This window comes from Pteronotus mesoamericanus, unplaced genomic scaffold (genome assembly GCF_021234165.1).
Source record: "Pteronotus mesoamericanus isolate MK-2021 breed Mesoamerican mustached bat unplaced genomic scaffold, CSHL_Meso_final scaffold_54, whole genome shotgun sequence".
NCBI lineage: Eukaryota > Metazoa > Chordata > Mammalia > Chiroptera > Mormoopidae > Pteronotus > Pteronotus mesoamericanus.
Window position 1 is genome coordinate 31,627,643 of NW_026555321.1, and position 288,358 is coordinate 31,916,000.

Below are 288,358 nucleotides of genomic sequence, written 5' to 3' on the forward strand. Positions count from 1 at the left end.
TGCTGCCCTACTCCTAATTACTGGGACCTCAGAGCATTAGCTCTTACCCCAGGCTTCTGACATCATTTATTTAATTTGGGTCCCCAACTAGACTAGTGGGTAAATAGTTGGTGTTGACAGAAAATGGGTGATAGCCATTTGGATGGACAGACAGATGGGTGAATGGATGGATGTGTGAGCAGGTTGGTGCGCAGGGAGGTGAGTAGATGGATGGACACAGTAGGTGAACAGACAGACGAATGGGAAGGTGGGTGGATGGATACAAGAGTAGGTGGACAAATGAGTGAGCTTATGGGCGGATGGGTGCACAGACACAGTAGGTGGACAGAAGCAGATGGGTGGGTGGATGGACAGATGGAAACATGGGTGGATGGAGGGACAGGTGAGTGGGTGGTTAGGTAGAAGAATTGATGGATAAAATGAGGGAAGGTGAAAGGACAGGCTCCAAGAGGTTTATTCATCTGCTCTGGGTCACACAGCTAGTCAGTAGGATTGGAACCCAAGCAACCTGACTCCAGAGCTCATTCACTTAATTACTACATTACATTTGATGAAGTAACTTGCCTAAGTCACCAGTCAGGAATAGATGAAGCAAAACTTTGAAACTGGAACTGTTTGACTCATTACTACTCCACTGGCTGAAGACTGGAGAAGAACTTCGGGAGTCAGCTGTGAATGTCACAGCAGCCTGGACCTCATTCTTGGGCAACCAGGGGGCTGGCAAATGGTTTGTTTAAGCCTGGTTATCACATCATCATTTCCGGATTTAGAAAGACAATGTGGTGGCAGGTTTTAGAAGATACCACCCATCAGGAGGTTGTTGTAGTAACAGTCAATGAGGAGCTGAGGCAGAGATGTGGCTGAGAGGGCAGAGAAGCAAGAATGGGTTCAAGAAGCTTCTAGAATTTGACTTATCAGAACTTGGTAACTAAGCCCATGTGAGAGATAAGGGACAGTAGAAACCGCAGAGCTCTGTGTGACCTTGAACATAGTTACTTCCACTTCCTGAGCCTTGCTTCACACATCAAATGTGTCAGTTAGGGCAATTAGGGCTAGGCTGCTATAAGAGGCCTCCCAAACACTGTGGCATAGCCAAGGTAGAAGCATTTTTTTTCTAGGATAACAGGTGGCTCTCTAGCCTGACACAGGTGTTCTGCTCCACAAGGTAATTCATTGACTCAAGTTCCCTTCACTTTATTGCTCTACCATCACTTAGAATGTTGCTCTCATCAGCACAGTGGAAGCTGGGTCCCAAGTATACCACATTTCAGCTCATAGGGAGGTGGACCAGGTGAGAACATACATCCAAATGTTTTTAAGTCAAAGTCAAGAAGTGGAACACATTCATTCCATTCATATGCCACTCAGTGAGAATTTGGTCACATGTCTACACCTGGCTGCAGGGAGTCTAAGTAGTGTAGACTGCCTGAGCAGCCATGTGCCCAGGCAAAGCTCAGTTACCCTGGGAGAAGAGGTAAATGACTTTGGGAGGACAACAGGAAACCTGTCACATCCTGGAATTGGGGTCCAGAGTTATCACGATGAGAAAACAAGATAATGTCCGTGGAGCGCCTGGCACAGGACTGGAATGAGATGGAAGCTGGGAAATGGAAGGTGCAAGGGGCACATAAAAGAGCAGTAAGGCGCTCCCAGAACTGTGAGGTTCTGGTCACAAAATCAATATGTGATGAAGGAGATCAGACACGTCTAGAGGCAGTTTCAAAATGGAAAGTCACCATCATGCTTAAAATCTAAGTGGGGTTGGGTTGGGTGAGGGGTGGTTTAGGAGAAGAGGGAGGTGAGGTCAGCCTGGAGCCAGGATTGAGCTGAAGGCAGACAGGTTTTGGCAAGACATGTGCCGCCCATTGGGGAGGAGAAAAGAGGGGCTGCTGGCCTAACAGCCCACCTGTGGAGCCAATTAAGTTGAGATGTAGACATGGAGGTGTGGGGAGTCGATCAGGACAACAGAAACCACTCCAGGTACTTTAGATAGAAGGAATTTAATGCAGGGAATTGGTTTCATGGTAATAGAAGAATAGAAGCCACATAAAGGACAGGGAGGCAAACCAGGGATTAGCAACAGCAGAAACTTACCACCATTCCACGGGTGTTGTTAATCAGCCTCCAGGAGTTTGGTTAGTGTGAGTCTGTTCCCAATGGACAGATCCACATGGCCTTAGCTGCCTGGGTCGAGATTCCAAGCATCAGAGCCAAGGCTAGTCCCATGATGGAGATCTGGCTGTATCCTTGATACTTCTCTCACACCAGGGTATGCAGTCCTAAAGAAACACACTCCATGTGGGGCTTGTATGTGTGTGGACACCACCTGGTATCATTTCCCATAGCTACTGCTCTTCCCCTTCTGTACATTCCTGCTCTTATGCCTGGCCTTTCTCACCATACCTCCCATGTCCAGGAGGCAAGAGATCAGCCTCCCAATATCTGAAGGGCTACCTTGGTCAGTAGTGTGGACTTGCTTGCTGTATCTCCTGTAGGTGGAACTGGGCTCCACAGGTAGAAGTGAAAGCATAAACAGACTTGGGTCTCAACTTAGCTCTATTACTTAGGAGCTATATATCCTTGAACAAGTTGCTTAGCCTCTCTGAACTTCAGTTTCTTCTTCTGTTAAATGATGTTAATACTGCCCTTGGAGAATTGTTTACAGAAATTAAATGAAATAGTTAAAGCAAGGTAGCTGACAAAATGGCCTGTTTTTTCTTGTTCATTGTTGTTACTGATGATACCTGGTTACATTGAGGCAAATTTCAGTGTAAGGAAATGATTTCCAATAGTCTGAGGCAATCAGTGTGGAAGAGCTGCCTTGGTAGGTGGTCAGGTCCCTTTTACAAAAGACAGGCAAGCAGAAGACTGATAATCACTTGTCAGGGTCCAGAAATCCCCTGCAGATAGGGAGGAGTTTCCCTGGATGCCCTCTGAGGTCCCTACCAGCCTGAAAAGCAGTGATTGGTGTATTTCCTGTACCTTTCCAGGGGTAATCTGAGGGCCACCTGCATTCAAGGAGGTTCTGATGCTCAGACTTTACAAGTTTAACCCCAAACCAGCAATGCCCGGACATCTCACCTATATAAATAGAAGGGGGAAAGCCATTTAAGATCTTGGCCACCAAAATGGTGAGGATCAGAATGGCTCCATGGTGGCTTGACTGAGTTATTTATTTGTCAGGAAGTAGTGTTGAATAGTTGTTAGGACTCCAGGTCCTGGGGTCAGGCTATATTGACCTTAGTCCTGATCCAGCCACTGATGAGCAGTTGACCGTTTAAAAATTACTTAACTGCTGTAGCTTCAGTGTCTCCATCTGTTATCTGGTAATGAGAGTATCTTCCTCATAGGATGGTATGAGAATTGGATTAAATAATACATGCAAAGTTCTTGGCTCAACTGTTGAAAGATGGCCAACATTCAATATAAGGTGCTTGTATCATCACTACTTTAAGAATTTTTTTGAAAAAGGATTTGTGTCAGCCTGTTTATACAATGTAATAAGATTGAAGAGAAATGAAGTAGAGAATCAGGAAATAATGGTAGGAAAATAAGATGGAACAATGGGAAGGTTAGTTCATAGCATGTATGCTTTGTATTTGGTTTTGAGTATCCTAGAGCCAAAGCAAATGGGGAAACCATATTTATCATGCATACATATATAATTGCAACCATATCTAATATAAAATCATATTCATTATGGAATACGTGGATAGATATTCCATAATTTATTCCATTAATTCCCATTGATGGATATTCAGGTTGTTTCCAATTTTTCTCTATCAGAAATGGTTAGAATGAATATCCTAGTACATGCATGTTTGCCTGACTCTTGAACATTTACCTAACACTTATATCAATTCAATTACCTTCCAGAGTCTTCCTCAAGAGAAAAGGTAGACATTGGATGGGCTAGGGGTCCTGAGAAGAGATTAGGGACTAGAGATTGAGAAGAGCTGGAGTGGAGAGAAGGCAAGGCAAGAATTGATTCCAGGACTTAGACATCCAGCCATTGTTGCCTCCTGAGTCTTCCCTACTTCCCCAATGCCCAGTGGGAGAGATCCTAGAGACTGGGAAGGGAAAATGAGGCCAAATCTCCACCACAGCAGGCTCAGTTCATCATGAGCGCATACCAGATACGAGACTGAGAATAGCAGCTCATCCTCCCACCATTCTTCAGCCATGCCACACTACTCAACATTCCCTGTTGTACCATCATGCCTCTGCTCTCCCTCCAGCCAGGAACACCCTCTCATTGGTTCGGGTCCCAGGTGTCTTAAGATGCAATTCAAATCATCTCACTTCCATAAAGGCTTTTGTCCCCACCCTACAAAAACTCAAAAGAGTATCATAGCCCCTTCTACAATGTAGTGCCATGACTGTTTATGTATTTGTGAACCTCACCCAACCCCCAGGATCTGATGTTTTGTTGATCCCCTCATGTAAACATGTTCTAGAATTGAACAACGGATATGGGGGGTGGGCGGGGGGAGGGTTTGTGTGAGGTGCTCTTGAAGATGTAGGATAACCTAGTAGTCAAATGCCGCAACTTTAGAGTCAGAAAAGGTTTAAGTCATGGCTCTGCCTCTTGTTAGCTCTGTGACCTTGGGCAAGTCACTTCATCTCCTGAGCTTCAGCTTTCTCATCTGTTCCATGCACCACACATTGCAGGTATTTTCTTAGTTAAATGTCAGGGGACTCCTGAGGAGTTTATTACTATGATGAAATTTAGTACTGAGCACATATGCCATGAAAGGCAGCTGCTACCATACCCCTCTCTGGCCAAGCATTGATAGATCAGCTGACTTCCCTGCCGTGCATTCAGAGCATCAATTTTACACTTACTATGTACTGGGTACAGGGTTAGGCTCAGAATGTAACTGTACACCGTACAACTACTCTCTGCTCTTAGGAGCTCTGAGCCTGATGGAGGCGACAAGTATCGAACAAATCACCATGCATGTATCTGCTGTTTCCTTCCCAGGTAATTGCTATGAGGGACATATGTGAAACGTTAAGTGAGCCTAACAGGAATGGCTTCTGATTAGAGAGTCAGAGAAGACCATTCTGCAGCAACAACCTGACTAATCAAAAGGGTTTGCCAGGAGGAAAGCAGTGCATGAATGATCCAGATAGAGACCCTGAGATGGGAAGGGGTCTTGTGCACTGGGACACTCAAGGAAGGCCAATGTGAATGGAGCTTAGACGGAAAGACAGGTGCTGGGAGGAGGGTGGATAGGAGCCTGCAGGATGATTGAGGAGTTTGGACTGCATCTTGATTGCCGGAGAGCCATCAAAGCTTCCTGTGATAGGATTCAGGTTCCAGAAGCCTTCTCTATTGAAAAGTGGATTATAGGGGCAAAAGTGATAGCCGGGAGTCCAGGTGAAATGCTCTACATTCATTCAGGTGAATAATGATGGTGGGCTTATGAGGCTTGTGACAATGTAGGGAACAGGGTGTAAGAGATACTGGGCATGGAATCTACCAGATTGGGTGGTAGGCATGGCATGAACAGGTGATGGATGGCAGGCAGCTGGTTGACTGACTGTGGGAGCCATATCCTAAGATGGGAAGACTGGAGGAGCCGGCTAGAGGGAATGATGGGTCTCAGCTGGGGCCATGAGATATTTGAGGTGCTTTGCTGCTATAAAGGCCTGGCACTCAGAAGAGGGGCTGGCCATGTGGAGGTTCCTTTGGTCTTCCAAACACATTAGAGGGCTTCAGTGAGACACCTCAGGTTGTCAGCTCCTCCCTTGAACACTTACTGAGCTGCATACCTCCTAGGAGGGCAGGTCTTGGCCATCTATGGCCACCATCAGAAGCTTGGAACATTCCCACTGCAGAGTTCCCACCCTTGGGGCTTCCCCATCCTGGCCCACTGGTGACACCTCTTTAGAAAGGGCATCATGACAGTGGTTTTCCCTGGTTTGTTCAGGAGTCCAGCTGCTGCCTTTGAGTTGTTCCTGTCTCATTATTCCTGGAGTTTCTACTTCTTTTTGTGAAAACTTAATTGCCTGCTAGGTTTGAAAGGGCCTGGACCAGCTGTTCAGGTTTGGGAAGTCACAGTTAGATGCACCATGATCAAAGTCTGTCAGAGGCCAGCAGTGTCCATATCAGCAGCTCCTTAAAATCAGAGCAGCTTAACTCCTCCCAAAATGGAAAGCAAATCGCTCAGCATGGACACTTGAAAGCAGAAGTGTTAGGCAATTCCCAGCCTTCAAACTGCCTGCTGCATCTTTAAATCATTGTGCTTTGGAAATAGGATACCCAGGCCTCGTCCTGTGCTCCCCATGAGGAGGCATGTGCAGAGATATCATTTGTGGGCCCTGTGCCTCCTTCAAGTTTCTTTCAAATCAAGCCCAGGATAAATTTTGAGAAGCCAATGAGCTCTGAATTATCTCCAAGCTTCCACCCAGTCCACCCCCATGCTCTTGTCCATATCTTTTCAGCAGCATTAGAAATCAGGGGACCTGGATGCAAACCCTAGCATCACAGGCTGGGCGACCTTGAGCATATCTGTCTGTGCCCTGGGTCTGCTCATCTGTAAAATGGGCTGATAACTTCCCTATCTACCTCACTACGTTTTGAGAGGCCTCAGTAAGATGCTAAGTGTGAAAGTGCTTTGTAAACAGAAACATCACACCCATCAGTCGTTGCTATTGTTCAGCTTCTTACTCTCCCAGTGATACTTGCATTTCAAAAAATAAGGAACTTTGAGAATCAAGCAGTGTTTCTCAGAGGAAAAAAAAAGCATTTCTAAAATGTTGGGAAACAAATTAGTGTTTGAAGGGCAGGGACACCAGGTGTGAAGTTACCTTGAGAGCCATGAGGTGTAAAAATAGCAGGGTAGGTGACAGGAGCAGCTGGCCTCCCTCCTGGAGGCTGCAGGGCCACCTTCTGTTGCTCTCTTCTCTTGTTCTCTCCTTTCCTCTTACCGCTCCTCCCCTTTTCACCCCTCACCTCTCCTGTCTTCCTATCTGCCTCTTCGGTTCTACTGTCTCCCCTCACCCATCGTTATTTTTTTTACACAATGGTTTTTAAAATTTACCATCTTAACCATTTTTAAGTGCACAGTTCAGTAGTAGTAAATATAGTCCCATTGTTGTGCAACAGATCTGTAAAACTTTTTCATCTTGCAAACTATACCCATTAAACACCAATTCTTCTCTCCTCCACCTATCTTTCACCTGCTTTTCTTCTGAGTTCCATTCTCCCTTTTTTGTTCCAAGAAAGTTATAAACTATATAAGCTAAGAATATTTCTGTTGAAAGTGACTCAAACTGGCATAAGCCCAAAAAGGAATTTATTGGTTTGAGTAACTGAAAGGTCCTAGGGTAACAGGCTTCAGGTACAGCTGGGTCCAGGGGCTGGAATAATCATCAGAACTTGCTCTCTCCTCTCTCACTTCTGTCTGTCTCTGAGCTGGCTTCACCCTCAGGCATCCTCTCCTTATTAGGATACTGTCCCTCCTTCCCAGTATTGTAAATGGGGCAAATGTGCCCATATTACTTCCTTGCCAAGCTGCCTTCATATTTCTATCTTCAGCCAGGATAGAGCCCTTCCCCACCCCCAAATTTGGGGCATGACTGGCCCCACCACTGGACCTTCTGGAGCCCTGTCCTCCCAACCACTTTGGTCTTGCCACGATGATCGCCCAGAAAGATGAGATAGAAATAAGTATGATTCTCAGACTCACACAGATCTGAGTTTAAATCCTTCCTCTGCCACTTCTGGAAATAAGTGATGATGGGGGAAGGATAAAAACAGAATACTGACATAGAACATTACTCTCTGGTGCAAGGCCCATTCTAGCCACTTCTGGCTGCTCTCCCCACCCTTAACACAGCCCTCAGTGACTGTGCCCTGCAGTCCTTTTCTCCTTCTTCGCTAGTGCCCTCTCCTCTGGGAATGCTGTCCCTTCTGCCCCTGCCCCAGCATCCCAGTGCAGCCTGGTGTCTCCTGGAGCCCTGCCCAAATCCCTCTGTCACCTCCCTCCATTATTTTCCTACTGGAAGTTTCTCCTGCCTCCTTCCGTTTCATTGCCAAGGCACAACTGCCCTGGGAATCCAGCCTCATCCAGGCAGCCCATATGCTGCAAAGGCGGTAAGAGTCTTGAGATGATCTGACATACTTTTCCTAAGTCCTTAAAGGTTCATACTTCCCAGTTATCTGTGCATCTTCACTTACCGCCATAGCCAGCAACATCCCTGGGCCCTGGAACTGGAACTGCCTTCCAGAGTCCACAATGGCCATCCTGGGCCTACACCCTATGATCACCTTTGTGTCTCAGCGTAGAGACCCAGGCTGGGAAGCCACAGATACAGGTCATAAAAACTCAGCCAGGGAGGGAAGGAGAGAAGTCACTCCTGGGGCCAGGAGTGATTAAAGGTGGGGGAGCAGTAATCAGGGGGTGAGAATACAGCCTGGTGTCCCCAGGAAGAAAAACAAGAACTGAAATATCACATAGTCCTGTGTTCAAATCCTGACCTAGCCACCTAACCACTGTGTGACCTGGGACAAAGCCTTTCTCCTCTCTGAGCCTAAGTTTTACTCATCTGCAAAATGGGTACAGTTGTGTCCACCCCAGAGGGTGGCTGTGAGCATTCAGTGACACAATACATAAAGAAGCTCAATGACTGAGTTTCCTATAAATGAAAAAAAAATAAAAATAATAAATAAAGAAGCATAACTAAATACTTTTATAAAATAGTATAAATCATGTAATAATATTCAGTTCTGCATATGTCTTCTGAGTACATACTACATGGCCTCCCTGCTATTCCTCAAACCTGCCAGGCATGCTCACCTCTTCAGGTGTTTTGCCCTTTCTATTCCCTCCTCAGAAATATTTTTCCCCACATGTCTGTATGTCTCATTCCATTCCCTCTCTTCAGTCAGGGCTTAACCACCACCTCCTCAGAGAAGCCTTCCCTGACCAAATCCCTCTGTCACCTCCCTCCATTATTTTCCTACTGAAAGTTTCTCCTGCCTCCTTCCATTTCATTGCCAAGGCACAACTGCCCTGGGAATCCAGCCTCTTATCCAAAATAGAGGCTCTCCTGTCACTTGCTGACCATTGTCCTGCCTTTTTGGCTTCATCGCAGCAAACCCCTCCTGATACTCTCTATTTTTATTTGTGTAGATTATTCAACGTCTGTCTCCCCTGCCACCAGATAGTCAGCTGTTGGGGGCAGGAACCGTGTTTCCTTCTGTCCTCCCAAAGCTAGAAGAAAGCCTCTTACATAGTAGACGCTCAGTAAAAGAGATCTGGGCTCTGTCAAAGAGATGAGTCAGACATGTCTCTGCCCTGAGGACTTTGGTTTTGCACTAGGAGGCATCTAAGATGATAACCATTCTAACTGAAAGAAACGTCATTTGCTGCATGCCTTCTCTACGCAATCACTGCACTAAACCCTCCCATGCAGCATTTCATGTGCTCCTCCCACCACCCACAATGGAGGTCCTATCACTGTTCCCACCAAACAGAGGAAATGAAGCTCAGAGAAGAGGTGGAACTTGCCCCGAATCTTGCAGGCAGGGCCAGGATATGAGCCCAGGTATGTCTTTCACCATGGCTTGGGCCCTAAACACAAAAATCAGGGTACTACGGCACAAAGAGAAGAGCATGACCTTGCACCTTGGGGTCAGGGAAGGCTGCCTGGATGAGGGAGCACTTGAGCTAGACCTTGATGGATATATAGGAGCCTTCTAGGCAAAGAGGAAGTAGAAGGCCACTCAGGAGGTTTGTTCCACAAGCATTTCGTTTAGCTCTTGTGTGCCAGGCAGAGATAACACCCTTCTGGGAATGAGGCCCTCAAATTCTGAAGGAAACTGAGGTGCGAGAGCCAGCAGCCTTGAGACAATCAGTGCAGGACCTGGGCCTGACTGAGAGAAAGAGAAGAGTAGGCATTGAGCACCCACTGTGTGCCAAGCATAGTACAACAGGCTTCCCTGTGTCCTCTCACATTATATTCTCACCATGTGATATAGAAGGTGCTGTGCCCACTTTCAGATGAGGAAACTGAGGCTCAAAGTCTGAGTTATGGCTTCAGGCCACCTGTGTTTGGTGGTGGGACACAGGAGGGGATTGCCTCCTGTCTGGCTTTGGCCAAGAGAGACAGAGGGGACAGGGTTATTGTTCCAGGATTCTGATCAGGCCAGTTGGTGAGAATCAGCAGAGAGGTGGCCTCTAAGATTTAGCACTCGACAGTCTCAGTGGCCTGTGGGAGATCTGACCCCCCCCCCCAAAGGTCACTATCACTGTCTGTGTCACTTGCCCTGTCACTCTGAACAAATCATTTTATTTCTCTGGGCCTCCTGTTTTCTTAACTCCAAGGAGTTAAATATCTCCAAGGCCCCCCTTCTGGCTCAGATGGTACAGATTTCTAACCCTGGTGTGTTTCCTGTTGCTGCTATGACAAGTTACCACAAACTCAGTTGCTGGAAATTTACCAGCTAACATTTCTCTAGGTCTGGTGCTGGTCTTCTGGGCTAACATCATGGCAAGGCAAGGCTGCATTCCTTCTGGAGGTCCTCATGGAGAATGATTCCTTGCTTTTTCCAGCTTCTAGAGGTGGCCATGTCCCTCATAGGCCCTTCCTTCATCTTCATGTTGGCATTGGTTTTCTCACATTTCATATTGACTCTTCTGCCTCCCTCTTCCACTTTTCAGCACCCTTGTGATTACATTGGGCCCACCCAGATCATCTAATGTCATCCTCCCATCTCAAGGTCAGCTCAGGAGCAACCTTAATTCCATCTGCAAGCTTCATTCCCCTTTGTAACCTAACATTGTCACAGACTCCAGGTATTAGAACATGGATGTCTTTGGGTGGCCTTTGCTCCACCTGGAAGGCAAGACATTTGGGGGAGGCTTTAGGCAAGCTGTGTCTTCTCTTTGGATCTCAGGTTCTATGTTTAGAAAAGGCAGTGATCATTATGACCCCTACCCCATACAGCTACTTTGTAACCAAACTGAAAGGTTATGTGTTCAGGTGGATTACAAAGGGTGTGGCACTGGGCACGGGGTTAATTCTTCATTCCTGGGGTGTTTCAGTGGCTAGTAGCATCAGCTGATGGCTCTCTCTGGGTACTCAAGCCTTCCTATGTTTTTCTGGAAAGAATGTATCTACCCTCTCCCCAAACTACCCTAAGAAAACAAACATGGGTCTGTCAACTGCCCCTGCTCATTATAATCTGTCTTCTTTTCACAGAACTGCAGGGGCGCCTGGAATTTGGAAGTTGGGGAATGTCACTCAAGGATGCCTATTGAGCATAGAACAATAGCCCCTCATGAGGTCACACGGCCGCTTAGCAACCACTCAGGCCCTTAGTAACCAGCACAGAAGTGTTGATATTTACCCAACAGAAACTTTGGGTTATATGGATAACGCCCAGTTCCTTCCAGAGAGCCACAGGCCCTCAAAAACAAGTCCCACCCACTGGTTGCTGCTATTCTGGCTCTTCTAAGAGTAGGCCTGGGAGAGAGCAGGGAGCCCTAGCTCCATCCCAGCTCTGTACCTCTCCTGGGACTCAGTTTCCCCTGTAATGTGGGGATCAGGCCAAATGACCAACAAATAGGTTGACCATAAGTCCTGCTCAGCCCAGAACAGTCCCAGCTTATCGTGACTATTAAAAGTATCCTTTTCATTCATTCTCAAAAGTGTCCCCAAATTAAACGATCAATTTTCTGATAACCCTAAGGTCATTTCTAGCCCTTGATTCTATTTTTATTCCCCTCCAGTCTCTTCCCCTGAGTGGAGCTAATCCTAAATAGTTCAGCTAAAATTTTTCAGAAACTCTTTCTGTGCCATGTTGGGAGCTGGGGAAACCGAGGAAAACCAAACATGATCCCTGCTCTCAGGAGTTTCCAGTCCAGGGAAGAATACCACTTAAGCACTCTGCAGAAATCTAGGGTTGAATCCAGAACCTTGTAATTCTCAGCCTCGCTTACACTCTCCCCACTAAGCTATTTTAGTAAATAATAATACTCCTTAGTGTTCAAGTGGCATTTTGCAGTTTCTAAAGCATTTCCCTTCTCTTACCTTATTTAACCCTGACATCAGTGGCTTTCCTATATCTCCACTGCTCAGATGAGGAGCTGGAGGCTGGAGGCCATAGAGGGTGGTGGGTTAAGACAACAAGCAAGTGGCAGGGAAGCAACTCAACCTCTGCCTCATCACTGGTGAAACAAATATTATCACCTGCTTCACAGAACTGTTATGAAGAGTAAATGAGACACGTAGAAAGTCCTTTTTAAAAAATGACAGCTGCCAAAAATAAACGCCTCTGCCCTAAGCTGTCCTGGCCCCAGCAGTTGCATTTCTGGAACATTCACGTGCTTCTCACATGTCCACAGACACCAATATGGGGCTCTTTTGATACATTTGAGAGCACTGGAAACAGGTCTTGTTGGAACCCTAGCTCTGCCTCCAGGAGTTGTGTGACCTGCTTCCAGCCTCCATTTCTTATTCTGTAAAATGGGCATATGAACAGGTAGTTCTGAGGATGAAATGGAGCAAAGCACATAAAGGGGGCTTGGCAGAGGGCCCAGCACAGAGATGGTGCTCAAAGTGGATGGGTCGGTATTGCTTTTCTGATGTTCAGTGTTTAAAGAGTCTCTGAACCTGGGGGAGGGAAGGGAGCACCGTGAGGTGGGATTTGCCCCCGCCCCAGGAGCCAGCGCCAGCACACACTTTAGGCTCTGCTTCCAGTGGCGCTGGCAGTGAGGAATTTCAGCTGATGAAAGCTGTTTCCTCCATGCCCTGCTCACCTTAGGGAGGAAAAGGGCCCCTTCCCCCTTTTCTTTACAGAGCAGCTCCATGGGGCAAATCTGTCAGGTTCCATGGTGATGCCTAAGTGGTTTCCCGCCCACGCCCCTTGCTAGCACTATGAGTCACCACCCAGCATTGAGGTGGCAGCCCGTGGGAAGGGTGTTCCCTCTCCGGCTGCAGAAATGCTGTTACAGGATTGCTCCAGAAAGCCAAAACCAAATCCCATGTTAAGCACGACTACCCTTCTTATGCAACTTTTGACATTGTTCAAAAGCAATGTTAATGTTCTTAACTTCCATTTGCTGGGAGCCCTAGAGAGCTGGCCCAGCCCAGATCTCATGTTCTGCTTCCAGCAGCCCAGGCAGAGACTGGTATTCACATTTGACAGGTGCAAAAACTGAGATGTACCTGAGGCCACAGGACTACAAGGACACTCCCAGCCTGGCTCTCTGCACCAGCCCTCAAAACCGCCCCCCACTGGCTATCTTAGTTAGCTTTGGGAACCAGAGACAGAACAAAACAGGTAAATACAATACATTTTATTCTTTCTCAAATGAAATATAATTGTTAGTATTTATTTCCCATTGCTCGGGTAGAAATTTGAACTCTGATTTCTGATAAAAATCTATTTCTGTCCTATGAGCTAATTAAGAATCAGAGCTGAGCTCCAGGAGGCTGTATGTTGGTAGAGAGGGGGAGTAGAAAATATTTGCATAGTCATTCAGGTGATTTTGTTTGTTGGCTGCCTTCAGCTGGAGTCCTCTTAATGAAACACTTTTGCTGTCTTGCCCAGGCCAGAGAGAAATAGCCATGACAAGAGTGGACAGGGCAGAAAGGGTCCACATGCATTTCCACCCACCTCAGTCCTGTCTAATCCTTAGACTCACTTGACATAAGTGTGGAAAAGCCAGACTGTACCTTTCAGTCAAAGAACCAGCAGGCTGAGCAGCATCCTGCCAGCATCTTGGTCTTGTTGGGGTTTAGGCTCTGCGTCAGGCCTTGGCCACTATGCATAACAGCTTCCTTCTCTCCCAGAGCTGCTATGAATGTTTCCCCTTCGTCTGTACCATGACCTCACCCAGCATGGATTTCCTACTATTTAAAACTGTTCTATAACTAATTCTGTAGACTTTGGGGTCACATTGATCCTCGCCATAATCAGAAGAGTGTGTAATGTTGGTGCCCAGGCTGCCTGGGTTCCTGGAATGGACACATGAAGTCTTGACAGGCTTCCTGTAAAATGAATTTTTCTGTATCAGAACCTGTTATTCTAGTTGACTTTCACTGGAGCATTTCAGTGATTATGTGTCCTTCTGAAAGGGATAAGAGATCCATACCTCAGATTGCACTAGGTCTTTTTTTAAAAAGAAGTACCACATGGAGAAAAGTGTGCTTTCCAAAAACAAACAAAAATCTGATCTACACAATGAGGATCACAAAGGAAAAATACAAGGTGGGGGGGACCCAAAAAACCTCATAATTTATATATAAAAAATTGTGTATTTATTCTTACATGTTTAAACTTCAGTTAACTTCAATGTACTCTCCATTTGATGCCATACACCTGTTGAGATGTTTTTTCCACTGCTCAAAACAGTTTTTGAACTCTCGATTTTGATGCCTTTTAGTTCTTCTGTCATTTGTTTCACCTATTTCACATTGGCAAAACATTTCCCTTTGAGGGCTTTTTTTATCCAGGGAAACAAAAAAAAAATTCTCTTGGGGCAAGATCAGGTGAATAAGAAGGGTAAGGCATGGGGGTCATGCTGTTTTTGGTCAAAAACTGCTGAACGCTCAGCATGTGGGCAGGTGAGCTCATAAATCACCCATCATGAAATGAGCAAATGCATTGAGTCTTCAAAAATAATTCACTGATGCCAAACCCAGCATCTCACAACAACATCAGCAGGTATGCTGATATAGATGGGTTCCCAGAACACTCATGTAGTGGGGAAAGCCTATACTAACAAGGGGCCTACTCTCCAGAAGATACTTCCAGTTTCTTGGATCCCCCTCTTCAAGATATTTTTTTGTAGTTAAGTTAATCTTGAGGTGACTGAAAAGAGAAACAATAGTCTGCAGTCAGGTAAAAAGCTCTAAGTTCCAATGTGGTCCTTATTCTTTGATAAAGTGTCTTGTCCCATCTCTGCTATTTGCTTAGGTTGTAAGTCTCAGGGAAAAAAATCATTAATATGTCTTATCAGCCTCCCTTTGAAATAAATATTTATTGCTTTCATATTATTCACAATTCTTCAGTTGTTCATTCTCATGAGATTTCAGAAGCTCTGTTCTCTGTGAGTAGCCAGACACAAAACACTCACTTGGGCTAAGTCCCCAGATCGGTCTTGGAATAGAAGTCATTGTTATTACGGATTTCTTGGGGCCCTTAACAGAATGTGACAACATAGCAAGATATTAGAAATCATGGGATTTGGAGTCAGACCAACCATTTATTTGCTATGTGGCATTAAGTAGGTGACTTAACCCTTCTGAACCAAGTGGCTCCCTCCCCCAATTCTAGCATTACCAGACAAGGTCAGTTGCCCATCCTCATGCTCCCCTACACTTGTGTTGGCTTTTTATCACCACACTGGGCTATACAGTTCCCTTATCTATCTCCCCATTTCCTACAGGATCCTAGAGTTCCCTAGGGCAGAGTATTGTCATCTGTGTGTCCCAGAGCCCAGTACAGGGTCAGACAAGGAACAGAGGACAAGGGTTTGTGTCAGTGGGAAGAAGAAAGGGGAAAAAAGATGGAGGGATAAAGGAAAAGTAGGGGGAAATGCAAACTTTAAACTCCAGTGCAACTCACAGTTATTTATTATAACTGTGGACTGGCCTAAGTGATAAGACATGCTAAAAATGATAATATTGCTGCCACATATCACTTTCCAGTTTCAGCACTGACTTTACCACCACTTTATAGTTAACACACATTGAGCACTTATTTAGACATATAAGTCTGTTCACCCTCCCAATGCTCTATGAGGTAGGCACTACCGTGGTCCTCCATTTGACAGGTGACAGAGCAGAGGTAAGGAAAGGTTGAATCATTTACCCACATGACACAGCTAGCACATGGCTGGAGCCTGAGTTTGAGCAAGGTCCCTAACTAAAATTCCAGGGCCATTGCATTTAAACAGTGTGCCCCCAGCACCCAGGTCAAGGCTTGACAAGTAGTTGATTTCAGTAAAGAGTCTATGAATGAATTAATGAATGAATGAATGTATTCATGCCTGAAGTAAGTTAATGTTCCTCCATCGCCATTCTCTCAATAGACTCTCAATCTTAGTTTTAGATCTTTATTCCTGACATATGTGATGATTAAAACAAAAATTCTACGCTCAATTGGGCCTGGATCCCATCTGGACTTTCCATGTCACCCTGGGAAAGTCACTTCTCTCTGAGCATCAGCTTTATTCCCATGAAAATGGGAATAATATTAGCGCCTTCCTTTCCCAGGCTGTGTTCTCCCAGAAGCAGACCACAAGACAATAATTTAAGTTCAAACCATTTATGTGGGAGCCACATGAATGCTGGCAAGGGAGTGGGGAAGTAAGGCAGGAAAGAGGAAATGTTTTCAGGAAACTTAATTATCACTGTGGGCATTGGAGGCTCAGTCACACTGCAGACTCTGGGAGCTGATGTAGAGTCCAGAGCTCACAGTGTTCCCACTTGAGAAGCAACAAAGCTGAGGTAGTGATACACCAACTCCCATCAGTCATTGCCTGAGGGTTGCTGGAGTAGGAGGAAGGGTGTCACTTCTCTAGAACTTGCCCACCAGAAACAGCCCTCAAACAAACAGGTGAAGATACTGTGGAGGAAATTGCACCATAGTGGTTAGTTAGATCTGTGGGATTATGGGCAGGGCAATAGCAGCATCTCTGAACTCTTAGCATTGCTTGAGGATTAATTAGGTCCTTAACCCACTTGGAGAATACACTCCAGCACACATTTAGCATTCAGTGAGTAGCAGCCTCAAGGGGTCCTTTTCCTCTGTGTGACACAAAACTGATGCCCTTGGGATTTGCTCCTAGAACCCTGTCACCTATCTAGAAGCTGTGATGTGATCCTACTGAATGCCAGGGACTGGAGTCCAGCAGTGAGCACAGCATGCTGTGTCCTGGCCATCATCATTCCTAAGCCCTCCTGGCTGACAAAGGATGAATGAGAAATGACAGACACACCTCTGGTAAAGACTGGTGCAGTGCTCAGAGTAGTGAGGACCATGGGACCTACCTTGTCCAAACCCCTCTCTTTTCAGAGAGGAACTTAGCCCAGGGCACATGGCTGAGGGGGGCAGTGCCAAGACTAGACTCCTTACCCAGTGCTCCTGCTAACTACCTTTGAAGTGGGTGTCATACATGTGAAGTGCATTAGGTAAACCGTCCAGCTTGGATGCCCAGCTATTATTTTTGTAGCACAGGAAACATGTTCTCTGCAAATGCCTAAACAGAAATTCCCTGTGTATAGTTTCCCTCCCACCTTGGGCACAAGATGATTTTTCTTACAAGAGGCTTCAGCTTATCTGGACAGATGTCTGGAAAATCCATGCCTGCAGCTTCCCAGGGGACAATAATTTAGAAATTTCATGGAACAAATGCATAAGAACAAGGATCTTCCCTGCCATGAGCCAGCTGTATGGCCTTAGGCTACTCTTTCTTCCTCTCTAATCCTATTTCCTCATCTGTAAAATAGGGACTGTGAATAAAACAGTGGGCATGGAAAGATTTGGTAGATGTAAATTGCCTACATCTTATAGGTAGGAGAGCATTATCATCATTGTTGTTGTTAGTTGGGGTCAATGGTGTGACCTTGGGCCCACCATTCTACTCTGCGAATCCGCTCTTCTTCTTCCCGTTGGCTGTTATGAACCCCAAAGGACAGGAATATGAAGACAACCCCCAAACACCTGCATCCATAAAATACCTTGTCAGGTTTGGAAAGAATCTTATATACCAACCCCTTGTAATGGCAAAACTGAGGCCTGGAGAAAACTTGCTTAAGGCCATGCAGCCTCAGTAGCAGTCAGCTTTGGCTGATAGGCTCACCACCCACAGCTCTCCCCCACACCTTCAAAGAACTTGGCCCACACCGGTCCCCCAGCCCCCCATGCCCATATGATTGACTGGCCCAGCCAGGGAAGCCAGAGAGGGTGCAGGCCTCTTGCTACTCAGTTCCTGGCTGCAGGTGTGTTCCCTTCTGCAGGCATGTTCCCTTCTGCAACCAGTCAACATATCTGCCTCTAAGTTGATGTGTGGCAGATGGCTCAACAGAACTGAGCTTCAGTTTATTATGGACTTGAAGAGACCATCACACAAGTTCATAGCACTTGCTGATGGCAGCAGCAGGTGTGGGGCATGGGACGTAGAACCTGCTGGCTTTGGGAGCCACACAGACTGGCTTGGCCACCTTTAGGTGTAAACCTTCAGATATGCAGTCTTACCTCTAAAAGCCTCAGTCTCCCCATTTGTAAAATGGGGCAATAAAGTGAATAGGCCATTCCTCCACAATCTGATGGGCAGGTGGCTTCATAACAGGAGAGAATGCAGATGTGATGGGGACAGGGAACTTTGGGGGCTGATTTGTATCTCTAGAGAGCGGAAGTGATGGAAAAGTGAGGACCTCAGGCAGGAGGAATTCCTGGCAGGGCACAGTCTAGGTCTGGAATGGAGCTGTCCAAGGTGCTGTCCCTCCATATTCCCGTCCCCCGCCCCACAACCGCCGCCCCATCTCCCAGGTAGGGTCTGAGTAGCCCTAGTTGTGTGGAGAGGCTGGTGGCTGGGCAAAGCCAGCAAAGCCCAGGGACCTGGCCCCTTTCTCCATTCTCAAAAGTGACCCTGCAGAGAGGGCTGTGTGGGGTCAGGCTGAAGTGAGTGAGGGGAGTAACCTGAGGGGGGCATCAGCCTGGAGACTGAAGGCTGGGAAGCAGGGGGCTGTCTGATGCCCCCTTCCCTCCAACTCTGGTCCTCTGGTAGAGTCAGGCTGATGGATACCTATCAGACACTAAACTCCAGCCTCAGGGAGCAGCTGGATAATCATTTAAGGAGAGGGGACTGTGAGGGTGCTGGAAAATGGGCAAGCTGGTCTTCTTATACTAACATGCCATGTGCTAGCATGTTTTCCTACATGCATGTTTACTAGAGAAAATGTAAAAATATATAGATGCATTTTATAGAAAAATCAAAAACTTTAAATACCACCAATGTGGACATTTGGGGAAGACTGTATCTTTTAATGGTATTTTGCAACATTATGCCTTTTTTATATACTATAAACATAAGTTTCTTATTAGGGTCAGGAAAATTGATATCATGTATTATTTCTATTCTCTACTCTGCTTATTTCTCTTGAGGTTATTAAGAAATTTTCCTAGGCCATTCAAAATTATTTGAAAAATGCTTTTTGATAGATGTGTAATATTCTATTTTATGGCTGCTCAGTCATTTACTGAGCTAACCCTTTAGGATTGGACATTAAGATTTTGTCCAAATTAGTGCCATGATTTAAAAGTAAAAAACATTCTTATAAATATCTTTATGACAGAAATGTTGTTTGCATTTCCAATTATTTCTATTAGAATATGTTCTTAGGGAACAAAACTACTGGCTCAGAGATTGCACATTTTTTGTTATGTTTTGAATATTATATTTTGACACATGCAAAATAGATTGTGTAGCATGTATGTTAGTTTAATAACATAATATATATCATGGACCCACAACCCAACCCAAGAACCAGGGTGGCACCAATCATTTGCCTCTTCCTGTGTGAATGTCTTCATCCCAACCTCTGCTTCTGCCCCAGGAAATGACTATCCTGTGCTTATCATTTCCTTGCTTTTTTTTTCTTTCTATGGACTGTATTTTTAGAGCAGTTTTAGGTTCACAGCAAAACTGAGCATAAAGTACATAGAATGCCCATGTGCTGTCTTTCTTAAACATTTTTATCTTGTGGGTGTATGCTTACTCTACGTATTGTTTAGTTCTGCTTTTGTGTTAGTTCTTTGAAATGGCATCACATAGTCTGCAACCTTCTGAGATGCTTCTTCCAGGAAACATTGCTTCTCAGACTCATCCATGTGGTGGCTGCAAATAGAGCTGATACACTCTCATTGCTGTATAGTATTTCCTGGCATGAAGAAAATCACAGTCTGTTGATTCATTCTCCTGCTGGTGGACATGTGGTTTGTTTGCAAGGTTCAGCTCTTGCAAACAGCATTGTTAGGAACATTCTTGGCCAGGTGCCATTCACTTAGAAAGGAACATGGGAAGGAAAACAGATTTGGGAGGGGGGCTGAATCAAGACCAGAATATGCGCAAGCTTGAGTTGAGATGTCTGCAGGCCATACACTGATTTGATTTCTGAGGAGAGCTGTAACAAATAACATCTTATGGGCTTACGTGAGCTAGAGTGCACCAGTTTTCAAGCCTAGCTGCGGAGGTCAGTGATCTTGGGCCTGTGAGCACAAGTAGCACCCTCTGCCATGCTCACTTTCAAGAAGGCAGGGTTTGTGAAGAGAAGCTCCCCCACCTTTCAGTCTCTGTTCCATTAAATCTGATCATCCCTAAGTATGAGGCATGTGTCTCTGATGGTACCCAGGAGGATAGTAGGTAGTATGCAAGAACAGCCCAACAGCTGCTGGGAAAACTAGTCTGTTTTCGGTCCTCCTTCAGTCTTCCAGGTCACATCAACACAAAAGGCACTAGTGTATCTTTAATTACAGCCTCGTTCCTCCTAAATATTGGCTAAACTCTGAGCAGAGAGTAAGCCACCTTTGGGCTCAGGGGCTTAGGAGGGCACTCAGATTCACTATATGGAAAAACATTTTGTTATTTTTCTTTGTTGTGGTAATCCTTTATTGGTGGTGATGGTACTGGTTTACACTGGTGGTAGTGACAAAGTTTCCTTTTAAAATAATGTGTCTAAGTTTTAATCAAGCAAATTATTAAGAAAAGAACCATGGGATCAATTAAAGGACAGATAATAACCATCTTGACAGTATATTCAAATGACCCTGGTTTGAGAAACACTGACCTCAATTAGCCATTCTCAAACTTTCTGTCTCAGAACCCTTTATATTCTTAAAAATGATTGAGAACCCCAACAAGTTTTGCTTATATGAATACTTTCCGTATTTACCACGTTAGAAATTAAAACTGAGATTTTAATATTTATTAATCCATTTAAAAATCAATAATAAACCCAACATATACAACATATTTTATTTAAAAATAACTATATTTTCCAAAACAAAAAAAAAATCATGAGAAGAGTAATGTTTTATGTTTTTGCCAATCTCTTTAATGACTTAATTGAGGGCAGCTGGATTCTCATCTGCTTCTGCATTCAATCTGTTGCCATGCAATGTTTTGGTTAATGTATATGAAAAATTCCAGTCTCACAGAGATATGTGATTGGAAAGGAGAGACATATTTTAATAACCCTTTCAGATAATTGTATATATTCTGCTTTATACTACACCCAAACTCAACAAGTGATGGCATATCAGTTTACTACGGCTGCCTTAACAAAATACCACAGACTGGGTGGCTTTAACCACAGAAATGTATTTTCTCACAGTTCTGGAGGCTTGAAGTCTGAAATCAAGGCTTCGGCAGGGTTGGTTTTTTCTGAGGTCTCTCTCCTTGGTTTGCAGGTGGCTGCCTTCTCGCTGTGTCCTCACATGGTTTTTCCTCTGTGCACATGCACCCCTGGTGTCTCTCTGAATGTCCAAATTTTCTTTACTTATAAGGACACCAGTCAACTAGGGCCACCTGAAATGACCCTGTTTTACCTTAATCACTTCATTAAATGCCTTGTCTCCAAACACAGTCACAATCTGAGGTACTGCATGTTAGTTAGGACTACAACAAATGAATTTTAGAGGGGACACAATTCAGCCCAAAGCAGATAGCATCTTAAGAATCATTTGCAATGAAGAACCTAAAGGTATCTCAATGAGTTTTCCTTGTGCACTAAAATCCTTTTTCTCTTCTTATACTTCATTGAATTTGTTACCCATGCATGCTTTTGTAATGTCATTCATTGGTCATTTAGAAAATATTGGCTCATTGCGTTACACAGATCTTTGAAATGTTTGTTCATTTTGTTATATAGGATTTGTAAAATTCACATCTGTAATCTCACCACTGACCTCATCCAAAATACTTTTGCATCTTGGGAAGCTACATCTTGGGATAGCAGATACAAGTTTTCCAAAATTCTAATTTTCACTTTGAAATCTCAAATTTTATCATTGAAAACAAACGTTATCAGTTGTTTTCCTTGAAGCAATAGGCTTACTTTGCTCATTTTTGAGAAAATTTCTGCCAAATACCCAAGTCTGAATAATCTTCATTTGTGCGTCAGTCTTTGCCTTATGTAAAAAGTAGTCATGAAAACAGAGGGTAATTCAGCTTGCAATTCAATTGATGGCATGAGAACTTTTCCTCCATCACCCATCATACTTTGAGGTATAGCAGGCTGTATGAATACTTCCCATTTCATGTTCTGAAGGGTTAAGATTGAATAAAATTAATAATTTTCCTGCTTTGCCCAAAACATTCTTAAGTGAAGCTGACATTTTTGTACTGCAATTGTGTGGCGAGGAAGAAAATGGTGGCTACTCGTACAATTTGGTGCCACTCCCTTGATCTGTGCTAGGGCACCAGCAGGTTTACTCACCATTGCTTCTGCACCAGCAGTGCAAATATCAACACAGCGAAGATGACAAATAACATCCTAGTATTATTAGGAAAATAATTTTGACCTCTTAGCTCCCCTGCAAGGGTGTTAGAAACCCTCAGGGACATGCAGACCACACATTGAGAACTGCTGACCTAGATAAAAATACAGGGAAGATTTGGGGCCACACAGGGTAGAGCCTCAAAAATGACATTGGTGCCAGAGTCACAAGGCCTTGGTGTGATCCAGGCTCTTCCTGTGTGGAACTAAGTGGCTTTGGATAGGTCACTGCCCTCTAGAAGCCAGACACTTCACACAGAAAAATGGTGACTGCTTCTTGACTGCCAGAGCTGCAGAGGGGAGGAGATGAGGTCCAGACTTGAGAGCCTCTTGTAAATGGTAATGCACAGCCTAGCAGGAGGAACCAGCAGCAGTGGGGAAGGAGGCAAAGTTATGAACTTTCATGTCCTGGCTTAAGGCATTTATGATTAGAAAGAGTGCTCAGATTCCTGTATTCCCCTGAAGAAACATAAGGGGGCGAGGCCTGGAGACCCTGAAAAAGACCAATTGGGGTTAGCAAGTTGACATCTTTGTGGCTTTGCTTTAAGTCACCAATTATCACATCTAAAAGCCCAAATTATCTCTTGTCTCTTACTGGGCACTCACCTGAGTCAAGTAGAAAGCTGGAATCCCATGGGAAATGACAAGCATTTAAGAAGATCTGATTTGATTAGCAGTGTCAAGAAGATACAGGCAATTTGGAAAATTCCAGGGAGCTAGGAAGCACTTGTTAAAAGGTTTTCAGGTGGACTTCTGCTTCCAGGAAGATGGAGTAGAGGTACTTCTTATTCCACTTGCCAGGTGCAACTAAACCCTTGGACATTCTATATAAAACAAATATTAGAAAACTCTAAAAGATAGAAGACAGATCTTCTGAAGATCTCAAGATCCAAGAAGCAATATAATAGTTCCTGGGCTTTCTTTTTTGCCTCACCTATGCCAAAGTTAGATCTGAAGAAGCCAGAAATGAAGAAATGCCAATAGGAAGCAAAAAAATTTAAAAACCACCAACAAAACCCTACTTTCTCTAACTGAAAAACAAGGGAAGGGGAAACACTTTTAGACAAAAACTGCTCAACTCCAGTGAAACACCATAAAAAAAACATTGTGGCTCCCACCCCTACCAACAAAGATCCATTAAGGAAACTAGACTTCTGCCTTCATCAGGCTCTAAGGAAGACATCCCAAATCCCCAAATGGGGTGGTGTCAAAGAAGGCCAATTAGGGAGTCAGGACTTTCAGTCCTCAGTGGATGGTAGTAAGACCTCACCCCCTGCAGAAGTCATGGTTTCAGTGGAGTGGCAACAAGGCACTCCTACCCTTTCCATCCACGGAGGTATCAGTGGAGGCTTCATGGGGAGCTGAAGTTCCCAACCCATTTTCCCATACTGAAGTAATGTCAGAGGAAGCCAGTTGAAGAAAAGGTTTAATAAAGTCTCATAATATAATTTCCCAAATTCCCAGGCTTCCAATGAAATTTACTTATACCAGGGACTAGGATGATCTCAAATTGAATGGAAAAAAAAGAAACAAAAGACAATCAGTAGATGTCAACCTTGAAATGACAGAGATGTTATTTTATCTGACAAAGATTTTAAAGCAGCCATCATAAAAATGATTTAAGGAATAGTTATGAACACATTTGAAACAAATTAAAAAATAAAAAGTCCCAGCAAAGAAATAAAAGACATAGAGAAGAACCCAATGGAAATTTTAGAACTGAAAAATATGATAACCGAAGTTTTGTTAAAAACTCAGTGGATGTGCTTAACAACAAACTGGAGGGAACAGAGAAAAGAATCATTGAAGTGGAATATAGGACAATAGGAAATATCTAATCTGAATAACAAATTAAAATAGACTTAAAAATGAGCTTGTGAGACTATAGCAAAAGATCTAATGTGTATGTCTCTGAACCCTTGAAAGAATTTGAGAAAGACAGTGGAGCTGAAAAAGTATTTGAATGACTAAAAACTTCTAAATTTGGCAAAAAATAAATAAATCTACAGATTTATGAAGCTGAGAAAACTCCAAAGAGAATAAATCCAAATTAATCCACACCAAGATACAAAATAATTACACTTCTCAAAACTAAAAGCAAAACTAAAATCTTTAAAGCACTGAGAGAGCAATAACATACTTATCAGGAGAAAACAATTTGAATGATAGTGGGTTTCTTAGCAGAAATCATGCAGGCCAGAAAGAAGTGGCACATTTTTTCCTTTCAAGTGCTGAAGGAAAAGAACTGTCAAGTAAGAATTCTATATCCAGCAAAACAATTCTATAGGAATTAAGGGAAAATCAAGACATCCTAAGATGAAGGAAAGCTAAGAGAATTTGTTGCTAGAAAATCTCCCTAAAACAAGGCTAAAAGAAGTTCTACAAACATAAAGAACACAATTTTTAAAAATAAATCTTGGAATATCAGGAAAGAAAAAAAGAATCTGGTAAGCAAAAGTATGGGTATAGGCAATAGACATTCTTTCACCACTTGAGCTTTCTAAATTATGTTTGATGGTTAAAGCAAAAACTATAACACTTTTAGATATGGTTGTAAGTGTATGTAGAAAGAACAGAAAACAAAAAATGAAATTGTAGACTTAAACCTTAACATATTACATTAAATCTCCAAACCAGATAGTTTCACTGAAGAATTTAACTAAATGTTTCAAAAATTAACACCAATTCTACACAATGTCTTTAAGTAAATGGAAGAGGAGGGAACACTTTCCAGTTCAATTTGTGATGCTAGCATTACCCTGATATAAAAACCAGACAAAGCAGTACAAAAAATAAAAATAAAAACTACAGGCCAACACCCCTCATGAATATAGATGTGAAAATCTTTAACAAAACATTAGGAAATAGAATTCAACAATGTATAAAAACAATTATGCCTTAAGACCAAATAGGGTTTATTCCAAGACTGCAAGGTTGGTCCCACATTTTAAAAGTCAATTAATATAGTCCACCATGTTAATGGGCTAAAGAAGAGAATTCATATGGTCATAGTCATCAATACAAGAAAAGCATTTGATAAAATTCAACACTAATTTATGATGTAATACTCAAAAAAAAATAGGCATAGAGGAGAACTTCCACAACTTAATGAAGAACATCTACAAAAAAACTATATCTAACATAATACTTAATGTATAAAGACTAAATGTTTTCCTCTAAAATTAGAAGCAAGACAAGGATATCAGCCCTCACATTTATATTCAAATAGTGCTAGGAGTACTAGCCATTGCCATAAGACAAGACAGGGCATACAAATTGGAAAGGAAGAAATAAACTACCTCTTTTTGCAGATAATTTCATTCTCTACATAAAAAATCCCAAAGAATATACAAAAAAAAAAAAAAAGAATCTCTTGAAACTAATAAGTGAGTTTAGGAAGGTCACAGGATAAACATAGAAAAAATGTATTGCATTTCTATATACAAGATTTGTATGCTAAAAACTACAAAACACTGAAGAAAGAAATTTTTTAAAAACCTAAATAAATGAAATTACATAGTGTGTTCATGGATTGGAAGACTCAGCAAAGTTAAGATGTCAGTTCTCTGCAATTCCTTTCAAAATCCCAGCAATATTCTTGTAAATATACAAAGTATTATTCTAAAATGTATATGGAAAAGGCAGAAGAGCTAGAATAGCTAAAACAGTTTTGAAGAAGAATACATTAAAAAGAATCAGGCTACCTAGTTTCAAGATATATTACACAAAAAATTGAAACTGTATGATATTGACAGAGAGATGACATATAGATCAATGAAGTGGAATAAAGATCTATAAATAGACCTACACAAGTAAATCCAACTGATTTTTAACAAAGGTGCAAAAGCAATTCAGTGGAGGAAAGATCATAATCTTTTAACCAACGGTTCTGAAGCAGCAGGACACCCATATGTTTAAAAAAAAAAGCTATTGAGGTCTCACACCTGATACAAAAATTAACTCAAAATGGGCCACTTAAATGTAAAATGTAAAACTACAATAGTTTTAGTAAAAAAAAAAAAAAAAAAAAAAAAAGGAAAAGGAAAATCTTTAGGATCTATGGCTAGGCAAAGAGTTCTTAGGCTTGACACCAAAAGCATGATCCATAAAATTAAAAAAATAATAAATTAAACTTCACAAAAATAAAAGCTGTGCTCTACAGAAGACTCTGTTAAGAGGATGAAAAGACAAACTGAAGAATGGAGGGAAATATTTGCAAACCACAAAATCTGACAAAGTACTGATATCTGACATATATTTTTTAAAAACTCTCAAAACAGCGGTTTAAAAAAATAAAACAACCCAACTTAAAATATAGGCAAAGGTAATGAAGAAATATTTCTCCAAAGAGGATATACAGATGGCAAATAAGCACATGAAAAATATTGAACATCATAAGTCATTAGAGAAATGCAAATTAAAACCCCATACATACCTATAGAATGGCTAAAATAAAAAATAACACCACCAAATGCTGATGAGGATTCTGAGAAACTGGATGATTCATATGTTGCTGGTGGAAATGTAAAATGGTACAGCCACTCAGTAAAAATTAGGAAGTTTCTTTTTAAAAAAATACCAACAACTAAGAATGCAGCTACCATGCAACCCAACAATTTCATTCATGGGCATTTATCCCAAGTAAATGAAAATTTATGTCCACATAAAATATAGGTACACAAAGGTTTAGAGCAGCTTTACTCATAACAGCCAAAAACTGGCTATGAATGGTTAAAGAAACCATTAGTGGATGAATGGTTAAACCAACTGTGGTATATCTATACTATGGAACACTATTCAACAATAAATAACAATTAACTATTGATAGATGCAACAACCTGATGAATTTGCAGAATTATACTGAATTAAAAAAGCCAATCCCCAAAGGTTACGTATAGCATGATCCCATTTATAGAACACTGTTGAGAAAACGCTATTCTAGACATGAAGAACCGTTTCGTGACTGCCAGGGCTTAGGATTGAAGGTGGGAGGAAAATGAATGTGACTATTAAGTGTTGGTCCAAAGAAACTTGTGATAGAACAGTCCTGTATCTTGATCATAGTAGAGATTACATAAAACTACATACACATTAAAATTGCATAAACCCACACGTATATACACATACATACAAATGCTTGTAAAAGTAGATATTATTTCTGTCTTACAGATGGAGGTTCAGAAAAGTTAAGCCACTTGGCTCAGGGACTCTGTTTCTCTAAAGCACACACCCATGACCAATCAATGACACTCCTTCTGCCCTTGCAGGCCACACCACCTAGCAGGCAGAGGACAGGGAGGTCCCATCTTGACACACCAGCCAGCAGGTGGACTTGCTTCCCTTGAACAGGGCCTGGGAGGGGGAAAGCCCATCTGGCAAGTTTTGATGGGGAAGGCAGGGTCTGGGTCCCTGTTTGGCTGGATCAGCTCCTAGGGGGTAAGGTGAGAAGAAGGGTCATTCCTGCTTCTCTTCAATCTCCATCCCTGCGGAACTCTGGCCCCAGCCCAGTGTCAGTACATAGGGGATACTCCACATCACTTCCTACTCCTTCCTAACTCAGGTCTCCATCAAGACTCCCACCCCTAATCAATGCCATCTCCCTTTTCCAGAGCTGGACTTCATCACCCAGTCCCCAGAGCCAGCAAGACATGGGCCCCACTTTCAAAACCCTGACGCCTTTTATTTAACCAGAACATGTGGAGGGGTGAGTTGAAGACTGGGGTTTTGACGGGGGTGGGGTAGGTCTGGGAGGAGGGCACTATTGGGTTGCTGCTTATTTAATACAAAGCCAACTGAGAAGGAAAGCAGAGTTTGACAGCAGCGACCTTTTCTCCGCCACTGTGGCAGGGACACATGAATTATTTATGCAACATTGTGCTGGTTTGGGAAACCTCCCCAGCATTCCTTCTGCGTTTGCATAGGGAGTTTGGCACAAACACAGAATAAAATAGCATCACTTCACACAGTAAACTGAGTCTCAGTTCTCTCAACTGTAAAATGGGGATAGCACAACATCTCCTTGTTAAGGTCCAGCAAAGTTGATTCACAGGAAGTACTTAGCAGAATAACTGGAACATAGTGAGTGCTCGATAAATGCTTGTTGAGTGAACAGGCATGCTGGGTGCCTAACACAGGTTAGTTAAATGGGGAGCCCTCTCAGGCTTCCAGAGCCAGCTGATACAGCAGCTCTGTGAGATTTCTCTGGCTTCTAGCTGGGATGAAGCACATCTTCCTCCATACACCCAAAGTCCTTTCTTTGTGCCTCTGTTATTGCCATGCTCAGTTTGCCTTTCGTTATATCTCCTCAAACCTCGAAGTCCATGCCCCACACCCCCATCCTGACCCCTATCAAGGACCAGAGCTCACACTGCTTACCTTTCAGCATCAGACCCAACTTACCTGCTATAAGAATATCCTCTGAGCTAGAGCTCAGAGTCATATTCTCATCTGACTTCCCAGTAGGTGTTTTTAGCCCGTGCACAGATAAGCAGACTGAGACCCAGAGTGAAGTTACTTCCCAGCCAGGAGCTGGGAGAGCCAGATTGCAACACCAAGATCCTGAGATCGCTTTCTATTATTGCACCCTGCCAGGGCGAAGAAGATGAGTAACTCCAGACTGAATCAGGGAGGGAGGAGACAGGCAGACTGGCCAGGTGCCCTTGTCCCCCTCCCTCAGAGACCACCCAGACCTCTCACTTTGCTGAAGTTTTGTTTCTCACCCAAGCACTTTGGGACTAACCCAGTTGTTTCCAAACACATTACATAATTGCTCATGTATTTATTTAATGCCGTCTCTTGGATATTAAACGATCGATAATACAGAACAGAAACATGGGCGTTTAAACACAGCAGTTTTTGACAGGCGTGGGTTGAGGAGAGACATCTATGCGAGCCCTCCTATCAGAGGAGGAGGTGACATCCCCCCTCTCCTCCCCCCAAGAGGGGGAAGGGCTTCCCAGGGGTTCAACCTCTTTTATTATATAATAAGATGCATTATCTCTTCCCTAAAGGATGCTTGGGGACAGGGTTTATCTGTTTACTAGTGTTTACAGAGCACCCTCTATGTGCAGTCACTGTTATGCTTTTATTCAACCCAGGGTGCCCTCGGAATGAAACACGACCCCTGTCCTCAAGGTGCTGACACTCCAGCAGATAAGTGACCAAAAAAATAAAGAAGATGGGTTCAGGGAATCACAAGCACTGCAAAGAGAACAAAACAGGGTGGCAGGGTGGGAAGTGATGGGCAGTCACTAAGGAGGAAACTTTGACCAGAGCTCTCACTGGTAGAAGCAGCCAGCCATGCAGAGGTACAGGGTTTGAAGCAGAGTGAAGAGGGCAGTGGGCTGGGGAGGGATGAGCAAAGGCCATACGTAGGTGATACAGGCAGAGGAATACCTGCTCAGGGCTGGTTGGGCTAGGCCTAGAGGACCTCATGCAATGTTTGAATTATAATCTATGTGCAGTGGCAAAACTATTGGAGGATCCCTAGCAATCTAATGAATGTTTAGAAAACATTTCTCTGTAGCTAGAAGAGGACTGGTGGATGATAGGTTGCAAGCAAGGTCTGGGTCAAAGTTCTGGGTCTGGATTGCTTGCAGGGTGCAGAGTGGTGGTCAGGGAGAACCTAGAGAAGGCACAGGAAGGGCTACCCAGGCCCCAAATGCTAGTAAGTCTGTCCGAGATGAGCACAAATTTGTCCCAGTCAGAAGTGGAAGGCCTAGAAATCATAGTAACACCAATAATACAGATGATAATAACAGTACCTAGTATTTACTAAGTACTTACCATGAGCCAGACATTGGGACATGCCCCCTATCCTCACCACCAGCCTGCAACGTATGTAGTTTTATTATTCCCATTTCACCGTAGAGGGAAACAAGGCATAGAGTGGTTAAGAAAAACATCCAGAATCTCTCAACAAGTAAGTAGCAAAGCCAGTCCATCTTGACTACACATACGGTCCTTGATCCGTATTGGCTGAAAGAATGAATAACAATAACAATAGCAATAATGATAGCAATCACTTAACACAGTGTTAGTTATATGCCAGGCCCTATTCTAAGTGCTTTTAAAAATATTAATCATTTAGTCTTCACAACAGCCCCATGAGGTAGTCACAACCACTATCCCCACCTTTTAAAAGTAGAAACAGAAGCACAGGGTATTACCTTGGTTACCCTAGGTGGGATTTAAACCCAGGAAGCCTGCTCCAGAATCCAGGATTTTAGCAAAATGCAGTGGAATTGGAGGAAAGTGGGGAACCAGCAATCCAACTCAGCTATATCTCCATTTCGAAGACTGGGGTTGAGGCCACTTGCTAGCAAGCATTCAGCAGCACCCCTTCTGGGCTGGGGCTGGGGATGCAGTTGTGTGAGATGGGGGCAGGCCCTCCAGGAGCCATGGGAGACCATGAATGGCCCAACTGGCCTCCCCAGAGCATCTGGCTCCCCATTGGCCAAAGAAGGGCCCCCAGGAACCTGACCCACCTGGAACTGCAGAAATGAGCCATTGCAGCCGAAGTGGAGTAAAGTCACCTCCTCAGTCAGGGAATGGGGACATTCCTTCAGAGCATCCAAAGAGAAAATGAACTGAAAGAGGTTAATGGAGTCTGAGGATATTTATGGGAAATGTTTTACTCCAAGTCTGTGCCACAATAACACCCAAAACAACCTCAGTGGGAATACCTTTTAAAAATTATAGGCATCCTTCCTTACAAATGAATTTGATTGGTAGAATTTCCACATTGGAGCAATGTATTAGGCTGCCATAACTAACACCAACTTGCAAAACAACTCGTCTCCCTCCAAATGTGGACAGTAATTCCCACCTTAGGGGCAGTGGTGGCAAGGAAATAATGCATGCAAAGTGCTCTGTAAAAGGTGAAAGCTTGCACGAAAAGAGGGCTTTAAAAGTACTCCAGGCTTTTAAAACTCCTTATCCATTTAGGCAGTTAGAACATTTCCTTCCTTCCTGTTTTCCTCAATGAGAGAATGGAGAAAACACCCTCCGCCTGGCCAGAGTCGGAAATACAGGGGACGGAACAAAGAGCTTGGGTCTCTGGTACCAACCTGTTAATTCCAGGAAGCTCTTCTGGCCAGGTTCGTTCCCCGCTGGGAGGGTGGGGGGTCGGGGAATATGGTGTTAGACAGCCTAGGCACACAGCTCACAGTCCTGGCTCTGCAATCCGCTACAGTTGTTTAAACACTCTCCCACCTCAGTGTTGTATTCTTAAATGGGAGTAAGAAGCCCTTATTTAGAGGACTTCGGAAGGATTGAGTGGGAGAGAAATCCTGATGTGTCCAGCAGAGGGCCTAGGATATCCGCGGCTGCTCAGGTGGCCCCAGGGGGAACAATAGACTCAAATGTTGAGAACCCCAGGCTTCTTTCCACTGGGATCATGTCAGTCTCTCTCAAGCACTGGAAATAGACAGTTTGCTGTCTGTATTGTTTGCTGGGGCTGTTGTAACAAAGCATCTCACACTGGGTGGCTTAAAGTAACAGATGCGTTGTCTCACAGTTATGGATGCTGGAAATCCAATATCGTGGTATTGGCAGAGTTGGTTCCTTCTGAGCCCTGCAAGGGAGAATCTGTCCCAGGCATATCCCCTAGCTTCCAGTGGTTTGGTGGTGATCTTTGGAGTTCCTTGGCTTTTGAGTATAGTACCCTGATCCTTCTTCACACCTCCTGTGCATGTCTGTCTCTGTGCCCAAATTTCCTCTTTATAAGGACACCAGTTATATTGGATCAGAGCCCACCCTAATGACTTCATCTTAGCTTGCTTGCCTCTGTAAAGATCCTATTTCTAAATAAGGTCACATTCACAGGTACTAGGGCTTAGGATTCCCACATATTTTAGAGAGCGGAAGGAATACAATTCAATCCATAACACTGTTATAGTTGTTTGAAGCTGATTCTGAACAGTTTGTCAGTTCATTTGTGACATTTCTCAAATAGACTCAAAGACTATTTTACATCATTTTCCAAAAGAGCAATGTGCTTCTCAAAATTGTAGACTCCTTAGCTTTCAGATTTCCCATTGACTCTTAGTATTAATACACCCCACTATGGGTCTCTGGCCACTGAAGACGTAGGTTTGAACTGATGCTTTTTGTCAGCCCAACTGTGTGCTGGACTCTGGGAACACAAAAAGCCAGGGTCCTAGCTTTGAAGGAGGTCACAGGTGAAGGCCACAATGACTGACAGGTGAGCAACTGGCTGTTACTGGGTAGGTGAGTGCTGGGACCGCCAGAACACTTACCAGCAATGATCTTCAAGTATCCGGAGAAAAGGCTTCCTTCCTGGGCCACTTCCTGTCTGTCACCTTGACGGGAGAAATGTCTTTCCTGAGAGCTCCGAGGACCACAGGAGAACTCCAGTTGCTCTTTGTGCCGTGAGGTAACTAATCAGCCACTCAGTTTTCATTCTGGGATGAGTCCCAGAGTCCCTACTTACACAAGAAGTCCAGCAGTGCAGAAGAACCCAGAACCCATCACCCCCATTGCATCCCTAGCTTGGCCAGGGTCCCTGAGGGCTCTGTGGTAGACTGCCCTTCTTGCCAGATCTTCATTCTTAAAATAAGCTCCCCCGCCCTGAACATTGGAAGTTCCCACATCCCTTGAACTGAGAGCAAATGACCCATATTTCTGACACCACAAGGACCACTGAGGATGATATACTGTGAACTGGTCAGAATGCATAAGACTAGGCACAAGCACACTAGGTGCTGAGTTCTAATCCCAATGCTGCCAGTCTGAGCTCTGTGATTCTAGGGAAATCTTGCCACTTTTCCAGAGTCAGTTTCCCCACGTGCAAAGTAAAGATGGTTCTTACCTCACAGATGAGGGAAGTCTATAAAGGACCTCGTGTGATGCTGGCCCCCCAGCAGGCACTTTCCCTCTCCTCTCTCTGGGCCTCAGTTGCCTCCTCTGCAAACAAGGGATTTGGACCAGGTGGGTTCTGGCCAGCTCTGCAGCACTTTTGGAAGTAGCCTCCAGGTAGTCCAGCATCTGGTGGGGCAGGAGAAACCTCCCACCCCACAGGCCTGCTCTGCCAGGAGCTGTTGTGTGACCAGGGGCAAGTACTCCCCACTCTATGCAGACCTGGTGGCTCAGGTTGACTGTGGTGAGGTGCCCCTGCCTTTGGGGCTGCCGTGGGGGTTGCCAAGGGAACCCATGGGCCTGTGAGCATCTGCTCAAAACTATTTGCTGAATCTGTGTCAAAGGCTTCTGGGCTCTTGGATGTCACTGAGCTCCCTCCGGTCTCTCTCAGCCTTGGCCTGCCTGGGGTAGAGGGCTGCCCTCCCCAAGCTCAGCGGGAGAACTAAGAAGGGACCTGCCTTCCCTTCACTAGATTGAGAATAGTAAAACTTGTAGGATCTCATTGTTAGAAGGAACCAAAGAACTCAACAATCCCACCCAATGCTAGAAGCTTTATCCAGAATCCTTGACTGGTAACGTTTTAATTTCTTCCTCGTTACCTCCAGGGATGGGGACTTTACTACCTGGTGTGTGGCAAAGTATAGAGATGGCATACCATTCATGCACTTGGTATTCAGGCATTTTATGTATAAATAACGCCTCACTCAAGGCCATTTGACTCTTACTTTAGATATAATTTTAACAACATGAGTTATGTGTCTTCTTAAGTTAGAGAGTAGAAGACCCTTCTCAGGTTTCATCTGCCCTGGAACCATCCCCAATGTAACTTCTATCCCCATGAAAATCAATCGCTTTATCCTCTCTGTCTGTCAGCTCTTCTGATATACGTCTATAGCATGTCTCATAACATGTTTTATTTGCTTGTTTAGTTACATCTCTCCCACTAAACCCCAAGCTCTGCAAGAGGGTTAGGGTGGTGGAAAGAGCTTGTTTGGGGCTTTCACTCAAATAGATCCGACGTTTGTGCCCCATTTCCTCCTAGCTGTGTGACCCAGAGAAGTGATCTAACCTCTCTGAGCACATGTATCAATCAATGTGTTCACGATCCTTCCCTGAGCCAAGATTCCAGGTCTTGCTTAATTCTGTATCCCTAGTCCCTGACACACAGTAAGGTGTTTAGCACTTGAGTAAAGGAAGTACAAGCACTGGGTGAGGTACATTATGAAGTCACAGGAGAAGGAGTTTGCTTCTGAAAGCAAATACATTGCAGTCATAGAGAGTTTGCAGAGTGGACCCAAGAGCAAAGACCAACAGTCAGGAAAATAGTATGCACAAGTTTAAAATGTGCAGCAGTCTGGGGCTGCTTAGTGAAGGGGCAGCAGAGGTAAACATGCTGGGGGGGCCTCACATCACCTCCCAGCAGCCATCCCAAAGAAATAACTAGTGCTTTGGTCCCTACACTAGCTTATTCAACAGGGATATGCATCTAGTACCTGTGTGACTTAAACTGTATTTTAAAAAGCAAAAAAAGCTGGGAAGGAAGCAAAGGAAGTCTCTACGTTGACTAAATCATATGTTTGTGGCATAGATGTTTAACTATTTGTCAAATAGGAGCTGTTGTGATTAGTAAAATATCAGTTCACGTAAAAATGACAAAAATAGTCCGGGGCGAGTTCCTCATACATACAATGTTTAAAATTAAACAAACCTGGGCACATGAAGGGGAAGATACAGGAGCTGGGAAACCACTCGTGTGGGAATGCTCCTTCTCCGGTAATGTTGGAGAAAGGACATGGGCTCTCTTTCATGGGAAACAAGAAATGTTCTTTTCCTGTTCTTTGTAAACCTGGAGAAAGGGAGTGGGCATGTTATGAGGGAGCAAGCAAGGAGGATCACAGGGCCAAGAGACAGGGTGGGTGGGAGATTCTGTCACCATTTTGCCCTGTAGTCCAGGGAGGCTTCCTGAAGGAGGTGAGACCTGGGCTGCTTGGCCCAGGCCCTCCTCACTGCTCCTCCTCACCACTCACCACTCCTGGCCGCTGCCCAATGTTCATACTCATGTGGTCTGATTCCTTGGAAACCTCCGTTCTTGGGTCCAGCCAGAGGCACACATTGCAGTTGCCCTTTCAAGTTCCCAGGGCCACTCTACACCAGAGAGTGTACAGGGAGTCCTCAGAACAAAAGCACTTCCAGGTAGCCAGGACTGGAGCCAGGGCACCACTGATAGGATCAGAAACGTCAGGTGAACAGTGGCCCAGGAGGAAGCCATGACAGAGAAATGCCCACCACCCACACTTCTTTTGGCAGAGGTCCCTGTTTTGCCAAGCACACAGCCCGGTAGAAGCCAGCCCACGGCCCCTGGTGGCCAGCCATGCTCCCCCGCCCCTCCCCACCTGGCCTGCCCCCTTGCTGATCCCAAGGCCAAAAAGGGAGGCAGTCCTGCTTGCAGCCAGAAGCAACCGGGCGCTGTGGCCACTGCGCAGGGTGTAGCCGCAGACTGCAGACGTCTGCAGTGGCTGTTGGTGCTGAAGCCAAAAGGTCAGAATAGAGGTTTGTGTCTGTGGTCTGGGACCCAGCAGGGTCACCAGGGGATTTGCTACCATCTGCAGCCCAGGTATGGGAGGGTGGGTTCATTGGGCACTGCCCATGGCCCTGGACTCGCTGGTCGCCTCAGAGGCCTGGGTCTCCAGGGCAGGGAGTTGCTGAGATGGAAACAACTTAGTGTAAGGGGAGGGACCTTCAAGCCTTTGAATCCTGAGCTGGGAGGGAGGCTGGAGGGTGAGGCCTTGTCTACAGGGACCCTTTGGAATTGAAAAGGAGTCCTATTGGTAGGACAGTCTCTGGCTCATACAGCTCTGTATGTGCCCTTTATCCAGAGGGCTGCTAGACTGAGCAAGAGCAAGAGCTTAGGAGGCAGACTGCCCAGGTTCAAATCCTGGCACCTGTGTGCAACTTTGCACCTTTCCCTCAGTCTCTCTGTGCCTTAGTTTCCCACCCTGTTAAATGGAGATGGTGGTAACAGTACCTACTTTATTTGGCTGTTGTGAGGATCAACTGAAGTGATAAATGCAACTCCTTAGCACAGGTAAGTGCTCCATAGCTCTGAGCATTGTCACTGTTCCCTGTTACTCTGTGAATGTGGGACTGGCCCTCAGAGGCCACAAGGTCAGTGCTGGAAGGGAAATTAAGAGATCCTTTAGGCTACCTGTCCATTTCACAGGTGCAACTTCAAAGGATACAACCTAGGTTATGACCTAAGTCTCCAAGTCATGCAGATCAGGGTTCAAATCCTGTGCCTGTAAATTTTTCACCTGCGAAGCCTTAAACTAGTCCTTGACCCTATGATCTCCATTTTTCATATATGAAGTGGAAGTAATTATGGGACCTACTTCATGGGATACTTATAAAGATGAAATTATGCTACAAACACATAAAGGGCTTATCCTGTACCTTATACTTAAATTAGGAGCCACTATCACCACCACCAGCATCATCATCACCGTCGTCACTGTTGCTATTTACTGGTGGTGATGGTGTTTCTATTGTTATAATTAACATCAGGAAAGGGAGACTCAGGGAGGGAAAAGGACTTGCCAGTGGTCACTCAGCAAGACAGAAGGCAGGGCAAGCCCTAGCCTGGCCTCCTTATCACCTCCCTATTCTTTCTGCTCCCCTCATCATCTCATTGGCCTTTATTGGCCTTTGTCGCCTCTCAGTGCATCCTGCCCAGAGCCTGTTTCTCCTTGCAACAGGTCTCCCTAAAGCACTAACTATATTGCTCTGGGCACAGGTCTGAGGGCATGACACATGGGAAGCTGGCATCCCCCAAGAGGCTGGGCCAGCAGAGAGCAGGGTGGCAGGTTACCTTCTTCCATGACTTCTACAGCCCCCTTCCAAAAGCCCTCCAGCATCCCCACCATCCCAGGGATCCTTGGCCAGGGGGAACCCATGAGGCAGACAGGATGCAACTTTTGAGGGCATATATCAGAACTGCAGAACTCCTTGCACCCCAAGGGGCTCCTTAAGAAGGGAAGGATTAAGACTCCAACTTTTACCAAAGTTTCCTTGGACACTGGAATTAGGTCGAAGGGTCATCCTTGGGGTCTCTTATTTCCATTAGCAGATGGAGGCCATCTCTGCAGGCTTGTCTCTGTCTCTTCTACCACCCGGCCATCAGAGTTCAGACCTTCCTTGACAGGGAGGGGTGGAGACACAAGAGGAATCCGAGAAGAGGGATGGAGGGGTTTGCTTTAAGGAGAAATAAGAGTGTGTACCTGTTTGAATAATGTAAATGTTACATGAGCAATAATAATCATTGTTCCCGTTAATTGAACACTTACTATGTACCAGGCACTATGCTAAGAACTCATGTTATCTCAGTTAATCTTCACTACAGCCTCATCAGGTAGAAAATATTGGTATACTTATTTTACAGATGAGTGAACTAGAAGGGGCTTACTTATATACCATGTGATGACTACAGATGCCAAGCAGATGATACCAAAGATTGACAGACTCGGAGTGGAATATAACAGGGAGTGCTGGTGACTGTGGCAGATTGGAGAGTGACATTCAATTGTTTTTTTTGTAGGCACATGATACACAGCCATTAAAGTGGGTAAAGCGTACTAATCTTAAATGTAATACTTAATGAATTTTACATATACTTATAGATGTGACCACCACTCAGATCAAACTATAGAATACTTCTAGTACCCCAAAGACATTAATTTTTTTTTTAATTCTGCAAAACTATCACAAGCCAAGGAAAGCCTAAGAAGACATGATGACTAAATATAATGTGGTATCTGGATCAGATCCTGGAACAGAAAAGAGGAATGCAGGTGAAAACTAAGGAAATTTGAAGCAAGTAGGGACTTTACTTAATATTAGCATTTCAATATTGATTTATTAATTGTGAAAAATGTACCATACTAATACAAGCTGTTAATAACAAGGGGACCTAGATGTAGAGTAGATGGGAACTCTCTATACTTTTCTTAGCAATTTTTTGGTAAGGCTGAAATTGTTCTGGTGTGGCTCAGTGGGTTGGACATCGTCCCGCAAACCAAAAGGCCCCCAGTTTGGTTCCTGGTCAGGACACATGCCCGTGTTGTGGGCCAGGTTCCCAGTTGGAGGCATGCAAGAGGCAACCGATCTATGTTTCTCTCACACATGGATGTTTCTCTCCCTGTCTTTCTCCCTCCCTTCCCCTCTCTCTAAAAATAAATAAATAAAATGTTTTTAAAAAAATAAAATAAAATTATTTTAAAACAAAAATTTATTTTTTTAAAAAAAGCATTCTACAAATACTAAAGCAAAATGTGTCCTTGGGCTGGATCTGGCCTTTGAGCTGCCAGTTTGTGACCTCCAGTGGTCTAATATTCTCATTTTTCATATGGGGAAACTGAGGCTCAGAAAAGAGCAGCCCCTTGTGCAGGGCCCCACGTAAGATCAGTGGCAAAATCAGGACTAAAAGGCTGGTCCGTGCTCCGGCTGTAAAGAGTCGGGTCTGGAGTGCGGGTAGGAGGCTGCTGAGGTCTCCCTGACTCTCTAAGTGCCTTGCTAAAGACTCACCTCACCCTGCAGGAAGCTACCAAGGGCCTCCCGACTGCCCTCTGCTGCTTCTTCCTCCAGAGCTCTCCTGGCCTGTTAGTTAGAAACCAGTTCTTCCACTGGCCTCAGCCATAAAGTTGTCATGGACAGTTCCTCTTCTGACAGCAGGATGTCACCTTCCCACCCCAGCCAGCCTCAAGGCACCTTACAGGTGTCCCCCATGCCCAGCAAGGGTCCGAGTTGAGTGTTGTATGGATGGATGAATAAAGAAATAAAGGAGGAAAGAAATGAATGTCAAGGGTGGGTATTTGGGGATGTGCAGGGGAAGATAAAGTGTGCCAAGAACACAGACTCTGTATCCAGATGGCCTAGATCAAACCCTGGCTCTGCAAATCACTTAATCTCTCTGTGCATCAATCATCCTAAAATAGGGATAATATAGTACCTGCACCTTACAGAATTGTTGAGAGGATTAAGGAGTTGATTAACATTTGAGGGAGGAAAGTAATAAATTAGGAGAGGCGAGAAGGAGAAATAGGGGAGGGTGATATTTAGTTTTCATATTGGGACACAGAAACTTGGACAAGCCACAAGTCTGGCCCTAACCCAGGAAAAGGTTGAGTAGTATCATACAATGGTTAGCGCACCTTGTATAAGTAAGTTAACCTCTCTGTGCTTTTGTGTTCTTATCTGTAAAGTGGGAGTGATAACAGTGCTACTCATCTCACTAGGTTGTTATGAGAATTAAGCTATTTACTGTTATGCAGTTAGTGCTTAGGACTATACCTAACATATTTAAAACAACCTTTGACATATAACCAGTGTTTGTCAAATAGCTGGGAAAAGTTTTATTCAAGAAGCCCATTCTCTTCCCTGAGGGGACCTGACTCACCAGGCACTGTAAATCACTTACCTCTTGAATCTAGGTGAAAACTCCCCTTAATGAAGTCAGATGAGGAGAAGGCAGAACTGGTAACCAGCGGCCCATCTCTGTGGCCTCAGCCACCCTCAGCCATACCCAAGCACTTCCAATACTTTAAGAGAAGCCAGAAATCTAGATCCTTATGCACAATCTCCCAAGTTTTAAACATTGGCACTTAGTTCAATTTTATTTTAAGTTCTGAGCAAAACAAACAAATTTATTTTAAGCTGGCCATTCTCCCAAGTGGCTGGTTTGCAGCTTTTATCCCAATCTTGCCCTGCTTTCTTTTATTTTTTCTCCTGCGTTTTAGAGAAAAGGAAACTGAGGCCCAGAGAGAAGTGCTTGGACCTGTTGTGTCTGACCAATTAGTGGAGACAAAAACAGTCTCCTGGTTTCCAACCCTGGCAGCAAGTGACACGGGAGTCCCCTGGGTGTCAGCCAGACTTTGGACTAGGCAAGGGAGGGGCGCTCAAGGGGGAATTTCCCCCTCAGCCCGCGGTACTTCCGGTAGCGGGTTTGAAATACAGTATTTGCTAATGGGATGCCATCTGCACCATGTGTCGGGATGAAGCTGAATATAAATCAGGGCCTCCCCCACTTCTAAAGCCATAGGAAAGATTCACCCTGGCTCTGGTTGAGCAGGTTAGGAATTCCAAAGAGCTCCTGAATCTCCGGCTGAGAGAGGGAGCCATCAGTGAACTCTATGGTCAAAAAAGTCCCTAAATGAGACCTGGAGGGGTTGAGGAAAGGAGGGAGGCATGTTTTGGAGAAAAACTTAGGAGGGCTATTTTGGGGGAAGAGCGTTCAGTTACAACAATGATTTTCAACCATTGTGTTGCAATAGGCACACTGATGTGCCATAAGAATGTTTAAAACATGCAGTACCTGGTTATTTAGGCAGGACCCCTGACCTCTTTCCCCTTAGATTGTCAATTTAAAAAAAAATAAAAACAAAAGACGACAGCCAACACAATAGCCATCTGGTGTGAATTAATCAAAATTATACCCTTTTTTGGTCAGGTTGGTGAAAAAAATATATTTTGGGGTGTGCTGCAGAATTTTAGTATTTAGTTTATGTGTGCCATGAGATGAAAAAGGTTGAAAATTACTGATTTACAGGCTTGTAATACTCTGAACTATTGAAAAACCGCTCTTTGGTCCCCTCTTACTTAACCTGTCTGCACCTCTACTTCATCACACGTTAAATGGGATCAAAATTATACTCATCTCCTATAGTTTGTGATGAGGATGGAATGAGACGACATGTACAGAGGATTAAACAATACAAATCAGCCATTGTTTTCCTCGTCCGCAGCAGCCAGCCAGCCTGCCTGCTTGCACTAGTGGTAGCTTGACAGTCTTTTACCTGTGGCCTTTCTTTACCCTAACTCTGCATGTTCATGACCCTAGCTTTGGAGAGTCGAGTGCATCTACCAGCTGTGGAGCACCTGTTGGGGGTCAGGTTTTGTGTGAGCCTCTTCCACTACTTTCCCTTCCTTAACCTCAGAGCGGCCCTGGGAAGCCAACACCATCACCATCTTTTCAGATGAAGAACCTGAGACTCTGAGAGGGAACATGACTTATCCAAGGTCACCCCTATGTGGGGATGTGACCTTGAGTAAGCCCCGTTACCTTCCTGAGCCTCCAGCTTCCTCATCTATAAAAGGAGGTTCAGGACACCCATCCCAGGGCTGCTGTGATCTATGAGGTAATGAGTTGGAAAGTGCATGATCAGCTGTAAATTTCAGCCAAACGGACATCAGTGTGAGTCCTGCAGAGGCCTGCTCCTGTTCAGGGTTCAGCGCATTTGGCACCGAGAGCTATGGAGAAAAGTTATTTCAAATGTCTTTTCCTTGGATGATTTCCAAAATGCATCACCTCCCTCCAGCTAACAAGTGCAAAACTGGCTTCTGCAGGGGCTATGTTCAAACCAAGTAATTTCCAGTGGAATAACTTGGGAGGTAGAAAAGAGATGGGCAGGATGGTCCCAGGATCATGAAGGAGTCCTCAGTCTATAGAGTCAATCAGATGTGGGTTCAAATCCTCGTTCTTCCACTTGCTAGCGGTATGACCTTGAGCCAGCTGGTTAACCTCTGTAAGCCTCACCCAGAAGATTGTTATGATGGAGGGGATGAGAACAGCTGCTGAGAACAAGCAAAGCATGGGGGTCCACAAACATCCAGTGAGACAAGTGCTGAGTCCAAGGCTGGGGCTGCAGACCTTGCATGGGGTGGGGAGCAGGATAGAAACCAGTCAAAGGGCCCAGAAAAGGATCGGCTACTGAACCAGGAAGGGAAGACTGGTCAAGTATGGCTTAACAATACACCTACCCTGGACCATGAGCAGCTGGAGAGCAGGCACTGTGTACTTTTCATCTTGGTGGACTGGCTAGCAATGGGTGCACAGCATACATTTTAAAAACGGAATTGGGAAGCCACTTTCCTTTCTGCCCCATACCCATCCATTTCGTTCTCCTTGTCTTTCAATATCCATCCCCACTCCCCCACCTCTGTGAAGTGTGGAAGGACACTAGACAGCTCTGGTATCTGACAGATTTGGATTCACATCCAAACTCTTCCCTTTCTGGCTGGGTAATCTTGGACAAGTTACCTCCCCTCTCTGACTCCCAGTTTCCTCTTCCGTAAATGGGCTAATACTGCCTCCCCAGCAGTTATTGTAGGAGTTAGAGATGATGTATGAGAAAGCACCTAGCAAGGTCCCTGACATGTAGGGGGCATTCTGAAAGGCAGGAGTAAATGCTGTTGCTCCTTACAAGTGGAGCCCATGGCCACCTCTGCCTTCTCTACTCACACACAGACTGAATTCCCTCAGGCATTCACAATTTGCCTTTCCATCTCAGATGACACAATACAAACAGCTGGGCTGTGTACATCTAGGAGGAGTGAAGTGTCACTTCTGTTTCCACGGTGTCTTTACACAATTTCCACACTGCTCCTATGTTGGTTGAACATGGTGGAGTTAACAACATCCATAAAACACCTCAAAAATGAACTTCTACAGGCAAATCACATGGAATCAAGGAACAAGCTGCCCTGGGGACTAACACACCCATCCTAAGTTGCTAACGCCATCCACTGGCTGCAGGTTGATTAGTGTCTGTAAATGTTTCCAGGTTAATAGTTCACAAATGAAGACCTTTCTAGTCCTGTTTCATGTCTTGTTCTAGAGGATGGCCTGTAAACTCTGCACTGTCGCTTGACTATTTGTGGGTGCTTCTCTGGTACCAGTCTGCAGGTCAGGCTGAATACCTGAGAGGAGGGACTGGCTCTCTCTCCCTGTGGCCTGGAAACCCACTAAGGTGGGGCCTGTGAGGCTGGAGCCCAGAGAGGGGCAAGTTCAGCAGGGGGCAGGGCGGTGGGGTACCTTGAAGTTTGAAGCTGGCAAAGTTCTCAGGCCAGAGCTTGTCTGTGTCTGCCTAACATCTTCTCACTCTACATTCAGTGCAGACCCTGTCCTGGGATTCTTGGCCTCAGAACTGGGAACAGGGTTTGCCCTGTGATTAGCTGGGAAAATCCTGCTTTAACTCCTGGCACCATTGGAGAATCACCACAGTCATCTGTACAGGCCTTAGAAAGGTTATCTGTAGCATTTAACCTCATCACCACCCTTTGTACCCATGCTGATGTGTTGCCTGCAGAAGTCAGAGTTTGGTCCAATACACATTGAAATGCAAAGGCACGATCTCAGACATTCTCAGCCCCTCCAACCCCATCTCTTTCTCTGCATTGTTCTCCACCCACCTCCTCAGGCAGTAAGGGGTTTGCCTAACCTCCATTATCTGGCAAGACCAAGAGTCTGAGTTTAAAACCAGCATTCCCACCCCCACCCCTTATCACCTGCTCCAAGGCTGGCTCCCACCCACAACCTCTCCCAATGGGCCCCAAAGCTAATTACAGGCTTCCCTAAATCATTCTAAGGCAAAGCTAATTAAGTCAGGGTCGGCCACCAATTTTCTGGCTAGGACAGGCAATCCAACACCTTTTTCACTCCAGGATCCTGAAACCTTGGCGTGTAGCTTCATTTGAATTTGAGAACAGGGTTTTATCACTTAGGGCTTGATTTTAGGAAGCTCAGCAAAACAGGACATTTTCCCAACTGCTTCTTTGCACTGTGTCAGGGTGAAAACGTGGGATCAGGTTAGAGGCCTGAAAGAGCAGAGTGCAGCCAGATCTGTTCTGCTAGGAGAAGGTGTGTGTGGAGACAAAGCAAGCGACGCCTTCTCCTTGGCAACTTCTTCCTCACCATGCAGGTGCGCCCCCATCCGTATCCACAACCGTGTGGCGTGAGCAAAAAGCCCTGCCTTCAGTCCCAGTCCTGACACTTCCTAGGTGAATGCCCTTGGGCAGGAGACTTTGCCTCTCTGTGCCTCGGTTTTCTCTTCTGGCAATGATAGTGCTTACCTCAGAGTTGCTGAGAATTAAGTGAGATAACATCTAAGGCAGCCAGTGTGGAACAAGTGCTGAGCCAATGTTTGTTGAATGAACAAGTGACTGCAGAGCCATATACGTGTATTAAACACCAAACAATATTAGGTCTTTTGTATCTATGACTATTCATGAGATACAGTGGCTAACTTCCTAAAACCTTCCTGTGAATAAATTCATTGCATGGTTTCTCCCTTTGAGATGCAAGGGTGAGAGAGGTCGGAGGTGTGTGGGGGCAGCAGGGGCGGGAACTGAGGACTCCACTCCTGCCACCCGCTTTTCCTTTTTCTGGGCCTCAGCATCCCCACTTGCTCAGAGAAGCCACTTGCTCACTGTCACTCAGAATGACTGCCAGATGCAAGTCCCACCTCTGATTCTCAGCCCCTTCCTGCTCTGTTCCCTCATTAGCTGTGTCCTCACTAACTTCCTAGAAGGGGCCAATGTCCAAGACGAGCACGTGGCCCTCATTATTTGCCACCACCACACCCTCAGGCACCTGCTTACAGACAATGCGTGACATGCTTAACTAATTAAGGAGACCCCAGAGGCAGGGAACACACGGGGCAGGTCCACTGGATAGAGGACCTACTCTGCTCCATGACCAGCACAGTGCTGAGCATACAGACTCTGGAGTCTGGTTCGAATCCCAGAGAGCTGTGTGGCCTTGGGCAAGTTATCTAAACTTTCTGTGCTTCAGTTTCTTTCCCTGAAAAAGGGGCATCATAATAATATTATATCTCTCATAGGGTTGCTGTAAGAATTAAGAGAGTTTCTATGCGCCAAGTGCTTCGAACAGGCCCTGGAACTTAGTTGGCGCTTCCCAAGCATTTGTCATTACTCATATTTCAGAGCCAGGATCTCATTGAAACTCATCACAGCCAGCCCATCTTGGGGGTCTGATGGCTCCCATCTTAGGGATGAGGTTCAGGAAGGAGAAGCCACTTGCCCTGATCGCCCAGAACGAAACCCTGCCGCACCCCTCTGTCTCAGTGAGGACAAGCTGGGCTGGGGCAGCACAGAGGTGGCTAAGAAGAGCCAGGCCTCCCTCAGAGGCGCAAGCAGAGTCGGGAGGTGGCTATAAATATGAGAGGCGAGGGGCTTTCTAACTAGGCCAGGAATGTGTGTTACTCATTGAGGTCAGAGCAGGCTGCAGCGGCTCTTGGCTGGGAAAAGAGTGTATCCAGGAGTGAGCTCTCCCGGGCTCAGGTGAAACCGAATGAGTGGAGAAGAGTGACAAACGGTGCTTAGCTAGGGGACATGCTGGCACTGCTGACCTTTGTCATAGGGGTAGGGGTGATCCCCAGAAAAGTATCTCCTGCTCCTTCTAATTGCCAAGAAATTTTTCTATAACCCAGATCAGATCAGTGACCAAAACCCACCTGCGGGCCCAGGCCACAGCTGCAGTTCCCAAAACGCAGAGCCCGGGCCGCCATGCTGGGGAGTGAACAAGCACATTTTTTATAATAGCTGTGCACTTATTTTAATGTGTTAAGAGAAAAATGCAACTATGATCAAATCTATGATCTTGTGACTATGAATGCTCAAGATGACACTAAGTAGGTGTATATGTTTTCAAAAAAGGGAGTTGATTTTTTTAAAAAAATGTGAAGTCTGTGCTAGTACATATGGAACTGGCAAACACTATTACTGAGGTTTGGGGGAGTTCTGGGTCACAGGCGAAATGCTGACCTCCTCATTGTGGGAATTCAGTTGCTTTCTGCGACTCCCACCCAGCCCTGCCTTTGCCCAAACATCGCTGGCACTTGCACCACACCCCACCTCCACTCTCACTGGGCCCACCACCTGGAATGCCTTCCCCGTCCACCTCTCAACAGGCAAGGACGAGGAGAAAAGAGCTTCTCGCTGGAACCATCACAAGGCCAAATGGAGGCATCCTCCTCCTGGCCACCACCGGCCCTGTCCCTCCATTGCCACTCCCTGCACTGCATGAGGGGCACCATAGCTCGCACCATCACTCCTCAGTGGTGTTGGGGAAAAGTACAATCTAGGTGTATCTGTTTTCTTCCCTGCTGTGCCCAGCTCAATGCTGGCACTGAGCACAGGCACAGGAAGCAGAGACCTGGTTACATTGTGGAGCTGTCACTGCCTGGTGCTGCACATGCACATGTAACTCACCGTTGGGGCTTAGTCCTCCCCCCCTCATCTGTCAGATGGGGGACAACAAGGTTCCTTCCTTGAGTTGAGGAGGGAGTGGTGCGTGGTGTCAGTGAGTTTATTCCACCTAAAGGTACCTACAGGCACGTGCCTGGCAGGTTGTCAGCATTCTACGAATATTGACGCTGATCATTCACATCATCGAGGCTATAGTCATTATTGGGGACCAGTGGATATTCATTGAGTCCACAGTAATGCAGGGTGGAGGTGAGGGAGATAAGACTAGAGTGTCTTTGCATGTAGGATCCAGAGAAAGTTCTCATCACCTATTTACTCCACCCCTCTCACTTTGAATATGGGGAAGCTGAGGCCCACGCTCCACCCTGGAACCAGGGCCCAGGACTTCCATCTATGGTTGTCCCCCACCACCTGCCTCCCAAGACTGGGGGAAGAAGTGACTGAGGCCAGGACTCACCTGCCCAGCATGGCACTGTAGCCCCCACCTCTGCTCCCCTCACCTCTTCAGCATGGGCCAGAGAGACCAAGTGAAGAATTCCAGGGGCTATGGCTGGCAGAAGAGTTCTTACTTCACTGAGACAGTGAACCAAAAGCCTTATGCTTTATAGGTTCCTCTGATAGGTGGGAGCAGACATGACCTTTGTCATTTGTTATTTTTAGCTGAGCAGGCGAGCAATGATAAAAACCTGTACGGGAGATGACTATAAATAACATGCCTGTGGCGTATTTTTTCAGCACATCTAAAAATTGTAGATCTAAACAAGCCTTGTCCTTCAAAGCAGAATAACAGCATTAGCATGGCCCTTTTCAATCAGCGAGCCAGTTTCACGAAAGCTGCTGCTGGGGATCACCACACAGTTCCCTGGCGGAGACACTTTTATTGCCCCCATTCTGCAGATGAGGAAATAAGAATGAGATCGGTCAGTAAAGCTGTTGGCACAGTGCCTGACGTGGGACGAGAGCCCCAATATATATCACTGTCTTTATTGCGGTGTCTTTGAGAGGTCAATGAGCTTGTCCAGGGATATAGGGAAGGGAAGGGAGCAGGACCAGGACCACCATGGGGCCACCTGTTTCCAAAAGCCATAGGCCAGGGGCTGTTCGTGGGCCCTATGGAACCAGAGAGAGAAGTGGTAGATGTGGAAGGATCAGAGGAGTGGGTGCTGGGCATTGTGGATCCTTCAGGATGAGAGTCTGAGTGAAAAGGTGGTGGCTGGAGTGCTGGAGGCTGAGCTGAAAAGGGTTCAGCAATGAGGGAGGCAAAGAGGGAGGAGGAGAGAGAAGGTAATTAGCCAACAGTTTTCTAGGGCAGTGCCCCACCAGAGTCACCTCATCTGACACTAAAATCCCTTTGGGCAGAGCAGTGATCCAAGGCAAGCCCCATGGCAAGAGAGTAAGAAAAACCACCCAAGAACAGGTTTCCAGTGCTGGGTGAGCCGGGACGGTGGGCAGGGAGGAAAAGTCAAAGGAAACTAGAGCAGAAAGGGGATCCTGGGACACAAAAGGCAATGGACTCCAGACAGCAGTGTTGAGCTCCCACTCAGGCCTCAGTGGTGTGTGGTGAACATGGAGTGACCAGCTGTCAAGAGATGGGGGCCCACTTTGTGGTATTTGCTGTTTTGGCGGGGCTGGTGGTAAATGCTCCCATCCTGGGAAATTGCAAGCTACCCACACAAGACCATCGATATTCACAGTCAGCTCTCTTGAGCCAATACAAGTGACTCCAAAACACCACTGGGCAAGATTGGCACCACACCACCCCTCCAGGATAGGATGCTTAGGTCTCCCCTGCTTCAAGGGGAGAGGATAGGGGTTCAGGGGATCATTTTAAGCTACCATTAATTGTGCCTGTAACACATGACATACAAAGTATTATACATGTAGTATCTCAGTTAATTCTCAGCACAGTCCTCCAAAGAAGACATTATCTCCATCTTACTGATAGAGAAACTGAGATTAAGAGAGGTAAAGTAACTTGCCCAAGGTCACACAGCCAGTGAGTGGTGGAACCTGGATTTGAATCCAGGTGTTTGTGAGTTCAGAGCCCATTCCCCTGCCGTATACCAGCTGGCCTCAAGCCAGGATAGTTATGAAAACTGTGTTGGGGCTGGATTTTCAGGCAGGAATTCATTGGTGGGTTCCTCTGTGGGACTGGCAGCTGAGAGCCCTGACCAAGTCTCAGAGGAGTTGGTTACCACTCTTGGGGGAGGTCCTGAGAGGTTTGAGACACCCCCACATGGGGAGGGTACAGAGCAGGAGCACTGTCTTCCCCTCACCCCAGGGCAGAGCCACCATTTGGCACCTCACGGGCTCCCTGAACCCTACCTGCCTCCTTCCCTTCTTTGCAACTGGGTATCCAGGAAGCTCTGCTCTAGGAGGCAGTCCCTACATTGCTGGGTATGTAGCAGGTGCTCAATTAATGCTAAAGAAATGAAGAAAGGAAAGAATAACATAATCACATCCTCTGTCATTTTGTTTGAAATCAAAAACTAGATTTCCTGTGACTTACAAGTGTTGTCACCTTTGCAGAAAAGAGATAGAGAAGCAAGGCAGACTTTGCTGGGCACCATTCTGTGTGCCCCATAGATACATGTTACTCATTTAAGCCTCCTCACACTCTCATAATTGCAGGTGTTATTATTTCCACTTCACAGATGCAGAAACTAAGGTTCAAATTGGCCAAGTGATTAGCCCAAGGCCACCCAATACTAAGTGGCAGAACAGGGGTTTAATCCTTTATCTCTTTGATCTCCAGGACTCTCCTGTACTGTGCTGTGTCCCCCAGAAAGAAAATAGAATCTTAGATCTGAGAAGCTGCTTTCAGCTTGCCAAGGCCCATCCTTATCCTTCTTCTATGTCATTGTTGCGGATGTGGGGTTGGCAGGGCAGGGAGGCTCAGGGCAGAGGAGGGTGGGCTCAGGGGCGCAGGCCATCCCTTGCCCCCCAGCAGCTAGTCCTAGCCAGCTGGCTCCTGATCCAGTGCTTACCCCACCCCCTGGGGCAACCCTTTGGGGGCCTTGTAGTGAGAGACCTCGAGGGCAGTCCCATCAACAGAGGGCCTGCAGAATGGGACAGCCAGGCCTGGAATGTCCCCACTGATTCAGGGTCCCCTTGGAGAGTGGCCCTGGCCCCTGTGCAGATGCTCTTTGGAGTCATATCTGATGAAGACGTGTTCTCACCAACGTGGCCCAGAGGTGTCGGGGGTGGGGTGGGGCAGGCGGTGCTTTACTTGTATGGTTAAGGGGCTGTCCTGGAGCCAGCCTTTGCCTCCCAGCCCCAGCCTTGTTGCGGTGTGTCCAAGGCAGGCGGCTGCCCCTCTCTGAACGTCAGGCTACTCGTCTGTAAAACAGAGGGTAAGGCTGACAGAGGGGCCCGGCAGCACCCCCAGGCCCTGATGTGCCAAAATGCCACATGAACCAATCCCACAGGCAGACCCCACAGGGAATTCCCTCTGGGGAGATGTGTGGGACGTCCTCGTGGGGATGACTTTGGAGCCCATCGAGACTCTGCCAGCATTACCTGGCCTCCTCAGGCTCAGCTCTGGCTCCATGCCCTGCCTTCACCCTGCTCCCTTCAGCCGCCTGCTGGGTACCCTGGCAGGGCCCAAGCCTTCCCCAGACCTGCGGCAGGGCAGTAATGAAGATCTCTGAGCTCAGATCCCACCACCGCTTATCAGTTAGCCAACGTTGGCCAAGTTATGTGACCTCTCTGTGCCTGTTTCATCATCTGTAAAATGGGGATGATAATCAGACTACCTGAAAGGATAGGAATTAAAGGAGCCAAGACACGAAAAGTTGTTAGAACAAACATTCCCTGGCATGTAGTAATTGTTCACTCAATGCCACCTCTATTTGTAATAATTTGTAATAATACCATCTCTTCTGCCCAGAGGCTCTCAAGTGGGGCCACCATTAGGGGCAGTCTGGGGGCCTAGAGGAAGCACTGGATTGAGAGTCCTGAGCCCACAGGTCTTATCTCAATCACCCGTGACCCCAGGGGGTAGGTGTCCCGTCACTTCTCCTGAGCTCAGTTTCCCCTTCTCTCAGGTAGCTCCCCTCATTTGGGACTCCATAAATATCTACTGGATGTTCTTGGCCTCCTAGCTATGGCTCTGTGCAGGCAGGACCCCTTTCCCGCTTGCTAATGTGTCCCTGGCTCAGAGCCTGCTCCAGTCATGGTTGGAGGAATGAACGTGTTGCCTATGGAAGGTGTGATAGTACTATGAGGCTGCTGTCAGACAGCAGTGTGGGATTCTATCATGTGGCATTCCTCCCACCAAGGGCTTTATGTCCCTCATCTTGTTTAATCCTTAAAACCCTTCTAAGGTTCCCCCTATTCCTGGAATAAGGACAGAAATCTGTAACGTGATCCTCCAGAATGCTCTCACCTCCTCCTGCCCATTCCCACACTTTTTCCCTGTAGTCATCTGGGCCTCTTTTCAATCCCTTGAGGATTATTAAACTCTTTCCAGCCTCAGAGCCTTTGCACATGCCATTCCCTTTGCTAGGAACACCACTTTCACATAGCGAGCTCCAGCTCAGCCAGCAGAATCCAGCGTGGTTATCACCCCCTTGGGGAAACCTTCTGTGATTCCCCCTTCTACTCCCACCAGAGAGAGCTGGGCCCTTCTAGAGACTGTGCTCATGGCCTCTGCCTCTTCATCCCCTGCCCCTGTGTAAACTTACATTGGTTTGTGTGTTCATTTGATTTCACATCTGTCTTCTAACCCTCTCAAGGGTAGATACCATGGGCTTTTCTGCTTACTGCTGTTTCCTCAACACCTAGCACAGAACCTAGCAAATAATAGGTGTTAATGGATATTTGTTGAACAAATGAGCATGTAGAGAGGCCAGAAGCTTGCCTATTTTACAGATAAGGAGCCTGAGGCCAAAGAGATTAAAGGACTTGCCTAGAGTCACATAGCCCTTCCTGGGGGAATGGGATTGGAACTAGTCCATCAGGTTCCAGTTCCCAAGCTCTTGTCACTCACCCCAACTCCCTTGCCACCTTTGGATGTGATGGGAGACCCTTCACATCCCAGAGAGAGAGGGCAAGAGCTTCTGTTCCTGAGAGGCCTGGCTGCTTGGATACCTTGTAAAGGGTTGAGCCCACACCCTACTGCACCCCTGTGAGTCTTCCAGGAAATATCTGAGTACTAATTCTGGCTCCAGCTATGTCATTCTGAATTTGCCACCTCCACTCTCCAGACCTCAGTTTCATTATCAGTAAAATAAGATGGATACTGCCCACAGAGCAAGTTAAGTGTGTGTCCACTGCATGTACGTTAGCACACAGGAAAGCACTCAGCAGAGACTGCTGATGTTGCCCCTGTGGACGCCATCCCACCCTGATGACACGCAGACAGCTGGGATGGCCACATTTCATTCCCTAACTTCTCATTGGTTATAGTCCCAACAGTGTCCGACCATCTGGTCAGTCAGTTTGCAGCATTCTCAGTTGCCACCCTCTCTTCTCCTATACTCTCTGTGAATGCCCTTTCTCTTCTGGATCCTTACAGCCTCCTCAGCAGGAGCACATCCGGAGAGATCATAGGCTGCATGGCAGACAGCGGTTTGAATGCTGGGTCAGGTGGCACACAGCTGTGCACCCCTGGCCAAGCCACTCACCCTCTAAGCTGAGGACTAATAACATGAAATTCTCCTGGCGTAGTGATGAGAAGTAAGTGACAGCTCATGTGTTAAGTGCCTGGCACATAGCAGGTGCTCAGCAAATGGCAGGTTCCCTTTCCTCTTTTCCTGACTCTCCTCCATTCATCATCCCCACTCTATGTTTCCCTTTTCCTCCTCTGTTTTCTCTAGGTTGTCAGCCTTCCAGCAGGAGAGAAAACACACATGCACACAAATGTTAGCTAGGGACCCCAGCTCAGTACCTCACATTCAGTGAGAGCTGGATATATATTTGCTGACTGAATAATCCAAAGAAAAGTATTAGTAATGGTGAAATGTCAGGCTGTAGAGGGAACATTTAGGGACAGGGGTTCTTTTCTGGGTGTTCAACTCACCTTGAGTCCAACCCTGGACTCAGGCCTTCTGGTCCCAGTTGAGACATCTCTGGACAGGGTGTCTGAGTAAAGTTGGGGTCTTTCTTTCCCCTGCCCTAGCTGGGCATTCAGAGGGAGCCCTGTTCATTGGCAGGCTCAGGAAATAGCAACTCCTAAGCCAGGACTTACAAACAAGTACAAAGAATATTTCTAGAGCCACAGAGAGATACAAATACTAGTTTAAAGCCACCAAGGGAATTGCTTTTTCATTCACCAAACCTACTCTCCTCAGTTCAATCAATATTTATTGAAGCTCTATGCCCAGTACTGGGGATACAGCAGGCAAATGAGACCCGTTCCCTATCCCCAGAGAATCCCCCAGCCTGATGGACAAGACAGATGCACATAAAAACCTTAATTTCAAGAATCTCTTGTTGGAGGGGAGGACCAATAGAGGGGAAATCGGTAAAGGCTTCATGGAGGAGGAGTTGCTGGATCTGAGTCTTGAAGGATGAGTAGGCATTCTCCAGGCAGAGAAGTGGGGGGTGAGAGAGAGGCATTACTAGCAAAGTGGATGGAGCATGCAAAGAAACAGAGGCATAGAAATGCAGGGGTGTGTTTGAGAAGCAAGGGAGGCTTGATGTAGGGAAAACAGACAGAGGATAATGGGAGGGGTCTAAAATAGTCATCTGGGCCACATGAGCCAACGGTGAGGAGTTTGGGTTTTAAGCTGAGGGCACAGGGGAGCCAAAGGAGGGTTTAGAGGAACTGAAAAAGCTCTTCAAGGTGCAGGGGGGTAGGTAAATGGGAGGAGGATGCAGGAGAAGAGGCAGGGAAATCAAGGTGAGGAGCCAGGGTTGATGGATGGGAGAGGGTAGTATGTTTGTGTGCCTCTTAACTAGGTGTCATTAACCCAAGAGGTAGCATAGATGAGACTGTGTTTCCCAGGCCTGGAAAAGGCGGCCTCCTGCAAGAAGTTCTCCCAGAGTAGCTCTTGACTATTCAGGCTCTGGATTCTCCCAGGAGAGAAAGTGCCAGCTTACTAATTGGCCCCAGTTCCTGGCCCCTGGCCTCTGGTCCCTCAGAGGGGTAACAAGGTCAACCATCATGACATACCTGCCTCGTCCAGCTAGAAGGTTAGGGTAGGCCCTCCAGGCTGAGGATTTCTGACCTGCGTGGTTGAGAAGACATGCCCATCCCTGTGGGAAGTTCAGGTTTTACCTGACTCCCTGAACAATATAGGGTTTATGGGCTAGGGGTGGGGCCTCACACAGCACTAGTTTCAAGCCCCAGTTCCCCTACTCACTTTATGACCTAAAGCAACGTTGTTTCATCTCTCTATGCCTCAGTTTCCTCAGTCTGTAAATGGGGACAAAAATAGGACCTACCCCCTAGGATGTTGGGAAGCTCACATCTTATGAGACACACAGTGACAATGTGAATAGTGGCTGGAATTAGCCAGCAATCAGGTCTGCACCCTCCTTATTGGGGAGCAAGAACAAGGGGAAGGAGCTGGGAACTGGGGGCATGGGTTGATGTCTCAGCAGAGCTGCTTGGGCCCTAGAGACCAGCCCCAACAGGTGGTGTATGGGGATGATCATAGCCCAATGGGATGGGGGACTGGGAGAGACCCCCCCTCCGCATTTCCCAAGACCCATCCAGAGAATCTTACCCCCTCCCCAGTCCCACCATGTTTGTTCTATTAATAACAGCCACCCTTCTCCTTTAGCTTGACAGCCTGCCAAATAGGTATAATTGTCCCCATTTTGCAGATGAGAAAAAAGGGATTCAGGAAGGTTGAGTCATTTGCCCAAGGTCACATAGTGGTAAATGAAGGAGCTAGGTTTTGAATCCAGGTCGGTCTGGCCACAAAGTCCCAGCCCAAGATCGGGTTGGCTGAGGGAGTTTTGGACCATGGTGGGAGTGGAGGATGGGCCCCCTAGGTGGTGGAGGGGAGACTTGGGACAAACTGGTCCATATGGTCACCAGACACACATTCCTTGGCCCCTCAAGGTCATGGGCCTAGGAGAGCCTGAACTCTGTGCCTCACATTTGGGTAACTTTAGGCAGGGGCAGAAGGAAAGGTCTAGAACTCAAGTGGGACAGATCTGGATTTTAATCTTGGCTCTCACCCTCACTGGCTCTAAAACTCCTAAGCAAGTCACGTGAGGTCTCTAGGCCTCAATTTTCTCTTCTGTAAAATGGGAAGAAATCCAGTGTCTGTGAGGGTGACTTGTGGAGGTCAGACAAGGATGAGAGCAACCTTTGGAAACAGATTTCTGTCCCCTGAGGGACCCTGCCAGAAATTTTCTGTAACAGCACCTGACCCAAGAGCTGCCCCAGGACCCCTGCCCAGGTGTCAGAAGACCCTGAGCTGGGCAAGGTGAGGGCAGGTATAGCCCTCATGCCTGCTTCTCCTCAATAGGGGAAGCAATGGACAGTCTATAGCTTACAGAGAAGACACAGCTGGCCTCTGAGTACATCTGACTCTGCCTCCATCACACCTGTGCAGATCTACCTCATCTGTCTCTCTTGTACAGATTGCTTCCATCAGACTAGGCCAAGCTGCCCACTCCCATCCCTAGGCAGATTGACCCTCTCCACTCCCCACACTGCCCTGGTTTAGGATGGATTAAAAGGGAGAAAATGTGGCCTGGCCACCCAGACACCATTTGAAAATCAAACTAGTCTGGTTCTCTTTTCACCCCTACCCTATTTCTCGTGCCTTCCACCAATGCTGGCCAGCCTCCTGCCTCTCTCCCCCTCTTCCCTGTGGGTAACCTTGACCTGTCGTTCAAGCTTCCCGGAGTTGCAACACTAGCACCGTTGTTTGTCTGATTTCACAATACTTCTGCCCATCCAGTCCCCCCTATCCCCCGACATGTCCAGGAAGGACAGGGCAGATGCCCCAGGTATGTCTGCTACAAAAAGGGAGACACAGGAGGTAGGGCAGAGGACAAATGTCTGAGACCAGATTCTACACTCAAACATTACGTTGGGCAAGTCATACTTTTCTTGAGTCCTCAGTGTTCTCAACTGTAAAATGGGAGAATTGCATAGGAGTCCTTGAAGGTCCTTCTAGTTCTAACATATAATGAATCAAAATCACACAGCAGCAGATTCATTCAAGGTTTTACTACAGTACGTACCATATTCTGGGAGCTGGGACTCTGGAGACAGCCAATGTGGTCATAGCCCAGTGAGGGAGACAGATACGTAGCCCATCACAATATGGTGTGGTCAGAGGTACAACACAGGCATGAACTAATTCTGTTGGTAGAACCAGGAAGGATTGCCTGAGGAAGAGGCACTTGAGTTGTACTTTGGAGATTGAATAGAAGTTCATGGGCCTAGCATAAGAAAAAACTTTCAAACTATGCTATTCAACATTTGGGCTGCCTCAGAAGTTGAGGGCATTCCGTAATTAGGGTATGGATACAGAAGTACACGAGGCCAGGAATGCCAAGAAGATGGGAGCTTAGCCAGGTACCAGTTCTAGTCTTAGATTCAGGGAACCAAAATCCATGAGGTCCTGAGAATTTGGTGTCTGTTGGTGAAGCCCCAGCCCACCCCAAACAGGGGCCAGTGAGCAGGCAGGACTCCAGACTTCCTAATCAGTATGGGAACCTACAGCTGGCCCACACCACACTGACCTTCACACGTGAAAAACCCTGGGCTTAAAGTCTCAATCTTGGGTCACAGGTTTGGCTTGCCCATTCCTAGCTGAGAGACCCTGTCCTGGCCACCACATGCCTCTGAGTCACACTCAGCTTCCTCATCTGTAACCTAGGTTCTCAGCAGCCATTCCAGCAGTTTTGAGGATTAAGTGTTTTACAGCTTTGCAGGCGGCCTTTGCAAACTATAAACTGTGCTGGACATGGGAGGGATTGTTATTGTTGAAACGGTGGTTCTTAACCAGCCCCTTGAGGGGCTGTTTGTTTTGTAATCTGAGAAAGTGGTTCCCCCAGTGATGTTACAATAACAATGGTGGGATTCAGGTCACAGACTTGTTTGTTCGGACCAGGTGTGCGCTGCAATAGGCCTTTCACCCTCTGCCCTTCTTTGCCCACCCTCATCCCAGTTACCTCAGAACACTTTCCCTTGGCCCCATGTTGAGGGGCAGAGGCTGCCTCTAGGTCTTGGAGAAACGGAGACTCCTGACCTGGCCCAGACCTAGAATGGGGGCTGACTTAGAAGTCTGCCTGGGGGGGCCCGCTGGAGTCCCCCCACCTGCACCCCCAAGAAGGCCAACTTGGGAGCTCCCTGTCCCCTGCTATTGGTGGGCAGTAAGAGCCTTTCTGAGGGGTGTCCTGGGCTACTCTGGTAGCCTAGTGAGGTACCTGCTTTGCCTGCCCCGGTGAGGACCAGGGCCACCCAGTGCTCAGCATCCTTAGCTTCTCAGCATCCTTCCTGCACTGAGGCCACTCTGCCTGGCCCAGGGGTAGAACAGGACCCTTTGGTGGGGCTTGGGAGTGGGGGTGAAAAGTAAGGAATTATCAGGCTGGTCCTGCTGGTGGGGGCCCTGCTGCTAGTGCTCTCAGCTCTCTGCTTCCCATGGCCCCTCTGCCCGACCGGGCTCCGATTTTGGTGCAGTGCAGACTTTCAGCTTAACGAGACAAATTGATATTCTGTGCCAGCCCAGGGATGGAGCGGCAGGCAGCTCGGGACACTCTGGCAGGCAGCTCAGAAGTGGGCAGGGGATGGGGGCAGGGGAAGGAGGCAGCTTCCATCTGGAGCTGCCTCCTGGGGCAACTCCCATCCTCAACCCCCCATGCACCCCCTCCAAGCTGACAAGTGCCCTGAGACATGTCCTGAAGGTCCTTCCACCTTCAGTGCCTTCCTTCCAAGCAGGGCACCCCCTCCTGGAGGGGGCAGGGCAGTGGAGAGGGAGGCTTCTGACTCTTAGAGAAGCCCCTTCACCCACTGTGACCTCTTAACCTTGCTCCTAGGGCTGTCTCCCCACCATTCTCTACTTAAAGAGGCAGCAGGTCTGCCAGAGATGAGGCAGGAAAAAGTGGGCAGCTGGAGGGGGGCGGGGGCGGGGGGGAATCCATTCCTACAGATTCCTCTTTGGGGTTCCCTTGGGTATTCTGGATATCATCTGTCCCCCCATATGGTCAGCCCCTAATTCATCAGCAAAGGCCCCCTCAGATTATGTAGATGCACAAGACATAAGAAAACATCCCTGCCCATGGGCACCTGTCAGCAGAGAAATCACCCCTTGAAGGGGTCTTCTGCCAGGTCCTCAGCCCCGACCCCACCCTGGGTGGGGGTGCATAAGGCAGGCTAACGGCTGGGTTGCAGAGGTAGTGTTTAGCTGGCAGCAGGGAACTCACTGCAGGCCCTGCAACCACAGATGTGTTTAGTCTGTGTTAAGTCCACTCCTCCCCCCTTGTGACCTTTGCTCTCCAGGTATGGGGGTGTCCTGACCAAAAAGAGGGGGGCAGATCTCCTTCCCAGCCACAGGAAGCTCCCAGAAAGAACGGAAGGGCTTAGACCTATGTGAACAAAATCCTTCCCTCTCTGCAATCACTACCCCACCCCTTCCACCACTGGAGGGACCCCTCCCCTCCGGCTCAACCCCAATCCTACCCTCACCATGCCCTTGACATTCCCTCCTACTTCGAGTGAGCGGGCAGATTCCTGAGACTCTGCCAGCTTTAGCTCTTCATGATCCCACGGGAGGAATTAAAACCGCAAACAACACCGTGGTGGTTCGGTCCACGCAACCCCCCTCCTGCCCCCTACTCTTCTACTCTTCTCCCCTGTCCCCGCAACAGAACGAGCCCTCGCGGAGGTCCGCCCCCAGCCTCCGGCCCCCTCCCCCAGCCTCCGGCGCAGCGGCAGGGGCGGCCTCTGCCTCCCCCGAGATCGCGTTTTGCCGGGGCGATGCTCTCCTAGAAGCCGCGCCGCGCCTCCGCCCCCCGCCCCCCACCTGCTCGGGCGGGATGGTACAGTCTGCAGAGGCACCGGGCACGCTGGCTGGGCTCAGCCGCGGCACCAGCTGCAGCACCGCGATTCCGGGGCTGCCCGCCTGTAAACCATGCCGGATTTGTGCTGATTTTCGTAGCCAAGTAAGTACCGGCATCCCCCAGCATGAGAAAATAAAAAATAAAAAGCACCCCACTCTGCTCTCCCCTTCCTCCCTCACCCATTTTATTTTGTTTCATTTCATTTGCTTTTTCTCAGCTCTGATGGTGGTGGCGGTGGCAGCTTGGAGGGGGTTGCGAGCTGGGCTTGTTTATCTGGCAGCAGCTGAGGCTGCATTGGGAGTTGCTGCTGGGGGAGACACTAGTGTGAGGAGGGTCTCTGTGTTGGAGGGGAGGACTGGGGTGCTGGGGACACAGGCAGGGAGGCCTGGGACAGGCAGATGCCTGGGGTCTCAGGTAAATTCCCCGCAGCCTGTGGACAGCAAATGCCCTCAATGGATGTTACGCAAGGGCCAACAAGCTGGTGGCAGGGAGGGGGTGGGGGGTAAGGTTCTCTCCCTACTGAGCTGCTGGACCTGGGGAAACACTGATGACCAAAGGGTACCCCTGCCTGCCCCAACCAGGGCCCCAGGAAACAGGCAGCAGGAGGCCCCCCACGGAGGATCCCCTTGGTGGGGTGGGCTGCTGTGTGCCGGCACCCACCAGGTCAGGCCGGCCAGCCAGGGTGTGTGATGGCAGGAACCAGGTCCCTGAGATGGCCAGGAGGGGGACAGGAGTAGCATGGTCAGGCCATTTTGCAGCAGTCATGCTGGGTGGTGGAGTTGGCACTTTCTGCCTGAAATCCCAGTTCCTCAGCCACAGCCTGGGTGGCCTCTGGCTGGGCACTTGGGTACCTGGGGCTCCTCCCTGCCCCCTACAGGGTCAGAATTGGAAAGCCAGCAGGGAGCCTCTGGACTCCCCAAAGGTGGGCTGCTATGGGCAGACACTCCTTGCTAGCCAGGTGGCCATTCCACACAACCTCTGTCCTCTGTTCACCAGGTTGTTTGGGGAGGGGTCACTGCGGCTGGTCTGCCCTAGTCAGGCAAGGGCCGCAGGGATCTGGGGGTCCCCATGCAGAGGCCCAGCCTGGCTCGACCTTCAGAAGGATAAGTGAGCAGGCAAGCTCCACCTGCAGAGGGTCTTGGTGTGATGCTGCACACCCCTGGCCCAGTACAGAAGGAGTTCCTCTCCTCCTCACCTGCATTGCTCTCTAAATCGCTGGGAGGAAGGAGAGCTGATGTTTGGGGCATTTCCTGGAGTGGCGGGCACCATCCGGAGAAATTCTCCTTTGACGTGTGCAGTAGGAGGGGGCTTGGAGTACAGGCTGCCAGGGCTTCCGCCTGTTAACTTCCTTGAAGGGGCAGTGGCAGGTTTGGGGCTGTGGCTCTGCAGGAACCCTGTGGGGGTGGTCCAGGAAAGATGCTGATGGCCCATATTATTTAGCCTCCTTCACATACCCTGTCCCATTCTCATCAGGGCCTGTAACACATCAATAGATTTGCACAGATGCATTTATACAGATATAGTGTACATTGTAATGCGCTGTGTGTTTCAACCATAGACATACATATGGAGTACTCATGTAGTACACTGTATGTTCCAATCATAAATATTCATACAGAATATCCATGCCCACATATGCACCCTACCACCCTATCAGGCATGTGGGAATACAGCTCACATCCCTGAATATCACCTGCAAAATACGGCATGCACATGAATGCAGCATGTTCTCATACACACACTTGTGAATACAGCATGTCTACACATGCATGTAACACTAACATAGGAATGCAGTGGGATGCACATGGGCAAATCAGCCTGCACATAGTGCCCTGCAGCAGCCACAGATGTGACATGTGGCCTGTGGGGGATGGCCCCAGTATGAAAGAGACAAGCACGCATGTGTTTGGGGTCCCAAATGTCAGCTGCATGCATGTCCATGCATTGGCAGACACATGGCATGCTGGAATACGCCCACAGGTGAATGTAGGTTGCACACGTACGAAGACAGCCCTGGCACACAGATGCAGCACCTTTGCGGATATTGCGTGCATACCCCTGCCCTAAGCACCCTCAGCCTCCAGGCATCTCGTGGAATTGAAGGTGCCTCGGGGCACTGGGGAGAGGTTTGCCCCTCAGGGTACTGCCATGTGAGGACCGAAGGGCACTGGCCCCGAAGTGGTGGCTGCAGCCCCACACAAGCCTGAAGGGAGGGCCAGCCCACATTTCCAGGGAGCTGTGATCGGGTTCAGCAAGGCCATCTTGGGTTATTGATGTTCTGCAGGGAAGGCTGCCCAGTGTTGGAAAGGAGACAGGAGGGGGCGGGCGCAGCCGCTTTCTATGGCCCAGACCACCAGGACCCCACAGGCCCCCTTCTCTGGTACCAAGAAACCGGCACTCTGGTGTGGGATCTCTGAGAGATGGGGCCCTGGATGCCTCCAGCATTCTCCAAAGTCTTCTCCAAACAGAAGGTCAGAAAAGCCTGTGGCTTATGCTGTAGAAACACTGAAATGCTGGGCCCTTCCCTCTGTTTTCCTAGTGCCCCCTTTCCCTTTCTCCCCACCCAGCACAAGTATAGTTTGGGGGGATTTGGATAAGTAATAACCCAGCAAGCATTCACTGAGCATATTGCTTTGCAAGCATCACTATAGTGGGACCTCGCATAGCCTCATGATTCCCAGGCCACAGATGAGGAAGCTGCGTAGAGAAATGAAGGCACCTACCCAAGGTCACACAGCTGGGACAGGGCAAGGATGGAAGGCAGGCCTTTGAGCTCCCTGCCTGCCTCTTAGAACCTCCCTTCCCCTCCTGCGTGAGTCCAGTCCAATTTGGGGTGCCAATATCTTGTGAAACAACAGGCTGAAAACGTGATATTTTTTGGTGAGGATCTAAGAAAGGGTTTAGAAGGTCTCCTGTGGGTAAAGACAGAGCCCTCCCCAGGCAGGTGTGGTCCTGTCCTAAGCAGCCAGACAACTCTGCCACCTCTTTACTTCATGGAATTGATGGCACCTAGAAAGCCAAATGCAGATGTGTATACTCTGATGTTACCTGGCCTAGGCCTATTTATTAGAGGGAAACTGAGGTCCAGCCAGGTCCAAGGTCACATTGTGCTCTCTGGAGAACAGGGAATCTTGCCGGTCTCTCTCAGGTCCCAGGCAAGAAGCAGCAGCAGCCTGTTTGGGTCCCTGATTTTCCCCAGATGTTTAACTCTGGGTTAGAAGGATGAGTCCGCCAGGCCCAGCCTCTACTCCTAACCAGCTGCATGACCTTGAGCAAGCCACTTTGTCTCTCTGCACCTCAGTCTTCATCTGTGATGAGGGCATACCTGTCCTGCGATGCCTCAGCCCACAGCTGTCTGAGAGCCTTGAGCACTATGGAAGGCTGTGCACAGAGGAGTGACTGACACCAGGACCTGGGGCCAGAGCAGGTGAGCATCTTGCTGCCAAGGTCAGAAGGGAAAGCAAAGAAGGATAATCTTTAGGCTGGTGGATCTCAAGCATTAGTGGACATAAGAATCACCTGGTAAGGGGCAGATTTTTGTCCCCACTGATGCAGGAGGCCTTGAGCGCTGTATTGTCACAGGTGCCGCAGGGTCTGTATCTATAGCTCTGTACCCCAGGGAGCCAAGGTGACTAAGAGTGGGCTTGGAAGAACTCATAGACTCAGAGAGCTGGGGTGACCTGGGCATCATGCTCTTCCCCCATGCCTGCCACATCGGAAGAAACTGAGGTCACTTGGCAAGTTGATGGCAGAGTGAGACTGAATTTCAGGTCCCCAGCCCTCCAGTCCACTATTCCACCCCTAGACACTCGCTTCACCCTGCACAGTTAAATCGGGCCCTTCTGGGGACAGGTCAGCCTTCAAATCCAAAATGAGGCTATTCTCAGCAGCATGGCTGGGAGGGATGCTCCAAAGAGACCCACTGGGTCTTCTGGGTGAGTTCTGGTAAAGCCTCTCTGAACCATATGACAGTGAGGAAATGGCTTCTCTTCTGTAAACCCAAATCTTTCTTTTTCTAGAAAGGAAATAGATTAAAAGTGGGATGTTGGGAAGATTTTAAATAATGTGTGTGAAGCAGCTGGCACATAGCAGGTGCAGGGTCAAGGTAGGGAATACTGGTGGTCCCCGAGGTATAGGATGTGGCCCCTGTTGGCTTCCCTTAGCTGAGCTGTCTAGTGAGCACATGCTGGGTGTCACATGCATACACACGTGGCGGGGGTGTGGGGAGTGGATGGGTTTCCGCCCCCAGCCCCACCTGGAATACACAGTGCAGTGTGGGAGGCGGGGTGGGTCTCCTGCCCATTCCAGTGAACCTGCAATAATTCATTTCTCCCTCCCACTGGGAGCCTCAGACAAGAAAGTGGGGAGAATGTTCCCCTGAACGGAGTCAGTTGGATGTCTATAAGAGCTGGTAGTAGAAGGAGACAATGGCAAGGGCCTGGCGTTCACAGTGGTAGGGTGGGGCCTCAGTTCACGCATCTGTAAAATGGATGGTAACAGTACCCACCTCTCAGGTTGTTGTGAGTGGCAAGTGGGAGAAATAATGGACATAAAGTGCTAAGCTCACGGTGTGGCTTGTATTTGTGGTTCAGTGAATGGAAGTTGTCGAGTTCGTGAATCAGAAGGTGTGAGTTCAAATCCTCTGCCACTTAAGGGTACCCTTGATCAGTTGCTTTGCCTCTTCATGCCTTGGTTTTTGATCTGTAAAATGGCTGCCCATAGGGCTTCATAGGGCTGCTCTATGACAGTAATAAACAATAGGTGACACTTTCAGCTGCGACTCCTGAAAATCTACTAGATGCCAGGCAATGTGCCATGACTTTATTGTCGTCTCTGGTTGGGAGCCCTGAACGGGATGGTGGGAGTGTTTTTAAGATCTTGGAAGCATCGTGCACAACCCAGGAAACCTCTGAAGGGTCAGAGTGGAGGGCAAGATGGCCGGGCCTGATGGAGGTGGAGGTGGGGGTGGGGACCAGGCCTGGTGTCCCTGAGACCACAGAGGTCTCCATGGATGGGGGAGAAGGCCTATTTGTCTGAAGGCGAGAGAGCTGGTTCCGGGCCCAGCTCAGTCACTGGTGAGTGACCTTGGGCAAGTCATGTCAGCCCCCTGGTCTCATGATTTTCCCTTGAAAGACGGGACAGTTAGGGCAGATTCTTCTGCCAGCTAGCCCTAGGTTAAAGGGGCTAAGACAATGCAAGTCTGCAATAGCAGTTATAGCCACTATGTTTGTTTCTTGTTGTTGCCATAACAAATAATTACAAACCGGGTGGCTCAAAACAACAGAACTTGATTCTCTCCATTATGGAGACTGGAAGTCTGAAATCAAGGTGTAAACAGGGCTGGTTCCTTCTGGAGGCCCTGAAGCTGAGTCCATCCCCTGCTCTCCCAGCTTCAGGTGGTGGCCAGCAATCCTTGGCATTCCTTGACTTGTAGCTGCATCATTTCAATCTCCGCTTCCATCTTCACGTCACCTTTTTCTCTGTGTGTCTCTGTCCTCTCCTTTTTTTCTTATAAGGACCTCAGTCATTGAATATAGGGCCCACACTAACTCCAGGATAATTTCCTCTTGAGAATTTTAACTAAATACACAAAGGCCCTATTTCCAAATGATGGCACATTCTGAGGTTTCGAGTGGACATGAATTTGGGGGGAAATGCTTTTCGACCTACTACGGTCAGTAATATTTATTGTTTACTGCTAGTAAGTCCTTTGCAGAGTGTCTCATTTCCTCCTCACTATCTCCCTCTTTACAGATAAAGAAACCATGGCTCAGGGAGGTTAAGACATGCCCAAGTCACACAGCAAGTGAGAGGCAGAGCTAGGATTTGAACCCAGGTCTGTGGGTGGGAACTCCCAACAAGTCCTGTGTTGACCCAGAGAGAAGAGCTGGAGATGGGCAGGGGTGCTTGGAGGTGTGAGGGGACCTGCACTGCAGAAGACTGAGAGATTACAGTCCTTTCAATCTGTCACTTACTCTCTGTGAACCTCAGTGTCTTTATCTGAAGAATGGGGACAGCAACACCAAACTTGTACAGTAATTGCCAAATTCTAAAATGCTAATCATAATAAATCTATCCATCCTCAAGCGCTTTGCAAACATTTTTTCATTTAATGTGTGGGAAGGTAATTGCTTATTCCAATCCACATCCTAATAAGTGACTCCACGATTGAGGAGTTGTGTGCTGTTGAATTAGTGACTTCTCCAGAAAATGGGAGTGACATTAGTACCCACCTTCCTACTTGTTCTGAGAAGCAAATACGATATAGGTGAAGTGCCTAGCCTTGGGTTATAGTTCAATTAAAGACTCAGAGGGTGTTTCCTCATTTGTAAAATTGGGGTAATAATAAGAGTGTTACTATTTTTATACTACTGTTATGTGAGGATTCGCTGAAGTAATGCAGAGGAAGCATTTGACTCGGGCCTTGTCCAGAAATCGGTGTTAAAGTGGCCTCATCTCGTGCCATCAGAAATTAAATCGAATTTAAATCCCAATGCCAGTGTTTACTTCTGTGTGACCTTAAGCCAGTAGCTTTGTCTCTCATAGCATGGCATCGTGACATGTAAAGCAGGGTTGAGGAAACCTGCCTCACAAGATAGTGTGTGTGATGTGATGGATAGAAATCTGTCACAAATAGAACCCTGGTCATACCGGACATTTGAAATATGTCAAGCTTCTGTCCAGCTTCTGGGGAAAGGCCCTCAGAGCGCTTTCTTAAATATGCCCCCAGAACAGGCCATCCTAATCCAAGAGAGTGGATTCAATTTTCGTAAAGACCCTGAGAAGTTGTGCTGTAGTGGAGCATGGGGTTGGAAGAGCCTGTGGGAGGATCCTGTGATTGGGTGATCCCATTCTGAGTCCAAGAGCCACATAGCTGTCAAGGAAAGAAGCAGGTCTCTCTGACACTCCCATGCCTACCTGAGAGCAGTTTCCTATAAAGTGGTGGCATTCTCCATGCTGGCTTGGGCTGTTCCACTGGGCCAAGTCTGGCCCTTCCAGGGACCACTTTGCAGGGGTCATGGGGAGTATTGTCCAGGGGAGTTCTTCCAGCCTGGCTCCCTCAAACCCTGCCTCACTGGGCTGGCTCAGGGGTGGCACAGGGAACTGAGCTGTCACAGTTTTCGGTTGAGGCTGTGGAGGGGTGGGGGATCCTTGAGAAGCCATTTGGGGGTGTCTCCTAGCCTGCCTGGAGCATCTGGGCTAGATGAGGGCCACAAGCTCATTTGGAGCAAGGGGTGCTGTGCTCTCACTGACAGAGTCTTCTCAACATTCTAATCTGTGCCTGTGGGCAGGACACACTACCCATGTGGCCTGACTTAGCAGTGATATAGTACAGTGGTTCCAGAACAAGTGTGGGCCCAGTCTCAAAGTATCAAATCCAAGGCCTGGGCACTGGCCACTGGCCAGCTATGCATCCTTCATCTTTGAACTTCGGCTCCCTCAGCTGCTAAATGGGGACAGTAAAAGAGCGTGCCCTGTAGGGTTGTTGTGATTAAGGCTGAATTGTATGGATTCCCAGATGCACATCTTGATATCTCTGAAACAGGGGTGCCCATTACAACTGGTGGCAAGTCACAGCAGAACCAGCCGTGACTTTGTCTTAAATATACATAAAGTAGTGATGCATCTTACAATGGATGCATCTCAGATGCAGTGAAATATGGTAAATAAGGTAAAAGCTGTAAAGGATTTAGAACAGGGCCACCAGGCTGGTGGGAACAAGCCCGTCTACCACCTGCCTCCCAAGCTCAGTCATGGTGGGGCCTTGGTATTTCCGTGTACCTCACCGGAGCCTTCTGAAACAATGGGCATGAGAATACCTACCTTCTAGCACTTATATAAGAAGCCAACGCGTTTGTGTCTGTATCACATATCCAGCAGAGTGCCTGTATGCAATAGGTGCTTAATAATTAACAGTTCAAAGTAAACAACAAAGACAGTAGAACAGAGAGGAGTCTAAAGCACAGACTCTGGGATTCCAATTCCTGCTACACCACTTCCTTTCTGTGCGACTGTGTACAAGTTTCTTAATGTCTCTGTGCCTTAGTTCCTTCATCTGTAAAATAGGGATAACAAAAGTATCCAATTCATGAGATTGCTGTGGGAATTAAGTAAAATTAAAGTGCTTAAGGCAGTATTTGGCAAAAGTGTAGGCAATTATTATTTGATGAACTTCTAATGAGTCTCTTCTAGTTCAATAAATGGTAGCTAAAATAGATACTGGGCTCAATAAAATAATAACAGTATAAACCATGCTCATTTTACAGATGGGGCAGCCGAGGCCCAAGATGCATGTTGGTTTCCCCAAGGTCACAGCAGCTGGCTTTCCCCACTGCTAGAATCAAACCCCAATGTCCAGGCACTAGCCTGATGTTGCCTCCTTGCCCATGTTGATCTAGACTCTGTGGTTCTTATGAAGAAGGAGTTCTTGCCAGGAGAAGGATGGTTTCTTGAAGAAGCTGCAGCCAGATGCAGCATCCACTGGGTCAGGGCTCTTGTCAGAAGTGGTTTCCTTCTTCCTTCATGTCTCTGCCTATTCACCACAGTACAGGGGAAGGGGCCAAGCTGGGCTGTGCCCAAGGTCAGCAGAGCCTGCCAACCACCGTGTAAGCCTACCAGCCAGCACTTCCTGGCCTCCAAGTGCCTTCTCAGTGGCTGCTGAAGGGTTGACACAGCAAAACTGCCCCCTGAAGGGACCAAAAACCCTGGCTGGCCAGGTGGTCCAGCCACCAGGCAGTACCAGGGCCACAAAAACGGATTTGAGCAGGAGTTGGGGGAGCAGAGACCTGGGTGCCCCAGCCTTGACAAACACTGGCGGTGACCTTGGACCCATCACAGTCAGTCCCTCTTGGCACCTGTTTCCCATCTTTAAAACAAGGACTTTGTGACCAGACGGGTCTTCCAGCACTTTAAATGTCTAATATTCAAAATTTCTCTGGCATTACTAATTGTCAAAATCCCAGGGAAGGGACACAGTTAGACATAAGGCAGTCTTGGCCATGTGTGTGTATACAGCTGTGTGGATCTTGGATCAGGGTCCCTAGGAGCAAGCCTGACCCAGCAGCAGCTCCCGTTCACCCCAGGGTGGTCTTCAGAGAGGGAGGCAGGTGGGAGACACACAGACCAGCACCTGGGGCACATGTGCTGCAGGCTGGTGAGGCGTACTCAGGCAGGGCAGGACAGTGTCTACACTGTCATATGTATTTGCAGTGCAAAGGTTGCTAGACCCAGTTTTTTCCTAGCAACTATCTGAAGGCAGGAGATCAAGAGCTCTTTAGGCCACTCTAAATTTATCAACTTACATGACTCAGTTCAGATTAAAATGAGGCCTTTCTCCCCATCACACCCCCAGCAAATTTTGTATTTCTAAACTCAGAGAATCTTGAAGAGGGGAGAGAATGTAAATCAATAAAACCAATACTGGCTGAGTACTTGGTGTGTGCCGGCTATGTGCCAGGCTCCTCACTGACCTAGAGATGAATCAGCTCCAGAAACAGCTCTCACTGGGGAGCCCAGGCAGCCCCAGGAGAAGGTGGAAGCTGAGAGCAGACACTCAGCTGGGGACTGGACCATGAGTAACTTCCATGGCCGAGATTAGGCCACACCGACCAGTCTTTGGATCCCATACATCCTCAGTTTCCTCATCTATAAAATGGGGCCAGTGTAGGGAGGAGTCTATACTCAGGCAATAGTAATAGAACTAAGTATGGCTGGGGATCAGGGTCCAGGGCTGTTTCTGGATGTTTCTCTACACTCTCAGAGATCTGGATCTGCTCTGATGGACTCAGGGGAAGGGAATTCCAACAGCTTCCCTTGCCATGGGACTTCCAAAAGCTTCTCTGAGGAGTCCCTCTGAACTCCTGAGTCAAACCTCTACAATGGGTCTGCAACAGCTAAACATGAATGCAAATGCTGGGGTTGGAAAGGGGCCAACAAGCCTTTATACAACCTTCTCCCCTGAGCCTCACTACAGCCTCCAAAGCAACCTGGAATAATAACAGCTGCCATTAACTGCACTTTCCGCGCTAGGCTCTCTGTGCACATGCTCTACTTTGCCCCTCACAACTGTGAAGTGATCTGTTTACCAAGAAGACTGGTCTCCAAGAAATGTTGGACTCAAGGGGAGATTGAGGCCCAGAGAGGAGTTGCCCAAGGTTGCCAGGGGAGAGCCCAGAATCCCGGCATTCTGTCCATGGTATTGACTGTAACCCCACCGTACTCATACACCACCCCACCCCTCCAGGAGAAAGGGCAAGGCCTTGGATCAGGCCTCAAGTCAGGAAAAGGGCGATTCATACCCAGCCTTTGTTCCCAACACAATTGCCCACAGGTACTGGGGGGCAAGTTCAGGATACCTTTGAGGCTGACGCTTTGGCAACAACAGGCCTAGACCCAGGAATCAGCCATACCTTTTCTCTTCCTCCTCAATCCCTAAAAGACACCTGGGTACCCTCATTAAGTTGCAGGTACATGGGGTCAATGTTCTGGGGAGAGAGGACTTACATTTCTTAAGCACCTACCAAACACTGTTGAGGGATCTATAGTTCAAATCCCAGCTTTGACACAGACACTTTGTGTCCCCTGTGCATGAGTTATTGTCCCTCTGTAGTGGGGGAAATGAATGTAGCCATGCGGAGATTACACAAGATGTAAGTGAAGGGCTCTGCATCTCCTGTCCGATTCTTGGTCACTGCTGTGATAATCATCCTGGCTAGCAACATGCACATCTCATGTCCATCCTGTGAACGAAGCATTCTTATCCTCACTTTACAGCTGTCCAGGGACTCGCCTCTGGTCTCACAAGTTAACCATAGTGTCATGAGTGGGAGCCAGTCAGTTTGTATACTTTGAGACATAATCTTGGGGCCTCAGATGGCATCCAGGAACATACTGTCCAGAGGGGATTGTCTCTGCCAGAGACACAACCCCAGAATGCAGAACTGTGGAATCACTGATGGAGGAGACAGCACAGGGCAGTGGTTAAGAGCAAACCCTAGCACCTGAGAGCCTGGGCTTGACCCAGCATAGCACTTCCTAGCTGTGTGACCTTGAACGAGTGACTTAACCTCTCTGTGCCTCAGTCTCCTCACTTGGGAAGTAAATAATCGTACCAACTTCATAGGGTTCCTATGTGAATTAAATAATTTAATAGCTGTAAAGAACTTAGAACAGTGCCTGACACATAGGAAGCTCAATAAAGTATCGGTTATTTATTATTAATAATCATGGAATCAGATTGGTAAGGGGAACCAGGCCCCACTTGTCCCAGACTCCTCCATGGTCCCCTGGCCACCAGGGGGCCCTTCTCAGAATGTTTTCTGGCCTACCACTCTGATCAAGACTTCTAATGCTCCCCATTGCCAAACAAAAAAAAGCACAGACTCTTCGCCTGCATTCAGTATATCTGTGAGGTAGGCTCTGCCTACCTTTCCGCATCTTCCTCCATGATTCCCCTTCCTCAGTGAATTACTTCATCCACTAAGTGTGTCAGGAATTTTAGTCATTCAATATGAATTGGAGTACAGTTCCCATTCACACTGCCCTTTTCCAGTCTCTGGGCCTTTGCCCAATCTCTGCCCAACCCCAGAACACCCTTTAGCCATCCTTGAAGGCCCCCCTTAAATGCCTCTTTCTTCGGGAAGCCTCCTTGCCTCTCCCTTTATTATAAGCTCCCAGGCTGCAGGCCCTGGAGCTCTGGAGTCACGCCCCAGGCTGATGAGCTTGGTTTGTTTTCATTTTTGTGTTTTTTAGAGATTTCCTTAGAATATTTTTGAATAAACACAATGACTAAATGAAAGGATGAACTTCCTTGTTGGTCCTCCATATCTTCTCTTGCCCCCACCCCCAATCATGTGTTCTCCCTAAGGGGCCAGACAGACCCTTTTAACAATATAAATCAGATTGTAGTGTTCTCTGCTTGGAACTCTATAGTCCTCCCCGTGATGCACAGGATCCAGGCTCCTTTCCATAGCTTATAAACACTTCAAAGTCTGGCCCCTCATCCCACCCCTCTCTCCTCACTCATTGTTCTCTGACTTACTGGCCTCCTTTCCATTCCTGACACTCATCAACCTCTTTCCTGCCTCAGGGCCTTTGTGCATGCTGTTTCCCCACCTAGAATGCCTTTTCTCTTTCTCCTTATATAGTAGGTTTCTTCTCATCAATCTAAATGGTATTTCTCCACTTAGCCTGTTTAAAGGAGGTTCTTCTGTCACAGCACTTGTTTTTTAATAGAATTTATCACAATTGGCATTCTTTTCAGTATTTATTGCCTTATTTGTTCTCTGTATCCCCTCTAGATGATCAGCTCCTTGGGGACAGGAATCTTACTGTCTCTTTTTCTCTTTTATTCTAGGGCCTAGGATGCAGGGCAGGGCACGGGGAGGGGGGTAGGTGATGGGTTCTGTTTTGTGCAGCCATGAAGGAGAAAGCAGTGTACTCCCTCAACATCACACTTGACCTGTTATCTGCAAGATGGGGGAAGAATGATTGTAGGAGGTTGCCCAGGTACCTCATACTCACCCTGTAGCAGGGAGGGATTGGAGCAAGAGAAAGAGAGGGAGGGCAAGGGGTGCAGCCCAAATGAGACAAACGCAGTTTCTAGCGTCCTGCCATTTGCAGTCTAGCTGGGGAAAAGGCAGTAGACAGCCGGGTCTATAAATTGTCTAACACAAGGTTGCACCATAGATGGTGGAGAGCAGGAGAAATCAGAGGAAGATGTGGGAGGAAGAGCTCTTTGATGTCCTGTGCTCTGGGAAAATGGGCCTCGTTGTATTGTTTGTAGTGCCTCTGTGTACTTTCGATCTTGAAGACACCTTAATGATGGGTTTGGGGACCAGACCTTAATAAAGGGAAATTCCTGCTGATTAAACCTACACAGGACTGAGCTCTGGAAAGAGCACACCTGACACTTACCTGCCTACCACCCCACAAGTCCTCAGCCTTCTCCCCAAGCAGGGCACCTAGGAGCTGCCAATTACTATGCCCCTGTCCCAGGAAGCGGCCACAAAAACAACCAGGCAGCAACCATTTGGAAAACCCTGTTTTCCTTTTTTAAACTGCAATTTTTTGTAATTTGAATTATAAAAATAATACATGCTTTTCGAAACAAATGGAATGATACAGAAAGGTCTATAGTAAAATAATTTTATTCTCCCCATATTTACCTCATGTAACCCCTGTTGATATCCTGTTTTGTCAATCCTGGAATGTTCATTTTTTCCACATTTCACATCCCTGAGATCAGGATATATGTGGGAGCTGATGACACGTCATAATTTTACTGGAAGCATGTTTCCTTTCTCAGTGGTACAAAAAATCACAATTCAACTTAGAGTCAATGAAATCTGGCAATTTGCTGTTTCTTTCCCTTCCTTGTTCTTTCACTTACTGGCAGATATAAATTCAGAGTTCTGTTTCTTTTCTGTGGGATCATCTTATTCATACGTATGACTTTATCTGTCCCTTAGTGTACTGTGGCCATTCTGGTGGTTTGACAGGCTTTGGATGAGAGGCAGCAGAGGTTAGCGCATATGACACTGGCTTGGGAGCTGCCAGTCCTGCTGTTTCCCATCTGTGAAGTGCCCCCTCTGTGCCCCGTTGTCACATTTAGGCACTAGCATACATACAATGCCCAGCAGAGGCTGCCTGCCACCAAGTGTGCAACTGGGGCTGGCTCTTCCCTCCCTCCCCTACGACATGGATGGCATGGCATAACAAAATATGTCATTGCCCCCCTCCCAACCAGGTAGCCTTGAGACCCAGAAAAAAGCAGGGAGTCTGAGCTCAAATAAAGGTTGAACACAAAAGGTTGGCTTTTAAAAGCCACATGCAAACAAGGGCAGGAGGTAAAGTCAGAAAACAGGCTCAAAGGTCAGGAGAGAGAACAGAAGGGCAGAAAACATGAACCTGAAAAGATACTTCCCTCAGCCACAAAGCAAATAGGACATATTTTTAACTATCAATTGAAGCAAATAGAAGTTTCTTAGTAAGGAGAAAGGCACAGAAAGTCCACGGTGATCTGCCAGCCCTGCTAGCTCAGCTCCAACCAGATGCAGGTCCAGCATGCACCAGGAGGCCTTGGCAGACGGATATACCTGCTGGCCTCAGACCCTTGAATTCCTTCCTAGTGTTAGTTTCTGAATCAGATTCCTGCTGACTGAGTACAATATCATTGACTTAGACACTGTTCTCAGTGCTCTGTACAACATTTAATACAACATCCCTCCGGCACCTATCATCCCCATTTTACATATCAGGCAACTGAGGCTCTGCAACATACAATGGCTTTCCCAAGGGCACCCAGCCAGCAGGTTGACTCCAGCATACCCAGTTTAGCCATGACAACAGTGGCCTCACAGTCAAGGGTGCTCAGTCTAGCAGGGAGACCAGTAATCCCAAACCAATATGAGCACTGCCGGGGGAAGGTCCTGGCAGGCACTTTGTTGGGCTGTCAGGGAACAACCTTGGGAGGGCCTCACACAGTAGCCAGCCAAGTGAAAGGATAAATAAGAGCTACACAGCTGGAAGGAAGGTAGGAGATAGGGAGGCTGCTCCAGGCAGAGGCAAGGCTTGAGCAACGTACAGGCCACCACCAGCTGCCCAGAGGCTCCAGGCAGGGGTAGTGGGGCAGTGAGTACTCAGCTGGAGAGGTGGCTGGGCCAAGCCAAGGGCTGAACAGTTTTAAGCTGGGAAGTGATATGACCAGATTGACCATTTGGAAGATCCTGTGGCACTAATGAGGATAATGGTTTGGAAGGAAGAGGCCAGAGGCCCACAAGAAGAAAGCCAGAGAGGCATCCTATGAACAAGGGCAAAATGAAGGGCAGGTTCCCAAGAGAGGGGAGACAGGCCAGCTGACAGGGCTTTGGGACTCATAGGAGGCATTGATGCGGAGGCTATCGTGAATCCCAGTTGATGTTGGAGTTGTTGGAGCCCTTTAGAAAGAGATGGAGATGGTGAGAGGGGAACCCATGGAGAAAACCCATGAAATCTGTTTAAGGAAAGGCCAGAGGGGTCATTATAAGCAGACACATTTGAGAACCACTGACAGAAAAATTGTGAAAGTCGTTCATAAAATGAAATTAGCCATCCATACCTACGGGCAGTGGAGGGAAGAGAAATACTCATTCATTCCACAAATGTCAGTGGTGGGCCTACTATGCACCAGGCCATTTAGATATTATGCTGAATACAACGGGCCAGTTCACTGCCTTGTAGCTTTCATTCTAGAAAGAAAAGATAGACAATAAACAAAGATGCAAGTGGGTGGTATATCAAGAAGAACTTGGTGTATGGAGAAAAATAAGAGGAAGGAAGATTAAAAGTGTTGTTTCAAGTAGGGGGTCAGGGGGCCCTCCCTGAGAAGGTGGCATTTGAGTAGAGACCTGAGGGAGCCATGTGGCTGTCTGGGGAAGAAAGTTCCAGGCAGAAGGAGCAGCCAGTGCAAAGGTTCTGAGGTGGGTATGTGCTCAGTGGAGTGGAGGGGACTGGATGAGGGGGAGGGCAGGGGATAAGTTCAGAGAGGGTACGGGTGGAAGGCTGCAGATCTTGTAGGGCCTTGTGGGCCATTTTAGGGACTTCGGCTCTTCTTAGTTTTTTGGTTCTGAGCAGAAGAAGGACTTGATTTATCTCTGGCTATGTGTGGGGAACAGACTGAGAGTAGGGATGGGGGAAGTGAAAGACAGAGAGACCAGGGAGGAGGCTATTGCAGCGAGCATGGTGAGAGAAGACGGTGGCTGGACCAGGGTAGAGACTGTGTAAGTGGAGAGGAGTGACCACATTTTGGATGTGTTTAAAAGGTAGAACAGACAGGATTTGCAGATGGATATTTGGTGAGGTCATTTTACTATAGAATTAGAGAGTTGGGTTGACTCTAGGACCTAGCATGTTATCTATAACCTGCTAAGCACTCAGTAAGTGTGAATGAAATGATGGGTGGGTAGATGGATGGACGGATGGGTGAATGGGTGGGTTGATGGATGGATGGCTAGGTATGTGGGTGGGTGGATAGATAGATGGGTGGGTGAATGGATGGATAGGTAGGTGGGTAGATAGGTGGGTGGGTGGGTGGGCGGGTGTGTGGTTAGGTGGGTGGATGGATGTTTGGACAGACGAATGGGTGGGTGGGTGGATAGGTGGGTGGATGGATGAATGAGAGGGTGGATGGGTGTGTAGAAGAATGGGTTGATGGAGGGATAGATGGATGGGTAGAAAACAGAGGTGAATGGATAGTGGCAGAGAGGCAGGGAGAGAGGAAAGCAGGCAAACCTTGAGTGCAGACTAAGAAATCCAGACTTTCTCAGAGGCAGTGGGAACCATTGCAGGTTCTTGAGCAGAGGCATGACAGGATGTGAGTACCATTAGAGGCACTCTGAGATGATGGCACTGGGCATTGCCTAGCACCAGGTCCCAAGCTGGTAACTCATGGACACTGACGGCCAGTTCTTTCCATTTCTTGCTATTTAATCCCCCACTGTCATTCATTTATTCATTAACAAGTATCCGTGGAGCACTTACTCTAGGCTGAAGGTACTGGGGACATGGTGTAAATGAACCCGATCAGTTTCTGCCCATAGAACACATTTTCACCCTCCACGGGGCCATAGAACTAGAAACAGGATGCAGGATACAGGTTACTCCTGGGGCTTCATGATCCACCAGCTTCATGTTGAGAAGCGATGAATTGCCCTCTGCCCTTTCCAGCAATCTTGACTTCCTGCAGCCCCAGGGAGGACCCTCAGGTAAGCCAGGCAAGGCCTTACAACTGGCCTTGGAACCCTAGTGACCCCTAGCATCCTCCTCACAGCACAGAGTTTTCTTTTTTCGGGGGGGGGGGGGGGGGGGTTGTTTCTTAGTTTCATCTGGGATTTATTTTAGTCAAGTATGTATGCATGTGCACTCTTTGAGAGGAAAGGCTGCGCTGGGAACAGGTAAAGGAAAAGGGACCGCTGCGCATTTAATGCCCACTGTGTTTCAGACTCATTCCATAGTTACTTGTTCATTTAACAAATATTTCTTGAACTCTCACTATGTGCCAGGCACTGTTTGAGGAAGTGGGGATATACAGTTGACCCTTAAATAACATGAATATTAAGGGTGCCAACCCCCTCCCATGTGGTCAAAAATCCATGTGTAACTTTTGACTCCCCAATAACTTAGCTACTAATAGCCTACTGTTGACTAGAAGCCTTACCAATAACATAAAAGATCCATTAATACAAATTTTGTGTTATATGTATCATATACTGTATTCTTACAGAAAAGCTAGAGATAATTTAAAAATGTTATTAAGAAAGTCATAAGGAAGAGAAAATACATTTACAGTACTCTACCTATATACTGAAAAAAAATCCACATATACATAGAACCATGCAGTTCAGATCTGTATTATTCAAGGGCCAATTTGAACAACAGTAGTGGTGAGCAAGACAGAGGAGGTCCTGCTAATAAATAAAATAAATCTAGGCAATGCTACAAAGAAAATTAACAGGGGAATCAAAAGGGCTGACTGGGATAGCTTGAGTAAGATAGTCAGGGATAAGTGACATTTGAAATGATAAGAACCTGGCCATGCCACCATCTGAGATACAGGCAATTCCAGCAAATGAGCCAGTGCATGTGAAGGCCCTGAGGTGGAACTAGCAGGGTGTATTCAAAGATTAGAGGCCATTGTGGCTGGGGTGAAGTACACAAAGGGGAGGGAGGTGGACCAGGCAGAAGTAGTGAGAGGCCAGATCATATGCAGCTTTGTAGGTCATGGTATGGAATTTGGATTTGATCCTGACTTTGAAGGGTCTTAAGCAGGGGTGAGACACATACAGCCCTGTCTAGCTGCTATGCGAAAATGGGATTGTCATCTCATTCAGTCCTCTCACCAATTCTGGGCAGTTGGTGATGAAGTTCCCATTTTACAGACAGAGAAATTGATTGCACAAGTAGTGAGTGGCAGAGGAAGGTTTGAACCCACATCTGCATGACTATATCATGCGCACTTGATCAGTGGGGCACCCATGGAAGGCTCCTTGACTGGGAAATGATGTAGTGCAAGTTAGGTTGAAGGATACTAACCAGGGGAATCTTCCTTACATTTGGCTCCTGCCCAAGCACCTCCATGCCCCTAGGAGTAGAGTCCTGGTTGAACGGCCAGCCCGGGGCAGCAAGCCTAAAGGCCGAATAAGGAGGCCCTGTGCTCAAGCCACCCAGTGGGCCACAGAAGCTGGTACTCAGTCTGTCTTTGTGATTGTTTGTGATTCTTTGTAGAATCGGCAGGAAGGATGGGCAAGGCTCTGTCTAGCCCAACCTGTGTCACTGGAGAAAATGTGGAGACAGGGAGAGCAAATTTGGTTTCTTTGCTGTGATTTACACAGGCCTGCTTCATAAAGCCTTCATGAGGAGACAATTGAGAGGCAAAGGGAGCAGGAACCACTGGCCAGAGGTAGGAGAGGAACCTGTCGCAGATCTGCCAGGCTAGGGGGAGGCTGTGCCAGATGTGACCCCCACTTGCGCTAAGCAACCACCCACAGGAAGGAGCACAAAACCATCACCTGCCTCCTCTTCGAACCTCTTCTTTTGTCACCCCACTGCTCCCCTCCTATTCCCTTACCCAGCGCAAAGCTCAGGGATAAAGCCATCGCCTCTGTGGCGGTAAGGATGACAATGGCTACCCAGCCTCCTAAAGTCTCCTGGCCTCTTGCCCTATGGCTTAGCCCCCCTCCCTTCACATCCCCCCTCCATCTGAAGCCACACAGGACTAAAACTGAGCCCTCACCCAGAACCTTTCACAGAGGAGGTCTGAGTCAACTCTGCCAGGGCTCTGCTCTGGGGCAGGCTCTGTGCCCAGACCTTCTGTCTCATTTCTTATCCTCATGACAACAGTACAAGGGACATGTCCTCATCCCCATTTCATGGCTGAGGAAACTGAGGCTTAGAGCTATGAAGGAGTCTGTACAGAAGTGAGGAGCTGGACTCAAACCCAGGTCTGCACAGAGATGGCCTCTTTTCCCAGCCTGTAGGGGATTTTCTTGGGCTTTCAGTGGAGGCTGTAGTCTATTGGGGGCCTCTGAAGTGTAAAGGGATTTTTCTGCATTTGGAGGCAAAGTTTGAGAAAAGAGAGATGATGCAATGGCTCGTTGCCCCAATTCTGCTATAGCCAGATAGTTAGGGCTGTGGGGGCCCTGCATTGGGGTTGGTAGGACAGGGCCAGAGCTGGGATGAGCCAAAACCAGCCTAACTAGTGAGTGATGACAGAGCCCGGAGTGGGGCAGCCTAGGGACAGGTGGCGAGATATTAACCAAGGCGGGAGAGGCTAGTGGCTGTATCAGGTGGGTGAGGAGAGCTCAGAATACCACAGCACCCCCACCTCCAGAGCCAGCAGCCTTGGAACGGCTATGGGAATGAAGGTGGGGAAAGTGCTGAGGGCAGCCCAAGGATCCTCCCCTTTGTGCAGATTCCCAGCCTGTCCCTTTCTCTCATGGAAAGGCAGCTGGGAGAGGCGAGTGGTAGCCAGGCAGTGAAGAGGGTGCCTGCTAACCAACTTGTACCCTCCAGAACCTGCAAAGTGTTCAAGCCTTTCTCTCCCCTCTAGGAAGCCTCTGGTCCCTTTAGATGCTGCCAAAATTTCTCTGCACCTTTCCTGTCCTCAGTCCACAGAACAGATCCAAAGTCAGAGCCAGCACACATCACTAATGCTTCAGACCTTATAGAGAATCCCTTCGACTGCCTCCTTTCACAGGCAGGAGTTGGGCTCAGGGAAGTCTAGTAACTGCTCGATTTCACACAGTGAACAGGTGTCAGAGAAAATAGACTCTAGGCTTGTCACTTAATCCTAGGGGAGCATCTTCTTCGTTTCCATCCAGGAGAGAGAGGGGTCCCCAGTTTCCTTGATCCCTATGCCTCTGGATGCCCAGCTCTGTGCCAGGGACTGATGGCGATGCACTGGTCCCTGAGCTCTTTTGTGGGCAACTTCCACATCTACCTGGGCCAGTCCAGCAGTTTCTTCTTGGAAGTTTTTTCAGGGAGGTGTTTGGGCACCAGCCACCAGGTCTTTTCCACTACCATGGAAATTTCCAACAATGGCATTAATAAAACCTCCCATGGCCCCTCTCCCACCCTACTTTGTTATGAAAAATAGCTCCTTGGTGGCCAGGCAGGGAACAGAGCACCTGAGATCCCAGAGGGTTCCCCATTAAGAGACTCCCAAGTAAATAGCTAATTGGATCCAGGGGATCCAACTTTGGAATCCAGGCAGCCTCTCAGGAAGGGATTTCCAGGGGCCAGAGTGCCTTCTGAGCTCAGGACTTCCTCCTGCTGTCAGAGCTGGCAGGGTTGGCTCGTGGGCAGGCCACACATCATTGATGCTCAATAAATGTTGGTTGTTAAATAGATACATAGGTAGATTGATAAGGAGGAAGGACAGAGGGATGGAGTGTGGGTAAGATAAGTTCCATTAGGAATCATCTGTGCCGTGTGACTTTGGTCAGTCACTTCACTCCTGTGCTGTCCAACTTCCTGTAAAGTGGAGGCAATTATACCTACAATTCTAGGTGAGTTGAAATGAGAAATAATGCCTGTGAAGTGCCTGGCTTCATAAACAGCAGTGACTTGATCATCTCCATCATCACCCTCAAGATGAAGTAGAGCAGATAGCATGTGAGCTTGGGAGACAACCCTGAATCCGTCTCTGAAAATCCCTCTTATGAGCTTTGTCACCTTTGGCAAGTGACATCACCCCTCTGACCCTCACTTTCCAGAGCCATGAAATGAGGATAAAAAAAGGAACACTTGTTGTAAGGTTGATTGTAGTGATCAAAAGAGAGTCAAATTGGCTTAGGGAAGCACTGCACCTCCCTGCAATGCTGTCCTTCTTGTTCCGACCAGAAGCAGCAGGGCAGGGAGTAGTAACAGGTCTGGAGTGGCAAAGAGAGGCCTTTCCCCGAACTAGGGAGGGAATGGTATTTTAGTTTTAGATCCCTGTGAATGAGCAGAATACTGGATTCCTCAAGCTCAGTGCAGGAGTTAGGGTCAGCTGAGAAGGCCACTGTGATTGACAAGCCTTCAAGGAGACCTGAAGCCATTGGAGCCTAGACAAGAAGTGGCCTGTGGATACGCAGCTCAGGGACAATAACCACCACACTCTGCATTGCACACTCTGTAATGCAGCTTTAGTCCAACCCCTGAACTTCTCACTCTCCCTCTCCTCCCACCACCTACCTGGCCAAGAATGATCCCCTCTAGGCCAGTTCTCACCCACTTGAGTAGGGTAAGGGTCAGTTGGTGTGAGCAAAGCAGGCAATACCTAGGAGGCATGCACCACAGGACAATTAAGGGTTTGAGTTCTGGAGGCTGGCAGACCTAGATTCCAGTCCTGCCTTTCCAGCTGTGTGGCCTAGGCTAGCTGTCCAAGCCTCAGGCTCCTCATCTGTAAAATGGACATAACAGCAAAACCCACCTCCCACACTGGCTGTGAGGAGGAAATGAAGCAGTGTACATAAACACTGCAGGGTACCACCTGGCAAGGGCTTGCACTCATTTGCCTGCTCACCTGTGTAGTGGGGTTTTATGGTAAACAAACAAGGCAGTCTAGGGTGATCAACACACCCTAGTTTGCCAGGACATTCCTGGTTTTAGCACCAGAAGTCCTGCATCCCAGAACACCCCTCAGTCTTGGACAAACCAGGATAGCTGGACACCCTAATAAAATCTCTGCCCTCATGGAGTTTAAAGTTTAGTGGAGAGAGACAGAAAAGTAAATATATAGCATGCATGGTGGATAAAAGTGCTATTTAGATAATAAAAGAGTAAAGGGATAGGCTTGTTATTTTTGATGGGGTTATCAGGGCAGGCCTCTCCAAGGAAGTGACATTTGAGCAAGGACCTCAAGAGGTTAGGGAATGAGACATGTAGACATCTGGGGAAAGAGCACTCCAGGCAGAGGGAACAGCATAGGCAAAAGCCCTACGGTGGGAATGTGCTGGCACGTTGGAGAAACAGAAAAGAATCAGGTGGGTTGAAGAGGGTTGGTGAGTGGAATTAATTGGACTCCCTTTAGAAGTAATTCAAATGCCAAGTCAAATTAGCCTTAAAAAAAATATGTTTTTGCCAACCTAACAGAAAAAGAAGAAGCAGGGGCATTGCAGTGCTTCAGGTGTGGCTGTATCCTGGTGCTCAAATGAGGTCTTTTCATTATTCATCTCTGCTTGCATCTGTATTGTCTTCATTTTCAGGAAGGTCCCAGTGCCCCCAGGCAGACCTCCTACCCATCAGTAACCACAGCAAAAAGAGGTTGCTCTGTTCTGGGGTCCAAGCATAGCAGGTGGGAGCAGACTGAGGTCTAGTGCAGATGAAGAAGAGAGTTGGGAGATAAAAGATGTGGGGGAGGAGGCAGGAGAATCAGGGCCAGAGCACCTGGGCCTGGCCTTGTAGATCCCAGTTACTTTGGACTTAGTTCTGAGTGTGCTAGAAACCAATGGGAGGTTTTGACAGGGAATTGACATAGTACAATTTATGTTTTAGGGACATCAATCCTGTTGTTGTGTGGGGAATGGGTTGTAAGAGCCAGGAGACAGCAGGGAGACAGAGGAGGCTAATGCGACCACCCACATGAGCATTGATGGTGGAAGCAGAGATGAAGAGGAGATGGACTTGAAAGGGACTTAGGAGAGCCTTGACCAAGCTTGGAATCTAGGTGGGGATAGGCGCACAGGCAAGAACTTGACAGGGTGTCAGCCCTGAAGAAACTGGGGCATGGGAGGGAGCTCTGTGCCAGGGACAAGAGCTAGTCCCTAGAGTTAGGGTCTATTTGCCCACATGACACAAACCCTCTGAGCCAGAGGCCTGGGATCTTTGAATCCCCTCCTAATTAGAGACCAGCTGGCCTCAGAGCCTGAAGCCTGCAGGTGGATCCAAATGGCCGCAGCTATGAGGAAAGAAGGGTGAAGAGGGCAGGGAACCGACCCAGCAGACCATGGGAGGCCCAGAATTGAGGGAGCTTCCTCTTTTAGCCATGGTCATTCCTTTGGTCCTAGGTTCAAGGCAGGCCACAGTCCCCTTAGAGGGACATCAGGGTCTACCTTGATGTCCACCCATCCAGGTCCCAGAGCTTCTAATGTTCTGGCTTTCACTTGATGCCTAAGGGTTGCTTAGGTGTCTCCGCTGCCCACCACGGAGACTGGCTGGAGTCATATGTAAGGGAAGAAATACCCAGAGTCTAGGCTTGTCGGAGACAGTGGGCCCACATTGGGGTCACTTTCCTCCTGACCCACCAGACTGGACTATGTCCTGGGCCACTTCTAGAATGGGTCTAGTTTTGGATGTCCAAGCAGATGAGCCATGAGCATTTTTGAAGGTTCTTTTTCTGACCAGGCTTCATGTATGGCCAGATCCAGGCATAGCTAAGTTAAGCCTCCCAGGGCATGTACCTGGGGGCAATTCTCAAAAGACAGCATGGTTCAGAAGGTTCTCCAGGTACCATCCTAGGAATGTGTCCATGCCCAGATCTGGCAGCTGATGAAGAGAAAACTAAGGCACAGAGAACCTAAGAGAGTTTGGCTGTCTTTGAGAGCATGGCTGGGTTCAAGGTCATCTATGGAATACCCCTTTGGGGCCCAGCACTCTTATACACTGACATCATTTCTTCTAATATGACAATCCTGCAGGGGCTGTTTATTTTCTCAGTTTCCAGATGAGGAAACTGAGGCTGAGAAAGGATCTGCATGGCATTTGTCACATAATAAGTTTCCAGAAAATTTAAAACTGACAGAAAGTGAATGTGACCTCCTGCCCCCTGGAGATCATGCACTGAACATCATGGCTTCTCACTTTAGGAAGAACATTCATAACAAAGGAAATTACTCTTTTCATTCCATGTGTCTATCCTCCCTCCCTTTCTCCCTTCCTTTCTCTTTGCTTTCCTTCCTTCCCAAATTATTTGCAGATGACTTACTATATGCTAGACACTATGCCAGGCCCTTGGAATGTAATAATAATTAAAAAGCACCAGCCCCGCCCTCAGTGGTATAGTGTTGAACATTAATCTAACAGTCCCACAAATACATATAAAATATTTACAATACAGTAAGTTAATCAGGGAAGGTCTCTCTGAAGAGGTGGGATTAAGCCTAGAGTAGGAGGATGAGTAGGAATTTGCTAGGTAATGATGAGAAGGGAACAGCATTAGCTTTCCAGGCAGAGGGAACGAGAGGAACAGCATTGCAGGGAGGTGCAGTGCTTCCCTAAGCCAATTTGACTCTCTTTTGATCCCTGCAATCAACCTTACAACAAGTGTTCCTTTTTTTATCCTCATTTCATGGCTCTGGAAAGTGAGGGTCAGAGGGGTGATGTCACTTGCCAAAGGTGACAAAGCTCATAAGAGGGATTTTCAGAGACGGATTCAGGGTTGTCTCCCAAGCTCACATGCTATCTGCTCTACTTCATCTTGAGGGTGATGATGGAGACGATCAAGTCACTGCTGTTTATGAAGCCAGGCACTTCACAGGCATTATTTCTCATTTCAACTCACCTAGAATTGTAGGTATAATTGCCTCCACTTTACAGGAAGTTGGACAGCACAGGAGTGAAGTGACTGACCAAAGTCACACGGCACAGATCATTCCTAATAGAACTTATATTACAAAGGCCTGGTGGGGAGAATGAGTAGTGCAGCTGCAGCAGAGAGGCAGGAAAATGGGGTGTCGGAGCCAAGGCTGTCCACCCAGGGCTTTGAAGATCACATGAAGGAGTTTTGTCTTTATCCTCAGAGCTGTGTGGGTGAGGCACGGTTGTGATATGATCAGAACTGCTTATCCAAGTGTCAGCAGAGAGAACAGTTAAGAGACTAATGTAGTCATTCAGGCAAGAGATGAGAAAAACTCGAAAAGGGGTAGGGGCTGTGAAGATGCAGGGAAATGAGTGGTTTCAAGGAAATGTAGGAAGGAGCAAAGTCAGTAGGGCATGAGTGATGAAGAGAAAACTGACAGGGGTGACTCTTGTTTTCTGACATACTGACAGCGAATCCCTGAGGAGAATGAGGTGGGGGTGAGAAAGCCTAAGGATTGGATGTCAGAGATGTTAAGTTTGAACCTCTATCTTACACCACAAACAAATCAAATTGAGATCGAAGAAAACAGAAGGAACAAGCTTCATGACGTTGGATTTGGCACTCATTTCTGAGATACGACAACCGAGCATGGGCACTAAAAGAAAAAATAAATAAATTGGACTTAATCAAACTTAAAAACTTCTGTGCGTCAACCAAGTGAAAAAACAACCCATGGAAATGGGAGAAAATATGTGAAAATCATATATTTGATAAGGGGTTAATATTCAGAATATATGAACTACAACTCAACAAATAAAAGACAACCCAATTCAAAAATGGGCAAAGGATTGAATAAACATTTCTCCAAAGAAGATATACAAATGGCCAATAAACACATGAAAAAATGCCCAACCTTGCTAATCATTAGGGAAATGCAAACTAAAACCACAATGCAATTCCACTTCACATCCATTGGGATGTCTATTATGAAACACAAAACAAAACAGAAAATGAGTGTTAGTGAGGATGTAGAGAAATTGGGACAGTGAGCGCTGATGGTGGAAGTGTCAAATGGTGCAGCTGCTATAGGAAATTTTGTGGTGATTCTTTAAAAAATGAAACATAGAATTACTATATGATCCAGCAATTCCGCTTCTGGCTGTTTACACAAAAGGATTGAAAACAGGGACTCAGGCAGATATGTTTACACCCCTGTTCACGGCAGCATTATTCACAATAGCCAGGATAGGGGAGCAACTCAAGTGTCCATCAACAGATAAGGAAAATGTGGTATATACATACAAGGGAATATTATTCAGCCTTAAAGAGGGAAGAAGTTCTCACACATGCTATAACATTGTTGAATGTTGGAGACATTGTGCTAAGTGTCACAAAATGGCAAATATGATTCCATTTATATGAGATCCCTGGAGTAGTCAAAATCATAGAGACAGAAAAGAAAATGGTTGCTGGGCATTGGGGAGAGGAGGAAATGGGTAAAGGGCTTCAGCTTGGGAAGAGTAAAAAGTTCCTGAGATGGATATTGGTGATGATTACACAACAATGTGAGTGTGCTTAATGCCACTGAGTTATACTCTGAAAAATGGTTAAAGTGGAAAATTTTATGGAGATTTAACCATAATAAAAAGAAAAGGAGACCAAAAAATTAAAACGACTCAGAGATCTGAACATAAAAACTATAACTATAAAGCTTGTAGAAGAAAACAGGAGAATATCTTACCACCTAGGAGTAAGAAATAACTTTTCAGAGAAGACACAAAATGAAAGAAAAAAACTGACAAGCTGGACTTGAGATCTGTTGAGAAAGAGGTGTGGGAACTTCCAGGTAGAAAAGCCAGGTAGGAAGCTGGTGTCTGTTGCTCATGGTGAGGCCTGGACTAGAAGGACCCCACGTTGAGGCTTCTGAAATTAATATTTCAAGCTACAATCTGCCTTTTGGGCCCACAGTGGGGTCATCTACCTTATGGCCCATTAAACCAGACTAAGACTTTGGGCCACTTCTAGAATGAGTCTAGTTGTGGTTGTCCAAGCAGATGAGCTCCTGAGCGTTTTCCCAAGGTACCTGCTCTGAGAGGCATCTCACTGGGGTGTGGCTTAAACCATCCATTTACTTCTCAGGCCAAATTGGGGATGCGTCTGTAATAACAGCTCTCTGTCCAACTCTGTTGCCTTTGCTTGTCCTCAGGGCTAATGAGGGGGTCAGATGAAATCTAATTTCCTCTAAACTAGAGGCTGATCAATTCTGGTTATAGGAACTTACTGTCTGAAAAAATTAGCTTTGCGTTTTGCTTGGGAAATAACAGCATCTAAGTTCTCTCTCCTACATCATGTTGGCATGGAGGGGAGTTGGTTATTGCAGGATCCTAAGTCATGGGCAATAGAAAAGCTGTGGAGCGAGAGGTGATTATCAAGTGGTCTTGCCTTGCTGAGGGTCTCCAAGCATGGGGGTCTCAGCCTCAAACTGCACTCTCTCTAACTATTCCCAGACACCTGGGTTCCCTGGCTTCACTATCCTGGTGCTATTTCTGCCCGGCATTCATTGGAAAACAGGGAATTGCTAGGGTTGGTCCCACTACATAGTGATTGTGAGGCTTTGTGGAACAAAGGAGTCAGGGACTCCTTTGAGAAGCTGATGAAAGCCACAGGCTTCCTCCTCAGAAAAAAATGTAAATTTGTACAAACCTTTACAAAGGAACCTTATGTGGACCTCAGTTAAAGATAGCCCAATGTGGGGCTCCCTAAAATGGCTCCGAGTTTTTCTGCTTAGTCCTCTGGTTATCTTCTGAGGAAGGTATGATTATGCCAGTTTTGCAGATGAAAAACTTGAATAAACAAAGCTACCAGTCTAGTCCCAAAAGGAGTAAGTAACAGGCCCTGTGAGCAAGGAATTCCCAAACACACTTTCTCCTCCTGTGCAATCGGGAGGCCTCACCCCCAGCTTCTCCCTGTGGGAGTATAGTCAGTGGGATCAGATCCCCAGAGGCCAGCGCTTTTGTCTGAATCACCTTCGAGTCCCCAGTATCCAACCTAAGGTCCCAGAATCGACCAACTGAATGATGAGATGGGAGGGGCCTCTGGCTTTGGAAGCAGAAATGCTCTTAGACATCAGTGCTGTCCTTCCTAGCTTGTGACCTGGGTCTCTCTGAGCCTCAGTTGCCCAGTCCAAAACAATGGGATCATCAACACTCCTCTAACAAGGTTGTTAGAAAGATGAAAGGAGACGGCTGTGTGGTTGGCACTGTGCTCAGTGTTTCACAAGCATTGTTACACGTCACTTCCCCCAAAGCCCAAGCAGAGGTGTATAAGTAGCCCCATCTCAAAGATGAAGGAACCAAGGCCCAGAGCAAGGCAGTGGCCTGACAAAGGCCACAAAGCAAGCAGCAGAGCTGGAATTAAAGCCCAGGTCTACCTAAACCACCTGTGCCCTTGACCAAACGCATGGAGCCTGATACCAAGTAGGTGATCAATAAATGAGCAAGTTGCTCCCCCCCACACCCCCATCACCTCCCTCCAAAGAGCTTTCTTCAGGAACCTACAGTCGGTAACATTTAACATAAGACAGATTAACAGTGACCTAGGGAAGGTGAAGGAGTTTGCATGACCCCTCCAGGCCAAGTCCCCTTTGATTTCTAAAACAATAAAGTCTCTCATGATGAGCTCAGAGCAATAGTAAGAAAAATAAACTTCACTGCTCTTTTTCCCCTGTATTTGCCATTCCATTTCCCCACCCCCTTGCTGCTGCAGTGGCAGGTGGAAGGCCCAGCAAGTGACCAGTGTGACTACCCTTCATTCTCGCACCCACTCACGTCCTCCCTCTGTTAACCTTCCATCCTCCAAGTGTGTTCAGAGCAACAGCCCAGGCTCATACTGAGAGTGATGAAGTCCATGTGCTTAGCCCACCCCAGTTCTGATAGTATATCTCAGACTCTTGGGCATGAGGGCTCACCACGAGCCTTGGACATGCTGGGCCCAAGATGCAGAGATGGACCAGCCGCCCTCTGCCATGGAGCTCCCAGAAAGACAATAATAGTGTGGTATGTCCAGAAGGCCATAGAAATGTGGAGGAGGGTTTGCAAAGTCTGCCCTGGAGGTTAGAAAGGCTTTAGTAGAGCAAAAGTTAGAATTCACCCTTGCCTGTAGGAGGGCACCTCAGGCAGGGGGACCTGCCTGGGCAAAAGTCTGGAGGTGTGGAACCTCACAAGGTGCTTATTTTTATTGGAAGAAAGAATACAAGGAAGGGGTCAAAGGACATGAGATTGGAGAAGTAGACAGGGCCTGTGTGCCAGGCTAAGGATTTTGAACCTTGTTCTGAGGACAGTAGGGAGCCACTGAAGGCTGTTGAGCAGGGAAGTCACCTTAATTAGGTCCACCATTGTGGCTACATGGCTGCTGCGGGCTCATCTCTGAGCCTCTCTCACTACACTCTCTCCTCTGATGATCTCACCCTGTCCCATGGCTTTAAATACATCCCTAAGCTGTTGAGTCCCATATTTATATCTTCAGTTGGAGCCTCTCTTCTGCACTCCCAACTCATCATCCAACTGGCCACTTGGCATCTCTCCTTGGACACCTCACAAGCATCTCAAAGTTAACAAGTCCAAAACAGGATTCTTGATCATGCCCACCCTCCCCAAAACCCACTCCTTCCCGACTTCCCATCCCAGTAAATGACACTGCCATCCACACTTTCTGAAGGCAGAGTCTTTATCAGCCATGCTCCTTCTCTTCTTGCAGCTCAGCTTCTTGATTCCACGTCCTAACTCCCACCTGCCCATGTTTCCTCTACACCACTGACACCCCTGCATTCAGCACCCTGTCCCCATTTTCCTGGATGACGCAGTAGTCACCTCTTTCTCCCTATTCTGCTTCTCATCCCATGATAGTTCATTCTCCAATGAATGATAGATCTTAAAAGGAAAAAAAAAAGCTTCCCACTAATCTGCCACCTAAAATTCTTTAGAGGTACTCCCTGCACCTGGAATAAAATCCAACTCCACTGTGGCTTCAAAGCCTTGTACAGTCTGGCCACGGCCCTTGTCTGAGCTCACTTTTTCTCGCTCTCCCTCACTCACAGGCCCCAGCCATGATGGCCTTCTCTGGGTTAATAAAAGCATGCCCCACCCCCCTTACCCCCACCTCAGGGTCTTCGCCTGTGCTGTTCTCACTGTCTGGGACACACTGGCCCTGGCAGTTGGGTGTAATGCCATATTCCCCTCAAAGCACTTTTCACCATCTGTCTTCCCCAGGAGCAAGCACAATGTGCCTGGCACACTGTAGATGCTCATTAAATAACTGTTGCATGAATAAGTCAGAAGATAGCAGAAGGAGGCCTAGAAGCAAGAGATCAGGGGAGAGAGAATGATACCTGAAAGGACAATGGAAGGGCAAGTAGAGGAAAGGAACTAGCACCAGATGGGATGTTTGGATTTGATCCTAGAGGTGCTAGAGAGCCACAGAAAGTTCTTGAGCGTAGTCATGGAAGTGGAAGTAATCAGTAGAGCAAGGGATGCTGTATGCCTTGCAGTCATGTGATATCAGACTGCCTTAGGTCAGATCTTGGTTCAACAACTTCCCAACTCTGAGACCTTAGGCAAACCACTTATTCTCTCTGAGCCTTGGTTTTCTCCTTTGTAAAATGGGGCCTGCTAATGAAACCTACACATAGGGCTACTCAGAGGTTAAATGAGATGGTGCATGTAAAGTTCTTGGGATGTCCTAAGTGCTTAATAAACATTGGCCGATGCTGCTACTGTAGGGTTGTTAGTGCTGCTTATTAAGGCTATGTGTGTCAGACATCACACTTGGCACTGGAGAACCAGACCTGCCTGTTGTTAAGCTCATAGTCTGATGGGGGAGATGGGCAGTAAGGCTCTGCCTGTGGTTGCTTTGGATGCACCCGCTAATGAAGCTACAAGTTAGGCTCTGTCTGAGCCAAGGATTAAATCTGGGAGAGTCAGGGAAGCCCCTCCAGAAAAAGTGACATTGGATTTCTGTGTGATAATTTCCTTGAGAGAATATTTTGAGTCAGCAGCCAGTAACCCATGAACAAGAGAGGAGAGGGATGTGTTCTGGCTGCTCATCTCCCAAAATAACCCAGTTCCAAGGGCATACAGCCAGGTGAGACCCAGGAGTCTCCACCATGCCTTTCTTGGACAGGTTCCAGAGACCTTGGAGCAGTCCTTGCCCTTGCCTGTGCCCCCAGGTGGCAAGAAAGCCTGGAAGAGGGATGCCTAGGCCACAGCTCCCACCCAGGCCAAGGCAGCTGGGCAGTCAGTGCAGGCACCATAAAGTAGCCCCTCTCTGTTCCCACATAGAGGCCACTCAGGTATCCCCATGAGACCTGAGTCATGTTTGCTTTCTGGCCTCTGGGCCAGCAGCTTGACCACCAGGGCCAAAGAGGACATGCTCTGGGAGCTCCGGCCCTGCCTTCTCCCTCTGCCCCTGGGTCTTGACTCCCATTCTCCATGTACCCATCTCTGCTCCAGTTCCTCTGGCTCTTTGCCTCTCTCTCCCCCTCCCCCTCCTCCTTCCTTCTTTCTCTTTCTCTCCCTCTCTCCAACTCTCTCCTTCCTCTTTCTATCTACCCCCCTTCTCCTGTCCTCTCTGTCTCACTTTCTCTTTTAAAATCTGCCTTTCGTTCTCTCTCTCTCCCCTATCCCCCTCTCCCTCCCACCCTTAGCCTCTCAAATTCCTCTCTGCCTTACAGCTTCTTTCTCCCCTTTCTTTCTCCTCCACCTCTACACCATCCTCTCCCTCCAATGGGAGGCATCCTAGCACACAGGTGCACACATGCGCATGCACACTCTCTGATCTTTCTTAAGACCAGGATCTAGGCCTTAGCCCTGCTGCCTTCCCCCTACCTACCCACCGCACACCCCCACCTCCCACCCCAGCTAAGCCTGGCCCAGGACACAGAGATGAAGGCAGGATTGGGCAGACAGGTGGATGTTGAAGCTAAAGGAGATAGCAGGGGGAAGGGAGCCTTTTGTCCTCCCCCTGGCTTTCCCCCACCCCTGTGCTCAGAGCTAGGGGCCAGGAGGAGGTTTCTAAGCTGTGTCCTCTCCTCTGTGCAGCTGCTGGGCTTCCCAGCGTCGGACTGCAGGTCAGGTTATTGGGCCCATTCAGCAGAATTATAAATAGCAGCTTGTGCTCAGCCTGGCCCACAGAGCAACCTTCACTGCCGCACGGTCCCCAGGGTCCCTGTCCTCTACCCCTCCATCCATCCCTCTGAGGCAAGGCCTGCCTTCCCCTGTGCTGCCAGTGGGTCCTCAGGTCAGTATCCAATGTGCTGTCACCATAGCAACCTGCTTGTCCAGCCCAGGCTCAGGTTGCTGGGAGGCATGGGTGTGGGCAACAGAGGGGGAGGTCCAGTAGCCTGAAATCAAAGGTCATGGCTCTGTGCTGGGGCTTTCCTCTCTTGCGGGCTGAGGAGCGGGGTCCTGTCCCACAGAAATCTCCACCTGCTGGGGGATGGTGGGGCAGAATTGCCTGATACTGGGAGGCCTGGCATAGGGGCACCACCCCAGGCCTTTCCCACTGAACTAGGATAATGGGTCAACCCAGCCCTTGAAACCAGAGAGTTGTGGGTTTAAATCCTACATCAGTACCTGTTAGGTCATGTTGGGACCACCACTTAACCCTCTGAGCTCAGCATCTTCAGTACTGAGATAGGAAGAGTAATACTCCTACTCTCCCCCTCTAGGTGTTACTGAGGAGATCAGAGATGCCAGCTATGAGGAAGGTCCTTCAGTCCTCATTCTATTCCTCTTAGTCCCTGGGGGCAGGGCAGGGGCCAGCTGAAACTTGGGGACTTCAGAGTCACACTGATATGGGTTCTAATCTGACTGCTACCATTCACCAGTTGGATGATCTCGATCTCTCTGAGCCTCAGTTTCCTCATCTATGAAACAAGTGTGAAAATGTCTACACCTTGCAGTGTTGTTTTGCGGCTAATTGGGCCTTGGTGGGAGAAGTCATTGGTATAGTGCCCTGTACATGGCAGTACACTTGCCATCACTTTCTGAACTGTTCTTCCTATTCCAGCCTTCTTGGCGGAGATGACCCTGCCTATACCACTAACTCCCTGGTCACTTCAGACAACACCCTTTCTCTCCCACATTTCAGTCTCCCCATCTGCAAAATGATCACAGGACCACTCAGGTCCTGCCCAGGTCTGAGATTTCTGTATCTCAAGCAGCCCCACTAGTCTGGGCCATATCTAATATTATATACTGACGTCCTCACCAGGCCCTGTCCTCAGCTCCCGAAACCTGAGCTGCACAGTTGCCTGGCAACCAAGGCGTGAGCTCAGAAGGCTTGGGTGTCAGGGTGTCCAGCTGCAGCCTCCTCCCTCCAGGCCAGAGCCCTAGCACGGGGATCAGGCCAACGACCCTTACCCAGACCAGCCCAGGAGGAGCCTTCTGTTCCTCTTATACCTGCCCAGGTCCAGCCTGTCTGAGAACCCACTTTCTCAGGGTAAGAGGGACCATTGGCCTCAGATATGTTTATAGGTAGGGCACGTGGTCAGACTCAGAGAGAAACTGGAGCCTCCTCTCACTGCTAACAGGTACAGCAGCTGTCACCGTCACCATCATCCTGGAAGCTTGCAGCCCAAGTTTGTTTTAAAGCGTGGAGAATTCCCTGACTCTCTCTTAGCACTGCCCTAAGGAGGCCTGATGCCACCTCCTGGAGCTCCCAGGGCAATTTTCATGGCCACACTTAAGAAACCGTATCACCCGTATATTCACCTGGTCTCCCTGCATGACCTCTCCCATGTTTCCTTTCATTCACCCAACAAATATTCTACTGACCATCCATCCCTGCTCTGTTGTGTTCTGCCTAAGGGCAAGTTATTTACCTCCTATTTGCCGTAGTTTTCTTTTCTGCAAAATGGGGACAATAAGAATACCTGCCTCATAGGGTAGTGATGTGGGTCAAGGGAGATGACGTGTATAAAGTGCTTGGCACATAGAAGGTGCTCCATAAATATTAGCTTATCATAATTATTTTTACTAAATTGTAATGATGTTCAGTCACCATGCCAGAGGGAACAAAGCACGGTTTTTGAGAATGGGGCTGTGTCCAGTTCCACTCCGTCTGCATTGCATCCCACAGCTCCTGACTCCCACAGCAAAAGTTTGCCAAATGAATAGAGGTGAGAAATGAACTGTTTCCCCTGAAATCCATTATTGCTCAGGGACTGATTGCTGAGACATTGGCTTCAAACATCTTTGACGATTCCGGGTATAGGCTGCATCATCCACAAAGTCACCTAAGTGGGTTTGAAGTCCCATTGTAGATTTTCTATCTCTGCCTGTGTTTGAGGTAGGGGAGGAATAAGTAGACCCATGGGTGCTTAAGGTGACAGCTTGTGGAGGGGGGAGATCTGGCATTTACAGGAACCTGATAGCACCTCCTCGCATTTTGTACCCTAGGTGTCTACTTGCCTCACCCTAATCCCAGCACTGTATCTGAGTGACCTGTGTCAAGCAAGTTACTTGTCCTCTTTGAGCCTCAGTCCCCTCATCTTTAAAATGGGCAGTCTGCCCCTCTGCCCCATGGTCACAGGGGAGACAAAGGAGGTCACACTGGGAAGAACCCCTTCCAGTGACAGTCCTCATTAATAAGAAGATAGCGATGCTATCCATGGAGGAGCACTGGGCTTGTGGCCATGCCTCCTCAGAGCCTGCCATTCGTCAGCAAAGCCACATTGGGTGGCTGCCAGCCCTCTGGCCTGGGGGCTGTTTCTAACAGCAGGTGATGTGGTCAGGCTGATGGCTCCAGGATTTCACCCTCGACTTCTTCCAAATACAGGAAGGGGCTGCCATCTGCTTCCCGCCTCTCACACCCAGGCTGCCAGGTCAGCCAAAGCCCCCACCTCACACCTGTCAGCAGTGCAAGATAAAGAACCCCACTGGGGATTCCCTGGTGCATGCTAAAGCTAGCAATATCCTGGGGGCCTCCTCCCAGACCCAGGCCACTTGGATGCCAGGCACTGTTCCTCCACCTCAAGGAGGAGCAGGGTGGCCCTGGGTCTCTCTCTCCCCCCTGAATACAACATTTCACTCCACTGGTGTCCCCACCATGGGGCAGCTTCATTTCTGCTGATTCTGGGTCTGGAAATCTGTTGACTGCCAAGGTTATGAGCATAGCCTTGGGACTCAGAACCCTAATACAACCTTGGTCAGCCACCCGACTGTCTGAATCTGTTTCCTCATCTGTACAATGAAGAGGAGTGTCTAACCCCAGGGCCTATCCTGGGTATGAGCAAGATCGTGCCTGGAAACAGCTGAATACAAGGTATGGCACTTGATAGTAATATAGCTTAGCTGCTCTTATAATTATTTGTATTACTGTTACTGCCATCTTGACACCATTATTACTGTGGCCACCTTCCTGCCGGAAATGTTACCTCCATTCCTTTTTGATCACTCCTGTAGGCCAGTGCTGGGTATACAGAAGGTGCTCTTTGTGTGTTCTCTACCTTGGTAAACTCAAGTGTTTGTTGAAGAAGTGGATGAGTTCATGATCCAGGCAATCTTGTGCTCTCTCTCTTTCTGAGGTCAAGCTATGTGTTCCTACAGCCACTCATTAAGCTTCTGTTTGGCACCACCTGTGTCTTTCAGGTGCACTGGGGACCTAGAAATGGATGGACACAGTCCCCGGCCCTCTAGGACATGAACAGCTAAGACCCATGGAGGGATCAGTTCACTCTGCCTGGAGAGTGGGCTCGGCATAGGGTTCACTTGGAGGGGCCTTCTGAGCTGGGCTCTGCAAAATGAATAGGAGTCTACCAGGCAGAGAGGCAGAAGGGAGGGAACAGCTTGTGCTAAGGAATGGCAGGTGGTGCACAAGGCAGCTCTGAGTTGATTTTTTTATTATTAAAACAAGAAATTCCCCACCATAGATGTCTCAGTGTCCAGAGGACAACTGGCTGATTTGAGGGTAAACACGTGCCCATTGGAATTGGGGGGTGTCGGGAACAAGGGAGGCCTCCTTCCCTGGCCTGACCCAGCATCCAAGACTTATCACAAGTCAGCATATGAAGGTCTCTCAGAAGCCATCTAGTCCAACCTCTTTATTTTACAGATGGAGAAACTGAGGCCCAAAGAGAGAAGGCAGTGGAGCAAGGACAACTAATGGTAAACCTCCTAGCCAGGCTTGCTCCAGGCCTATGTACCCATGCTTGGGAGTGACCAGCTCTGGAGGTGCATGTTCTGTGCAGGATCTTGAGCCCCACAGTCACTCCCCGAAGATGTCACTCTCTGCGGAACCTGCCATAAGCCTCTGAATTTCTTTAGCCCTGTTTCCTACTTATGAAATAGAAAAAGTCAGTGGGTGTTTTGTGGACTTCAAACTGAAAAACATTTTATGAAAACTCATAAAATGCCATTTCTGTCATCACTGTCATTTTTTTCAGGGCGAACCCTAATGGCAGAGTTCCCTGAGAGCTAACATCATCTGATGGAATGGTTTCTGGGTTCACAGGTCCAGGGCCACCCCATAGACAGCCCCAGAGACAGGGGTGAGATGTCTGTGGCAAGCAGGCTATACATACCCCACATGTAATCAACCACACATGCGCCCTGTCCTGCCCTGACATGCAGAGACACACATCTGTACATGCACGCCTGGTTGTACAACTATGCACACATTATGCCCCACCCTGACACATACACACACATTTATGCACTCATGAACATGAACTTCCGTGGAAAAGAGGGAGCAGAGATATTCTGCATGAGTCATAAACTGCCCATTAACTACGAAACAATAAAAATAGAAGAAAATTTAAGCTTAACCTAAAGAACGTTGTAACCACCAGCACTGACACAGATTGTCATGGAAGGAGGGAGTGAACCCCTGTCAAGGGAGGCACACAAGTACTCCCTGGAGGACTTTGCACAGCTGCGGTGAAGGGACTTAGACATCGCAGGGATTTTCACCCCTGAGGTCCCTTCTGATCCCTGGATTGAAATGAGCTTAGGGAAGCAGGGCCTCTTCTGGCTTTTCTATCAAGCTTTGCAAATACTGGTGATCCTTCATAGACTCACAGTATCTTCCCAACCACCCTGTGATGTAGGAATGATGGTTGTCCCCATTTTAGCGGTCTGATGACTGAGACCAGAGAGTTGCCTTGATTTCCTCAAGGCCACTCAGTAATAACAGAGTGAGGGTTCTAGCCCAGATCTCTCGGTCTCTAAGCCTCCAACAAAGGGGTTCTGACCCTACTAAGTTGGGAGTCAAGTGAGAAGTGGTTTAAGAATCTACTTCTTAAAAAAGAAGTTTGGGGAGTGGGAGGAAGTTCCCAAGAGAAGATGGCACTGGAGATGATAGATTTAGGGACCCCGACATGAGATGGACCCTAACAGGCAAAAAGAGGGCAGTTTGGGTGGAGGTGGGGTTACTGGGGCAGTCACAATTATGGGGACAGAGGGGAGTCAAGATGTACACAACCACCGTGGCCTTGCTCACTTTCATTTTGGGGTTCGGAACCTCAACAGCAGGCCATGGTTCTGCACAGCTTCAGCAAGGCTGGGGTCCCCTGGGTCTGAATCCCCTGGGAGGCTGCATTCTCATCTGTCCCTGCGCAGATGGCTGGTGAGCACAGCTAGCAGCCCTCACCCCCACCCGCACCCCCTTCTGTCGGCAGGACTCGGCTGCACCGGGGAGTGTGGTATGGTGTTATTTTTAGAAGTGGCACCATCTGCTCAAGGTGCCGGGCGGATTCTGTTCGTCTCTGCAGTGGCCGGGACAGCCATGCCAAGTCAGAGGAAGACTGCAGAGCTGGCCGGCAGGGCGGTCACTAATCAGCATGCAGACCTGCTGAATGCAGGAGCCAAAGAGATTCCGTAGGCCCTCAGGGTGTGAGATTCTGGAATCAGAGTCTGGGGCTGAGGTTGGGTTGTGTCTGGGGCCAGAGCAGCTAATGCAGAGGACAAGCTCATTGTGGGAGGCATCCTGTGTTCCCAGCACCCCGCCTGTCCCTGGACTTGAGCCTGGGCCTACTTCCTGTTAGATTCTGAGTGTCCTGCCCTGATTTTATCCCTGACCTACAGCTTTGGGTGGAAAATGGGGAGGAGGCAGGAGGAGAAAAGAACAATGGCCAGCCCTCAGGGATCCTTCGCAGGGCATAACATGATGTGGCAAAAGACGCAGTCCTGAGCAACATGGTCCATAAAGGCTGGCACATCTCCTCACTGGACTCCAAATGCTTCAGTGTGCCCCACTGCCTGAGCTACCACCGCATAGGGCTTCTGAGTCATCATGGGGAGTACTTAGGCTGAAGATTCCAAGCAGGGGCTCTGATGGCAAACTGCCGGGATTCAAATCCAGAAGTTATGTGATCCTGAGCAGCCTCCTTAACCTTAAATGGATCCTGGCAGAGCCTCCATTTGCTCATCTGTGGAATGGGATGCTGGTAGCAGCTACTTCATAGAGTTCAGGCACAGATTTGCCAAGTTGCTGCCTATAAGGCTATGGCACACACCTGGGTACAGTCAACATCAGCTCCTCCTGCCACCTGACTGAACAGGTCCACTTTTCAAATGCAGACTGCACCCTAAGACTTGTCCTTTTATAGTCATATTGCTTTCTCAGTCATGGAACCAGTACTGGTGGAGACCTATGCTGTGCTGAGGGCTGGGGAGGCCTTGTTCTCAGGATGTTCATGGTCTAATGGGGGAGACAAGCTGGCAAGACTCACCCCAACACTGAGGATGGAGGGTGTGATATCGAGGAATAAGCCACACATGATGGGCTGGCAGTGGGAAGAGGGTTGAAATTTACAACAGGGGAATTAGAGAAGTTGGCATGCTAGGCCTTGGAGAGGAAAGTTTTGATTAATGGGAAAGCAGGTGTAGACAGTCCTGGATAGAGGGGACAGTGTGTGCGAAGGGTGGGAGGCAGGAGCGTGCATTAATTGTTCTGGAAATGCAAAGAGTATAGTTAGATGAGAGCCCAGAGAGGCTGGCTCCAAGCCAACTGGGCAGGATCCTGGATGGCACTGGGGAGCCAGCCATGGTTTTTAATCCAGGGAGTGGTATGCTCAATCTGAGAGGCAACATAACATGTTGGTTTTGGAGTCAGATAGGTCCCAGCTTTGCTCCCGCTGTACCACTTGCTAGCTCTGTGACCCTGGGCATGATGTTATTTTTCCTCTCTGGGCCATGGTTTCCCTGCCATAATAATGCCTACTCTGTGGGCTTATTGTGGAATAAGGTGTGTTCAAGCCTAACACAGCTCCTGACACATGGAAGCTGCTCAGTAAGTGGCAGTCACCATCAGCATCACCCTAGGAACAGTGAAGGAGGACTGAGGGGCCAGTCAGGAGGCTGTGATTAGTAGCCTGTATTCTCAGCCCACAGTGAGTGACTTCCCCCCACACCTTATCTTCCTGCCTCTCTGTTCTGGATCCCAAAGGACTCACTAGCTATTCAAAGGTAATCTCCTAACTTAGATTCATCCCCTGGCATGAATCTGCCTGTGGATGAATATTCCTACCCCAACACATAGAGGAAAAAATTGACAAACTCAGTCAGACTGAGATGCCACCACTTAAATATGGTTCCAGCAGGAACCAGAAGGAAAGGACCATGCACAGTACAAAAGAATGGATCACTCATGGTGGTATTTCTGACCTCAATGACAGATGGCACTGATAGGCCAAGGTGAGTCCTCTGTACATGCACTTAAATGGCCCTGAGTGGCCTTTTGCAGTGTCATTTGTTGGCTCACAACTGCTCACTAGGGTACCCCGTTGCTTGAGAACCCAACTTTGAGTGTCAGCACCAAATATCTGGGCACAACTCCCTATGCCTATTCACAGAGCTCATGGAAAAGGCTCTGTGCACCCCACCCCACCCCCCAGTCAACCCATACTCCATTGGTCAGCACTGCTATCCTAGAAAGATCCTAGGGGCACTTTTAACCCTTTTGCTTTGTGTCAGCACTACAGCATGTGGACAGCTCCGTGTTATGCCATTCTTAAAGCCCACCCCAAACCCGTAGTCAGCACCGTGGCTTTGAGAACAGCTCCCAATGGAGACAGTTCCTCAGAGCCTCCTTCTTTGTCCTCCCCAGAGGGCTGTCAATCAGCACCGGGACCACGTGGACAGTGCTCAATCCCAGCCTCTGCTGGTCAGCCTGCAGGGAGTGGGGGCCTGCAGTTATCAGGTTCCCTGACCTCAGCCACCCAATCCCTCCCCAACACCCACCTCCATCCATCCATCAGTACTTTATCCCCAGAGACAGCTCCCTGGCCCCAGCCCTCCACGGTCAGAGGTGACTACTGAAGACTCACCAACCAGCAAGTAACTTACACAGCAGAACCCTGTGCTTCACTATAGAAACCAGAGGAAGGGGCAAGAGTCTGGTCTGTTGGAAAAAGAGATGTGAGTGAGCCTCAGGTGCCCTTATGAGTATCTGTGTGTGTGTGTCAGATCTGACTCTACTACTCCCAACCGAGGACCTTACACCAGTCACTGCAATCTCTTTTTCCCTTTTTTCCCCTCTGTAAAATAGAGGCTAGCAGTTACTGTATCATTGGGTTGTTGTGAAGGATTAAGTGAGATAAGAAATGTAAAGTGCATAGAACAGTGCTTGGCACACAGTAGGTGCTGTCTAAGCATTGCTGTTATCCTCATTCTTTGTCCTTCCTTCAGGCCTCTGCTTGTAACCACGAAAAAGGAAGGAGATGAAGGTAGGATGGGACAGTTTCATTGTAGCCATTTAGGATCTGGAGGCCACGGGCAGCCAGGACAGCAAAGGGCCTCAAGGTGGTCAGTGCAGCTCTAGGGAGAGTAGGGCAGGTGAGAGCTGAGGCTAGAGAAGTATCCAAGGCTTTTGGCTGGGACCAGAGAACAAGGTCCAGAGTGGCTGGTCCACTCCAGGCAGAGCCACAGTTCACAGCCTTCTTAATGCATGTCCCCTTTCTGCAGTCTAAAGTGGAGTCTCTCCAGCCCTTTTCTGCCTCAGCTAGGCTTTCTTGCCTCCATCTGTGGTGACTTTACTGTTTTAGCTTCATCAAAAAACTCTCAAAGGTTTTTTAAGGAAATATTTTTAAAGAAGGAGCATAACAAGGGTACAAATCTTGGAAAGCAGACACTGCCCTGCTGAGGCTCAAGAACAGCAATGCATGTCAAAGGCAGCAAGTGAATTTTGATCAGCTCATGACTACTGAGTTCTAGGGCATTTCTCCTTCCTTCAGCCTCCAGCCAAGTAGGACTTGGCCTGCATTGGTGATGACTGCTCCTGCTGGGGATGACACAGCAGCAAGGAGGCCCGAGGAAGTATCTGTGCCTTAAGAAGCAAATCTCAGAGGATGGGAAAATCTTAGAGGATGGTGCTACAATGGCCCTTCAAGACTGAGTATCTGTCCAAACCCCATCTTGCTTTACAGAAAAGGAAACTGAGGCACAGGAGAGAAGGCTCTGGTTCAAGGCCATATTGCAAGTTGGCGAAGGGCAGTGGGGCACAGAGGAAAGATGGAGGCTTTGGACTAGAGCAAATATATTTAAACTGCACCAAGTCCTACCTGTATGGCCTTAGCCATCTGTAACCTCTCTGAGTCCCAGCTTCCTCATGTGTAAGGTAGGGACAGTGATACCACACAGCCCTGGAGGTATGCACTAAGCAAGTACTGTTAATAGTAGTGGTCAAGCCAAGATCAGGACCCAGAAGATCTGGTTCCTAAGCAAGTGCTATTTGGATTACATACTCCCAAAATTTGAAGCAAGCATTCTGCAGGAATCACTGAACCCAGGCTGCAGATCCTGACCTCGGAGGTATCACAGGGAGCTCTTTATGGCAGAGGGATCAGACCTTAAACAGCAGAGTCTGAGCACCTCTCTTGCTGTTCTCAGAATCTCAGTAACTTGGATATGTACCACCTTAGGCTGATTGAAAGGGCAGAAGGATGGAGAGGTAGACAGACGGACAGATGGATAGACAGCTAATGAATAGGTGGGTGGATAGATGGATGCATAGATGGATGGCTGGGTAGGTGGCTGGATGGACGCCTGCATGGATAGATGAATGGATAGAAGGATGGATGGACTGGTGGGTAAATAAGTGGGAGGATGAATAAGTATGTGAGATACCTGGAGGACTAGAAATGGCGTTTTTCTCCCATCTAACATCGGCCACTTTTCTGGAGAACAGGGAATAGTACAGGGAGTTGAGCCTGGTAGGCAGCTAAGGGCTGAACCTACCCTCCCCTCAGGATAGGCATGAGGTTCGGAAGATACAAAAAAAGCCCTAAGGTCCCTAATAACCCACCCTCTGGCCCTGCTTCTGCCATCTGTACTTTTGGGGCTGATGCATGGCTGTTTCTGCAAGACTTTATTGTTTTTACATTTTCCTTTTCTGGTTAGCAGGATAGGAATTTTCTAAAAATAGCACTAAATTCACTTTTGAGGTATTCATTTTCAGTCCCCTTCCTCCTTCCCAGTTCTCTCTCCTCATCTGTGAGAATTCAAAGCTGAGATTTTCATTGTCAGCTCCGATGCACACTCACTGTGGGGCTTGTATACTCAGAGGCAGGTGTGGGCACAGACATCTCTCTCTCACTCACACTCACAGATACACACTCATGCTGAGACGGTCCAATAGTACCTCATGGCAAACCTTGTCCTCTGGGGCCATCTACACTAAGTACACATTTGCTGACATACCACAGGGATACACACACACACACACACACACACACACACAGAGTCACTTACAGGCCCGACTCAACACTAACATTTCCGCACTCCTGACCCAGGTGTGCCCCAGACTATGGACTGGCCATGATAAACATCTAACATAACACACTCACAGTGATCTTGCACATCCACACTGACGCCACACACTCAACACTAGCATGCACATCCTCACTCACACTCACATAGTCACTACAGGTCCATCAGGCTCTCTCCTCACACACACGTACTCACATGCAGACAGGACCTTTCCTCTCCCAGAGAGGGCCATCTCAGACACCAGCTGCAGCTGCCTGGGTGAGGCTGGGTAGGAAGGAGCAGTTGTCCCTTTGTCTCTGGCTGCTGGCTGAGTTCACCCATTTTCCTGGGTCATAGCCAAGGTGGAGGGTTCCCATTGCTGGGGGCAGAAGGCCCTACAGAAAGGCCAGAATTTGCACCTAGGAGAGGAAAGAAAGTGTCTAACCCCAAAAGAACTGATTAGTCAAAACCAGAGCAAAGGGGACACTAGCCTTGTATGCTGTGCCAATAAGTGGGGACCCTCACCAGCCTTTCAAGCTATGCTAGCGGCCCTGTGGGTATAGCTCTGTCAATCTAAGTTGTGCATAAGCACAGGAATGTGGGGGACATTCTGGCTGAGCAGAGAAAGGATAGAGGCAGTGAGTGAGTTATCATCCTAAGAATAGTCGCCATTTAACAAGTTCATCCTCTGTGCCAGGACCTGCCTAAGCTCTATCTCAATTAGTCCTCACAAAATGCTATGAGGTAGTGAAGTTGCCCTGTTAGGGAGGAGGAAACAAAGGCACAAAAGGGATTAAGAGCCTTGCCCAAGTCACAAAACTAACCAGTGGCAGCAACAGTCCCCATCACCTAGGATTTCTAGCCGGGTCCAGTGTCCCCTACATCTGTCATGGCTGCCAGAGATGATAAAAAAAGAAGTGACTTTAGCCCTGGCTGGTGTGGCTCAGTTGGTTGGAGCATCATCCCATAAACTGAAAGGTCGCCGGTTTGGTTCCTGGTCAGGGCACCTGCCTAGGCTGTGGGTTCAGTCCCTGGTTGGGGGGCACATGCAAGAAGCAACTGATTGATGTTTCTCTCTCTTCCCCTCTCTCTAAAATCAATAAACATGTCCTTGGGTGAGGATTTTAAAAAATTCTTAAAAGGTGACTTTAAAAATACATATTAAGGTGGCATTTAAATTCAGCACATCTTAAAACAGAAGGACTTGGCATTCAAAAGTTATTTTTAGCACATAATTCATTTGCAATTGTCCCAGCTACCATCCTTCAGTAGGATTTGAAAAGCTGTTGGTTTCACGTTTTGTTTTCTTTTTTAATCCTTCCTGCAAAAGATAGATTCCTTCTTTGTTAAATTAACTCCAAAAAAAACCAAAAACAAAAAAACAACAACAAAAAAATTGCACCTTCTTTTTTGCAGGCGTCCTTCCTGGCAAAGACTTTTTATTAAGGTTCCCCTAACCTATTCTCGAGTCATTCAAATGTAACAATACAGAGTCATTTAAATGCTAATAAGATGAAATTGAAATGCATAAATCCAATATTGTTAGAATGTTCTCCTGGATTCTGCAGGCCCTGGCACTGTCAGAGCCTGAAGGGACCTCAGAGAACATTAGTCCAATCCCTTGACTTTCCACATGAGGCCTACGGAGGAAAGGGGCTTGGTCAAGGTCACGCTGCTGTAGGAGCTTAGAAAACAGGGAGTGGCTTTTCAATGGGCTCTGCCCTCAGTTGGCTGTGTGACCCCTAGTGTTTTCTTACCCTCTCTGGACCCAGAACTAGTCATACGCCCTGCCCAAGCCCCTGTCTCATTTCACTCAGCTGCTATAACAAAAAACCATACACTGGGTTACTTAAACAACAGTAATTTATTTCTCACAGCTCTGGAGGCTGAGAAGTTCAGATCAAGGTGCCAGCACATTTTCTGGTAAGGACCCTTTTCCTGGCTTGCAGATGGCTGTTTTTGTGCTGTGTCCTCACACGGCTGAGAGGGAATCTCCCATGTCACTTTTTATAAAAACACCAATCCCATTCATGAGGGCTCCACCTTCATGACCTAATTACCTCCCAAAGGCCCTGACCTCCTAATACCATCACATTGGAAGTTAGGGCTTCAACATATTAATTTGAAGGTAAACACATTCAGTCCATAGCAGCCTGTGTGCCCGTTTTTTAGGGCAGGAGTGATTGCAGTGTTGAGAATTGGTTGCAAATAAACCTTATGGCAACCATGAGGTAGGCACACTTGCTAATAACAGGGTAGGAGGAGGGGATACAGAAGCCAGAGTTGTAGAATATCTGCTTCTGGCCAGGAACTACACCAAGACACACACACAGGGGTCTCCACAGGTCCTCACAGCAGCCTGTCATTCAGATGGGTCAACTCCAGTTTGCAGGTGAGGCCCACTCAACAAGGTCAGATAACTTCTGCAAGATCACACCACTCATTAAATGGCTCAGCCATGGAGTAGTACCTCAGGTATTTGGGCAAGGCAGCAAAGATGTCAGAGTCTGGGGAGCTGTGGCTGAGGGGACAGCTGCCTGCTCCAGCCTCACACCCATGCCTCATTGTGATGAAGGGAAACTGGGAAGTGGAGGGCAGGGGATGCATCTCAAAGAAAAATGTGTGACTACGGATTATAATATCTTTCCTTACCCCCAGCGAACCAGTAAGATAGGCAGGGTAGGAATCACTAGCCCATTTTACAGATGAAGAAACTGAGATCCAAAGACTTCCCATGGATGGATGGCACAGGGCCTAATCCAGATATTCATTCATTCATTGAGTATTTATTGAGTGCCTCTGGATGCCAGACACCATAGTAGGTACAAAAGTAACATAACTACTACTCGCTCAGAGCTCTCAAGCTCCTGGGGAAGGGAGACAGCTAAGCAGGCCCAAGCAATAAATAAAGTATGGTATGATACAGGAGGCATGCAAGAATCGAGCATTTACGCAGCCCTGCATGGTCAGGGAAGGCTTCCAAGTAAAGGACACTGAGTTAAGCAGAACAGGCTACTGTCAAGGCAGCAAAGGCTGGGGGAATGGAGAGTGTTCCAGTCTGGAGAATTCAGGCATCTGATAGATGCTACACTAACTAGCAGTTCTTCAGCTCTGTCCACCTGTCAGAATATCATTTGAGTGGCACATACAAGTACTTCTGTACCAGTAGACTTTAAACTCTCTAATCAAGGAACAGCTAGGTTGAATACAAAAGTTAGTTCTGCAGCTTAGAAGGAAAAACCAAGATGACCAGAACAGCGCTGGTCTCATGTATGCACTGATGAGAAGCAGTAGCAAGGGGTAACAGGGGCTGGGGGCAAGCCACATCAGAAGAACTAGCTATAGTGGGAAATCTCAAAGAAGGAAGTTAAAGGTCTATCATCTACAGGGGCAAAGTTCTGGTTTTTGACTGATTTTGCTACCCCAGCGTTCATCCCTCTGGACATGCTCACGCAGGTCCTTTCCTACACCTTTTACGATGTTCCTCTGGACCTTTTACCAATAGACAATCATATATTTCAGATTCTTCCATATCTGTCTTTTGGCTTAAGACCTACTTCACCTGCAGGAAATTAAATTTTCCCTGCTCATCTTCCCTGGTACCCTAAGCAGATCAGATCTTCCTGCTCTGGGTGTCCACAGCACCTGGGACTCTCTGTCATGGCAAACCCATCATGTTATACAGAAATCACTCATTTAATTGTGTCTCTTCTCCACTCTCAGCTCCTGGAAGGCAGGGACCATGTCTGGATTGTTTAGTGCCTGGAACACAATAGATGTCCAAAACAGTTATTGGATGGGTGGATGGATGGATGGATAGATGGGTGGATAGATGGTTGAAGATCATTGTTCATCTTAATACAATAGTCATTAAAATTACCAGTAGGCCATTAACTCATGCCTACCATTGTCATCACAAATATAATTACTGCTAACGATGCTCATAGCTCGTGCTGTCAGATGTAATTATCAGTGCCTGCAATCCACGCCACAGGTAGCAGGAGGATGGATAGAAAACAGTGCCTCAAGTTTAGAAAGTCCCTTGCGGTTTGCAAAGCACTTTTGTTCACATATGGCACTTCATTTAAGCATCCTAAGAACCCCATGAGAGAGATTAACCAAGGGAGGCAGCAAAGAGTCCTGATTAAGAGAATGTCTGTGGATCCAGAGTGCCTGAGTTTAAATCCCAACTCCACCACTCACTAGCTGTGTGACCTTGGGCAGTTTATATCACCTCTCCTGGCCTCAGCTTCCTCATATGTTCTTTGAGGATAATAAGACTCTCTATCTCATGAAGTGGTTGTATGGGTTGGTAATAATAACAATAAATACAGAGTGCTTACTCAATAATTACTGAGCTCAGTTCTAAGTGTTTTATGTGAAATAACTAATTTAAGCCTCATAACACCTGTGAGGTAGATCCTATTATTCCCCCTCCTTTTTTTAAGATTATAAAACTAAAGTTAATTTGCCTCCCATCCTGCTGGGAGGTGGAGGAGCCAGAATTTGACCAGAAATTGTGGCTTCTAGAGCCCCTGCTGTTAACCTCTACAGCATCTGTACATCCAGGCATCCTTGGTCCCTGCTTCATTTGTTGGTCCCAGTATAAAGATAAGGCTTCCTACTGCAGCCTTAGGTTAAAAAAAAAATGCCCTCCTGGAAGACATGACAAGTTTCTGCTGCAGCTCCAACACTCCCAGCCCTTTGCCAGGAAGCCCCATACCCCAATGGAAACACCAGATTTGAACGTGGTTTATAATTAGCTCCCAGTAAATTAGGAGGTAGCAAGAGGAAAATGACTGCTGTCTTGCAGATGAAGAAACTGAGCCTCATCAAAGTTAAAGGACTTGCCCAGGGTTCCACAGGATTTGGGAGAACACAGATTTGAACCTGGATTGCTCTGATTCTATCCTGTGTGCTTCACTTAACTCCGGCAACAACCAGCCTCGGCTCTTCCTAGAGAAAGGAGAGAGTGCCCCCTAGGGGAAGGGGAAAGAGCACCGGGCTGGGGGTCAGAAAGCTAGACACCTCTGGGCTCCTCTGCTTTTGATCTTTGTGGCTCTGGACAAGTCACTTTCCCTCACTGAGCTTCAGGTTTCTCACTGAGAAAAATGAGATTAACTCTAAATGTCACCGGCTCTAAAATTCTGTGCAAGAGGAAAGGATTGTAGAAGGAGAGAGATGGAGTGGAGGATGGGACAAGAGGGAGAAGCTGGGGCTGGGGCAGGGGCTCTGTCCCACCTTCCTCCCCCACCCCTCACTGTCTTGGGCCTATGATGGCCAGCTGTCTGAGGCTGCTGGGCGGAGCCAGTCTCCGTGCCAGGCCCAGCCGAGCTCAGCAGGGGCCCTTTGTCACCCAACGCTTGCCGGGGCCTTGGCCACTGGTGTTGGGTATCCAGGCAGATTGGATTCTCTCCTGGCAGCCCTGCAGATGCCGCACTCCTGCAAGGTGGCCGGGCAGGCAGTGAGAAGCCAGTGCTCCCTTCTCCTCCTGGCCTCCCAGAGGAACGTGGAGGCCACTGTCAGTGGTGCTGGACTGTGGGGGGCCTCCAGGTGAGGGCTCCCTGGACCCCAGCTCATGCTGGGGGCCAAGTGGTGGGTTCAATGATGTCGTGGTGAATATGCAAGGGCCTTAATTAATGTGGTTGGGGGCTAAAGGTGGAGGTGGGTGGCTTTCTCCCATCCCTGTGCCTGGGAGACCCAAGTGGCAAGAACAGTGTATATCAGTGGCATGGACAGGGGTGGCATCTATACTTGGGGGGTGGGGTATACCCCAAATTGTGTGGGCATAGAATGCATGTGGGAAGATGAGAGAAACAGGGGTTCATGTGTGCAGAGAGGGGCTCTGAGTACAGATATTTTTGAGGGAAGGAGGTAGGGATGTTAGATGTGTGCCTAGAAGTGTGACTGCATGTGATATTGTACATGGCAGAGAGGGGGATGTTCACCAGTGTGTGTGGGAAGTGGGGCTTGTGCATTGCTGTGTGTGTGTGGTAGAGGGGTGGGCCCTGAATGTAGGTGAGTTGGGCATTGCAGGATACCCTGAACTCTGTGTGTCTGAGGGTGTGCGTGCACCAGAACGTATGTTGTGAAGTCAGCGTGTTACATAGCACAGTGGACAATTAGGAGACGGGGTTGTGTTGTGAAGGTCCATCAGTGTGTGCCTTGGGAGTGATGTATCATGGGGTGTCTAGGAGAGTGCCAGTATGTTTGAATTTACGGTGTGTGCTGGTATGCTATGAATGTTATACAAAGCACCCATATTAGGTTATATGGGTGTTATTTTGGGTGGGCATGTATGCACATGTACACAGGACCTTCATGAGCACCCATCCCATGAGGCTTCCAGTTCTGACCCCTGTCACCACTCTGTGCTTGCCCCAACAGGAGCCACCGCCCCTGACCATGTAGATGCCAGCTCCAGGGAGCAGCATGGGCCCTGATGAATGGAGACTACTGGGTCTACAGCCCTGAGCCCCTCTGGCCCCTGGACTTCACCCTGCACCCAGGGACACCCCTTGGAGTTCACCACTGCTGTTGTCAGCCCACCTCAGCCTCCTCCTCCCCCTGGGACCCGGAGTCGGCCACCAGGAGCTGCAGACATCCAGTGAGGTTGTGCTGAGGACAGCCACACAGAGCCATCATCCGGCAGCCTCTTGTCCCGCGCTGACCCTCGGGCCCACCCCGAGCGGGAACTGTGGCAAACATGGGTGACATGACCAACAGCGACTTTTACTCCAAAAACCAAAGAAATGAGTCGGGCCATGGGGGCGAGTTTGGGTGCACGATGGAGGAGCTCCGCTCCCTCATGGAGCTGCGGGGCACTGAGGCTGTGGTCAAGATCAAGGAGACTTATGGGGACACCGAAGCCATCTGCCGGCGCCTCAAAACCTCACCTGTCGAAGGTAGGTGTGGAAGGCTCAAACCCAGGGCTACAGCCCTGGCAACTGCTATCTGTGTTGGCTCCATGATACTTCACCACAGGGATGTCTTGGACAGGGGCTGAAATATAGCAGCAGCTCATGGACCTAGCTGCTCAGCAGGAACCTGCCAGTCTGTCTAGTGGTTGCCTGTGCCTGCACCCCACTGTACCCAGTGGGTCAGGGTGTCCCTCTTCATCTGGGGCCCTCTTGGGTCAGGAGGAAGAGCTAAGCCTGGTCCTTCTTTCCACATTGGTTGCTGTCTCTAATGTTGTGCCTACATGCTGAGCCTGGGCTGAAATTTCAAAACCGTTTCTTTCTTGGTGTTTGGTTGTTTTGTCAGGGAGATTGGGAATAAAGGAAACATTCTCTCTTCACTTTGTGATTCTAGCTCAGGTCTCGAGAATGACCACATGTGGCCCTGCCATGGGAGCAGTCTCTGCCTTGGGGCTCCTGAGCCTCAGCCTTGTGGAAACACCAACCTGTGGCAGAATGGCCCGTGCGCATCTCTGCCATCAGGGTGTCATACCCAGCCTGCCAGGAGGCAGGATTGCCCAGTGGTCTTTGCCTTGTCAATAGGACCAGGAGATTCTCTTGAGTCAGGAATCCTTAACTGTTTCTGGGCTCTGGGCCTGAATGGAAGCTGTGGCCTTTCTCCCCAGAAAAACAGCCAACCACATGCAACAGATGTGGCTCACACTAACAGTGACTTCACAGAGCCCCTTGAAGCCAGGCTATGGACCCTGAGTTAAGAAACCTGCCCTCCCCTCCCACCTGACAGGCTATCTCTCAGACCCTGGGAGACTGAGTGGCCCATTGCCAAACTCCAGCGCTGTGCAGGGTCATTACGAGCTGGCTCATTGGTCCTGCACCTGAGGGCAGGAATCCTGTCCTGCTCTTCTCTGTGCACCCAGCACCCAGTCTGGTGCATGGCACAGAGGAGGGTATATAACTTAATGGTGATGGAAAAAGACTTGGTTTAGGGTGGTGAACACACAATATAGTATACAGATGATGCATTATAAAATTGTACCTCAGAAACCTATATAATTTTATTAACTAATGTCACCCCAATAAAGTCAATAAAAATAAAATTAAATTAAAAAAAAAAAACCTGAGGCATGGCCATTGAGTCCCCAGTCCACAGGGAGCAGTTCAGATGTCTGAGCAACCAAAACAGCAAATAATCCAGACCAAGTGCAACAAGGGCCCCAGAGCTCATAGGGTAGGTGAGGTGGGTGAGCAGTGAAGGTCAGAGAAGGCTTCCTGGAGGAGGATGTGTTTGGCTATGAAGGAAAGAAAAGGGAAAGCATGTAGCATGGAATAAGCAGCATTTCTTGGACAGAATTCCATAGAATACCAATGCATTACAAGAGCTAGGCATTACTTGAAAAATATAGGGGACTCAGTTTTCTCATCTGTAAAATGGAAAGAATAGTAACAGCTCCGACTAGTGTTCTGCCCCCTGCCAGCTGTGTGTGTGCCTTTTGGACTTTTGTCTGGCCTCTCTAAGCTTTGGTTTCCTAATACCTCATAATGACCAAAGGAGATCTCTGATGGGAAAGGTCTCTTTGGAGGAGGAAAGCCTGAGGTAGGATTAACCAGAGCCCCTGCTGCATTGGTCCCTAGAAGGACTCCCTGATGCAGGTGGAGCTGAAAGAGGCTTGGAGAGGGGCAGAAGAACATGCCACAGGCCCCAGACTTGAGTGAGACTTTGGTTCAAGTCTCAGCCCTGCCTTTTCCAAGCTGTGCGACTGTGGACAAGTTACTCAATCTCTCTATGCCTCAGTTTCCTCATTATCCCCTGTAAAATGGGGTAATGATAGTGGTTACCTCATTATGTTATGGTGAGGACACAGTGAGGTAACTTAGCACAGCACCTGGCACATGGGCAGTGGTATGTTAGGATTCAGCCCCACCTTTCCCCATCAATAAAATGGGTTGTGAACATTGTTATTCATTCAGATCAAGCCAGTAAATGTCAGCTGTTGTTTTTAATATGAGTATCACTACTCTAGAAGACGCAGTCACATTTTCCAGAAAGGGTGGAATCTGACTCTTCTGGAACACTGGTCAGTGTCCCCACATGGTGCCATACGTTGCAGTAGGTTATTCTGCGTCATTATTACACATGTGCCTGGAAGCAGGAGTTATGATCCTGTTTTACAGATGGGGAGCATGAGCGCTCAAGGTCATCGGCACAGTTCACGTCAAAGCAGGCTAGGAGCACAGCTCTGACGAACACCACCTAGGTGTGCCTTCAGCCCTGAGCCAGGCACGCGCACCTGGGCAGTCTTCTAAAGGCCTCTCTGTCTGATGAGGGCCTGAGTAGGGTGGGGCCACCAGAGAACATTCCTTTATTCTTTCTTATGTTCATCATTTGTCCAGCCCTGTTTGCCCTCTTCTGATTTACAGAAATGTTCATCTTCCAGCCCCAGCCCCCAACTTAGAGCCATGTGGCCTGGGGCTATGCCAACTCCAGACGGGGACTCAGGTTGGCCATGGTGGACATCCTCTGCCCCCAGTCTGCTGAGGCGAGCAAGGAGCCGGCCTCTGAGTCACACTATAGGAAACTGCTCCAGGCCACGCATAAATTAACCTTCCCATTCACATCCAGCTAATTTTAGACAAAAAGATCTCTGCAAGCGATAGAAGAGGTTTAAAGCCATAGAAATCTATTTCCACCCACCCAGGACACCACCTGCTGCCAGCACAGGCCATAGGCTCAGCTCCCATGGCCTGGCAGTGTTGGATTTTCTCCCTAACTCTGGGGATAACTGTTGTATAAACCTGGCCTCTGTGAGGCCAGGTGTGGCCTCTGCCCCCACCTGAGCTTCATTTCCTTCCTTTTCCACTATTGGTTCTGTTCCATTCTGGTAATGCCTTTCCCTCTGCCCTCCCGTACCCCAGTTTCTTCCACATCCTTCCAGCTTAGAATAGTAGGGCCCCAGAGACCCAGGTTCAAATCCTGACTGGCTCACTCTTAGGGGACATTGGGAGAATTCAGTGTAACCTCCCTGAGCCTTAGTTGCCTTATCTGTAAGATGGGGATAATAACACTACCTACCTCACCAATGCTGTCCACATGAAGGGGTTGTGCAGTGTATGGCAGACCCTGGACACTTACAAAATGATGTTATCGTTGTTACAATTATACCTAATATTTCTTTTCAAAAACATGCATGGGCCCCACCCTTGTGAAAGAATCAGGCAATTAATAAGACAGTGCCCAATGAAGAGTTAATGTGCCATCACAGAAGGCTTCCCAGAGAAGGTGGACTCCTGATGAGTCTAGAAAGCTGGGGAGTGGGTTTTGGGGTGGCCAGTGAGGTCCTGGAGGCAGGAGCTGTTTGCCCTTCTCCTCCAGGTCCCAGCACCTGGTACAGTGCCTGGGGGCTCAACATTATTCACAGAAGGAAGGAAGAGAGGGAGAGAAGAGAGCTGGGGGATGCCCTGGTGCCTCTCCCTGCATAGGACAGAGGCTGCAACCTGGGGACAGGACACAGGACACCCTGTGTCACCCATGGAACAATTGGCTTCAGTTCCCCAAGCCTAGAGTGGCACTTTTCTGAGCCTCTCCCCGTACACGGCCCTTGTCCTTTACTCCTGTCACCCACACCTCAGGCTGTCAGAGGGGCAGCTCAGGCACGTCCTATTGGGTGCTCCTTGAATTGCGTGTTTCGCAGTGGGGGAGAAAGAGGGACAAAGAAGATGGGGCAGCAGCAGGTGGGGTGGGAACTGGATACTTCAGAGTGTTGTGAAACGGAACCTCCGGTTAATTTTGTATGAATCCTACAGCCTGCCCAAGTGGAGGGGAGAGAGGCGCTGGGGGTGGACAGGAGGGCAGGTCATGGAGGATGGTACCTCATGTGGCAAAATACGATGTTAGCTGAGAATGCCCCTCTGACCTGGCAGGGCTCAGGTCATCCACAGAGCTTCCACCAGCAGGGCACCGGGAAGAATGTGGAGGCAGTGGGCGGGGTCTGATGTTTGTCATTGTGATATCGTTGTCCGTTTCCCCAAGGATCACTTGGGCCCTGACAGGCTGACAGGGAAAGTGAGGTAGCCACAGTTGCAGTCTTGTCCCCGACAAGGTGAAGCTGAGGACCGCTCAGGTAGAGGGTCCACATGGCAAATTCCCTGCCTGGCCAGAGAGAAAAGAGAACCACTCCCCAGGGTCTTCATGTGAAGTGGCCCATGCTCCATTTTAAGGCCCAGGACTCTGTCAGGTGCAAGGCCTGGAGATAAGAACTTATCAAAGTATTTAAGAGGCTGAGAAAACTAGCCACCTTCTCAAATACATGCAGGGGTGGAGGAGGGGAAAGCCTGAGGACTGGGGAGGCGTTCAGACTCACCTGTCATGACCTCGCTTCTCTTATCTGTGAAATGGGGATTGTGCCACTTCGCTCTTTGCCATTTGGAGATAGTGAGTTAAAAGTGCTTTAAAAGTTGTCCACACACAAAAAATTATTGTCTTCCAATATTTATTGAGTATTTTTATCAGGATCCTGGTTGATAGAAACCCATCTCAAATTGGCTTATGCAAAAAAGGGATTTTCTGACTTGCACAACCGAAAAGTCCAATGACTGTTCTGGCCTCAGGCATGGCCAGGTCCAGTGCTGCAGGAGGGCTTTGTTTACCCTTCCCCTATTACCTTTCTCCTCCACTGTCCTCAGGCAGGCCCTCATCCAATGAGAGCCCAGCAGCTTCAAGCTAGTACCCTCCCATCCCAGACACCCCAGTGCCAGCTGCACCTCTTTCTCAGGATTTCCCCTTAAGTACCAGAACAGACTCTCACTGGGCCACCAGGAGTCACATGGCCAATCTTGAACCAAACCTTTTGGCTGGAGGATGGAATGAGCTGATAGGTCAGACCTGGATCCCATGCTCACTGCAGAGGGGGACCAGTCAGTCCACATATACCACACAGAGACTGGGGGAGGGGAGAGGAATGGAGGCACAAGATACACATGTTTATGGGCCTGCTGTGTGGAAGGCCCCTACTGTGTGCTGGTGAGTGTATGGAGTAAGAGCAGACATGCTCCATGCCCTTGAGGAGTGCTTTACCTGAGGAAGGATAGAATTAAAAAGGCAATTGTGCCCGGGCCAGGTGGCTCAGCTGGTTGGAGCATTGTCCCGTACACACACACACACACACACACACACACACACACACAGACAGTTTGCAGGTTCAGACCCTAGTCCGGGCACATACCTAGGTTGTGGGTTTGATCCCCATTCAGGGCTCATATAGGAAGCAACTGATCGATGTTTCTCTTTCACCTCAATGTCTCTCTCCCCCTTGCTCTCTCTCAAAAATCAATAAAAAATTTAAATCTAAATTTTAAAAAGGCAGTTAAGGAGTGAAGGAAGGATTCAGGAGCACCAAATATGGAGTGATCATAGCCAAACCATAGCACTGATAATAACTACTCCAGGATAATAGGCAAAATAAGCTGGCTCCTGGCAAAGTAGGTCTACAACTAATGTTCTAGCAGTGAAGTGGCCAGCTCATGTCATGATCAAATTCTGGCTCCACTTCTTATCCAGCTCCAGAGTATTGGGCCAGTTCTTTAACCTCTTTGTGCCTCAGTTTCCTCATCTATTACATGGGATAATAACAGTGCCTCTTCCATAGGGTTGCTGTGAGGATCAAAGTAATATGTGTAAAGTGCTTAGTGCCTGGCACGTGGCAGGTGCTATATCAATGTCAGCTGTTTTATTATTCTATGCCAGGAACTCTCTGTGTGACTTTAAGGGACATGTTGGGTTTAAATTAATGGAGATAAGAAAGGTAGCTTATCTGGGCAGATCAATGGGCTTGAGCAACACACGTGAATCTATGATTTTTTTAAAATGTCAGTACCATATTTGATTTGCAGTGCTTATACACCACCCCCCACCACTACTACCAGGGGGAAAAATCCTTTAAAAGCACAGCTTTCTGTGAAAACTGATGAATCATAATGTGGACGCTTTCCAGAACACCACCCGCACATCTTTCTGAATCATCAATAAAATAAACCCACATGTTGATTAATATGTGCCATCTACTTTCTCAGTCAGGGGCAAGAGAGTGTGTGCTAGGCAAACAGTTCTGCAGGCCTGGGGGTGGCCAGCAGATTGCAGACGAGTTAGGTAAAGGGCCTAACCTGCCAGTGACCAAGGGTTTCTGGGTGAAGGCCAGCAGGACTGGAGGGACTTCATGTCCCAAGGATGACGCTGCTGACCTGGTAGGTGCTTTGCATAGTCAGGCACCCAGAGGAGGGTGGAGGGTATGGGCAGTGAGGCCCACTTACAGGTGGGCCTCTCACTAGGCAGGCCGGCCATGCAAAAAGCCTGAGTCTCAAAGCCAAACAATGGCTGTCATTTACTATGTGCAGACGTATCAGGGCCAGGCTCTCGATCTCATATGGTCCTCACAGCAACCCCTTGAACAGGAAACAAAGGCTTGGAGAGGAAGCCATCTCTATGAAGGCATCTTTGCTTTGCAGAAAGAATATGCACTAAACTCTAAGTGCCTAGTACATGCTCAGAAAAGAGAAGGAATGAGAAGAGCATTGACTCAACAGTCCCAGCTGCACCGCTGAGACCCTTGAGCAAGTCACTCCATCTCTCTGAGCCTCAATTTCCCCATCTGTAATTGGCATAATAACAATGCCCACCTCCCAGAACCAGATGAATACAAGTGTCCAGAGACTGTCCCACTGCTTCCCCTGCTTCTATCATGCCAAATGGAAATGTAGGCTGACATGTCTTTATTTGTTGAACAGGTATGTTATACACCTACTGTGTGCAGGCTTGGGCCACAATGCTATTCTGGGAAGAGATGTTCCAACTGCTTCTCAGGAGCAGTTTTTGTGTGGTGTGGCTCTACATGAGACAGGTGGGAAGGCCAAGACAGGGAGAGCCTTCCAGGACATTCCCTCTCCATCCACGGAGTGGGGATAGAAGTCAGACAGGAGACAACTCCAGACACACAGAGGCAGGCAGGATTTAGTAGAAAAGACGGCAGCTAGGGGCAGGGGCCAGGGACTCAGTCTAGGCAGAGGGAATGAAGGAGGAGCCACTCCTGGCACCCTACCCTTCCAGAGCTGCCAGTCAATAGGGGTACAGAACTGGGCTGTACACTGCCCCTGCCTGGAAGACCCTCCCAGTGTAACTGTAATACTGGCTACTAGCTGTGATACCAGAGACACATTACCTCATTGACTCTTCACAAACCCCTGGGAAACGGGAACTGTTTGTACCCCCAACTTACAGATGGGGCTCAGGGCACCACCACTAACAAGAGGTCCAGCCAGGATTGGTACCCAGACAGGCTGGCTCCCGAATGTGCACACATGACCTCCTTAATCCACTGCCTCCCGTTGACAAAGTAACTCTACAGCAGGAGGGAATGTGCTGAAGGTTGAAGGAAGGGTCAATCCCTGCCTGAATCAAGACAAAATCAAGAGAAGCATCCTCTGAGCTAGATCTCCAAGGACAGGGAAGAGCTGAACATGCAGAGACAGGGAGGAGAGCACATTCTTTTTCTTTTTCTTTTTCTTTTTCTTTTTTTAAAGAATTTATTCCATTTTTCAAAGAGAGGGCAAGGGAAGGAAAAAGAGAGGGAGAGAAACATTAACCTGCAAGAGAAACATCCATCAGCTGCCTCCCACATGCACCCAAACGGGGATCTGGCCTGCAACCCAGGCATGTGCCCTAACCAGGAATTGAACTGGGAACCTTTTGGTTTGCAGTACCATGCTCAACCCACTGAGTCACACCATTCAGGGCATGGAGAACACATGCTTAATGAGGGTCACAGCCACGCGAAGGCCCTGACCTGAGAACCAGTATGTGCACAGGGAGACATGAGGAATTCACTGTGCCTGGAACCTAAGGTAGATCTCAAAGGGCAGAGGACTCCAGCTGACAGACTATGGGTTGACTTTTGTAGACTCGGGGTTTTAGTTGGTTTTTTTTATGCAGTGTATGCAGACTGTCAGCTTGGATAATAGTGTTTATGTTTTTCTCTTCTGTCCGTGTGAGTGTGAAATGAGTTGTGAGCTCTGTGAGGGTAAAGCCCTGAATATAGTTCCTCTCCAAAAGCCAGGTGAGCCAAAGAATTCACTGAATGCAGGGAAACTGAAGATTTGAAAGCTGATTCTCATATTGGGTTCCTTGGGGTTCTCCAGAGGTGCCTCAGGGGACAGGGAGATGCTGAGTGGCCTTTCCTCCCTACCATGTACCAGAGAGCCTCTTTTTTATTTTTTTATCTGTTTTTCATGGTAAAACATCATGGTAAAAGATTTTTTTTAAAAAACAAAGGGTTTTTTTTTCTTTTTTCAAAAGGAAAGAAAAAATTTGAAAACCTCTAGTACAGGAGAAAGATGCTAAACCAGAGTCTCTAAAGCCTGGGCTGGTACCCAGGTTATTTAAGTTCACAGTGCTTCAGTATTTATATCTGTACAATGTAACAGGTAAAGTCCAGCTCCTGGGAGCCATACTGGTCGTTGATTAAGTGAAAAAATACACACAGAGTGCCTGGGCCGCAGACGGCCCTCAGGGGAGGTTCATCTTGCAGCCACCCCACCCCACCCTTGCCATGGTCTGGCCTCATGTGCCCTACCCACCTGTGTTAGGAGACACTCTGAGCTGGAAAGACTGAAGAGGAGACCAGCCTGACTTTGGCCCTTTTTGACTGAGACACTCCCCAAACCCCACACCAAAAAACAGGGTGGGTCTGGTAGTCCCTGAGGCTCCTCTGGGCTCAGACATTCTAGAACTGTGTGACTCGCTGTCTCAGTGCCCCCCAGCAGTGCAAACGCCAGACTGGCCAAAGAGTGGCTAGCACACAGCCAGCCCCCAGATTGCTCTTCCCTTGAAAGACTGACTTCAGATCTTTCAGGTACAGCTAAGACCCCACCACAACCCAGGCAGGGTCAGTGCCCTTGGCCTCTCACCCCAAGCCCCTGCCCAGCAAAGTTTTCCTTCCACATGGCTTTGGAACCCTACCCCAAGGGCTTCCGAAGGCCCGTGGGTGTTCCCTGGCAGTAGGTCTCAGGCTCCCAGAAGCCCAGGGCCCTGGAACACCAGATGCTGATTACTTTGCGCCCGAGTTTCCATTTTCTTATCTGTCAAGTGAGCTGAGGGGTGAGAGACGTTGCTCAGCAAAGCAGGCTGGACCCTCTCTAGCATTAGGCAATCTCAATTGTCCACCGAGCCTGGGTCCCACAAAGGTCAAGAGAGCTGAAGCAGCTTCTCCCTCCAGGCCTGCCTGTCACACGAGAGGCTCTGACAGAGCAGGTAAGTTATTTATGCAGGCCCTCCTCACCCCACAACGATTATCTTACTCCTCTTGGCGCAATCCAGGCCCCTGCTGTGGTTTCAGACCTGGAGTTATTTATAGTCAGTGGAAATTAGCGCCTCTGCAGATGGCTCCTTCATACCCACCTGCCAGCATCAGCCTCCACCCTAAAGAGAGGCCCTCTGGAAATTTCCGTGGTCCCAGAAAATGATTCCAGGGACCATTTCTGAACAGGGAAGATTCAGCTCTTTGTGTGAGATAGCTTTGGACAAGTTGCCATGGAGTTGAGAGGTGGAAGCAAGCCCTTCCAGCATTATGATCCAGGAGGGCTGCATGGAGGAGGTGGTATCGAGCAAGATGTTGAGAGATAGGAGGGGTTTGCAGTGGGGAACGACACTCCAGGTAGCGGGGAAAGTATGGACAAAGGCACAGAGGCAAAGAAGAAAGGTATGTAAAAGGAAGAGCTCATCATTTCTGTCTGGCTGGAGCTTGGAGGAGGGAGCAACCAGAAGTAATGATGATAATGAAAAATAACTGAGCATTATAGATTTTCCAGATACCATTCTAAGAGCTTTACATACATCATACCTCATTTAATCCTCCCAACAACCTTATAAGGTAGGCACTGGTATTATCCCCATTTTTACAAATAAAGAAACTGAAGCTTGGAGAAGTTAAATCACTTGTCCATGGTCACACAGCTAATGAGTAGAAGAACTGGGATTTAAAATCCAGACAGATGACTCCAGAGTTATACTAGGACTCTGAATGTTAAGTCAAAAAGTTTGGGCTTTAAATAAGAGGCAAGAGGGAGCCCCAAATGTTCTTAAGCAGAGAAGTAGCGTGGCTAAGACAATTGGTCTGGCAGTAATAAGTTTGGTTTGGAATGGGGGCATAGAGCCAGCGGGGAGGGAGGGACAGGCATACGAAAGAGAGGTGATGGGGCTGGACCCAGCCGGTGATAAAGAGGAGGGAGAGGAGGGAACTTCAAGCAGCAGGACTCAGCCTGTTATTGGAGGGGTGGGAGGGAGGAGGAAGAGAAGGAGGGGAAGGAGGAGGGGAGAGAGAATCAATGCAGACTCAGTTTTTAAGACAGCAACTAGCCACTTATGGTAAAGGTGAGCCAACAAGGACAGGAGCAAGGTCTGGGGTAAGATAAAAGGTTTATGCTGGGCACTGAGCATCCTCAGAGCCTGGGGGATAGGACGATAGGTTTGGAACCCTGGAGAGAGGGTGGGCCTGGAGGTGGAACATCAGATGATAGAGATGTCTACAGAGAAGTCTTGTCTCTACTAGCAAGTGCCATACCTGCACAGGGGGAAGTCAAGCGTGGGAGGGCAGAGATTTGGGCCTGTGTTGTTCACTGCTGTATCCTGCCACCTAGAACAGTGCCCAGCACAGAGTACACTCAAAAAATATGCAGGAATGAATTCACCTGGGGTGCTCATCAAGCACAGGTCGGTCCTTAAGGAACGTCTGCTACTAAGGGGGCAGGCATCAGGCAAAGTATGGGAGGCAGAGAAGTAGAAGGAAAATGTTGCCTGTAGGCAGGGTATGATCAGGGTTTCTGGCACTAGACAGGCAGTAGGTTAGACAGAGGGTTTGCAGGAGAATCAAAGGAGGACAATGAAGGAGTAACAACCTCAAGAGTAGACTGCGATATGAGCTCTTGAAAAATGTCTATTGGACAAAACAGCAGGAGCATTCCCTAGGGCTTCTCTGCCAAACACACACCAGCTCAGTCGTGTCAGGGCAGGTGGGGAAAGGGCCTGGGAGACTCATTGACCTGTGGGGCCACAGGTCTGGGATGGCTCTCAGGGACCATTTCATCCAGCAATCCCAGGGTGCATGTGAGACTGGGGCCCAGGAGGGAAGCGACCTGCCCTAGCACGCAGTGGGTGAGCACCCGACCCAGGGCCGGGGCCACAAATCATCCCTGCACATGGTGAAGGGGGAAGATACCCCTCCTCCCTGTCCCCATTGCAGCCTCCCCACCTCCCCCCTCACCCTCAGCTCTCTCATCCATTCCTGCTCTGCCAACTGTGTAGGTTCCAGGGGCTGCCATAATAAAGGACCACAAACTGAGTGACTTAAACAACAGAAATGCATTGTCTCACTGTTCTGGAAGCTGGAAGTCTGAGATCAAGGTATGGGGGAAAATACAATCCAACTCAGAACATTCGAACTTGAGACAGTCACTTCTCTGCTTGCAGCCACAGTTTCTCACCTATAAGGTGGGGACATAATGGGAACAGATGAGGACCATGGTGAGGACAAACAAGCTCACCTTTATATGGACGTGTGTCTCCGAGAGCCCATCACACAGTGAGCATTAGAAGGGGCAGCGCAGCCTAAGCATTAAGCAGCAGACATCCTGGGTCTGAATCCAGCTGTGCTGTGCCGCCTCTCAGAACCTGTTTACTCACCTGTGAAGCAGCACTGATTCCTGGACTGTTGAGAGGAGTAAGTGAGCTGACACAAGTAGGCACACACAGCACTGTGCAGGAAGCCCACAGGGAGAGGAAACTGCCATTATTATTATTATCATTATCATTATTATTATTATTATTATCATCACCATCATCATCATCATTATCATTATCATCATTGTCATGAACATATTATAGGTGTAAAAGCTGAGGCCCAGGGAGGGAAAGATCCTGTCCAAGCCCACACCACCATCTGGCACAAAACCAAATGAAAATGATTTTTAACCACATCCCTGTGTGATTTTTTTTTTAAGTAATTACCAAACGCCCAACATTAGGAGAGCAATTAAGCCCCTTTCCACTGCTCCACGTGCCTGACAGAACATTACAGAAAATGGGTGATTCAGAGAACATGAAGCCATGCGGATGAGGCTTGTGAAGCAGTGTGATGTGAGCAAAACAGAGCTTGACATGGTACATACAACAACTCCACAAAAACAGACACAAGAAAAAAGGTCTTAAAGGAAACATCCAGACTGTGCAAGTATTGGGATTGTGGGTGAGATTAGGGACAATAGTTTTTCAACTTCTCTTACTGCCCTGGGGGATGGACTCCTAAGGTGGATCAGTGAAGACTTTCCGGCTATAAGCAAACAAGCTGGCTGGGAAGCAGTCTGTGCACAGAATGGGGCAGTCTCAAGCTGGAGCAAAGGCTGGAAAACCTAGCTGTGTTTTCCCGAAGAAAACGGGGACAGGCAGCGATCAGCGACAGGACTGACAGGACAGGTGCCCCTTTGGGGAGTGTGGGGTGGGGAAAATCTGCTCCTGCTGTTTTGGGCCCTGTGTCACTCAGGATCCCAGGCAGTGCGGTGCTGGTACATGTGTAAAACCAGCTCTCTGGGTTGGGAGGGAGCTGTCCTTTGCAGTGTGCAGATTTCCTGGTGAAATGCTCCCACTGTGTCATCGACATGATGGCATTAAATGCGGAGTTGGGAAGAGATGCACCATTAACACACCATTATGTAGTATTTCTTTTTTTTAACTTTCTTATTTTTGTTCGATTACAGTTGTCCCCAATTTTCCCCCGTTATTCTCCCCCGTCCTACGTACCCCCACCTCCCACCCCTCCATTGTCTTTGTCCATGGGTCCTTTATACATGTTCCTTGACTTGATCCTTCCCTTTCCTTCCCCCATTATTCCCCTCTCCCCTCCCCTCTGGTCACTGTCTTTATTTCCATGTCTCTGATTCTATTTTGCTTCCTTGTTTGTTTTGTTGATGAGGTTCCACTTATAGGTGAGATCATATAGTATTTGTCTTTTACTGCCTGGCTTATTTCACTTAGCATAATACTCTCCAGTTCCATCCATGTAGCATTTCTCTAATGCAGATTTAAGAGAATAGAACCTAGTGGCATGTAGTATAATAGTTATGAAGGGATGAGTGTGAAGGAGCATTTGTTATCTTTTTAAATATAATTATATAAATTATAAGTTTGTATCATTTAAGTCTGATTAAGATTATATCTAACAACCAGCTCCTGAAAATACCTGAAAATGTAACCATCAGGTCTCATAGGCAGGTGTGAGCTGACACCTGCACATCACCAACTCCAGGTCCAAGGAGAGAGCATATGAGTGGCCTGCCTTGGTTGCATGCCCACCCTTGGGCCAGGAAGTAGGGGGAACATCTTGGTTGACAGCTACCAAGACTCCTCCCACTAGGGGGGGACCTAATTTCCCAAGAGGATACAGGAATGCCACTAGACTGCCAAAACCCAATCAATACCTGCTTTTGTTTCTCTTTTCTATAGTTTCTTTAAGTTGTACTTTTTCTCTTATGATATCTTGTTTATTTATGACACAGATACCCCTAGCTGAAGAGTACCTTAGGGCAGAGGCTTCTCAAGTAACCTCTAAGAGTAGATGAGAGTGAACGGAGACCCTCAAGGGTCAGGAGTGGCCCAGATATGAGAGAAACACCCCTGAAGGCTTAGGCCTAATCTCACAACTATAGGCAGAGTGGGAATCCTAAACCCAGTGAAACCATGATTCCCCAGGGAGCCCTACTGACCCTCCAGGAAGATGCTGCATCTCTCCTGGGACTGCAGGTCCTTGGCCCATGGCCACAATTAGCCAAAGTGAAAAAGCAGCCCCCCACCCACGAACCTAGGTGTCTCCAGCTTCCCCCTTATTGAGGATCATCTGGTGGCCAGCAGAAGTCTTGGCTTAGGGCAAGAAGGGAGCCCAAGGACAGGTGCTGCCCTGTCCTCCAGTAATAACTGAGTTGGCGACTACCTTGTACTGAGCAGCACACCACGATGCTTCTCTTATCCCTCTTTGGAGGAGATTGAGGCACGCAGGGTTGAATGACTTGCCCAAGTCACACAGCTGTTGGAGTAATACCTGGATCTGGATGAGGCTGTACCTCGTGGTCTTAACTGTCCATCAAAAGGGGATGAGGAGTTGTCCCTGGGACTCCATGCTCCCCACAGAGTGGTGCTCAGACTCTGGCCCAGAAGCCTGGGAGTTTTCAGTTGCTACAAACACAGTGGAGCTCAGGCCCAAATATGAGAAAGAGGGGCAGGGCTGGGGGTGGACAGACATTTTATCGGTTAATGGGGTGGCTAAGAAAATGTGATTCTGATTTCCAGGTCTCACTCACTGCCTCCTTGTGGTCAGCAGCATTTTCAGGGGCCCCTGGGCCCAGGACTCAGGGGCTATAAAAGATGAGTCCATGGATAAATGGTGATGAAAGCAGAACTGGGATGTTGAACACACAATATAATATACAGGTGATGCATTGTAGAATTGTACACCTGAAACTTGTATAAATTTATTAACCAAGGTCACCCTAATAAATTCAGTAAAAATACACACATACATACACACATACATACATACACACATACATACATACATAAGATGATTCCAGAATCCCAGACCCAAGTCTTGGAGGCTATCAGCCCTGGAGCCATTTGGCAGGGCCATGAGAGAGACATGGAATACTGACTGAAGGTTCAATGCTGGCTCCTCTACTCACTTGCTATGTGAACGCAAGTAAATTACTTGCCCTCTCTGAGCTTCAGTTTTCACATTGGAAAAGTAGGTTTAGAGATGCCCACCTACAAGATTGTTATGAAAATAATGGATGTATGAGAACCCCTTTATTCCATCCTCTCCCCCTCCAAGTTCTTCTCCCAACAGCGGCCAGAGGAAACTTAAATACGAGTCAACTTGTGCCACCACCTGTTCAAAACCCAGTGGTCCCAATTGCTCTTAGAATGGCATCTACACTCCTCACTGCACCCTGCAGACCTGGCATGACCCAGCCACCACCCTGATGCAGGGGCCTCAAGAACAGGCTGCTGGGCCCACAGGAGCTCTGAGTCCCAGAGCTTCCTTTAAAACTACAGAGCTTGGCCCTTCATTAATACCATTCGAGGTTCCTGGATAAATTAAAGAATATAACTGAAAATTAATGATAATAATTATAATGTTGAGATTAAAGAAGCTCTGCCCCTTAATAAACCCCACTGAATTTTGACAAACTCTCTGGTGGGGTATGATGTCTCATCCCCTGGCTGAGAATTACTACATTCATTTATTAATATACACATCCTTTAAAGAAGCGTTTATTGAGCACCTGTTTTGCTAGTTGCTGTCCTAGGTGCTGGGGATACAGCAGTAAACAAAAAATTCCTACCCTCACAAAGCTTACAGGAATCCAACAAAAAAACACATAAACAAATAAATGAACAAGAATATATCAGGCCCTGGCCAGGTTGCTCAGTTGGTTGGAGCATTGTTCCATACACCAAAATGTTGTGAGTTCAATCCCCAGTCAAGGCACATACCTAGGTTGCGGGTTCAATTCCCAGTTGGGAACATATGGGAGGCAACCAGTTGATGTTTCTCTCTCACATCAATGTTTCTCTTTCTCTCTCTCTCTCCCCCACCCTGTTCCCCACTCCCCTTCCTCTCTCTCTAAATCAATAAAAATATGTCCTTGGGTGAGGAAAAAAAGAAAATATCAGGTGGGTAAGGGCTTTAAATGTGAGTAGGGGAGGGACAACTTTGATGGGCACCTTCCCTAAGGAGGCGACATTTAACCTAATTATCAACTGACATGCTGGATGCCTAAAAATTGCTTTCCACAGTTGACTGAGGGTGAGTTCCAATGGGGCTCCTGTTTTTCGGTGGTTTTAGATCCCCTATGTTAATGTCTTGGGATCTGCCAGGCACTCTGCCAGGCCCTATGACTTTCGTAATCTCTTTTTCTATCACGGCTGCCCAGAAAGATAAGCCTCCCATTTTATAGTAAAGAAACAGAGGCTCAGAGAGGACTTGCTCAGGGTCACACAGTGAGTGGGTAATGGAGTCAGGACTTGTCTTTGAGTGTCCTTACTTGCCTGGTCCTGTGCCTCTTCCCACACCTTTCCTTGCTGAGATATGTTTGGATAAATCACCATATCGGGGGGCGGGGGGGAAGCCCCCTGCTCTGTTAGAAGCTGGTGTTGTCAGCTGGGAGAGAACTACATTCCAAGAGGCCAATGGGCGTTCAGTGAGAGAAAGGGGTCACCGAATTGGCCCAATCCCAGAGAAATAGGAATATGAGGAAAATGCTGGGCAAGCCCCATTGCAGGGAAAAAAAAAAATCACTGCGGAGGCAAACTATAGAGCGGGGAGGGTAGCTTTGTGAATTACCACACTTTGGCTCAACTTCTGGAGGGCTAACGTGGTTTCTTTCTACTTGAGAGACGCAGCTGTAGCATATCTGCTGGGTAGGCAGGCACCATCCTAGACTTTTGAATTTTATGCTTCCCGAGGACAAGGGCCGTTTCATTTACCTTTGAAACCCCAGCACCTAGCAAAAATTCTATGCAATGAAAACCTGAGTGATGATTGCATGCAAGTGTCTATGTGTGTGTGCTGGACTGCCCATTCCAGCTCCCCTGTTCACCTCCCACAACCAGAACCCACAACCCAGCTCAGCTTGGGGACCACAGAGATATCAGAGAATCTAATCCTGACCAAAGCTGCCAGCAGTGTCTTCACCACCTCCCTATACATGTCCCTGCTCAGCTTCCCTGCATCCCCTCTGTCTGGAGAGGTATGTCCCTTTTAGTCCACCTAGAGGTTGGGTCCTGGGAGAGAGTACCCACCCGGGAGGGGCTGTGACCTGACTAGCACAGATGCACCTCCTGCCACCCCCTTGCCAGCCTCAAGGACGTACAAGCTAGAACAAAGCCACCAGAATCCTCTTGAAGTCCTGGGAGATCTAATTACCCAGAAGGGAGAAAGTGTTGAGCAAATGTACACCAGGGTTTGGAATAATCACTTTTTTGACTGCTGCACTTAATGGGAGCCCAGGCTGCAAAGCTGTCTCTCTGATGTCCTGAAGACAGGCTCCCTCTATGGTTGGCTGTTTGATTTGGAACTGCCAGCTTTTCTGTCACCCCCAAAAGCTTTTCTAAATTGCCCTAACAATTACCATCTCAGGGAGCCAGCCATGCTTCAGGCTCCAGCACAGGAATGAAGAAAGTACAGCCAAAAGGTGGGAGGCAGATGGAGACTTCCCTTAGGGCTGGGGTGAGTTCCAGTCCTGAGATTTAATTCTGAGCACTGGGGTGGGTTGGGGGGACTTGCATCTCATTTCAGTGTTATCACCATTTTACAGATGAGGAAACTGAGGCACAGAGTACCCAAAGTCACTTGCCAGCAGGTTGCAGAGGTGACATTTCTGCCTGGCCCAAGCCCCGCCACTCTTCCAATATGTTCCAGATGCCTTCAGCTCTTAGATACTTTTCCCTCTCCCTATTTCATATTTTGAATGTCAGAGCCCGTTGGGATGCATCTTGCCAGCTCTGGGCTGAAGTTTTGTCTCTGAAAAGTGCCAGGGATGACGATTTTCTAACATGTTTCTCAGTTAATCAGTATTCTTACCTTTTGCTATAAATAGCCAAAAACATAATAATAATTGCTTTCGGTAGATTTGGGACCAAGCAGCACAGGGTTTAATCATGTCAGTCCACCCTCCCCCGCCCACAAACACAGAAAAGCCTGAAGTGAAACTAATTGCGAGAGGCTCATGAGCACCTACTAAGTGCTGAGCATTGGGAAAGCCTCCTTCATTTGCTTGATCACTCTTTCAGGAGATGCTTCCTGAGCACTCACTGTATGCTAGATATAATTCCAGGCCCTGGGGATAGATACACCCATAAACAAAATCAATGTCCCTGCCCTTGCAGGGTTTGCATTTGAGTGTGGGTGGCAAGCAAAAAGAAAAATGGAAATGGAAAAATAACTGAGATTGTCCATCGGAGTCAGGGCTCTGGCAGAAATAAGCAAGAGCCTGGAGTTGGGAAACACAGAGCAGATTTTCTGAGATCCTGGGGTCAGGAGGCAAAGAAGACCTGGAGAATGAAAGGGAGGCTGCCATATGGAATGAGGAGGGAGCATGGGCAGAGGCTCAGAGGTGGGACTTCAGGGGACATGCAGCAAGAGGTGAAGCCAGGGTAATGAGCAGGGATGGACAACAGGAGCCTGGAGAAGGAGTGTGGGTTTTTCCTCTACAGTGGAGCACCTGCAGGAGAGCCAAGAGCAGAAGAATGACATGATATATTATCTCATCCTTTTTCACAAAGGCCCTGCAAAACAAGTACTAAATCCTCACTCCAGCAGGTGAGCAGCAACAGAGGCTGAGAAGAGAGATGGCTAGGCCAGTGAAGAGTTGACAAAGCCACTCATTGAACCCAGACCTAGGTGAGGGTTTCCGCATCGCCCAGCTAGCTAGGGATGGGCATGGCCGGAACCCCAGCTCCAGCCTCCTACCCCAGGGCCCTGCCCCAAAATGTCTTGGCACTTATTCTGTTTCTTTGGTTTTGTTGCTGGGCCTCAGGCTGAACAGAACTTAACAGGATATGATTTGAGGGTTCATTGGGAACATTTTGTTTCCCCATAAAATTGTAAACCTCAGGCAAGATGCGCATTCCTGGTTGCTGGGCAACAGGTATGACCCAGTGAGCAGTGGGGGCGATAATCCTTCTCAGAGAGAAGTAGTTAGTCCACCCCCCTTTCCTCCCCATAACGCCCTCAAGACCCAGACCCTCCCATCCAATCAGAACTCACAATGAGGAGGACAGAATGCAAAGTAGATGCATTTTGCAAAGGAGAGGGTGACAGTTCCAAACAGATGTTAAATGGGCTTAGCCTCCCACAGGAAAAATAAAGAGAAGGACTTATCCCAATATGTAGGGAAAACCCTTTATGACCACAATAGTGGCTTGCACATTTACCACATGCTAAGAGCTGTTTTAAGCATGTTAACATATATTAACTCATCATATCTTCACAAGAACCTTATCAAGTAGGCACTTTAATCACCCCCATTTTAAAGGTGGGAAAGCTAAGGGACCTGGGAGTTAATATACCCAACCTGTAAATGGCAAGGCAAGGCAGTCTGGCCCCAGACCTGGAACCGAAGCAAATGGAGGGATGGCTTTTCTGAGAGATCTGATTGGGAGTCAGCAAGGAGAAACAGAATACATGAGAGATTTACTCGAAAACTGGAGTTGAATCAATTCAACTCTTATTGGGCCCTACCATGTGCTAGACAATTTACCTTCTACAGAAATCAGGTAAAAAGCTCAAGCTGATGGAAGAGGAGTATAGGCAACTAGGCTACCATATTTACCAGGGCATGGTAGGAACTATGAGAAAGAAGAAAAAGATTTGGGAGAGGATGACATTGAGGCAGATCCCCAAGGAAAGGTGACAGACCTAGGCCTGGAAAAGGAACCAAAGATGGAAGAAAAAGCATTTCAGGTGGCATTTTATCATCTTGGATGGGAATTAATTTTTTAGGTTTCGGTCTCCATTCCACCATCACCACCCAAGATTGTGAGCAACTCAAAGCAGGGGTCATGTGTAATTCATCTTTGTGTACTTCAGAGACAATACCTATCTGACATTTCAGATGCAGCAATCGCAAAATGTCTTTAAAATATGTAAACACAGAAGGAAGGAAAGGGGAATTAATTAATTAATTAATTAATTAATTAATGAGATTGGTCTTAACTGTAGAACAAGGGATGTTAGACACTATTGTTGAGCATTTAGAGCCTTTGCAAGTTCAACAGTGGAGACGTGAAAAGTCCACAATGGACACTTAAGGGATATCAAATCAGCATAAATTGTGGGGCAGATGGTGGTGGGACTGTGAGGGAGACTCACTGAGGAGCAATTTTAGGAAGAGCCAGTTGAGAGATGCTGGGAGCCCAGATTCAGGTGATGATCTCAGGAGTGAAGAAGAAAGGTCAAATCCAAGAACTACCAAGGAGGCTGGTTAATCAGTCTGAAAGAGGAATAGATTTGAAGGAAACCAAGAGGTTGGTCTTAGACTTGCTGAGTTGGAGATGTGGACAAAACAATCAAGTGGGTCTACCTTGTGGACCCCAGGAAGCCCTGGCCCAGAAACTGAAGGAGAGAAGGAACAAGATGAGAGACACAGCAAATACCTGGAAGACAAGTACAGCTTCCTGAACCACATCTGTGGCAAATATCACTAATGAATCCCCAATGCCAGACTCCTCAAGCTCAACTCCACATAGTTTCTACTAACCAGTCAGTTGACTTGCACGATGAAATGTATTTGTTGCCCCTGTTCTAAGGGTAGCAGGGCGAGCCTTCAAACTGGGCCACTGTCTGACAACCAGGAGGAAAGAGGAAAAGGGGCAATGAGTGATCAGAGGTGGGAGCAGTGAGTCCTCAAAGTTCATTGTCAGGTGTAAACCACATGAGGTCCAGGTCAGAACCATGAACTTTTCCCTGTGTAAGCCTTTAAACTCTTCTTTTAAGAAAAACTTTAAAGGCTTACAGAGTTTAAATGCTTAAACTCTTTAAGAGTTAAAAAAACACACACAAAAAAACCCTTTTTTACGTACAATCACCCAGCCGTTATTATTCATTTATTCATTCCAATTAGTGAAAAAGCATTTATTCTTATGAATAATAATATTCTGAGGGCACAGTCTGATAACTTTCATGATAAGCCTAACTATTCTCAACTGATTTCAGTTTTATTATTTGGTGGAGACTTTGGGGAGCATGCTTTTCTTCTACTGTGGGATCTGTAACCTGATAGCCATCCATTTGACACCTATTTGTTGAGTACCTACTGTGTGCTGGGCTCTGTTATAGGCAAAGGACTGTCTCCACCAACCTCCTCATGGAGCTCACAGTCTGGCAAACTAGGACGACAACCATTCTCAGGGTCATCTATGGTCTTATAGGACAGTCAGCTTAACAACTGAAGAAAGAAAGAGAATGTTCTCAGTCTCCTCCCAATTGCCAAGGAAGCATCACAGCCAGCCTTTTAATGTCCCTGCTTTCAACCTGTCAAGAACAGGAGAATGGATGTTCCTTCTCTCCAGAGCTCAGACTCACCACCCAGCAGGAATGGCACCCAGGAGGTGACCAGGACTTGCGTGTCCTCAAGCATCATAGGAACCAGATTGCTAAACCACACACACACAAAACTTCTCTAGCAAAACTTTAGAAACAGTTTGCTCAAGAGAGCATATAGTCTCCCAAAACAGTGCACTTCTAAATAACACTTAGGAGAGAGTGCGGCAGGTTTCTAGATAGAGACTTCCGTGGGTTTCGCCGTAAAGGAGTAGATCAATGTGGTGATGATATTGGGTGCTCCAATTCGATTCACTGACTCTTTTTTCTCAGTGGTCTTTGTGGTTCTAGTATTAGTGTGAGCCTTGGTCAGTCCTTTGTCAAGCACCACCACCCCAGGCCTCCTGAGGGAGGGGAGTAGTGACTGACACATGAAAGGAAAGAAGTGATAACCCTTTCTCTATTGCACAGGCTGCAGCAGAGGTGGCCCTTGTCAAGTAATTGGAGAAACACACAAAACATTTAAGTTACAAAAGAATCCCCAATAGTGTGTAGTTAAACATCAACATGATGGTGGTATGGGATGCAATTGCTTAGCCATTCCTAAAAGAGATATCCACAATCACCAATGTCATAGTGTAACAAGAGCATGGGGTCTTGGTATCCCAAGACCTGGGTTCTTATCCTGATTATGCTACTAATAGCGGCATGAACTCAAAGAAGTCACTTCATCTCCCAGAACTTCAGTGTCCTCTTCCATGGAGTATAGACATGGCTGTTGGTCTTAGGTAGATGAAGTGCTTTAACTGGTAAATTTAGGAAATAATTACCAAGGCAAACTCTATGCCAAACACTGTGTACCATACGTCGTCTCACATAACCCTGTCATCAGCCTTCTGAGGTCTACAGAATAACCCCATTTTATATCCCAAAAGGCCCAGAGAAGTTAACTTGCTTCAGGTTACCCAGCTGGAAAGTGGTACAACTGGAGCCATTGTTAGTCATTGGGTGCTGTGACCACACATTTCAAAACATACAGTAACAGTTTTACAGAGTTAGGCCCCTAGTGGGTGTAGAAAATCCAGGGAAGGGGGCAACTGACATTTCTGCTCACCAGTGTGTGACCAGGGCTTAGTCGGATGCTGGTGCAGTGAGGTGCACGGTCACAATTTATAGAAAGAGGGAGGGAAGGAGGGAAGGAAGGAAGAAAGAGAGGGAGGGGGGAAGGAAGGAAGGAAGGAAGGAAGGAAGGAAGGAAGGAAGGAAGGAAGGAAGGAAGGAAGGAAGGAAGGAAGGAAGGAAATACTATGCAGTCAAACACATAGCTCAGAACAGCACTCAGGCCAGCTTCCCTGGGTTCAGTTCCAGCTCTGCCACTTACTAACTGTGTATAAAATGGGATACTGATAGTCCCTCCCACGAGGAGTCACTTCTAGGATTTAATGAGTTTATATATGTGAGAGCATATAGTGTAGAAGGTGGCACAGAGTAGACATATGTCATCTGTGATAATGAGGATGAGCTATTTAACCAGAGGTTTTCACATGTATGCTGTGAGTGAGCATTGTAGCTGTTGCCCCAAATGTTGTCACAGCCAACAATCCATCCTCCCTCCCTGCCTCCCTCCTTCCCTCTCTGTCACCGTCACTTTTTCCCTCCCTCTCCCACACCCTCTCCCCCTCCCTCTCTGCTATTTCTTCATCCATAAGCACACAGTATTTACTGTGTGCAATCTATAACCAAGGGCATAAAATGAAATGACACAGCCTGTGCCTTTCAAGCGCTCAAACTTAAGCAATCACAAGAGTCAGTTAAAATACAACTTAATAACTTCTAATGGGGGGAAAAGGCAGGAGAGAGGGACCATTAGATCAGAGTGGGTAGTCAATGGTGGCTTCCCGAAGAAGGTGCTGTGAGTCCCCCACAGAAGGATGAGGGCCGGAAGGGAACCCTGCAGGTGAACGGCCAGGCAGGATGAGAGAGAGTAGGCATGCTGGAGGGGCAGAGGGAGAAGTGGTCAGAGGTTTGCCCCCAAACCAATATGATCAGCGGGGCTCCCTGCACTCTCTGTGCTGCACACACAGCCCAGGTTCATCCCCTCACTCTGCAGTCGGGCAGCACCCTCCACTTGGTGCGGAGCCACAGCTCTAACCCAGCAGCCTTAGAAGGCCCCATAGAAAAGGTTAATGGATTCATGAATGAATGATACAGTTACAAGAGAAGTGTGCAGAAAGATCTTGGAATTTTTAAGCGAAAAGAGCCCTTTGAGAGCTAATCTAAGCCCCTCAATCAAGAGGAAGTGGAACCCAGGAAGCCATGTGGCCAGTAATGGGAGAAGATCAACATGCCTTCATTTGATTTCACCCAAAAAGAGGCTGAATTGAGGATGGGATGCAGGTTACCTATTTGGGAGTGGTCTCAGGAATCAGAGAGTGAGGAGGGGATAACAGGGAAGAGAGAAATGCCTGTGTAAGGTGTAGTATTGAACTGGTTACTGCTGTGGGCAACAGGGCTCAGTCCTGCCAGGACATCTGCAGTGAGCCTGTGGGCTGCACCCCAGAGTTGTCCCTCCAAGGGTGCAAGGCTGGAGCATTTGTCCTGATTCTCCATATCCATTGGGTATAGTTTGGGTACCTCCTGGCACTTCTGGGACCCTTGCTTGGGGTCACTTAGTGACTCCCAGCTGCAGGAAAAGCCCTGAAGCAGAGGACAGGTTTGGTGGGCACATGAGAGAATATGGCCAGTGTGTTCAAGGATTTACCCACCACACTGCAGCTTGGAATCACAGAGAACTGAGGGGCTGTGGCCCTGGGCATAAAAAGCAAATGTCACAGCTCCTTAGGAAATAATAGTACCAGTAATGACTCCTATTAATTGAGGTATTTCTCTACACCAAGTGCCATGCTGAGTGCATTATGTGCATTGTCTCAAGTAATGCACATACCCACCTTAGAAGGTAGCTACCAGTGGCCCCCATTGTATAAATGAGGAAACCAAAGCCCAGAGCTATTTCTATAACTTGTTTAAGGTCAACTAGAAATTTATTGAACTAGGATTCAAACTCAGGTCTGTGTAACTCCACAGACCTCCCTTAACCTCCAGCCTCCCGGGTGATCAGAACCTTCCAGGCGGCCCAGGTACAAGGAGCATGTCAGAGTTCAAGGCTCTGAAACATTCCCCTTCAGAGGAGGCAGCATGTTGGCATGGACAGTCCAGAGAGCAGATCCAGGTACCATCAGTGATTCCCCTTCAGGAGAGGCACTTTCTCCCCTTCCCATGCCTCAGTTTCCTCATCCATAAGATGGGGCTCTCATAATGACTTTCCAGCCTCCTTCATGAGGATCAGTGTAGTAGGAAAAGCTTGCACAGGTTCTCTGCAGTGAGGGAAACCCAGGTTCATGTTCTGAGGAATTTGATGCAGTGGTTAAGACGTAGACTATGGATTCAGGCAAGCCGGGAGTTGAAACCCAGAGGATAGATTTCTTTACAGCCCCTTACCTCAGTTTCCCCATCTGTAAAATGGGGTAAGAAAATGAAGTCACAGAGAAACAAAGACATAAATGGAAGAATGCCCACGTGGAGCCTAGCACAGTAAGTGCTAGCTAGATGTCATCATTACTTTGATCTTTAGGGACGAGACCTTGGGTGGTCCCTTAACCTCAGTGAACCAGGGTTTCCTAATCTAAAGCACAGACCTCTTCATACCTGCCTTATAGAGCCACAAGGCCCAAACTTGGTAAGGGACGTGGACACGGACCCAATGACAACTTTCACAAGGGAGCCCCTCTCACCTTTCCAGGGTCTCCAAGGGTTTTCTGTTTTGCTTCATAACGGTCACACCCTACCTTCCACCCCCTACCCCCCGTCTCCCATTCTCCCCAGAATTCTTTCTTCCTATGAGAGAATCTATTTCTAAGAGACACCTCCGAGTCCTTAGAGAGGCTGCCTCTTTAAAGAGCTGGAGAAGCTAGTGTTACAGAAATGAAGGTCTACTTTCCTGGCTTTTATTTCTGATATTGGATCTCACTGACAATTGCCCCCCAGTAATAACTTCAGGTACCTAAGTGGAAAGTGGGAGGGATGCCCCAGGGTAAGGCTGAAGCTGGACATGTATGTTTCCCCAAGGCCTTTTGTGCAGCATTTGACTAGAGGCTCCTCTATCCCTCCCATGAGCAACAAGAACAGTAGAGTCCACTGAGGCAGTTGGACACAGGAAAAAAAAAAAAAAAAAAAAGGACTCGAGAACACCTTGAGTATCTGCCCTGTCCTCCAGCCCTCGGTCTGAAAATGCCTTAGAGCAGACATTGTAGTCAAGCATTGCCCACCCCTTACCTACTTTCTTCCTTTGCAAGTGTGTCTAGCAGACATTTACTATGCTGACTGAACATTTACTATGTATCAGACCAAGACAGATGCAGGCCCTACACTCATAGAGCTTGGAGTCAGCAGGGGAGCCAAATATTAAGAAAAACCAGTTGCATTATTAATTATTAAAATAATGATAAAATGAAAAGGATTTTCCAGGAGCTATGAGGACATTCAAAAATGGGCTCAATACTGGATACAGGGCAGGTTCACTCAAGGGAAGAGCTGAGTTAGGCACAAAGGGGAGAGGAGCATTCCAAGCAGAGGGAGTCGTGCATGCAAAAGCCCTGATACAGGAAAGCACTTCTGAAGCCACAGAAAAGAGGCTGGTGTCACCGGAGCATAGTAGTGGAGAAGGGATGAGACATCAGGAGAAAGCAGGAGGATACAGGGCCTTCCAGATATTGGCAAGGAAAGTGGATTTTCTCTGGGTGTAGATGAAGCCACTTTAGAATTTTAGGCAAGGGTCTGACATTAACATTGCACTTTACATTTTTAAAACACCCCTCCAGCCACTGGGTAAAGAATGGATTGAGGGAAAAGCAGGGAGATCAGTGAGATGGCTATTGAAGCCATCCTAGGCTAATGTGCAGGTGGTCATATCTGAGATAAGTGTTTGTTTGGGTGGATGTACACACAGGTGATGTGATTATGCCAAGATTTTAACCCCATATGTCCCCATACCCACTCCATCCAAAGGTTATATGAAAACAAACCTGTATTTTCTTACAATGCAGATTGATTTCCCAACTTAAATTAAAATTTCAATTATCCAAATAAAACATGGATACATTTTCCTGGTTAAAATTAAAATATTTCGGTGAAAGCTAAAGTTCCTTTGACCACTACAATTAATCTTAGTACCCTCTCCCCTCCTCAGAGCTCCCACCTTCATGTGTTTGGAGAAGATCCTTACAGACATTTTGATTGATAGGTAGATAGACAGATATCCCCACAGAAAATATAAATGAGAGTTTTGTTTAGTTTTCTGTTTTATATAAATGGAATCAAACTATACACGTTGCTCTGCAACTTGCTTTTTTTTCACTCAACAATTTGTCTTGGAAAGCCTTCTATGCTAGTACACATATATGGATCTTATTTTTTTTAAACTGTTGCATAGTATTTTATGGACTGGATGTACCACAGTTTATTTAGCCCACTCACTTTCCAAAGACAGAAATGCATTTTTCTATAAATGTTGTAGCTTTTGAAGAGCTTGTGGATTTTTTTCTTTCAAAATACAAGACTTTTATTTATGCTAATGGAGGAACCCACACCACAGTGACAACACAAATATTTAGCAACACCCAGCTTGGTGACTAAGTTTTCCCATTTCCTTTCAGGTGCTTGGCATCCTTGGGAGCTAGCTCTTGTCCATTGCCAAGACTCTGTTTATAGAAAAAGGCTGTCTCGAGAGCAACAAGGAGAATGGTGGGATTGTCAGCTTTGATTTCAGTGCTAGGTCCTGAAGCAAACAGCCTGGCATGGTCTGAAAAGAGTACAGCTATGGAGCCTCAGAGACTTGGGTTCAAATCTTGACTTTAGTTGTGTGATCCTTAGCTAGTCACTTTTCTTCTCTAAGCCTGTTTACCCACCCATAAAATGGAATTTATAATACTAACCCTTTAGAATGGCTGGGAGGTTTAAATGCAAGTGATAGTCACATGAGAGCACATGCATGTGCATTTAGAACTGCCCCCCCCCCCCCCCCCCCGCGCAGCCCCAGTGTAGTGGGCAGAGGATGGGAGTCCTACATCTCTGAAGGGATCACTCAGCGTCACAGAACAACGAGTGGACAGGAATATTCTACCACTGTTGCCAGTGCAGTGTGGGGGTTGCATTGAGTTCAAAAGGGAAGAAAAGGATTTTCTGCCCAGATTCTAAACACCACCTGTGTGCGAGGCCCTGACCATATTGCACCTCCTTTTATCTTCACCCCAGTGGGCAGAACTAGCTTGCCCCTCTGTTCAAATGTGAGGATGAGGAAACTGAGAGGGGGCACCACTTGCCTAAGGTCTCAGTAATTGATAGAGTGAAGTCTGGTGCTCCACCCCCTCTGCCTCTGCAAGCCATCCTGGGAGGTTGCAGCAGAAGCTCTGCAGAGCGCCCCCTCCTGGAGAGATAGGGAAGCTCCTCTCGTGATGACAGGTCTGTGTTCAACCATCAGAACCGCAGCACAGGAGAGAAAAAGACCTTTTCTGACCTCCATTTTTCCAAAGGGATGAGATAGGCTTCTCAGAGGTCTCCTCAGGACATTCTGAATCAAACCTCTTAAATGACAGAGAATATGAAATGGCCATAATTTTCGTGCAGTAAGATTCAGTTTTTTAAAGTTTACTTGAGCAAGATGAGTGTCCTCTCCCTCGGTGAGTCAGGAATCAGGAGTCCAGCCCTGACTCTGCAGCTGGATCACCCTGTACCTGGGCCGAGTCTTCTCCCCATTTTGCAAGTCTCCCACCCGTCAAATAGGAGGGTGCGGCTTGCTGGCCGTGGGACTTGCCATGCTCTAACAGTCAGGGAAGCAGGGGGAAGGAGCTGCACTGGACCCCCCATTCTTTGGTACAGGTAACTGATATTTTCACAGCCTGAAGATGAGTCCCTGGCCACCCACCTTCAAACCAGATTCCCACCCACCACTCCCACATTACCCCCATACCCACTTCCCTCCCCACAGAATTCATACAGTGGAAACTAGGGTGGAAATTCAGCCTGACTTGGGGAAAAGACAAGTAATGGATTTAAATCAGTGCAGAAATTTGTGTCCACGTGTGCCAAGACGGTTGGAGGGACAGTGTCCGGGTGTTTACAATCAACTGGTCCCATTCCATGCCATGTGCACATAAACTAGTGGACACCATGTCCACATGTAGTGGATTTAAATCAGTGGAGAAATTTGTGTCCACGTGTGCCAAGACGGTTGGAGGGACAGTGTCCGGGTGTTTACAATCAACTGGTCCCATTCCATGCCATGTGCACATAAACTAGTGGACACCATGTCCACATGTAGTGGATTTAAATCAGTGGAGAAATTTGTGTCCACGTGTGCCAAGACGGTTGGAGGGACAGTGTTCGGGTGTTTACAATCAACTGGTCCCATTCCATGCCACGTGCACATAAACTAGTGGACACCATGTCCACATGTTTACAGAAAAACCAGCTAGTGCTATAGCCATGCACATTCACACCAGTGGTTAAATGCTACATCCACAGCTATGTGCCGTGTCTGCGTGCACTTGTGTGTGGCCAGATGCTAGTTCTGCATGTGAGCACGTGAACTGATAAACACTACCTACACATCATCGCCTATAACAGATCCATAGAAAAGCCCACCTGGGACTGTGACATATCAGAGGGACACCCCTCACCCTGCACCTGCCCATCAGGAACCATCAACACCATGATGTGATTGTAAACTCCAAGCACTGTACACATGCCCACTATGCCTGCTGGACAATAGCCATTAGGTCTGTTCTGAACTTAGGTCAACTGCACAGGCACAGACCATGGAGGAGCCCGTACTGGGCTCTTTTCCCACAGTGGCATTATTGGGAAAAGACATCGGAGCCATTATCCCATGTTTGTTAAATGGCTATTACAGATGGCATGTGACCACCCAGGTGTACAGGCACCTCTGGGTGGCCTCCACACCCTCATCTCCATGTCTGGTCCCTAGTGAGGCCAGAAAGGGAAGGAGGTTTCCTTAGGGCCTACTGTGTGCTCACACAAATAGCTTCCTCTTGGAAACAGTGAAATCAGCATCCAGAAGATAGTGGCAGCAAAGGGTGCATCTCAGTTGGCATTTGACCCTCATGGCCAAAACCTAGCACAGGAGAGATTCCCAGTAAAAGTGTCAGTGAATGAATGACCTAGGGGACAAATGCTATCAGAGAAGGTCAAGAAGGTTGGGTTGTTCTTGGGGAAATCAAGGAAGGCTTTCAGGAGGTGGTGGTAAATTTTCATTTAGATCTCAGAAGACCAAACAGCTTAACAGAGAGAAGGGTTGAATATCCTGGTTTAGCAGCCAGATGAACCAAGACAGAAGCAGACAAATGTCAGTTATGTTATGAAGCCAGCCACTTTGCAGGAAAGTGGGATGAACGCAGTAGGACTGAGAATGAGGCAGGAGAGTTCTTTGGGACAACCTCAAAGAGGCTACCGTGAGCCCAGGAGTTGAATGCAGCTATGAATGGGAAGCCGTAGGAGATTGTAGAGCAGGGCCGGAATGCTGTCAAAACAACCTGGAGTGTGAGCTTCTAACCCCACACTGCCTGATCTCTTCTGGTCTCCTTTCTCTCACACCTTATTACTAGTTTCTCTTTCTCCAGACTTTTTCAGGCACCAGCAGAAGACAGACAGCCCACATCCACATTGGACTCAAGTCTGAGTTTGTCAGCTTTTCAAACCACAGCACTTATTCCTTCCTCTGCTGCCTCAAGGCAGGTTGTGAACCTGATCATGGGCAGCTTTCAGGAAGGGAAACTGGCCCTTTGGGAGATGGCAAGCCTTGCAGAAGAAAGAAAAAGGTAGTCACTGGCTAGGCCCAGGCTCTGTCCCCAACCAACTATGTGTACTAGACAAGCTGCTCCCCTCTCAGGGCCTCAGCAGTAGCCTCCATGTGCCAAGGTTGCTGGTGTGGCTCAAAGCACCTGGCAAGTTAGCTCTCTCTCCCTCTCCCCCAGGGCAGTGGTTCTTCAACCAGAGCTCGCTTTCTAGGCCCCATGTCAGTGCTATCACAATGCGCAGGCCTAGGCCCCACCTCCAGAAGATTCAAGACAGTAGGTCTAGATATGTCCAGTAATTTGCATTTCTAATGTGTCCAAGTGATGCTGAAATTGCTGGTCTGGGAATCACAAAGTCGTTGACCCTGGCTCTGCATCCCTGGGGAACTGAAGACTCTCAAGGCCCAGGTGTCACCTGAGCCCGACGTCATCAGAATCTCTAGGTTTGGAGCCCAGACATTAATATTTCTAAAGTTCCCTGATGATTCTATGTACAATCAAGTCAGGAGCTAGTCACGGGGAGAGGTATCAGAGTAGCAGCTGATATTTATCAAGCTCCTACCATGTGCCAGGTGCTGGCTCATGCACAGTAGTTGTGCTTCCTCCTCCCACTGACTCTATGTGGTACATGCTATCGTTATTCCCAAGTTGTATGAGAGGAAACTAAGGCTCAGAGACAGAAAATCACCTGCCCAAGATCACACAGCTGGGAAGTAGCAACTCTCAGACTTAAGTCTCACCTCCCATTCACTGTTTTGTCTTGAATGTTGTGAATTCCCAAACATCCCAGTAGTGATGCCTTTGTAAACTGTCCCCTCTCCCTGGCCTCTGACAGCGTACATGCACATGGATCCTCCTCACACGTGCAGCCCCATGTCACATACCTGTGTGTGCCCAGGCCTGTGTACGGACACATAGCCACATCCGGAGTATTGCATACCTACACAGACAGCGTCTCACACATACTTTGTCACGCATCTGCCATCTCAGGGGCCTCACAGGCACCGCCTGGTTTGACTCTTGTTTCTGTTTTTTAAATCCAAGAAGCCACCTTTAGTTTTCCTGGGAAATCGCTCACAGTTTGTCTCATCTGAAATGTCCTAAGTACCCCAGAGTGACAGGATTAGGCTGGTGTAAATCAATGACTCATGTCGGCTTAATCAGGAAAGCTCACTGTAGGGCATTTGTTCCAAGCAGACACAGCCCACCCCTGACTAGATCAGGCTGGAGTGGAGCAGGTGTGAGTACTGAGCTCTATGGAACGAGGCCTGACTCAGTTGCCTTCCCAAAAGAAGGACCCTGTGCCTCAGTGCACATACCTGAATGGGGTGATCACAATAGAAGAGAGCTTTACAGTTCACAAAGCACTGTCAGAGCCTTGGTTCTGTTTGATCCTCAAGTGAGATAGCCTAAGGGCCCCCTGCCCCCATAGTGGGTGAGTGATGTCCTCAAGGTCACAGAGCAAGTAAACATGTACCTAAGCCAAGCGTCAGGACCAAGTTAGGGGTATGTCGTGGCTGTGGTTGCGGGTTCTGCTACATCTCTAAGATATTGGCAATGCCAACAGAAATATCTGGAAGGCATATTCCAGGTCCAGAGAAACAGGGGTAGTGATAGTATAGTAGTTAGTAGTAGTGATGGTAGGTAGTAGTAACAACTACATCTATCATTTATGAGGGTCAGCTGTGCCAGGCACTTTTTACACACATCGTATTCCTGATCTTCCATCAATCCTGCAAGACACTTATACTTTTATCCCATTTCACAGAGGTGGAAACTGAGGCTCAGAGTGGGAAATGATTTGCGCAAGACACCAACTCTGAACCAAAGAGCAGGTAGTATTTGAACCCAGCTCTGAAGTCACTTGGAAGCAAGAACCTGGTTCCACCTCTGGAAAGAGCCTGCTCTCAGCTCACTTCTACCCTCCCCCTCACCGTGGCCTCCTGCCCCCAACCTCTGAGGGAGCAGCTGGTTTCCACAGTAGCACTGAGCAGCACATGGAGAGTCTGAGGCACACAACTATTGTACTTACTTTTTACTTGAAATCATTTGCTCAGACAGCAGAAAGGTCCACGCAGCCATACAATGCCCCCCAAATATCAACCAGCTTCAGTGGGCAAAGTTCACTCCAGCTCCCACAGGATTTGAAAAAATTCCCTGGGACCCTTTGCTGGAAACAAGGATGCTCAGCTTCAGGGGGTCTCGGAGCAGGGGAGAAGAGGTCAGAGTCATCTGGATGGTCTGGAAAACTTACTCTGAGGCCCTCCCTATGGCCAGAGGCCCCTAATCTTAACTGATCCCAGCCTGTCAGCATGAGGTGCTTTGTTTTGGTGCCCCATACACAGAAAGTAAGGTGTTCCCAGTTACCAGGGCAGAAAGTAAGTCATAGTTTATGTCCCCATTGTCTCATCTCGCCCCTTTATTCTGACCCCTAACCCAGTCCCTGTGCCTTTACTTACCTCAGTATTCCCTTTTTATTCTAATTATTCATGTCCTCCTTCTAAAGCTTATGACAGTTTGTCTCATACAGAAAGACTTTAAACAACTTAAGTGAGGAATTCAAACAGAAGGAAGAAAGGAGAAATAAGATGATGATTCACAGGCATAATACATGCCACTGCAGTGGAGCTCCAAGGGGGGAACTGCAAGTTCAGTGCTGAGCTACCAGGCAGGCAAGGGGAAGAGGGCAACAAGTTGAGTTCCATATGCCAAAGTTTCAGTTAGCTCACCCCCTCACCCTCACCACAAGGCCTGCATAATTATGACCCTTTGTGGCACATGACAGATGTGTCCTCTTCCTTGGTAACCATCTGTCCCCTCTCCAGAGGGGCAAACCAGCGGCTCTCCAGCCACATTGGCTTTTTCCAAGCCTTTTGGGGTTTCTTATGCCTTTGCAGACTTCCCACCGATACCCACACCCTATACCTGATTAACCCCTGCTTTTTCTTCCAAGCTTATCCAATTACCCTTCCTCCAGGAAACCCTTCCGGGCAGCCCAGTCTTCCTCGCTGCAGTGTCCCCAATATATAGAACAATGTTTGGCTCATAGTAGGTGCTCAATAAATACTTGTTAATTGTTTAAATGAGTAAGTGAGTGATCGGATGCATACCACCTAATACAGCCCTAACTACCTTCTCTACCTTGATAGGGGCTGAATACAGGAGGAGGAAATCAGGTTCTTTAAATAAGAGGCTCCTGATTTCCCTGGCATCTGTGACAAGACACCATGGCCAGCAATCCAGCCGCTGCCTGCACTCTCCCTTTTCCTCCTGCCTCCATCATCCCATCCACCTGCAGCTCTCCGATAAGGAAGTCCTTCTCTCTGCCCCCAAAAGATCCTAAGCTGACACTTACTGTCCCCCTGAGTTTTCCTTAATAGGAAACGTGTCCCCAGAGCCAAGGTGGGACAGCGTTCATTCAGAGGACTACAATCACAGTATCCAGCTCCCTGAGGTTCATACAAATACCCTCAGGCCAGATGTCAGGATGTTTATGTAGAAGAGCCTGAGTTTTTAAAGTCTGTGACAAATTTGCATTTGTTTAAAACATAGTGCCAACCAAAAAAACAACAACAACAACAACAACAAAACCCTCTGATGGCCTGAGGCTACCATTTGTAGCACTCAAGGCTGGACCCAAAATGTCTGAGTGAAAGAGAGGCATTCTAAGCAGAGGAATTAGGGAACTGGCAGAGGCACAGGCTTAAAGGCTAGGGACAGAAATACAGTGTGTGTCCAGGATGGCTGCATAGAGATGAAGTTTGGGGCAAGGATTCCTCAAATATCCAATGACAGCCAGAAGCCATTAGAACAAAGAATTTCCTTACAACTAAGTCCCGACTCTGCACTTGGCTTTCTCCTTTTACATAATAAGTAGACACACAAATTCTGACTCCAAGTGCTCGAATGTTTTTTGCTGTGAAGGCACACTTACTGTACCTTTTCCATTTAGAGAGCATTTATACACATTTCCCTCTGTATGGCTCTCCGCAGTCTAGCGGTTATTTTGCTCCCATTTTATTGATTTATTTTTGCTCTCCTTTATTGATAAACTGAGTCTCTAAAGGATGAAACAACTGGCCCAAGTTCATCCACAAACCTGACTCCTTGCTCAGTGCTCTGCCCTCTGCCTCTTGCACAGAAAGAAACTAATGTTTGAAAACCCACTACCCCATACCACATCCCATATTAATTCCTGGGCATTTGTGTTTCTGAATTTTCAGGACCAGGCCGGTCTTGTCCAGCAATGTTTGATATAGTGTATTAATTTTTAATATGCTGAATGGTGACATGCCCTTTAATCTAACTTGAATCTTCAACATCATTCGTCTCTCCCACTAGCCTCAGTTATTTCTGCTCCCCAAACTAGGCATGCTAATTTTCAGTCAGAAAGCCAGGAGGCTATGCAATTCCACTTGGGAAGGGGGTGACCGCTGGACCCGGTGGGCCGTCCCACCTGTAGGTTCTCAAAACACTGTCTTTGGATACGAGGTATCAGAGCTACCAGCTCCCAGCCTTCAGCCAAGCCAATCCTTTATGTCACATATGAGGAAACTGAGGCCCAGAGAGGAGAAATGGCTTATCTGCAGTCACACAGCCTTTCCGTTGTGCCTGTCCTCACTTGACAGCCCTCCCCGCCAGTCCAGTACCCCCGTCCAGTCTTCCTCCTCCAGGAGGCAGTGATGAATTGCCCACACTGCCTAAAACTGGACAATGGTGCAATACTCTCACCTGGTGCCAGACAAAGCAGACCTTACAGGAAACATCCTGCTGGGCCCCCCCACCTCTGTGAAGTAGACCCTGCTGTTGCCCACATTTTACAGATGGGGAAACTGAGGCACTAAGAGTCACTTACCCAGCGTCACTCAGAAGTGGGATTTGATATCCGAGTCCATACCCGACCCGAGTCTTAGGGCTTGGTATCCCCAGCTCCAGCTCAGTCCACCTTCCCCTGAGAGAAAGAGGTGAGCGACACGTGGCCACCATCTGCCACCTCCGCGTCCCCATATGAGCCTCAGCACTTGAGGTTCCCATCTTGGATTTATGTACTGGGGTGTTTGTTGTGAAAACTGCCTAACAATTTCTACCATGGAAACAGCCCTAGCAGAACACACAAATATTTTTATTTTGTGAGCTGTTATTTCTGAAAAACAGAGGCCTGTGGGGAGCAAGGCAGGATGCAACCCAAGGGAGAGGAGAAAGGGACAGAGAGGCTATTCTGCTCTGTCCCAGGACCCAGGGTCTCAGTGTTGGGCCTGTGCATCCCCAGTGTGACTGAACCCCGATCCATGGCCAGATTGCCAGAACTGGAGAACACCCACATTTTCAACTGGTCACATTGTAGACTCCAGAGCATTTGAATCACAGACCTTCAGAAAATTCAGCAACTCACCTCTCTCTGAGTCAATCAGAAGGGGCCCAGGGGAGGGACAGGGGAGGGTCCCCACCCCTTCCAAACTTCTTTGTGAAGCTCTTTATTTACACCAAACTTTATGAGGAGCCCCAAAATATGAACAGACCCCAGCAGAGCCACTTTGGGGCCTGCAGACCTCGGAACCCTGGATCCTTAGGGGCCATTCATCCTATTGAACTCCCATTATTTCCCCAAGGTGGGGAAACTGAGTCTCGGAGAAAGGAATTGGGTGGCCCAAGGTACAGCAAACTGCTACAACAGGCCAGCATTGACTGGTCATAGCCCCCTTCCTCAGGCCCACCACCCTCTTCAGTTCTCCCTTCTTCCCTTTATCAAAATCCATTCCCAGGAAAAAGCCTGAAACTCACACCATGGTATCCGGCACTGGCGATGGCTTTCCCTTCTCAGGGAATCCAAAGGAACTGGATCTTTTAGTTAAAGGAATGAAGCCCAAGTGGAAGAATTTCAGATACTGGCTATGGATAGAATCGGACAAAAGAGGAAAGACAAGGAACCTTCCTGCAGTTTCTAGAATCACACTACATCATGTGTGATTGGAACAGGGCTGGCCTGGGTTCTCAAGGCCAAGGAGCTGCCCCAAGGCAGCAGCTTGTCCTCATGAAGATCTCAGTCTACCCATCTATAAAATGGTCATAACCCAGCTCTGGGATCCCTCATGCCCAGTGCACAGGCAGGACTTTGGATCTCCAGAGCTTGCCTGCACTAACAGACAAGGCGGATACGGGAGCCGTCCCTGAGCTATCCTGCAGGCTCTCAGCCACTTGGGCTCTTGGAGGATCCCAGTGGAGGTTTCATTGTCAGCATTAGAGGAGGCTCAGCACCTAAGCCGCAGATGGGGACATGACTACCTCCCTATACCCCTGAGCCATAGACTACTGGACTCCCAGAACCACTGAGCTTTTACATCCATGAGTCACTGGACTCTTCCCTTCATGTCACTCTACCTAGCACCCAGCACAGCCTGGCCCCACAGTGGAGGTTCAAGATACATGCATTGAATGACTGAATGGATGAATGAGCCAACAAATGACAGACTGTTAAAACCCCATAACTATGTGGCATGAGACCACATGTTCCCATAACTGTAACAGCAGAATGTTTCATTGCTGTGACCCCAGCATGCTAATAATGGTGTTGTTCTGGGGATCACTCTGGATTCCCCCTCCTCTTGGGTGGACTGAGGTAGAGATCCGATGAGGTATGTGTCCCTCTCACTCCTCTCCTGGTCCACCCCCCTCCCCAGGTGTCTTCATTAAACCACAGGTGATCTGGGCTTAGTCTGGGTGCAGCTTCAGGGGGATATTCTGCATTTCCCACAATGACACTCCAGGCCAGGGTTATAACCCTTAAGCATGTCACCTGTGTCCAGTGGGTGGGAGGATTCTAAGGTGGTTGGTGGCTTCAAGTGCCAGGCCCTGAGGGAAAGAATCACTGGTCTTTTCACCAAGGCACAGGTGGGACACAAGTCAGAAAACAAGTAAGCCTTGCTGTGGTCAAGGCCATGCTAGAGGTGACAGCTGGGACATGAGGTCTGCCTGGGATGGAAAGGAAGGCTTTGCAGCAGGGGGGCCCTGAGAATGGGCTCGCCAGTGTAGATGGAAGGAAGAGCTCTTCCTAGCTCACTGAACAGCACGAGAAAGGCAGGAAGTGTAGGGAAAGGTTAAATGACATGCCAGGGATTTGGGGCGACACAGAGTAGCATCAAAGGAAAGAGAGAATCAAGGAGAAGCACTTGCCCTCGAAGGGGCCCAGTACCCAGTGAAAATGACCCCTCCCACTGGATCTGGCCTCTGTCATGTACCTGAATTTCCACCATGAGAGGCTTCTGTTTCAGGCTCCCCTTCCACAGCACAAATGTACCATAACCATTAGCATCAGCTGAGCATCTACCACCCCCCCAGGCACCACTGGAACATGTCATGTATGTCCACCAGGGGGTCAGCTCCTCAGGCCAGGCATTCTGTCTGTTCTGTTTGCTGCTATATCCCAGTGTCCAGAACGGTACCAGGCATGTAGAAGGTGTTCAACAAATACTCATTGACTGCATGAATTATCTTGTGAGATGCTCACAAACTCCCATGGATTACGTACACTTACCATCCCAGTTGCAAAAGGAGGCACTAAGCCTCAGAGAGCTAAGGGCACAGTCTGGGATTCTCACCCAGGCAGAAGCTTCTGAGTCTGTGCTCAACGGGACAGACAAGTGCAAATCAGGAGCAAGGGTGCACATGTGAGGTTGGCATGATGGTGGCTGCTGTAGCAAATAACCACAAACCAGGTGGCTTTGAACAAGAGAAATGTATTCTTTATCTGCTCTGGAGGCCAGAAGTCTGAAATCAAGGTGTTGGCAGGGCCATGCTCCCTCCAGAGGTTCTAGGGAACATTCCAGTCCTTGACTCTTCCAGCTTTGTTGGCTCTGGGCTTTCCTTGGCTTGTGGCTGCATCACTCCAATCTCTACTTCCATTTCCACACAGCCTTCTTTCCCTCTGTATCTGTGTCTTCTCCTCTTCTGTCTCTTACAAGGACACTGGTCATTGGGTGTAGGGCCGATCTGGATAATCCAGGGTGATCTCATCTCAAGATCCTTAATTATATCCGCAAAGATCATTTTCCCAAATAAGGTCACATTCACAGGTTCTGGGGAGCACTGGGCACTAGGCCTCTCTCTCTGTCCTTTGCCATGTGGCCAGACACACTCGGGTTGATTCCAGGATCGTGTGTGCCTGTCCTGGGCCCTCCAGGCTAACCTCTCTGCACTCTGTCCACAGGTTTGCCAGGCACTGCTCCAGACCTAGAAAAGAGAAAGCAGATTTTTGGACAAAACTTTATACCTCCAAAGAAGCCAAAAACCTTCCTGCAGCTTGTGTGGGAAGCACTGCAAGATGTGACACTGATCATCCTGGAAATCGCCGCCATTATCTCCCTCGGGCTGTCCTTCTACCATCCACCTGGCGAGAGCAACGAAGGTAAGTCAGGGGCCCCTCAGACCCCTGCCCCCTCCCTACAACATGCTTGCCTGGCCACACCAGAGGGCACTCAGGGCTCATGGCCACTGCTCCTTCCAGGTGAGGAAACCAGGCCCAAGGGCACCCACAGCCAATCAGTGACCAAGCCAGACCCCGGGCTTAGAGCCCCTCCTTCCGTGTTCCCATGTGTGAAATGCAAGGGCTGGGCCAAAAACAGTAATAACTATTGTGATCATTTTTGAGCACTTACAGCATGCCAAGCTGTGGGCTGAGAAGTTGTCCACCTAACAACCCCATGAGGGAAGGTCCATGAGTATGCCCATTTTAAAGACAAGAGAACCAAGACACAAAGAAGTGCATAACTTGCTTGTGGTCACCCACATAATGAAGAGTCTTTAGGTTTTGCAGTGGAGCTTGTTAGAAAAGCTGCTGCCCAGGACCTTCTCTGAGAGAATCTGGTACTGTTGGATGGAGTCCAAGTGAGGATGGCTGCAGATATGTGTCCAGAGTGATATCTGAGGGCTCCCCACTCTTACATCTGAAGACAAAGTCCCCAAATTGCTTACCCAGTGGGCTGCATTCACACTCTTTGATTTGACAGTGCTTCAGCCCAATTCAAAGAGATCTCTCTCAGGTTCCCCATCCACTGGGTGCTCCAGCCTCCAAAGGACCCTCCTTCAGCTTTAAAGCTGGGCTTCTCCTCAGAACCCCAAGCCACTCATTTCTTGAGGCATACAACTATGAAAAAAAATATGCACCAGATATTCTAGAACAGGGATTGCAAACTACAGCCTACAGGCCAAATCAGGCTCGCCTTCCTGCTTTTGTATAACCCATGAGCTAAGATTGGTTTTTATATTTTTTTTAATGGTTGAAAAATATCAAAATAATACTATTTTGTGACATGTGAATTTTATATGAAATTCATATTTCATTGAGTAAAAATAAAGTTTTATTGGGACACCCCCCCATTTCTTTTTTATGTTGTCTATGGCTGCTTTCCCACTACAATGGCAGAGTTAGTTGCTGCAACAAAGACTATACGACCCACAAGGCCTAAAATATTTGCCATCTGGCCTTTTACAGAGAAAGTTTACCAGCTCCCATCCTAGAGGGTCAGGACGGCAAGTTTTGCCTCAAGAAAACCATTCTCCTTCTCCCTAACCCCCTCCCCTCTGAGTGTGGAAGGAGAAGAAAATGGTCGAAGACACTTTCTGAAGAAGACCCCCTGGGTTAGAATCCTGTGCCCATCACTTCTCAGCTATGTGACCTTAAGCAAATCACTTTCCTCCTCTCATCCTGTCTCCTCATTTGCCAAAAAGAGCAAATGATCCCACGTGGAAGGGTTATTATGAAGAGGTGACAAAGGGATGCACATGCCCGGTGGGTGCTGGCCCCGGGCTTCCTTCTCTGCTTCTTCATCTTGCATCTCATCTTCTGTGCCTTGCGTGAGAAGGACTCTCAGTCCCTAAGCCCCTCCTACCTTTTCTGTCCCCACCCTGGGGTGGGATCAGTGTAATGGACACATTGTGGGGCTCATGCTGAATACATGTTCCCATGTGAGGAGGCCCAGTCTTAAGAAGGCATCCCAAACTCTGTTTCAGGTCTGAGTGGGGACACTGCTCCATGGGCAAAGGCAGCACCATCCCACTTCCCCTGGGAGGGTTCTGGAGCAAACCACTGCTTTCAAAGTCAAGACTTAGGATTCCTAATCGAAAACCTGGACCTCCATTCAACCTTTAATTACAGAAACTAAGCATCTTCTCAGGGTGATGGCTTTAGCCACTCAATGACTGCTTTCCTTTATGATGGCAAAGTTTTTTAAACCTATATCAGATAGATAGATAGATAGATAGATAGATAGATAGATAGATAGATAGATAGATAGATAGGCAAACACACATACTATGGTATACATGGGATCATATAAGATATATGTTCTTTTATTAGATTTTCATAATCTGATTTTTCATTAGTAGAAAGTTATAAACACTTGTCTTTGTTACTAATAATGACTTGACATTTTCTAATGAACATGCAGCATTACTAGATTATCATACGAGGTTCACTGCTTCAGGCAAGCAAATAAAAAGGGGATAACATGTAAGAAATAACCGTTTTGAGCCTCATTTCCCCATATGCAAAGGTGGTCTCTCACATTTTCCAAACACCTGTTCCCCCCACTCCCCCCCAAATCAGAGTTGCCCAGGAAACCAGATAACCAAGTCTTTTAGGTCAACTGCCTTAATTTTATGCATAATATTACTAAGTTGATTTCTTTTTCTGCATGACCTCTCTCTAAAAAGGGTTTAAAGACATTAGAAGGACATATCTCATAATAGAAGTCAAATAGAAAGCCAGACAGAAAAAGGAATGGAAACAAATAAAACAACTATGTTTGCTGCCATGATTGGAATATAAATTTGATTTTGAGCTTCCTGGCAGCCAAGGCAGAAAGGGAATTAGGATGATTGAGAAGTTCATTTGATCCCCACAGCAACCCTGTGGGTAGGTGCTGTTACTCTCCAGGAAACCGAGGCCCTGAGATAGGAAATTACTTGCTCTGTCACACTCTAAGCAGCACAGAACCACAGTCAGACAGAGACATTCTGGCTTCTGAGCCCTCACTCCTATCCTGCAGAAAGAGATGGGTTGAGGCAGTACCAGCTGAGAAAGTGACCTCATGTGATCCAATTCAGCGCAAGATTAGAATTCAGAAGGCAGGTGGTTGAGGGGGTAGAGTGGGAGCAGGGAGAGCTTCCCCAGAGCCCTCCAAACAGATGGCTGTGATCACCTTCACCTTCAGGAGATAGAAACCAAGGCCCAGAGTGCGGAAGGACTAGCCTAAGGTCACACAGCTTGTACACAGTAGGGGTGAATTTGAAACCCAAGTCTTCTGTTTCTTTACATTGCCCATCCCTGCCTCCAGCTGAGACACTAGTGCAGACTGCACTCTGGGTCAGTGGGGGACAGCTGTGCACACTCTAGCCCTGCAGAGTGAATTCCTGAACTTTGTGACACTCAGACCCTGGCCTGAGCTCTAAGCTCTGGATCATCCATGTTACCAGGACCACCCCTCTGCCAAGTCAGACACAGGCTTCATCAGTTATGTAAAAAATGGTGCTGGTGATAGACCAACAGGCTGTAGAGTGCCTTGCAGCACTCACAGTCCCTTCCTGTTTTCTTCATTGGCTCAGAGATCTCCAGACACTTTTCAAGGTCACACAGCATGTTTGTGGCAGGGCTGGGACTGGCACACCCCCTGCTCCCAACTCCCTGCCCATGACAGCTACCCAGGTGCCAAAGTGACAGCAGAGGGACAGGCACATAGTAGGTACTTAGAAAATGTTTATGGCTAGACCAGTTTTGAGGGCCTTTATTCACTGCCAGGCCTTGGTCCACCTAGGAGGGAGATTCCTCATTTTACTGATTAAGCAGAGGGAGGCCAAAAGAGGCCACATGGGTTCCTCAAGGTCACACAGAGCAAAAGTCCACACCCTAGAAAACCCCGGGTCCAGGGAAAGCAGCTGCAGGTTCCTAGACCCTGTCCCTGCCCCAGTCTAAATCCTGTCCCTGCCCCAGTCTGAGGGGGCCCAGAGGAGATCTCAGCAAGGCCTGCCCACTCCCTTCTTCTTTCCCCTTCCTGGGCTCTTTCTCCTAATTGCAACAGGGTCAGAGGGAATTGTTCCCAGGGTCCATCAGCTCCCATTGGCTAAACACCTAAGAGATCCACACCGCCCCCACTATCTGGCCATTCCAAAACACCCTGTAACCATCAGACAGTTCTCAGAAGGAGATAAAAGCTAATGCGCTTTTGCTGGCAGAGTGAATGCTCAGAGGGTTCTTTGGTACCACATCGGCAAGCACAACAGACAGGGCTGGGAGTCAAGGCAACAGGGTACAAATCCCACTCAACCACTGTGCCTTGGTTTCTAGAAGCCAGTCCAAGGAGAGCAGCTCATGAAAACAGGGAGAGAACCAATGCTTACCATGTACCATGTGCCAGGCCATCATCACTAGGTCCAGGACTCACAAAGTCCCTGGCTTCATTCTGCTTTACAGCTGTCCAAACTCGGGCTCAAAGAGGCCATGTCACTTCCTCTTGGTCACACAGCAGAACCTGGGTTTGAAGCCATGTCTTTCCAGTTCTAGAACCTGAAGGCTTTCCATTGTCCTGAGCAGTCTCTAAGTGTCCTAAATGCTGCGGTAATGTTGGCGGGGAGGGGAGGAGCCATTGACAAAACACACAAGAGGGAAAGAACAGCCTTCCCACGTACGAGTGTGTAGCAAGAGCAGGGGATAACAAGTCTTCCAACGTGAAGCGCTGGGCTCTGTATCGCAAATCACTCCTCTGAAATCCAAGAGAATGCATTTCCATATACTGGGTTTCTGTTTAGCAAGGTTCACCTGTGTTTTCCAGTTTGGAGGGTCTTATTGGATTCATTCATGGTGGTGGAGGGGCACCCTAGTTCCCCTGCTCCCATCATCACATGGTCTGAAAAATGGCTGGATCTCCTCTGTAAACCGGGGCTCAAGGCTCATTCAGGCTACTTGTGGGACTCTAATGCAGTAGTATGTGCCAAACACTGGGCAACAGGAAGCAGCAGCTTTAACTGAGCCTTTATTGGGTGTTCACTGCCATAGATGCTTTACATAAAGGCTCACCCTGAGTCCTGAGTCCTGTCAGCCACCTAGGAGGAAGCACCTGTCATTATCCACATTTCTTCAGAGGAGGAAACCAAGGCACTTTGGTAGCTCATGGGCACATAACAGTTAAATAGTACAGCTAGGATTTGAACTCACAAATGACAAACCCAATGTCAGTTATCATCAGCACAATTATGAGTATCATTACCATCAAAGGCTGGCCCAGTTAAACACTTTAAAATTAATCGAAAAGTCTGGAAATTCCCAAAGGAAAAACAAAATAGCTTTGGGAACCCCATTCAATGATGTGGTCTTTAACTAGCCTGCAGGGAACAGCCAGTTAAGTGAAAACATGTCTTATTATACAGCAACATATGCTGCTGGGCCATAGTGATTTCTACACCATCCCCAGCCTGGACCCACCAGCTGAGTCCGGACCCTCCCAGGATCTGGTAACTGAAACACATTCCCTGGTACCACTTGGCCTTCTTGTCATGTTGCTTCTGACCCCTAGCTTTCCCAGATGCTCCTGATGGGGTCTCTTAAGGCTGCTGTTCTCTTTTCCTGGTGTTGAATGGGACTTACAGATGGTTGGCCATAGGTCTATGGCAATATTTTCTATTTTTCCACATGGCAGTTGCTGAGCACAGGAACAGTGGGCAGGCCAGGTCCAGTGTCAGATTCTAGGTCTAGGCCTGGATTCAAACTCCAGATTTGCTGTGTGACTCCTCAGGTGAGTTGATGCCCCTCTCTGAACTACTTCCCTTATTTCAGCCAGCTTGAAGATTAAAGTGAATACTTGGCATATAGCAGGTCTTGCAAGTAGCTCAGCCTCTGCAGAAGAGAACTACTCTGGGTTTTCCAGGGGTGGATGATCAGACATGGAAAGGGCCGTTCTCCACCCACCCCCTACCCCCCAGTGGAAAAAAGGGCCTGTGCTAGTCCCAGCTGCAGCAGTCACCTTGGCTGTGTCACCTCACCTCTCTGGGCCTCAGTTTACTCATCTGTTAATCTCTGGATCATTGTAGGGAAACAGGAGACAGAATGTGTGGAAGAGCTTCGAAAGGCCCTAGCACTCAGCATGAAATGTGTGGTGTTTTTTCTTTTTCTTTTTCACATGGTAGACCAGGCAGGCCTCAGGCAGTTGGAGGGACCAGACTGGAAGGTTCAATGGAACAAAGGTGTAGGGTCACTGTAGGTTACACAAGTGGTTCAGATGGAGTGTGGATACCTCACTGTGTAGTAGGGGCTCATCCAACAAGGGCCAAGTAAGAACCTCCCATGGATGAGCATAGGCCAGAGCTTTCACCTTCTTCTCTTTGAGTCTAGAGAGTGGTCTCAGTGACCCCCATTTTGCAGATGAGGATGCTGCAGCTCATAGAGGGCAGTGACTTACCCAGGGTCATACAGGAACAGCAGTGGGATTAGGACCAGCTCGTCAGAAGGCAGGTCCAGTGCTGTGGTCCCCACCTCCCAGCCTAGAGACCCGCCTCATCGTTGGTAGGAGAATAGAACGAAAGGACATCAATGAAAACTGCATCTTAGGGAGGGTCCTCCAGTCAAGCTGGAAGCATAGGTAAACACAACTCACCTCCTTGGACAACCACAGCAAAAATTTTAACTAAATTACAAACCAACTATCACCCAGAATTGTCAGAAAATCAAGCTTTATGGAAGTCTGACAACCAAAGAATCAAAGAGATCATATTCATCCAGACAGGTAGGAGGGGTGGAGATGTGGAACAGGTGGTCCCACACCCATATATGGCAGATAAAATTGGGAGGGATACCTCAGGAGCGAGGGATCCCAGCCCCACACCAGACCACCCAGTCCAGGGTTCCAGTGCCAGGAAGATAAGTCACCACAGCTCCTGGCTGTAAAAACCAGTGGGGGTTGGGGTGGCAGAAGAAACTGCAGAATTCTCAGATGTCTCTTCTTAAAGGGCCTGCAGTGGTCTTAGGACTAATGCAGACTAATGTCTACGCTCCAGCACTGGGGCAGCAGCTGGAAGAGCACCAGCAGCATATGGGGAGGAAGTGAAGTGTCTGGCATCAGGGTGAGAGCTAAGGGACAGCTTCCTCCCAGACATAACTGTAGACAGTGGCCATTGTACCTTTTCTGAGCCCTCCCCTACACAGAGCCACAGAGTGGTGACGCCATAACTGAGACTCCATCAACCTGGTTCACACAGGTTGCCCTCCCCTGACAATTACCCAAGGCTCTGCCCCACCCAACTTACTGGCATGCTTTTCTACAATAGACCACACTACTAAGACAGGGAATCAAAGCAGCCCTACCTAATACATAGAAACAAACACAAGGAGGCTGTCAAAATGAGGAGCAAAGAAATATGACCCAAATGAAAGAACAGAACAAAACTCCAGAAAAAGAACTAAACAAAATGGAGATACACAATCTACCGGATGCAGAGTTCAAAACAGTGGTTATTAGGATGCTCAAGGAACTCACTGGGTACTTTGACAGCATAAAAAAGACCCAGGCAGAAATGAAGGTTACACTAAGTGAAATAAGGAAAAATTTACAGGGAATCAACAGTGGAGTAGATGAAGCCAAGAATCAAATCAATGATTTGGAAGAAAAAGACATTCAACCAGAACAAGAAGAAAAAATAATTTAAAAAAAAAACAAACCAAGAATAGTGTAAGCAGCCTCTGGAACAGCTGCAAACATACCAATGTTTGAATCATAGGGGTGCTGGAAGGAGAAGAGAAAGAGCAAGAAATTGAAAACTTATTTGAAAAAATAATGAAAGAAAACTCCCCTAATTTAGTGAAGCAAATAGACATACAAGTCCAGTAAGCACAGAGAGTTCCAGTCAAGATGGACACAAAGAGGACCACACAAAGACACGTCATACTTAAAATGCCAAAGGTTAAAAATAAAGAGAGAATCTTAAAAGCAGCAAGAGAAAAGCAGGTAGTTACCTAAAAAGGAATTCCCAGAAGACTGTCAGCTGATTTCTCAAAGTAAACTTTGCAGACTAGAAAGGCCTGGCTAAAAATATTCAAAGTGATGAAGGACCCAGCAAAGCTATCATTTAGAATGGTAGGGCAAATAAAGTGCTTCCCAGACAAGGTAAAGCTAAAGAAGTTCATCATCAGCAAGACATTATTATGTGAAATGTTAAAGGGACTTATTTAAGAAAAAGAGGAGGATCAAAATAATGAACATTAAAATGGCAATAAATTCACAACTATCAACAATTGAATCTAAAAAACAAACTAAGCAAACATGCAGAACAGAAACAGAATCATAAATATAGAGATTATTTGGATGGTCATCACTTGGGAGGAGGAAGGGGGGTAATGGGGAAAAGATGCAGGGATTAAGAAGTACAAATTGGTAGGTACAGAATACACAGGGGGATGTTAAGAACAGTATAGGAAATGGAGTAACCAAAGAACTTATATGCATGACACATGGACGTGAACTAAGGGAGGGGATTTCCGGAGGGAATGGGGGATAGGGGGTACTGGTTAGAGGGATACAAAGTGGGGGATATTGGGACAACTGTAATAGCATAGTCAATAAAATACATTTTTTAACTGCATTTTAGACCTGAAAGCAGGTGCCATATTGCTTGAGCTCATTCTGTTCTATCTTCACTTTTTCAGTATTTTCACTAATCAGACCTCTCTTTTGTGCCAGATCTGTGCTGGAGACACCATGGACCTTACCTCATTAAATTTCAACCTTCACAATGGTCCCCAAGATAAAAAATATTCTTCCTTTTTTACAGATGAGAAAACTGATATTCAGAGAGGTGAAGTCATTTACCCAAGATCTCACAGCTAGAGCAAAGGCAGAAAACCAAAGTAACTAAAACAATAGGCTCTGAAGCCAGAAACCCTAGCTCCTGCCTTGCTCTTCCTAGCTTAGGGAAGCCATTTGGCTTCTCTATGAAGCCTCAGCTTCCACATCTGTCAAATGAGCAGAGTGAATGCTCTGGAATGATGTGTGTGGAGTGCTTTGCACAGGGCTTGGCGCCCAGACACACTGAGTAAATAGATCATGATTACCTGATTATCAGTAGTTTTTGCTTGGCAGAGCTGGGATTTAAAGCCAGGTCTACAAGTCCCCTTCTACCTAGCTGACCCAACCCCACCTGCTTCCTTCTGCTCTCTGCAGGATGTGCCACGGCCCAGGGTGGGGCCGAGGATGAAGGGGAAGCAGAGGCAGGCTGGATCGAGGGGGCTGCCATCCTCCTCTCAGTCATCTGTGTGGTCCTGGTCACGGCCTTCAATGACTGGAGCAAAGAGAAGCAGTTCCGGGGCCTGCAGAGCCGCATCGAGCAGGAGCAGAAGTTCACCGTGGTCCGAGCTGCCCAGGTGGTTCAGATCCCTGTGGCTGAGATTGTGGTCGGGGACATCGCCCAAATTAAATATGGTAAGTGTCCCAGCCACAGAACCAGGTAGTGAAGCTAGAGTCTGGGCAGAGGTGGGACAGACCAAGCAGACCCTAAGAGGTTGGCCCAGAGAAGGCGTTGGGTCCCTGAAGATTGATCCCAAGTCAAAATGTCTTCTGAGATCCTTTGAAAGTGAAAGACTACTTTCTGGAGGGGGTAAGATTTCAAAATCCATTTAACTCAGAAATGGCAAATACATGGCATGTGTGCCACTATTCTCAATATCTGCACCCATAATAGACACTACTAATCAATCACAGCTCAAAGCCTAGATGCAGCCTTTTCAACACAACACTCCAAGGACTACTAACCCTCAAATGGATTTATGAGATAAAATCCATTTCCTATCCCTGATTTGGCTACTGATGGATGGCTGTTGGGCTAGGGAGGGTGTTATGGAGAGTGGACATAGATGAGTGAACATTCTAAGCCTGTGATACTTCCATGGAGAAAGTGGGCAAGCTGGTGCCAAAGGGGTATAGATGAGCTCTGTCCTTCAGAAAGTAGAAACAGAAGATGGAGGAGAGATTGGGGTATACCCCTCCTCGTTCAACCCTCAGGGTTGGTTTCCTCTGATATGTGCCTGCCCTGGAGTCACTTTCACCTAACCAGGATGAACTAGTCCCTTCCAAAAGAATTTCTCAAATCATAGTTGAAACCAGAGAATGAATTGTTAAGAAAACTAAACCTCAAAACCATAACAAGCCAAGAGAAACACTTAACAAACTAAAGAGCATGGCCCACTTCATGTAGGATTATTTGGGGGCCCAACCTCAGCCCTCCAGGCCTTGTACCATTCACCTTGGCTCCCGTCTTCAGCTTCCTATTCGCCTGGGATGGTGCCATCTTAGTTCCTACACCCTGAGAGCTCTAGGCAGCTGGTCCACAATTGAGAACCTTCACTTGTAATTGTAACTTTAGGGGAATATTCCAGCCTCTCCAGCTACCTGAGACACTGCTGACTCCCTTGACCTTCCTCCCATCAGGTGATCTCCTCCCTGCTGATGGCCTCTTCATCCAGGGCAATGACCTCAAGATTGACGAAAGCTCCCTGACAGGGGAGTCTGACCAGGTGCGCAAGTCTGTGGACAAGGACCCCATGCTGCTGTCAGGTGAGCTGCAGCCCGACAGCGGGCTCACTCCCATTGCCAGTTCCCGCCCAGTGAGGGAGGGGGTGACTGTGTCCTCTTCAAGAGGCTGAAGGGTCTTGGGGACTTTGTCCTTGGCTCCAGATCTCTGGCCAGCTCAGCCCTAAATAAGAATTTCCTCCCTTCTCCCCCACAAAAATGCCTTGAGCCTACTGGGCTCTCAGCACCCCTCTAGGGATAGTGCAATAAATCAAATCTCTGACCTTGTGGAACTTACCTTCTAGTGACTTGGTTTTATGAAAAGTCAAACACTGGAGACTGTTCTCATCAGGAATGAGAAAAAAATCAGTCAGGTGTCAGTTGTTCTGGACACCTCCTGTGTAGTAGGCACTGGGCGCAGTGCTACAGAAATAGCAATGAATGAGGCACATGAGGCCCCAGCCCTGAGTAGCTGTGGTGTCATTAAAGAGAAGTAGGCAATGGGAAAATTCCAGAGGGTGATAGATATGTGACAAAAATTGGGAGGCAGGTGCCTAGGGAGGTCAGGGGGCATCATGTGTGAGCTGAGGTATGGCTGATGAGCAGGAGCTGCCTTGTGACTATCCAGGGAGAACTATACCAGGCAGAAGGAACAGCAAATGCAAAGGTCCAAAGGCCGGATTGTGTTGGAGAACTGTGAGCAAGATGGAGATCTGGAGGGCCAGAGGTCAGGCCTCATGGGTGTGGTCAGGAGTTTGGAAATTTTTTTAGTGTAATGAGCATTCTCTGGAATGGTTGTAAGCAGTGAACTAATCATGTTTACATTTTTAAAACCTCAGTCTGATTGCCGCAGGGGGTAAGAGAGGAAGTAGGGAGACCCTCCAGAAGTGAGACACCAGCCAGGTAACCACCCTCCCTCCAACAGAGACACCCAAGAGGACGTATTGTCCAGGAGTGCTCAACAAACCTTTGATCAGCTACTCTGGGACTGGTCCTGGGCTGAGCAGTGGGACCCACCTCTGGCTTCAGAAGCCTCTAGCCCAGATAGGCTGGGAGAAGCAGACCAGAAAACAACTAACTCCACAGTAGAAGGGTCAGAAAGATGTACAAAAGCTAAGAAGGGAAGAGAAGCGGGGATAGAATTGAGCTGGTTTTGAAGTATGGGTAGGTGCCCACCAAACCATTGCGGAGAAAGGGCCCCCCTAGCAGAGGTAAACATGTAAAAGGCACACAGGTCTGAAGGAATATATGATGTCCTAGAAATACAAAAAGGAAGTTCATCGGATCTGTGCTGGGTAGGATGAGAGAATAGAATGAGAGTCAGAGCTGGGCACTTAGTTGTCCAAAACTTATTCAACTAAGATTCATTAAGTACCTACTGTGTGCCAATAAACTTAATGAACAAACAAGGTCCCCGCCCTCCTGGAGCTTAGACTCCAAGAGACAGACAATAAAGAAACAAGCAAATATGTAAAATAATTTCAGATAGTGATAAATCAGATGAAGTCATTCTACCATGGTAATGAAATAGAGACCCAGAAGAAGGGACAGGAACTTAATTGGTCAGGGATAGCATATCTGGGATTCCATTTGAGCTACAACCACAACAATGACAAGAAAGAGCATTCTAGGCAGAAAGACAAGTACAAAGGCCCTGGGGTCTGACTGAGGGAAGGAAAGCCTCAAATGCCCTCTTAGAACTTAGGGCCACATGAGAGCTTAGGGTCATGGCCTTTTGGCCCTGGTTCTGACTTGTGGGCTGAAGTGGCAGGCAGAGAGGTGAGCATTCTTGGAAGAAGTGGCCAGGGGGGGTCATCTGGATCAGTGGAAGTCGAGGGCAGGCTCTCAGCCTGAGTGGATGGGTTGTGTCCCTTCCTCTAGTCAAGGAGAAGCATCATAACCGGAAAGGAGTGGCAGGATGTCTCTAAGGCTTTGATAACTGAATGTCCCAGAAGACCAAGAGCTCCTAAGAGAGCTGAGACCTGCAGGCCCTCGGGGACTCGGCAGTGAGCTCTGCCCTCAGTGGGGAACAGGGAACTAGGGACAGACAAAAGGCAATCCAGGTCTTAGTAAGTATCTGGGAGAGCCCTGTGAAGCCCAAGCTTGTGGGATCACAGGGGGTAAGCACTGGTCCTCAGCTCCGGAGTAGGTGCTTTGTGAGCACCGAGGGAAGAAAGACCCTCCAAGCTCAAGTTGAACCAATTGCTTTGTTCTCAACCCATACAACTGGCTGGGAGCTTAGGTATAAAATAGACTCTGAGCCTTTAGATGTCAGAAAACAGCAGCCATAGTCTCCCATGATGTCCTTGTGGACAAGATGGAGAAGGCTATGCTGGAGGCCAGAAGACTTCGGCCAGTTTGTGCTGATTCTTGGATTGTGGATTATCAGGTGAAAGGTTTCTAGTGGCACTTCCTGGAGCTCTGTCCTGGTACATTATGGAAAGTGTGCCCATCAAGTTCACAGAGACCACTATCCCAGAGAGCATGGCAAAAAGAAAGCAAGAGTCAGGACCCACAGAGATCACCAGAGTACAGTGTGAATTAGACTGAAGAAAGTGAAACTTGACTGGGAACATCAGTGCTGACATTCAGAAACACAGTTGCAGGAGGGAAAGGAAGAGAAAGCCGCTTGCCCTTGGGCAAAGACAGTGAGAAAGTGGCACAGTTGGCCCAATAGAAAGCAATCTACCTGGAAAGAGAAAACTTCCATAACAGAAGAATGATTCTAGGACAAAAGAGGTTGCCTATAAGATAGTAAGTTCCCCATCACTGGTTGTGTGTGAGCGCGGTCTGGACAGGCTGTGAGTGGCAGTGTTGTAGAGTAGGTCCAGGCACTGAATTCATGCCCCTCCCAGCCATGAAAGTCACAGATTCACCACACACACCCTGTCCACCGTGTACCTCTGCTACAGACCCACCTGGCTCCATCCCCTCTGCCCTGCATTTGCTGAGGCTGTTCCCTCCTCCCAAATGGTCCTTCTCCCTTTGGTATTGTTCATTTAACTTCTGCCCATCTGCTCAAGGCTACCTCCTCCACGAAGCCTTCTTTGAACACCACCTCTGGCAGTCAATCCCATACTTCCCTGGACCTACACGTCAGCCTGTGACATCCGCACTGTGCTTGGCTCATTCGGAGAGAGCCTCATAACATTGATTGAGTTTTGTACTGTGCAAACCATCTCAAATAAAATAAAAAGCAAAACCCAACTGCGGTCTCACCACCCAAACCAATCTAATGGGTCTTACTTTTATGGGCGCCTTTCATCTTTGGCCGTAGACAGATAGGTAGACATAGGACAGATGCACTGGGATGCATTTCTACATTGATGCATTCACTCAGACAGGTCCAAGCAGGCAGGAGCCCAAGCTTAAGGTTATCAGAAGGTCATGTCCAGCTTCACCTGTGGGCCCTGCACACCTTAGGGGCTCAGGCACTACCTGCCAGAGTGAGGAGAGAAACTGCACTGAGTTGTAGAAAAAGAAGAGTTGGGCCAAGCTGAGCCAGACCCAGGCTCTGTAATGAACTTGCTGTGTGGCCTTGGGCGTGTTGCTTCACTTCTCTGAGCCTCAGTTTACCTGTGAGAATAAAAGGGGTATCCTGGTGTATGATACAGGTAAAGCCCTACCCAGCATAATGCCAGCAGAGGGTTGCTCACAATGGGTGGTTCCCCTTTTTGTTCCTCTGATGGAGCTAGAGCCTGGGGGCAAAATAGGCCTGGGTTCCAATTCTGACTGCTCCTGATTGGCTGGGAGACCCTTCTTACCCCTTCTGAGCCTCCATTTTCTCCCTTGTAAAACGGGAGAGTAACCCCAGCTCAAGAAGTGTCAAAGTATCCACTTTCTTCTCTCTTTCTTCACCTTGAATGTCTTCCCTTTCCTTCTTTCTGGGCTACCCACCCTCTTTCCACCATCCAGCTCCTCCCACCTCCACCCTGCACAAGGTTGCCTCCTCCAGGGGGGTTTCCTTGATTGCTTTCTTCCCCAGTGCTCTGGATTCTGGATAGGTGCCATTTGAATGCTCATTTTTGCATATAACCGGACACCTCAGACCATGTCCCTCTTCTAGGAGGCCTTCCTGGGCCTTTGGGTCAGATGACCCTCAGGGAGCATAGAGAGGCCAGGCTAAGAGCACCTGCGGGGTCCTCATGGTGGTTCAGAAACCCCATTGTGACATCTGGCACACTGCTTCAGCATAGGGAAAGGCAAAGGACACTCCAGTTCTGGGTCAGTTGGCCCAGCCATGCCTGGCCTGCCATCCTGGACAGGTCCCTTCACATCTCGGAGCCTCCAAGTTTGTGCAATGCAATGAGGGAGCCGCGGGGTGGCATTTCCCCCTGTCTACCCCACAGGGCTGTTGTGGGGACCACATACACAAATGGATGTGACTGTCCTTTGTGAATGGTACAGTGTGAGGTGCTATGTGTGGGACATGAGCAGTGTTTGGAGACAGAGTCAGGTTCTAGCCCTCCATCGGCTCCAACTCTGACCTCTGCCCACCCCAGAACCTCAGTCTTCCCATCTGACAAGTGGGGGCAGATCAACCTTCAGAAAGACTCTGGTGTCCCCAGTGCTCCAGGCACAAAGAAAATCCTAAAGACCTTGAGCTTCTTCCTAGATTGGCCAGGCAGGCTCCAGCCCATGGCAGGCTCTTCAGACCAGACAGAGTGGAAATGCTCAGGAATCCCAGGCTCACACATCCCCAGGGCCAGGCCAGGAGACCATGGGCACCAAACCGGAGCACAGCTGCTTCCCGCTGCTGCCTACAGAAGTGCCACTCAGTGCAGCTGCAGTGTTCCCTTTGCAAGGGAAGCTAACAAGCCAGATTCTCATGCACCATCTCCCAATGTTAAAGCATTGGAAAGAAATCCCTATTCTTGTAAAGCTGGTGCAGGTCAAGAAACAGATGGGTGGGCCCTAGAGCACAAACTCTGACCTGGCCCATTTCTTTTTAGTTTTGTATTTTAAGATAATTTCAAACTTTCAGATAAATGGCAAAAATAGTACAAAGAACACCTACATGCCCTTTCTTCTGATTCAACTGTTGTTGCCATTTTGCCCCGTCTGCTCTTTAGGAGCCTCCTTATTCTCTTTTCATGCATACGCGATGTCCTTGGGCTCCTTCACACTTCAGGTCTATTCCCTAAGAAAAGGATATTCTCATGTATAACCACAGCAGAGCTGCCAATTCAGGAAACTTGACATTGATGCAGTACTGCCACCTAATATATTGTCCATATTCACGTTTGCCTACTGTCTCCACAGTACCCTCCATCTGGGACCCAATGTGGGACATGCTGTAGCATTTAGATGTCCTGCACCTTCAGCCTTCTCTGACATGGAGCAGCTCCTTAGCCTTCCTTTGCCATTCATGGAAGGCAAGTGGTTTTAACCCTTCTGGGTCATGAACTCCCACGAGAGTCCCGTGGAAGCAATAATCCCTCTTATGAGAAATAAATGCCCAGACATAGACTTTGCAGCCTTTTGGAAACTTTACAGACCCCTGGAGAACTTAGTCTTATCTTGATTTGCAGCTGGGGAAATTGAGGCTCAGGGCAGAAGTGTAAGGCCCCACAGAGGCCAGAGCAAGAGCAAGACCCCAGCCCTCCAGCCTCCGACTCCGAGCCCTGTACTCTTCCTGCAGCCCCCTTGAGTGAACTTGCCTCCAAGAACCCTGCAACTTTTATTACGCAGCAGCATGGTCTGTTTGAAATGTCTTATGGTAAATTCTATTGGGAAGCCAACAATTAGGTGCATCATTGTGGCCATGGTGGGGGCTTGTCCTCAAAAGCAGCAGGGTCTGGCTCCAAAAGCCCATTAGTTCTGCCCCCTACAGGACCCCCACCCTCCTCCATCACTCCTGGAGCCAGAACATTAACAACACAAGGTTGCACAGGACATCAGCAAACCTTCTTGGGTCTGCTGCCCACCCTTCCCACCAAGTGGTAGACCGAGCATGGAGAGCCGAACCTGCCACCACTGCCGCCGCCTCCAGGGAGCCTAAGATGACATCATGACCGCAGGAAGGCCCTGTCTGCTGCTCGGCCCGCGCTCTCTCCATTACACTACCCTGCCTCTTCTCCATGAGAGGCAGTGGGGTGTAGGGGATAGAGCACGGGTTCAAGTCCCGGCTCCATCGCTCACAGCTGTGTGACCCTGGGCCATCACTCAGTCTTTCTGAACCAGAGAGGCCATGGGTCGGTGAGACTTGGGGTTGTGCTTGCACCAAAACCTACCTCACAGGGGCTGCTGTGAGGGGGACAGTCGCAAAGACACTGAAACACCTTGCCAAATATCTAGTGCTCTGCAAGTGTGCGTAATTACGGTTACTAACTACGTTGATAACAATAATGGTGAAAGAACTGAGTCTGGGGTGGGAATCATATGACCTGCATCCCTTTTTCACATCTCTGCCTCTGGAAAGAGACATTTCAGAAGGTATGACCTTACCCCTCTTCCTGTCCAGAGAAAGGCCTGGGAAGTCAAAACCAGGAGAATGAGGAGCACTGAGTTCAGGCCCTAACCTGTACCTCAGGTGCTGTGCAGCCTCAACCAGCCATTTGCCCTTTCTGGGCTCAGAGGCCTCATTTTGTAAAACTAGGCCCCTCCAGCTCTGCAGCCAGGGGGGCTTAATGTACTCCACTTGCCACTGAATGAGGAATTTGGCCCTGAGAGGGCCAATAGCTGGACCAGGCCAGGTGGGAGCCATTTCCTGCTGCTCATTGCAAGTCTCAGATAGAGATGGGCTTCAAACCTGCAGTCAGGAAGGTTCCAGCCTACCCTCTGCTACCAGGCCAAAGGCAAGGTTCAGGCAGGGCAGGACAAGCCAGCCAGTTGCCAGAAGCCGCAGTGTTCCCTGGGCCTGAGCTCCTTTCTCCCTCATGGGTGGCCAGGAACTGGATGGCTGACACAGCTCCCCCACTGCTCTCCTGCCTCCATCTCCCTTTCTGCCTTCTGACTCTGCCCATACGCTTTTCTGGCAAGGTGGAAAAAACAGAGACTAGAGCCTGACGCCCACTCCACTGCAACCCTGCCCTCTTCAGGCCAAATGTAGAGATGACCTCTCAGGGCAGCTTCCCTGTCTGTGAGGTGGTGGGGGGTACGGGGTGGGGGTGGGGATGATGATTACTTCACAGAGCAACTGGACAGCCAGCTGGAGAAAGCAGCTCAGCAGCTCAGACAGTACTTGGCACATAGTGAATGCTCAATAAAAATTAGTTCTCTTCCTCACTCCCCCCAAAAATACTTTCAGTGGCTCCCTGTTGAACACCAAGCAGAGACCCAACTCTGCAAACCTCCACACAGACTGCTCCACAACCCTGCTTCTCTCCCACTCCCCACTTCATGAACCCTGAGCTTCAGTCCAGCTGATTCTCTGCCATCACCCTGCCCCACCTCCCCTCCATTGCCAGGGCTGTGCCCCCTGCCAGACCACTGGGCCCTTGGGTCTCTGTTGTCTGTCTGTGTGGCTGTATGCTCCCCTCAAACCCAACTAGACTCAGAGTTCTTGGAAGGCAGGGATCACAGGGGACCCTCCCTTCCGACCCCAGAGCCCAGCACAGAGTTGGGACTCCACTGCTTCTGTCCAACAAATGAAGAGTGCAGCTCTGGCAAGAGGCTCCCCATTGGGTCAGTCTGTCTGCACAGGCTTCTGCTGGCCCCATCTAAACTGAGATCCAACCTTTCCAAGATGAAGCCTTTTAATGGAGGCTGCCCTACTCCCACCAGACACCCTTGTCGCCAGGGACCCCAGGGGGCCCAGACTTCATCACTGAGAAGTGAGATCTGAGCCAGACCTCCCCATTTTGCATAAGACAAAACTGAAGTCTGGAGAGGAGAGGGCTGGCTTCAGATCACACAGCAAATCAGAAGCAGACACTAGACTAGTTCCCCTCCTCCTCAGCTCAGGGCCCGCTCTATCCAACCACCCCTACCCCGACCATGCTTGTATATTCTGAAGGGATCCATGGGAGCTTAGATGAGGTGGGAGCTACAGGATGGTGCCCTGGGGACCATGGACAGTGAGGTCTTGGTGCAAGGCCCTGCCGGGGCCCCCACACCCAAAAGGTTCTCAACTCAGCCCCTATCCAAAAACTGCAGTTTTCCTTTGAGAGATTTAGTTATCCAACCTTAGACTTGCATGCCTGGCATTCTGCCATTACAGCCACAGGCTTTGGGGTTAAGCATTGTCCTCTGTAGGGGATCCTGGATCTGGGGTGTAACAGTCTAGGGGGTTGACCCAGTACATTCAATTCTTCCTCTGGCAGGAGGGGAAGCCAGGTCCTACGTCCTCACAAGGGAGAAAGAAGCTTGAGGAGGAAGTTGTGGCTGAGCAGTAGGGGAAGGGCATTCAGGCAGTGGTAACTGTGTGAGCAGAGGGGGTCAGGGGGCTGGACGCAAAGGCCTGGTGAGCTCTGCACACTCCTGGGGCAGAGCCATGGGGCAGAAATCAGTGGTCAAGGGCCAGCAAAAGACTGGGGTCTGACCCAGGGGGTGCTGACTGTGGCATTTGGACTTTGGGAAACTATGGAGGGTGTCTGAGCTGGGGGACAGTGGTCAGAGCAGAGGCTAAGGCACAGAAGGAGGGAGGGTCAAAAGAGGAGGTTGATGCTCCACCTACTGCTGGGGCCTGGAGGACAACCTTGGGCTCCTCCGAGGCTGGGCAGGGGGCATGCTTTGCCTTCACCAGCAACCCCGGAGTTGTAGCCAGAGGCCACCTCCCTGGCTTCCTGCCACTCTCTCCCTGCTCTGTGCCTCCCAGTGAAGAGCCGCCAGCTCCCTGCTGCGATGGGAATGATTCGATTAGAGGGTGATTTGGGGGGTCTGATTATGTTGCGTGGAAATTGGCCCCTGTGTCTTTTTCCATCCCACCTAGAGCTGGGGAGGTGGAGAATAGTGTTTCCATTGCCACCCAAACAAAGCAGACTCACAAATGTGTTTGAAACCAGGTGTGAAGGCCTTGTTTCCTGAATGGAGAGGGGGTGCATGATAAGGAGAATAGGCTCAGAGATGAGAGAGTTCAAATCCTGGCTCTGCCCACTACCAGCTGTGACCCTGGGCAAAGCCACTTCTCCTGAGCCTCAGCTTCCTCCTCCATAAATTGAGGGCCAGTGTGAGGGCTCAAAGATGATTGGTATAAAAGGCTTAGCACGCTGCCTGACACAGAGCACGTGTCCTCCAGGAGATAGCGCTGGGTACTGTCACTGCTGTCTGCACTCTGAATGAAGTGAAGTGTGTTCCTTCCTCACCTTTGAAGATCTACAGTGACCCCACTGCCACCCCCACATGACCTCTCTGGGCTTCAGTTTCCTCATCTGTCTAACACTGCTGATATTTACTGACCTGTCCTGACAGCCCATACACAAGCTGAACTGGGGCACAACAAAGCATTTTAGCAGCAAGTTATAATATCCCGGGTCCCATTACTGCGCCCTGGTTCTTCCTCTTTGTGCCCCTTGAGGGATAGGTAGACCCCAGGGTCTTCCTATGATAGGAAGTTTCCAGGCCTAGGCTGCTTGGCCTGGAATCAGTGTGTGAGCTCATTCTGTGGTTTCTCCGCACTCCACTATTCCCTGCCCAAAAGAGCACTGTTCTGTTCCAGGAATGGGCAAGAGGCCACAGAAGAGCTCGCCATCTGAGGATCTGGGTTCTGTTACAGCTCACTGGGTTTCATGCCCCTTCTGGAAGCCTTCATAATTTAGTTTACCCATTTATGGATGGACAGACTGAGCTCTATCTGCCTTAAAGGAACTTACTGGAGAGTGTCTGTCAAGCACTTTAAGATCCTGAGCCAAGAGGCTAGAACACCGCACAGTCATACACGCACGCAGATACACCCACAATGTCAAGATATGTTCGGATCCTAGAAGAAAAAGGAAGGGGTGGGTGAAACCTCTTACAAAGTGACAACAGATTCCTTGCTTTAAGGAAATTCTTCAGAATCCTGACTCAGGACTCTTGATACTTATTTTAGATACAATTCTAATGAGTTTATTGACCTAGACTTCAAGTCTAAAGCAAGTTGGAAAACAAAGAGAAAGCTGTTAAGAGAAAATTTACCCTGAAAACAGGGAGAAGTAGCAATCAACCCTGAAAAGAAAGAAGAAAAGAACTCTAAAAAGCAGAACTGAGTTCAAGAAGCAAGTCATCAGGCCGTTTAGTGTTGGGGGTCAGTGTTCATGGCCACTGGGCTCCTCAGACCCTGTCTTGCAAACACAATGTACTTCTTGCTATGCGGCCTGAATACGGCCCAAGACACTGCCCCAGGCTAGGACTGGATTCCTACCTCTCTTTTGAAGAAAGAAGTGTGTGCTGCATTGTGGAGAGCTTTCTACCCAGAGCGGTAAAAATTAAAATCAGAGAAAAATGGGCACCTGACTATCCTTTATTAAATAGAGTGGCCACTGGCAGGACTGAAGGGGCCTCCCCAGGTGTGCCCTGAGTCTTCTGCAGGTGGCACCACTCAGACCCAGTCAGTCACACCTGCCAACTCTCTTTTTGTGAGTGGCCCACCTGTTCTGAGAAAGCTGTTAGGCAGGATGCAGTAGCCATGCGTCTGCAACACCAGCCTGAGGATAAAGGGCCAGTAGTTTTGTGATGTCACACCTGGGCTGTTGTAGCTGCTGTCCGTTTCCTGTTCCAGGTCCCAGCTGTTCTCACTTGGGGTCACCTCGTTTTCTCAGTGAGGCCACAGCTTCAGCAGATTTCCCTTTTTTCCCTGTATTTTTCCAATTTTTTTAATTATCATGGTAAAATGTATGTAACATAAAGTTGACCATTTTAACCATTATGTGTACAGTTTCATGACAGTAAGTACATTCATATTGTTGTGCAGCCATCACCACCATCCGTCTCCAGAACTTTTTTGCATCTTGTAAAACTGAAACTCTGTCCCCATTAAACACTAATTTCCCATTCTTCCTCCCCCAGCCTCTGGCAATCACCATCCTTTCTGTCTCTGAACCTGACTCCTGTAGGCACCTCATGTAATTGGACTCAGACGGTGTTTGTCTTTCTGTGACTAGCTTATTTCACTGAGGATAGTGTCCTGTAGGCTGGTCCATGTGGTAGTATGTCAGAACTCCCTTCCCTCTTAAGGCTGAATAATATTTCATTATACTGATATACCACCTGTTTGGTGGGTTTGCCTTTGCATTTTATCTCGTTTTGCTGCAAACTCCCTGGGTGATCTTGGACAAGTTGTTCCCTGACCCATACGGTGGAGAGGCCTACCTTACAGTAGCAACAAGATCCTGTAGTCAAACAAAAGCTGACAGAGAAACGCCAACAATGCATAAAAGTGGAGACACTCTGACCAAAGGCTTCCCTCACCCCATCCCCCACAGCTGTTCCTGCTACCTCCCCTGAAAAATTCCAGGGCCCCTTGGAACCCAGTCTGAAAAATCTAAAATTCTAGGAAAGGGTTCTTAACTTTTCCAGCACCATGGATGCCTAGGGAAGTCTGGTGTCATCATATGCCACTCCTGCTCAGATTAATACTTCAAAATGCATAAAACAAAATATATTGGATTACAAAACAAGACAGTGAGATTGAAATAAAGTAATAAAATGTGTGTTATAGTAATGTGTGTGCTTCTTCATTAGTACACTGAATAGGATCATCAGTTTAATAACTGCCTTAGTTGTAAAATAAGTGTGAGTATCATATCTGCAACAGCTGTCAAGTGATATGAAAAAAACCTGTGATTCTTATAACATGTGTAACAGGTTAGGGTGCTACTAACACTCCTGGGTTACTTGTTTTGGTTTTTTTGTTTGCTTGTTTTATTTTGTCTTTGTTTTGCCTACATTCATAATGGGGAGAAATGCTACTTTTCAGTTACATGTTTGCAAAAATAAAGATGTCATTGTTTTCTCATCCAAGTTCAGAGAGCCCTGGGTCCTTTCCCCAGATCTTCAGGAGGGAGGTGGACCCCATTTTAAGTAGTCCTATAAACGGCTTAGTTGGCATTTCTTTGCTGGTTACAGAATTAAGTAGTGAGGTCTGGTTCTAGATAGATCAGTAAGGAAAAAAGAGAGTAGTCCCTGCTTGGCCTGTAAGGGTGGGATAGGAGAAGTGAGAGAGGGATGGAGGGAGGAGAGGCACTCCAGCAGAGGGTGGTAGGTGGTAGGTCTGAGCTGTCTGGCAGCCTGAGAACTGAGGTCTAGCAGCGTTTGAGCCCCAGGCCCATCACAGTGCTGTCCCAAGAGGAAATCATCCTAACAGGTTCATAGTTTGAAGCTTAACCATGGGCAATGCCCTAGGACCTCAGCAAGCAAATTGCCAGGAGCAGACTCTGGAAGGAGTTCCTTCCACTCCTTTGGGGAGGGGGCTTAGGCCATGCAATGGTAACTTGACTTCCATCTCCTTCCCCAGGGACCCATGTGATGGAGGGCTCTGGACGGATGGTGGTGACCGCTGTGGGTGTGAACTCTCAGACTGGCATTATCTTTACTCTGCTGGGGGCCGGCGGTGAGGAGGAAGAGAAAAAAGACAAGAAAGGTAAGCCCAACACCCTTGCAGACCTGAAGAGGCTCTCTTAAGGCCACTTTTTTGTTGTTGAATCATTCACGCCACAAAATAGTTACTAAGTGCCTTTTATGTCCACACCCTGTGCCAATAGCCACCTCCTGCATCCTCAAGGCCCTGCTCATGCCAGGAGGGCTCTGTCTGTTCCATCTCCAGGGTCTTGTCCCGGTCTCTGTCTTGTCCAGTCATGTCACAGAAGCCCTTCCTCCCAGCCAGGCCAGGCCAATGGTGCTGAGCATTGGCCAAGTCTCCAGCCTCAAGCATGACCTGGTCCTATCATCACACCTGATATCGAGTAGAAATTCCCACCTGGACATATTCCTCCACTCTTAACTGCACTGAGCAGGGCGGCAAACCCACCCATCGTAGATTCTCCCCAGATGTGGACACAGGAGCTTCTAGGGAAGGTGGCTCCAAGTCAACTGCTGTGAGCCCCTCTCAGATGACTCTGGCACTGCTCATCTGGGTTCTGGCTCCTCCTCCCCCCAGAAACAAGACTTCTCATTCCCTGGGCCCTCCTCAAGCAGCAGGCTGCCATCCTGGGCTACAGGTGCCTTCAGAGCAGAGGAGGAATGCTCAGAAGACACAAGCTTCTAGCTCCAGCACAGCTGGCTCCCCACCCAACTTACACTTGGTCAGGACAGCCCCCCTCTCACACCTTTAGTCTTTTGTCTTGTCTCCTACCCAAGCTCCAGAGGAGGGCCTCCATCACCCAGACTTCCTGGAGTACAGAGTAAGGAGATGAGATGGCAGGTGACCGACCAGTCCTTGAGTTTTAAGGGCATCCCTGCTACGTCCAGCTCTGAGGTCAACCAGGCACAGCCTGGGTCACAATCAAAGGTTACTTGTCCTCAAGGGTGAAACCCGTTTATAGTGGGGTCCCCTAAGATTATGGCTGCCCCACCAATAGGAACAATGGAATTAATGTGAACTCTGTGAAATCTGTATCTGGAGAGCAAGGGGAGACCTGAGGTTGAAACTGAGGAGAAAGTCCTGGTCAAGACGCCCAGAGCACGTCAGTATAGTGTCCACACAATGACATAGAAGCTATGGCCTGCTGTGGCCCCAAGGTGCAGGCAGTTAGGCAGATGTGGGCAGTTGGGAAGGATGCAGCAACCTTTGCCCATTTCCTTGGCCTCACTGGGCCCTCGGTGAGGGGCAGAAGCGCCCACAGGCCAGACCTGTGTTTTTCAAAATGCCAGTAGAAAGACAGACCTCTCTTGCCCTGAAGCACAGGGCAGTGTTCCTCGCTCAACATTTACCTGTGCCCCAGTGAGATGAGGGCATCAGTGTAGAGGGAAGAGGTGGGGTGTGCAGGAGACAGGAGAGGAGAATGGGGGGCAGCCTCACCCCTCAGGCCCCTGTGAGCACCACAGCTGGCGCTGGGTCCCTTCAGCGCTGCCATTCCATCACCTCCATCAGGGACATCACTTAAAGCCCAACAACCATGGGTCCCCAGTTCAGGATGACCCTGGGCATGCCAGGATGTGTGTGTGTGCGTGCGTGCGTGCATGTGTGTGTATGTACAGAGAGATGAGGCTGTGTGTGCTTCTCCTTCATTAATATGTCTCAAAAATCATCACACAGGTGTGAAGAAGGGGGATGGCCTTCAGCTACCAGGTACAGTAAGACACCCCTCAGGGTAGATGGGGCTTTTAGAACTAGCAGCAGCCTTTGACCACTGAGCCTGGGCCCTAGACCCCAGCACACAGGTGGAGGAGGCTCCCTGACTACAGGGGTTCTGCCCCACCAGACCCTCAACTGTGTCCCAGGTGATGCCAGCCTCACAGGACAAACCAGCACCCCATTCGGCCTACTTGCCCCTCCAGTGCACCATCCTGCCAGCCAATGCCAATGGTACTGCTGCTGTCTCCACACGGCCCTCAGCCCCACACATGTACATGCAGGGGCCTGTCACCATTGGATCCCACAGCCCGGCTCCCCCACCTGTCCCCACAGAGCCTGGCTGGCTTCCCACTCACCTGCAGTGTGTCTACCTCACCCGGCAGTCTCTTCCCTCTCCTTCCCACGGAACCTGTTATCCCACCCCAAGAAAGAACAACAAGAGTAAATTTGACCACGCTGCATCATTTTAATTTCTAAATTAAGGAAAACTCACTAATACCGTCTCTGTCTCATGCACAGAATATGACATGTTTGATATCACCTTTTAAATGATGGGGCATCTCACATGGGGTTACCAAGGCAATCTTTCGAGTGCTGGTTAAGAAGGAGGAGGTGGCCATGGGTGGTGGCCTGAGTCAAGGGCATGAATCCTGCTAAGTCATTGCCTTTGATGGATGTCCTGCTGGTACATGTGATGGTGGTCATAGTAAAACCCATTCAGAATGGCTAGTGCTGCAGTGCACCTGTTGTTGAATATTTTGAATTGACTCCGTGCCATGGGCCCTCTGGCCCTGATGGAAAGCCAGAACACCTCTCCTCATAGAACCCTCTCTGATGGGCCCCACCTGATTGGTTGGGCCAACAGGGTATGTCACTCCAGACCCTCACCGCAAAATAGTGCCATCACGCCTAACCACATTGATCATCCTCCATGTTTTATTTCCAAGACCCTCCATGTCTGAGTTTTTTTCCCCCTGACTTCTGTGGCATCTCTATGAGAACATTTCACTCCTACCCCCAAATTTGAGTTTCTTGATCTCCAACAGAGATTTTCTTTTAAGAATATAGTCATATTATTTGCCACAAGTTGGTTCATGTCTTTATTGTTGTTGCTGTTCTGCATTGTTGCTTTTCTCCATTGTGACACACTGCATTTTCCATCCCTCCCACCCCCACAGCGGCCGATGGTGCGGCAGGTTCAAATGCTGCAGATAGTGCAAATACCAGCCTAGTCAATGGTACGTCTCCCATGGCGAGCTCTCGGTCTTGGGTGGATGGGCGTCTCTCTCCCCCACCCCTACTTTGGGCTGGCCTCTCCCTGTTCTGGACTGCACAGATCTTGGATGTGCATGGACAGCTCCAGGACGGTTGTCCTCTCACATGGAGCAGGCGCTTAAGAGAGAAGCCACCACCAGGAATCAGCTCCTTGCCCACTTGCGGCACCAAAATGGCACTGGCTCCTGTGGGGCCTTTGACCCCCAATGGAGTCCTGAAGAAGAACATTACCTTGGCTTCAGATTTGGCCCCAAGAAGCAGTGTCCCACTTGTGTGGCCCTCTCCTAAGTATGTTCCTGGACCCTGCTTTGGGAAGAAGGCCTGGGGTCAGGACCTGGGCTGAAGCTGGCTTCTGGGTCCCCAGTGAAATCTCCAGTCCTCCACTCTAAAATTACATCAATGCAGGAGGACCCAGGCCAGAATTCAGCTCCTTGGCCCCACCCTATAGCATGGCTGAGCCACCGGTAGACATTTCTTCCTCTTCTCTTTCATGGAGCGAACGGGCAGGGGGTTCGCTTGGGCTCGGGCCTGGTTTTGGCCTTCGGACATGGACTGGTGTTTCTTGCTGTTGCCTGTGCTGGAGCATTTGTCCTGGGCCTCTGCCTTCTGACTGTCCCCTTGGGGAGGGAGCCGCCACTGTACCTGGTCTGCATCTTACCTTTTCACACCCAGGCAGGGAGGAGTTCTATGCACTTGCCTCCAAACCTTTAGAAAATTTCTTAGATTGCTACCCTCCCATCTTCAGAGTGATGAGTCTTCTGTTACTCAGATATGTCCCCTGTCGCCAAATTAGGTAACATGGTAGTCTGCTCCTGAACTGCTGAGAACTGTTAAGGCTCAGCCATGAAGCCAGTGCCCCAGCATTGCTGCGTACAAGGCACTGGGTTCTGGGTTTCTCATCCATTGTAGCATTTGCTCCTCGCCACTCCGGAAAACATGGAGATCTTATCCCACCTCATCCTGCCCTAGACCTCTGACTGAGCCACCTGGATTCAAAGTGACTCAAGATGGGAGCACCTTATAGATGTGAGGGGCTGGGCAAGACACTTCTGCAAACAGTTTTGCCAAGAAGGACTAACTTGAGTGTGCATCTATTTCAGGAGCAGGAGAAGAAAGGAAGACAGCTTGGGGTGTGGGAGGTGTCATGCGTCAGGGAAGGGTGGCGAGGGATGACAGAGAGAAACGATATAGGCAAGCCCACAGCCTGGAGGAAAAGGAAACAGGCTGTGACATCCTGCCTCCCCCAGAGCCTGCATCTGGGCTCGCCAGTTCCCAAAAAAGGGCACCTTCACTTCCAAACTATACAGAAAACTCCACATATCCCAAGAATAACTTTTCTAAAGGAAAGATGGGGGACTGACATTTCTTGACCACCAACTGTATACCAGCCACTTTGCAAGCATTTCATGATTGTCATATAATTTACTCCTCCTGACAACCCTTTGATGCAGAGTTTATTATCCCCACATTCAGGATGAGGAAACTGAGGCTCAGGGAGATCAAGACCCTATTCCAAGGTCACAGGGCTAGAGAGTAGCAGAACTGGGGTTTGAAACCAGGTGTGGCTGGCTCTAAAGTGCGTGTTCCTCTTCCTGATTCAATATTTCTCAATGGAGTGTGTCTTATAAACTTCACAAGGATATTAAGAGGTGTTCCCCCAAAGAAAATGATCCTGTGATCAAAGCTGTTCAATAACCTCTGGACGGAATTGGTGTCCTCTTCGAGGCAGGACTTCTCACTGCCTTGAATACGCTGGTGTGAAGTGGAGCGATACAGAGCCATGCAGGGGTTCCCAGGCTGACGGGGCTACAGGACCTCTTCTGGCTGAATCTTGTAGGGTTGGTATGCCCCCAAGATATACTTTGGGAAATAGTGCTCTAAGCCATTGCTCAAAACGTAATCAGAGGACCAGAAGGCTGGGCATCTCCTAGGAGCTTGTTAGAAATGCAGAATCTTAGCACCCACCCCACACACACAGACCTACTGAAATGAGAATCTGCGTTCTGACAAGCTCTCCAGACTCCGAGTGCATTAAAGGTTGAGAGGCACAGGGCTGAGGCGTGGTGAAAGAATTAACTGTTCCTTTTCCCTCCTTCCTCTGAGTCAAATCAAATGACTTGGAGATAGAAAACAAATTTGGTGGCCGTATTCCCTCTGCCTTTACTCCCCCAAACCCCATCCCAGCTGAGGATGGTTGTGTTCCATTTATCTTGGAGACCTTATGATGGCCATTATTATTTTATTATTTCTTTTATGATTACAAATGTAATCACTATTTAATACATCTCTTATAATCATGATTAATAATACATCACTCTTAACTCCAGACATTTACAGGGCACTTGGTGGTGCTTTTCAGAAGCATCACCTTGATTGAAATTGTTGCATTTCACAGAGAAAGAAATGGAGAACCAGGGAAGACAAGTGGTATCTCCCAGGTCTCCTACTTAGTGGTCTGTCTCCCCAAAGATTCAGGTCATCTCTCCATGAATCCCCCACATCCATGCTTTTATACCCTTGTTGTTGGCAATGCATGAAGAGAACAGACCCATTTGGCAAAGCTGCATCTGGCATCTGACACAGAGGGGCCTTTGAGTCTCCACCCAGTTCCCCATCTTGGGTCCTGTCCCACATCCCAGCTCCCTTGAAATACAGCCCATCTTTCAGGTCATATGTGCGGCCAGAGCTGGCTGTCCTGCCATCGTACCGAGGCCAGGCGAGCCCTGTTTAGCTAAGGAGAGCCCCCAGTGAGTCCCTTGCTTCTGAGAAACCAGACCATCTGCATCAGAGCACCCCCAGAACACCACTCCCTTCCTTAAACATATGCAACAGCGATTATTTTTCTGGCCACGTGGTCACTATGGAAATAAAAGAGGAAATTGCTAGCTTGGTTAATGGGCACACACACAGGCTATTGCCTCTGATGATGTGCAATACAAATAAAGTCCCCTTTGTGCCATCTAAAGCAACTATTGAAGTGGAGTCCTCTGTTGCCCTTCAGCCCAATTCATAAAATTATTTTTAAAAATTAAAATGATTGTTGTAGTTCATTTCTGTTTGCTCTAAAAGACCTTTTTTTTTTCTATTTTGTTTCTAAATCCGTTAGAAAGAATTTTACAGTAGAGCAATGGGGACCTTTCTCTTTGAACCCCACTGAGCCTTTGCTGTGAGAGGCAGTGGGAAGGGCATTGCACTTTTCTTGGAGAGAGAGTGTGGGTCTGGGACCCAGGGATGCCACTGCCCCTCCCTGAGTCCCTAAAAGGGGGCTGAAGTGATGCTGATGCTGTTTATGGAACTCACAATGCAGCCACAGAGTTATCATCAAGATGCTCTCCGTATGAGGGCTGCCTCTGAGCCTTCCTTCTCAGTTTCCTTATCTGTAAAATGAGGGAGAAAAGCCCTCCCACCTGCCTCGAAGGGTGTCTTGAAGACTGATGGGAAATGACACTTGCAAACTGCAAAAGGCTGAATTGCTCAGTGGCTATTACTAATCCAACGTTTAGGTATTCCGAGAGGTGAACATTACATCCCCATTTTACAGAGGTAGTAGCAAAGGCTGAGAGAGGTAACACCACACAGTTAGTTGGTGTCAAGCAGAGACTTCAGGAGCCCAGTCCCCTCAGTGCCACCTCAGTGCGCCTCCCCGGACCTCAGAGGGGCTGAGAGGTGGCTGTATTCTCTCCAACTGGGTTGAAACATGCACACACTTTGGGGCCAGCTTTCCATTTACCCACTGAGTCCTGGGCTGGCTTTCTCCCTCTCTGAGCCTCAGTTTCTCATCTGTAAATTAGGAGCACCCTTATAGGGATGTGGTGAGGACTAGATGACATCACAGAGGTCGTGTATGCACCTGGCACATGGCGCGTTCTTCCGGAACGTGAGCTGTGAGACTCACCTTTGCAGCAAACGTCCAGGGGTGGCTGACCTCCTGACTCCTCCAGAGGTGGTGAGGCCTGCAGTCAGAGTTCTGGGTGAGCTCAGTGGACAGGATGTCCCTGTCCACAGTGCCAATAGGTGAAAGCAGGTGTCTCGGCCACCAGGTAGGAGCCACCAGTCCCTCCCACTCTGCCAACACAGCCCAAAAGCCTCTGGCTGTAGAGAGGGCCTCCCAGGCAGCCCCGATTAAGGGGTGGGGAGCCTCAGACTCAGCACTTAACCCTGCACTAGGCAACATCAGATACCAGTATGCAGGGCCAGGAGTGGTGGGTACCCATTGGAGCCCACTAACCTGACATTTCCTATCTAATGTGGCCTCAGCTGGTCAACCTCAGAATGAAGAGCATACATGCAAATGGAGGGAAGGTTGGCAACTTCCCCTGCAAGTCAGGGTACTGCCATCAAGCCCCTGGACATACTTGGGGTAACTCCGAGCCCCCTGTGGGAAGCCCTGCCCACCCTTTGCATAAGTCACTCTTAGTGGAGCTGGGCATGGGGTTTTCCATGCCATGGCTTCACACCCCTTCAGAAGGAAAGAGAAAGTAGTACTATTTCTCCTGGAGCCAGGAACTAAGGAACACTTTAACCAAAATCTTCCCCATGTCCCATTATAGAATCTCTCCCCCCCCCCCCGCCCTTCCCTCCCTCCCTCCACCTGCTCCCTTTGCCTTCTCTCAGGCCACAAAAGGCACCAATCAAATTACTCATTAGGGACCAGAGAACTCTTATTCCTCTGCTCCCTGGCAGCCAATCCTGGTTCCCTTTACCCTCCAAGGCTGTTGTTTAATTTGTAAGATGCGTAGGGCCAAAATAATTCCCACAGAAACCCTCTCTCCAAGCCCCCAAAGAATCAAGACAGACCCTGCAGTCAACATGTTGGCCAGGTTTGCTCTTGTCTCTGGGGCAGCTCTAGTGTACCTGTTTGAGGGACGGAGTCGGCTTAGCCCTTCCTCCATCTGTGACATGAATGTCTGTGGCCCTGTTGCGTCTTCGTGATGACCGACGTGTGTTGTCTGTTCTCTGTTGTCTGTTAAAATTCTTTGTCGTGTAGGTAAAATGCAGGATGGCACTGTGGACGCCAGCCAGAGCAAAGGTAACTGCTTTGTATTAACTGGGCCCTGTGGTCCTTGCAGTCCCTCCCCACCAGTTCTGAGGGCTATGCCAGAGGCAGGCATGGCCGCAACTATGGCTGCCCGACATCTTTCGGGGGTGTAGCTGTGATTCACATGGTACCAAGCTAAATGGAGGCGTCACCAGTGAGGATGGAATGCCTGCAAGCCAGCTTATCTCCACCCTTTGAGCTGTGCTGCCTGTTTAGCTGACAACTTAAAACTAGTTCTTTGAGACCCTCAGGAGATAAGGGGTAGGGATCCAGGCCCACCAGTCAGTTTTGCTCTCAATGAGGAGGGGGCTTGGCACCCATGGATGGGGGCACTCTCTTTTACCTTTTAAGCCCCTTTTTTTGTCCCTGCTGTCTGGTGATTACTTAATATCCCAACAACATGGCCCAAGGACCAATGGGTAAAGCCCAAGCCTGTGCGTCTTATTTGAATGTGGGAATAGCCAAGGAGCCATTTGAATGAGGCCTAGAGGGGACTCCAGCCCATTTCTGCGGGTAAGCCAGGGTGGAGCTATGTCATTCCCTGTGCTGTGTCCTGGATTCCAGGTCCTAGGCAGCCAGTGACCCTGGGACCAGTGTCTCTGGCTGGAAGACACAGACGCCCCCCCCCATCACAAGGCTTCTGTGCCAGCCATGCAGGGGCCCAGGCAACACTCACCACGCTCCCCAAGGCAGGCAGGGTGGGGACCAACATACCCACCCTTTAGGCTGACGTGTGTGTGTGTGTGTCTGTGTGTCTGTGTGTATACATGCGTGTTCTGCCACCTGCAGCCAAACAGCAGGATGGGGCAGCTGCCATGGAGATGCAGCCCCTCAAGAGTGCTGAGGGCGGCGATGCTGATGACAAGAAGAAGGCCAACATGCACAAGAAGGAAAAGTCGGTGCTCCAGGGCAAGCTCACCAAGCTGGCTGTGCAGATCGGCAAGGCGGGTGAGTGTGCAGGGTGTGCGGGGGGACACACAGTAGGACCCCATACAGGGCCCTGCCCAAGCTGGTCCTCAGTTACCTTATCTGCAAAGTGGTAGTTTGCATGAGATGGTCCCGAGACCCACCCTTCTCGACCACAGCAGCCAATCCTAGTCCTTCTACAGTAGGTGCTCAGTTAGCACTTAAAAGGAAGAATGAAGCTGAAAGCCTGAGCTTCCAGAAGTACACTGCCTGCATTCTTGACCAGCTGAGTCTGTGAGAATCTAGGCAAGTAACTTCCCCTAGCTCTGAGCCCCTGCCTCCTGGTCTGTGGAACTGGAATACACAGTAGTCCCTACTTGACTGGCTGTTATAAGGATTAAAGGAGATTATGCACAGAATGCTTAGCACTTGATGGATGTGGTGACTAGAGAGGAGGGCAGATACTGCAGGGCCTGGAGTGTGCGATGCAGGCTTTATCCTGAGAGCATTGCGAGCCATGGAAGAGGCTTGAGCAGCAGGGGAGAGCAGGGATGCCTTTGGGCTCTGTAATGACCACCCCAGCTGCAGTGCAGAGGAAAGGTCAAAGAGGTTGAGAGCAGTACCGGGATCCCCAGCACAGCAAGTGGGGCTTCCCAACTGAGCTGGCAGCTCAGGTAGGGCTGCTCACAGCCCCTCTGGTCCAGGAAGCCGAGCCCAGCTGCAAGGTGAGTCCTGCCCATCTGACATGGCCTTGGTCTCCCCTCCTGGGTAAGGACATGGCAAATGCCAAGGCCTCCCCACCTGGCTGCTTGCTCCTCCATGGCTGTCTCCCGGCTCTAATTATAGGCACCATAGTGTGGAGAAGGGAGGCAAATTACAGGCTTGGCTGTCTATATTTAAACTCGGGGTCCTGGTGAGAGCTCCCGGCTGGTAGGAGCTTGGCTTCCCGCCCCTGCGACTGTCAGACAGCGATTGAGGAGGCTCAGCGGCTCCACAGCTGGAGGTGGGGGTAGGGGAACAATGGGAACAGGGATTTCCTCCATCCCCGCCATGGAGAAGACTCTGGGAAGCATGGCCCTGAGGTATAGGGAGCAAAACGAGAACCACCCCCTGGCTTTTAAAAACCTCACTCATCTCCCTTCACCGCCTTGGCCCTGCCAAGAATGGAGTTCAGAGTCAAGCATTTCTGGGTTCACATCCCACCTCTACTTCTCTCTTGGGCTAAATCTCCCAAAAGCAGAGCTGAAGACGGGTGGGCTTGGGATTTTGGAGCAGGGTGCTCACAGGTGAGACCTGTAAAAGGTAAGGGACACAACGGGGCCAGGGAAGAAGCCAGATACACCTGAGATTTCAGGAGAAATCCCAGGCTCCTCCTGCTCCATAGGGAGCTCTGGAGCAGAAGACTTCTGCAGGGTCTGTGCCACCTCACAGCAAGGGGGTGGGGCTTTTAGACCTCTACATCAGCCATTGGATATTGGCTGTCCAATTGGGGTGGGGTGCACTCCCAGGTAATTCCTGACACAGAGACTCCAACTGCCCAAGAGCAATCCCCCTCTGGTGAAGGCTGCAGGTATGTGCAGCCTCAGAGGCACCTGCATAGCACCTATGACACACGGATATGGGCACAGAAACTGGCAAGAGAGCTTGCAAGGGATCCCAGCAGGTAGCCACCTGCATTTGCTAACTCTACAGTACCTTCCTGGCCTGTGGCCTTGGGCAAGTCGCATCCCCTCAGTCTTCTCATCCAAAAAAGTGCTCCCACCTGTTTGCTCTGCCAGGCACTTTCTTCCTCCAGGTCACCACCTGGCTCCTTCTCATCGGTCACCTGTTTGTTCATATATCACCTCCCCCAGGAAGTCTTCCCTGGCTACCCTTGCTTAAGTAGCCTCTCCCTACCTGCCCATGTCACTTTTTTTCTTTTAACTATATTGAGATAGAATTTATATACCAAAAAGTAGCACACATTTAACATGTACTTCTTGATAAGTTTGAACACATGCATATACTTGTGATACCATCACCACAACCAAGATACAAAATATATCCACCATCTCCAAAAATTTCCTTGTGTTCTTTTGTAGGTTTTTCTTTTTTTTGAGGGGAGGGGTGGTTTTGTCTTTTGGGTGAAAACACGTCACAGGCCAATCTTCTTAACCAATTTTGAAGTGTACAGTGCTACATTGTTAACTGTAGGCACCATGTTGTACAGCAGAGCTCCAGAACTTACTCATCTTGCAAAACTGAAACTTTATACCCACAGAAAAACAACTCCTTTTCCCTCTCTCCCTGCAGCCCCTGCAACTAACCTTCTATTCTCTGTTTTTTATGAGTTTGCTTGTTTTAGATACCTAATAAAAGTCCTTCCTGTCTGCCTTATTTCACTTAGCAGAATGTCCTCCAGGTCCATCCATGTTGTCACAAACGGCAGGACTTCCTTCTTTTTATGGCTGATTAACATTCCCTTATATGTATATAACACATTTCCTTTATCCACTCATCTGCCAATGGACATTTAGGTTGTTTTATTACTTCAGCCCGTGTCACAATAACATGTCATCAGGAGTCTTCTTCACAGCATTATTTGTATCTGAATTATCTTGTTCATGTTTGTTTCTTGTCTGTTTTCACCTCTAGAATCTCAGCTTTCCTAGGGCAGGGACTCTGTCCTCTTTACTGCTGTGTCCCTACTGCCTGAATGAATAAGTAAATAAATGGCACCAACTGCACATCATTATTGCGTGAGAGCACTATTCAAGCAATTCTTATTTATTCACATGTTCACTCAGCACACATTTCTTGAGCAACTACTGTGTGTCTGGCACTGTGCTAGGCACTTTATATGTAGTAATTACATTTGATCCTTACAAAACCACACAAAATAAAAATGCGCTCCCATTGTACAGAGGACCAACTGAGGTTCTGTGAGGACCAAGGACTTGCCCCAGGCCACAAAGCAAGTAAGTGACAGAGCTGGGATGTGAGCTAGGTTTGGCCTGACCCCAGAGCCCTTTTGGGCAAGGGTTTGGTCCACATCTCAGTTCCCAGGGCCCCCGAGCCCCAGGAAAGCCCCTGAGTAGGTCTCTTCCACCCCGTGTTGCAGGCCTGGTGATGTCGGCCATCACAGTGATCATCCTGGTGCTCTACTTCACCGTGGACACCTTTGTGGTCAACAAGAAGCCGTGGCTACCCGAGTGCACGCCTGTCTATGTGCAGTACTTTGTCAAGTTCTTCATCATTGGTGTGACGGTGCTGGTGGTCGCCGTGCCCGAAGGGCTCCCTCTGGCCGTCACCATCTCACTGGCCTACTCTGTGAAGGTGAGAAGTTGACAGCAGGACCAGCCAGCTGATGCCGCTGATGCAGCTGGGGGTCTGTGGGATGGCAAGGGACCAGTACCAGGGTTGGGGAAAAACGCTAAGAAGAAGGGAGCGGACACACTGGAAGCTCAGAGAGAGAGAGATACAGGAACACAAAACTCACATGTCTTCACGGGCCTGTGCACACTGGAGAGCCACAACCTGGATAAAGGGACTACTGTTATTCAGCCCAGCCAGAGTCACCTTGCAGAGATCTAGGCCCCGTGTTGCCAGATCTTTACATTTTTTGCAAAAGAAGCAAAAAATCTGGACTTGCTATAAACTCTTATTTTTAAACATCAAGAGTCAACTCAACATGGAACAAAAAATAAAATGAAGACATCCCTATGCAGGCCCAAGTCCATCACTCCCCACCTAACGGTGGCAGAGTCTGGCCATCACAGGTACAGGCCCACTGCAGCCATAGCATTTCTACAACTACTAATCTTAGAGGTTGTTTCCTAAAATTTGAAAGAAATAAGCCCAAAACAAAAAGGACATCTAACTTTATGAACACTCCCTCCTCTCAGGAGTTGGGCTGAAAATATGAGGTTTTAAAAACAGTTCAATGAAGGGCAGGAGGACCTTTTCCTGCCAACTGCTGGTGGGCCTTCCGAATGCTGCCCAGAGGCAGAGCCCCGCCTACCTCTGCTCCCAGGCCTGTGGCCACCTGTGAAGCCTGACCACCGAACTGAGTGGGCTGGTTTCCCCGTGGCCAGTGTGTGTCCAGCCCCCCTTGGGACACTGCAAGCCTGGATTTAACCCCAGACCCTCACACCCTGGGCTCATTCTCTTCCCTTGGCCCCATGGTTTTCACAACTCAGAGGGAAGGCTGCACTCCTGTTTCCCAGGGCCCTGATGCCAGGATGTCCCTGTGAGGGCGGAGGCCTGAGCGTGTTTATAAATAAGGCATTTGCTCTGAGACATTGGCAGAGCCGCCGGAGGGCACAGCAAGCGTCAGTTTCCAAGCTGGAATTTGGGCTGGGCTCGCTGATGTAATTTCATACAGAAAAGAGATATCTAGGCAGGTGCCAGAAAGTGGCAGCTCTGTGTAAAGGATCCGGCCCTTATCTTCTCCTTGTTTTAGGGTTCTCAAAGAAACTCCATCCCACAAACCAAAGCCCAAACAGGTCACAACACAGAGCTTGAGGGCCAGGGTCCTGGAGATGGAGACTCTCACGCAGCCATGAGTCGGGACCCTCACAGCCCCCCAGCTGAGCTCAGGTGGAAGGCGGGGGTGTGTGCCTTCTCCTTGAAAGTCATACAGAGCTGGTTTGGAGGACGGGGGCAGATCATGCACAGACATTTTTAGGCCTCCGCACCTTCTGCAGTTTGTATCTCTGGCACCTGGTGCCTTTATCCGTCCTAGATAACGTTACTTACACAGTCACTTGATAAACATAGTACAGCACCCCAACCCAGGAGAGGCACCCTGTCCCCTCTCTGAGCCTGGACTTACCCCCCTGGAAGCACCATCAAAAGAATAGAGATGACCATTTAGATCAGTGCTGTCTTAGAAAGATATAATGTGAGCTGCATGTGTGATTTTAAATTTCCTAGTAGCCACATTAAAAAGAAAAAGTCAAAAGAAACAGGCAAAATTAATTTTAATAACAATTTACTTAACTCAGTATGTCCAAATTATTATCAAGCCAATATGTGATCAATATAAAAATTACTAGTGAGATATTTTACCTTTCTTTCATAATGCATTTAGGATTTGAGGGATATTTTACACTTATTTCATGTCAGACCAGCCATATCTCCCATGCTCAGTAGCCACATGTGACTACTGGATGGGGCAGCACAGGACTGGGCACTTTTAAGCCCAGTAGACGAACCCCCGTCAGTGAGTACAGGAGGACGGAAGCCCGCTGGAATGATCCAGGCTGTGAAGTTGGGACACTGCAAGCCTGGCTTTAACCCCAGACCCTCACACCCTGGGCCCATTCTCTTCCCTTGGCCCCATGGTTTTCACAACTCAGAGGGAAGGCTGCACCCTGTTTCCCAGGGCCCTGATGCCAGGATGTCCCTGTGCTAGATTTAAATCCCAGCTCCAACCCTCATTAGGTGTGTACACCTGGCAAAGTCACTTTGCCTTGGCTTCTTCAATTGTCAAAATGGATTACAAGAATCCTCACAGATTACACAGGATTCTTATAACACCAGGCAAAAAAAAAAATAAGTGCCGAAGAATTTTTCAAACTCTAAAGTGTGTTGCAAAGTCAAATTGCTGTTGATCATCCATTCAACATATTTTTACTGCTACTATTATCACAGGTTACAATAAGAGAAACTACAATAGTATGTAATCCCACCAATACTCATTTCTTAGTAACATGAAATCCTATTAAAGGTATTCTAATTTTGCTCCTTTTTTACCCTTGTTGTAAAGAATTATAATTAGATGAAAGAATAAAAGAAATCAAATTCCTAGGCCCAGACAAGAATTACAGCTGATTCAGCAACTTTTACACTAGCAACTTCTCATGTCCCGCCTTGCCTTTACGTCCCTGTATGGGAGAGCCTGCATGAAGCGTGATGGTTCCTAGAGCATTACTTTATTTGCATTACTTGCTTCAGAATCTGGAAAAACCTAGGAGCATGAAACTGGAAAAAGGGAAAGGGAGGCGAAGACATTAGAAAATTAATAATAATATGTATAATAGGATTCCATTTTTGTTACTAATTTTAAAAGAAAGGATGTTGACATGTAAGATGTATCAGTTATGAGTGGTAGCATTATGGCTGATTTGTTTTCTTTTTCTTTTTTATGTTTCTATATATAAAAGAAATTTGTGATTTTTATCATGCAAGTGACAATATGTATTCATTGTAGAAAAATCAAATCTGTAAGTTTTTAAAAAGACTATGAAAATCTCCTATAATTCTACCACCCAAAGATAATGACACTAATATTTTTATATTTTTCCAGATATTGTCTTATGTCTATAAACATATATCTCCAAAACATATTTACTTTTGGTGAAACAAAAATGACAGTGAAAACCAGGCACCAGTGAAAGATGGTACCTTTGAGAAAATTCATAATAAATAAAAAATCGTTATTTAAACTAAGGTGTAAGAGAAAAATACTTGAAGTAAGCAGAAGTCCCAACCTCAGTTTATCCTTTTCCCTATTTTTCCATAGAGAATATAGATTACTTCTGTAATCCAAATTAGTAGAGTGAATTAATCAACTCTTTTAAATGGCTCAGCTAATAAAAGGGAAGGAAAAGGGTGGCACACAAACAAGCCCAGGTGTCAGAGGTTGTAGCAGCCACGATCCTTTGCATGTGTAAAAGCAAAGGGATGGATGGCAGCAGCCCTTCCTCTTTTACTATGTGTGCACCCAATGCCCCTGGCACCCCAGCACCCCAGCTCCCTCTCCTCACTATCACCCTCTCATCTGCTTCTCCCCCCAGAAAATGATGAAGGACAACAACCTGGTGCGCCACCTCGATGCCTGTGAGACCATGGGCAATGCCACAGCCATCTGCTCAGACAAGACAGGCACGCTGACAACCAATCGCATGACGGTAGTGCAGGCCTACATCGGTGATGTCCACTACAAGGAAATCCCCGACCCCAGCTCCATCAACGCCAAGACCATGGAGCTGCTGGTCAATGCCATTGCCATCAACAGCGCCTACACCACCAAGATTCTGGTAAGTGGTACAGTCTCTGCTACAGAGAGTGATGTCCATGAGGGATGCAGAAGTACTGGGAAGGTTGAACAACACAATTTATATTTTTAAATCCTGCTGGAGTATTTTGGGGGTGGTCAGAGAATAAGAGACTTACTCTTCTTTGACATAGCCATTATGTTTGTATGACCAAAAATACAGGGTGGGGCAAAAGTAGGTTTACAGTGTGAGTACATGAAACACAGAGCTTATTCTTGTATTATTATTTATTAATTATAGTAGTATTTTTCATACAACTATAAACCTACTTTCGCCCCACCCTGTGTATGTGTGTGTATATATGTATATGTATGTGTATATATAGTTAGTTGTCTTTTTTATGATAGATTATTTTTTTATTTTTATTGAACTTATTGGTTAATAAAATTATATAGGTTTCAAGTGTATCCTACAATGTGTCATCTGTATCACGTATTGGGTGTTCACCACCCAAGTCACATCCTTCCATCACCATTAATTCCCCTTAATTGTCCTTTTAAAATCATGTCATTGCTCACCCCCTAAAAAAGTTTTAAAGAAGTGTTTTAATCAGTTAGCTTTTGCTACATAACGAACTACTCCAATATTAGTGGCTCAGAACAAAACTATATTTAGTTCACATTTCCGTTAGTCAGCAATTCAAGCCAGGCTTAGCTTGGTGGTGGTTCTGATCTGGGTGAGGCTCTGCTGATCTTGGCAAGACTGCAGGCTGATGAGAATGGCCTCTGCTGGGATGGCTCATCTCTGCTCTGTATGGTCCCCCCTCCTCCAGACTTGTCTGGTGTTAAATAACACAAATTCAACAGGGTAAAATCTAAATGTCTTACTGGCTTTATTGAATGATTCATGAGTCAGGCAGTATCCCATCTCGCAAGCAGAAAGGGCCTCTGAGGAGTTGTACGAAAGGAAGGTTTTTATAGGCAGAAGTGAGGGAAAGAGAAGATTGTTTCAAGCTGATGCACCCTGCCTGTGGGGGACCAGTGGGAGCGATCAAGTGGAATCCCTCACTAGTGCTGAGGAGAAAATTCCAGATTGACTGATTAAGATTAAGTTCCTGGGAAAGACTCAGAGTGCAATTAGGTTAGGTATTAAATCTTGGTTTGGTGATATGGACTTAGCACAAATGACTCCATTTGGGGCCTGTTATCTCTTTTTCTAATAATTCCTCCTTTGACCAGACTGTCAGCTTAACTAAGAGATAGGATAAAACTTTAAGGCCTTAACCACTCCCAGCTACCACTATATTTCTTGCAGCTTTTACTGATCCTCTGTGTGATGCATAGGTCATGACTTTATTTTTCTGAATATCTATGATATTCACAGGCCTCAACTTCAGGTTCACAATTTTAAAGTCAGTCATTCTTTTCATTCCTTTTCTGGTGTTTCAGTCTTAGTAGCTGCAAACATGCACTTTCAGCTTTTGTGAGAATACAGTTTTCCAGGGAAACTAGTCTGGCTACTATAAACAGGATAATTCTCAATGTCTAGAGTCCACTTCGGAGCCATCTAAGGTGTCCAGCCCGCAGGCTGCGGGCCGCATGTGGCCCAACACAAAATTGTAAATTTACTTAAAACCCTTTTTTTTGCTCATCAGTTTTCATTAGTGTTTGTGTATTTAATGCGTGGTCCAAGACAACAACTCTTCTTCCAGTGTGTCCCAGAAACACCAAAAGGTTGGACACCCCTCCAATCAAAATCAAACAAGTCAAAGAAAGACCCTACTGAATGAGTCACCTTTTTTATCTGAAGTGGCTTGCTCAGTAATCTTATGTAGCTAAGTTTCAACTTCCTCAAAATTGCAATAGGTAGTGTTGGCCACAGCATAGATACCTTCCTGCTCAGCTAAAAGATAAGGATACTATTAGAAAGAACAACTTTGTCTGAAGAGTCTGAGGATTTTTCTTGGGCAGCTATCATCTATCTTAGCAGTGGATTCTACAATATCTTCAAGAGTTAAGGAGAGGTTTCTAATCATAACTTCATTTACATTTACTCCTAACAAGGCAAGGAGGGCCATGCCAAAGGAAGTGAATTCTGAGTTTTGAATGCCTCCTGGTAGGTCCTTTCTAACTCAACAAGGTAGATTCAGTGGAGTTAACCAATAAGGTGTCTCAGTTTGTTTATAAACAATTAGGGGCTCAGTTAGATAACCTAAGAGACATTACCCAGTTGTGTTTCAGCCACCTACGCATTCATAGGCCCATGGAAAATGCTAACACCACAGACAGAGATAAATCCTGTCAGAGCACAACCCAATTCTACCGAGGTGACACCATTAATGGATTCACTTGAGGTGACACTGTTAATGGATTCATTCAAGTTGACAGTGGATTTATTTGCGAGGGTTGTTATACATGCCCGTTCACACCAGGGGTTGGTTAGGTTTTCAGTGAATTCTGGAAGTACAATAAATCTCTTAGCCTGAAATAAAAAGTTGTTCCAAATTCCAGAGATTGTCCTTTTAGCAATGTTCTGGGAGATATGGATTATGGTGTTATCTTTCTAGGCCAATGCCAGAGTAAAGAAAGAGAAGAGAGCATTTCGTATTTACTTAAAGTATGAAGTCTTGACCTGGTGCCTTTGGAGGAAACAATCTACATCAATGTCAACTAATTCTCTTCCTAATCTATTTTATGTGGAAGTATCCAAATGTCAGATAGAACCTTCTTTAGCTGTGAGACGTCCATGAAGTCTGCTTGCCATCTGGGTAGTAAGGAGGACTTGGTATAGTCCTTTCAAGAAGATTTAAGGGTAGTCTTTGTTTTTGGTGATCCTGAATCGGAGGGTGGGAGAAAATTGGAAACATTAGTTTGGATACTCATAGCCAAATTTTTTAGGAAACTAGCATAATTTAACATCCAGTCCAGTTTACAGGTATACAACAAAACCTGAAAGACAGTTAACAGGATTAGAATCTAATATAGACAAAGATGCAAACAAAATTTTTTTTTACCTGCAATTATCCCCATTTCTGTTTTCCAAAGATAACCACAGAAAAACACATTTGTTTGCATTACATTTGGCCTGATTATTTATATAAATGCAGCAAGACTAGTGATTTCTTTGCTGGAAGCTTGTAAGCCAGGTACCAGGCCAATTTTTCCAAGGATTTATTGGCCTTAAAATCATCTGGTCATATCTGAGTCTACACACATCTTCCTCAAATATGACATTCTAGTCAAAGCTTTGGTAATGTAACCAATATTTCCAATTGTGTCCTGTTACAAGAACAGATTCTCATTGAACTTATGCAAATAACTATCTATATTATCATGAAAAGAATACTCAAGAGTAATACAATTCTGGAGGGATAAAGCAGGGTTGGGGGAGTAAATGTTTTATCTTTGTTCACATAGGTATATTTTACCAAATTGTTGATAGCTTAAGAGAAAAAGTTGCCTTAAATCTAGTAAAGCAAAACATTAGAGAACCAGCAATGCTTCAAACAAGAAGTCATAAAAATTATAATCCTCCTCCTCAGTTTATTCAGTCCAATGCTGTTAATTCTTGCTCTGCTTGAATCCAGTTTCTCCACTAGTTCCAGAAATTCTTACCCAGTTCATTTTAAGATTTTAAAGTTATCCAAAAACTGTACTTGTCAAAGTTCTTTCAATGAATTTCCTTGAAGAGGAAGCACTTTTGCAGGAACACTTTTATAAAAGCATCTGAGTAAAACAGTAACTCTCTGTAAATGACAAAAGACTTAAAATGCCCATTATTAAAGATCTATTATGAATTCATTATAATGGAATTGACAAGGAAATTTGGTTATTTCTATAACATACAACAATATAAGATTATAACAGGAATTATGACTGATGAGATTATACCAGGACATATCAGATTTCCAAGAATTTCATGCAGTTTCTGGAATGCTTATAACATATACCTGTTCGGATACAACATAAAATTTTAGTATTACTTATTTGATAACACTTTCCATATGATTTAACATATCAAATAAGCCTAATTAGTTTTTCCCTTTTTATAAGGAGAGAGAACAGATCTTTGAGATGTTCCAGGGACCCTCTGAAAATCCCAAAGTTAATTCAAGGTTTAAAAAAAAAACAAACCCTCCATTTAGGATTTGATTTTTGGGAAGTTTGTAAAATAAATACCAAAAAGGTTTTAAAACGTGTGGTTAAATAGGCTCATAGGTCACTGTGAAACAATATTTAATCTATTTGACCAAAGTGATAATGAAAGATTTTATAGACAAATTTATAAAGTTACATAGTTTTAAATAAAACTTAGCTCATAATATGGAGAAGACTAGGTTAGTTAGGAGATTTACTTAAGTAATCAAAGGCCTGATAAAGACAACATGGAAAACAGATGTCTTTTTTTTTTTTTCAGTTACAGCTGACATTCAACATTATATTAGTTTCAAGTGCACCAGATGGTGATTAAATATTTAGATAACTTACAAGGTGATCCCCCCCATAAGTCTAGTACCCACCTGACCATAGGTGATTATTTTGATGAGACACAAGATCTTTGGGTTTTTTCCCCCTATGCAGACTACTTAAAAGGTAAAGAAAAACCTTTCTTAATCTCTTATCAGCAGCAGACCAAATAGTCCAAGAAAACTTTATCCTTTTAGCAGATGAAAGAAAATTAAGTTTTAGTTTCACTTACGTACATTATCGATATTAACATTTATTTTAAACCCTCATAACAAAGTTACTTTTTAGCCAAATTGTAGACACAAAGTAAAATTCTCTTTCTCTTTTTCTATCTTTACAATTTTCTTTTTATTTTTTTTATTTTCCTCCTTTCCCGTTTTGAAATAGCCAGTTTTACTTTGGAACAAATTACTTTCTTTACCCGTAACAAAATACATTTCCATTCCTTATACCTTCTTTTACTGACAACACATGTTTTATATTCCTTGCATACAGAGATGTTTTTCTTCTTATTTCTAGTAGTTTTAGTTACATATATTAGAATTCATATCCCTTAAAAATCTTAATTTCTAATGAAAATAAAGAAGTAAACAATTTTACATTAACATTTTGTGGCTTGGCAAATTTATCAATACTTTTTTATAATTTCTAGAAACATATACTTTCTCACAGTACTTTTATCAATGTGGTACAAGACATGTTTACTAAAAGACCCAAACTTCTTTGGTTCTTCTGAAAAAGGAATCCAAAAATGGCCAAACTCAGTGTTCAGTGATTAATGTTTCAGTGTTTTCTCTTGTTTAGAAATGATTTGGATAGTCATTAACTTAACCCATTATTTAACTTAGCAAAACTTTAAGGTGTATGGTTACCAAAAAAGTATTGGGTACCTATTTTAAAAGTTCACCTTAAAATCTCTTATCCTTCTTACATCTATGTAATTTACTCATTCTCAATAATTATGTTTAGAATACTCATAAAACTTTGAGACTTTAGACAAAATCAGCCATCATCCCAAGCTAATTTTTCTTGCTGACATATTTTGTAAGAAATAACATGAACTCATTTGACTCATAAACCCAAGTAAAATGAGTTGTATGTCTTTGTTATAGTCAAAGCTAATAACTCTAAACACATGTCTATTTTATTTAAATCAACAAACTTAAACTAGCTTTAATACCAAATATTTTCTCAGATCACATGAACCTGAAAAGCATTTGAGTTAGTTTCTATTACATTTTTGAGAATTTTTATGAGTCCTAAATTTATATAAATGCTTGTTTGCTTAAGCCAATTAAAGAGAGCTCCTTTACAAATTAATTTTAATAATAACACCCGGAGGTAGAAAATGCCACATACCAAACACACACACACACACACACACACACACACACACACAGTTGCAATAAGTTATCTGCTCAGATGGCTAAAATTGTTCCTACTAATATTTGTGGAGAAGGCATATGATTTCTTCATTTGCCTAAATTTCAAATGACCTTTCCCCCTTTCTTTTTCCTTCTGATAAGAATGAGCTCTGAACCCTGTAGAACATTTATATCTCAAATGCACAGGAAAGGAATGCAAGTTCCTCCAAGGACTTTGGTTTCCCAAGGCCAATATTGACAAGCCTTTTGAGATAAATGGCTGGGTAGGGGTAGGAGGAGGGTGCTAAAAGAAATAGGTGAATTTTGAACTGCCTCTAGAGCTAGTTTGCAAAGATGTGAAAGACAAGGACAGTTTCTCTCAAATCCTCAAGGAGTTGGTTTGCATCTTAAATCACATCATAGATTGATCTACCCACAAATCTTTTTACAAGGGTTTTAAAAGGCTTTTTTATAATTTTTTTTTAATTTATTGACTTCAGAGAGAGAGAGAGAAGGAAAAAGAGAGAAATGAATTTGTTGCTCCACTTATTTATGCATTCATTGGTTGTTTCTTGTATGTGCCCTGACTAGGAATCAAACCCACAACCTTGGTGAATCAGAATGATGTTCTAAGCAACTGAGCTACTAGGCCAGAGCTAAAGGGTTTTTTTATCCCCTCTGGGTATATAGTTCTTATTTTAGCTTAGGGGAGAAGGCCTACACATTTTTTAACAGGTTCTGCCATTCGGCCAAATTCTAACCACAGAGCTACTTTGTAGTTTTTAGACAGGACAGAGAATAAATATTTTTGGCGTATTGAACAACCCCTGGGACTCAAGAGGTATACCCAAAGAGAGTGTGAAAGAACTTTTACTTTTCTCTCTCTACTGAGTACTACAGACAGAGGTCTGGGAGAGCTGACCCCAGGAAGAATTTTCACCCTCAGCCAGCTTCTGCCAGTTTTTCCAGGGTCCCACCTACAGGTTCTGAGTGGGGTTTAAAATAGAGAGTACAGCTCAAATACTGTATCTATCTGTATTTGGAAAGATTTTTTTAAATTAATTTTAATTTTCGTTTTCCCTTGGCTATTTTGAGGAATAATGGAGCAGTTTACCAGAGAATTCCTCAGTCTCATCCACTCTGGGAGGGGTCCCTACAGGGGCTCTTCCTCAAAGGTAGATATGGAGGTGTGTGCAAGGCCATTAACGTGGCAGAGTTTTGTTTACTGTCTTGTAGTCTCTTGAGTGGGAAGGCAATTCAGACAGGATTACTAGAATAAATACTCAAATAAAAGAGGATAGAGGGAATGGTAAGAGTTGCATCCGTTTTATAGTGTTTTGTCGGTACCTCTTGTCTCTTTAATTTTTTCATTAGCTTTTTACAATAAAATTCACTGAAGCTATGTTGGAATTCTGTAGCCTTTTGGAGGCTTCCACGTGACAATTAAAGTAGGTATCCTGTTCTGTTCGTGAACCCTTATTTTCAAGTGCACTTCTTAAGTGACTTTATGTCATTGGAACATTCACCCTAATGGCCATTATAATACCTCTGAGGGCTCACAGCAGTTTGATAGGACGCTATCCACAAATGGAGTACACCCACATTTCTGTCTGACTGTATTTTGGGGCCTCCAACCTGAGAGTTACCAAAGAAGCTCTCAGAACACAAAACAAGCTTAGTAAGAGTTTGCCATTTTTGTAGATATTTAAAGCTTCCAGGACCATAGTTCTTAGTTATGAAATAAGCAGGTGTGTTAGAAGGTGGTACACTTAAATCTTTAGATTTTTAAGGATTTCATGTCTTTTCAGCAGAGTCTTTGGGTCTCTCAAAGGCAAAGTAATACCTAAAAGGGACATGCTTCTGGGGTGGGGATTATGCAGTGTTTTACAGTGTACCCTGTTGCACAGAAATTTTCTTAAGGTCAGCAGGTTGACCTAATGTCCATCTAACCAGTTCTGTGACCAACTTATTGTAACATGGGAGTTTTTGAGTTAGGTGGTTAGTGCTCTAATAGCTCCTTTTTTATTTTTTTAATGACAGTTTACATTCACTGTTATTTTGTATTAGTTTCAGGTGTACAGCATAGTGGTTAGACAATCATATACTTCACAAAGTGTTCCCCCTGATATTTCTAATAGCTCTTCAATGCTCAACCAATTCCCACCAATTTTTGTGGCTCCCAACATTCCCATTAGCAACAACCTTTATTACTCAAGTCAGGCCCAGTCCAATCCCAGACCCAGTCTGTTATTTTTAAGTTGAACCCAGTGCAACTTCAGGCAGAACCACCAACAATTCCCTACATGGAATCTGGAGGATGGGGAAAGGATCAAACCAACAGACCTGGACAAATAGGGACTATGGGCTAGGGGCTCCTTGTAAGTGGGGAACTGTGAACTGTCCCTACAGTTCCCACGTGGATCTTGGGACAGACTCAAGGGCTGGGGTTTCCAATCAAATAGGAAACTATGGAAAGCCAATCAGATCAGGAGCGCAATACAAAGAAAGCTGAGCTCAGACCCAAGAAGTTACCCTGGAAATGGCAAGAAAGACAATGAACTCAAAGGGTTTGCAGGGAACCATGCCTGCATTTCTCATTGTCCCAGGATGCCATCAGAAGTTTGCTTTGGATCCCATTGCTGCTACAAAATATGTTAAATAACAAAAATTCAAATGAGGAGAATTTAAAGATCTTGTTGGCTTTTTTGAGTGACTCATGAGTCAGCATCCCATCTAGGAGCTCCAAGGAGCTATACAAAAGGAAGGCTTTCACAGGCAGAGGAGGGAAAAGAGTGGATTGTTTCAGGCTGAGGTAACCTGCCTGGGGGGGGATAGGAGGGGACTATCAGGTGAATTCCCTCACTGGTGCTCACCAGAAAATTCCAGGCTGACTGGTTAAGATTAAATTCCTGGGAGAGGCTGAAACTGCAGTGAGGTTAATATTAAGTCTCAGTTTGGTGATGTGGGCTTAGCACAAATGACTCCATCTTGGGCCTGTTGTCTTTTAACACTGGGCCTGTTCACATTGTCATTTTGCTACATTCTATTAGCTAATACAAGTCAAGAGACCTACCTGCTTTGATTCAAAGAGTGGAGAAATAGATTCCAACTCCTAATGGGCGGAACTGAAAATTCGCGTTGCAAAGGGCATGGATTCAGAAGGAGACTAATCATGGCCGTTTTCATAGTCTGCCACCAATGACACAGCTGTTAGTAATAGTAGTGGTATTACTAATTTTGATAAGAAAAATCCTCACATCCCTCTCTTAGCTGAGCTGCCTAAACTCGTCCCTATTTGGTTTAGAAGCACAGGTTGCCTTTTTGTAATTAAACAGCATTTGAGCATTTGGATGAAGAGAAACAGAATTGCCCATCCAGAGGTCAGCCAGCATCCAGAGGTAGGGCATTTCTGCAGTGTGAGCATATGGGAGAACAGCTGAGCATTTTTGCTAACCCTCCACATGTGCCCTAGCTCTGCCCTCTCCCTTCTGCCCTGAGATGGCTCAAACCTTCATGATCGGTTGGGTTGAGGGAGGTGCCAGAAGCTTTACTGATATGGGGAGGAGAACATGAGTCAGCAGTGAGGGCCGAGGGCTGGTGAGGGGAGGAAAAGGAGGTGGCTCCTGCCTCCATACACTGGGGCTGCAAGAACTGCACCCTCTGCTATGCATCCCCCCAGAGCTACAAGCTGAGGGAGGCAGAACTGACAAAAGGAGAAAGTAGGTCAAGAGATCAGACAGTGATAGAGAACCCTAGGGGTGATGCCAAAAATGATGACTTTTTTTGTCTTTCCTCTGCACCCCCACCCCCAGCCCCAATTTGGGATTCAAGGGAGGTGAGCAGTGCTTTATTCTGTTCCCCAGGCCCTTCTAAAATAACTGAGATTCTGTTCATGATCTCATGCTTCAGATGTGGCAGAGAGGGGAACAGGATGAGTCCCAGAGCAGGCTTCGGGCGAAGGGGCAGCCGCGTGGGCAAGAGCCCTGTAAGGTGGGCTTGGATTGAAGAATATGTTATGCAGTTACTGTGAAGAGGAGTTCTGGGATCCGCCAGGAGGGCTGCAGCAACATCGTCACAGTGATAACTCTCAATTAGGCAGGGTTTCCTAACACTGGCGGCAAAACTAAAATCTCATTTCCAGATGTTGGTTGACTGAGACTGTGTCCAGGTGGCTGAAAAGACAGGGGTCAGTCAGCTACATCCGCAAAGAAGGTGTAACTGGTGACACAGGAGAGAGGATGGGGACACGGAAACTAGGAGACTTGGTTTATAATCAGGTCAAGTCACTTCTTAGGCACCAGTGTCCCCTCCTGTGCCCTGAACACTGGCATCCTAGGACCCCTGTGCCTCTCTTTCTGGGTGTTTCGCAAAAGAACCAACATGCTTCTCCTTGCTGGGAGCTGATGGCCATCAGTGTGAAAGGGAGAGCAGAGCCCCTGGTATGACTGAGTAGTGGTTAAAGCTCACCGTCTGGAGCCAGGAGGCTTGGATTCAAATCTCTCACTAGCTGTGTGAATGTACACAAATTATTTAACCTCATTAAACCTCAGTTTCCTAGCGGAAATGATGGGATTATTGTGAGAATGAAGTGAGTTATTAAGTAGAATATGCTTAGCACAACACTAGGCACATATTCAGCATGCGGTATGATTAGCGTTGTCTTTATCTGGCCATAAAATCTGCCATTGAAGATGATTCCATCTGCAGCAATGCAGAGTCTAACCAGCAAGTAAACAGCAGAGACATCAAGGCTGCAGAGGGAAAGGGTCCAACCCAAAGTCACACAGCTAATTAGTGGCAAAGCCAACTTACAGGCACACTAAAGACAGCTGTGATAGGGTATCTTAGTCATTGAAACCAATCTGGTGGCATCTTTAGCCTGTGGAAGTCTTGTAAAGGAAAACCTGGGGTCCAGAGAGTCAGATTCACAGCCAGAGCCTGACAGCCATTTGGGGCAAAGGGACTCATGGAGACTGCCCTTGTAGGCCCAGAAGGCTGCTCAGTTCAGGGCAAAAGTCTAGCCTCCTCCAAACCAGGCTGGGAAGCCTGGACTGTAGTACATCCTAAACCATGCAAGAGGAGACAGAATAGGAAGGGCCCTCCAGGTCCTCCTATACTACCCCTCATCTTTGGTTGGTAAATGAGCCTGGCCTGGGAAAATAAGACACTGGGTATGGCTATAATTCCCCCTCCCTGAGGACACCAATTCTCCTGTGTACTCTTGCTGTCTGATGCAGGTGGTGGGTTCTTTGAGAGTGAGAGACACAGCTGAGTCATCTTTGTTGCCCCTGGCTTAGGCTCTTAGGAAGTAATGGTTGGGTGGGTAAGGTAAGTTAATTGATTGGTGAACAGGGGTGTGTGTGTGTGTGTGTGTGTGTGTGTGTGTGTGTGTGTGATCAATGTTATGAAGAGTAGGTGGCAAGAGAAAGGGATGGATGGATGGATGGATGGATGATGGTTGGATGGGTAGGGGATTGATGGATCAATAGGTCAGGGGTTGGATGGATGGATATGTCGGGGGGTGATTGGGTGGGTAGATGGAAGATGGATGGATAGATGGATGGGATGGGTAGATGTGGGTGAATGGGATGGAAGGGTGGATGAATGGGTGAGTGGATAGGTGGATGAGTATGTAGGTGGTAGATAGATGAATATGGATTAATAGAAGCTCAGGACAGCCCTGGCTGGTGTGGCTCAGTTGATTGGAGCATCCTCCCATAACTGGAAAGTAGCAGGTTTGATTCCCGATCAGGGAACATACCTAGGCTGTGGATTTGAGCCCCAGTCCAGGCGCATTTAATCCCCGGTTTGAGTATGTAGGGGAGGCAACCAATCAATATTTCTCACATCAATGTTTCTCTCTCCCTTCCTTTCTCCCTTCCTCTCTCTCTCTAAAAAGCAATGAAAAACATGTCCTCAGGTGAGGATTAAAAAAAAATAGCTCAGGACAGGACTGCTATTTCTCCCTCTACTTTCTTGTTCTTGCTGCAGAAAAAGGTAGAAGTTGGCCCTAGTCCAAGTTCCATGGTCAACACTAGTGGTCCCTTGGCACGTCCAGGCTACTGAGCTGGTTTCTTCTGCAACTGCTTTCAGCTCTCTAGTCTACATTGATGCAGAGATCTCCCAATTAGCTAGAGCCTTTTATTCTTTAAAAAAAAATTTGAAAAAAAAGAAGGACAGTAGACAAGCATTTGCAAGGATAGATTGTGTGGGTGTCATCTACATGGATTCATAGACTCTATCAACCACCTGGTCCAGCCCCCTTACTTTGCTCTGAGACCCAGAAATGGGAAGGGACTTTTGCCAAGTCACCCTACAGGTTAGTGGAGTTAGAATCTAGATATTCTGACCCCTGGTCCAGGAAGTGATGGTTAAGTGCTTTGGCGCTGAAGTCCATTAGACCAGGATTTAAACTCCAGGCTCCAGCCCTCACCACCTGAGTATGGCTGTGGCAAGTTACTTAAGCTTTCAAGCCTCCATTTCCAGTCTATAAAGTGAGCATATAAATGATCACTGGCATTCACTTAGCCAGACTCAATGCTGCATTTTGACCCCCGCCCTCACCCCGCCCCCTGTATTGCCTTGTATGGCAGCCCCATGAACTAGGTGACATCACATCGTTAATACACAGATAAGGACACTGAAGCTGGGAGGAGTTAAAGGACCCGCCCAGAGTCCCAGAGCAGATACGAGGCTGAGCCATGACTTGAACCCAGGTTCTATGAGATCCAGAGCCAGTGTGCTATCACCAGTCTGTGCCCAACCCATCTGGCTGCACCTTTGCCTTAAGGCAGTTCCAGCACTGCTGTGAAGATCAGATGAGAAATACATGTGGAGCTCCCAACACTGTGCTTGACATGTAGCAAGCACTTGGTCCATACCAGTTATTACTCTTTTTACCTCTGTGGTTGTTTCTGAGCTTTACCCTCTATAGTTTGCTTTGCCAGCCACTGTCTTGCTTTACCTTCCATACTACTCCAGGTAATTAAGGCAAATATGACAAATCCCATCTTGCAACTAAAACAGCTGAGCTGCACAAACATCAAATAACCTATCCAGGGCAGCTTCTGACCACCAAATGGCAGACTTGGGCCCAGAGAATTCTTGAGGAGTTTACCACACAGGCAAGGGGGCAAAGACATTCAGGTGGGGACATGGCACAGAGACCCGAAGATGTATGGCTCATTCAGGAAATGTGATGTTCTGTGGCCTGGGCATGTCTCTCTTGGGCTAGAATAATGAGAGGTAAGGCTGGGAGGGCTTGGGGGATCTGGACAGTAGCATATAAGCCCTTAATAAGTGTTCAGAACCTCTCCAGAAATGAGTGGAGGGTAGTACAAGGACCAAGTCTGCTGGCAGAGAGGCCAGGAAAAGCGGCCCAGGAGGGCCCTCCAGAGGTCCAGCCTCAACCCCATGCCCCATTCCTCACTCATGAGGATGGCAGAAGCTTTTTTCTTTCCAGTCTTATTTCCAGTCATTAGCAACTATACTTGCCCTCCAAGGGAAAAAGTTATGTGAATCATCTTTTAGTCAGAAATTGCTTCCCTGCCTCAGAAATCCTGGCACATCATCAGATTTCCTTTGCCATCTCTGACTCTTTGAACATCAAGACGTCTACTAGCTTCTTCTCCCAGCCTTGCTGCTTCTTCAGAATCACAGCTGAGCTGTAGAGGGAAATAGCTCCTTCCTCAGACTTTTGAGGCACCATGCTTTCCTGGGAAAAATGCTCTCCTTTTCTGCTCATATTTATTCTGTGTACTGAAACCACCTAAGCAACCTTGAATTTTATATTTTATGAGACCTCTTTTAAAGTAGGTGGACACTACTGTTAACATTTGAATTATTAAGCTGAGGATGGGTGCTTGTGGAGCTAAGCCATTGGAAAGTTAAGGCATATTTCTGAAAACAAACTATTATGAGAAAAACAAACCTCCTTGGAGCCCTTGAAGTGGTTCCTGCAGGAAGGAGCAAAAAGGACTTTCCTGGCAGGATGGTTTTCCTCAAAAAACAAGCCAAACTTCACCTAGTTAGAAACACCAGGTCCTCAGCATACCCCATCTGTAAAATGAGGTGGCCACCATGCCCAGAGAGCTCCCTTGATGCCCAAAAGGTGGGAATGATCTGCTTAACTGTGTTCCCATAATCTTAGAACCAGGGCACCAATGAGAAAAGGGGAGAAGGCAGTGATTCTGGGCAACAGAGAAACAACTCTTGAACTCGTATCTCCTGGCTCAAAACCCAAGGCTCAACTGAATATTTGAATGAGCTTCAAAGTCTCCCCAGGTCAAGCCTCACTCTGAGACTGGCTCTGGTCAAGCCTTGGGTGTGAGAGATATGAGGACTCTGGAAGTGACTTTGCAGGGCATTAAGATGGCAAGGTGGGGCAGGAACCGGAGTTCTGGTATGTGAAAGTGCAGGGGCCTTTGTGTTGAATTTAGCAACTGTTTTGGGTTGTGTGTTGGGGGGGATGTTTCTGGTTTGTTTGAGGGGGACGTTGGCTTTTTGTTTTGTTTTGTTTTGTTTTTGCAAACACCATCTGTGGGAGAAAAGCTTAAAACAAATAACCCCAGTTAGGGACTTCCAATTTTTAACAGAGATATTAATACTTGTATTGCACCCCCTCAACCTATACAGACACACACACCAAATACTCACACACAGACACACCCCACATGCACACACCACACACTATGTACACATACAACAAACCACACTCATACCACACATACACCAACGTACATACACACACACACACATGCACCACACACAAACACCTACCACACCACAACACACATTATACACATAAAAAACACCCACACATAAACACACCCTCATATACATCCCACATACTACATACACACACAACACACTACACACACCACACATACACCACATCACACATACCATACACATACACCAATGTACATGCACTTATATACTACCATACCACATACAAACACACACCACACCACATCATACACACTACACACACCAAACGCACCCCATATATACACACCACACACTACATACATACACAATAGACTACACACTCCACACATACACCACACTACACACAGCACACATATATACCAATGTACACACACATACACATATCACCACACCACATACATTACACACATACTTAACACATCATACACACACCACACACACATGAACAATGCATTGGTGAGCTTGTGAAGGTCCCCAAGGAGTTCGCTTTCCAGGAATGTCTCCCCAGGGGTCTAACCCTGTGCCGTCTGTCATCCTGGACACCCACACCAGCCTTCTGCTTTTCCATCCTCTGGGGAAGACCCTGTAGCTCACTAGCCTGGCTCTGCCACCTCATGCTCCTCGGGAAGCCAGGCACCTGAAAAGCTCCTTTTGATAACCTTCTGGAGGCAAAAATTCTGACAAAATTCCATCCCGTCTGGCCTCCCACTGGCAGCACCCCACACACAAACACAAAAGTATTCATTTATTCATTGGTTACCCTACAGTGTGGGAGGCAGAGATAAGCAAGACAGACACATTCCCCCACCATGGACTCTACAACAATCACCAACCAGTTACCTCGTTAATGAGCTGTCTCAAATGCTAGTGCCAAGAAACAGGGCTGCCGGGAGAGCAAGTGCTGTGGACTCAGAGCCGGGAACACCTGGGGTCAAATCCTAGCTCCCCAACTCACTAGCAGGATGACCTCACCTCTCTGGGCCTCTGTGTGGACAACTTTTAAGTGGGAATAATAGCAGCTGGCTTCCCACAAACAGATGATGCACATGAGGAGCTTAACAAAGTGGTGAAAGGAGTCAGTATCCAAAAAATGGCCGCTGCTGCCATGGAGGCTGGCTGGTTCATCCAGGCATCAGAAGGCTTCACCACAGCGCCCATCCACCTGGGGGGAGAAGGCCAGGCCACCAGACACAGCCAATGAGCAGAAGGACATTTTCTAACATACTCTTAAAAATATCATAGTGTTGCAATTGCTGCGGTTTATCATGCTACAGTTGTTGGGTTGTTTGGGGAGGTTTTTTAGTTTTTTTTTAAATACACTTAACATAGAATGTATCGTCTTAACTGTTTTTAAATGTACAGCTCAGCGGCATTAAGTACAATCACATTGTTGTACCTATCACCACTATCTATCTCAGAACTTTTTACCTCCCCAAATTGAAACTCTGTCCATCAAACACTAACTTCCCATTTCTTCCTCTCCACAGCCTCTAGCAACCATCATTCTACATTCTGTTTTTATTCTGGGTATACCATATAAGTGGAATTATACAGTATCTGTCCTTTTGTGATAGGTTTATTTCACTTAGCATAATGTCCTCAAGTTTATCCATGTTGTAACCTGTGTAAGAGCTCCACTCATTTCTAAGGCTGAATACTACTTCCTGTATATATAGACCACACTTTTCTTTTAGCTATTCTTCTGTTGATGGACACTTGGGTTGCTTCCACCTTTTCACTATTGTGAATAATGCTGCTGTGAACATCTGTGTACAGTATCTTTTCAATTCCTTGCTTTCAGTTCTTCTGACTATATACCCAGAAGTAGAATTGCTGGGTCATAAGACAGTTCCCTGTATAATTTTTTGAGGAACCACATACTGTTTTCCAAAACTGCTGTACCGTTTTCCTTCCCACCAACAGTATACAGGGTTATAGTTTCTCCATATCCAACACTTTTCTGTTTTATTTTTTGTAATTGCCATCCTAGTGGGTGTGAGATAGTAAAGCTAGCTACATGTTTTTAATTTCATTGTTGTAAGTGTTTTTTATAACTTGTAGTTCTTCCAATCATCATTTCTTGACCTTGGTTGGATATGTTTACTCCCCAATATCCCAAAACAGGAAAATGAATTGTCCTCTCAAAGTAACACCTGTGACTGCACCCAGCACTCTTATAGGGCTCAATGTCCACACAGGGAAGCCTGCACTGGGAGTCAGGAAGTTGGGGAAAGCCCCAGGCTTATCCCTCCACAGATCTGTGACCATGAACAGATCACTTCCTGCCTGGGCCTGCTTTCTGTCCATCAAAACCAGAACCATACCTGCACCTTAACGCCCTTATAGAATTGGAATCCTGGAGAGAAAATGGCTCTCGGAAAGTCTACAGCAATAGTAAAACCTCTAGGTTTGTCTAAATTAAAAAAGCCAAGAGAGAAAAGAGTGGACCCCTGCTTCTTAGCAATGCATGTAGGTGATTTCAGAGCTCAATTCATGAAAACCAATTGAATTACATTGAATTACGGGAGAGGCAGCTCTGCCATTTGCAACTATGCATTGTTTGAAATCCTTTTAGAGGAAAATTAAAATATTTCACAAAGGGCAATAAAATGCCAGGTGTTTTACAGATATAATTGCTCAGCTCTCTTGGGCAAATAAGTAATTAGGCATTTTTATTTAAGTCCTCTGTGTCGTCATTTTCTTGCATTAGTGGTGGAGGAGAACACTATTGTGGAAAATACATAAAACTCTGGAAATCACCAGAAGGTTAATTGTAAAAATTGTTTAAAAAAATAAAATTAAAATTAAACAAATATATAAATTTTAAAAGCACAACATAACAATATACTACAGCGGCAAAGGGGAGTGCTTAGAGATTATTTTCCCAAATATCAGAAATGGGAAGCTGTACCAAAGAGTCCTTTGCTTTCAAGTCAAATCCCACCAAAGAGCTTGGGAGAGGCAGCCTTCCAAGACTCGTCATGGAGGAGTCGTAGTCTGGCATGGCCTGAGAGCGGGAGGGTATCCTGAGCCTTCTTTCCACTGATGTGGCTCTCCCTTGCTCTACCCTCCCTTACCATGATCCACTTCATGGAAAGGGTTGCAAAGAGTTGATTTTTCTCTCAGAAATCATCTGCTCCAGTCTCTCCATTTTACAGATGAGAAACTGAGTATTAGACATTAGGGTCTAAGCCTCAGTCCTTCCTATGAATACTTGAGCCTCAGGATGGTCATGCTGTCAATGTCCATGACCCTACAGGGCTCAGGTCAGCTCCCAGGCCTAACCCTAATTCTAGAAGGTGGGGAGAGGCAAGCAACATGTCCAGCTGCTGTCCTGTCCCCCGCATAGCTGGTCCATGTTGGCATCTTCTGGAGCCCACTTTCCTGTCTGGACTGCTCTTTTGAACAATATGAGGGAGGCTGAGGTTGATGATGATGAGGGTTTGCCTGTAAGGCTGGTATGAGACCCATGAAAAGCCACTAATGGTGGGCGGACTCAGGCATATTCATAAATGATTATTCCTCATTAAAATCTCTCTAGGGTTTGGGTTTATCTGTGGTGACTTTTACCACTTCTGAAGCTACCTCCATGTGAGTGGCTGCATGTTGATTTTGTGCAAGTAGTACAAGTGGTTGTATGCACATGTGTGCAGGTTCATGAGGGAGGTCAGTTTACCTGCGAATAGAAACTCCCCACAGCCTTCTACTAATCCCATAAGTACCCATAAGGAGGTGTCTTGTTCTAACCTGTTAACCTTCACCTCCCCCACTAGAGTGGTCTGTATTGAGCCATCCAGCGAACAGTTGTTAAGTGCCCACTGTATACTGGGCTCTGTGCTGGCCCTGAGAACCCAGGAAGGAAAAGAATACAACAACTCTTTTACTCAGGGAAAGACAGACTCATGAAGCAATTTTTGAAGAGAGAGAGAGAGAGAGAGATTTCAGCTGGCCCTAAAAGGGCAAGGAGAGGTTTGCCTGACAGGAAAGGGGAAGAAACAGCAGGGTTGCAGGAACACAGGTGTAAAGCAGCTTGAGTTCAGGCAGCCACCTGAAGAAGTGAGAGGTGCGGGGGGAGAAGTTGTCGGTGATTCACTAAGAGTCTTGGGGCAGGAGCTGTGGTTCATGCACCCAGCACCTGGTGGAGGGCCAGCCCTTAACCAGTGCTTACGAGAGTGTGCCAAATGAATGGAGAAGAGGATAAACAAGGAAGCAGGAGAATGGAGAAGTGAATTGTGGCTTATTAATCGAATGGAGTTCATAGAGCCGTTAAAACTAGCACCATAAACACAGATGATTCTCAAAAATGTAATGGTACATGAGTAAAGCAAGAAGCTTTCAATATGCAAAACAGTACTACACATACACACACACACATACGTTAGGTTAAACTACATGAAATTGCCAATGTTTGACCATTTTGACATACAAAAAAGAGTATTTCATTTGGTTGAACCTAAGTTGCGATCACAAGAGCCGGTGCATTCATAGCATAGAATACCACTCAGCACTGAAAAGGGACAAGCTATTGACACATGCAACAGCTTGCCTGGATCTTGAGGTGATTATGCTGAGTAAAATGAAGCCAGTCTTCAAAGGTTACATATTTTATGATTCCATTTTTATAATATGCTTGAGATGACAAAATATAAAGATGGAGGACAGATTAGTGGTTACCAGGGCCAGGGAGGCGGAAGGAAGGGAGGTGACTATGGCTACAAAATGGTGGCACAGGGATACTCATCATGAACTGTTGTGTATCTTCAGAGTGGTGGTCATGGGAATTCACATGTAATGCCATATCATAGAATTAAACACATACACATACCCACACATGAATGCATATAAAACTGGTAAAATCTGAATAAGGCCAGTTTGATTGTATCAGTGTTAATATCTTGGTTGTGATGTTGTACTACAGTCATACTGGAGAGGAACACTTCAAGAAACTGGATGAAGAGTATATGACATCTCTCTGTGTTCTTATTGCACGTGAATCTAGAACTCTCTCAAAATAAAAAGTTAAGGCACACAAGGTAGGTATTCCCAACTAGATGGTGGTGTAGTTAAGCACAGTACTCAGAACCTCCCATCACCACCTCAGAATTACACCTGAATTACAGAACAACCATCATTCATAACCATCTGAAATCTAGCTGAACAGAAGTCCTACAACTAAGGATATAAAGAAAAAGCCACATCAAGACCGGTAAGAGGGGCAGAGATTCAGACAGGCTGGTCTTACCACCCATGTGTGGCAGTTAAAAATAAAGTGAGATATCTTGGCCACAGAGGTTTCCCCCTAAGGAACGAGAGGCCCCAGCCCCACATCAGACAACCTTCCCAAGTTCTGGTGCTGGGAAGAGAAGTCCCCATAACTTCTGGCTGTAAAAATCAGTGGGGATTATGGCTGAGAGAGACAGGACTTCTGGAGTCCCAGGTGTTCCTCTTAAAGGGCCCACATGTGAATGTACTTGGACTCACTTTCTCAGAGTAGCAGCTCAAAAGGCACCTTGGACTTACAGGGAAGAACTGAATTGTCTGGCATCAGGGAGGAGCAGCTTTCACCCAGACAAAAGTGTTGGCAGAGACCATTGTTTTTTCACTGAGCCCGTCCATGCAGGTAGGCACTATATCTGAGTCTCCATCCACCTTGCTAACACTGTTAGCCCCACCATGGTCATTTCCTGAGACCCTTCCCTACCCAACTTTCAGGCCCACCCAAGCAATTTTCAGTGGCTTTTTCATAGCAATGGCCTCTCTTGCCTCATGCTTCAGACTTTCCTAAAATCTCTCAAACAAGCAGCATCTGGCCTCTGTACCTCTTTCTAAGTGGTCCCAAGCCTGGCACTAGCAGCAACGAGCTTGGCCCCTCTGGGCACCTCCAAGCCTAGCACAAGTAGCAGCCATCTGCAGATCACCCTGTACTCATGCTGTATGGCCCCAGGCAAGGCACAGGCAGTGGCTGACCATGCACCTCCCAGGAGGCCCCAGAACCAGTGCACCTGAGGAACAGCTTCAGACCCTGCTGGATTACAATGCTATCACCTCCATAAGCAACACACTCAAGGGGGCAGACTCTGCAGGCACCAAATCCCCAATGAAGCAAGTCCTGCTCCATAGGGTTGGCCCCTGCACAGCAGCTCCTCACTGTAATCACAACTGGTCCTCACATCTAATCAGCCTGGAGGTCGGTTCCTCCCAGAGACATGCCAACAGCAATCAAGGCTCAACTACAACAGGACAGTGCACACAGCCCACACAGGGGCACACCTGGAGCACCCAGCTCCAGTGACCGGGAAGGCTGTACCACTGGGCCCTACAGGATACCAACTACATAAGGCCATTCTACTAAGCCTGGAAGACATAGCAACCCTACCTAATACATAGAAACAAACACATGGAGGCAGCCAAAATGAAGAGATAAAGAAATAGATCCCTAATGAAAGAACAAGAGAAATCTTCAGGAAAAAAAAGAGGGGGGGAAAAAGACTAAGCAAAATGGAGCCAAGCAAACTACCAGATAGAGTTCAAAACAATGGTTATAAGGACACTCAGGGAACTTAATGAGAACTTTAACAGCATAAAAAAAGACATGGAAACCATAAAAAAGAACCAGTCAGAAGTAAAGAATACACTAACTGAAATGAAGAATAAATTACAGGGAATCAACAGTAGAGTAGATGAAGCAGAGGTTCAGATCAGTATTTGGAATATAAGGAAGCAGAAAATACCCAATCAGGACAGAAAAAAAAAGAAAAAAGAATCGTAAAAAATGAAGATAGTATAAGGAGTTTCTGAGACAACATCAAGCCTACCAACATTCACACCATAGGGTGCTGGAAGGAAAGAGAGAGGACAAGAAATTGAAAACGTATTTGAAAAAAATAATGATGGGAAACTTCCCTAACCTGGTGAAGGAAATAGACATACAAATCCAAGAAGTACAGAGTCCCAAAAAGATGAACCCAAGGAGGCCCACGCCAAGACACATCATAATTAAAATGCTAAAGGTTAAAGACAGAGAGAGAATCTTAAAAGTAGCAAGAGAAAAGCAGTTAGTTACATTCAAGGGAGCTTCCATTAAACTGTCAGCTGATTTCTCAACAGAAACTTTGCAGGCCAGAAAGGACTAGCATGAAATAGTCAAAGCAATGAAAAACAAGGACTTACAACTAAGATTACTCTACCCAGCAAAGCTTTCATTTAAAATCAAAGGACAGATAAAGAATTTCCCAGACAAGAAAAAATAAAGGAGTTCATCACCACTAAACCAGTATTACAAGAAATGTTAAAGGTCCTTCTTTAAGAAAAATAAATATCAAAAATGTGAATAATAAATGGCCATAAAAAACAAAATCTTAACAGTTTGTGCCAGCATGGATAGACCTAGAGGGTATTATGCTAAGTGAAGTAAGTCAGTCAGAGAAATACAAATACCTTATGATTTCACTTATATGTGGAATCTAAAGAACAATATAAGCAAACAAAGCAAAAACAGACTCATAGATACAGAGAACAGACTGATAGTTGGCAGAGGGGAGGATGGGTGGGAAACTGGGTGGAAAAGGTGAAGGGATTGAGAAGTACAGATTGGTAGTTACAAAATAGTCATGGGAATGTAAATTACAGCACAGGGAATATAGTCAATAATATTGTAATAACTATGTATGGTGCCAGTGGGTACTGGAAATATCAGGGGGAACACTTTGTAAAGTATATGATTGTATAACCATTATGCAGTACACCCAAAGCTAATACAAAATAATATTGAATGTAAACTGTAATTGAAAAAAATTTTTTTAAAGAATTTATAAATTTCCTTAGTGATTCTGGGTACAAATAGGGTGGGAGATCATGGGTCTACAAGAATACCAGTCTAGCTTAGTTGCATCAGAACAAGAGAAAGCTACTGGAAGATTCCAGGGAGCAGGAGGGTAGGGAATAACATTGCTACTGATGATGAGGCAGGGCAGGGTAGAGGCAGGAGGAAAGCTTTATGGTCATGTCCTATGATTGCTATGTACTGGATTAATATCTATTGGAAAGTGCTGTGAGCTGAAGTGTGTCCCTCCCAAATTCATATGTTGAAGTCCTAGCTTCTAGTACCCCAGAATGTGATGGCATTTGGAGATAGGGTCTTTGAAGAGGTCTAAGGGTGAGCCCTGATCCAATATCACTGTTGTCCTTATGAGAAGAGAACATTAGGACATAGACATGGATAAAAGAAAGAGCATGTGAAGAGACAGGAAGAAGACAGCCATCTGCAAGCCAAGGAGAGAGGCTTCAGAAAAAGCAACCCTGCTGGCACCTTGATCTCAGACTTCTGGACTTCAGAACTATGGGAAAATAAATTTCCATTATTAAAAAAAAGAAAAGACTCACAAGGTAATGATTAATATTTAAGATTGAGGTTCTTTCTGGGACAAGGAATGGATTATCCAGATGGAGAGAGATACACAGAAGTATTCAACTTTTTCTGTCTTGTTTTCCTTCTTAAAAAAGAAAAATCTGGATCATATATGGCATAATGCCAAGGTTCTACAAAACTGGATGGTGGGTATACAACTGTTTCTCTTATTATTCTTTATCATGTTTTTATGTTTGAAATAGCTCATATTTTTTTAAAAAAGCTGATCTTGCATAACTCCTTGCATCCAGAGCCAGGATTGTGTCTGGGATGCAAGGGCTGAGGGTGCAGGGGGAGGGCAAAGGGCTCGCTGAGGGGAGAGGGGATGGCAAGAGCCTGGCCTGCACCTCTCAGACCACAGGTGCTACCCCCTGTGAGACCCCTCACCTTTCTTCACAGCCCCCAGAGAAAGAAGGTGCCCTGCCTCGGCAGGTGGGCAACAAGACTGAGTGCGGCCTGCTGGGCTTCGTGCTGGACCTGAAGCAGGACTATGAGCCTGTGCGCAACCAGATGCCAGAGGAGAAGCTATACAAAGTGTACACATTCAACTCCGTGCGCAAGTCCATGAGCACAGTCATCAAGCTGCCTGATGAGAGTTTCCGCATGTACAGCAAGGGGGCGTCTGAGATTGTGCTCAAGAAGTAAGTGGCACAGTGAGTGGGCAGGGGCACAGGGAACCAAGGACCATGGGGTGACACAGCTCAGACTGTCTCAAAGTCCTGGCCAGAGGAGCCATCTGGCACCCAGAGGCTCAGAGAGGGCACTGCCCACTGTCCCCACAGCAAGACCACCTCTGGAGTCACTCTTTCCTCTTAAAAATTTCTATAGAGAGTCCTTTTCTTCCTTCTCTTTTAGTAGGAAGTTCTATGCATTATCACTGTTAGATCTCTCTTATTTCACTTCCCTTGGCATAGACTTGGTTGATGGTAGTGGTTTTCACTGTTAGCCAGTCGTCTCTGACTCCAGGTGCTAGAAATAAGCCTGAGGAACTAAGCCAGTCACTCCCCCACTCTAGCCCTCAGTTTCTCCACTTGCACTTTGAGAGGATTAATCTGGTCCAGTAGTTCTGAACCGTGGCTACACACTGGAATCACCCCAGTGAGCTTTTAAGAAACCATTGTTTCCTGGATTCCTCCCAGACAAACTGAACTGGAAACCTCTGTGGTAGGGCTCGCACATGGGTATTTATTTATTCATTGTTTCCCCATGCTATTATAGTATGCAAGCAGGATCAATAACCACTAGCCTAAGTCTTATGTCCTTTGAAAGCCATTTTAGCTGTGGAACTCTTTTTCAGATGCAATTTTGTGACTATAAAAGAGATCAAAGTAAACCTGCACCTGCTGGGTGGACTGGGACAAATATTACAAGAAGGCTGACTGGTTTCTTTTTGACTGGTCCTGAGTTCATCCCTGCCTGGGCCCATGGGGCTTGAACTAGCCCTGAAGCATTATGGCAGATGGACCAATCGGACACTGGATGACCCATCACAACCAGCTGGGCATCCCTGGGGAGGGGAAAGTGAGCTTGAGCCAGTCAGAGGGAAGACCCTTAGGCCCTTGGATGGACCTTACCCATTTCCATCCTGTCCTCCCTCAGGTGCTGCAAAATCCTCAACACAGCAGGTGAGCCCAGGGTCTTCCGGCCCCGTGACCGGGACGATATGGTGAAGAAGGTGATTGAACCCATGGCCTGTGATGGGCTCCGCACCATCTGTGTGGCCTTCCGCGACTTCCCCAGCAGCCCCGAGCCTGATTGGGATAATGAGAATGACATTCTGAATGACCTCACCTGTATCTGCGTGGTGGGCATCGAGGACCCTGTGCGGCCTGAGGTAGGCACGCACCCCCCTCACCAGCAGATAAGGGAAGGGGGTCAAGGTTGGGAGTCCAGTCGGCTGGATGACCTGGCATAAAGTCACCTCACCTCTCTACCCTGATGCTCACAGGGTCTTCTCCTTACCTGTCCTTAAACATTCAGACTCACCAAACCACTATAGGCCAATGTTGGCATTGATCTGCTCAGGTCATACTGCAGAAACCACAGCCTACAAGCAGTCCTGGAACCGTCCACCCAACCATCTGAGACCTTCCCACTGGCCCCCAAAGGGACAGGTGTGAGGGCTGCTCTACCTTAGAAGCCTCTTGCCCCATAGGAGCCAGGATCTCCTGTAACAAATTCATAGGATTCCTAGGTCCCTGCAAAGGAGATAACCAGAACAGGTATCACCAGACTCAGGAAAACCCAAGTATGGTATCCCCATCAGCATTTAGAGTCTCCCCGTCCAGATCCAGATTACCAATCAGTTCACACTTACAAGCTTGCCTAGGGTCACAGCAGGCAGTCTGCCTTTATCAGGTTTCCAAGGGAACAGAGCTGGAAAGTTAACAAAAGGTCAGATTCTCAAGGAGAAGGGAAGGAGAATGATGACAGCTTACTCGTCCATCCCCATAAGGATCGAGGGAGGTGATGTACTAAGGACATCCAATGTGGTGCTCAGCTTATAGTAGGTCTTCAGTCTCCTTTAGCTGAATGTGAGCCAAGACTTTAGCACCAGGGATTTGCAGGGCTGGAAAGGATGGGATGTGGATGGTTAGTCAGGCTGTCCAGGCCAGCGAGAGATTGTGGGGAGAGGAGAGAGCTACTTCAAGTCTCCAAAATGCTGCTGTGGGCAGGCAGAGCTCAGGACATGAGGCAACGTACAGGAGGGATCAGCCTCTCCTTCCTCCAAGGACTAACACAGCTGCTGGGTCCAGACCTGATTCCTTGGCCAGGCCCTGGCTGGGTCCAGATTGGCCATGGCTATAGGATTTGGTGACAGTATCCCGGGGGCCACCTTCCTCCACCAACGACAGCTTCAATCTTCCCCACTTGCCCTGACTCCATTTTCTGGGGGCCTCTGGCCATTCCTTGCTCCTCTTGAAGTCTCTATTTTCCCTTCTTTCAAGTGAAAAGGGGTAGACAAGATGCTAATAAAGTTTCCAGCCCCAATGTTGATTCCAAATGCCAAAAGAAACACATTGAGGCAGCAGGGAGAGAGGTCAAGAGTGTGAGCTCAGGCATAAGACAGACCTGGGATTCCACGTCCTAGCATTACTGGCTGTGTGACCTTGGACCAGTTACATAATCTCTGAGTCTGTTTCCTCACCGATAAATGTGATAATAATAGTGTTCTATACACGCACACAGGCATACTGTAAAACTTCAGATTATGTACATACAAGTGACAAGCAGGGTGGCTGGCACAAGATAGGTAGTCCATAAATGTGGGTCCCCTTCCTTTCTGCCCCTCCCTAGCAGAGTCATTATTCTGGGCCCAATGACACATACAGCCCCTAATACAGAAGGTACTCAATAAGTGTTCGTGAAAAGAACGAATGAGAATGGACAGGACTTAAACCCCAATCTCCTAACACTTTGTCTGGTGTTCATCTTACCACACACATGCCTCCTCACTCTCACCCAGAGCCTAAAGCAGCAAAGGCAATTAATGCCCTGGCACTTGACACCAGAGCCCGTATATGTTTCCCTGCCGACTGCGTCGCTCTGTGGACCGACAGGCCACGTTTCAGGCCTGCTGTGGAACACCTGCTCATTCCCAGCCGCTAATGGGTTCAGGCTTCGCCATGATGTGTTGTCTCCTTACAAGCCTTGGAGATGTGTCCCTCACGCACAGTGCATGAGACCAGCCTGTGGCTGCCCTGATCTTCCCATCCCCAGACTCCCCCTCTGGCCTCACACACCCAGAGCCACTGGCTCGTCACGCTGCCTTGAAAACACTGCTGAAGTGGGTGGAAACCAGCACTGGACACACACTTTTTTGGCCATGACTACAATAATAAGAAATGTATTTTTATGTCTGACTCATTAAACACATATGTGTAACAAAATGAGAATCTCACAAAGTCATGTGATGCACTTAAGTGTTTCCCATTCTCTTGCGTCTTCCTTTCTCTTTGAAAGGCTGGCCTCCACCCACTAAACTGATTTCCCAGTCCACCAAAGTGGGGGGAGGGCAACTCAAGGTTTGCACTGCTGATCTAGCCTGAACACCTTCCCACCCCCGCCAATTTGCAGACAAAAACACTTAGGCCCAAGCAAGAAGAGTGACGTTCCCAAAGTCTCATTGTAAGTGGCTGAGTGAATCCGGGTTAGAATATGTTTTCGGCTTTCCTGCCCCAGGACCTTGTCCTGGGTGCCACAAAAACAGAAAATGCAAGTCGCTCTAAGTCAGGAGGGCGAGGAGAGAGGAAGGAGGCCTGAGAGGGGCTGAGCTGGGTCCCCCGCACTTTCTGTTGGCAGCATGGTCACTGCCCCTCTCTGTGCCTCAGTCCCCTTGTCTGTAAAACAAGAGCATGGCCCAGGTGCCCCTCCAGCCCCTTCCAAGCCCTGACCCTCTGAGCCAGCTAACTGCGAGGCCTGCCGCCATGCTTTTCTGCACGCCCTGCAGCTCACACGCTCCTGCTGGCGACCTCCTCTCTCACCTGGGCACACACTCAAGGATGTAGATTTTGGAGTTGTAAGTTGTGTTAGAGAGCAGTGGCTTATTGAAGTGACACAGTAATCACAAGAGACATGGGTTCTAATCCTTCACAGAAGACCTCAATACATCTTTTCCCCAGGCCTTAGTTTCCCCATCTGAACGAGAAAGTTGGATGTTCACAAGTAAGGGAGAGAGCAGGATTACTGGTGACACTACTTGAAGATAAAAAAGCTCTGACCTGTTGGTTCAGCACCTCCCAGAGGGGCAGGTGTAGTTTTTATTTTGTATTTCTTTTAGGCTAAATAATTTATGCACATGGAGCTAAATTCAGAAGGTCCAATGACACAGTCAAGGGGAGGTAGACCCCATGCCACCCCTAGCTCCCCGGTTTCCACCTCAGAGGCAGCCACCCTCGTCGGTTTCTTAGATGGCCTTTAGGGAACGTTGGTGTCTACAGCGAGTGTGTTTGTGTCAAGTTCTCCTGGGCAGCCTTGAGGCCGGCCAGAGTGAGAACCTCAGCTTGGACCACCTCTAGGCTCCTATAAGCATGTTCAGATTTGTTTTGCAGCTGCCACAGGAAAACAAACTCTGGCTCCTTAGTTTCCCCAACTGTTAGGAGGGCAGATTTTGGATTGCCTTCCTTCCTCAAGGAGACAAAGGGCAGAAAAAATAAGAACAGGCTTGCCAAAAACCCCACCCTGAGATGCTACCACGGGTACATTTTCTGAGGCTGACTGGAGCCAATGAGGATAAAGCCATCAGGAGGGTAACGGTCTGGGATTTGCTGGGTTATCCGGGGGTGTTGGAGCCCTTGGAGTCAGAGACAACGGCTGTCACCAGAAACAGCAGATGTTTAAAAGCCTCTATTTAATGAAAACAGGAAGCACCCATTTCCTAGCTGTTTTTCCTCAGTAAGAAATAGGATAATTTTAGCAAAAGAGGGAATCGTTTTAAAAATTTTACAGCTATTTTATCTAGGTAGAAAGCATATTTCAACCAGATTGATGCCTCTGGGGCTTGAGTTTTAATCATCTCTGGATCCCCAGTGCCCAGAACCATTAAATGTTCAATAGCTGTTTGTCAAATAAATGAATGAGTGAGCAATAGAACAAGTACTGCGAGCAGTTGACAGAAGTGTCCCCATTGGGTTGGAGGAAGCAAGGATGGCTTCATGAGTAGAGAACATTTCCCATGAAAGAAGAGGCATTCCAGGCAGAGGGGACAGAACAGGCAAAGGCAAGGAAGTGGGAAGGGATGCTGAATGTTGGGAACTAGTGAATACCCCAGGTGGATTTATAGAGGATAAAAAGGCCAGAAATGGATCTTGGAGCTAATTTGTGAAGGGTTTGCATGTCCCCATCCAAATCCATCACCTAGCTATGTGTAAAATCACATTTCCCAGGTCAGATGTCAAGGGACTTGACCGCAGAGATGGTTCACGATGCCCCTCATTTACAGAGCACCTTGTCTGTGCCAGGCCCCCTGGAGAGTCCTGAGAATTGTCAGTGCCCACCCTCCAGAGCCCACAGCCTAAGGAAACGTCTGGTAAAGGGGGAAATGTAGATGCATAGCATACAAGAGCATGAGGCAGGACAGGGTTGAAGCACAGCAAAGCTGTCCCGTTAGGAGGGCCACTGCCCAGGAAGGAAGTGAAGCATCTCGGTGGCGAGGGAGCTTCCTCAGGTGTTTCCAGGTCTGTCTCAAATTCCCCCACATTTGAGACAGGTCACAGGATGTAAGGTGCCTGACCCAAGAGTCATGGCAGGGGCCTATCCATCCCACAGCCCCAACACTGGCTCCTCATGCCCCGATGCCCACTTCACCCCACCCCTCTTGTATCTGCATCCACATACTCCCTCTGCCCTCCCCCAGCAGAAAAAAGAAGAAAAAAAGAAGAAGACTAGGAGTGTGTGAGTGCTTGGTGCTGTTTGGCCCTTGTCGCAGAACCTTCCAGTCTTGCCGAAGGGTGGAGACTATCATCCCATTTTACAGATGAGGAAACCAAGGCAGGGTTGGATCCCAGAGCAAAGCCCTGAGTCCTCTATCCCGGAGCAGGGAAGCTTCCACTGCACAGACAAAAGTGTGGGAGCCATAATAATTAGCCTTCTTTTTCTCCCCAGCTGATTTATTTGGGGGAGACCCTGGGGATGGGGTTCCAGGCAAGCAAAGTTTAGTTCCCTGAGAGAGCCTTGAAAGCAGAAGTCTTTATAAAACATCATACCAATCACCTTCTTCCCAGTTCATGGCTCTTAGGCCTCAAGGAATAAGTCTCTGCTTCCTGCACCTTCAGATCTCAGGCCTGTGTTCAGCTTCATGGTCCCTTCCTCAGCCTCAGCCCCTCCAGATCACCTACAGTGGTCCATCTGCAGCACCGTTCCACCTTCTCCACCTGTGCACCTCATGGGACGGTCTTCTGCAGCCAGGGCCACAATGAAGTGGTCATTACTGGAGCCCCAGCCAAGGGGCTCCAAGCACCATAGCCTCAGTTAATGCTGGCTGAACAGAAGCAGCTCAAACATCCTCTCCTCCAGGAAGCTCTCACAGATTTCTCCTCCCCATCCACTTCCTTCTAAAGTAACAACATCCTCCTCCGTGTTCCCAGAGCTCTTTATACAGATCTTTACCAAAGAAAAGATGCTGCCACTCTACAAGAATAGAGGTCACCCAGAGTAATCACTGTCTTATCTGGAAAAAGAACAATTGAGTGAAATATGTGGAAGGACACAATAGACTTGCTCCACTGTAGAGCAGTCAGCCTTGGAGGCAGTGAACACCCTGTCGTCAGAGGCATGCAAGCAGAGGCTGGCCAACCATCTGCCAGAAACACCTGGGAGGAGATCTAGGCAATGAGCAGAGGGTCAGAGTCATAACCTAAAGCTCCTTCCAACTCCAAGACCTCAAATTTCTTTAAAACAAACAACCTAAGTTATTTCTTTTAGGGCAGGAGCCAAATAAAGTATGTGTGCCCAAAAGAACTGTGGTTCTTTCCTACCCTCTGGGACAGAAGACAGCAGCGGGTTGCAGCCCAGGCTACAGCCATTGTGAGGACACGATAGATTATGTGAACAGGATCTTGGACATTCCCAACCCTACGCCCTCCAGCTCCATAAAAAGAGGTCACATTTGCCTATGTGAGTAGCCACTGTGGCACAAGGCAGGGACCTTGCGCATGTGATCCCCATTCCTGAGGGGGCCCCAGAAGGCTCTTCCTTAGCCCTGGAAATACCCCTACAAGAGAATGTGGTCAGCTCACCTGTGCTAGTCCCTCAATGACAGGGAGATCACAACCTGCCACCACAGAGATCTCAGGGAACATGTAGCCAGAGAGGCCTCCTTACCTGGATCCGGACCCTGCCTCTCCACACCATTTGTCCCTCATCCCACCACAAGGTGATCATTCTCAGGAGTCTGGATTTTCTCTACAAGCAGCAGGTAGAGCCCCCGAAGGAGGGTGACACCACGGGCTGAACTTCAGGCAGGTGGCTGGTGGTCACTGGATACAGGGAAGAGAGGCCAGGCCAGAGGCAAGTAGACTGAGGAGCTAGGCAGTGACCCGACTCAAGGTGCTGATATAGACAGGGGTGGACAGAGGCCACATATTTTCAGGTTCGATCCTTTTTCTTAAAATCCTGAGGGCAGAAAGGGAACCAGCAGGCATGGAGTTCTCAACAGGCAGGTTTTGGACCAATATTATTTTTTAATTTAATCTTTATTGTATTTTTTTCCATTACCATTTAATTCTCTTATACCCCCATCCCCCAGTGGACCAATATTCTAACTCTTTGTATTTGCTGGCGCTGCTGTAACAAAACACCACAGTCTAGGTGCCTCAGACAACAGAACTGCATTGCCTCACAGTTCTGGAAGCTGGAAATCCAAAATCAAGGTGTCGGCAGGGTTGGTTCCTTCTGAGGGCTGTGAGGGGGGACCTGTCCCAGGCCTCTCCCCTAGCATCTGGTGCTTTGCTGGAAATCTTCAGCATTCCTTGCCATGTAGCAGCATCACCCTGATCTCTGCTTTCTTGTAGTGTGTGTGCTGTGTCCAAATTTCCCCTCTTTATGAGGACACCAGTCACCTTGGATGAGGGTCCACCCTAATGATTTCATCTCAACTTGATTACCTCTATAAAGACCCTACCTCCAAGTAAGGTCACATTCCAAGGCCCTGAGGGTGAGGATTCCAATGTTTCTTTGGGGGGACACATTTCAGCCCAAAACAGTCTTCAAACTCTCCCTGGTGACTTAGCAGAGTCAGCTCCCTGAGACACTCCAGGGTAAAAATGAGCTCCTGGGCACTGAGATGTGCAGGAGTGGGGTGTGGGGCTCAGCACCCCCAGGCCTGAGATTCTAAAGTGCTTTGGTCTTTTAGGACACAGGATTTTCTGCCCTTGCCATGTCCTCTCCCGCTCAAAAAATAATGTTTTGCAGCAAATATTGCCTTATTATTTTATTTGTCACTGTTGATGCATAAGAATTTTGTTCAGTTGATCTGTGTTGTCTGTAAAGTTCATCTGTGTTCTGGCAGCTCCAGGCTGGCTTTTGCATTCTAATTGCTGGCCAAATCCACAGCTCTGCATAGAGTTGGGAACTGGGGGGTGGGGGGCCGGCGATGGGTAGGGGTGAGGCCTTGCTGGCTTCTGATTGGCTAGCTCTGCTCTGGCCTGATTGGCCCAGATGTCACTCTGTCATCACAGAGAGGGCAGGGGGCCATTCTTACTCTCACAGGGAAATGTCATATTTTACAAGAAACAGTCGTTTGCATTTATTCTAAGCCAGTGTCACATTCTATAAATAAAATGCTCCCAAAGGCAATGCCCTCCCCCCAAAACACACTTGATAATACACAAAAATATTTATCATTGATTCTGCAGGAAGTGTGCATGTGGATAAAGCAAGGACAAGATCCTGTGCAGTAGTAGAGTGTTCTGTACTCTGACTTGGGGCCAGATCTGAGCAGGTGTTTGTTGGGATCTTTCTCAAAGTCCTTGCCCAGGTCTGGATAGCATTGGTTTCATCTTAGGATGGACTATCACAGTTGATAGGTGGTGGCTGCCTGGGACTCTGCAAAGAAGAATTCTGAGACCACTTCAAAGTTTAATCAGAGGGTGCCATGATCGATTAGCAATGCCTGCCATGGGAACAGCAGGGGTGGAGATGATCCATGTGCCATCGGTATCTCCTGGTCATCTAGGCCCCTTACAGTGGAACTGCTTGTGAGTAGGGCTCAGTCTGGAATCCATGAAGGCAGGGAGGGCCTGCCCAATGTGGTGCCCACCCCCATGGCTCCTGCCCTCCCACCCAGGTCCCAGAAGCCATCCGAAAGTGCCAGCGGGCAGGCATCACAGTCCGCATGGTCACCGGCGACAATATCAACACAGCCCGAGCTATCGCCATCAAGTGTGGCATCATCCATCCTGGGGAGGACTTTTTGTGCCTTGAGGGCAAAGAGTTCAACCAGAGGATCCGCAATGAGAAGGGAGAGGTACGTGGCCCAGGTCTTCAGAGGTGTAAGCTTGGACGGGAGGCTGGGAGGTGTGGGTGCTGCATGACTGTCCGGAAGCCAGCCAATGTGCCAACAGCCCAGTGACTCTAGGCAAGCCCCCTCCTCTCTCTGGGCCTCAGCTTCTCTCCCTGACCCCACCAACCCACCCCCTCCTGCATCTCTCTCCAGATTGAGCAAGAGCGAATTGACAAGATCTGGCCAAAGCTGCGGGTGCTGGCTCGCTCCTCCCCCACGGACAAGCATACCCTGGTCAAAGGTAAGACTTGGACAGGCATGGGCAATTCTGAAGCCCAGTGCCAGGCCTCTCCAGACCTTCCTCTCAGTCACTTACAGCTTCTTTCCAGGATGAAAAGCCTTTTGCCTGGGGCTCCCCGCACCTATAACACCCTGATCTCATCCCCTTTGCAGTCCGAGAGGCCTCCTAAGGGCCACAGGGAGGTCAGGAGGATGTGAATCTTTTCTCTGGCCTTTACCTCCTGCAGGAAACAATGGGGCTGCCTATCTAGGGGCCAAAACACATGGCCTGAGAGTTGAATGGGATCCACAGACATGTTTTACTTGAGTAGTCTAACAACTTCTTTATGTTGAATTTCAATGACTTTACATAGACCCTGTTCCCTCACATTTGACACCATCAACACTTATTGTCTGACACTCAGCCTACTTCATTTATTTATGTTCTGTCTGGACTCAGAGCTTGGGAGATTGAGACCTTTAATCTGCTTGTCCTCTGAGGCCCCTAACCAACATCTATAACCAGTGCCTTGAAGATAGGCTATCCTGGGAAGAGCAGCCTGAGAGATGAGGCCAACAACCAGCACCCTTCTCCTTCTCTGTCTCCCTCTGGAGAGAGGGCATGGCCCTTACTGAGCCCACCCAAGATGGTTGGCACTTTCAGAGTCACACAGCCCTGGGTTCAAGGCCTGGCACTGCCACTGACTTGCTCTGTGACCTTAGGCAAGTCCCTCCCACTCTGGGCCTCAATTTTTCCATCTGTAAGGTGGCCATACAGGGAGAGCTTCTGGCTGAGGTCATCCCTAGGACATCTTCGATTCCTTTCGCAGACTTGTTGCCCAAGGACATTAACGGAGGCACATCTGGCCTGGGAACAGAAACACAGAACCCCAGAACAGCAGATACCCAAGGAGGAGACCCCCAATTCACCCCCATTTCTTAGTCATCACTCATTCATTCACTCTCTCATTTTCTTGAGAAATGCTTATTGGGGATCAACTAAATGCTGGGCCCTGCTCTTGGCAGCCATGGCCTTTCAAACTCTTAGACTCCATGGCCCAGTGTCCTACCAGCAGATATTAAATAGCTGGTTTCCCTACATAGAGCTAAAGGCTTCACTGGGAGAAAAGAAGGGTAACCTGGGACCCTCTGCTGGTGTCAGACCACAGGCCATGAAAGGTGGGGTGGGGGTACAGGAGAAAAGGCCTATGTTTCAGGCAGGGCAGGGAACTGCACTATGGAAGCCCAGAGGCAAGGCCTGCCAGGCCCAAATAGAACTGGTTCTGCAGGACCAAGAGCCATTCCTATAGTTAAATCACAGATTTGGGGTAGCCGGGGGTAAGAGAAGACATGATCAGAGAATGGGTAAGTTCTGACCATGGAGGACTTCGTGAATGGACCTAAAAAATGCAGATGACCTTCTGAGACCAAGTGAGCAGTGAGAGAATGACTCTCAGCTGGTGCTGGGGTGACAGGTTCAGGCAGACGAAGGGGAAACAGGAGTTAGTGAGGAGGCATGGAGATGCTATGCTGGTGGTAGAAAGGATGGGGACAGAGAGAAGTAGGATTCCATGGGATTTCTGAGCCAGGATCCTCAGGCCTTGGTGATACATTTGATGTGTGGAATGAGAAAGGGACATGTCAGGGTTGAAGGCTGACACACAAATCTCTGTCCTGCCCATAAACTCTACACATGCCCAGTGATATCTTTCACCCGTCCTTTTCCATGGCTCCCAGCTCAGTGACAGGAACCACATGTCATCTGTTTGTTTCGTATGTTTTGTTTGTTGAGGATTTTATTGAGGAGAACTATCTGTAGAGAGATCAAGGCCAGTACAGTGGATCAGGGGTCATTGGCAAATGGCACAGCCAGACCCAGGTGCAGCTGGCCCTCCCAGACAGGTGTTGCTGGGGGAGCCCATGGCAGTCCCCTGGCAAAACCCTAGAGCCCCTGGAGCGCAGGCCAGGGTGGCTGCTGGTGTGGCCATGGGCTTCAGAGAGAAGAGAAGGTTCTGGATAGGCAAGCAGGCCCAGACCACAAAGGACTGCAAGCCAGCCCTGGGCTAAGGTGCCCAATGTCGCCTGCAGGTGCTGGGATATATGGGTGAGTCTGGAGCTGGGAAGAACCACAAGGGGCAGGGGTGGCAGGGCAGAGGCCAGAGAGGAGGCTGTGCCCAGCCCAGTGTCCTCCCGAGGATCCTGCCACGTGGAGCATCCGCGGCCCTGAGCACACTCCTGCTTCATCCCACAGGCATCATCGACAGCACACACACAGAGCAGCGGCAGGTGGTGGCCGTGACAGGAGATGGCACCAATGATGGTCCTGCACTCAAGAAGGCAGACGTCGGCTTTGCCATGGTAGGAGCGGCTTGCAGCGGGCCTAGGGCAGTCGGCAGGAGCTCATGGGCAGGAGGTTAGAGGAACATAGATGCTACAGCCTCAGGCTGGCAGTACAGGACCCCCAGTTCACCACAGCCCACCCAACATCCACCTTATGTGCCCAGTGCTCTTGAAGCTCAGCCTGGCCCCCAGGGCCTCCCTGGAAGGGCAGGGGGAGGTAGTTCCCTGCACTAATGGGTCTGGGTATGGGGTGTAGAAGGGGCCAGGGAGAGGCTTCCAGAAGGCAGAGGCCAGGGGGCTAGGTCTGTCAGGAGCAGGGGTGCGTGTGTGTGTGTGTGTGTACATGTGCATGTTCCCACATGATCTGGCTGTTGGGTGTGTGTATGTGGAGAGTTGTGTAGAACTGATGACGTGTAGAGGGTGAGGACAGTGTTACTAGAGCTGCCTGCCTCCTCCGTTGACCCACCCAGGCTCCTGTCCCCATCCCCACAGGGCATTGCAGGCACAGACGTGGCCAAGGAGGCCTCGGACATCATCTTGACAGATGACAACTTCAGCAGCATCGTCAAGGCAGTGATGTGGGGCCGCAATGTCTATGACAGCATATCCAAGTTCCTGCAGTTCCAGCTGACAGTCAACGTGGTGGCTGTGATTGTGGCCTTCACCGGTGCCTGCATCACACAGGTGGGTCCTCTGAGGAGCAGGCCGGGTGAAGCATGCCGAAGCCAGGGGAGGCGGACACCCGCACAGGGAACCCAGGTTGTTGTGCCCATCGGTGGGTACCTGCTGAGGGCCAGGACCCGCCTTACAGACCTCAGGGCAGGCACCAGTCCCATGGGGTGGAGAAAATGAAGCTCAGAGATGTGGCAGGGTTTGCCCAAGGTCACCGGCAAGCGGGACATGTCAGGCCTTACCTCCAAATCTGCCTGATGCAGGCACCGTCCCGGCCCCTGCTCCAGGGTGCAGAAGAGGCGATCCTCATGGGAAGGCAGAGCTCCTGGCCGCAGTTAGGACCAGAGGGAGGCAGGGGCAGTGCCAACGGAGATCAGACAGCCAGATGGGAGAAAGGAGCTGGCAGGGCCCAGGGGGCCTTAGTTTTGACATGGAGTACGTCTGGTGATGACTGTTTGCCTGGGTTCCTAAGGCCAGTTGGGGGCAGCAGGAGGGAGTCTGGGCCTCTGTGTCACTGGGAGAGGCCCAGTGTCACGGTGTCTGTCAGGATCTGAATCTGGGTCTTGAGCAGCCCCAGGTCCTGAACTCAGGGGACGCCAACCACAGGCCCCAACATCTGCAGCTTCACTGCTTCCTCACCCAGCCCCTCGCAGCAGGAAACAGTGATGATCCCCATTTTACAGAGGCAGAAACAGAGGTTTGGAGTATGGACATGCAAGTACATGCCATTGCTTCCACAGCTGCCTGCCTTTCCCAGGGGCTGAGCAAGCAGGTCTGGGGAGGAAACAGGGGTGTTCTGAGGCCTGGCCCCTCCTAGGGGCCCTGTGGGCAGGCAAGTTCCTGCCCACAGGAAACTCCAAGGCCTGGAGGCCAGCACTGCCCTGAAGAGCCATGTGACCCTTGGAAGGCTGCTCCCCTCTGTTTTGTTCTGAGCCCTTGGGGATACACATGGCAGCAGGCAATACCCAAACGCTGAAAGTCAGAGCCTAGGAGTGGCTGAAGGCATCCCTTCTGCTCTCAAGGGCCTGCTCTTCCAGTCTGTGGGTGAGAAGCTCCCTCTAGTGGTGGCGGTGGGGACACTTCCACGGCATGGCAGCTCACACATTTCTCAGATTAATTGATGCCAGATAGGGAAACTGAGGTTCTGAGAGGATTATCAGTTCGCCTAACGTCTTAGATTGAGTTGGGGGCAGGGCCATGGAGACCTTGATGGGGATATCAGGGGCCCTAACCCCACCAAGGCGCATGTAGTAATCAGCGAAGGCTGATGGGCAGGAAGAAGCTGGGGGTGCGGGGAGCACGATGTGACTGTGCCGAGGCAGAGGTGGGAGAAGCAGGCGGGAGGAGAGGCTGTGATAAGCACCTAGGAGGTGAGTGAGTGTGTGGGTGCAGGTGGAGGGGGCCTCGGCAGGTCCATGGAGAGGACAAAGGGACAAGGAGCAGCTCAGGGTCTGTGAGCTTCCTAGAGGAGGCGTTTCAGCAGTGGACAAGGCTAAAGCCCAGGGAGAGGTCTGAGCCGGAAAGAGGGTGATGTGTGCGAGAGGTGGGCCCCTGCTGCCAGGGGACAAGTTTAGAAAGAGAGCAGGGCCCGGGAAGGGGCCCTGGGGGGCACAGGTTTAAGAGGCAGGGAAGAGGGAGGCGCCCTGAGGGATAGGGAGGAGGGAAGGAACGTTCAGAGAGGATGAGGAGAGTGGGGTCAGGGTGCAAGAAGGAGGCAGTGGCCAAATGCCACAGTGAGGCCAGCGAGATGGGGCTGGGACATGTATTTCTTGATTGTGACAAGCAAGGCAGTGGTGACCTTGAGGAAAGGCATTTTGGGGGCATGGAGAGGCCAGAGTCTGGCTACCAAGGACGTGGCACGCAGGGATGCGAGGGAGGAGGGAGAAAATAGATTCAGCAACTTTGGGCAGTGCAGGCTGCACAACATGATTGCACAGAACAGTGTGGGAATGTGATCCTAGCCTCGGGCAGAGAGGTGTGGAAGGATCCACACCAGACCGTGGACAGTGGGAACCTATAGGTGGTGCAGTCACTGATGGTTTAGCTTCTGCTATTACTTAATTGCTCAAATTTTCTACCATGAAAGTAAGTTATTTTTAGAATCATACATCTACACAATAATTGCTTAAGTTAAAGTGGGATAAAGGGTAAAGAGAAATTGAGTGGTAGTGAAAAGAGGACAGGGTCATGGGCACGGTTGTTGGGGAGGAGAAACTTGAGCCATTGATAGTTGAAGAGAGAGAGGCACCAGGGAGGGAGCAGAGGGAGGTGGAGGAGATGGGGTTCATGCTGGAGACGGTCGGGGAGGTCTTGGCCTTCGCCAAGAGGTGAGGCTCATGGAGGGGAGGAAGGAAGATGGTGGGCAAGGACGTGGCTAAATTCACCACAGGCAGAGAGCTGGTGGCCGTCAGGCCTGGGGGAATAATCCATCTTGTTCTTGCGGGTAAGACAGCCGAAGTGGGTGGGTCTGGGCTGTTCTCCAGGGAAGGCCTCAGGAACCTGCTCTGCATGCTCAGGGGACTCAGGGGCGGGCCAACTGAAGGCAGACCCACGGGGCAGAGCAGCCTCAAGGCTCCAGCGGGAAGCTGCTTAGGCCCCAGTGAGGAGCCCCGAGCTAGGCACTTATGTGGTAGCAGCAGGTGGGGCCGGCCTCCACTGTGACAGCCCTCTCCATGGTCGCTGTCCCCAGGACTCCCCTCTGAAGGCCGTGCAGATGCTCTGGGTGAACCTCATCATGGACACATTCGCCTCACTGGCGCTGGCCACCGAGCCGCCCACCGAGACCCTGCTTCTGAGGAAGCCATATGGCCGCAACAAGCCCCTCATCTCGCGGACCATGATGAAGAACATCCTGGGCCACGCCGTCTACCAGCTCACCCTCATCTTCACTCTGCTCTTTGTTGGTGAGTCCCCCTACCCCACCCACTGGGGACACCATGCCCAGACCTAGTGTTCTGTATTCACATCTGCTGTCCTGTTTGCGAATGGGTGATGGATGCTCAGAGAGGTGAAGTTAGTTGCTCAGGCTCACACAGCAAGACTTGGGCAGAGCCAGGCTCAGTCCCGTGTCTGGCCAACCCCAAAACCAAGGCTTTTTCCACTGGTGACAGCTCCAAATATTGAGTACACGCCATGCAAGGCAGGGCCAAAATGACAATGAATGCCCCTCACGACAGCCCCATAGGAGCCTGTGGCCCTTGGGGGAAGTGACTGGCCCCTTCTCTGACCCATTCCCACGTATTACCCTTGCCCCATGGAGGGTATCCCCAGCGAGGCTTCCTCGGGGAAATGCCTCATGCCTTCCCACCCACCAGTTATTTCAACAACACTTTCACTTAGGTTGCCAGCCACTCCATGAGGCAGTCACCTTTGCCATCACCCCACATCACAATGATAGCGCCAAGCACAGGGAGGTGAGGTGAGGTGACCTGTCCCAGTGCATGCAGTCAGTCTGAGGGGAGGAGCCCAGGCAGAACCAGGTCTGGCTGGGGCTAAGACTGACCTGGTTTCCACAGGTGCCTCCCAGATGACCCAGCAAAGCCTACCCCCAGGTAATAGATGAAAAAGTAGGGACCCAGAGAGGGGAAGGGGCTTGCCCACGGTCACACAGCTAGTTGAGGCCAGCTGGAAGTCCCCAGCCTGGGCAGGCTCCCTCCACCTGAGCCTCCTCGAGCTGGACTTTCAACACCAACGAGCACTTGCCTTTGAAGTCCAGAGTACAGATGAGGGTGGGGCCTGTATCTCATTCCTCAAAGGACAGTCCTCTTCCATAGATTTCAAAGGTGATGTGTTGGCAGGACTGTTGTAAAGATCACCATGAAAAGCCTTGGAGGAAGCCATAGGAAGGAGAGGCCGGCAGAGAAAGCTGCCAGGCAAAGGAGAGGAGAGGAGGGCAGCCCCTTGCTTACTTGCTGGCTTTCCCACTTAAGCGCCTACCCTTGGAGGTCTTGGATTCAGCTAGACCTAGACACCTCACACGCAGAAAACCCCACAAGCCCTCCTGGCACCACCTTACGTAGGTATGCCATCAGCAGGGGTCCACATAGCACCCCAGGGGGCTACTCTGTCCTCCACCATGTGACAGCCAGGCATAAAAGAAGGTAGCAATATGGGTGGGTCCAGAGCCAGCCTGGCCTAGAAGCCGCAACCTCCATATAGGAATTGATGTCTCATAGTAGCCCATGAGCTTCCAGAGGTCTCAGCAAGGGGCATGCTCTGTTACAGAGCAGCACTTTGGGGGGAACCCGAAGCCATGGCCTCTCACCAGGTATTGCTCATTCACCCCAAGCCCTCCCAGTCCAAATGAGTTTGTCAATCAGGGTGACTTTTTATAAGCAATGTCACCTGATAACATAGCCAGCATTCTACCTTTATCATATTTCCATAGAAAAGTGGAAGAAAGTTTACCCAAGATCTTTCTCCCCCAGAGGATACAGCTTTCGTTACCCCTTCACTTGCACTCACGCCCACCAGCAGCACGGGCCTACCTGTCCGCCAGTGCCCAGAGCATGCCTCCCTGGGCTGCCCGCCCTCTTGCTGCTCAGAAGAGACCCCCACACCAGGCCCCGCATCTCTCCCAGCCCGGCCCCCCACTCAGCTTCCACTCTTGGCTTGGCAGGTGAGAAGATGTTCCAGATCGACAGTGGGAGGAACGCACCCCTACACTCACCACCCTCAGAACACTACACCATCATCTTCAATACCTTCGTCATGATGCAGCTCTTCAATGAGATCAACGCCCGCAAGATCCATGGCGAGCGCAATGTCTTTGATGGAATCTTCCGGAATCCCATCTTCTGCACCATCGTGCTGGGCACCTTTGCCATCCAGGTAGCCAGGCTGCCACCCTCACTGGGGCCAGGGAGGTCAGTGGGCAGCTGGAGCCCCACCACAATGCCCTGAGAGCCCAGGCCTCTGAGCTGGCCCCTGATGACCTGTCTCTGTCTGCCTCTGTCTCTGCTCCCTTTCACCTCCAGATAGTGATTGTGCAGTTTGGGGGGAAACCATTCAGCTGTGCTCCCCTGCAGCTGGACCAGTGGATGTGGTGCATATTCATCGGGTTAGGAGAGCTCGTCTGGGGTCAGGTAAGTTCTGGGTGGGATACAGGAGGTTCCTCTCAGCAGGAGAAGGGAAAGAGCATTGGCCAGGGAACCTGGGACCCCCAGAAATGGGTACCAGTTCTTCCAGGGGCTTGCATATGGCCCTGTACAAGGCCCTCTCTGTCTCTGGGTGTCTGAGCAACGAGAATTGGCCCAGGTCCCCAGTGCTTGTCGTTTGGGCTCCATCACTGTGATTTTTGCCATATATCTAGGTACCACTGATCCTGTTATTTTATTATTATTTTCTTTCAATCACATCAGCGTTTTTCATCTGAAATTTATTTTAAAAGACAACTTTATATTACTAACATGAGTGGAAAATCAATATCACTTGTCATACATAGGAGCTAAACAAAAAATAACATAATGAGAATAATGTTATTAAACTCTAACTGGACAGCACAACCCACCAAGGCTCAGAGCCTAAAGATGGCCAGTTTTTAAAAAGGGAGATTAGTTACGTGGTAAGACTGATGGTGTTGAAGCGAGATCAGTAAGTGGAGCGCCACCAGGCAGAGGCTCCTTCAGAGGGCTCTGAGAGACCATAAGGACAAACTCTACCATGTGGCAGGGTGACTCAGTGCTGTGTCTCTGGCCGTCTGAGATCCTTCTGGCTGTAGGCGCCCCCGGGCTGGCGGCTCTGTAAGGGCCTTTCCATCTATTACCCCAGAACAACCTCCCATCAGTTCCCTTTACTACTGTTGCCCGAGTCACCAGGGTGTGCACACGCACGCGCACGCACACATCAGTGTTCACAACTTGCAGCTGAAAGGCTCTTGTCCAGGATGTGGTGCTTGTGAGACGTGCCCTGAGCTCCTGGATCTGGGCCAAAGGGGCTTTATCCAGAGGTGCTCTGTAATCCAGGCAGGGGGACCCCAATGAGCCTGAGACAGTGTTCTTGCCTCCCAGCTGTTCCCAAGCTTGAGTGAAGCATTCCAGTGACGGAGATTAACTAGAAGATAAAGAAGAAAGTTTAGTTTCATCCAAAAGAAACTCCCTTAAACTTGGGGGCTTCTTTGGAGAGTTGATAAACTGGATTTGCCTTGGCAACCCATGCCCTGGGCACTGGGGCCCACACTCAGAGAGTTCAGGCTGTCTGGGTGAGCAGACTCCTAACACTTAAGGACGATGCCAGCAGGCAGTGCCCACCTTAACCTCCCAGGGAACCCCTGAGGCTGGGTGTCCAGGCCCGCCCCTGACTGTCCCTGCAGAAGACATATGGGACCTCTGACCTCTGGCACCTCAGCTTTCCCGTAGGGCCTGCCTCTCAAGCCTCAGCCCCATGGACAAACCCTTTGGAGGAAAAGTAAAAATGAAATGCTCCCCCTTCCCATACTGCCTCTCCTTTTTGGGAAGGCAACCATTCCCAGAGTCCCTGAATTGGATCCCCCCAGGGCACCTGGGTCTGAGACCCTGTTGTTCAAGATGGGGACCCAGGACCCAGTGACCTCAGGAGGAGGTCTCACAGAGCCCAGGAGCTCGAAGGCCGGGCAGGCTCACTCATGGCAACCTGGACACACCATCTCTCTTAACCCCCCAGTCCTGAGAATTGGCCAGAGCTCAGAGAGGTTAAATGACTTGCCCATGGTCACATGACCAGTAAGGTCTGGGGTATTCAAAGTCACATCTGCCCAACTCCTAAAAGCGAAGATTTTCCACTAGGTCCCCCAGACTCTGAATGAGTGAGTGAATTAAAAAGCAAATCAATAAGAGATTTAAATATTGAATTGGGATGAGTTAAGGAGTGACTATGGATGTAACTAGGTGATTGGGATTGGGTCAGAGAAGGGGGAGGTAGGGAGAGCAAGGTGGGGGTGGTAGGGAGGGAAGGAGGCCCATCGCCCTGACATTGCTGGGTCCCCTTCAGGTCATCGCCACCATCCCGACCAGCAGGCTCAAGTTCCTCAAGGAGGCAGGCAGGCTCACGCAGAAGGAGGAGATTCCGGAGGAGGAGCTCAACGAGGACGTGGAGGAGATAGACCACGCCGAGCGAGAGCTGCGGCGGGGCCAGATCCTATGGTTCCGAGGCCTGAATCGGATCCAAACCCAGGTACAGGAGGCTCCCAGGGCTGGGCCCACACCTGGTCCAGTGGGCAGGTGATGGAGACGTACGTGCTCCATACCACCTCCCCGGGCCAGAGTCTGGGGCCCAGACCTGCTCTTACCATCTCACCAACTTTTTATACACCTGCATTCTTCACACGCACTCTCGAGTGGCTGCTAAAGAAACAGTGGCCTCCTCGGGAACGTTCCACCTCACCCTCTTGGCCAGCAAGGGGTCAGATGGGCGTCCAGGGGTTTGCCCCTGAGAGCAGGGGAGGGCTTGGCCCTGAGAGCCGAGGTGAGTGAAGGGCCCTAGTCGGGGGGACTAGAATCAGAGCTACAGGGCAGCAACCAGGAGGGACAGTGCGAGGCTGGAGACGGGGCCCTGTGTGGCCAGGATGGAAGGTTCAGGCCAGGGTTGGCCCGAGACTCTCCCAGGGCCAGGGATCAGCCTGTGAGGTCCAGGGCCTTATACGCATCCACACACATCCTCTTTGCCCGCAGGGGGCTTCTAGGTTTCAAGGCTGCGCTGGTGAGCAAAACTTGTTTTTCCCGTGCATGCACAGACACACACATGTGCACCAATGACACCTGCAGAGCACACGTCCACCCAGAAGCAGGTTTCTTCCCCAGCACAGAGGCTGTGTGGCGGCCACAAGCCACATGCTACAACTGGGCAGCCCTCCCACCACATGCTGCAGGCTCTCGCAGAAGCCAGCCCCTCCGCCTCAGCTGGAGTTACAGTCACATCATGTTTTCACAGCTCCATAAGATGAGGAACCAAGGATCTGAAACTAAGAGAGGGTGGGTCTCTTACCCCGACCACCTGGGAGAGCTGCATTGGGCAAGTTCATGGCCTCCCCACCCCCATCACACGCTGGTTGCAGAGCCCCCACTTCCAACCTGCCTGGTGGCCCAGTACTTCATTTAACAAACATAACAAAGAGTAGGTCACCCGGGCTGCCTCCCACCCACCATGCGCTGTCCAAGACATCATCCCATTGGCCTCCTCAGACCACAGAGAGGTAGGTTTGCCTCCTCCAGTTTCAGAGGTGACTGAGGTTCAGGAGAGAGCTCTTTCTGAGAGCTGGGGTGGGGGACAGAAGTGGGTGTCAGACCCAGGGCCACCTAATGCAACCTGGGCTCTCCTCCCTGGCAAGAACCCGGCACCCAGACTCCCAGGGCAGCTCTAAGCGCACATGGCCCTGGTGCTGTCACCAGCCCCGCCACAAAGCCTCTCAGAGGTCTCCAGATTGCAGAAGGACACTGGGACTGTAGTGTCTTGAGTGAACACCATTGCCTATCCAGCCTGGCTCTCACGCCAGTGTGGGCCAGGTGCTTTGCCATCCCAGATAACCCTACCAGGTAGGTAGCATTGCCCCTTCTGAAGGGCAGGAAACTACACTCAAGCACCGAGCTCTAAGTGGCATGGCCAAGATTTGGGCCAAGGTCTGTCCACCCAGAGCCCCCACCACACCACTCAGGCTCCACACCTGGCCCCCAGTGGGGCTACGCACCCCTCTTGTTTCCAAACACCATGTTTAATCACCCCCAGCCCCCAGCCCGGCCCACTGGTCCCTGAGCCACTAGAGCAGAACAAAGACCAAGCCTCGTGTCCTCCCTGGGACCCTAGGGCCTACAATGGGCCCGGAACTGAGCAGACATCTTTCAGAGCCTTGGAGTGTGTCTGGTACTTTTTGTTTTGATTTCAGTGACGTCCTTGTTGCCGTGGCTGCGGCTGTTCTCGTGGCATTGCGCCTGTCAATCGTGTAGCTGTTTTGTTCGTTCTTCTCGCAACTTGTCTCGTTCTCTCCTCCGTTGCAGATTGAAGTAGTCAATACTTTCAAGAGCGGGGCCTCCTTTCAGGGGGCCCTGCGGAGACAGTCCTCCGTCACCAGCCAGAGCCAGGACGTAGCCAATCTCTCTAGCCCTAGTCACGTGTCGTTGTCCAATGCTCTTTCCTCTCCGACCAGCCTTCCTCCTGCTGCAGCTGGGCGTGAGTGTGAATCCTTACCGCCTCGGGCGCCTCTGACACTAGCGCCGGGCGGGCAGGCGGGCAGGGGCCGGGGCACCAAGGACATGGGGGGCAGCTGGTCATGGTTAGGCCTGGGGGCCAAGGGGCCGCAGTTGGTCAGGCAACCATAGCCAGCCATGGGGTGGCAGTCTCTTGGTGGGCCAGGGTTGGCTGGGGTCAGAGTCAGTCAGGGGGCTGTGAAGGTCACAAGTGGTCAAAAAGTCTGGGTCAGTCAAAGAATCACTATCGGCCAGGAAGTTTTCAGTAATTAAATGTCCCAGTACACTACAAGGTCACAGAAGCCAAGGGGGAACAGCCAGCCATGGGGCAGAAGGTGTCCCAATCAGTCTAGGGTCATACTCTGTCACAGAGTGCCTGGCCCACAAGGACAAGGGTCAAAGTTGGCCAGGAGGTCACAGTCTGCAGTCAAAGTCAGCAAAGGATTACAGTCAGTCACAATGGGGTCCAGCCAAGAGAGGGGTCACTATAGGTCAGGGGTCACTATAGGTCAGAGGTCACAGCGAATATGGGGTCCCCAAGGAGATCACGGCCTGAAGGCCCTGCACCCAGTGGTTCAGAACCCTCTGCCCTCTCTCCTTGTACTCCTAACAGCATCAGCTGCCTTACACACACTTTTCCTTGCACACTGAAGGTCTGACCCCTCCCTAGGGACAGGGACAGGGTCCCTAACCCATTCAACTTGACCTCAGGTAGAAAACAGTGGGCTAAGCTTCACAGCTTGGCTGGGTGCGAGAGGCCCGAAGGGATCTGGTCTAATCCTCAGCTTCCTGCCTTCCTTATCTGAGCAACAGCCCAGGACACTGACCCCTCCATCCTCTCCCTGCTGCTGAGCTCCTCTCCTCGGGCTACCACTTCTGACCTGGGTCTCTCATCTCTGGCCTTGTCCAGATCTTTCTGAGCTCCTATGGCTTCAGGTCCCTAAGGGAATAAGAAGTCTCTATTTACCACCTGCCTCCCTTTCCTTGCCTCCAGTCAGCCCCTTCCAAACTGCAAGGGAGCCCCATTCTGGTCTTCTCAGATCGCCACAATGTGCTCACTTGGCCAGCCCTTGGACTTCTTGGAGGAGGAATAGACTCCAGACCTCACCTCTTGATACTTTATAAGGTGCCTCTGCCGCCATCCAAACACAAGACACCCATAGCACACATCCCGGCCACTGAGCAGGAGAGGGCCTGTGTGCTAAGTGGGAACTACACCATCTGAGCCCTCTGGCAGGAGGCGCAAGCCACAAAGAGCATGTCGATGGCCTGCACTCATGTCCCATGACCTTTGAGTGGATGCAGTCCTGCCAGGTGTGCAGGATGAGAGGAAGGATGCAGAAAAGGTGGGAAAGCCCCTTCTTGTTCATTCTTGGCACAAAACCACAGTGACGGGGAGGCCAGACTAGCCAAGGTGAAGAGCAGATGTATCTGAGCAGATGGCGTCCAGAGTCACATTTCCATGAGGTGTCACCAGGAAATCGCTGCCAGGTGTCCTCAAGGTAGGAAACACTTTGGTCCCATCCTCTCCTCTTCACATCAGAGAGACCTCACCTTGGTGGGAGGCCCTCACCCAGCTGACCTACTTCTGCGGCAGCTTAGCTCTGACCTTGCTCAGTGACGCCACCTATCTTGTGCAGTGCCCAAAAAAGTGTTCTGTCCTGGAGAGCCACTTGGGAAAGAATCTATTCCTTCTGGTTCCTGCTACCCTCCTGGTGACACCTGCACCCCTCTGGCTGGGTCTGACTGCCAGGAATGTAGCTTCTGAGTGCACGCTTAATTCTTTGCCCCATCTTGGTTCAGCCTCCTTGAAGCGTGGCACTTCACAATGGCCACAAAAGAGCCAACCTGGCCTTCCTGCCTCACAGCCTTTTTAAGTCTTCCGTTGGTTCATCCCCCTCCTCTTGGCTTTCACAATCTAGAAGAAAGAGCTCCATTGTCTCAAACCATGGCAACTGAATTCTCATCTTTTCTTCTGTCATTTATAAAACAATTCAGTAAGGCTGGTCCTGGGACAGTCAGTTCTTAGCACTTCTCCTTCAGAGAAACGCCCATTTCTGCCCACACTTCAGTTCCTACTTCTAAGCCAATCTCCTTCCAGGCCAGAATGATCCTCTTTATCCCATGGTGACCCCAACTTTGGGACAGCCTTTGAAAAGGAACCTGGAGGCCTTGACTCTTCATTCCCTCAGAGGACCTACTCCCTCCCCAGCCACCACCTTCCCTCCCCCGCCTCAGGAATCATGCCTGCCTAAGAATCTTGCATTCCTACCCTCTATAGTAGAATCAGCCTATAATTCTGGGTCCATTCCTGGATGCTTTCTTTAGCACATGGTCTCAAAAAGAGCCTGGCTGTCCCCCTGCCCAAGGGTACTGGTTCCAAAGGGATCGACCTCTGTGGCTTCAACACACACATTTTGGTCAACACAGTCACAGTGCAAACTCTAAATAAATATCCCCTAGTTCCTCTTTTGCTGAAATAGTTTTTAAACAATGTCACATCCTCTGGTCTCCAAGGACTCTGAGGGCCCTCTAGATACCAAGCAGGGTCCTTTCAGAAGCCAAAAGACTTTCTTCCCACAGGGAGGTGTTGAAGTAGGTAGCCAGGAAGTAAGATTGGGTGGGAGGAATTGGTGGGCTGCCTCCCGCGTCTGCGCAGGGTCTTCTTCCTGGGGTTGTCTAGCAGAGGAGGGTGGCCATGTGCATGTGGAGTCAAAAACACCTGGCGTCTTTGTGCTCCAAAAGGAGTCAAACCACTCTCCCCTGGTTTATCGAGAATTGGCCACAAAGGCCAGGTGCCAGGCAATGTACGCGGAGGCTGATTTCTGACTCATGACATTGTGGTGAGGAATCCTCCACCACATCACACGTCCCTCCCCCAGCACCACTGTGAGAGGGAGGACCCCAGGCAGGCAAATGTATGTGGTGAGAGGCCTAGAATGTTCAGGAGGGAGCTCCAGTCTGATTTCTTGCTTTCCTCTTCTGACTTCCTCAAACACGAGTTTGTTTTCCTCCCAGAAACTTAATAACACACCCATAAGGCCTTATACTTGAGCCACACATAACATCTTCCCAAGCAGGTGCCTACATCCTTCACTTCACATGCCTCACAACTGAAATAGGAGGAGGGGGGATCTCCAATACATCCATTTAACTGAAGCAGACACTGAGGCTCAGGGAAGTGGACTGACTAGCCCAAGATCACACAGCAAGTGTAGGGCAAGAGGTCAGAATGCAAAGTTCCTCATTTTTCCCACCATTCCATACCACTTCCTAGACAGGCCCACAGACCTGGAGCCCACAGAGGGTTGAATTCCCATTCTGGAACCAGTGCCCACACCCACAGCAAAAGAGCACCCATCCTCTGGGGTCCAGAGACCAGGGAAGTTGTTTCTCTGCTTTTGAATCTCACCAGCCTGGCAGGGGTGGGGAGAAGGGTACCTTCCCACTGGTGATTAAGGACAAAATGAGCATTCACCTCTTTGATCCAAGGCCAAGCTGCACAGCCATTCTGCCTTATTCCCCTGAAATTCCGAACCCATCTCAAGCCACCTTTGTACTTAGCAAGTTTGCAGTAGGAGCCATGTTCATCAGTGAGAGTCCTACTCCTTCAAACCAACCAGGCCATGAGCATCAGATGCCCACCCCCAGGACCAGCCACTTTCTGGACACTGCCCCCGCTAGATAGGGCCTGTCCTACTCCCATTTCCCCTTCAGACTCCAGGCTCTGCGGGCTGCTAGGGCAAGGAGTAGGGGTAGGGATAGGGATTTCTTTAAGCAGGAGGAATGAAAGAAAGGAAAGCTGGACCTCTTAGTAGCGTGTTGGTAAATAGTTTAGTGCAGCCTTGGGTTGTTGAGAAAAATGGCTTGCTTCTGGGGTGGGGGGACCCTAGACCTCTCTGCTTTCTGAATATTCCATGTGTTTGTTTCCCTAGAGGGCTAGAGAACCCTGGACACAGAGTTCAGCAAGAGAGAGTGAAATTAAAAGAGGTTGTGAGTCTTTAACCTTGAGCCTGAAATGAATGTGAATCAATCCCAGATTCTTGGCTTCCTTGAAGCCGGGTAAACATTCGAGTATGTCGAACCATCCCAGACCAGGGTCTCTGCATTTCCTCAGAGCCCTCCACGACCTGCACGGGCTGCCTGCTCCCTTTGTGCTGATGAAACCAAAATGCCTGAGACCTCTCTTTCCCCTCAGCCCCATGCCCAAACGCGGCTGACGCCACAGAGCTCCATCCTCAGGGTAGGCAGGGAGGAGAGATGGAAGAGCTTTTTTTCTTCCCATATTTTTTTCCATTTCAGACGTGGAGAGAATTGGAGACTTGAGATGGCCGTGGCGGGTGTCCCGAAAAGTCTTGTCCCCACAGTCTTGTCCAGAGCAGTTCATTCTTTCTGTTGTCTCCATGCCAGGGGGAGGGCGAGGGGCCTGCATCTCATTGTGTGTCATCCCCTCTGCGTTGTCAGTCACATGACAGGGTCCTGCCACCATCCCTCCTCCTCTACCAGGCGCTCCTGCTGGCATCTTATTGCAGTTCAGCCTCAGGGCATTCTGGGCACTAAGCTGGGCCGCTACTATGATAATATTCCCATTTTACAGGTAAGAAAGCTGAGGCCAGCAGCACCTTTTTCGTTGTTTTCACTTAATCAAGTGTAATGGCCCACTACTTATCAGGAGCTCAGTGTATTTAATAATCTCTGCAGACCCACGAACAGGAAATCCAGGGAGAATAAAATCTCAGGGCAGCCAAATGGCCATTGTGGAGCACCAGCACTAAGGCATAGCATCTGGCTGGCTCTCACTCGGCGCCTGATACTTCTTATCTAAATCACAATTCCAACAGGCAGGAGAGAGACAGAGATGCTTTTGAGAAGACAAGGAAAAGTCAGAACTAGTAAGTGAGAGCTGACAGCAAAGGAGAAGTACTTCAAAAAAAAAACAAACCCAAAACTGGGATTTTATACAAGACCAAAAAGGTTCTTGACAAAGTTCAGTTCCTCTCAGTGTACTCTAAATTTAAAAAGAGAGGAGCATATGGGTGCTTCAGAAAGACTCCCTTCTGAAACAGTAAAATAAACCCTGAGCTATGACTTAAAATCATCAGCCTCAGTCATCAAGAAATTCATTTTCATGGACAGGCTTTTGCATTTGTGCCCCACCAACGAGCTGCCCCTGGGTCTACTGCAAGTTGCACAAACCCTGGGACCACAGGGCCTCGTCCTATCCTCTGCCCGTTGTAGGCCCGTGGCGCCGGGGCAGCCACTGCTCTGCAGGGAAGGCCAGGCAGGGTGCCCACAGCACCAAAGCCACCCCGGCTGAGGCTCTGCTCCTTGGAGGCACTGATGCTGCCTTGTTTCCCCCTCCTGTGGCTCCGCTGGGAGGTGGGGCTGGGAAAAGAGAAGGAAGCACCTTTGTCCCAAGGTGTCTCCTCAGCCCCTCGAGATGACAGTCACAGCTTCCCCTCCTAGGAGTCCAGAGGAATGACCCCCCTCTTCAAAATGAGGGCCCTGTCCCTCTGCACCCTGTAAGGCAGGACAGAGGGTGGCCAGTGCGGGTGTGGCTCGCCCACTCTCAAGGCACCGGAAGCGGCAGAGCTCGGCCTCGGGCCCGAGTCTTCCTGACTCCAAGTCCAGAGCTCTCTCCTCTAGCCCAGAAGACTCAATGCGCCTCCTCCTTCTATTCTTCAGAGAACCACAGGTCCCAACTGAGACACAGCAAAATGAAAGAACTTGCTGTTTTGAGCTCAACTCCACACCCTTAGGACCCCACCCAGGGCTGGGTTGAGCCATCTGATTCTGGCCTCACTTTTTGGTTTTGTGTTTTCAAAGCACAAATAAAGAAATCAAATACCCCAGGAAATAACAGACCCCAAAACCAGCTGCAATGACTGGCCAGGGCTTTGAGTCAATACTCGAGTGTTTACCTCCCAAATGCATGAAGGAAAGAAACGTTGGGTACAAACGACCTCCGTTCACATTGTCCAGGCTTCCAAGTACAGCGTGTTTCTGTCTGCGTGTGCCGTGTGGTTCCGGACCCCACCGTGGCATGCTCCCACTCCCGAATGTCACCAGTTCGCCGGCTCCTTCGTGCTTTCTGGCTGCCCCTGCTCTGCACCCCAGAAAGCCCTGAGTTGGCTTTGGTTTGGTTTGCTTTGCTGCCTTTGATTTGAGGTTCCTGTTCTCTGTTTGGCCCTCATGTGTCTTCTCTCATCCCAGTTCATCCATCTGTCTCTCCTTTCTGTTGCTTTTCTGTTTGTGACATGTTATCTGTTCCATGTGGTATGGTTTCTTAACTGTGTGTGGTTTTTTTAAGATTAATCTACTAAAAAAATAGCCTCTCCTCCTTCCTATTCTGTTCCCACTTGGTCCCATTTCCCCTCTGCATGGTTGAACCTGCTTTAAAGTTAACAAGGCTCAGTCTCTCCCTAGGTCTGGGTGCCCACTGGAGTGGACTATGCTTCCTTTGACCACTATTTCCCATCATCTCTTTGATGAGGCTTGATTCCTCCTGTCCTAATATTGTAGTTTTGACTAAAACCAAAGCAATGTTAAAAACCTCATGGATGCACATAACCTGAGCCCCTCTTCCAATCTTCCCCCTCCCATCCATGCTCATAACACCCAGCAGCCATGGATTCCAGCCACCTGCTGTGCCCTAACCCCTCTCCCACCTGACCCTCCTCCGAGCCCCCCAGAGCTTGGCGCGCACGTGCACACACACGCACACACCCCAGGGCACTGCTGCTCACGCCTGCTCTTCCCTTGCAGATCCGCGTCGTGAAGGCGTTCCGTAGCTCTCTCTATGAAGGTCTAGAAAAGCCTGAGTCTCGAACCTCCATCCATAATTTCATGGCTCATCCTGAATTCCGGATCGAAGATTCACAGCCCCACATCCCCCTCATTGATGACACTGACCTGGAAGAAGATGCCGCACTCAAGCAGAACTCAAGCCCGCCGTCCTCGCTCAACAAGAACAACAGCGCCATCGACAGCGGGATCAACCTGACGACCGACACAAGCAAATCAGCTACCTCTTCAAGTCCAGGGAGCCCCATCCACAGCCTGGAGACGTCGCTTTAGCTGAGGACCCCGCTGCCACCCACCTCCCGGGCACCCACCCATCCAGGCACCCAACTCACTCAAACAGCAACGAGCAACAACAGGAAACCAAATACTGGCGAGAAAACCGTTTCCACCCAACAGACCCTTTTTCTGGCTGCGATGCTGTTTGAACTCTTTTTCACTTTGAGGCGAGGGGCAGGATCTCCTCCGGGGGCTTAAGGGAGTGAGTGATTTCCCCAGAACAAGCCCTCCCTGGCTCCTGCCCACACATGGACCAGCCATGCACCCGCCCCACCGCCATGTCCCCTGCATGAATGTACTGTACACTTCCAGTCCTCCCCTTGTTTGGTTTTGGGGGGTTGGGGAGGGGTTTTTTGTTTGTTTTCTTAGGCGGGAACTGCAAACAGACTCTTTTCTGAGACTATTTATCCAATTCACTGGTCTGTGAGTTTTTGAAATGCTTGCAAAGCATGGTCTCAGTTGTATAGGTTAATTTAACAACTTTTTGAAATTGCAGAGCTTAACTCGCCTAGTAGATTTGCACCAATGGAACCGAAGAACTTCATAGACACTCACAAGGTTATATCCATTTCTTTATATCTATATCAACGTATACTTATTCAAGACTGTATACGTCCATATAGATAGGTAGATATATATATATATATAAAAATATATATACATGGATATATAAAGTTTCTTTGCCGGCATGTTGCCTTGTTTCCGCTTAAATTGCTCTATTTTAACTTATTTATGTCCTAAAAGAAGAATGTAATTTGTTTACAAACCTGTAGATAACGTCTTTGGCTATTTGTATGGTTTAAGAACACTGGTGGCTGAGATGCTATGAAAACAGCTCAGCCCAACAGACACTTCCCTGGATTGCATCCTTGATGTTTTACAATAGCCATGCTCTGATTTTTGCCTGCTATTTCCGTTCAATAACGTCACTACCACGAGAGGCTCAGGCAGAAGCCAAATGCTACCAAGTCTCCATCCTGAGGGCGTTAACACCATGCTCCGTAGACAAAGGGAGAGGAGAGAGAAGGCGTCCTGGGCCTGGAGCCCCAACGGCCACACCGGTTCAGGGATGACAGGATTCACAAAGCTGTGGGGGAAGACTTTTCTCTCAGTGAAACTCACTTGGGTTTACTAAGAGCATTTCAAAAAGAGGCTCTCTTTGGCACTGTCTGTATAGAGATTGAGGTAGTGTTGTATTATTATAAATGCTATTGTGTTGATTTTTCAGTTAGTAATTTAGAGGTTTATTTCCTTATAAATTGCAGCATATGAGCTGTTGGCGTATTGGATGAGGATCGTTATGGCTTGCTGCTTTTATTTTTATTTTTGAAGAAGAATAGCCTTTTTCTCTGCACTATTTAGATCCGAACAAACCTTATGATGTGTATATTGAGATGTATTCAGTGTGATTTTTAAACCAAATTGTCTTCCTGTAGTCGCAATATATACTGTAGCCTTTTAACAGCAAGTCTTGCTTTCCCAACAGAAAGCCATTCTGAAACCCTACAGTATCACAGGTGAGAAAAGGAGGTTATTTTTCCCTCAAGACAATTACAGCACTAGTAATCCCACTTAATAAGAGCTTATTTAATTGTATGTCAGCCTCTTAACTGCTAAGCACTTTGTGGGTATCAGCTTTTTTCATAAAAGAACTTTTGTATTTAATACAAAGTTTGCTTTGAGACTTTTCAGCATACGATCTTTTTCCATAAAATTGTACAGTGCAAAAGACATTTTGAATACCATAATCGATGACGTCCCATGCTTCAAGGAAAACCAAACACTTTCCGCCTCGCTTGTGAAATTCATTCCTCATACTGACCCTTCCCGCAGTTGCCCTGCGTCGGCCCCACCCCTTCCCTTCTCCAGGCCCAGAGAATTCTTCCACACACAAGATGAGAGCCACTCGGGAAAAGAGCCATAGTCAGCTGGGAGGGCCTACATCCGGATGGCTGTGGAGAAACCTGAGGGTTTGGAATCCCAAGTCAGCCCATCCCACCTGGCAAAACCTTCCTGGAAGGAGGACCTTCTTTGCGCAAGAGCATCACCTGAATGTCATGAAGAAATATCTCTGAATGTACCCAGCAGAGGAAACTGCATCCCCAAAGGGGTGACCAGCCATCAGATAGGCTTATTGGATTCCAATACAACACCACCAAAAGCCAGCCCACTGCTCTCCTGCCTGCCAAGAAAGGAAAGACCTGCACATGGAAAACATGGGGCAGCCTTGGAACACAGTGGTTTTTGTTTTTGTTTTGTTTTTGTAGTTTCCTTTCACAAGCTTTTCCATCTTCCCCGCTTCTTTGTTCCAATCTTGTGTCCCTGACCTCATTCCATGACACCAGGAAATTTGCCTTTGCACACTATGCTCCCCATTAATTTGGAGCCAGGATGCAAGGAAAAGAGGAGGAGCTTCTCTGGATCACAGCTTGGGGAACAAGGAATGATGGGAGCTATGAAGAATGCCTCGCACTCGTGTTGGTCTTCTCTTGTCAGGAATGGTGGATGCTCACACACACATGCACACAGACACACACACCCTCACTCTGACACTTGCACACATATCCACACACACAGGAAATGATTGGTTTGTCAAAAGTCACTGTAGTACATAAAGCTTGCACTCTGTGTCCTATATCTAGCAGCATGGGGTACATTTTGGCAGTTCACCCCATTAGGGGGTAAATAATTTATGACCATCTGTTTTTATGAATTTTTTTATCTAGACAATAATTGTAAATAAAGAACTCACCGTCTCTGTTCATTTAATACTATGCAATGCTTTCAATTGCTGATTCTTCTTACTCCTGCAGTGTGGCTCTGAAATCTCTGTGGTTTAAAAAAAAAAAGAAGAAGAAGGCAAAAACCAACATCAAACAGAACATAGTAAATATATATTCTGCAACTAATACTTTTTTGGGACTGCACCATCCACTTAGCTCCTTTTCTGTCCTCTGGACTAGGCCTGCAGGAGAAGGTTGCAGATTCAGTTCTGAGATCTAAGCTGACTAACTTGTCTCCCCCAACAGATGAGGGAGGGGCAGAGGGCCCATTCAGTGACCATGGGGCTATAGAATCACCCACCTTTGGAGGTGGGCAGGAGGGAAACTGAGGAGTTTCCTCCCTGAGGCTCAGTCAGCACTTTCCCTAACTCAGAAGAAGACTTGATTGCTCCCACCAGCCCCTCAACTTGGCCCTTTGCTCCCTTGTGCCAGCCAGAACATAGAATTGGCAAAAGGGAGGGTGCCCTCCTTCTGAGCCCAGACCAATGACAATGACTGCAATGGCGCAAGGACTCTGGACCTGTCTTATCCTGGGTATCCCAGTTAATGAATAGCCACTCTTTTCCCCAGCTATGTTGAAATTTCATCTTTAACACACATTGACAGCTGAGACAGACTTGGGTCTATTTCTGGAATTCCTCTTCCCTTTCTGGATGTCTCATGTGGCACCAGCAACACAGTTTTAATTATTGTTGCTTTATATAATGTTTTACTAAGTGGTGGGATAAGTACCCTTCACTCTTTTTTTTTTTTTTCAAGTTTCCGGATTATTCTCTCACATCTGTTCTTCCTGGTAAACTTTAAAATTTTGCAAGTACTCCACCCACCTGAAACACTGGGCTCTCTCATTCTGTGTGCAAACATATTTGAGCCATCATAAGTACCATCCACTCAGGGTCACTAAAGAGAGTGTCCTGTAAGGAGAAACAAAAAGGGCATCCTAAAACCTGAGGGAAGCCCAGCATTCATTTCATACTCTTCCTTGTTCCCTAAGCCAGGGTATTATTAGGAGAGACCACCAACCTCTCCACCCAATCCCAGTTTGGGACCCAAAATCACCCACCTGGCTTGTGCTAGGGCAGATCCTTCATCTGCCCTTGTCCAGACAAGAAAGGGGTCTCTCCCAGACCTGGGAGCTACCAGAATGTGTGGCCCAGTTGTCTATATTTCTAACTCTCCTCATGGAGAAATGCTTTCTCTTCTCTTCTCTTCTCTCTCTCTCTCTCTCTCTCTCTCCCCCCTCCCTCTTTTGTCAAAGTTTTCAGCGGTTGTGTGATACGTCCTTTGGGATGCAGCAATTTCTTGCCTGGATCTTCTCACCACCCTGACCCCCACTACTTGTTCTTGCTCTTCTTACAGGAGGCTGTCAGCTGGGCTCACTGTGACATGCCTCCCATCCAAAACTCTCTCCATAGTGTCCAAGTCCCTACCATTAGAAGATTGGGAGGGAGGGTGCATTTCTTGAAGGCTTTTGGGTCTTCCAGAGCCAAGGCCTAAATCAGACAACAGCAGAAAATCCCCTGATCCTTCCCAAGTTCCAAAGCAAGCTCTCTTGATTTTGATGTAGAGATCTTATATGCCCAAGTCAGGAGGAGGGATCCTACACCCTGGGTATCAGCCATCACTCCCTCCACTGAAAACAAGATATTTGAGGTTGCTTTGGGACTGCCCTTCTCAGCCCCATAAGTCTGTTTTGTAATGCCTGTGGTGCTCTCCCTCTGAACCTTTCCTCTCGGGGAGTCGCCACACTTTGCTAACTCTTGTGTGCACATATTTTATAACAGAGTAGTGAGGAAATGGTGCCGCCTCCAGCTTCCACAAGCTGCCCAGGCTCTGGGGGGTTCTGGGACAATCGGGGCTGGGAAGTGACTGTGCTCTTATTGTACACTCTTTATTTCTCTGTATCTCTGGCTTGTGCTTTTTGTAATTAATGGGATTTGTCTGCCTTTTCAACACTATACTGAGCAATAACAATAAATGCACACGTGGAAACGCAGACACGGTACACATCACAAGGCCTTTTTCCGAAGGACAGCTGGGTCCCCTCTCTCATGGATCGAAACTCAGGGGGAAACTGAGTCTCTGGGAGGGAAAGGCACTTTGCCCAAGGGTTCACAGCTCAGAGGGTGGTCTCTCCTTCAAGCAAGTCACACCTTTCCAACATCCATCATTTGAGGGAGACAAGTTTAACCTGCCATGAGTCAACCTTCCAGGGGGAACAGCTGATAGTCTCAGAGAGCAAGGCTTGGGGTGAAGAGCCCTAAGCGGGGAGGAGGAGAAAAATATGCAAAGGCCAGAGGCCCTGGGAGGTGGGCACAAATTGGGGAAAGCTAAGAATGGCCTGATTTGGGGTCTGCTACTAACCAGAATGAGGTGGTGGAAGATACAGACAAAAGATGTAGGTGGCATCCCCTACTGGGGAGGGGGTGGGCAGAGAGGAGCCTGTTACCCTAAATCCCAATGTTGGTCCAGTGGTTGGTCCAGTGGTACACACCACATACAGTAAATCCCAACTTTTCTCAGGGAGAACCGATACCCAGATCAAGCACCATAGACCCATCCAATTTCCAAACAGTTTCACATTGAGGGCCCATTTAATCCCAACATCAACTTCAGAGGAAACAGCTCAGAGAGGTAAATGATGTGTCCACAGAGTAAGTAGGAGACAGAGTGGATACCTAGCTGTCTTTATGCCAGAATTGGCACTCAAAACCTCTATAGTATAATGCCTTTCAATCCTACCAGCAAATACCTTAATGAATAAGATACAGTTGCATTGCTTGTCCCAAATCCCCAGTAGCTCTCCATCTTCAATGCCTACACTGGGAATTCCTTTCATAAGAGCTATGCCCCATGCATTATATTTATATTACACCTAATATGCCATTGCCCCTTTTTCACTCAAGGTACACGAGGCCCGTAGAGAAGGAAATGACCTTATTATCCAGAGGATCAGAGGTGCAAGGACAGATCCAAGGCCAGGGCCTGTCCCTTGAAAAACAGAACACCCAAAAGCCCTGCCCACTTTGTTCTCTGCTCCACCATAAGCACCATCCTTTCACACCTCTGCACCCCTGCAATAGTTCTCCATTAGAGAGTAATAAGGAGTCTCGAAAGCTGGGGTGGGGGTGAGAGGGTGGATTGCCTCTCAGAGGCCCAGCCCTGAGTTCTGTAAGACCCCCCTGCCCCTCTCCAAAGTTCCTAATGGTCTGGGTCTGCCACACTCTCTGAGCCTTAACATCTTCCCACCATCTCCAGCTAGAGTTCTTCCCCCCATTTTCAGGAGATGAAACTGGGAGACTGTGACTTACCCAAGGGGAGCCTAGGCCCCACCCTAGGTACTAAACTCCTTAACGCCAAGAGGGACCCAGGGCTGCCAGAACTTAAGGGAGCCACCAGGTTCTGTCCGAACCACAGCGTTCTCACTGTGTTATGGGAAGCTAGGGACCTAACAGTTGGGGACACTAGGAGTTGGGTCCTGGGCTCTAGCTCTGGCTGGAGTCTCCCTGAGATCCCTCCTTGCCTGGAGGAATGTACCTGATGGGCCAGACTCACGGGACCCCAGAACTGTGGGGGCGGAGCAATTTGGAGGCATGGGTCCCACGGCCTGGAGAAGGCAGGGTGAGAGAGGGTCCAGCTTCTAGTATGGGGCATTCCCCTCGCCTTCTTTGCCCCTGGTCCAGGCCTTGGGTTCTGAGGAGGGACTAACAACAAGGAAGCACTAGGACCAGTCTACCCACTACCCAAAAAATTGTCATCCTCCAGTGTTCATCATAAGGCTGGTCACACCCAGAACCGCAGGGAAATGGGAAAAGCTGTAGTTATGAATCCTTTCTTTCATGTAATGATCTCGGGGGCTGGGAAGGAAGGTTGATCAAGAGAGAAGACCGGTCAGGGTTTCAAATACCAAAAGCCCTGAAAACGAGAGCCCCACTGTGGGTCTCAAGCATTCTTCACGGAGAGGGGAGGGTCCGGACGAGGCGGGGCGCTGCCCCAGAAAGGCACGGAACCTTTGTGCAGGAAGAGCCTGTTGCTACCCGGAGACTCCTGCGCCGTAACCCGGCCAACCCGGCACCGGAAGTGAGCTGGTCGTGGCGACGCCGGGAGCTGCCACGTCCGAGGGTAGGAGCCGCTGCTGCCGCAACCATGGTGAGTGTTGGGTGATTGCAGACGCTGAGCGGGGTTCTTGGCCATGGTCGCGCCCGTCCCGGGCTCCTCGACCGTGGTGAGGTTCAAGTCCCAGGCTGGGACTGTTCAGCTCCCTTCCACCGCTTTGAGGTTTGGGGGACTCTGGCCCTTTTGGCACCTTTCGCGGGGGGAGGTCGGGGAACCTCCCGGAAATCCGCGGAATGCGGCGCTGCCGCACCTTTCGCACCTTCTTTCCCTTCTCTTCCCCCGACAATTGAAAACAAAACCAGGAACATTGTAGGCATTACTGTATCCTGAGGCCTTAGTAAATGCCAAGCATTACTGATAATCTCAGCCTCCCAACAGCCCTTACTGTCAGGTAGGTGCTGTTATCGGCACTCTACAAATGAGGAAACCTCTCGCACAGCTGGTAGGTGGCGAGCTGAAATTCCTACCCACTTAACCATTCCTTAATGTTGTGTGTGGAACAGTGGCCGGGGATAGGGCCCCAAAGTATCATACGCACATTGAGGAAACTGATGTAAGTAAGGATAAGCTGAAGCCTCTGAGGGCAGGGGCTCAGTTTTTTTAAGTCTGTGGAATCCACAGGATACATCCACATTTACTCATTGAGTGAATGACTGAATGGGAGAACTAAGGGATAAAAAGCATCTAGCCTCAGCCTGGCACAGAGTCAGGGTTCAGTAAACTAGTGCTTTCAGGAACATGAGTGTGCCTGGAGTTTTAAAGAAACTTGGGTGAACCCACATATCAGGACACTAGGTTTAGTTCTTGCTTTGCATAGGGGTAAGGTTTTAAATTATTCATCTCTTAAGCCTCTGATCCTTCAGCTGCTGAGAACTGGTGACTCCTATGCTCATCTCATTCTAAGTGAATTTTTAACTCATCAGCTGATTCTGAACAGCTAATATGTTTTGAGAGCTGCTACTTGCTACTTAACAGGGACCAAACAAACAACTCTAGGTTCTCCAGAGGAAGGACTTTTTAAAAAAAGGAGTTTAAAAAAAAACAAAAAAAAACACTTGTTCAGAAACATGATTCACCAAATCTGCCGGGTGGATGAGAGTGGTATGAAACTACAAGTAAACTCCCTGGTTTATTTACCCTCAGCCATTGATTTAGGGAATTCTGTGTAACTAGGAATTCCGTGTAACTACTTTATGTTCTAGATAGGCAGCCTGATAGGGTGAGGTGTTTTATGGGCTGGAAGTTAGCAGGTGGAGCTCTTTTCGAAGCCCCACCTGTAACCAGCTCTGTAACTTCAGCAAGTTCTTTCTCACCTTTGGATTCCATTAGTTGCTTAGTCTGTCGGACAACTCTGATTAACTGCCCTTCGTCCTTCCCAGTGTACATGTGAAAGCACTTGGTAACGTGGATAGCTAGGCCCACATAGGAGACTTATTTTATCTTCCTTGCTTGCCTTTGCAGACCTTGGAACCCAATTTTTAGGGAGTCTAGAATTTGATGAGAGAACCTGTACTTACTTGATATGTACCTTTTAAACTGCTTTGCAGCCATCCTCTTCCAGTGGACACCTTTCTGAAAAGTCAAGTCAGACTTTATACGTGCAGGGTTTGTTCTGGGAAAAGAAATGGGGGAAACGGTAGGAAATATCAGTTCCAAACTGAAACCTTTTCAGTCCTTTTCCATCTCACGAGTTTTCAGAGAGTAGTAGTTGAGCAAATTGAATCTGTTTGTTTTCTTCATTTACTTATTCATTCAGCAGATAGGCACTAAACTCCTTCTGGTTACAAAGCACTGTGCTGGATGATTTGAGAGGATTCAGAACGGCAGACAGCACCGCCCCTAGCTTCAGGAAGTGTGCCTTCTAGTTGGGAGAAGAAACAGCGTTAAGTGTTGAAGGCATTTAGGGCTGAAGATGTTCAGAGGAGTAGAGCCAGTTGGGAGGTCTGGGAATCTTTAAGAAGGGGGCCAGAATTTGACATGGACCTCGGAGAATGGGCAGACAGGTGATGACTGTTGCAGCTGTGAGCTGTGTTCCAGACCTACAAGCTGTTCTACCCTGGAAACCAGTAGGTAGTCTAGAATCTGTCACAGATCGTGGACTGGGGAGCAGCCTCAAGAGAAACTTGAATAAATTCTCCAAGTCTTAGATAATAACCTTATTATGCAAAAAAAAAAAAAAAACCCTGCCTGGAACATCAGAGGCTCTGTCCTCTAGGAAGGGAGCACCAGTCACTACTCCCTTGGGGTCCATCTTCAGTCTTGAAGGTAGCCAGGGATGTTTGCTATCTCCTTTGTTTGCTTATGTTATGCCCTCTGCTTGGACTGTACTTTTTTTTCCTATGCCACCTGGCAGATTCCTTATCTAAGTTCCAGTTTGTCTCCAGCATCATCAGCCCCTTAGGCTGCTATCGCACATGTAAACCACCACTAAAGTATTTATCTTGCCATGTTAGGGTTACTTGTGTGCAAGCTTCTCAGGGACAAGAAGTACCTCTTATTTGTGTCTGTATCTCCAGTTCCTGGCACAATGATCGGCAAAAAGAAGGTACTTAAAGTGAATGTTTACTGAATGAATGAATGAATGAATGAAGTGTAGTCAAGAATGTTAGAGATGATCAGTGGATTTAATAAGATGATTGCATTCTAACTGCCATTGGTTCATTTACCAATGATATCTTTGGTTCTAGGTGTCAGTAATTAACACTGTGGACACCTCCCATGAGGACATGATTGTAAGTATTTTTTAGCGCCCCTCCCCTCACTGGCTGTGGACATGGGCACTCCTGTGGGAGGGACGCATTCGTGAATACAGTGTGGCATGGCAGCCTTTGCCAGTCAGACTGTAGCCTCGGGTATAATCAGCCTCCCAGCAGTGCCCTCTGAGCTAGCAAGTCTGTGGCAGGCTGGTCACTCTCTGGTGGGAGGAGCCTGGCAACAGCTTCTAGCTCAAGGCCTTCAGTCTTCTGGTCAGCAGAGTAACCTGGTCTGGGATGGAGGCTGAGTAGGTACAGAGGCTTGACAGCAGTCTTCCCCTCTGTCTTCCTGGTGCTGTCACTTCTTAGCCCTATTGAAAAAGGGGTTAAAAGAAGAGAGAGTAGGAAGATGACTCAATATGAAGGCACATGGCAGGCTTGGCAAAAGCCCAAACAGAGCCAAATAGAACCACCGCAGACAGAGGTGCCAGACAAGGCCCTTTGGACCAGGAGTCATTAACCAGGGATGTTTCCTGAAAGGCAAACACGGGGGTCTATAAAAGAAGATAGAGCTGTGGGAGAAAAGTCTCCCACAGCCTCATGCAGAGCCAAGCAGTGCAGGCAATCTTTGAGTAAGACCCAGGTCAGTCAGCTTACAGCATTTCCTCCCAGGGTTCCTGACTACCAGTGCTTGCTTTGGGGCTTCTGAGAGGTTGTCTGGTCTCAGCTGTGTAAGTTCCGTGGACGTAGCCATGTGTGGTCTAGCTGTAAGACCACACCTCCTTTGAGACAGTGGGGTATCGTGGGTAAGAAGAGCCAATCTGAAACCCCTTAGCCAACCTCTTAACTCTTCTGAGCCAGCTTTGATTTCCTCATAGCTAAAATGGGAAAAATAATGGATGTGCTCTATACTTGTGTGGGTTCGATTTGAGGAGCAGATAAGGCAAAATAGCAATGACTAATGTCTGCATGCTAACTGTCATATCCCATGCTAAATACTTTTCATTCATTATCTCATGTAACCTTCATAACAGCCCTTGAAGCAGATGCCATCATTAGCCCCATTTAAAGATAAGGAAACTGAGGTTCAAGAAAGTGAGGTAACCTTTCCAAGGTTGCACAACAGACAAGCTGAGGGGATAGGATTTAAATCTGCTGGGTACTATGCCATACTTCCTCCCAAATTGTGTGATAGCTCACTATAGGAGAAATGGTTCAAAAATACATTTACAGAGCTCCAACACCAGCCAAGACCAGGAATAGTAGAGAAGATTAACTTCCAAATAATCAGGATGTTTTTCTTAGGTCCCTACGTAAGGTGAGAAAGGAATGTTAAAGCATATGGAGTGGTTGCTTCCTTTGAAAGGGTATAATTGCTCCCGATGACCATAAAAGTGACAGTCAGTAGTTCTTGAAACCCCCAAGGTGGGACAGCTGAAGAGAGTGCCATCTGTTGGAATAGGAAGGGCCAGCAAACAGCAGTACAGCAGGCGTAGTGGCTCAGAGGAGCCATAGCCCCAGATGAACAAGGAGCTGTAGGCAGAGGCCAGTCTTAGGTCTGGATGGCCAGTCAGCATCGCAAAAGTCAATTTACCAGTAGTGGGGCCAGCGACATTTAAAGCATGTGCGGACAGTCTGGGGTGCTAGGCATGCTACTAGGAAAAAGGTCCACAAAGGATCCAGGGCCATGAGTGTAGGAAGGATCCCAGTGTCTGAAAGGAACCCTATGTCTAGGCCAGATGTGTGTCATGGAGGACCAGACTGGGGCCTACAGGCAGTCGAAGACCTGCTCCAGGTGTCGTTCCCAGTAGTCCACAGAACCTGAGAACATGGGGGAAAGGGGGCAGTGTCTGAGAAGGAAGATGGAGGCTAGGCCAGCATTTTTTCTCCCATACCTACCCTGCAGAACAGGATGGGAAAGGACTTCCCCGTGTATGTAAGGGGTCTAAAAGTAGCTGGGTATGGTTTGTCTTGTCCCTTTCAGAAAGCTATTGCATGGCAGAGAAGTGAGAATGTTGACATGCTAGCTTCTTGGCTGATAGTGATGATTCTTTGAGGTTAGGTTAATTTCTGGCAGATACTGGTCCAAACTAGACTGTCTGCCCTGGTGGGTGTGCCTGCCCCACCCGCCCCGCCACAGGCTTCCTGAGCAGCCCTCCCTTTGCAGCACGATGCCCAGATGGACTACTACGGCACCCGCCTGGCAACCTGCTCATCAGACCGGTCCGTCAAAATCTTTGATGTACGCAACGGAGGGCAGTTCCTCATCGCAGACCTCAGGGGGTGAGTGCAGCCAACCCTGGGCACATTCCGGGGAATGATTGGGGTTTTCAGGCATGGCAGGAGGGCCTGAGAGCCAGAGCAGAGTAGTCCCTCAGTGCAGTTAGCAGAGAGGACGCCCAGGTCCTAGCCAGCCTGCTGCCCTCAGCAGATGTCCCGAGCAGATGGATCCAGGAGTGAATCCCAGCTCTGCCACCCAGGTGCCCACTAGAAAACCTTGGATGAGAGGGTCAATTTTCTCTGGGAGCCTTCACCCACTCATCCTTAAAATGGGCTGTTGCTGCCTTCTCCCAGGGAGCACCTGTTCACAGCAAGCCTTCAGTAGCCAGTGCTGCTTCTGAAAATCAGAAACTTCTTTTTTTTCCCCCAAGTTGAACCAGTATGATCTCAGTGTCACTCAAGGGCAGTGATGAGACCATAACCTTCTCCATTTGGGGAGTCATTCCCTTCTTCCCTAGTGCCCAGAATCAAGTGACTGAGGAACCAAATGCCACTTTCCCTGTGCAGCAGCCCCGGGTTGAGCAGAGAGCTGCTAAGGTGATGCTGGGCTGCCAGCACTGGCAGAGGCCACCACAACGCTGTCACTCTTTTCTGCTTTGTTCTTATGCTCGAAAGATAGGAAACATTGGAGGGACAAATTCATACCCCCGTTCTTTTTCACCTTGGTTAAATCTATGCTGGGTGTAGGACTTCGGTCTACTGAGAGTTTCATTAGCAGCTCCTTTGTAAGGACTGGGAATATACTCTTGTCCCAACCAGAGGGAGGAAGAAACTTTGCCTGCAGCCTGAGGATGGAGGAATAAATGAGGACAGCAATAAAGGTAGATAGGCATGGAGTGTTTCTTTTCCTTGCCCCAAACAAGATCTTTACGTGAGTCATCACAAATACCGGGTTGGCCAAAAAGTTTGTTTTTTTCCATACAGTGGCTCTAGTAGCACTCAGTTGCATTTAACTTCATTCAAAACAATTTTGTTAGACTGTATTGTGACAGCTGTCATATCAGCCTGCATTTAAAAAACTTATCAAAATTGGTGCATTTTTGTTTAGTCATTTTAATATTGAAGATGGAAGAAAATACACATTTTCAGTGTATTATGCTTTATTATTTCAAAAAAAAGTAAAAACACAACCGAAATGCAAAAAAAGATATGTTCAGTCTATGGATAAGGTGCTGTGACTGATCCAGTGTGTCAAAAGTGGTTTGCAAAGTTTCAAGGTACCTCTCTTGTGCTGGTGCCCACCCTTCCCTGGACCAAGATAGGACCCCAGTACCAAGCCCAGCACAGGGTACATACTCAGATGATACTTGACATGTGCACACACAAAGACAAGAAGATAAGAGAGACATGCCTTTTGAGCAAATTAAAAGAGTAGTGGAAAATATCAGGCAAAACAGATACTGCCACCTAAAGAAGTTGACCATCTTAAAGGATAAATAACAGTTCATTCTACAGATACTTACTGAGCACTTGTGAGTGCAAAACCTCTATTGAACAGTGACTCTGCTGATGACAGTAAATGTTGGTGGTGCTGGCTGCAATCTGGAGCAAGTGAGGGTTCTGCCAGGTTGGGACAGAAAGGCTAACTTACAGTCCTGACTTGCTTTGAAAGCCTCTCTAACCTCTGGGCCTCAAAGTTCTCACTGCTCAGTGAAGGTCCCTTATGGCAGTGATATTGTATGGCTCTTCCTTTTGAAATTCTTTGGCACTTCCATCCTGACACATTGTCTCTTCCTGCCAAGGAAGCCATTTAGTTATGTCCAAAGAAGTGGCTGCAGAACACTGTGGGTTCTTCTGGCCCATGGGAGTAACCTCTGACCCTCTCCCCTTGCAGTCATGAGGGACCTGTGTGGCAAGTGGCCTGGGCCCATCCCATGTATGGCAATATCCTGGCATCCTGCTCCTATGACCGGAAAGTCATCATCTGGAAAGAGGAAAACGGCGCCTGGGAGAAGACGCATGAGCATACAGGACATGACTCCTCAGGTACCCTGAGTGTGGCGGGACACGGTGGGAGGGGGCCTTTGGGTGGGTGAGGAAGGCCTCTGCTCTGGCTCATGCTCCGGTTCTTTTCCCCTTGTGATGCTTCTTGTTTATCCCTTGGGCTTTGGTTGGCTTTTTCACTAGTGGTCCAGAGCGGGGATAAGGCTCTGAGACCTAAAGCCGGTCCAAAGCAAAATGGGAAAAGCAAAGACGATGCAGTTTTTAAGGTTTATTTATTTTAAGTTCTAGCCTTTATTCGCAGATTATTGTTCAGCTTTTTGTTAAGACAGATAGTAGTTTAGGGAATGATGATGTTAGTAGGTGGCAGGTTTTTTTGTTTGTTTTTTAGATTTCATTTATTTACTTTTAGAGAGAGGGGAAGAGAGGAGAAAGAGGAGGAGAGAAACATCAATATATGGTTGCCTCTTGCACACCTCCTATGGGGGACCTGGCCCAAAACCCAGGAATGTGCCCTGACTGGGAATCGAACCAGCGACCCTTTGCTTCACAGTCCGGTGCTCAATCCACTAAGCCATACCAGCCAGAGTGTTTGTTTTTAGTAATAGATGGTAATTTTTTTTTTAAGTCTCTTAAATTAACAAAATTAAAACTTCCCCATGGTGATCTCTGCAATTTTTTTTAGAAATTTAGTAAAATGATAAATCTAGAAAATCAAAGTTTGCTCACTGTGCCTTCCTCTTTCCTGTAGTAAACTCTGTATGCTGGGCACCCCATGACTACGGCTTAATCCTGGCCTGTGGGAGCTCTGATGGGGCCATCTCCTTGCTGACATACACCGGGGAGGGCCAGTGGGACGTGAAGAAGATCAACAATGCTCACACTGTAAGTCCAGACCCTGCTGCATGTAAAGGATAGCTATGCAGACTTGCCTTGTGTCTCCTGCAGAGCCCCTAGAGAGGGTCAGTAGTGTTGCTGTTGTGCAGTGGGCCAGGGAAGGGGCTGCTGATCAGACATACTTGGTAGAGCAGCTTTGAGCTTCTTTGCTCTGAAGCCAAACAAAGGCTGCATCCAGGGAGGTCAGAAGTTAGCACTGGTTCCTCCTCGCAAGCTCCTAAATTGGAGAAGACCAGGGCACTGGCAAGGTGGCAGCAGCAGCCTGCCTACCTGTGACCTTTGCTATGGATACCTAAAATTGACATGTCATGTGGTGTCCCCCTAGAGCTGAGTGGTGTTATAGAAAGCATCATAGGAATTTAGTTTCCTGTACTTCTGGTCATTGAGATTAAGGTTGAAACAGTCAGGAAAGTTCTGTGGATAGTGGGGGTGGGGAACATTTTCTTGAACTCCTACAGTATGTTATGTAATCCTCATGGTGTTTGTTGTAAACAGAAGAAACTAACAAATGTATAGATTTGCAAGGTAAACAGTCCTTAGCTTCATTTTATGTTGAGGCAAATGAGGCTCAGAAAAGGTAAGTGACTTAGAGAAGGCACTGTGCCAGGAATAGAACCCTAGAATCTGCCTGCCTTCTCTCTACATAGCAGTTACAGTTTTGATGGCCCCAAACATTTCTGAATTCTACCCATATGGAAACTTAGTTTCTCCAATTTGTGGATCCATAGTCTGCCCAGGCCTCAAGGCCCCAGGAGCTTGTCTCAGGATATTCTAACTTGGGGCCCTATGATCCCCATCTGCTTAGTAACTTATAAATGAACAGGCTGAGAAGCTTCCAGCAAGATAGTGGGGAGGGGCATAGTTTTTCGGTCTCTCTGCATCTCTACATAAAACCAGAAGAACAACAAGGTAGCAAAGCCAAAACCTCATGACCACAACAAAACTGAGTACAGGGTATTTCCACTAACTCTAAAGTAAAAATGTAGAGAAATGAACCACCAGCAGCCCAAAGACTGCATGGCATTGTTATCTGAGCAGGAGGATGAGGAAGCAATAGGGTGGGTACCTTCTCGCAGACCTGGGAAGAGGAGTACCCCTAATATAGCCAACAAGTACTCACTGCAAAGCATAGCTGGCCAGTTTGAGAATAGCAGGTAAAACTGGGAGAATTTTTGTGTTTTTAACTTAAAAAAAAAGATATAATTCACACCATAAAATTCACCCTTTTTAAACGTATACATCTCCATAGGTTTCAGTATACAGTAAGTTCTCACTAACATTGTCAATAGGTTCTTGGAAACTGCTTGAAGCAAAACTTTGTATAACAAAACCAATTTTATCCTAGACTAATTGATAAAAACAAAAGCTAAATTCCTATGGCATAATTCTGGTCCCAAAAACATCATCAAACTTCTAAATAAAGACCCAAAACCTTTCTAATATTAAACATTGAAATAAATGATAGCTCTATATATATCTAAGAAAGATTAATTGAAACAAATAAAATAATTATTTCCCAACCTGCTTATTCCAGTTCAGGGTCACAGGTGGCCAGAACCTACCCCAGCAGCCCAGGGCACGAGGCAGGAGGCCACGCTGCACAGGACCCCTTTCCGTCACAGAGCGCACTGACATGCACTCCTACTGGAACAATTTAGACACACCAGTTAACTAACATGCAACTCCTTGGAATGTGGGAGAAAACTCACACAGACATGGGGAAAATGTGCAAACTCCACACAGACAGTGGCCTTGGCTGGGAAATGATTTTTTTTTTCATTAACATTATAACAAGACAACATTTAATGAAATAATATTATTCAAGGATCATGACTAATTTCCAGAACTTTATCACCCCAAAAGAAACCTATTAGCAGTCATACTTCATCCCCTGGCCCTAGGCAACTACTAATCTACCTCTGTCTGTGGATTTGCCTACTCTGGACATTTCCTATAATTGGAATTATACAGTATGTGGTATTTTGTCACTGGCTTCCTTGTCTTAGCATGTTTGTAAGATTTATCCATATCACAGCATGTATCAGTGTTTCATTCCTTTTTATGACTGAATAATACTCCATTGTGTGAATAATTTTGTTTAGCCAGTCATCAGTTGGTGGACATTTTCAACTATTAGGAATAATGCTATGAATGTTCGTGTATAAGTTTTCATGTAAAGGTATGTTCTCAATTTCCTCAGGTATATACCTGGAAGTGGAATTGCTAAGTCATATGGAAACCTGTGCTTAACTTCTGAGGTACTGCTAAACTGTTTTCAAAATTAACTGCATCATTTTACATTCCTACTAGCAGCGTACGAGGGTTTCCATTTCTTCAAGTCCTTGTTGTCTGTCGTTTTTTTATTATAGCTGTCCAAGTGGGTGTGAAGTGATATCTCATTGTAGTTTTGAGTTGCATTTTTCTAATGACTAATGACTTGGGGCATCTTTTCACATGCTTATTGGCCATTTGTGTATCTTCTGAGAGGAGTTTTGCACTATATTATACCAGGGAGAGCAAGGGTTCCACTGTAAGAAAGACTAAAGGGTTGGAGAAATCTGACCCTTTTGACCCACCAGGGCTTGTCTTCCATTACCTGCAAGAGGGGAAACTTCCGGAAGTGAAATCAAAATTGAGCTGGATAGGAACACAGAAAGAGACGATACATATCAAAGTAGGGGAGGGAAACGGGGGCTGGAAATCCTGAAAATAAGCCATCACATTTGTTAACACTACACAAAAAAAGAAACATCTAAACTTAGGATGGCCTTCCTGAACCTCACTTTATTGGGTAAACTAATTTCATTTAAAAAAACAAAAGTAAGTAAAATTTAAGGTGAAACCACATACGAAGTTTTCCTTGTAAGAAAAGAAATACACAGGATAACATCCCTATGGGCAATGAAAGAAAGACATGCCCACCAAACAGAACCATACTGTTACCCACTATTTCAAAACAAGCCAAGAGACATTTTTTTAATTATATGAGACATGAAAAAAAACAGCATAAATCAATATTAGAAAAGTCAGAAATGAGGTGACAGAACTCAGGGAAGAATTAGAAATTTAAAAAAAAATTTATTTCGGAAATAAAGATTAGTTTTTTTGCAATAGGTTTGCCAGTAGAACAAAGGTGTCATGAAAACCACCACTAAATAAAAGCCAAAATGGGAAAGGAAAAGACTCATACCAACCTTGTTGTCATTGAACACATAGATTCCAGCAAGTCTACCACTATTGCCATCAGATCTATGAATGTGGTGGTATCAACAACAACAACAACAAAAAAAAACATTGAAAAATTTGAGAAGAAGGCTGCTGAGATTAGGAAGGGCTCCTTCAAGTATGCCTGGGTCTTGGATAAGCTAAATGTGAGTACGGTATTACCACTGATACCCCCCCTGTGGAAATTTGAGATCAGCGAGTATTATGTGATCATCATTGATGCCCCAGGACACAGAGACTTTATCAAAAATACAAGTACAGGCACATCTCAGGCTGACTGCTGTCCTGACTGTTGTTGCTGGTGTTGATGAACTTGAAGCAGGTATCTCCAAGAGTGGGAAGACCCGTGCGCATGCTCTTTCTGGCTTACACACTGGGTGTGAAACAGCTGATTGTTGGTGTTAACAATATGGATTTCACTGAGTTGCCCGACGGCCAGAAGAGATACGAGGAAATTGTTAAAGAAGTCAGCACCCACATTAAGAACATTGGATATAATCCTAACATAGTATCATTTGTGCCAGTTTCTGGTTGGAATAGCAACAACATGCTGGAGCCAAGTGCTAACATGCCTTGGTTCAAGGGATGGAAAGTCACCTGTAAAGATGGCGGTGCCAGTGGAACCATACTGCTTGAAGCCCTGGATTGCATCCTACCACCTGCTTGTCCAACTCACAAGCCCCTGCATCTGCCCCTCTACAATGTCTACAAAATTGATGGAATTGGGACTGTCCCTGTAGGTGAACTGATGTTCTCAAACCCGGCATGGTGGTCGCCTTTGCTCCAGTCATTGTTACTACAGAAGTAAAGTCTGTTGAAATGCACCGTGAAGCTTTGAGTGAAGTTCTTCCTGAGGACAATGTAGGCTTCAATATCAAGAATGTGTCTGTGAAAGATGTTCACTGTGGCAACGTGACTGGTGACAGCAAAAATGACCCACCAGTGGAAGCAGCTGGCCTCACAGTTCAGGTCATGATCCTGAACCATCCAGGCCAAATCAGTGCTGGCCATGCACCTGTGCTGCTGGACTGTCACACAGCTCATGCTGCTTGCACATTTCATTTGCTGAATGGAGGAAAAGATTGCTCATCATTCTGGGGAAACGCTATAAGATGGCCCAAAGTTTTTGAATCTGATGATGCTGCCATTTTTGGTATTTCCTGGCAAGCCCACGAGTGTTGAGAGCTTCTCTGACTATTTTCCTCTGGACCCTTTTGCCGTTTGTGACATGAGACAAACAGTTGCTGTGGGTGTCATCAAAGCAGTGGACAAGAAAGAGCTGGCAAAGTCACCAAGTCCACCCAGAAAGTTCAGAAGGCTAAATGAATATTATCCCCAAACCTACCACCCCAGTCTTAATCAGTGGTGGAAGAATGGTCTCAAAACAGTTCGTCTCAATGGCCATTTAAATTTAATTGTAAAAGACTGGTTAGTGATACCTTCACATAAAACCTTCAGAAGGAAAAGAGAATGTTTTATGGACCATTTGGGTTTTGTGTGTGTGTATGTCTGTGACACTTTTTAAGTTACTAGTTTTTAAAGTCAGTATTTATTTGTTACTGGCAATATTGGCAACAAAATGGCACCAGTTGCTGCTGGTGAAGTTGGACCTCAGTTCTTGAGTTAGCCAAAGAAAGAATCCAGAGCCAAGAACTCAAATTATAAGAGGAAGATTATTTAGAAAGTTACTCAACCTAATAAGTGAGTTTAGCAAAGTAGCAGGATACAAAGTCAGTATTCAGAAATCGATGGCATTTTTGTACATCAACAATGAACTATCAGAGAAACTAAAAAAAAAAAAATCCCATTTACTAAATCACCAAAAAAAAAAAACCCCAACAAACAATAATAAGTACTTCGGAATAAATTTAACCAAGAAGATAAAAGACCTGTGCTCAGAAAACTAAAAAAGAAGGGTCCCCAACCTCTGGGCTGTGGATAGGTACTGGTCTGGGCCTGTTAGCAACAGGGCCACACAGCAGGAGGTGAGCTTCAATGTAATGCACTTGAATCATCCCAAAACCATTGCCCCACCCTGGTCTGTGGAAAAATTGCCTTCCATGAAACCCGTCCTTGGTGCCAAAAAGGTTGGGGACCGCTGCTGTAGAGCACTGGAAGAAGAAATTGAGGAAGTAACAAATAAATGGAAGCACGTACCCTGTTCATGGATTGGAAGAATTAACATTAAAATGTCCATACTAACCAAAGCAATCCATAGATTCAGTGCAATTTCTTTTTTTATTTTTATTTTTATTTTTTAATTTATTGATTGTGCTATTACAGTTGTCCCATATTTTTCTCCCCTTTATTACCCTCCTCACTGCACTGCCTCTCCCAACAGCATTTGCCCCCTCTTGTTCATGTCAATGAGTCATACATATAAATTCTTTGGCTTTTCCATTTCCTATACTATTCTTGGCATCCCCCTATTTTATATCTACTATGTACGCTTCTTATTCCCTGTACCTTTTCTCCCATTCTTCCCCTCCCCTCTGACCTCCAGTTCTGTGATTCTTTTCCTGTTCTAGTTGTTTGCTTAGTTTATGTTTTCTTCAGGTTCAGTAGTTGGTAATTGTGAGTTTGTTGTCATTTTACTGTTCGTAGTTTTGATCCTTTTCTTAGATAAGTTCCTTTAACATTTCATATAATAAGGGCTTGGTGATGAACTCCTTTAACTTGACCCTATCTGGGAAGCTCTTTATCTGCCCTTCCATTCTAAATGATAGCTTTGCTGGATAGAGTAATCTTGGATGTAGGTCCTTGTCTTTCATGACTTGGAATACTTCCTTCCAGTCCCTTCTTGTGTCAAAGGTTTCTTTTGAGAGATCAGCTGACAGTCTTATGGGAACTCCTTTGTAGGTAATTATCTCCTTTTCTCTTGCTGCTTTTGAGATTCTCTCCTTATATTTAATCTTGGGTAACTTAATTATGATGCGCCTTGGTGTGTGCTTCCTTGGGTCCATCTTCTTTGGGACTCTCTGAGCTTCCTGGACTTCCTGGAAGTCTATTTCCTTGGCCAGATTGGGGGAGTTCTCCTTCATTATTTTTTCAAATAAGTTTTCAATTCCTTGTCCTTCCTCTTCTCCTTCTGGCACCCAAATGATTCGGATGTTGGAATGTTTAAAGTTGTCCTGGAGGTTCCTTAGCCTCTCCTAATTTTTTTGAGTTCTTGTTTCTTCATTCTGTTCCGGTTGAATGTTTATTTCTTCCTTCTGCTCCCAGTCTTTTATTTAAGTCCTTGTTTCCTTCCTCTTACTGTTGGTTCCCTGTATATTTTTCTTTATTTCACTTTGCATAGCCTTCATTTTTTCCTCCATTTTGCAATCATACGCAACCATTTCTGTGAGCACCATGATTACTAGTGTTTTGAACTATGCACCTGATAGGTTGGCTATCTGTTCACCGCTTAGTTCTATTTTTGGAGCTTTGATCTGCTCTTTCATTTGAGCCATACTTCTTTGTCTTGGTGCACCTGTTAGGTTGTAAGGGGCAGAGCCTTAGATATTCACCAGGGTGGGGCAACCCAGGTCGCTGCTGTTGCAATGCTATATGTGGGAGAAGAGTCCAAGAGGGAACAATGCTGCTTGCTCGGCTCTCAGCCGGCTTTCAATCACTTCCCCCACTACCCACAAGCAAATTGGGCCCTTCTGGTGCTGATTCCCAGGTGGGTGGGTTTGTGTACATTCTAGAACTCTGTGGTTCTGTCCAACAAACTCTCCTGTGAGGCCAAGAGTTTCTCCCACTGCCACATCCCCCACAGGTTTTTACAACCAGAGGTTTTAAGACTTTCTTTTCCCACACTGGAACGCTGGATTTCGCTGTCGGTCTTGCTCCCCAGCTGTTCCTCCTGGTTTATCCGCATGCAAATGTGCTAACACCTGGTCTGCAAGTCAGTGCCTCGCCCGCCTTGTCCTCCAGCCGCAGCCTTACCACATGCCCTCTCCAGCCCAGCTGCCCATCTCCGCCCCTCATACAGGTCTAGGTGAATGTTTCTTCTTTTACTCCTTAGTTGTCAGACTTCCATGCAGTTTGATTTTCTGGCAGTTCTGGTTATTTTTTGTTTTAAAATTTGTTGTCCTTCTTTAGGTTGTGTGAGGAGGCAAAGTGTATCTGCCTATGCCTCCATCTTGGCCGGAAGTATCTCAATGCAATTTCTATTAAAATACTAAAGGCATATTTCAGAATCCTAGAACAAATACTTTAAAAATTTATATGGACCAAAAAAGACCCCAAATAATCTCAGCAATCTTGAGAAAGAAGAACAAAGTTGGAACGATCACAATACCTGATATCAAACTATACTACAAGACCAGTGTAATCAAAACAGTCTGGTACTGGCATAAGAACAGACACACAGATCAATGGAACAGAATAGAGAGCCCAGAAATAAACCCATGTCTCTATGGTCAATTAATATTTGACAAAGGAACACAAGCATAATGGAGTAAAAATAACCTCTTCAATAAATGGTGTTGGGAGAACTGGATTGGTACATACCAAAAAAAAGAAACTAGATCACCACCTCACTTCATACACCAGAATAAACTCAAAATGGCTTAAAGACTTAAATATAAGTCATGATACCATAAAAGTCCTAGCGGTGAACATAGGCAGTAGAATTTCACATATCTCGTGTGGCAGTACTTTTGCCAAAATATCTACTAGGGCAAGGGAAATAAAAAAATAAACAAATGGCCTGGCTGGTGTGGCTCAGTGGATTGAGCCCTGGCCTGTAAACCAAAGGGTTGCCAGTTCAATTCCCAGTCAGGGCACATGCCTGGGTTGTAGGCCAAGTCCCCAGTGGGGGGCATGCAAGAGGCAACCACACAGTAATGTTTCTCTCCCTCTCTTTCTCCCTCCCTCCCCCTCTTTTGAAAAATAAATCTTTTTAAAGAAATAAATGGAATTATATCAAGTTAAAAAGGGAACTGACATGTGGGAGAACATATTTGCCAATGGTACATCAGACAAGGATTTAATCTCCAAAATATATAAAGAACTCATACAACTCAACACCAGGAAGACAGACAATCCAATTAAAAAATGGACAGAGGACCTGTATAGACACTTCTCCAAGGAGGACAGATAGACATGTGAAAAGATGCTCAACATCAGTAGCCTTCAGAGAGATGCAAATTACAGCTACGATAAAGATGTATCACCTCACACCTGTCAGAATGGCTGTCATTAATAAATCAACAAACAAGTGCTGGCAAAGATGTGGAAAAAAGGGAACCCTAGTGCCCTGGTGCTGGAAATGCAGACTGATGCAGCTACTGTGAAAAACAGTATAGAATTTCCTCAAAAAATTAATAATGGAGCTGCCTTTTGACCCAGCGATTCCACTGCTGGGAATATACACTAAGATTCATGAAACACCAATTTAAAAGAACTTATGCACTCCCATGTTCATAGCAGCATTATATGTAATAGCCATACGTTAGAAACAGCCTAAGTGCCCATCAGTAGATGAATGGGTCAAAAAACTGTGGTATATTTACACAGTTGAATACTATGCAGCAGAAGGAAAGAAGGAATTCCTACCCTTTGCAACAGCATGGATGGAACTGGAAACTATTATACTAAGTGAAATAAGCTAGTTGGAGAAAAGCAAATACCATATGATCTCACTTGTTAGGAATCTAACATACAAAATAAACTAAAGACCAAAACAGAAAGGGGAAGGGATTAGTCAAAGAACATGTATGAATGTCCCATGGACACAGACAATGGTGTAGGAATTAACCGGGAGTGGGGAAGGGGGCTGGGTGGAGGAGGGCAAAGAGGGGGGGAAATGGAGACAACTGAATAGAATAAAGAATAAAAGGGGGGGGGCATTGGAGCTTAGGAAAAAGTATAGTCGAAAAGATTCAAGTGGGTGTGCTCTAGGGGGAGGGAGGAAGAGAGCACACCTGCGCACCTAAAATCAGTACTTTTTAATGGAAACAACAACCAAAAATCTCACAGAATTTTGAGACCATTAAAGCAAAGCTTAATGAGAAAAAAGAAGGAATGATTAAAATAGAAGGAATCCAAGAGCAAATATACACAATTGCTGATGCCTTGAGAGTATGAAAAAGGAAATTTTTTAAATCAAAAATGTAAAGAGATAAAAGATTTGAGAGAAAGTGAAGACAGGCAAAGATCAAACATTTGAATAACAGAAGTTCCTGAAGAAAACAATACTAAAAACCAAGTTTGAGAAACCTATCTTTAAAAGCAAAAAGATTTGAAACTACTGCATATTTTGAGAGCATACCCTATATTTAAGAATATCAACTGAGAATCACCAGCAAAAAGATATAATTCTAATAAAATTATTGGCCTTTAAAGGAAAAAAAATGCATTTGGACATGTAGGGGGAAAGAGCCCTATAACCCAAAAGGCAAACAATTAGTTTATCGTCAAAGTTTTAAACAGCAGTGGTCTGTGCATAAGAAAAAAGAATGCATACTCAAGGAAAGAACATGTGAGCCAAGGATTCATAACCAGCAAAATCGACTTTCAAGTTCACACACACACTTGTACACAAAAGGTTATAGTAGCTTTGATAGTCCAAATTAGATATAATCCAAATGTGCGTCAACAGGTGTTAGATTGTGGTATAATCCATACTACGGAAATGCTGCTTAGTAATAAAAACCAATGACTGTAGATACACACAAGATGGATGAATGAATTTTAAAATAATTATGCTGAGTGGAAAAAAATCAGATAAAAAGAATATACTTTGGTTCCATTGATCTAAAATACCAGAAAACAAGTTAATCTATAGTGACAACAGATCAGTGGTTGCCAAGTTTGGGGACAGAGGTATGCTGGGAGATGAGATGTAGAGAAATGAATTACAAAGGAATCTGAGGAAACGGGAGTGATAGATGTATCCAGAATTTTTTTCTCCAGTAAAGTACTTTTATCACTTCCTAATTTTCTTTAAATTGAGGTATAGTGGCCATGGAACATCATATTAGTTTTAGGTGTATGACATGATTCAGTATTTGTATACATTACAAAATGATTACCATAATAAGTCTAGTTAATGTCCATCAACATACATGGTTACCAAAAATTTTTTTGTTGTGATGAGTACTTTTCAGATCTTTCTTAGCAACTTTCATATATATGGTACAGTTTTATTAACTGTAGTCACCATGCAGTATATTACATCCTCAGACTTACTCGTACCTTTTGACTTGTACCTTTCAAACATTTCACCCACCCCATGCTCCCCACATCTGGCAACCACAAATCTGTAAGTCAGGGAGGGCTGCGATTTTGTTTTTTTCTTTTAATTTCACATAGGAGATCTTAAAGTATTTGTCTTTCTGACTTATTTCACTTGCTTAATGCCTTCCAGATCCATCTGCGTTGTCACAAATAGCAAGATTACATCCTTTATTATGTCTAAATAGTGTTCCCTTGTGTGTATATACCATATCTTTATCCATTCATCCACCCATTGATGGACACTTAGGTTGTTTCCATATCTTGGCTATTGTAAATAATGCTGCAATGAACATGGGGTGCATATATCTTTCTGAGTTAGTGTTTTCTTCAGACAAATACCCAGAAGTGAAATTGCTGGACTATGTGGTAGTTCTGTTTTTAATTTTTTGAGGAACCTCTGTACTTTTTTCCATAGTAGCTCCATCAATTTATATCCCCACCAACAGTGCACAAGGGTTCTCTTCTCCACATCCTCAACATTTGTTACTGCTGGGTTTTTTGATGCTAGTTATTCTAACAGATGTGATGTAATATCTTATTGTGGTTTTGATTGTATTTCCTTGATGATTAGCGACGTTGAGCATCTTGTCATGTACTTGTTGACCATCTTTATGTCTTCTTTGGAAAAATGTCTGTTCAGATTCTCTGCCCATTCTTTTTATCTTTTTTAAATCCTCACCAGAAGATACGTTTATTGATTTTTAGAAAGGGAGGAAGGGAGAGAAAGAAAAAGGAGGGGTACAGGGGGCATCGATCAGTTGCCTCTAGTACACATCCTGAACCGGGCATTGAACCTGCAACCGCTTGATGTACAGATGATGCTCCAACCAACAGCCACCCAGCCAGGGCATCTCTGTACATTTTTAAATCAGATTTTGTTTTGTTGATTGAGTTGTATGAGTTCTCTTATATTTTAGATATAAATCCCTTATCACATATATGATTTGCAAATATTTTCTCCCATTCCCTAGGTTGCCTTGTCATTTTGTTAATGCTTTCTTTTGCTATGCAGAAGCATTTCAGTTTGATATAGTCCCACTTGTTTATTTTTGCTTGTTTTGCCTTTACTTTTGGAGCCAGATATAGAACATTGTTGAGACCAGTATCAGTTATCTTACCACCTCTGTTTTCTTCCAGGAGTTTTATGATTTCAGGGTTTACATTCAAATCTTTAATCATGTTCAGTTGATTTTTTGCATATCAACTAAGATAGTGGTCCAGTTTAATTCTTCTGTATTCTAGTTTGCATTCTTTTGCTATCCAGTTTTTGCAACACCATTTATTGAACAGACTATCCTTTCCCTATCATATATCCTTGTCTCCTTTGTCATAAATTAATTGACCACATAATGCATGCACTTATTTCTGGGCTCTCTATTCTGTTCTGTTGATCTATGTGCCTATTTTTATTTCAATACCATATCGTTTTCATTGCTATAGCTTTGTAATACAATTTGAAATCAAGGAGCATGATGCCTCCAGATTTGTTCTTCTTTCTTAAGATTGATTTGGCTATTTGGGTCTTTTGTGTTTCCATAAAAATTTTAGGATTGTTTTTTCTATTTGAAAAATGCCCTTGGAATTTGTATAAGGATTGCATTGAATCTACAGATTGGTTTGGGCAGTATAGACATCTTAACAGTAATAATTCTTCTAGTCCACCCTGACCAGGTGGCTCAGTTGGTTGGAGCATCATCCCGTACACCAAAAGACTGCAGGTTCAATTCCCAATCAGGACACTTACATGGGTTGCAGGTTCAATCCTCAGTGGGGACACATACAGGAGGCAACTGAATAATGTTTCTCTCTCACATCAGTGTTCTCTCTCTCCCCTGCCCGCCCTTTCTCTCTAAAATCAATAAAAATATATCCTCAGGTGAGGATTAAAAAAATAAAAATAAATAATAATTACTACAGTCCATGAGCCTGGAATATCTTTCTATCAATTTGTGTCTTCTTTAATTTCTCTTATCATATCTAATAGTTTTCAGGTAAGGTCTTTCACCTCCTTGGTTAAATTTATTCCTAGATAGTTTATTCTTATTGATGCAATTGTAAATGAGATTGTTTTTCTTAATTTCTCTTTCTGATAGTTCTTGGTGTACAGAAACACCAAAGATTTTTGTACATTAATTTTGTGTCCTATAACTTCACCAAATTTATTAAATCTAACCCTTTTAGTGGAATCTAACACTTTTTATAGAATATAATCACATACTATATTCTATATATAATATGGGATCTTCAAATATAGTTTTATTTCTTCTTTCCAATTTGGATGCCTGCCACTTCTTATTCTTGTCTAATCTGGCTGGGATTCCCAAGACTATTTTGAATAACCGTGGTGAGAGTGGGCACCCTTGTCTTGTTCCTGATCTTAAAAACAAGCTTTCAGCTTTTAGTCATTGAGGATGATGTTAGCTGTGAATTTGTCATATACGGCCTTTAGTATGTTGAGCTCCATTCCCTCCATACTCACTTTATTGTGAGTTTTTATCATAAATGTATATTGAATTTTATTAAATGCTCTTTCGTGCATCTATTGAAGTATAATTTTTATTCTTCAGTTTGTTAATGTGGTGTGTCACCTTGATTGATTTGTGGATGTTAAAACATCCCTAGAATAAATCTCACTTAATCATAGAGTATGATCCTTTTAATATATTGCTGAATTCAGTTTTATAATATTTTGTTGAGGATTTATGCATCTATGTTTATTGGGGATACTGACCTGTAATTTTCTTTTCTTGTGGTGTCTTTGTCTGGTGTTGGTATCAAGGCAATGCTGGCCTCATAAAATGAGTTTGAAAGCATTCTTTTCTTTGTTTTGGAAGAGTTTGAGATGGATTGGTAGTGATTCTTTCAATGTTGGTAGAAGTCACCAGTGAAGCTCTCTGGTCCTAGACTTTTATTTGTTGGGAGATTCTTGATTACTGATATAATCTCCTTACTAGTCATTGGTTTATTCAGATTTCCTATTTCTTTATGATTCGACCTTAGAAGGTATGTTTTTAGGAATTTATTCTTATGATCTTTTCTATTTCTGTGATATTAGTTGTAATGTCTTCTTTTTCACTTCTGATTTTATTTGAGCTCTTTTTCTTTATTGGTGAGTCTAGCTAAAGATTTGTCATTTTTTTCTCTTTTCAAAGAACCGGCTCTCAGTCTCATTGCCTTTTTAGTCTCTCTTTCATAAATTTCCTTTCTGATCTTTATTTCCTTCCTTTTATTAACTTTTGACTTCATTTGTTTGTATTCTAGTACTTGAGATGTAAAGTGAAGTTGAGATTTTTTGTGTGTCCTAAGGTAGGCAGTTATCACTAAGAACTTACTTACGACTGCCTTTGCTGCACCCCATAAATTCTGGTATGTTGTATTTCTATTTGCATTGTCTCAAGGTATTTTTGTTGTTGTTGTTCTCTTTTGATTTTTTCATTGACCCATTAGTTGTCCAGTAGCTTGGTGTTTATTCTCCACACATTTGTGAATTTTCCAATATTCTTTTTATAATTGATTTCTATTCATACCATTGTGGTTAGAAAAGATGCTTGATAGGATCTCAATCTTCTTAAATTTGTTGACTTGTTTTGTGGCCTAGCATATGGTCAGTCCTGGAGAATTTTCCATGTGCACTTAAGGAGTATGTTTCTGCCCTAGCTGGTGTGGCTCAGGGGGTTGAGTGCCAGCCTGCAAACCAAAGGGCAACTGGTTTGATTCCCAGTGTATGGCATATGCCCAGGTTACAGGTTAGGTCCCCAGCAGGGGGTGTTCAAAATGCCACCACACATCGATGTTTCTCTCCTTTTCTTCCCTTCTCTAAAAAATGAATAAATAAAATTTTTTTGAAAAAGAAAGACGTATGTTTATTCTGCTGATTTTGGATGGATTGTTTGTACATATCTGTTATGTCCATCTGCTCAAACATACTGTTTAATTTTGATAGTTCCATATTGATTTTTCTCTGGGTGATCTATCCATTGATGTATGTGGGGGTATTAAGGTCTCCTAGTATTACTATATTGTAGCCTATTTCTCCTTTTGGGTCTGTTACTTTTGCTTATATATTTGGGTGTTTCTCTGTTGAGTACATATTTACAAATATTGTATCCTCTTGTTGGATTGACCTCTGTATAATTATGTAATACCCCTCTTTGTCTCCTATTACAGTCTTCATTTTAAAGTCTATTTTTTCTAACGTAAGTATAGGTACCCCAGCTCCAGTTTTTTTTATGCGCGGGGGGGGGGGGGGTGGTTTTTTTTCCATTTGCTGGAAATACCTTCTTACAGCTCTTCACTTTAATCTGAAATTAGTCTCTTGTCAGCAGTATATAGATGGCTCTTGTTTTTTGGGGGTTTTTTTTAATCTATTCAGCTACTCTATGATGGGTTGTTTTTGTTTTGTTTTGTTGTGTTTTAGAGAATTTAGTCTATTTACATTTAAAGTAAGTATTGATATGTATGTGCTTCTTGCCATTTTGTTAATTGTTTTATGACTTTGTGTACTTCCTTTCTGTTGCCTTCTTCTCTTGCTTTCTTCTTAGTTGTGGTTTGATGACCTTCTTTAGTGGCATGCTTAGGCTTAGATTCCTTTTTCATTATTTTTGTGTGTCTTCCATAGGTTTTGCTTTGGGTTTCCATGAAGTTTACTTATAACAACCTATATTTATAACAGTCTATTTTAAGTTGATAACTTAAATTTGAGCTCATTCTAAAGGTCTACATTTTTACTCTCTCCCAACCCACATTTTATATTTTATGTAACATTTTATATCTTTTTATTTTTTGTATCATTTAGCTAATTATTGTAATGATAGTCATTTTTATTATTTTTGTTTTTTAAACTTCATACTAGCTCTGTAAATGATTAATCCACTACCTTTACTATGTATTTATTTACCTTTACCAGTGAGATTTATACTTTAATGTTTTCTTGTAATTAATTAGCATGCTTTATTTCAGTTTAAAGAAGTCCCTTTAACTTTTCTTGTAAGGACAGTTTAATTTTAATGAATTCCTTTAGTTTTTGCTTGTCTGGGGGATGGGGAATGCTCTCTTTCAATTCAGAATGATAACTTTGCCAGGTAGAATATTCTTAGTTATAAGTTATTTTTCTTCCAGCACTTTGAGATTGTTGTTATCGTGATTGTAGTGATGGTTTTACAGGGTATATCTGTGTCAAAGTTCATCAAATTGTGTATTGTATGTGCAGTTAATGTCAACTATACCAAAAGCTGTTTTTAAATTTTTATTTTGGAATATAAAAACAGTTATGGGTATGCAAGAACTCAAGAACTATTGTTTTCATGAGCCTTTCTTGAAGTATATACTAGAAAATGCACTTCGGACAACAAAAGTGACTAGAAAAACATTTGCACAGGCATACATCACTTCACTGCACTTTGCTGATATTGTGGTTTTTGCAAATTGAAGGCAAGACCATCTTTCAGCAAAAAGATTACAACTCATTTTATTTTGATACTCGTTTCATACAGTGGTCTGAACCAAATTTGCACTATCTCCAAGGTATCCCTGTATAAATAAACCGTTAATGGTAGAGAACTAAGACTAAAATAAGGGTTAAAAGGCAGAATATAGGCTGTATTGGCCATGTGCTCTGCTAAGATCAATAGAGTACATCTATTAAAAACAGTGAGCACACGAGCAGCTAGAGATCCACATTTTTAAATGTTGGCGCTATTAGCAAACACCCCCACCCCACCCACCCCCAAAAAAACTGGGAGTGAATGGGAAGAACATAGCAAACACTTCATTAAAGATTTTAGTAATTATATTTAAGACTGTGTGAAATAAGGTAAATAATTATGTGGTAGTGAGCATCCCTAGCACCAGATTATAGTCTTGATTACAGTTTCTCACTAAAGGAAACCACAGCTCTTGAGGAGATGGCCAATTCCAGGTCTGAGGCAGGAAATGTACAAGATAAGCTTGTACATCTTGTCATACCAGATTGAAAAGAAATAAAGTCATACTCTAATGTACTATGGTTATGTCAAAAGAGTCAACTTGAACAAGTTCACAATGACAAAGATGGGCAGTGTGTAAAAAATGAGAATTGCAGTAAACTGAAACCTATCAAATATGCTTAAATCCATGAGTTTTTAAATTTTAAGAGAGAATCAGTCATATTTGGAAAACGGTAGTTTAGAAAGATTCAAGCATATCCTACCTTTTCCATCTGATCTGTACCCCTGGGCAACCAAATATGAACGAGGGAATTGCCCCTCTCCTAGCGTATTCCATGTAATATATGATTAAAAAGAAAAGCACATGCAATTACAGTATCACCATTTTGTAATGCTCTGTGAATTAAGGGAGGCATAAATTACTGACGGATGCTAAAAGCATGTGCCTCCTGATGAAAGAATACACTACCACATGTAGCCTTGGCAAAGGAATCAAGCCTGAGTCTGACCCAGTCATGAATCCAGCTGACATTTTAGGAATTCAGAGGAACATGTTGAACTGAGTATGCAACAGGAAAACCCAGGTCAGATGACTGAGAAACTACAGGTCAGATGACACTGATTCATCAACAGAAAAATTGTAAGGGAAAGAAAAAAAGATCAGAGGAGGAATCTATAAAGGCAATGTACAAAACATCAAAAAAAAATACTTAAAACAGCAGGACAAAACTTTTGGGACAGGATGCACATTTGAGTGACAACACTAAAACAAAAAGAAGCTAGAAGTTAGGATAACAGTTACCAGGGAAGAGGGGCTGTGATTCAGGTAGGACGTAATGACAGGGTGTCCTAAGTAAATGACAGTTTTATTTCTTGACCTGGTGGCAGTTACAAGAGTGCTTTCGAGTAATTCATGAAGCCATATATTTACTATATATATTTCCTGAATCTGTGCTCTCCTTTCATATGTTTGAAAAGTGTTGTGTTCCTTAAATTCCTGAGAGTCCCTAATTCTTACTTTAGATGTTGATTGCTGAAAAATAAACACAGTTAGGAATTCTTGAAGGAGAATTAGGAGTGGCTAATCCTTAGTTCATCCAAATAGCTCTCCTACATAATCCAGTCCTGAGGATTAGAAAGGAAATGAGCAGCAGCCTTAGGTCTGCCAAAGCAGTGGTCTGTTGCAGGGCAAAAGGGCAAAGTCACAAGTCCCCCTTATTACAGATTGGCTGCAATGCCGTCAGCTGGGCCCCTGCTGTTGTACCTGGGAGCCTCATAGACCAGCCATCAGGACAGAAGCCCAACTACATCAAGAAATTTGCCTCAGGTGGCTGTGACAACCTCATCAAGCTGTGGAAGTAAGTGGGATTGTGGACTTCTCAAGGGGACACTTTTTGCCTTCTATCCTACCTTCCAGAGCTCAGCCACAGTTCACAAAAAACAGGATCTTTTTTTTTCTTCCCTCCTGCCCGCAGAACACTATTTTCCACATCAGAGGACATCCTTTAAAAAATACTTGCTTTTTGCTCAAGCACTTTTATTCTTCCCCCTAATTTCTAACTGCTAGAGCTGACTTGGCTGTGGATGAACAATGCATTATAGCTGGTAAACAGGATAAAATTCTACAAGCTCAAGGAATGAAATAAGAAAGATGGAACAGCTTCTCAGCCCCTGTGGAGCCTACGATGTGGGGAAGAAATAGTGGCGTGGGAAAGGCATCTGGGCTCACACTACCTGATTATCCTCTGATCTCCCCTATTAGGGAAGAAGAGGACGGCCAGTGGAAGGAGGAGCAGAAATTGGAAGCACACAGTGACTGGGTTCGCGACGTGGCATGGGCCCCTTCCATTGGTCTACCCACTAGCACCATCGCCAGCTGTTCCCAGGTCAGCTCAGACCCATGAGAGCATCCTGTGTTATTTTATCTCTGAGTGAGTCCTATCAGCCCTTTAGGTCCTTTTAAGGGAAAGCCCTTGAAAGATAAGAACGGGGCATCAGGCACCTTTGGAACAGTGCCGATAGGGGAGCGTGTGGAGCCAGGGCAACACGCAGAGAACTCTTGATCACAAGCCGCAAGTGGCTTGCCTCCACTGAGCCAAAAAAGCAGAACCAGTTTCCCGTCCTGATGCTTGTGTAAGGAGGGAATGGAGGTGCTCAAGTGCAATTCTGAGAGCTTCCAAACAAGGACCAGGGCAATGGGAAATTCTAAGACCTTGGACTCATCTAATGTCCACTCTTCCCAGGCAGATCACAAAAGTAAGACCAAGGATAAGCCTTTAATTATATGCTACCAACACCCTGGGCAAGAATTAAGCCAGGCAGCCAGGCCTTTTACATCATTTGTGCCTGTTTTATTTAGTCCTAAATCTGAGAGGGGTGGGGTTTTGTTTTGTTTGTTCTTGGTTTTGTCTACCTCTGAGCCAGCCATACCCATTCAGTTGAGAAAGTATAGATAGAGCCAGAGAAAGCTAAAACAAGGAAGTGATTTGGCAGACATGAGGAAAAGCCCAGAGAAAATTTGAGAGTCAGCAATGCAGAAAAAAGTGCATACCTAAAACCAATAAGAGGAAAAGAACCTGGGAGATTCTTGAACTATGTGAAGTGTATTCCTGGGGGAAAGTGATAAAAGCAAGGGTGCTGGGCTGGAAATTGGCCCTCAAAGCTGTGGAAACCCAGGAAGTCCTTGGGCGTGCTTTGCATTGAATCCCCTACCGTATTCCTGCAAAGGTCCAATATGGCTTCAGACAGGATCCCTGTCCCCATCTCCTGACTCTTCTATCTTCCCAGGATGGCCGTGTGTTCATTTGGACGTGTGATGATGCCTCAAGCAATACATGGTCCCCGAAACTACTGCACAAGTTCAATGATGTTGTGTGGCATGTGAGCTGGTCCATCACAGCCAACATCCTGGCTGTCTCAGGCGGAGATAATAAGGTACATCCCATTGCTATGACCTGGTGGACAGAGCCATTTGTGTTTACTTTGCCCACTGGAGAGTGCAGTTGAGTACCCCATCTAATGGCAGGCCTGAGGGGAGCCTTAACAAGGACTACATTTTGAACATGTGTCCCAATTGCATCCTCAAATCTTACTATGTATGCCCCACGCTTACAGATAGGAAAGAAGCTGACAGGAGATTTGACTTGCATAGGAGCCACGAAGCTATTAGATGGTAGGACCAATATTCATACCCAAATTAAATCCAAAGCCACTACCATGCTAGTCCATCACCCCAACCATCTGACTACCTGAATTTCATGATGCCAGTTAACTCTGCCTTAGAGTAGAAGTTGGCCAAACAGATGACAATGGCTCATTACTACTTCCTTTCTGCAGGCAGCTTTCTCTTTTTTTTTTTTTTTTTATTGTGCTAAAATACATATAGCATAAGGCATATCTTAACCATTTTTAAGTGTACAGTTCAGTAGCATTAAGTACATTCACATTGTCATGCAATCATCACCATCATCCATCGCCAGAACTCATCTTCCCAAACTGAAATTCTGTAACCATTAAACAAGATCTCCCCGTTTCCCTTCCCCTAGGCCCTGGCAGCCATCATTTTTCTTTCTGTCTATGAATTTGACTATTCTAGAAACTTCCTGTAAGTGGAGTCATACAGTACTTGTCTTTTTTTCACTGGCTTATTTCACTTAGCTTACTGTCCCCTTATCTATGTTATAGCATGCATCAGTTTCCTTCCTTTATAAGTCTAAATGATTTTTAATTATAACACATTGTATTTATCCATTCATCTAGTTTTTTAATTGGAATTGACATATGTTAGTTTCAGGTGTACAAGTAGTGATTAGACATTTCTGTAACTTAGAGTGATCACCCCAATAAATCTTGTACCCATCTGACACCATACATAGTTATTACAATATTATTGACTATATCCTTTATGCTGTATTTTACATCTCAACGACTGTATTTATAACTGGTAATTTGTACTTCTTAATTCATTCACCTTTTTCGCCCATTCCCTAAAGCCCCTTCTCATCTGGTAACCATCAGTTTGTTCTCTGTATCTCTGAGCTTGTTCCTGTTTTGTTTGTTTGATTATTTTGTTCTTTAGATTCCACATATAAGTGGAATCATGCAACATTTATCTTTGACTTACTTCATTTGGCATAATACCCTGTGGATTCATCCATGTTGTTGCAGATAGCAAGACTTCATTCTTTTTATGACTAAATGGTATTCCATTGTATATGTATACCAATATTCTTTGTCTATTCATCTATCAGTGGACACTTAGGTGCTTCCATATCTTGGTTATTATAAGTAATGCTGTAAACATAGGGGTGCATATATTTTCACATTGATTTTTGGATTTCTTCAGATAAATACCCAGAAGTGGAATTGCTGGGTCATTTGATAGTTCTATTTTTAATTTTTTGAGGAACCTCCACACTGTTTTTAAAAGTGGCTGCACCAATTTACAGTCCCACCAACACTGCCCAGGGGTTCCCTTTTCTCCACATCCTCACCAACATCTGTTGTTTGTTGCTAACCATCTGACAGGTCTGAGTTGGTATCTCATCATGGTTTTAATTTATATTTCCCTGATGATTAAAGATGTTAAGCATGTTTTCACAAGTTTGTTGGCTGTCCATATGTCCTTTTGGGAAGAGTCTATTCATATCCTCTGCCCATTTTTAATTGGATTGTTTGTTTTTTGGTGTTAGGTTGTATGAGTTCTTACATATTTTGGGTGCTAACCCTTTATTGGATGTATCATTGGTGAATATCTTCTTTCATTTAGTAGATTGTCTTTTTGTATTGTTGATATGCAAAATGTTTTTAGTTTTCTGTAGTCCCATTTGTTTATTTTCTCTTTTGTTCCCCTTACCCAAGGAGACAGGCCCAAAAAATATACTTCTAAGAGTGACTTCAAAGAGCTTAGTTTACTGCCTATGTTTTCTTCAAGGAGTTTTCAGGTCCTAAATTTATGTCTTTAATCCATTTTGAGTGAAATAAAGAGATGTAGTTTCAATTCTAAATGATAGCTTTGCTGGGTAATTTTGGTTGTAGGTTTTTGCCTTTCATCACTGTGAATATTTGGTGCCAATTGCTTCTGGCCTGCAAAGTTTCTCCTGAGAAATCAGCTGATAGTAGCTTTATGGGAGCTCCCTTGTACATGACTACTTTTCCCTTGCTACTTTAAGATTTTCTCTGTCTTTAACCTTTGGCATTTTAATTATGATGTGTCTCTTGGTGTGGACCTCTTAGATTCACAGAAAGTTTAGGACATTCTGAGCTTTCTGGACTTGAATGTTTATTTCCTTCACCATGTAGGGAAGTTTTCAGTCATTATTTCTTCAACTAGAGTTTCAATCCCTTGCTTTCTCTTTTCTCCTTCTGGTACCCCTGTGATACGAATGTTAGTATGCTTGATGTTGTCCCAGAAGTCCCTTAAACGATCCTCATTTTTTTTATTCTTTTTTCTTTTTGCTGTTAAAATTAGATGTTTTCTGCTACCTTGTCTTTCTGATCACTAATTCGATCGTCTGCTTCATCTAATCTGCTGTTGGCTCCTCTGATGTATTCATTTCAGTTATTGTATTCTTCATTTCTTACTGGTTCTTTTTTATGCTTTCTCTTTGTTGAAGTTCTCACTGAATTCATCTGTTTGTCCCCTAAGTTCATTGAGCATCCTTATAACCAGTGTTTTGAACTCTATATCTGGTGGATTGCTTGTCTCCATTGCATTGTTTTTTCCTGGAGTTTTGTCCTGTTCTTTCATAAGGGACATGTTTTTTATCTCGTCATTTTGGCTGTCTTACTCTGTTTGTTTCTACATATTAGGTAGAGCTGCTATATCTCCCAGTCTCAGCAGGGTGGCCTTATGTAGTAGATGTCCTGTGGAGCCCAATGGTGCAGTCTCCCTGGCCACCTGAACAGTGTGTTCCAGAGATACACTTGTGTGGATGGTGGGTGCCTGCTTGTTGTAGTTGAGCCTTGGCTGCCCTTGGCATGTCAGCGGGTGGATTGACCCTCGGGTTAACTGGACATGATGGCTGGCCATGACTACAGTGGACAAACTGTTATGCAGGGGCTGACCCCATAGTGGGGGGGGGTCACTTTTACAGAGCTCTGGGGCCAGCCAAGTTCATCCTTTGGATGTGTCATTTGTGAAGCTGGCTCCATTGTGGTTCCAGAGCCTCTTTGGAGGGTCTCCAGTGCAACTCAAGGTCAGTCACTGCTTGTGCCTTGTTTGGGGCCACCTGGTGGAAGCTACAAAATGAACTCCTAGTTGGTTGCCACTTGTGCTGGGCTTGTAGATCACTTGGAGAGGCTATGCTGTGAACCAAGGCTAACCACCTCCAGTACCAGACTTGTAGCCGCTTAGTTGAAGCTACATCCAGCCAAGACCAGCAAGCTGAGACTGATCACTGATCTCCCCTTGTGCCAGGCTTGGGGCTGCTTAGCAAGTGGTATAAGGGATGCCTAGGACAGCTGCTGCTAGTTTGGGGTTTGTGGACCTTTGAGAAGTTTTGGGAAAGTCTGCAGCATGAACCAAGGCAGGCCACTTGTGTGGAAAAGCCACTGGAAGAGTTTCAGGCCCAGCACTCAAGTCGAGTAGGACAGGGTCTCAGAGAGTCACTAGCATGGGACTAACAGTGTTAGGTCAGTGGAGACCTCAGATTTGGTGCCTACCAGCACTTCTATCCCCTCACGGTTGCCTCTCCAGCCCTCACCCTGAAGCTAGTCAATTTAGTTTCTCCTTGTATGTCCCTGGTGCTTTTCCAGGTATCGCCCTTCCACTGAAGCCCATAGGGAATGTAAGTGAGTGAGTCCACGTGCAGGTCCCTCAAGAGGATACCTCCGTCTCCAGCAGACCTCATCTCGCTCAGACACAATCCCCACTGGTTTTCACTGCCAGATATTATTGGGACTCCTCTTCCTGACACTGTGTCCCTATCTCGGGAGCCCTTCGTGGGATTGGGAGTCCTCACTCCTTAGGTGGATCTCCAAAACTGAGATACCTGTCTGACTCTTAATCACCACACCGTGGGTATGGGACCTGCTCATTCAGCATCTCCACCCCTCCTACCAGTTATATGTGTTCTGTTTAACTAGACTTCAGTTGGTTCTTCATTATAGCTGTTTCATAATTTAGTTATAATTTGGTTGTAATGTGGTCTTCAGAGGAGGCAAGCATGGCATTTACAGACTCCACCATCTTGACTGGAAGTCCTATCCATTTACATATTGATGGTCATTGGGGTGCTTCCAGCTTGTGGCTATTGTGAATAATGCTGCTATCCACATGGATGCACAGATAATATCCCTTCAAGACCCTCTGCACCCAGACCCATGTGGCTTGGTTAGGCATCATCCCACCAAGCAAAAGGCTGCCGGTTGAATTCCTGGTCAGGGCGCAAGCCTGGATGGTGGGTTCAGTCACTAGTCAGAGCACATGCAAGGGGCTGCCAATCAATGTTTCTCTCTCACATTGATGTTTGTCTCCCTCTCTTTCTCCCTCCCTTCCCATTTCCCTAAAAATAAATAAATAAAATCTTTTTTTTTTTTTTTATTAAAATTAAAAAAGACCCTCTGCAGTCAGCTTTATCCACCCTGGGGTCCCTTTCATATACAGGGGTCCCTTCTGTACATGAAAGATCTAGCAGGCCCCTTCTCAAAGCCATAGAATTTTGGAACTATAATGACCCCCAGCAGACAATTAATCCGATCTTTATTTGTAGTGTGTGCCAGAGTTAGGAACAGAACCCAAGTTTGGTGGCACTCAAGACAGGCCAGGGGACCCTGACTTACCTCAGGCAGCACTACAGTAATAATGTTTAAAAAGCAGTAAAGGAAGTGCCTGGTTGTACATTCCATGTTTGGGGGTCTGCTGTCACGATGCTAATACTGCTTACTCTTCTTTATAAACCTGTTTCCTATAAAAAGCTCAATTCGATTGCTGTCTCTATAGCACCCCTTCATTAGACTTACTATGTTTTCAGTCCACAGCATCCTACACAGTGTGTGTTTAGTAAATAACGTCTGTTCCTCAAGCAGGAGTTCTTAAAATCATTTTTAATCAAATTAATATGTTTACATACCTTTACGTAGTTTTTATTAGGTTATGATTTTTTTTAAATCAGTCTCCTAATTTTCACACCCCAGGGCACATCTTTTCAGTTCTTAGGTATTTCTTCCACTGTTGACTTAGTGTATAAATAACATACTTACTGATCTACTTTCTTCGTCTACCACAGTTCTCAAATGTTAGCATTGCTGAACTTCTTAATACACATATTGCCAAATCCAACACCAGAGCTTCTGAATGGTGGGTCTGAGCTGTGACCCAAGATTTTGCACTTTACACAAGCTCCCAGGTGATGGAGATGTTCTGGTCTTAAGGACCTCACTTTGAGAGTCATTGCTCTTGACCGCCCCACACCCTCTCACTATAGTTGAAGCTGTATCAACATTGTTAAAACAGCATCTGTGTTTACATCATTATTATTACTGTTACTTTGTTCTAATGATATAAATTATTTACAGTGTTGCCAACTCTCTGCTGCTGTCACTCATACTCCTTTTTTTTCCCCACTTTTGAGATATAATTCATATATATTGCTGCATAAGTTTAAGGTATACAGCATAACGATTTGACTTACATACTGCAAACTGATTACTACTTTAGGTTTCATTAATATCCATCATCTCATAGATACAATAAAAAGAGAAAACAAAACAAGAAAAAATATTTTTCCTTGTGAGAACAACTCAGGATTTACTCTCAAGAATTTTCATATATATCATACAGCAATGTTAACTTTAGTTATCATGTTGTATGTTACATCTCTAGTACTTATTTATCTTGTGACTGGAAGCTTGTACCTTTTGACTACCTTTTTCCTGTTCCCCCTCTCCCTACACCACCCAACCCCAGCGCCCATACATCTGGCAACTGGCAATGACAAACCTAATCCCTTTTCCTGTGAATTTGGTTTTGGGTTTGGGAGAGGGGCATGGATTCCAAATATATGTGAGGTCACACAGTATTTGTCTTTATGTGTCTGACATTTCACTTAAGCATAATGCCATCAGGGTCCTTCTGATTGTCACAAGTAGCAGGATTTCCTCGTTTTTTATGGCTGAATTATATTCTATTGTGTGAATTATATATGTGTATATACATATAAGTATATACACACAACAGAATATATATACCTCTCTCACAACTTCTTTCTCCATCGAAGTTCTCTTAGGTGTTTTCATGTCTTGGCCATTGTAAATAATGCCGCTATGAATATAGGAGTCTATTCTAATTAGTGTTTTTGTTTTCTTCAAATAAATATCCAGAAGTAGAATTGCCGGGTCATATAGCAGTTCTATTTTTAAATTTTTGAGGATTCTTCATACTATTTTCCAGAGTGCCTCAACTAATTTACATAATCATGAACAGTATGAGGGTTCCCTTTCTCCACACCCTTGTCAGCATTTACAATCTCATCTTTAGATGATAGCTATGCTAACCAATGTGAGGTAATACCGCATTGTGGTTTTGATTTGTATTTCCCTAATGATGAGCATCTTTTCATGTACCTATTGTCCTTTCATATATATTTGGAGAAATGTCTATTTTTAGGGTTTTTTATGTTTTTTTTAATGTCAGGGTGGTCCATGATGCAGGCTGTGAAGGAATTCACAAAGAGAAGAAAGTGTAGAGAGTCAAGTTTTCTTTTGTAAGTCTGTTGATTCTTTTTTAAAGTATTTTTTCATTTATTTTTTAGAGAGGAGGGGAGGGAGAAAGAGAGAAGAAACATTGATGTGCAAGAGAAACACTGATTGGCTGCCTCTCGCCTGACCCCAACTGGGGACCTGGCCCACAACCCAGCATGCGCCATGACTGGGAATCAAACTGGCAACATTTTAGTACGAAAGTCAGTGCTGAGTTCTCTGAGCCACATCAGCCAGGGCAGGGTTTTTTGGTTTTGTTTTGGGGTTTTTGCCCAATTTTAATTGGAGTATTTGATTTTTTTGCTGTTGAGTTCTAGGAGTCTTTAGTATTTTGATATTAATCCCTTTTCAGATAAATGGTTTGCAGATATTTTTTCCCATTCCATAGGTTGTCTTTTTTTACTTTGTTGATGGTTTCTTTTACCATACAGAAGCTTTTTAGTTTGATGTAGTCCCAGTTTGGATTTTGTTGACTGGCTTGCAGGTGACCCTGTGGCTTACGTTTTAGGTGTCATAAATAAAAAATCATTGCCATAACCCATGTCAAGGAACTTTTTTCATAAGTTTTCTTCTAGGAGTTTCCTGGTTTCAGTTATGCTTAAATCTGCAATCCATTTCAAGTTAATTTTTGTGGGTAGTGTAAGATAAGGGTATTGGTTCATTTTTTTTTATATGTGTATGCCCAATTTTCCCATAATCATTTATTGAAGAGACTCTCCTCCATTGAGTACTCTTGGCTTCCTTGTCAAATACCAGTTGATCATAATATGCTTAGGTCATTTCTGAGCTTTTGATTCTGTTCCATTGATCTATTTGTTTTTATGTTAGTACCATTCTGTTTTGATTGCAAGACTTACAGTATAGAGCTTGAAATCAGGAATTGTCATACCTCCCACTTTGTTCTTTCTCAAGATTGCTTCAGCTCTTCAGAGTATTTTGTGGTTATATATGAATTTTAGGATTTTTTTTTCATACTTCTGTAAAATATGTCATTGGAATCTTGGCAGGAATTACGTTGAATCTACAGATGGTTTTTGGTAGTATGGACATTTTAACAATATTCTTCCAATCAAGAAACATGGGACGGCCCTGGCTGGTATGGCTCAGTGGATTGAGTACTGGCCTGTGAACCAAAGGGTCACCTATTTGATTCCCAGTCAGGGCACATGCCTGGGTTGTAGGCCGGGTCTCTGGTGGGGATCGCATGAGAGGCAACCACACATTGATGTTTCTCTCCCTTTCTTTCCCCCTCCCTTCCTCTCTCTCTAAAAATAAATAAATTTTGAAGGAAAAAATAGAAAATGTGGAATACCTTTCCATTTATTTGTGTTGTCTTCCATTTCTTTCATCAATGTCTTGTAGTTTTCAGAGTAGTTTACCTCCTTGGTTAAGTTCCTAAGTATTTTATTGTTTTTGATGCTATTATAAATGGAATATCATTTCTTTCCACATAATTTGTTAATGCATAGAAATGCTGCTGGTTTTGTATTTAGTTTTGTATACTGCAACTTTACTAGATTCCTTGATTAGATTTTTGGAGGACTCTTGAAGGTGGTCTATATATAAAATTATGTCATCCTCAAATAGAGACAATTGTACTTCTTACTTTCCAATTCTAATGCCATTTTTTCCTCCTCCTCTTGCCAATTCTCTGGCAAAGACTTCCAGTACTATGTTGAATAGAAGTGGTAAGAGTGGGTGCTCTTGTTGCGATCTTATAGGAAAAGCTTTCAACCTTTCACCATGATAGGAACTGTGAGCTTGTCATGTATGCGCTTTATTGTGTTGAGATGTATTCCTTCTAAACCCAATTTTTTAAGAGTTCTTTTTTATCATAAGTGAATGTTAAATTTTGTCAAATGTTTTTTCCGTATCTACTGAGATGATCATTTGATTTTTTTTTCTTTTATTCCATTAATGCTATCTATCACATTGATTCATTTATGTATGTTGAACCATCCTTGTTTTCCAGATATAAACCACACTTTGGTCATGGTGAATGATCCTTTCAATGTGCTGCTGAATTTGGCCTGCTAATATTCTATTGAGAATTTTTGTATCTGTATTTATGAAGGATGTTGTTCTGTAGTTTTCTTTACTATAGTCCTTTTCATGCTTTGGTATCAATGTAATGATGGCCTCATAAAATGAGTGGGGGAATGTTTCCTCCTTTTCAATTTTTTGAAAGAGTTTAAGAACTGGTATTAATTGTTTGATACTTAAATGTTTGATAAAATTCACAAGTGATGCCAGGGCTTTTCCTCACAGGAGATTTTTTTGATTGCTGATTCAGTCTCCTTATTAGTAATTGGTCTAATCAGGCTTGCTTTTTCTTCCAGATTGTTTTGGTGGTTTATCAGAGTGACTGTTGTGATAACACAGTGCTTATGTCCAAATAAACATTATTGTACTTAATGGCCGCTAACATAGGGGTAGTGATGCTGGCAATTCAGATATGCCAAAGAGAAGCTATAACATGCTTCCTTTAAGTAAAGGGTGAGTACAGTACAAGAAGATACTTCAAAAAGCGACCATATTTACATAACTTATATTACAATATATTGTTACTATTGTTCTGTTTTATTATTGTTACTCTTACTGTGCCTCATTTATAAATTAAATTTTTTCATAGGTGTGTATGTGTAGGGTTCAGCACTATCCATGGTTTCAGGCATCCACTAGAGATGGTCATGGAACATATCCCTTGTGGATTGTATTGGGACTCGAACCTCTGGTGCAAGGGGTGCATCAGCCTCACTCCCGTGTCCTAGAAGTCTTTTAGTGGTGTCTTGTCCATGAGCAGTTGTTCTTTTGAGGGGGAGTGAAATCATTTGGAACTACTCATGTTACCATCTTGATATCATGCTCCATTTTTTTCTGTTTTGATAGGATTTCAATGGGGGAACCAAGATAAGCCCTCTGTTTACCCCCAAAGCTGTGAGCCATGACTCTTTATAGCGATCTTGGCTCTCATTAGGGGATCCAGGGGGAAGGGGTGCTGACCCATAATAAACTGTGTGTGTACTGGCTTGCAGGTGACCCTGTGGAAGGAGTCAGTCGATGGGCAGTGGGTGTGCATCAGTGACGTCAACAAGGGCCAGGGTTCTGTATCTGCATCAGTCACAGAGGGCCAACAGAACGAGCAGTGACAAGACAAGCAGGGCCCGGTTCCCCACCTGCCCGTTTCCGGACTGCCCCTTCCTGGACCAAGTGGCAAACAGCTGGGAGGAAGCGGTCCAAACACCACCAAGATTACTTTCCCAGGAATAGTTAAACCTGCAACTGGATTGATCATCTGCCTTAACATGATTTGATATGGTTTGTAATTTACTATCTGGCTGAAAGCACTAATGTTATAAGGGAAAAACTATTATTTTTAAATATTTTTTGGCCATTTCTATGTACCTTTTGGGTTCAGGCATTATTTGGGAGGTTTTGTTTCCAAAGTAATTAAACACATTGTTCATCATTTTCCCTACATTATCCCCCCTAAAAATTCATTTTGACTCGTTGGTCAACATTAACCAAGTCCCTGTTGGCCTGGCAAAACCCCACCCATAAATCTGGTCTGTCACTGTGTAAGCATCCTTGTGATTCAGTTTCTACAGAAGTACCATAAAGCACTGTCAAAGGAGTGCTGGATTTGGTCTTTGGTTACAGGACCTGAACTCTGGCTCTGCTACTTACCCTGAACACACATCCTCTTCTGTAGAATGAGACTAATGAAGTCTGCCCTACAGAATGGTTGCAAGATTTAAATGAGCTAATACATGTGGGTGACCCACAAAATGCTATGCAAATGCAGGATAGTACTAACCAAATACCAATAGTTAAAGATCCTGGCCAGAAAAGAGGGGCACAATTCATTCAGTTTATTGACCCTTTCAGTGCTAGGAGGGGCTTGGGATGGCGGTCATAGTTCTGATCTGAAGCAACATGGAACCAAGTGTCACATCTCAGCAGGGCCCCTCTCCTGAATCAGCAATCACAACAATAGCTACCATTTACTGAGACCTGCTGTGAGCTGGCAGTACACTTGGCTCTTTTACACATTAAGCAGCACAACAAACCTGTAGGTATCTACCCCCCAATTTACTGAGTAAGTGGCACAGAAGGTTAGAGACTACCCAGGACTGACCACTGCCAAGTTGGTAAAGCCAGTATTTGAGTCCTGATCCATCTTAATGCCAAAGTTAGTGTTTTCAATGTAGAATGAGGGAGACTCCTCAGCTGTTACCTAGAGGGATATAATGCTCACACCAGAGTTTGGTATGAATACACTTAGGCAAAAGTCAAGCCACTCATCTCAGGAGGCTGTAGGCACAGGTAAGTGCCTACACTCTTCTACCTGCTTCTCATCCTTTGTTTTCCCACAGCAAAACCCCCCTTTTGAGGTAGTCTCACAGACCACTGAACTAAAGGTATATGGCCACACCATTCGTAGACATAATATCTGTGTGGGATCTGCATAAGGAAAGAAAAGGGGTGGGGGGATGATCCTTTGAGCCAGGTAATGAAAGAATTACCATCAAATAATCCCCCATTCTTAATAGGGAAAACTCAGCAAGCCAATAAGAGAACTGTCAAAGCTGGAAGTTTCACAGGCTTTTGTTAATACATGAGTTATACAGAAGAGGTTTCTACTTCCACACAAGAAGGATTAACAGCTATGATTTTCCTCACACTGTAGCACACAAAATGCATGAAACAACTGCTTTCAGATAACAGGCAGCATTTGGGAGAACAGAAACAGGTAAGAGGAGCACACCTGTCCCAGCTTACTACTGGATGTTTTCCAAAGAACAGGGAGGCAGAATCCAGAATCTGGTCTCACTGAGTTGAAGAGACAAAAGTTCAAGAAAGCTAAGCTACAACTTGGGGCAGAGTACTAGAGAAGAAGGAGCTGCTCAGAGCAAGCTCTTGAGATCTGCAAAAGGGTCTCTCAAGAGTCTGACCAAGTACTAACTGGCATATATGAAAGGTAAAACTCATTACTGGAAAGCAATAGACCGAATAATTCCTGGAAACTCAGAGTGGGAAGAGTTAATTTTCCAAAGAACTAGACTGCAACAACTTGATAAACATAGGGCACTGGGTAGAGTCCTAAGAAAGGTACATACCTTAAGAGTAGATCTTAAATTAGGTCTAGAGGAAAGGCTGCTCTGGATCTTAAAAGCCTTAAAAGAATGAAGTTGATCCATAAGTAATTTCACTTTGTGCCAGATCAAAGCCCAGTACTCTAAAGGAAAAAAGAAATCACTTGATAACAAAACTTACAATGTGCAGCAGCCAATCCAAAATTACCAGCATGCAAAGAAGCAGGAAAATATTACCCATAACCAGGAGAGAAAAAACATTAATAGACACAAGCACAGAAATGAAACCATGAAATTAGAGCAGGACCTTAAAAAGGCTATTTATAAATATGTTCAAAAATGTAAAGGAAAAGGAACAAGAAAAATGGGAGATAAATGCTGCAAATAGAATTTCTAGAAATGAAAAATTCAGTATCTATAATGAAAATAGACTGGATAGGAGGAAGAGCAGATTAGACACAGTGGGAAAGATACACTAAGTCTGAACACACAGCAACAGAGAAAAAGGGACTAAAAACTGAACCAAGTAAATGTAGCCTGATGGACAATATCAAGTAGTCGATGTGTAAATTGGAGTCCCAAGGAGAAAAAAATTTTAAGAGGGACAAGTGAACAAAGTATTTGAAGAAACAGGATTTTTCAAAATGCATAAAAACTATAACCCTACAGATCCACAAAATTGGAGACCCCCAAGTAAAAAAGTATATATATTAAACATACCCCATAATGAAATTGCTGAAATTTTAAACTATACAAGTAGCCAAAGAAAAAAGAGATTACATACAGAATAACAAATATAGTCAACCCTCCCTATCTGCAAGTTTTGCATCAGGGGACTGAACCAACTGCAGGTGAAAATATTCAGAAAAAAAATCCCAAAAAGTTCTAAAAAGCAAAAGTTGATTTGCCACACACCAAACACTATGCTGAGTCCACACCAATGAAGTGGTGTGTAGGCATATCAGGCTCTAGCCTATATGCAAAAATAGGTTGTATGCAAGTACTACACCATGTTACGTAAGGCACTTGAGCATCTGCAGATTTATCCGCAGCGGGTCCTGGAACCAATGCCCCACAGATACTCAGATTATAAGAATGTCTATCAACGTATCAGATCTTATGCAAACCATAAGAAAACCAACATCTTGGAAATGCTGAAAGGAAAAAATTAGCCTAGAGTACATACCTAGTGAAAATATCTTTTATAAAACAAACGTGAGTGACAGCATCATGGCAGAGTGGGACGGACAACCCCTTTGTATCTCCCTGTGAATTTATAACTAGTCAGATGTTTGTAGCCAACAGAAGTTCCTTTGCTGAGCACACTAGGACCGCAGGGAGATTCACACACCAATGCATCTGAAGGTGGGCATGTTGGAACATGTAGGGGAGACGTGGTGGAGAGAGGGCAGGTACAGTCCCACAGACACAGTTCCCTGGCCGCCACGGCTGAATTGCTGGACGCAGTGGCTGAGGTAAAGATGGAGGAGTTGGGGCATGGCCTGCACATGCAGCTGGTGGGTGGTAGAAGGGCAGCAGTAATGTTGGCACCCCACAACCTGGCTCCCTTCCCCAACTGCATCCAGAGCCTGATAGCAGCATCAGAGATGCATCTATGGCCTCTCGCAGAACCAGCACCCACAGGAAATCAGGGAGCAACACAGCAGACTTGTGAACCTACCTCACACAACCTGCCACATTCCCCCACCCCCATGGTGGGCTTACCCCAAGACCCAGGCAACCTGGACACAGTAAGAGAACCCAGCACTCTGGATGGGTTCCCATGACTACAGTGACACTGCCCCAACCCACAACCCTGGAGGTGAAAGTAGTGCAGGTAAAACAAAAACTTGCCCTATGGCACCAGTGACTGGGAGGGAAAGACCCCTAAATATCAATCTGCTGAACTGTTAAACCAAACAGACATCTAAATAAGAAAAGTGTTTAATTCAAATGTGCCAGCAAAGACACAATCCACCAAACACCATGAACAACCAAGGTAACATGGTAACACAGAAAGAAAATGACAATTCTCCAGAAACCAAACTCAAAGTCATGGAAGACTGTGGTCTAAATGATAAAGAATTAAAATAGCACTCATGAAGATCTCAACAAGATACAAGAAAACTCAGTTCAATAAGCTCAGGAATAAAATTTATGAACAGAAAGAGTACCAAAGGGACAAAACTATAAGAAAGAACCAAACAGCAGAAAACATAGGCAGTACAATTTCAGAAAGCCCATGTACCAATATTTTTGCTAATATATCTCCTAGGGCAAGGGAAATAAAGAAAAAACAAATGGGACAAAATCAAACTAATGTATTGGGGAACATATTTTCCAATGATACACTGGACAAGGGTTAAATCTACAAAATATATGAACTCATACAACTCAACATCAGAAAGACAACCCAGTTAAAAAATGGGCAAAGGACCTGAATAAACATTTCTCCAAAGAGGACATACAGAGGGCCCACAGACATGAAAAAATGCTCAACATCACTAGCCACTAGAGAGATGTCAATTAAAACCACTACGAGATATCATCTCACACCTGTCAGAATGGTCATCATTAATAAATCAGCAAAACAGCAAGTGCTGGTGAGGATGTGGAGAAAAGGGAACCCTAGTGCACTGTTGGTGGGAATGCAGACTGGTGCAGCCACTTTGGAAAACAGTATAGAGTTTCCTCAAAAAGTTAAAAATGGAAACTGCCTTTTGACCCAGTGATTCCACTGCTGGGAATCTTCCCTAAGAATCACAAAACCCCAGTTCAAAAGAACATATGCACCCCTATGTTCATAGCAGCGCTATTTAAAATAGCCAAGTGTTGGAAACAGCCTAAGTGCCCATCAGTAGATGAATGGATCAAAAAACTGGTACATTTACACAATGGAATACTATGCAGCAGAAAGAAAAAACTACTCCCCTTTGCAATAGCATGAATGGAACTGGAGTCTATTATGCTAAGTGAAATAAACCAGTTGATGGAAGACAAATACCATATGATCTCATAGGAATCTAATGAACAAAATAGAACTAGAGATATGGAAACATGGAACTGACTGACAGCAGCCAGAGGGGAGGGGGGAGAGGGGAGGGGAGAAATGGTGGAAAGAAGGGGGAGGACATGTATGAATGACCCAGGGACATGGACAATGGTGTAGGGATTGACTGGGAGTGGGGGATGAGCTGGGCAGAGGACGGCAAAGTGGGAAAATTGGGACAACTGTAATAGAATAACAATAAAAAATAAATTTAAAAAAATAAATTCTATAGCTGAAGAACTCAATAAATGAGATGAAAAATGCATTAGAGAGCACCAGAAATAGAGCACACCATATAGAAGAGAGAATTAGTGAACTCAAAAATAGAATCTACAAATCAATCAAGTGGAAGAGATGAGAGAAATAAGATTTTTTTAAAATAAAAGACCTCTGCAAGAACTATTTCACTCCATTTAAAAGGGCCACATAAGGAGAAAAGGGGAGAAGAGGACAAAGCCTTTTCAAAGAAATAATTGATGAGAACTTCCCAAGCATAGGGAAGGAACTGGACATTTCAAGCACAAGAAACTAACAGAACTAATTATCTCAGTGCAAAATGACCTTCTCTAAGATGCATTATATTAAAACTGTAAGATGTTATTAATGACAATTAAGGGAGCCAGGGAACAGTAACCTACAAACGAAACCCCTTCAGGTTATCAGATTTCTCAATTGCAACTTCACAGGACAGGAGAGAATGGAATGATATATTCAGAATATTGAAAGATAGAAATCACCATCCAAGAATAATATATCCAGAAAAGTTATCTTTCAGATATGAAAGAGAAATAAAGTCTTACCCGGGCACACAGAAGCTGAGGGAATATACCACCAACTATCTGACCTGCATCACAAGATCTTCTGAATGGAGCTCTTTTACATGAAACAAAAAAACACAAAGTACACAAAATTTTAAGATGACAGAAGAGAACTGCAACTCTATTTCAGAATAGGGTGTTTAACACCTAAACATAACACAAAGGTTAAAGAGGAAAAAAAGCACTAAAAATAACTATACTTCAATTTGGTAATGTATATATAACAAGGACTATTATCTATGAGATATTTTATACAAGCCCTGATAAACACAAAAAATCCAAAGATGAAACCCAAAATCAAAGAGGAGGAAACAGAAAATCATCATGGAAAACCGAACTTAACTAAACTAACTAAAGTTTAGTCCACCAAACTAAAACAGCAGACAGAAACAAAAGGGAAAAAAGAGAAATACAGAGCAATCAAAAAAACAAAGATAAAATGGCAGTAGTAAAACTTTACATGTCAATTATCACTTTAAATATAAATGGACTTAATTTACCAATCAAAGGCACAGTGTAGCCCTGGCCAGTGTAACTCAGTTGGTTGGAGCATCATCCCATACACCAAAAGGCTGTGGTTCAATTTCTGGTCAGGGCACACAAGTAGGCTGTGGGTTCAGTCCCAGCTTGGTGCACATACAGGAGACAACCAATCTATGTTTCTCTCTTACATAGATGTTTCTCTCTCCCTTTCTCTCTCTCCAAAATCAATAAACTTTTTTTTTTATTAAAGTCACAGAGTAGACGGATTTAAAAAATAAAATCCAGTTAAAAGCTCTCTTCAGGAAATTCATCTCAACACCAAAGACAAAAAGTCTCAAAGTGAAGGAGTAGATGATGATACTCCAAGCAAATGGTATCAAAAAAAAGCATGCAGCCATACTTTATCAAAGCAGACCTTAAGAAAAAAGGTAGCACGAAACAAATATGGACATTTTATATTGATAAAGGGGACAATCCATCAAGAAAACATAACATTTATTAAAACATATATACCCAACTTAGGAGCACCAAAATACAGGGTCCAGCATAAATAGCACCCCTTTTTTATTACAAAATCTTTTATTACAAACTCATAAGCACGTAACTCTGTAACATAACAATATCACACTCAAGTGCACCATATGACATTTTAGGTAAAAGTTCAAATTAAAACTATAAATTATTACACCCATATTATTACCCTACAAACCACGCTCAAGCAGGCCTTGCTTCTGCCTGACCCTGTATATAAAACAATTATTTACAGACCTAATGGGAAAAATAGATAGGAAAAAATAGTGGTAGGAGACTTTATCACCCCACTTACACCAGTGGGGAGAAATCAGACAAACAGAAAGTCAACAAGGAAATATTGGTCTTAAATGACGCATTAGAATAGATGGACTTAATAGGTATCAGAACTCTCCAGCCTGAGCAACAGAAAGAATGAACATTCTTACGTGCACATGGAACATATTCAAGGATTGATCATATGTTGGGTCACAAAACAAGCCTCAATAAATTTAAGAAGACTGAAGTCATACCAAGCATCTCTTCTGACCACAAGAGTACGAACCTAGAAATGTACAAGAAGGAAGCTGGAAAAATCATAAATGTTTGGAAATTAAACTATATGTTGCTCTCTTCCACAGGAGGCCTGCACACCACTTCTGAGGCTGCCACCAT

At 46.8% G+C, this 288,358-nt stretch overlaps 2 protein-coding genes across 17 annotated transcripts; both read left to right on the forward strand.

Moving 5' to 3' along the window:
* The first annotated feature begins 28,203 nt into the window (after window positions 1-28,203).
* Window positions 28,204-238,845, forward strand: ATP2B2 (ATPase plasma membrane Ca2+ transporting 2). Of its 14 annotated transcripts, none has more exons than XR_008530964.1 (27): window positions 58,443-58,530; window positions 60,713-60,899; window positions 61,730-61,855; window positions 107,092-107,609; window positions 145,820-146,017; window positions 154,815-155,072; window positions 156,078-156,203; window positions 168,532-168,657; window positions 170,272-170,304; window positions 171,489-171,548; window positions 176,573-176,614; window positions 177,413-177,571; window positions 180,630-180,844; window positions 184,309-184,551; window positions 207,876-208,117; window positions 209,076-209,310; window positions 217,261-217,440; window positions 217,630-217,717; window positions 219,947-220,053; window positions 220,528-220,719; window positions 223,397-223,610; window positions 225,326-225,537; window positions 225,684-225,791; window positions 227,674-227,856; window positions 229,674-229,845; window positions 233,798-233,855; window positions 236,628-236,754. XR_008530964.1 is itself a non-coding variant. In XM_054595310.1 (27 exons), the coding sequence occupies exons 4-27, from the start codon at window positions 107,411-107,413 to the stop codon at window positions 236,937-236,939; spliced, it is 3,963 nt and encodes a 1,320-aa protein (XP_054451285.1). In that variant the 5' UTR covers window positions 58,443-58,530; window positions 60,713-60,899; window positions 61,730-61,855; window positions 107,092-107,410; the 3' UTR covers window positions 236,940-238,845. The 14 variants fall into 14 exon arrangements, 11 of the variants coding, with proteins under 11 accessions (XP_054451280.1, XP_054451277.1, XP_054451276.1 ...); XM_054595310.1 differs by having other exon boundaries at window positions 229,674-229,849; window positions 233,798-233,852; window positions 236,628-238,845; XM_054595308.1 differs by having other exon boundaries at window positions 233,798-233,852; window positions 236,628-236,711.
* Window positions 238,846-243,808: 4,963 nt separating this feature from the next.
* On the forward strand, window positions 243,809-281,194 carry SEC13 (SEC13 homolog, nuclear pore and COPII coat complex component). Of its 3 annotated transcripts, XM_054595760.1 has the most exons (10): window positions 243,809-243,874; window positions 246,295-246,386; window positions 246,529-246,573; window positions 248,702-248,817; window positions 250,649-250,800; window positions 251,507-251,640; window positions 269,253-269,386; window positions 269,791-269,914; window positions 270,816-270,962; window positions 280,763-281,194. In XM_054595760.1, exons 2-10 carry the CDS (start codon window positions 246,369-246,371, stop codon window positions 280,874-280,876), a joined length of 984 nt encoding a protein of 327 aa, XP_054451735.1. In that variant the 5' UTR covers window positions 243,809-243,874; window positions 246,295-246,368; the 3' UTR covers window positions 280,877-281,194. The 3 variants fall into 3 exon arrangements, with proteins under 3 accessions (XP_054451735.1, XP_054451737.1, XP_054451738.1); XM_054595762.1 differs by lacking the exon at window positions 246,295-246,386; XM_054595763.1 differs by lacking the exon at window positions 246,295-246,386 and having other exon boundaries at window positions 243,815-243,874; window positions 248,675-248,817.
* The last annotated feature ends 7,164 nt before the right edge of the window (window positions 281,195-288,358 follow it).

What these genes read in the sequence shown, in the direction of transcription:
- ATP2B2 (XM_054595310.1), top strand. Translation starts at nt 107,411, where the DNA reads ATGGGTGACATGACCAACAGCGACTTTTACTCCAAAAACCAAAGAAAT. An exon ending in TCCGCAATGAGAAGGGAGAG is followed by an intron (nt 217,441 to 217,629) that starts GTACGTGGCCCA and finishes ATCTCTCTCCAG; the next exon opens with ATTGAGCAAGAGCGAATTGA. An exon ending in TGAATCGGATCCAAACCCAG is followed by an intron (nt 227,857 to 229,673) that starts GTACAGGAGGCT and finishes CCTCCGTTGCAG; the next exon opens with ATTGAAGTAGTCAATACTTT.
- SEC13 (XM_054595760.1), top strand. An exon ending in CCTCCCATGAGGACATGATT is followed by an intron (nt 246,574 to 248,701) that starts GTAAGTATTTTT and finishes CTCCCTTTGCAG; the next exon opens with CACGATGCCCAGATGGACTA. An exon ending in CTCATCGCAGACCTCAGGGG is followed by an intron (nt 248,818 to 250,648) that starts GTGAGTGCAGCC and finishes CTCCCCTTGCAG; the next exon opens with TCATGAGGGACCTGTGTGGC.